The sequence below is a fragment of the Gasterosteus aculeatus genome, chromosome Y (genome assembly GCF_964276395.1).
Source record: "Gasterosteus aculeatus chromosome Y, fGasAcu3.hap1.1, whole genome shotgun sequence".
In the NCBI taxonomy this organism is placed as follows: domain Eukaryota; kingdom Metazoa; phylum Chordata; class Actinopteri; order Perciformes; family Gasterosteidae; genus Gasterosteus; species Gasterosteus aculeatus.
Window position 1 is genome coordinate 19,744,607 of NC_135709.1, and position 286,320 is coordinate 20,030,926.

General features: G+C 47.6%; 6 protein-coding genes, 2 long non-coding RNA genes and 2 pseudogenes across 14 annotated transcripts; 7 read left to right on the forward strand and 3 right to left on the reverse strand.

Annotated features, from left to right (window-relative positions):
- Positions 1–14,620: 14,620 nt before the first annotated feature.
- Positions 14,621–17,090, reverse strand: LOC120812362 (uncharacterized). Its single transcript, XM_040168288.2, has 6 exons — positions 16,582–17,090; positions 16,347–16,494; positions 15,945–16,223; positions 15,634–15,848; positions 15,097–15,277; positions 14,621–14,857 (listed from the first exon to the last, which is right to left on the reverse strand). Exons 2-6 carry the CDS (start codon positions 16,441–16,443, stop codon positions 14,802–14,804), a joined length of 828 nt encoding a protein of 275 aa, XP_040024222.2. The 5' UTR covers positions 16,444–16,494; positions 16,582–17,090; the 3' UTR covers positions 14,621–14,801.
- A 620-nt stretch (positions 17,091–17,710) lies between these two features.
- LOC144390943 (otogelin-like protein) lies at positions 17,711–41,063 on the reverse strand (annotated as a pseudogene). The gene is made up of 41 exons (XR_013454777.1): positions 40,936–41,063; positions 40,507–40,552; positions 40,183–40,261; positions 40,014–40,106; positions 39,484–39,579; positions 38,523–38,647; positions 38,205–38,311; positions 37,992–38,019; positions 37,413–37,491; positions 37,191–37,316; positions 36,997–37,105; positions 36,694–36,740; positions 36,439–36,584; positions 36,090–36,361; positions 35,613–35,861; positions 35,043–35,150; positions 34,711–34,849; positions 33,593–33,984; positions 33,257–33,373; positions 32,023–32,179; positions 31,834–31,860; positions 31,543–31,722; positions 31,189–31,464; positions 30,974–31,091; positions 30,803–30,882; positions 29,800–30,680; positions 29,103–29,263; positions 28,912–28,921; positions 28,586–28,838; positions 28,268–28,372; positions 28,053–28,159; positions 22,350–22,451; positions 21,987–22,263; positions 21,781–21,881; positions 21,457–21,635; positions 21,180–21,183; positions 20,493–20,595; positions 20,181–20,226; positions 19,297–19,368; positions 18,355–18,434; positions 17,711–18,267 (listed from the first exon to the last, which is right to left on the reverse strand). The product of XR_013454777.1 is annotated as an otogelin-like protein (transcript).
- A 3,654-nt stretch (positions 41,064–44,717) lies between these two features.
- LOC144391153 (uncharacterized) lies at positions 44,718–47,131 on the forward strand. Its single transcript, XR_013455040.1, has 3 exons — positions 44,718–46,729; positions 46,879–46,925; positions 47,020–47,131. It is a non-coding gene; the product is annotated as an uncharacterized LOC144391153 (long non-coding RNA).
- Positions 47,132–47,135: 4 nt separating this feature from the next.
- Positions 47,136–52,392, forward strand: LOC120812358 (von Willebrand factor-like). 2 transcript variants are annotated; one of them, XR_013455034.1, is made up of 16 exons: positions 47,136–47,577; positions 47,682–47,871; positions 47,997–48,338; positions 48,422–48,660; positions 49,057–49,159; positions 49,267–49,338; positions 49,711–49,815; positions 49,930–50,135; positions 50,227–50,376; positions 50,465–50,570; positions 50,755–50,935; positions 51,175–51,215; positions 51,301–51,417; positions 51,699–51,797; positions 52,129–52,257; positions 52,353–52,392. XR_013455034.1 is itself a non-coding variant. In XM_078097742.1 (11 exons), exons 1-11 carry the CDS (start codon positions 47,338–47,340, stop codon positions 50,781–50,783), a joined length of 1,782 nt encoding a protein of 593 aa, XP_077953868.1. In that variant the 5' UTR covers positions 47,136–47,337; the 3' UTR covers positions 50,784–51,155. The 2 variants fall into 2 exon arrangements, 1 of the variants encoding a protein (XP_077953868.1); XM_078097742.1 differs by lacking the exons at positions 51,175–51,215; positions 51,301–51,417; positions 51,699–51,797; positions 52,129–52,257; positions 52,353–52,392 and having other exon boundaries at positions 50,755–51,155.
- Positions 52,393–52,465: 73 nt separating this feature from the next.
- Positions 52,466–60,027, forward strand: LOC144391149 (uncharacterized). Its single transcript, XM_078097741.1, has one exon. The coding sequence runs from the start codon at positions 54,537–54,539 to the stop codon at positions 58,914–58,916; it is 4,380 nt and encodes a 1,459-aa protein (XP_077953867.1). The 5' UTR covers positions 52,466–54,536; the 3' UTR covers positions 58,917–60,027.
- A 1,000-nt stretch (positions 60,028–61,027) lies between these two features.
- LOC120812761 (anoctamin-1-like) lies at positions 61,028–76,100 on the forward strand. Of its 3 annotated transcripts, XM_040168952.2 has the most exons (28): positions 61,028–61,161; positions 64,569–64,742; positions 64,965–65,270; positions 66,153–66,248; positions 66,461–66,633; positions 66,988–67,042; positions 67,147–67,198; positions 67,327–67,382; positions 67,608–67,655; positions 68,129–68,193; positions 68,469–68,603; positions 68,702–68,862; positions 69,114–69,196; positions 69,556–69,567; positions 70,153–70,227; positions 70,329–70,385; positions 70,940–71,014; positions 71,428–71,629; positions 71,792–71,903; positions 71,987–72,044; positions 72,134–72,234; positions 72,316–72,479; positions 72,576–72,728; positions 72,888–72,940; positions 73,503–73,681; positions 73,876–73,981; positions 74,322–74,892; positions 74,995–76,100. In XM_040168952.2, exons 2-28 carry the CDS (start codon positions 64,596–64,598, stop codon positions 75,600–75,602), a joined length of 3,903 nt encoding a protein of 1,300 aa, XP_040024886.2. In that variant the 5' UTR covers positions 61,028–61,161; positions 64,569–64,595; the 3' UTR covers positions 75,603–76,100. The 3 variants fall into 3 exon arrangements, with proteins under 3 accessions (XP_040024886.2, XP_077953870.1, XP_040024891.2); XM_078097744.1 differs by lacking the exon at positions 69,556–69,567; XM_040168957.2 differs by lacking the exons at positions 61,028–61,161; positions 64,569–64,742; positions 64,965–65,270; positions 66,153–66,248 and having other exon boundaries at positions 66,546–66,742.
- Positions 76,101–77,491: 1,391 nt separating this feature from the next.
- LOC120812762 (uncharacterized) lies at positions 77,492–78,120 on the forward strand. The gene is made up of 3 exons (XR_013454784.1): positions 77,492–77,616; positions 77,698–77,755; positions 78,069–78,120. It is a non-coding gene; the product is annotated as an uncharacterized LOC120812762 (long non-coding RNA).
- A 9,766-nt stretch (positions 78,121–87,886) lies between these two features.
- On the forward strand, positions 87,887–163,398 carry LOC120812613 (insulin-like growth factor 1 receptor). 2 transcript variants are annotated; one of them, XM_040168745.2, is made up of 21 exons: positions 87,887–89,096; positions 99,958–100,521; positions 141,360–141,657; positions 142,156–142,292; positions 142,647–142,791; positions 143,394–143,602; positions 143,714–143,840; positions 144,334–144,569; positions 144,714–144,881; positions 145,211–145,418; positions 153,468–153,754; positions 153,865–154,007; positions 154,266–154,431; positions 154,559–154,661; positions 154,794–154,864; positions 154,953–155,182; positions 155,737–155,841; positions 156,084–156,243; positions 156,462–156,591; positions 157,885–158,019; positions 160,298–163,398. In XM_040168745.2, exons 1-21 carry the CDS (start codon positions 88,991–88,993, stop codon positions 160,824–160,826), a joined length of 4,257 nt encoding a protein of 1,418 aa, XP_040024679.2. In that variant the 5' UTR covers positions 87,887–88,990; the 3' UTR covers positions 160,827–163,398. The 2 variants fall into 2 exon arrangements, with proteins under 2 accessions (XP_040024679.2, XP_077953871.1); XM_078097745.1 differs by having other exon boundaries at positions 145,238–145,418.
- A 2,217-nt stretch (positions 163,399–165,615) lies between these two features.
- LOC120812399 (desmin-like) lies at positions 165,616–173,855 on the forward strand (annotated as a pseudogene). The gene is made up of 4 exons (XR_013454778.1): positions 165,616–165,651; positions 167,787–168,474; positions 170,290–170,370; positions 170,475–173,855. The product of XR_013454778.1 is annotated as a desmin-like (transcript).
- A 14,512-nt stretch (positions 173,856–188,367) lies between these two features.
- LOC144390944 (tetratricopeptide repeat protein 23-like) lies at positions 188,368–191,083 on the reverse strand. The gene is made up of 4 exons (XM_078097435.1): positions 189,760–191,083; positions 189,386–189,560; positions 188,740–188,863; positions 188,368–188,543 (listed from the first exon to the last, which is right to left on the reverse strand). The coding sequence occupies exons 1-4, from the start codon at positions 189,816–189,818 to the stop codon at positions 188,368–188,370; spliced, it is 534 nt and encodes a 177-aa protein (XP_077953561.1). The 5' UTR covers positions 189,819–191,083.
- Between the last annotated feature and the right edge of the window lie 95,237 nt (positions 191,084–286,320).

The following is a 286,320-nucleotide window of genomic DNA, read 5'->3' on the forward strand; positions in this document are numbered from 1 at the left end:
AAGTCAATTTGACAGCTTGTTGTTGCATTTTTGTCTCGGAATATATTTTTGCAACAGAAGAACAGAAGAACTGTGCTGCAGTCATTTTGCTTTTATACATTTGAACCTGTGACATTAATATGTTTGCATTGTGACACTCATACCTGATGTTATATACCAGAAATATGATAAACAGTCTCTAGGTGTGATATTTCTTAACGTCCGAGCTTATAAACATCTAAGTGCACATCTATGTCTGATATTGATGTTGAATTCTTACCTGTGAGTGTACCTGTCCGAGGCAGAGTGTGAGCAACGTGACAAGTGAGGAGAAGGCCATGCTGGTTAGCAGAGTTAGCTTTAGTTGAGGCGCAGCAGGTTAGAAGTGTCGTCAGTGGAGCTGCATCCAGTGTTAGGGCAGTAATGGTTAGCAATGGTCTGCAGGTAATCTGCAGGTAATCCACTGGGGTGAAGACAAATGCCTCCACGCTCTACGAGCTGGTTAGCGGCATGAGTAAAGGTCACAGGGTTAGTTGTCCAGGAATTGGATATTAACCGCTCTTGGTCTTGAGGTATTCCAAAATGTGTGCGGCAAACAACGCAGGTGAGTGAATCCACTCATTAGCACGGGGCTAACATTCTCCCTGTGGTATCTCTCTCTCCTCCTTAAGCAAATGAATGATTCAGGCTTCAGCTTATGAAGCCAACTTAATAAATAATAAGATTGATTACTCAACCCTGTGCGCTCAGTGTGTGTGCAAGTGTGTATGGTTACATTTTGGGGGTATCTGACACCTGGCAGCTGGGCAGAGATGACGTGGGGCGGGACGTCTCTGGTCGAGTGGGAGAAGGGACAAAGAAGCATACATGTTTGTTGCACGGTTGTGCAGATTGAACATCTAGTATTATAACTCTGCAGCACGTCGCTACAATGCCACCTCTGACCGTTTTACGGCTCTTCATAACACTGCGTGTTCTGAAGTCCACTGTGATGCAGCCGTCGTGATAACTTTATTCGGTGTGTCCGTTCAGAGATGCCATTTGTTTTCAAATCAAAGCGAAAGTGTGTGAGTTTCTCTGAGGATGCGTGTGTACCTGAATGTATCCATCACCCGCACGGTAAACTGTGACCTCTCCTTGGTTTGGTAGAAGGTTGACTTGATAATGATCCACACAACCAGTCGCCTGCTTCCAAAGTAGCGAGAAAGCGCGCGCAGACACGTTGGCGAAACGCATCCCTCGCACTCGTGCTGGCACTTATAAAAGGACAAGAGAGGCAGGAATTGAGTGAGAGAGGGGGAAAAACAACATCGAATTGGTGATGGGGTTAGTTGATGTTGATGTTGTGTTGGAGCCTTTGTAATGTCGTCTACCTACGGTCACTGGCAGAGAGGCAGCGATCCCCGCTGACACTCCCCTGACTCTCTCTGCGCTCACGTTGTAACTGCAGCCGTCCACCAGTCCCGTAATCACGGCAACCCGTTCCTCCTTGGGAACGGTGTGCGTTGTTGTGCCGGAGGTGTTGGTCACAGTGACTCTGTGAAACTCAAACTCTCCAAACGCACTGTCCCAGCTCACCGAGACAGAGGAAGAGTTCACGTGGCCTAAATGAAGAGCGCATATTCCTGCCGGGCCTGAAATATGCATCAAGTAATCACTAACAGCTTTTTATATCTTTGCAAGGCAAAACTCCCTGAAATTCTGTCCTGAATATTCACAGGTGTGTTTCTGTATGTGTGCGTGTGTGGATGAGTATCTCTTACGTGTGCTGAACTCTCGGTGGACTACCGCACTCGTGTCCGAGCCGAGCACACTCTGCAGGCTGACACAATAGTCCGACCCTGGGATCAAATCCCTGATCTCATAACGTGCGTCCAGGACAAGAACCTCGATCCACGATTTCCTGTCGACAGAGCGCAGGCCCAAAACAAGCTGAGAAAATTAAAGAAGTTTGAATTACCATCTGCATAAACCTGCCACTTTCTTCCTTTAGTGGATATTGTGTGTGCATGTAATGTGCTTGGTCATTCTCCCTGGTCCTCTACTGGGGTCATACATCTTTAAAGGGCTGGTAACCAAATCTGCGGTGTACCGACGACGGTTTCTAAGTAACCAGCTTAGTGCAAAACACACGTGGCCTTCTCTGTTCTTTGAAAAAGAACATTTTGAGGAATATGGCATTCCGATGCAGTGAAGTGCATGTCTTACCCTGTACCCCTCCACCTGTCCTGGCGGTGGCCTCCAGGTTACAAACACTGATGTCAGGATCTGCTCTGAAAGAGCCACATCCTGTGGCGCCTCTGGGACTGGAGTCAAGAACCCCGTTAGCATGGGACACCATGATAAGACTCATAATCACCCTCATCGGTCACTATAGGCAAAACACATGTGAATAGATATTGTGGCAAGCTTGGCTAGATGAACGAGACAGGAGACTGGTATTAATTTTGCTGCCCTTCCTGTGTTTCATACACCGCACGACCCCAGGAAATAGACACTTTATTAAGGCGTCGAACTAAGAACTTCACCCACAGCCATACCAAGTTGGGTCATGGTGCCCACACTCCTACACATTAAACTGTAACAAAACATCAAACATTTAATTAAAACATTAAACAGTAACATTTGAGCACAACATAACAGACCCTAGAAAACACACATAATCTTAAACACCAGAACATCAACATAACAGAAATGCATCTAAGGATTGTCCCATCATGCAATGCGCCCACCAGCGCCGCCCAACTCGATCCGCCGCTCCGATCGCTACATAGCCCCCACCTGAGGGGTCAGTTGTCCTCAACGACCCCATCACCTAGCACAAAGTCTCTCCAACGTCCCGGTAGACGCCGTTGGCGTACAGGCCGTCGTCGGCTTGCAGAAGGCACATTTGGGGAACCACTTGTACCAGCACATGGTCTGCAAACGTCACTGTCCTCTCCAACCGTGGGCGGAGCTAGGGGGCGGTACGGTGAAAGTCTGTCCCGGTGTAACACCACTGTGCGTCCCCGGCCAGGCATGCGCACCCGGTACACCACCTCCGACAGGCGTTCCAAAATCTCGCCGGGCCCTTGCCAGTGGCTGCAAAGCTTGGGGGAGACGCCCTTCTTCCGGACTGGACAATACACCCAGATCCGGTCCCCGGGTATGAGTGCTTGCCCCCGGCCCCTGGTGTCATAGGCTCGTTTCTGCCGCACTCCGGAGCTGGCCTGGGCCTGGCGAGTATAGTCATGGACCACCTGCAGGCGATCCCTCAATCGACGACAGTAGTCCATCGCTGTCCCTCCGCTGATCTCGGGCTCGGGGGGAGCCCCAAACACCAAGTCGATTGGGGTCCGTAGTTCTCGCCCAAACATGAGGGCAGCAGGTGTGCATCGGCTGGACTCCTGGACAGCTGTCCGGTAGGACCACAGGACCAATGGTAGGTGGCGGTCCCAGTCACGCTGGTGTTGGCTGGTGAGGATAGCAAGTTGGGTGGCTAGCGTGCGGTTGAACCGTTCCACCAAGCCATCACTCTGGGGGTGCAGGGGTGTCGTCCTGGTCTTGCTCACCCCGAGCCGACGACAAACCTCGCTGAAGACCTGGGACTCAAAGTTTCGCCCTTGGTCGCTGTGCAGCTCAGCGGGGGCCCCGAAGCGGGCAAACATCTCCTCCACCAGTCTCTCTGCAGTCGTGACGGCGCTCTGATCCGGCACAGCATAAGCCTCGGGCCACTTAGTGAAATAGTCCATGGCCACGAGGACATAACGGTTGCCAGAATCCGTGACCGGAAAGGGCCCAAGAATGTCCACTCCTACTCGCTCCATCGGAGCCCCCACCAGGTACTGCTGCAATGGGGCATGAGAGCGCTGGGTTGGCCCCTTCTGGGCAGTGCAAAGGTCGCAGCAATGCACATACAGCTCAACGTCCCGTCGACAGCTAGGCCAGTAGAACCGTTCTCTGAGGCGGTAGAGAGTCTTGGTATTCCCATAGTGCCCCGCCCCCACCGAGCCGTGGGCAAGCTTCAGGACTTGGGGGCGGAGTGTGCGAGGCACCAGCAATTGTACAAGGTCGCGTCCTCTTTCGGGAGCCCTCCACCTCCGGTACACCACCCCGTCATGGAACTCGAAGTTACCCCACTGCGAGTGGTAGGCCTTTACCTCGGGCCCCAGTGCTGATACCACAGCCCACTCGGGGCGCTGCCCTGCTTCCAGCCAACTTCTAACTAACGCCAGAGTCCCGTCCTCTTTCTGCTGCTGCTCCAACTGCAGGCTTGTCAGTGGGAACAGGTCTGCTTCGTTGTCAACCGCCTGCACCATCGTCACCGCTGGCATTGATTGGTCCTGTTCCTCCTGTCGCTGACAGTAACGGCACTCGACAGCCTCGCAGGGGCGTCTGGAGAGTGCATCGGCATTGCCATGATGTCGCCCTGCCCGATGCTGAATTTCAAAATCATGCTCTTGTAGGGCCTCCAGCCATCGAGCAACCTGCCCTTCCGGATTTTTGAAATTCAGGAGCCAAGTGAGCGAGGCATGATCAGTGCGGATCAGGAAGTGGCTGCCGTGCAGGTATGGCCGGAAGTGCTGTAGCGCCCGGACCACCGCTAGCAGCTCACGTCGTGTCACACAGTAGTTCCTCTCCGCCCGGCTCAAGGATCGACTGAAGTATGCCACTGCACGTTCCCCCTCGTCCCCGTGTTGGGAAAGGACAGCCCCGATCCCCACATTGCTGGCGTCAGTGTCCACAATAAAGGGCCGGCGGGCATCAGGGTAGGCAAGGATCGGGGCTTTGGTTAGCGATACCTTGAGTTGGTTGAAAGCTACGGTGCAGGTGTCATCCCAGAGGAATGGCTGGCCCAGGTTAGTCAGACGATGGAGGGGACTGGCAATCGAAGCAAAATCTCGGATGAAGCGCCGATAGTATGACCCCAGGCCCAGGAAACTTCTCAACTCACTGACGTTAGCTGGGGTTGGCCAGTCCTTTACTGCAGTCACCTTTGCTGGGTCTGTAGCTACACCACGAGCACTGACAATGTGGCCCAGGAAAGCTGTTTCCCTTGTTAGCAGTCGGCACTTCGCAGGGTTGAGTCGCAACTGGGCATGGCGGATGGCATTGAAGACTTCTTGGAGGTTGATAAGGGCTCTGTCAAAGTCATTGGCATGTACCAGCAGGTCGTCGAGGTACACAACGCAATGATTCCGGGGAATGCCCGCCAGCACCCTTTCCATCAGCCGCTCAAATGTAGCCGGCGCGTTGCAGAGTCCAAATGGCATGACGCGGAATTGCCACAGCCCTTGCCCGATGGTGAAGGCGGTCTTAGGTCTTGCGTCGGGGGACAGCTCTACCTGCCAGTAACCGCTGCGCAGGTCAAGGGAGCTGAACCAGCTGGACCCCGCGATGTAATCGAGAGCATCGTCAATACGAGGTAGGGGGTACGAGTCTTTTTTGGTGACATTGTTGAGACGTCGATAGTCCACACAGAACCGCCAGTTGTTGTCCTTCTTCCTTACCAGTACGGCCGGGGCTGCCCATGGACTGTCCGAGGGCTCAATTACTCCTGCAGCAGCCATCTCGCAAATTTTCTCCTCTGCAGCTTGCTGCTTACTGAGGGCCAGTCGATTGGGCCGCAGACGGATGGGCTGTGCAGAGCCGGTATCGATGGAATGCTGGACCAGCCCTGTCTGCGTGCAGTCTTTGTCTTTTGCCGCAAATATGTCCATATAATTTTCCAGAAGGCACTTCAACTGATGCTGCTGTTCAGGGTCCAGGCCAGCACTGCTGCGCTCCCACAAATCACGGACGGCTTCCACAGTCTCACTGGAGGAAGAGACAGCTGGTGCAATGGAGGCAGCCAAGGTGGCCTGTGGATGTGCAGGGCCACTGGCGATGGACGGCATAGGTGGTGGTGCGGCCCTACCGGACTGGAGTGCCACAACCTCTGTGCCAAGGGTGATGGTTTCTCCTAACACGTTGACACAGGCACCCCAGCGGGTCAACAGGTCCAAGCCGATGATACATGGGTCCCGAATATCAGCAAGCCAGAACTTGTGCACCAGCTCCTGGGCCCCAGCCTGGACTTTCAGTCTCTTGGTCCCTCTCATGCCAGCTCGTTCCCCCGTTACCGTGAGCATCTGAGTGGTGGTTGTTGACCAAGTCTTTGGGAGGTCTCCGCTAGTACCAGGGAGGATGCCAGGTCGTACCAAGGAGATGGTGGACCCAGTGTCGACCAGCGCCCGACACGGTTGGCCATCCAGTTTGCAGTTCAGGTACAGCCCTTCAGTGTGTCCGAGGCGGCCGACTAAAGTGCATCGGCCATGGAGGGGGGCTGGAGGCCGGAATGGTGCACCCCTCGCTACACCATTCCTCTGTCGTTTCCCGCTGGTGAAGTGACTCTGGGTTTCGGAGTTGGGGCTGGGCAATTTCTGGCTATGTGACCCGGTTCGTCACAACGATAGCAGCGGTCAGTAGGCTGGGGGGGACGCCGCCTGGGTGCTGGAGGCCAGGGCTGCATTCGTTGTGGTGGAGGCCTCACCTGACGGACCTCTTCTGCTTCTTCTTCCTCGTCATAATCGGTAAGCCTGACGCATGGCTGTTGGTGGAGAGTTCTTTTCTGGCTGGGCCATGCGGTGAGTACTCCCTCTGCTCGTTCAGCCTCGTGGAGTGCATCACCGAGGGTCTGGGGTCTGATGAGAGCGACATGCTGACGCAACTGCTCAGGTGCAAGTCCTCTCAGGAAGGCGTGGAGGGCTAGTTCTTCTTGTGCCGCTGCTTGGAAGTGCGGGTAACCCAGTCGAGCGTGTAGCTGCACATCTGCTGCGAAGGTACCCAAACTTTCTTCTCCTTGGCGGCGGCGGCTGGCTAGTTCCTCCCGGCTCTGGTCAACAAGGAGCCGCTGTCCAAATCTCCTCTTTAACGCCATTTTTAGGGCCTGTAGGTCCCCTTGTTCCGCTGGAGCTAGGTCACGAAGCACCTGCACTGCCTTGCCTTCTAATGCTAGGGCTAGATGGGTGGCAGCCTCTTCGCTGTCCCAGCCGCTGTGTTGGGCTGCTAGATGGACTTGTGACAAATATGGCTCCAGCTGTGTCGTCCCATCGTATTTGGGTAGTTTGACTGATGTCCTTGGCTTGATTGAGGAGCCTTGTAGGCCAGGGGTGAAGACCCGTGGCTGGTCGGGGGTGTTGGTAGGTAGCAGGCCCTCGCTGGTAGTAGCCGTCCTGGGCAGTCGAGGGTCTTCCGTAGCCATGGGTGGTGGGTGAGGCCTTGAGACGTTCCCCTGCTGGCGTAGCCGTCTGGTGCTGCAGCCATCAGGGAGGGCTAGGCGTTGTCCATCCTCATTAGACTCCATCTTTTGCCGCATCAGGCTTCGCAAGTGGCCCTGGGTCTGCCCTAGGGCCCTCTCCAGCTCTTCAATCTCCATCTCCATCTGCATTCTAGTAGCTATATCCCACTTCTGACACCAATGTGGCAAGCTTGGCTAGATGAACGAGACAGGAGACTGGTATTAATTTTGCTGCCCTTCCTGTGTTTCATACACCGCACGACCCCAGGAAATAGACACTTTATTAAGGCGTCGAACTAAGAACTTCACCCACAGCCATACCAAGTTGGGTCATGGTGCCCACACTCCTACACATTAAACTGTAACAAAACATCAAACATTTAATTAAAACATTAAACAGTAACATTTGAGCACAACATAACAGACCCTAGAAAACACACATAATCTTAAACACCAGAACATCAACATAACAGAAATGCATCTAAGGATTGTCCCATCATGCAATGCGCCCACCAGCGCCGCCCAACTCGATCCGCCGCTCCGATCGCTACAATATTCTTTAAACACTTTCTTTAAACCCAGGTTTCCTTTAAACAAACCATTGTATTATCATTGTAAATCCACTGAATAAATCCGGTGTCTCTGTGCCGTACATCGTTTCAAACGACCAAACTATGATTAGTGAAGAGAACTAAGGCTGAAACCAGTTAGAAGAGGAAAACAAAACAAAATCTATATTTTCTTTATACGCTTATACTATTAATCTGACATGTATGTTCAGTTGTATTGGCATATTTCAGCTCTCTTCGGACTTGGCATTTCCTGCTACAATTAATTTGTGCACCAACTAATTTCTGTCTGTCTCTCTCTCTTTCAATTACTCTCTCCACTGTGGGTACTCACAACCCATATTGGGTCCTAAACTATTAAACTTACTAGTATGGAGGCTCAGAGTTGCAGGTTGACAAATTTTTTCTCCGCTGGTGTTAATCACTTCAATTGTATATTGGCTTCCACATGCGAGGCCTTCAAAGCTATGTGATCTGTGAACGCACAGCTGCAGCAGTCATTGTTTTCGCACGCACAAACTTTGAGTAATCCACGTGGCACTGCGACTGCGCTCAGATGTTTTTATCTGGTGACACTGACCTGCCCTCCCGATGACGAATGATCAGATCTTGACTGAATGTTCTGTTTTTGATTGACAGGAGGAGTTTACTTGACACACCGCGGACCACACTCCACTGTACACGTATGGATGATGTGGTTTTATTCGCAAGCCACATCGTCACTGCGCTGGGGGCTGCCGGGTAAACAAACACCCACGTGGTTAGTAAAAAATAGAAAGACTGATCGGCGTTCTGTATGCGTGCACTTACCTGCAGTGATGTTGATGGTGAGAGGCAGGGCTGTAGAGGAGGGTAAACGCACGTAAACGCCGTTTACGCACCTCTGGAATTTTGTAAATAGCGTTTACGCACCTCTAAGTGGCGTTTACGCACCTCAAAGTTCCCTGCGCCTTGTATTCTTCCGTTGGAATAATCCGAAATAAACTTGGTGTAATTTTAAAACAGCTAAGAATACGTTTCCTATTGTTGAACATATAAACGCCGTAGTCTGAATCATGTTCATCTGCGCTGTATTACGGTCTGTGAGCATCCAATCAGTGTCTTGCGGCTGCAGCAGCGACCAATCAGGATCCAGGAGGTGTGTAAACACACACACACTGTGGATCAGTCTGCCTGCCTACCTGTTCGGAATGTGTAATGTGTAATATTCGTGTGCGTGCACTGACATTTAATTATCTAAGTACGACACGTACCAGTGAGTTTCTTTTAGTCGGCGCTGTATGCGTCCATCTTTATAGACAAGTTTCCTGAGCGAAATAAGCGGGCCGCCATTGGCCTTTCACTACTACTTCAATATATACAATATACTTCCGGTTAGCGAGTTAGCGTCTTTTACGGTCTTTGGTTAGCGTGCAGAAAAAGTAAACTATGGATGGTGTTACACGCCGACACGGCTCCGGGACATATTGTGCTGTTCACGGTTGCAACAACTTGTGGCGATTGCAGAATGTTTGGTCGGAAGAAGAATGTTTCGACCATCAACCATCTACAAATGAGTAAAATCCTATAGATTTGCACTCAAATACGGAAGGCTTATCATTCGCGGAAGTCAACACAGTCTACTAATTATTACGCAGACGAATGTCAGCTTTGTCGCGACGAGCTATAGTAGTTTGAGTGAGGAAGACAACTTCCTTAAGAGTAGGACTTACAGCTACAAGGGCGAGTCGTATTATGCCTATTTCTTAAGTCGTGCGTTTTATGTTTTCGCCAGCAGCGGAACTACTTTTTTTAGTCTCTGTTTATCTCATCGTTATTAGCGAGTGAGTTCTAATATGGATCATATTCCTTAAGGTTTTTTAGCTGACTCGTATTTGTTCGGTACACACAGTATTGCTTATCTTCCCCCCAATATCTAACGCGGATGATGGTGAAGTAGGTTGTTAAGACGATACATTCGTGATACTCATTCTAACACTTTATTGAGTTTAAGGAACCTTTTGATTAAGTTCTCACCCGGTCCCTACGTATATGTTTGACCTGTAACCCCTCCGTCGAGTGAGCTCGTCCTTACATACCGATTAGGTCCCTAATGCCCTTGAGGGATGACTGGTACCTCTATGTATCAAGATAAGGGCACTCACCGGTGTCTGCAGGTTTCGAAGCGGTGTTCTTGTCATTCAGCCCCTTGGAAGAGGCCCCTCAGTGGAAAAGAATCTCCCGAAAACAAATGGTCTTTTGTTCCCCAAAAAGGAGAATTTTTATTTATATAAAAAAGCGAAAAGCTTTACAAAAATTGAATAGAAAAACAATAAAAGCAGTTATATCGTTCAAACCCTAAAGGTTAAAAGAGCTAGACTGAGCAAGAAACAAGAAGTAGGCACGTTTTTCTCTACTACTACTTTCTGTTAAAACATCTTGGGTTATATACTTTCTTTTGCAGAAGCAATGTGCGTCACTGGGGTTTATCTTGCGTCGATCACAGTCTCGGTATGGAAACTTGATCAGAGCATTTTTGTGCGTCCTTTGCGCTACTAAGCGCTTTTCAGGAAGACATTTTCACACCAGAAATCAGAACCGTGCAATATTTGCACTATTTTGCATGTCTTCTTTTCAGGAAGACGTTTTCACACCTTAAAGCGGAACCGTGCAATATTTGCGCTATTTTGCATCTTTTAGGAAGACGTTTTCACACCTGAAAGGAGAACCGAAAAACGGCTTCACACTTCAAGGCGGGTTCATGGAACGGTCACAGCATTATTTGCGTTATCAGGTTATCTACGGTCATCTCTATACAGGGAAACAGCTTTGCATATCAAATGGAAACATCTTTATCTGGTATTCTGGTGTCACTAGTGGTAACACCACTAGTACTAGTAGTAGTACTAGTTGAGGTGCAGGACTCTTGGTGCACAAAGAAAAGCATTATGTTTTTGTAAGCATTTTTTTTGTTTTACACAGTATCCGGCTATACAACAGCTTTTTCATAGAAAAAAAAGTAAGTTAATACCTTTATCCATTCCGAAGCTATTAATAGATATGTCAGGGGTGCGCACTTTGACGCTCGTCAGTCGACTTTGAAGGGTTAAATGCTTTTAGTGCAGACAGGCTAGAGGGGATTACTTTTTCTTTTTATTACACTTCGTGTTCTGTTATATATTAACACACGGATACATACAAACATCTTAATACAAGCATAAGATGGGCTAACGTACCTTCCAAAGCGCGGCGGCTGCATGGCTACAGGTACAGCCTGCAGTCTCCACATCTCCCGTCTTGGTAACCAAAACCCAGGCGTTATGCGCGGGATAGTTAACTGACTGGCTTGGTTGAACATCGGCCTTTATATGCCCGTATCGTGTAAAAGTGCCCACTTTGTCGGAATGGAGGTACTGAAACGCCTCTGAGCTTTTCAGGTTATTAATTGCATTCCCATCCACCGCCATGGAATCAATAAACTAAGAAAAGATTGCATATTTACTTCTGCGCATAAACGCGCACCTTGATGACCTCATCACAACATCACAGACATTTGACCCGGAAGTATCCAAGATACTACAGAATGGATTACTGCCGGTAATTAGCAATGGATATCAGGCGATATTTGAAGAGACCATCGAGTGCTCCCACTCCCACAGATGCCCGCAAAAGGCCTCGAGTACAAAGTAAGACTGAAGAAGATCAATTCACGTTTTTAAACGTTGTTTTGGTTTGTACAACATCGCATTAAGACAGGGACAAACGCTATTAATAATTCACTTATTGTTGGAATGCATTTAGATGCATTCCAAGTATTGTTCTTCGAATCTTTATTTCTTGATCTTCATCTTCTTCTTCTATTTCTTCCGCGGCACCTTTCAACTCCTTCACACTTTCAGCTATTAAAACCGTTCAAATATTAAAATGTTCGGCTCCTTTCTGGCTTGAGGGCTATGACTTTTCAGCTTTCTACCTCTTATGCTTGAATTTATATAAATCAATAATCATTAATATTTTAACATGGTTTTCAAATGGAGTTTGTTTTCAAATCCTCCTTAAACTTCTTCAACTTTCAGATTTTTCAGCTTCGCAAATCTTTCAGCTACAGACACCATTTAAACTTTCAAATGTTGACACAAGTCACAAAAAAACTGCTTCTTGATATCTATTGTACTTTTTTCATAATCACTGATTATGTTTCACTAGTTCTTCGCTCCGTTTCTGACTTTTACATGAGTGTGTATTGCGTCTGCTAGAGTGGAGAGCTCGAGGGCTAGAGGGTGAAGCAGCGCAGAAATCTGGTTAAAAAAATATGGAACTTCTGTCCTTGCAGCCAAAGTATACACTCTAGAGGCTTCATTTCTTCAGATTAATGAGGGCATGGTTGTGCTGATTGGATTAATGCGTTCATGGAATCCCAGAGTTCTTTAGTTTTGTCTCAAGGAGTGTTTGAGTGACACAACCTCTGCCAAAAGCCCCATAGGCTCCAATACAAATCTGCTGACATATTTCTCACAAAAATCCACAAGGTACACGTTTTGTCAACGGCCATAGGAGCCGTATTTATTACCGGACAGACATAAAAACACATCCACGCGTTCGGTAGAGTCTTGGGTCTCATACAAACGCCGTATTTTTTAGATAGCTGTTATAGTTTTGCGCTGAATGTCATTTGTTTGAGGTGTGGATTCTGTGTAACTTGCTGCCATGTCTCTGCCTTTTGCAGCAGCTCGTTAATGATCACAGGTGCGGCGTTGTCGTGGTTACTCGCACTCACATGCTGCAGGATCTGTCTGTGGCTCACAGCTGCTCCTTGTGACCTGATTAGTGGAGTCACATGACGCAGCTATGCTTTCTGTCAACAGACCAATATGATAAAGACACTGGCCCCCCTCCCCCCTCCACCCTGACCTCTGCTCACTGTTAATCACTCTCAGTCAGTCAGTATGTCTGTCTATTTCTCCTCCTCTCTCTCTCTCTCTCTTCCTCACCACCCCTCCCTTCCTCACCCTCTCACCCTCCCTCCCTCTATCTACACCCCCCCACCCCACCCAATCCAATAATTTCAAAATAAAAGCCCCATGGAGGGAATTTTTACTGTAATGTTTGTGATGAGGCCTATTAATTAAAAACTTCTTAGTTCGAATAACAAACATTCTGTCTCCCAACCCCCCCTCACCCAATTCCATCATTACAAAATTAAAGCCTCAATCATTATCTGTACCTTAACCATGAAGCTCAGAATGAAGCGGTTTCGTTGAAATACGTATTGCTCTTTCAAATACTACTACAACCACTACGAATATTACTAGTACTTCTAGTACTACAACTGATACTTCTACTACCATACTACTAGTATTTCTACTGCTATTAATACTACAACTACTACTAATGTTATTACAAATACTACTATGGCTAATAGTGTTAGTATTGCAGCTGTTTCTACTGCTATTGATAATAAACCGACTGCTACTGCTAGTACTACTAATACCACAATTACAACTATAACTAATACTACTACTAATATTACTACAACCAATTTTAAACCTCTTTTTATTCATCTCAGCTTTTGTTATTTCTGTACTTTTTAAAATTCAATTAAGCTCCTGCAACTTCTGTATTTTTTAGAAAATCTGATGGAATTCAGCTTCCCCACTTCCTGTACTTTCAGCAATTTTTTAAAATAATTTCAGCTTTTCTTATGCCTCTATAAACAGAAATGTTTTAATATTCATTTCTGTATTTTTTTGCAATATTTCAAATTTATTTCAGCTGTTTTCATTTCTGCTTTTTCAGCAAATCTATAGAAATTCCTTTCAGCTTCTCCCATTTCTGTATTTTCAGCAATTTCAAATTCATCTCAGCTTTTCTAATATCTTTTATTTCAGCAAATGTATTCAAATTCCCTTCAACTTTCAGTAATTTCAGCTATTTTAAAAAGTTAATTTCAGCTTTCAGTTTTTTGCATTCCAACGCATTTTCGGCAGGAAATGCATTTTCTAGTTACAATCACTATACATTTCCAGTATTTATCTCTAAAGGATGCCACTTCACTTTTGTCACCTTTTGATGAGGCACAGTTGCATCTTGGATGTACCGTATGAGTAAATAAGACACTGGTGTAAATAATAAAAATGTGTCTGTTTAATTGTCAGTTTTAAGGCCCTGATGTTGTGATGTTGTTGGCTGGCTGTGGCCCGTCATAGCTTACTCCCCTGCAGTAGAACAGAGGCAGCACTGTTATCTTCTGTGGAAACATGCTGTGACTCTCTATGCCATGCTGGGTGACGGTGTGAACTTCAACCCCGTATTTCCTGTGAGACTCCAGCCGTCTGATCACAGCGGCGTATGCCTGCAGCCCACGAGTGTCGGATAACCTGGAGATATTGGTCATTCCAACTAGTCTCACTTGTCCTGAAGACATGTTCACACAGCGCACCACAAAGGTCCGTCCAACCCTCAAGTGTCCACCTGTCAGCATCCAGTGGACACTGATCTGACTGGCCGTACTGGGGCCGAAAGTGATATTTTGAGGGGGGAGAGGTCCTGTAAGAAAGCAAAAAAGACCTTTAAAGTTACATCTGTTACCATCTGTCTACTGTCGCGCACTAACCGCCAAGACAAATTCCTTGTATGTTTGACATATTTTGGCAAATAAATGTTTCCTGATTTCTGATATGACGTTGCCTGAGGACCTTGCGGCTGTCAGCAGACTCACTAGTGTACGCAGTTAGGGTTTGTCTCAAGTTACAGGTGGAACCGGATGGAAGAGAAGCTAGTAGGGTGAAGGAGTAGACGCTCCCCGGAGACACGCCTGTCACTGTGACCTCTCTGGACGAGATGAATATGGGTACCCGGACAATTTTTCTGATACCACTCAAGCTCTGTGTCTGCTTTTTGTCCTCTGACTTCCTGATTCTATGTCCTTCGTCTTGACCCGACTGTCCATCTGCCTCCTCTTGGTACTGGAGGAATATCTCAAAAGAAGAAAGATGAGAGAGTTCAAGGGTGAGAGTTCACTCCAACGAAGCAGCATGTGTTGCGAAGGAGAATGTTTCAGGCACAGGAGGAGCTGTGAAAGAGCAAGACAAACATTGGGAAACGAAGTAGGGAAGAAAATGGTCGCAATTAATATGGTATGGGCTACTTAAAAGCTCTACTCTGAGATTTAATAATAAGATGGGTAATGAGTTAGGACATGTGAAAATAAAGGTTTATTTTGGAGAGCATGCATGAATGATCTACAAATTGTGTTAAATAATGGATGCACAGTAAAGGCCGTGTGTTACAAAGGAAAATGAAGTTATTTACTCTGGAAGTGGCAGACGAAGGGCAAAGGGATACGACAGAAGAACGGAGTGAGAAAGTATCCCGGGCCTGTGGCATCCTTCTGAAGGGCAAAACAGTCCGTCTGATTGTCTGGCAGTAATGACATCACAGAGCTTGTCAAGTTATAGGCTGAGCCATCAGACCAGAGTGGGTGCCCCTCCTCCTGTGGGGTAACAAAGAAAAAAGAAATTCATTCCTCATTATTCTCCTTTGAATATGTTTTAACTAGTTGCATATGATTATTGAAAAACATGTTAATCAATAAAACAGCCATTCACAGCCCTTTAGGCTCAAAACAGTCATGCCTTCTCAATCAGTGACCTTATAAATAATTATTTCATTGGTTTTGAGGAATAATCTGTAAATTACAAAATGCTGCATTATTTATGAAGATTCACAAATGTGACCCATTGTGAGAAACATCGACAATTCTGCAATGCAAATGTAAATGGTTTGAGGAGAAAGAAAAGCATCCTATTGTATCACTCCTTAAAATTAACTGTATTTATTAAAAGGTACCTGCTGGTCATTAAGTCCGGTCCACAGCAGCAGCAGGTTCGTTTTCAGCAAATGAGAAGATATGAAATGCAGATCTTCCACGGCCTTCAGATCAACCAGGTGACTTTCAGCTGCCAAGCCTCTACAGCCGTGCCGGGCGTCAGTCCAGGTCAAACCCGTCCTCCTCACGGAGTAGCAGCTTCTCCCTCTGGCCAACCAGCCAGTGGGGCACTGAGCTGGAGACGGTGGTTATCATCAACAGTCGTTTTTTAAGGCAGATGATCAAATTGAGGCCGTATGATGAATATACTGTGGTTAAGCACATAAAATACCTGTTTCAAAAGCAACGCTGAGTCTCTGCTTCAAGGTCACATCAAGGTGTTTCAGGAATGTAGTGACCAACACTTTGGCCTTGAAGCGCGTGCCGGGCTGGAGACCTTTCACCGTGTACTGAGACTCAGATGCGTTCAGGTTGAAGATGTGGGAGACAGATTGCGTGTGAGTGTCGTATAGACTCAAGGAGGACAGGGTTTGTTCTTTGTGAAGTTTCCACACCAGGAGAGCAGTAGTAGCCGTGCTGTGTACATTAAGTGAGGACACAGAGACTGGAACTGCACACATATAAAAAAAGGGAAAGGGTAAAGATGAGATTAGAAGCCATTACATCAAACTCTAATCGAGCATCTTTTTTTTCTACATTAGGAAATTGGTATTCAGAGTTCACACACACTTACTGAAGAGAAAATACTTTCTCTCAAGTGTAGTATCATTTATGCTGGCAGTCAGTGAGATGTTATATCCCGTTGGGTTTTCAACCAATCGTAACGGCATTTTGCACTCGTGCACGGAGCATGCTGAGCGATCGATGGGCCCCACGTGCACCTGCAGAGAATGTGACCATTCATTTAGATAGAAAAACAAATAAACTCCAATGAAACTAGACCAGAGTCGGCATGCCATTGTTCTTACCAGCTGGTTAGTTGCAGACCTTCAGGTGACTGTGTAGGCATCAGAATATTTTGTTGACGGGAAGGTCTGAAATAGAACTTCAACCTCAACAGGCTTTAAATTCTGCTCACATGTCAGCGAGACAACCTGAGAATATGGAAAGTAACATGGCACGGTGGTTAACCAAGAGGGTTTAGATCCATGCTGACACCAATAACAGTGTTAATAACAGAGCCAACAATCTTACCCTTCAGTAAAGAAAACGTCGTTGGCCAACACCATACGAGCGCAGTGCAGAGCACGGACATTAAAGTGATCTAACCAGTGCCATTGGTAAGCAACTAAATTACACAAATACATTAGAGGGAGTGTTGAGAGACTCTGATTACTACACACAATTTTGCAACTTGAAAAACAGTTACAATACACCTGTGAAGTTCCATAAGCGTTACAGATATTCTCTTACCTGACACAAACTAGCAAGTAGCCACAGACGCTCTGTTCCACCCATTGCAAATGTCCCTCCAACTCACCGAGCGGTCACTGATCCACCGGGATGCCAAAGATCACTGCAGGTCCTAGCTGTGGTTTCAGCCACTGGTAGATTCGTACATACAGCACATGCGTCACAGAACATCAGCTGTGGAAAGTCCCAAACTATTTGGAGTGAAAAAATGTTAACTGTAACAGTTGAAACCTTGTGGATTGTATATTCAGAGCTATCTGAAATCTGCTCATAACGAAGCGCAGTGGTGAGAATGGCTTGGCTTGGATGTGGGGTGCGGTAGGAGCAATGGCCCATGTGGAATGGCAGGAATGTGAAAGGGAGAAATGATGGACAGACGGGACTGAGGCGTTCTGTTATGAAGCGGTGACTCCCACAAAGCAATAAACTCCGAGAGGACACACACAAACACATGTCAGCACTACAAATGCTGCATCGGCGTGAGAGCGTACCGATTATTTGAACCTCGGGACTGTGTTTGTAAAGGACACGTTGTGGGTCATGAGGTCAGCCGGTCTTCAGCAATAATTCAGACTAAGACACTGTTAAATCTTTTTATTCCCCTACTTTAAAATACAGCAACTGTAAAAGCCCCATGGTCACATTAAACCTTTCCAAGGAAAAAAGCTTCACACCGCACTTATCTGTTCAAAGGCTAAATTTGAAGCATGTACAGTATTTGAACCAAACAGCAGTCATGAATGCAACAACTTCTGTGTCATTATTATAGCAATTGTTAATACACATTAGGATAATAGGCTAAGGGCTTCGTACCGCCACCTGAAAGCCCTAGATAGAAGACTGCATTGGAACAGCAGCTATTGCAGAAATGAAAGACTAAAGTGCAGACAAAACTACTTCCTTGAAAACTATCTCAAGCTTATATTCAGAATCAAAATAAAATGAAACCGTCAGTACGGTAAAAATGGAATTCACCCCTCTATTCATGCAGTCTCTTCATGTGTTATGCGCTCATTCATTTTTCTCTCCGGACTCTATTTTGAGTTCTACTGGCAGGAACAGTCCAAAGGCTCTTGAAAGTTGTACTCCACGACTGTGGCATTGCGAGAGCAGAAGAGCGTGACAGAGCGGGTCTGCAGTTCACTCTCGCGGCAGCACTTACAGAACCGGGCGTGACTGTTGATATTAAAGTTGAATATGGTGGCAGACGGGCATTTCCCATCGCAAGAATAGACTGTCACCTGTAAGACGAGCGAGACATGGGTTAGCTTTTAAAAAAAAACTTTATTATGTAATAATGATAATTTAGTTAGCACGCCTTCCCTCACCGGTGCGTTGCTCCTGCAGTCATCTTTTCTAATGGTGGTTCGAATTGCCACACGTTTGCAAGTCTTACCGTCCTCCTTACCTACACACATGTTCACACAGATTTAAGATGCATACACAGAGAAGCATCCAGAAATAACGGTAATTGACATTAAAGACAGAAAGGAAGTTCATACACACAAAAACAACACAAACACTCTGTTTTACTGCAGAGATCTGGCACTCACACAAATCCCAGAGGCCTGTTGAGCAGGTGTTTTTGTTGCCCAGCAGTAGGAGCTTGCTTTGATTGACAGCCGGGTGACGGAAGCGACACACTTCTCACAGCCGAGATTGGTGTCTTTTAATGGCTACCGACCTAAACTTAACCTCACTTCTAAGCCAATCAAAGCTGGTCAAATGGATTATGTATACGGGTGAAATGTAGGGAAAGAGCAAAGCTTTTTCTAAATGGATGAAACACTGGAGCTTATTTTATTTCAAAACTTCAGTAGCAGTAACAGTGATTTCATTGTCAAAAAACAATATACAGTGTATTACATGTTTTACTAGTCTGTTCTCTGTTCTATTATAAAACATAGTTCAGATGGGCAAAACAAAAAACACACTGATTTTAGTGAAATATTTGCCAAAATAAAGCACAACATGGAGGTGAAAGCAGCACACTCTTTGGTCTAATGTGAAAGATACTGTTTATTATTCATTTTCATTGGTTTGCCTCTAAAACCAATGAATAATTGTGTTTTATAATCGTGATCGTGAGAGAATTGTCTTGATAATCAACATGGTGTAATCGTGCAGCATGTGTGTTTTTTGAGTTACCCAGTGAGAGTAAGAAAGTGAAAAGAGAAGACACATTCACACAAAGCTTGCAAGTGAACGAGTCACTGAGTGACAGGATGCCAAATGTTCATGGTAAGTGGGACAGTGCAAAGTGCTGGTACCTGTGTCACAGTTAGTACTTCCAGTGGTGGTTACGGGATTAACGGTAAACGGTAAAACACCCAGTCCAGAACCTGGGAGCATCGTCAGGGTCGCGGCCGCCGGGTTCAAAGAACGCCATGAGAACACACACAAGGTTACGTTGGGTTCAATAAACACAGAGCAGCGAAACACACAGACACACACAGGAGGGAGTCGTGCAGCTGGCATGCACATGGCTTTCACTTCTTTTTCGGGGCCGCTGCGGGCGGCCAGCCAAGGAACTGAAGTCATTTGATGAAATACAAAGAGAAGCTCGGCGGGACAAACTCTAAAACCTGCACCATCACGCATCCGCATCGGTAACACGCTCACCGTGGAGCACATTGATTGGCCAGACTGCAAAGTCGCTGGAAAAGGAGGCAAGCGGGCGAGGCTGCAGTGCCGAATCCACAGAGGAGAGAAAGATGTTATCACTGCACGTTTATTGAAGCTTTAATCCACACAATTTAGAAAAGTATCTTGTAAAGTAGACACATAGAACGGCTCACACAACATCATCTTAAAAACACAGAGTTCATAAAGCTGTATGTTGTCCTAGCAATCGCATTAAATGTTGTCATATTTCATCATTCTATTTAAAGCATTAATAATTTCCACTAAATGATGCTTATGTAAGCCGTGGTAGCTCTTATATGTCAACAGAAGATTTGGGGACAAATTAGGAAAAGCGAGGGATTGTGGAAAATGTAGTGAAAGGCCAAAACATGGCTTTATCTCCACCATCTACAACAGGCCACCCCCAACCACTCAGCCAACAAGCCCAACCACTGCCAGGCAACAAGGCGCTCACCACTTGGAGAGCTCAAAGCATTACCAGAAGCATTAAATGCATTTTGATACTCACATGTCCTGCAGCAACCATCCACATAGCTCTGAACCACACCGCCATTCTGCAGAGAGTCAGACATTTACCAGAGTTAATGAGGAAAAAATGAACATTTTGATATACAATACAGGTGCACTGATCAATTAGCCTCCAGTCATAATAGACAGATGTTCATTTTCAACATGGTGTTGAATTTCTATTATACATCCATTTAAAACACTATAATTGTGCCTTAGAGGGGATCGACCTGAAACTGAAAGAACAAGATTTTTACAAGAGCTTCAAGATTTTAATTTTAGATTAATTTATATTACACATAGAGGTCCTGACCTGAATACACTCGGTTTCATTGAAAGGTGGACAAATCACCCCAGAGGCCAGTATTACTGCTCCACTGCTGTTTCCATGCAGTCGTAACGTGTGCAGTTCTCCACTGTTGTGTTCAAAAATGAAGAAACGCCGGACGGACAGAGGTCATCGCTGATCAAAAGGTTAAAATCAAATGTATTTAATAAAGGAGATGGCGTTGTGGTAAAAAGAACATCTCAGCTGAGGAGCCGCTGGTCTCAGCGACCAACAGGCCCCAGGTCAGTCCTTTTGACCATCCCTAGTGCCCGTCTGTCGCCTCCACCAGTGAACTCGAGAACAATGGTTCCTACAGGTATTTATAACAATGCTTAAAGGTGTGAAAGTCAGTGTTCACACCTCTGGGAGTCTTCTGGTGAGTTCACTGTAACTCGGGATTTCGAATGACCCTCAGTCAATATCAGTTGTTGTGAAAGTATTACATGCATGCATTCCAGTTGATTACATTACATCAAATACAATCATAACTGCATCGATATTATTCTATTAATGTTGCAGATTTACAGTGGTTTTACAATATTGTCATTACTTTATGGATTACACAGTTTCAGAATCATGGCTGTATTCTGGTGTACACTATATGCATTTTTATTAATTTTATGAACCGGATCTTCAATTTGTTTCTAATATCCTACACCACCCAGGAGCTACCTGCCTGCAAACACAATCACGATCAGGAGTTCTCAAAAAGAGGAGCGTTGAGCACGTGTGGATTTCTTTGGAGTTCTTACGGCAAAAAGCTATGCTGTCCCGTTTTCATTGTTGAAAGTACAGGAGACATTTTTACAGGCGCCGCAGCAGACCTGAGGGTTCGTTGACGTTACGTACACCTGGTGCTTAAAAAGGTGAGCCACATGCGAGGGATTAGCACAGGATGCCGAGAGCAAGACAAGTAAACCAGGCATGTGCCAAATCTGTGGAAATTTACAGGCCCACATTTCTGGGAGCAGTTGACGGAGATAATTTCCATGGCGAAGAAGCCAGAATCTGGATCTTTGTGGTGCAGGCAGTGAACAGCGTAACACATATCTCCTTCAAAGTACTGAACCAGAGACTGGCCTGGGCCCAGTACTGTTACCCCTTGGAAAAGACACACCTCTGCTTTCACTATACACGCACACAAAAACAAAGCATGAATAATCATACCATACCATAATTGAGAAATAAACCTTTTTTTATCGCTAAAGATAAAGGAAGCCTGTGTGTTGAGCAACGGTACATGATGCAGCATATCAATCTTCACACTAGTATCAAGTGTGTCTTTGTGCGTGCTCTTGCGCTACACGTACGGCATGAATGCTGAAGACAGCCGCAGTTGGTGCTACTGACTGGAACCTCGACCAGCACTTCCCCCTGAAAGACAAACAGAGTGCTGACTTTGCTCTCTCTTATCTTTTCTTCCTTCAAGCAAAGACCTCATTAGACAACAACACGTTAGGCAGCTTTTTGCCGACTTACCACCTGACAGATTGGGGAAGAGCTGTCCTCGCATTGGCATTCTGGGAGCGACACGAGATAGCGAGTGAGAGGTACGGCGTGATGCTAACACGTGACAGGCATAGCGGCCGTAACACCCACCAGAAGTGAATAGGTTGTGCACGTATGTATGTGAGTGTTTTTGAGTGTGTACCGCAGTGGTGCTGCAGGCAGCAATGCCCAGGGACAGTGGTTTGGACTAAAGACAGACCAGGTGCACAGGTCACAGATGAATCAGGGCACAGGTTGACATCGCACACTGCATGGGATAAAGTAAAAGCATGACTTTGAAGACACGGCCGACACAACCCCCCCCCACGTATGCAAACACACTCACACACTTACTGCAGTAGTACTGTGGACAGCAGCTGTTGGTTGTGTTTAGATCCACAGCCAAAATTTCTCCATGTGAACAACTTGGAATGGATTCAATACAGGACTCACACACTGCTCAGACAAAAAAAAAAGAAATCAAAACAAATTTCTGTTTTGTTGCTGTAAGTGATAAGAGATGCTAAATAGTGAGACAAAACAGTTCCTACAGCAAACCTTCTGTCATACGTGTTGGTGAAGTTTGTGTCCCGTCTTATGTCTGATTTTGATACTTCCTGTTTTATTGTGGCGTCTAAACCCTTCTCGTTTCAGGTGCCTTGCGGGGACTTCTCAGCTCCCAGATGGAGCAGATTCTCACCCTGCATTCCAGGAACGCAGCTCCGGCGCCTGAGCACCTCACGGGAAGAGCGAAGGCGTGGCCCACTGCGGAGTGGGCTCGGAACTCTGCAACCTCTGCGTCATCCAGTTTTCCAACGCTTTGAAACTCGTCTTTGACCCAGGGGCGACCGACCGGGAAAGGGCTCGGGAACTCAGTGAGATTAAGCAGGGGGGCGAGTCAGTATGTGATTACCCCATTCGTTTTCGCACCATGGCGACAGAGAGTGGGTGGAACACCGCGGCTCTATATGATGTTTTTTTAAAGCGACTCTCGGACCAGATCCAGGACCTTATGGTTCCATTGGACCTCACCCTTGAACTCGACTCACTCATCGCCCTCGCCATCCGCACTGACAACCGGATGCAGGAACGGAGGCGGAAGCGTGCGAGTCGGTGGATGCCGTCGGTGCTTGGCTCCCCTACGGCATGCTGGAACGTCGAACCCCAGCGGACCCCGCCGGAGCCGCGGTTTCAACGTCCCTTGGAAGGGGACGAGGAGCCCATGCAGCATGGGCGGAACCAGGCTCTCTCGAGAGAAGCGGGAGCAGTGATATCGAGAGGGTCGGTGCTTTTATTGTGGAGAGCGTGGCCATCTCGCCAACGTCTGCTACGGGAGGGGTAACCAGCGGGTGAGTGACGTCACAGAAATCACTCGCGCCCCGCGACGGCTCACCACAGTTAAGATGAGACACCACAGCAAGGACATTGAGTTAGGAGTATTGATTGACTCTGGGGCAGATTAGTTTTATTGACTGGGGCTTAGTTAGGAGCCTGGGAATTAGAGTTATCCTATTAAAGAAACCGGTGAAGGTGAGCACGCTCAACGGGAAGTCGTTGTTTACTATAACCCACTTGACAGAACCAGTTGAACTCCGCATAGCCGGTCATTTGGAGTGCATAAGGTTACACCCAATGCGCTCGCCCCTGCACCACCTCATCCTAGGCTTCCCATGGTTAATTCGGCACAACCCACACATAGACTGGCGCACCAGGGACATTGTGGGTTGGGGGAAGAGTTGTAGGGACCAGTGTCGGGAGCCACAGCTCCAGGGGAGGAGCTCCTCAATTAATCGGGTGTGCACTGACTCTGTTACAGACTCGCAGGTCACCGATCTAACCAAGGTGCCGGGGTGTTACCACCACCTGGCGGAGGTATTTAGCAAGACCCACACAGCCCTACCACCTCACCGTCCATTCGATTGCGTCCATCGATCTCCTACCTGGATCCCCCATCCCTAAGGGTCGACTGTATTCAGTTTCGGGGCCCGAGAGGCAGGCCATAAAAGACCATATTGAATCATCCCTGGCAACAGGTTTGATTCGGCCGTCCTCATCCCCAGCAGGGGCGGTGTTCTTCTTCGTGGGGAAGAAGGATGGAACTCTTCGCCCATGCATAGACTATAGCCCGCTGAACGCAATCACGGTCAAGAATCGATACCCCCTTCCCCTAATGAACACTGTATTCGACCAGCTCCAACACGCGCAGATCTTCACAAAACTAGATTTGCGCAATGCATATCACCTGGTTCGCATTAGGGAGGGGGACGAGTGGAAGACGGGATTCAACACCCCCTCAGGACATTACGAGTACCTAGTCATGCCTTTCGGTCTTACGAACGCCCCGGCAGTTTTCCAGGCCATGATTAATGATGTGTTGAGAGACTTTCTAGATCATTTTGTATATGTATACATTGACGACATCTTGATCTACTCACCCGACCTTGACACCCATAAGAGACAGGTCGAGCTCGTCCTACAGCGCCTTTTGGACAATGGGCTATATGTCAAGGCGGAAAAGAGTGAGTTCCATGCCACTACTGTCTCCTTCCTGGGCTTTATCGTAGCTCCTGGAAAGGTTCAGATGGATCCGGCTACAGTAAGTGCGGTAGCCGATTGGCCTACACCTGATAACCGCAAGAAGTTGCAGCAATTCCTTGGTTTTGCCAACTTCTACAGGCAGTTTATCAGAGGCTTCAGCACGACAGCAGCCCCGCTCCATGCTCTCACTCCCCCACAGGTCCCGTTCCGTTGATCGGCCGACGCAGACGCAGCCTTCCGGGAGCTCAAGCAGAGATTCACCACAGCTCCCATCCTCACACTCCCCGACCCGGCTCGTCAGTTCGTGCTGGAAGTGGACGCCTCCAGCGAGGGGATCGGGGCCATCCTCTCCCAGCGAGCCGAAGGGGACCACAAGCTTCACCCCTGTGCCTTTTTGTCCCGCCGAATGACGCCAGCAGAGCGGAACTATGACGTGGGGGATCGGGAGCTACTGGCAGTGAAGGCGGCATTGGAGGAATGGCGGCACTGGCTCGAGGGGGCTCAGCACCCGCTTTTGGTTTGGACAGATCACAAAAATCTACAATATATTAGGAAAGCCAAGCGACTCAATTCGCGTCAAGCCCGATGGTCATTGTTTTTTAACCGCTTTGATTTTTCTTTATCCTACAGATCGGGGTCAAGGAACACCAAGCCTGATGCTTTGTCACGGTTGTTCAGCCCCGAGTCGGTGGCCAGGGCACCTGAGCCTATCCTCCCAGTAAACTGTGTGGTCGGAGCAGTGACCTGGCCTATAGAATCAAAGGTGAGACCCCTCCACCTCGTGGGTGTCCTGATAATCGCCTGTTTGTCCCTGTGGAATTGCGCCCTCAGGTGATTCACTGGGCTCGTCCCTGCTCACCTGCCATCCGGGCGTACGGCGGACCATATTTGCCATCGCGCAGAGGTTCTGGTGGCCCGCCATCGAGCCGGAGGTCCGGGAGTACGTGGAGGCATGCTCCGTCTGTGCCAGAAACAAGAACTCCTCCAGAACCCGGGCAGGCTTGCTCCAGCCACTGCCCATTCCGTCCCGGCCATGGGCCGAGATCTCAGTAGACTTTGTCATGGGGCTCCCGACGTCAAACGGTAACACCGCTATCCTGACTGTGGTGGACAGATTTTCCAAGATGGTGCACTACATAGCCCTACCTAAACTGCCATCAGCTAAGGAGACGGCAGTGGTAATGATGGACAGTGTTTTTAGGATTCACGGTTTCCCCCGGCCCGACAGCGAGCGTCTGGTGGCCGGGTTTACCGCGGAGCCCGGCCGGTCACAGCCCGAAGGAGTGACGCGGCAGCCCAAGGCTCTACTCCCCATGGGCTCACCACCTGTGAAGGAAACCGATGGGGTTGGTTGCGCTGCTACAAGGGTGGCAGTGACAGTGGGGGTCTAGACGGAACAGACCTGGGCGGCAGATGCTGGCTCTGGGGATGTGGAACGTAACCTCTCTGACGGGGAAGGAGCCGGAGCTTATGCAGGAGGTGGAGCGTTAGCAGTTGGATCTGGTGGGGCTTACCTCTACGCACAGCCTCGGCTCTGGAACCACACTCCTGGATAGGGGGTGGACTCTATTCTACTGGGAGACTTCAATGCGCATGTCAGAGGATGGGGGAAGACTCAGGACAGACCCAGTAAACCCAAGCGTGTAGTGAGAGTGAACTGGGAACGTCTGGAGGAGGCCCCGGTCCAAAAGATTTTCAACTCACATCTCCGGCGGAGCTTCTCTCACATTCCTGTGGAGGTAGGGGACATTGAACCAGAGTGGTGTATGTTCAAAATCTCCATTGCTGAAGCCGCGGCAGTGAGTTGTGGCCTCAAGGTCTTAGGTGCATCAAGGGGCGGTAACCCTCGAACCCCGTGGTCAGGGAAGCCGCAGCAGCCTCTGCCGTGATGGAGGCAAAGCAGCGAGTATGGGAGGAGTTCGGGGTAACTATGGAGAAGGACTTTAGGGCGGCACCAAAGTGCTCCTGGAAGACCATCCGGAAGCTCAGGAGGGGGAAATGGGGAACCATCCAAGCTGTGTACAGTAAGGATGGGACCCTGTTGACTGCGACTGAGGAGGTTATCGGGCGGTGGACAAAACACTTTGAGGAACTCCTGAACCCAACTACTACGCCCTCTTTGGTAGAGGCGGAGCTGGAGGCGGAGGAGGGATCATCGTCAATTGGCCTGGTGGAGGTCACTGAGGTAGTCAAACAACTCCGCAGTGGCAAAGCCCCGGGGATTGATGAGATCCGTCCAGAGATGCTAAAAGCAATGGGTGTTGGGGGGTTGCCTTGGATGACACACCTCTTCAATATTGCGTGGAAGTCTGGGACAGTGCCAAAAGAGTGGCAGACCGGGGTGGTGGTACCCCTCTTCAAAAAGGGGGACCAGAGAGTGTGTGCCAATTACAGGGGTATCACACTACTCAGCCTCCCGGGTAAAGTCTACTCTAAGGTGCTGGAAAGGAGGGTTCGGCCGATAGTCGAACCAAGGATTGAAGAGGAACAATGCGGTTTTCGTCCTGGTCGTGGAACAACGGACCAGCTCTTCACTCTTTCCAGGATCATAGAGGGGGCTTGGGAGTATGCTCATCCAGTCTACATGTGTTTTGTGGACTTGGAGAAGGCGTATGAACGGGTCCCCCGAGAGAAACTGTGGGAGGTGCTGCGGGAGTACGGGGTGAGAGGGTCCTTGCTTGGGGCCATCCAATCCTTGTACGCCCAAAGCGAGAGCTGTGTTCATGTGCTCGGCAGTAAGTCGAAGGCGTTTCCGGTGGGGGTCTTCCTTCGCCAGGGCTGCGCCTTGTCACCAATCTTGTTTGTGGTTTTCATGGACAGGATATTGAGGCGTAGTCGGGGGGAGTTTGGCCGGAGAATCGGAGCAGCGGGGGCAGTATTGCACTCGCTTTAACGCACCGTTGTGACGAAAAGAGAGCTGACCAAAGGCAAAGCTCTCGATCTACCGGTCAATCTTCGTTCCTACCCTCACCTATGGTCATGAAGGATGGGTCATGACCGAAAGAACTAGGTCACGGGTCCAAGCGGCCGAAATGGGTTTCCTCAGGAGAATGGCTGGCGTCTCCCTTAGGGATAGGCTGAGAAGCTCAGCCATTCGCGAGGAGCTCGGAGTAGAGCCGCTGCTCCTTTGCGTCGAAAGGAGCCAGTTGAGGTGGTTTGGGCATCTGGTGAGGATGCCCCCTGGGCTCCTCCCTAGGGAGGTGTTCCAGGCACGGCCAGCTGGGAAGAGGCCCCGGGGAAGACCCAAGACTAGGTGGAGAGATTATATCTCTGCACTGGCCTAGGAACACCTTGGGATTCCCCCAGTCAGAGCTGGTAGATGTGGCCCAGGAAAGGGACGTTTGGGGTCCCCTGCTGGAAAGGAAAGGATCTTTGTATATGGCTAGATATAGGAATTATTGGAATAAATCTCTAGCAGTCAAACCTCTCTGCGTCCCTGTCCTCCTCCCCGGCTCCGGCCTCACTGACACCTTCCTACCAAAGACCTCCAATTTCAGTAGTAGACCGATTAAAACTCACCGCACAGGTAAGAGTAGCAGCAGGATTTTGCCCCCTGACCTCCACTAGGAACTGATCTTCCCTGCAGTTAGGGACAGACACAGGAGGACATGCCATGGCGTCACACTCTGGGAAAGACCAGTCACAGCAAAAAGTTCAGGCCAAATATCCCATCAAGCCTTTATGACATGTCTAAAAACTGCAGTAAAAAGTAGAGCATCAAAAGAGTTTTTCACCACATCTGTACTTGGGGCAGCAGGACAGAGCGCTGTAACCGATCACTAATCTGTTCCCGTTATCACAAGGGGGAGCCTCGCTGTCACAGATGGTCATGTTGCACTCTGACAAGTTGTGAGGGAGCCAAGAAAAAGAAAGAAATTAATCAAAAGTCAGACTGGTTAGCTACAGAATAGGTGAACGGTGAGCCATCTTTGATACAATATTACTACAAAGGGTGAGAGTCAAGGGCAGAACCAATTAAAATAGTTAAATGACCATCTGTTAAATGCAATCAAAGGGTTTTATTTGGATCCGTTGCCTGCCAGAGAACTCACCACAGATTTTCTTTGGACAGCAGGATCCTTCTTTCAACACATCCAGCACATACTCGCCCTCCCTCTCACACAGCGGTACAAGGCTGGAGCTGAAGTCCGGCTCAACAGCCACCACAGAGCTATTCTCCATACACTTGTACAGACAACAGCCGCGAAAGGAGCCGTTCCACACCTCGCCGGGAGCCCGGGGGTTACCCTCGTTATCTGTGCACACTGGACTCATCGCGACCAAGTAAATACACACTGTGTGAGCCTAGGAGTACTTTGCAGTCCAGTCTGCCAGTGCCGTTTTCATCTCTACGGCGTGTAATTACTGTGTCACTCACCACAGCGGTCCTCAGTTACACAGAAAGGGGAGTCAGCGCGGTGCAGAATAGTTCCACCGCGGCACACACACACTCCTCTCTGATGAAGGAGCCGTTATCATACAAGGCCACATTGTTGCCATCAAATGTGATGACACGCATGTCTGACATCACGGTGCAGCGACCTGGTAAAAAGCTAAAAGAGTCAGCACAGTCGAAAAAGAAAATTGCTGATGAGGATGGGCAGGCCCAGCAGACTGCACTGGGGCTGAGTGGTGCTGTAGCGACAGTGTAGGGACGAGTTGTGAAGCAGCAGCTCCCCGTTGAAACAGATGAGCTCAGCACACTCATCGATGCGGTAGGAGTATGGAGGCTGTGGGGACAACAACACACATTTTGTGTTCCAGAGCATGTTTACATGTCTCGGCTCTCTCTTTCATAGCCATCTTCTACACAATCATATACAGTATTGTCTACCAGTAAATACAGAAAGGTTATGGTTATATTTCTAAAAGTAAGTCCTCATTAAAACTATTGATATCTGAATTTCATTAACTGCTTTATCAGTTTCAAGATCCTGATAGTTTACACGCTGGCTGACCGTCATGTTGTCATTACTTACTGGCACACTTAACATTAAACAGAACAGAGCCACTGTTAATGTTGATACTGACACCTGTGCTTTTCCCACTATGACTAGTCAAAATGCCTAGAGTGAATATGCCTATTAGATACATCTATAGATGTATACATATAGATGTATCTATATATAGATACCGAAATATTCACTTAAAAGCAGCGTAAAGCAATTCATGTAAGCCATCAATAATTGGGGCGTCCCATCAATTTCAATTCACAAATGCATCTTTGATGTGTTTGCGGGCAAGTACAAACACAGCAAACACTTACTGTGCAGGGAGTAGTGGGCAAGAGGAGCGCATGTGTGGTCGATGCTTCCACTGTTACAGAGGAGGTGTCAGCACTGGTGGTCATCTCTGTGGATATCGGCTCAGCGGTTGTAGGAAATGGCTCTGAGGTTGTCTCAACAACTGGGGCGTCTGTTGGGGTCGTGGTCTCAATCTTGACGGTTGCGTCACCAGGTGGAGGCCGAGGAGCGGCTGGCGTTCCGGTGGTGGTTTGAGGGACAGGAGTTGTGACGGCCGCGGTGGGCGGTGGCTGCGTGGAGGGGGGAGTTAGAGGAGGTGGAGCAGGAGTCTCTGGGGATGCTGGCGACGGCGTCAACAATGCGGCAACGCTGGCCGATGTAGGAGTGGAGGGAACGGTGGCGGAAGAGAGAGTGGAGGGCGATTGAGGAGAAGCAGTGATGGTGACGGTAGTAGCCTCAGGGGGAACAATGGAGGGAGCCGCTGTGGTGCTAATCGTGGTCTCCCTCGCGGTTACCCTAGTTTGAGTGGGGGTCATCTCAGTCGTCTTTGGCTTGGTTGAGGGAGTGGGAGTGGTAGAAAAAATGGTGGTGGGAGGAGCAGGGGGAGACGTCGATGGAGACAGGGTTAGCGGAGTGGTGACACGCTCACTTGCTGATGTCGTGGTGGAGGTAGCGGGCGTTGTGGTGGTTGTGGAGGGCCTGACTGTAGCAGAGGAGGTAGTTGTTGCTCGAGGAGTGTCAGCGGTGGTTGTGGTGGTGGTCATGGTGGTGGTTGTGGTTCTAGGCCTTATGGTAGTGCTAGTAGTAGTTGTCGTAGTGGCAGTCGTTGTTGATGGCGCTGCAGAGGTCCTGTTGGACCGCGTCACGTAGGCAAAGGGTGTTGGAGTTGGGGCAAGAGACACACCTGATGGAAACAATTAATATTGAAGGACACTCTTGGTATTGATTTTAAAAAAACAAATACCAAATGTGTTGCATCAGAAGCCATAAACGCTCCGTGGCAAAACATCCATCCGCTGTACTCACAGTCTTCGGCATAGACGCATCTTCTGGTGACTTCATCGAGGAACATGTTCTTGGGACAACGTGGGAAGCAGCCTTCCACACTGCAACACACACAAACAATTTTAGCACCTGAACGAAGCATAGATAACGTTGGTTATATAATGTCTTCTTTGAATACACCGAGCCTCTTACGGGGGCAGGAACTGGCAGCGGGTTGCATCTGGGTCGCCGCACGAGTGGACACAAGGGCTGGCACAGGCCTGGTAGCGCCACTCACACATCATACGGTACGGTATCACGAAATTACTCTCTGCCAAAGGAGAGGAAAAAAACCCAGCTGGTTATGTTTTGGTGCACATGTAATCACACCTGTGCATTTCTGTCGCCTGCACACTTAAGTTTCTGACCCTCCAGTGTGAAGCAGCTGCTTGCTTTGAAGCCCTCTGAGGAGTCGTAAGGCTCAGCTTGTGCAGCAGTACGTGTCAGTGTCAGAAAGACGCCAGGTTGGCCGACGAGCTCGAAGGAGGTGTGACCCGGTAGGAACAGTCCCTGGTGCTGGATGAAGGTGCCTCTGAGACTAAACTCAGGCCCTCGACTCCAGCGCTCCAACTGGAGACTGCGTCCTGACACGACGAGGAAATAGTTCGGTCTCTCTGCGGACTCCAGTGACACGACAGGAAAACCTGTGAAAATAAGTGAATGGAGGTTAATTCACCCTTAAAAGATTAGTAGTGTGCAACTGTGTGAATGTGGATGCTCACGAGATGTTCTCTCCTTCTGCAAGCCTGCTGTGATCATGAAGTTGAACAGTAAGCCCGGGGCAGGCAACTGCCCTGGTCTCTCTCTCACCAGAGGAAACACTGAACCGCTGCTACGATTCACTCCAAACACGGTGTCATCATGAGCAGCACTCACCAAGGAAAATGGGCCCTCACCTAGCTCTACGGGAAGAGAGAGAAAATTGACGTGGTGACGATCTAGCGGGGAATAAGAGTGTCTGAGGTTTAGAAATGAAAACTCTCTGAAAACAACAAACCCTCACTCATACATACCTTGATTAAAGTATTCACAATCATAGGCTAGAAGAAAGCAAGAGAGTGAAGAAGTTATAAGACATTTTAACAGCTTGGGGTTATATGCGAATTGGATGTTTGCAGGGCCTGTAAAAAGTGGGTCAAAGAGATGAGTAGGGGTCACATCTCTGACGAAATAACAATAAGTGCGTGTGTGTGTGTACTCACGATAGACAGAGGGCGATCTCCAGTGAATCGTGACCCCCTGTTGGCAGCATTTGTGTGCGTATGCAGCAATGGACGTACACAGACACTCACAGTCCCCCCCACGGTTACAATTGCAAGTGTCTGTCAGGCAGTTCCTGTAGAACCAGGCCACATCCACCTGGAGGGTTTGCACAACATATTTTCATGGTCACACACAAACACACAATCCTAAAATGCAGGCGACTGTTGCTGGGGGACTGGGGGAGATGGGAGGAGGGGCTTGCAATCTAACTCAGTCACGTTTATTAAAAAGGTCTCCCGGAGTAATTCAGACACTTTGTTATTTTCTATAGTTGTTGTGAAAAATCTCAAAGAACATTGTGTTCCAACACAGTCTGTTATCATACAATTTAAATGAAACGTATCTTACCTTCAATACAGAATGTATTTCAACAACAATAGTTACTAGTGCATCAGTTTTTACAACAAGCCACTATGTTTTTATCTTTACTTTTTCAACTACTGCATATTTATAATACTTGTTTTTGGTTGTGTTTGTACTATATCTCTTGTTTGCCCTTTAATCTTTGCTGCTGTAAATCCAGAGAATTTCCCCACTGTGGAACTAATAAAGGATTGTCTTGCCTTGTCTTCTCTAACTATAGAGCAGGGTGACTGGATTGTGTTCTCTAGTGCAGTACAATTCATTATTAGAAAAATTGGTTTTCTATCAAGAAAGCAAGCTTTACGAGCTCTTTCCAATTATGATGTGACTGAGGTCCGCCAACAAAGCCACTAAAATATGGATTTTTTGATAACTTCATTGGCATTTTAAAATATTGCTTCCCTTCCCTTTTTAAAAGAAAAGAAATCCAACCAGCCAGAGGTCCAGTGTCACTTCTCTTGTCTGAATGCAAAAGGAAAATTACAGGATTCACTTCATCACTTTTAATTTATTAACAGGCTGCAAATGTCAGAACAAAGGAATTATAAAAGCATATGCATGGTTAGTTCTTCCATGACCATTATAGTAAAGTCTGGGAGTCTCAATGTTATCGTTAGCTACATTTATCATGGGGCGGTGCCTTTACATACTGTATTTATATAGCTCCATCTGCTGGCGACATAGAGAAATAGAAAACCTTAGTATGCACATTAAGTGTGTGTGCGTATGTTTACCGTGGCATTAGAGTTATTTCCCTAACCCCCCCCACCCCACCTTACTATATTGTGTCTATGTGTGTGCATCACTCACCACGTTGTGACAGGGCGCATAGACATCGCTGTACAGGAGCGCACACTCCCTCTTTGCGTACGGCTGTCTGCCCAAATCGCCTTCACACGGCCTCTCGACTACATAGTCACTTTCGCACTGAAACACACAAAACACACACACACACGGAAGGTGATTGAGTGTCTGATTACTCTTAAATATCACAGTGGACTCGAGGGAGACACATACATTAAAGGAGCAAAGGAGAGCAGGAGAGGAGAGAATCAGTGAGTGGAGGGAGATTCCCAAAGATAGAAAGAGGAGAGCGGCTGAGGGGGGAATCAATGGAGGAGGTGGAGGAGCTTGGCTGACTCATACCTGTCCCAGGGCCCAGCTGTCTCCAAAGGTCTGTGCATTGTTGACTTCCATTTGGCTGGAGGTGGTCATATCATTCACTGTCACGCTATCAAAATTTCCACACAGTCCGCTGAGAAGGCCCGGAATGAGAAAGAAAAGACAATGAGCCGTGTGTTCAGAGCTCTTTCATAACAATGTATAATATAGATATGCATGTGTAAACATCAAAGAAGATCTGCTCCTGGTCCAGACCTTCCACTGAGGAAGTACATACGGGGATGCCAGAATTGTCGGTGAAGTAGATCTTGGTGAGTCCCGTGCACGTGAATGACCAGTATTTTCATGCACACAATGCCGCTCTCATAGCAGTCTTTGTTTTGGGCGACAATAGACACCTCGGGTTCTTCTGAACTCTGGTGAGAGGGAAAGACAAAATATTACTCTTGTGAGGGAGGGAAGTCTAGACAGGTACTCTCATATCTGTCCCGAGAACCCAACACAATGTTTTTTTTTATTTTATTTTAGCCACAGCAGCCAGAAACGATATATACGGACACCCCAAAATAGATTCAAATTTGATTCTACCTGTTCAGTGTCATTCCGGGTGGATGGAGGCTGACAAGAAGAGGAAGCATCTCTAAGCAATTAGAACACAGCTCTGACCTGCTTCCTTATCCATTACAGGTCCGCTCGGCGGTCGGCAGCCTGTTAGCTCTGAATTGGAATGCCTGTTCTGCTAATTCTAATTCTATATCCCTGGGAGCAGAGGAGTCCTGGGGTTTGAAGTGAACACTGGTCTCTTTGTGTTGCTACAGCTTTGAGCATCGTCTGCTAGCATTACCACGGTGGAAACTCCGCAACACACAAACACACACACACACACACCTTAATCTGCTCTAATTAAAAACCTCTCTCTTCCAAGGTAACAAACTTGGACCTACTTTTCCTGATCTAAACCAGTCTTGGATAGGAAACATGGAAGATACACCTCCTTTGCACTTAAACACACACTAGCTGTCTCTCACACACTTTTTGCCCAAACTGAATCTATGAATTTGTCAGGTCAATTATGCCATTTTACAGTTGTATTTGCTCAAGTAGAACCAGTAGAGATCCACACACAAAATGACTCTGCTCACCTTAAGCAGGTAGACCTGACAGTCGGAGTAGTAGTCATACTCAAGGCCATCAAAGGTGTGGTAGTGTCTGTTGCTGTACACGGTACACACTGCCGGACATGGTGAGTAGCTGCAGTTAAAATATCCGCGGTGACACACACTGTGGAGTTGGACAAGCAGATGTACATGAGAAGAGGAAAGAGAAACTCATCGTATTATAAATTATACAATTTTCTGCTCTTGTTCAAAATTACTTAATATTTGCAGAATTACATATGTAGAAAAACATTTAAAACATTTATATTCAGACTGGTGTTCCATCTATAGGAAAATATAAAGTGCGGCAAATGTACCATTTGTAACATGGAGTTTCCACAGTTTTTCCAGGCAGGTATTCAAGGCCCAGCCAGGCACAGGGGCAGTTCTCTGGATAGTAGCACTTGCTATGGTGCAGCACGAGCCTTCATAGGTAGAAAGACTACTTAAGTAGGAGTTACAGAACATGCAAACACCTGATTTAAAACGCATACTGCAGTAAGATAATTTCGCATTTATTGCAAAAGGTTACTATATTATACTACAGGTTTGGAAGTAAGAAAACCTTCCACTTTATATAATCAGTAATGAAAAGGCTATACCTGTGGTCATTGAGTACAGATGACCCCTAGCTTCCAGGCAGCCACTGCAGCCAGGGTCTTTTTTGTTTTGCCAAAGTTACATTATTCTAGCATGATGCCTTAGTTGCAACAAGGGACAACAGCAAACACATGGTGACTCTATAAAAACACACATTTTTTAAACAATCTGCTAGTAGATGTTTATTCTAAAATAAATAGAAAAAAACAATTACCTTAAAGGTAAGAAGTAAAAACGGATTTTTAATAGACAACAATATAACAAAAGGCAGCAAATGCGTATTTTACCCAGGAGGGCAGACGCAGCCAGGGACGCACGGTGTGCTGGGAGGGCAGGTGAGGTTCAACATCAGGTTACGGCAGGTTGGTGAACAGGCCACGCCTCCTCGCTGCTCGCCGCAGCTATGGTACACTTTATCCTCTGGACACTCCCCGACCTCTACGCTATCTGGCTCTACACGCACGCACACGCACACACACACGCACCCCCCCCCCCCACACACACACACGCAATTAAGAAGATCAATTCCCAAGTCACATTAAACATCAAAGACCACAGCCAGTCATGGGAAACGAGCTACAAACACAGACATAAGGCTCTTGATTTCAGCAAGAGGGACACTGGCTGCCCAGCTGCAGATAGACCCGACCCCCTCGACCATCATAGTGCAGCCTCAGACCAACCGCTGCCTTCAACTGCATGAACACAGAGGTAAGCCTCTGCACTTCCAATGCATCTACAGACCCATAAACAAACATCAAAACCCATGATCAAAGACGAAAGTGCTGTGAAAGAACGCAACTGTAATAATCTTTTTGATAAAGAAAATAGTTATTTCAGCGTAATCCGACATGCATTTGAATTGTAACATGAACGTGTGGTTTATCAAAGAGCTTTTGTGATTCCTACCATCAACATATGGCAGGACAGGCACTGGGTTAACACCAATTATCACCTCCCCCTCTCTGGTCAAAGTGATATGTCGACTCACATCTTCATCCAACACCACTGTCACTGACTGAATGCACACCTGCTGCTGTAGATACACAGACGGATGGTTATGTCTACTGCATGGTGGGTGAGTGTGTGTATGGAAGTGATCATGGACGCTACCTCTGCACAGGTGGTGTATTGGAGCGTGACGGTGAACCTGCTGCTGCTGCGGCTCTTTACCAGCACGTACTGACATGACCCCGGCTGGAGAAACATCCTGCCGTCAAATGTTGTCACGAACACGTCACCTACCACCGAACACTCCGCTGAGAAGTGTGAAGAGAAGCGGTATAGTCATTTATCCAAATCCACGGTTTACACACACACACAGTTACACTACCGTTCTGTTCTAAAAAAAAAAGCGTAAAAACTCACCTGTGCAGTTGTTCTCAGTGCAGTTCCACACTCCTCCCATGCACACACTAACACAGAACAAACAAAGCTGTACATCAGACCAGCACATATGGGTATCTTATAAACAACAAAAAACAAACAACGCTTAGTGAACTGAAAGTTGCTGTCATGCCCCTTTAGTCTTCCTTCCTCAAACTTGATCATAGACCACAAACAGTTTTTGCTTATCCAGACGTCCATACACATTTGATGTAGGGGTTTTTTGGGGTTTTTTATGAAAGTAACCAACCTGTTAATTAGTTTATAGTTAGTGACCACACTTACCATACACTACATCCTTGTTGAAGCACATGTCCTTGTACATATGAAGTCCCATGGTAAACACATGGACACTGAGAAACAGCAATACATGTTCCATTTTGTAGGATAAGACCTGGGGGATATATTTGGGGGAAAGGTTTCGAGTAAGTTTAGTGTTCAAATCAAATAACATTATTTGACAGTAGATAATTAGATACCATCAGGACAGTAGCAGCCATCCAGACAATGCAAGTTGGTTCCTAGACACTCCTTCCCAAATGTACAGGTGGGTGGACAACAACTGATACAGTCTCTATATACAAAACTCTCCTCACAGCCATCATCTACATGAAAACACAAACACAGTTTTTAGACAGGCAGATAACAGGAAAGAATGTGGACCCAATATAAATGGACATGGAGATGAAGTCAAAACTCACTACAAGAAGGGAAGCTGTCTCTCCACTCTCTTACTGGGTAACCAACATGCGAGCAGGCTCTGGTGTACTCAACTAAGGCCTGACAAAACGTACTCAACTAAGGCCTGACAAAACGTACTCAACTAAGGCCTGACAAAACGTACTCAACTAAGGCCTGACAAAACGTACTCAACTAAGGCCTGACAAAACGTACTCAACTAAGGCCTGACAAAACGTACTCAACTAAGGCCTGACAAAACGTACTCAACTAAGGCCTGACAAAACGTACTCAACTAAGGCCTGACAAAACGTACTCAACTAAGGCCTGACAAAACGTACTCAACTAAGGCCTGACAAAACGTACTCAACTAAGGCCTGACAAAACGTACTCAACTAAGGCCTGACAAAACATACTCAACTAAGGCCTGACAAAACGTACTCAACTAAGGCCTGACAAAACGTACTCAACTAAGGCCTGACAAAACGTACTCAACTAAGGCCTGACAAAACGTACTCAACTAAGGCCTGACAAAACGTACTCAACTAAGGCCTGACAAAACGTACTCAACTAAGGCCTGACAAAACGTACTCAACTAAGGCCTGACAAAACGTTTCCTCGTCGTCAGATCTGAAAAGAAAGGAGGGACAAAATCCACATGTGATTTGTTTCTTGAAAACTACATTATTTTACTTGAAAAGTATCTACAACTGAAGCCTGTACTATAGCTAATAATGGAATGTTCATTCTGTAACTCGGCACTGATAACAGCGAAAGAAAGAATAAAAAGTTGCATCGACAGTGTTTTGACTTACACACAAAGGTCGGACACGCAGCTGGCCACAAAGGGATTTGGGTCAATGTTTTCATGACAGGACAGAAATGGGAAGAAGAGAAGGGCGCTGCATTTCTCTATGGCATCCTGCACACATTCACAATAAATACAGCATGATATGAATATAACAGTATGAAGAAAACGAACCCTGCTGCAGCTATAACTCACAATGACCCACATTAGTAACTCTGTTTTCCATCAAGCAGTGGAAATATTGACAGGGTTTACTATCCCGACAGACAATGGCGTGGACGCCAACATGAATACAGAGTAGAGACAAAGTGTCTGTGGTTCTCACGTCCATGTCGGACTTAGAGTGGCAGGGCCCATTGAAGTCGAGGTCCACTGATGGACAGGCTCTCTCGTGAGGCAGGTCCACAGCCCAGCTGTTAGCAAACACCGAGGGTTCATCAGTCCGAATGCCTAAAACACACAGACAATACACATGCACGTCTAAACGTTCGGCACAGGTGGCAGATAAATCAATTGTACAGTTGTTGCAGTATTCAAGCATTAACACAAGTATTTATCTTTCTATATCGTCATCAAACACCTTTACATTACACAGAAAATTGTGTTTATCGTAATCATACACTACAATAAAAATGTAATTCTTAATATTTGAATATTTTCTGTCATATGCATTGAACGTATTGTAAATATTTTATGTTGTTAATCCTGTACACATGCCATGTATTACATGTCCTTTCCGGGAGACGGCTCCCTCCTCTCCCCAAGGTTCCTTCCTTTTTACTCCCTGTTGATGTGCCAATGTGAGGATGGGGGACGGAGGACGTCGCATGTGTACAGATCGTGACGCCCTGAGGCAAGTTTCTACATTTTGATTTGGGGCTACACCAATTAAATTTAATTGAATCGATTTAATTGACCATTAGGAGGAAATGTAATAAAATTGTGTTTGTAAATGTGCCATGTCTATTGTCATTTGATAGTCCGAGCCTTTCCCTTTCCACCTTTATTCCCTTAGTCCCTTCGCTCTACTGAACAGCTTTCAGCGCAAAACAAATATGGGTACAGCAGTTCACCTTTCTGGTCATCTGAGGAAGAATTCTTGCTCCTACCAGCCATTCAAATCCAACATATCAGTTCTCCCTTATCATTCTACTCTGTTCTCCTGCTCCCACCGCTCCTATACTGACCAGAACCAGTGTTGAGTGTATAATAATAATAATAATTGAGGTGCGTGGGTGCTGAGAGAAGGGATAAGTGGATGGGAGGGTCGGTCAGGCTGGTCTTACCACGGGCAGTGGTGAGGTCATCGCCGGCAAGATGGTTGAAGTTCCCACATAGGCCACAGGGGCCCCCCAGGTGCTCCTCGCTCATTTTCAGGTAGACTGGGGGTCATTATGGATTCAGATTTACACTTGGAGAGTCACATCAAATCAGTTTGATGTTTGATCAGTTCATATTTTTGATCTTCGGTTATTTATTCAAACTTCTCAGTGTAAAATGGATACTCAGAATGTGTGTGTGTGTGTGTGTGTGTACGTAATTAACCTTTGTTGAAGGATTGTGAGTCTGATGTGCTTACACACACGCACACACACACACACACACACACACACACACACACAAACATTCTCACACACATTCCTGTTTAATTGAGCATGTAACTGTATGCTGAAAAATATGTGAGATTCTTAACCAACGAGTCCGTTGCATACCAGAAATGGTGCTTCTCAATCAAAAACAACGTTGTCATGTGGATGACATGTCAGATCCGACAGCAAAGGAAGATATGTAGTGTGTGTGTGTGTGTCTTACTCACTGATCTGGCAGCGTTCTCCCAGTGCCTGGAACTGAACACAGTCACACACGCCGCCCTCCTGACACCAACCGCCATTGAGGCAGCCGCAATATTCTGGGAAAGACACAAACTTGTGTTTAATCACCCTGGTGGTCTTCAAGTATCTGTGAATTGGACGCTTCATATTTACCCGAAGAGGAATCTCTGGCTGTGTAGTTGTGTGAAATGCTGCGTGGCACAGCACCCTCCGACAGCAGCGGCCTATGTGTCTTGGGAAAAAGATAAACAACAAACACTAAAAGTAGTTCCTCACACAGTTTCTACGTTTTAACAGCATTGGCGACACAGCGCTGCACCGAGTTAACTCGCCGCTGTAAGTTGAAAGTTTGTGTTTGTTTGGGAGAAAGCCTATGTGTGTCTCATTCTGTACAAAGACAGCTTTGTGCCAGTTGGGGTGTTGTGCGCTTGTGGGTGTCCTGAACTCCTCTGGTTCTCTTAGGTGTAGTGTACCAACCTCCTCCCCGAGGAGATCCCGTTTCCTCCGAAGTGCATTAGCCCTTCTGCACACACACACACACACACAAACATGCACATTAGTGGGAAGAAGCGGTCAAAGCGGAGACTTAAGTGCACTTTACACCACTTGAATTCGGACTCCACACGATTCTTAACTGAACCCTCACTCGCACAAGTGCCATTGCAAAACACACTCATATGCCATCTCTGTCACACACTCAGTGACACAAACAGAAAGTGCGAATGTGTTAAAGACTGTCTATATTTACAATATAAATGATTGTGGGAATAACCTGTGAAATATCATTCAGATAAAAGATGTTTACACAAAATTACTTTTTTTTAAATGACTAATTAAATTAAATTAATTTTGTCCACTCTAGTATTGTCAGGAAATACTTTTTGTAGTTTCTTCCTTTCTTTTTACCTCTGTATTCTTTCTTCAACCACTGAAAGTCGGCTCTGAGCTCCTAAAGACAAAGTTGTACAATTAGCATCAGATTTATAAAAATGTAATAAGTTATTTATTATATATAATAGTCGTTGTAAATTTAAATGTAGTTAAATGTCAAGGAGTCAGAAACACTTTAGTAATTAAAATCTGTCATTTGTAGTATTAACTTAAAGTTAGCAGTTATGTAGATGTCATATTAGTACACAACAATAGGAAGGTTCAGTACGGGACAAAAAACAATGGTATCAAAAAAGATATGTTGTATAATAATATAGAACAGACCAGATTAATACCCCTCTATGTTTTTAAATGTAGTAACTTTGGAGCAAACGTTATTGAACGATTTAATTGACAATTAAATCAATATGTGATAATTAAAACAGTCAAACTCACCCTCCAGTAGCATCAAGTGGGAGATTGCAAACGACGCAAGAAGAAATCGTTCCAATGTCCACTTTAGGTTCATTTCAGAGTCCGAGAGGAGGTTCCGTCGAAACGTTAACGGTGCATCTCAATAGTCCCGTGAGGAAAGGGTTTAAGATGTTCGGTAGCACCGGAACGATGCTTGGTCGTACCTGTGAAACCTACCCGGTGATGGTGACCCCCCCTCCATTTCAGATCAGGTGACCAGCAGCACCTGTGTGGGCAGGAGAGCGTACGTGCACTGCTCTCTGTGACTCGCTTACTGCACCGTCAGTGCGCGAGATTCAAAGCCTCGGTTCTATCTCGCTTTCACCTCCATGTTTTACGGGTAACGTTACTAATGTAACATCTGAAACAATCGATGTGCCGCCGCTCATCAGTGAAATACAACCACGCAGCTTTAGCTAGAGAACAACAAACGTGAAGACTGAAAAATAAAAAATATAATGTAAGCTAATTTAAAGTTTGGAAGCTCAAACCAAGGTATATTAGGAGCAGGTGTAGGATATTAGAAACAAATTGAAGATCCGGTTCATAAAATTAATAAAAAAGCATATAGTGTACACCAGAATACAGCCATGATTCTGAAACTGTGTAATCAATAAAGTAATGACAATATTGTAAAACCACTGTAAATCTGCAACTGTTATAGAATAATACCAATGCAGTTATGATTGTATTTGATGTAATGTAATCAACTGGAATGCATGCATGTAATACTTGAACAACAACTGATATTGACTAAGGATCATTCAAAATCCCGAGTTACAGTGAACTCACCAGAAGACTCCCAGAGGTGTGGACACTGACTTTCACACCTTTAAGCATTGTTATAAATACCTGTAGGAACCATTGTTCTGGAGTTCACTGGTGGAGGCGACAGACGGGCACTATGGGGGTCAAAGGACTGACCTGGGGCCTGTTGGTCGCTGAGACCAGCGGCTCCTCAGCTGAGATGTTCTTTTTACCGCAACGCCATCTCCTTTATTAAATACATTTGATTTTAACCTTGTGATCAGCGATGACCTCTGTCCGTCCGGCGTTTCATCATTTTTGAACCCAACAATTTGGTGACCCCGACGTGATGGAGAGCAATGGACGGACGGAGGAACAGCTGATCTGAACAAAGCCCAGCGATCGATTTTCTTCACTCACACGGCGCCATCGAAAAGGTAACCGGCAACCAGTTGTTTTAAAACCGAAATGCTGTATGTTTATCATAGAACATTTAGGTGTGAGTGGACAAGATACGATGTTTTGAGGTAAACTACATTTTAGAGAAAAAATAATTTTTCTCTTAGCTCGAATGGCCGTTGTGATAAAAAGCACATTGTATATAGTGTTTGTTTGGACGTCTCTGTGTGTGTTACCGACAAAGCTCGGTTGTGTAGCGTTAACGTTAAGTGAATGGGCGACGTTATTTAACTGATCAGTCATAGAAGGAATGGAAACCTAGTATAGGCCTCTAACCGGTTGGGGATAGACGTATAGCAATTTATAGACTGTATACGTAATGCACTGTGTAGAACGCACCAGCAGAGTTAAGTCCGCAAGGCCTGATGGAACCAGGGTTGTGTTACCAGCAGTGATTGAGTGGAAGAGGTTCGCGTTGTAATGGCGGTTCTTCGTTGTCTCCGTAAGCTCTCTTAGACTCTGTTAGGCGGCACAATAAATTAATAATAAATTAAAATATGAACTAGACGACGCCAATGAGGCTAGATACCAAGATAAAAAAAAATTGGAACTTGTGAGGACAGAGCCACGCGCCGTAGTTGCCAAGAACTGACAAAAATTTTGCGGATAATTAAGTGCAGGGATAAATAGACCTTAAATAATAAGAGATAAGATAAGAAATAGGTAATCATATAACTCGCCTTGAAGGTGAGGACAGAGTCACGGACCAGCGCGCCAAGACCCTGAAGGCTGGAGTTACAATTAAAATTCGAAAAGGGTGAGGACAGTGCCACGGCCGTCTGCCAAGACCCGGAAATAATAAATTACTGGATACATTTTTACAATAAATATAGATCAGTTGAAAACGTTGCGAATTTGTATATAATTGTATATTATATGGTTTGGAAAAGACCACAACCGGTGAAGTTCTTGTTTTGTAGCCTAAACTCGTGAGGACAAAGGAGCACATGGTTTAAACAGGGCCTGCAAGGCTTTGTTCTTTAAAACAAAGGGCTGTGATGGGAACCACCATTGGTTGGGGTTGGGGAACGCGGAGCACATGTTTTTGGAACATTACAGGATGGCGGGCGGAGATAAATAGAGAAAACGGTTAAAAGATGGCTGAGAAAGAAATTCTCAGCACGGTCTACAGAGGAGACAACAATGACTTGTTATCCACCACTACTGGGGGTGGAGAACATGTGCTTTGGAGATTTCCAAAATGGCAGCCGGCGACAGTTAAAAGCCCACCACCACTCTGTATTCCCATTAAACAGTGTCTCCCCTGCCTCCATTTCCAAATGATTCTAACATTTTTTTCTTCCTCCATTCTTAGGACCATGTGATTCTTGTTTGCATTACAAACGGTCTATGGACTTTTTCTAGGCTCTATGTGATCTTGTTTTAACGTTTATGTAATTGTTCTCTGCTTACATTAACACAATTTTCCCATTTATTGTTTAAACATTTTTACAAATTACTGAGTTTAAGAGAGACTCTAATCAGAGTCTGCAACACATCACACACAGACACACACAGCAGCAGCACACCTGAAGATGCACATTAGCACACACACCCATGGGACTTGGGCAAGAGACAAAGGACAGGACGCTGTCTGTGGAGCCGGTCTGGTAAGACAAAAGGGAGTCGTTCCCAGAGAGGTGCGACCCATAGGGACGTAGAGACGGTCAACAGTCCAGTGGGTGAATATATGTAAATAGTTAGCACAGAGGGAGACGTTTAAATGAGTGGGAAATAATGTGATTTGAGCCAAATCTGTAGACCTTGTTGTAAATAATTTGTTATTTTCTCTTAAACTTAGTGATAGGCTGCAAGTTGTTGAGTGTGGATATGAGATGTACAGTGCACGGTACATCTCATACAGCATCTTAATGACGGAAGCAAGTTTTAGATCATAGGATAACATTAGTAATAGCAGTGCAGAATTGGAAACTTTGTTACAGACCATCATCCTGTAATGATTTTATCAACAAACCATACACACATGTAACTACACATATGATATATTGATATCATTTTCTTTAGGAATAAATGAATGTTCTAGGTCACTAACAAACCATGAGTTGAGTTTTGAGTTCACAGGTAGAGAACGCAAGTAAGCTGCCCTGACAACTGAGAATGCAAATGCAAGTCCAATTGTGATGGAAAGTCACAAAGACAATGGAAGAGCTCGCCAGCCGGCGTCGAACTTTGAGACAATGCAAAGAAGTCTGAAGCTGACCTGATGCTGATTATGATACGATGGGAAACGGGAAAACTTAACAAAAGAAGAGAACCAACACACACACACGTAGGCACCCCATTGTGCTTCTCTATTCAACAGCTGACCAGGGAATCCTGATCTTCCAACACCTCGGATCCCCCGATCAGTCTGATCACAGGACCTGCGAGATTCTCAGGATCAAGAAGAGAGTGGATCTCAATCACACGTCAATGACGACCACTACGCGCCGCCTGACCAAGCCTTTGATAACAAGAGGAAGTTTACACTCATGCATAATCCCACAAACACTTTAGTTTTTGTACAAGTTATTACCACACAACTTTCAGATTAAGAAAAGGGACAGAAACCCCTCATTTAAATCCATGCTAAAATGATTGAGATATACAAGCAAATACACACGGTTGATATTATTGTGAGAACAAGAGATCAAGGTTCTTGATTTATAATGTCCAAACATTTCCCTGATATAGAACTATACAGTAAATAGACATATTCACATTGAACATCTGGTCGGACGGTGAAAGAGATTCACATTTCCGTTGAGTTGTACTTATTAAGGTAACAGTATTGTCCCGATTAAACAAAACATAACTATAGACACAGTGAACAACAGACAGGAATGCATCACCAATAATTGATAAACTACATTAACCTAAAAGCCACATCAGTAGAATGGAAGCTATGGGAATACCTGGGGGTGTCTAATGAGTTTCAAGTCACACACAGGATCTGGAAGACGCACCTCTACCCCTGCTGGAGCAGAGAGACATGACACACAAGAGGAGAGACCACCTGTCAACAACCCGAGCGGCGCCAAAGGAACCGTGAGCAGTGACCAAACAACCGTCATCTCGCTGAGAGGAAGGACTTCCTCAGCCCAGAGTCTGCTAGACCACCGTGCAGGACCAGGAGGAAGCATCAGAACCAGCACCGCAGCAGAACCAGCACCGCAGAGCCGGACCAGAAGCAAGACAAGCATCCCTTTAGCTTAACAAAAAGGGCCGTCTTTCCCGTATCGGGTGGGCAGCACAAGTAAAACACCCGGTTATAGTTCCATGTGTGCTTCATCCAAACACTCCCGTACTTACAGAGTAGTGGAGCCGGTAGTCGTGGTTCTATCAGCCCGTTCATGTCGCTCCGCTGCCGTAACTTCGCCTCGTCCGCTCGGAGCTCTGCAGGCGTCTAAGAACTCGCGCATGCGCGTTACAGATGTGAGCGGAGTCACGTGTTTACAAGTAATGTTTGAACCTGCCCGCATTATTATGTCTTAAACGCATCTTATTAACAGCACGCAGTCCGTAGTTTCATATTTATGACGTTTTAAGTGAAATATTAAATACGTTGAAATCACGTCTTCGCGTAGACCAAATTTCGCCGACCAGTTCATTAATTATTATGAAAATCTTAACGTTAATATCGTCTATCTTTCAACCTTACGTTACAACATGACACATTTATCAACAAATTGATGTTTTCTGGCACGTTGATGTTTTATCCCATTTTTAGCCGGTTGAAAAGACGTTGAAATGAGGTCTTAGACGTTCAGACCTCATTTCAACCCGATTTCAACCATATTTCAACGTTGAAATTACGTCTTGTGCTCACTGGGATCCGCTGATGATGTAAAAGGAGCCGCAAACCAGGCACTGGCAGCAGGTGATGATAAAATGACCGTGTGATTCCTCAGATACAAATTCAGTAGTATGTTTCCATCATCACACATACTTTTTCTGGTTGCACTGATAACATGCTCTTCACTCAGGCGTATCAGTGTTCCCCATCGGGGTGGGGTCGGACTATGACAGGAGTGAAATTGCCATACTCGTCACCATGGAAACCAAGACAACACTCTGCACTTGAACAGCATGGATCAATTACTGATGTTGGAGACTCTGGACAACAGTTACACAGAGAAAATCTGCAGAGGTACTTGCACGCTTACATAAGGGTTACTTTTTTTCTGAAAATAATGATTGAATTATTTTGTATTGTTTTAATACATTACTATAATGTATATATGTATTTATACATTGAAGTATTTATTTAAAGTATTAAGTATTTACTTTTGTTCACAGCTGGTCCACCAGAACAGTGTGTTGATGATAATGGAAATGAGAGAAAGGTGAGTAACGTCTACAGAGGTTCAATACAAATTAGAGCTGTGCAGCAACCTTTTACAGCATTACTTGAAATTAATTGTCTGTTTATTGTTTCAGCCTGGTGAGTCATGGCTGCTGGAGGACGGCTGCCACACTGCCCTGTGTCACCCCAGTGCGGCAGTGACAGTACAAAGCCACAAAGTCAGCTGTGACAAACTGGAGCCGCCGGGAATGCCCTTGTATGTACATCTGAAGGATCAAATAGCTTCTGAAGTTCATAGCACCACATTTACTGTCTATATTAAGTGCAAACAATTTCCCACGTGGGCTGTTAACCCCGAGTGCTGGAGGCTTCCATACTATTTATACTGCCTATGAACAGATTGCGTGCTCCTGTACAATCACTCTCTCACTCATGCCTCGTGTGTTGCAGGCATGTGTATGGGCAGCTCCATCAATCACGTGGTGAGGTTTGATGGCTTGGCACTTAGGCTGGATGGGGAGGGTGTGTGCTCCTATACACTTCTCACTGTCAGCGGAGGCATCGGTGAAGGGTCAGAGGTGAAACTCCACAGTGGGCCATGTCAGAACTCGGCGAATTACTACCAGGTCTGCATGAAAGCCATAGAGGTGATCCATGGGCCACATAAACTGCTGCTGAAGGATGACATGACGGTAAGCTGTGTGGTCGGCTGGCCAGCGTGCCTTCGTGCTGAAATTGACGAATACACGTGAGTGTAAGAAATGTTTTTTTACTGGCCGTGTAATTGTTTGAGCAGGCAGTGATTGACAGGGAGGAACTCAGTCTGCCATGGCGGTTTGCTGGCCTCGAGCTGGTGCGATACAGAGGAGTGATGCTGCAGCTCAAGTCCGACCACGGCTACGTCCTGACTTTCACTCCCCGCAGCAACGAGTTTACCATCACACGGCATAGCTCCTCCACCGCAGAGGACACCGCTGGACTCTGCGGTAACAAAAACTAACAAATTTAAGTGTAAAAAGAGTCAGCCCTGATTTTATGCATTTATTTTCTTGCTGCCCAACTTTAAATTCTTCCTCAAACCACAGTTCTCTCTCTTTGTATCATTTTCCAGGGCCCTGTGGGGAGGAGAAGGGCAGCGTCTTGTTTTTATGTAACGGAAGCTCAACCTCTGACCAGCCGGGCTTTGTCTCAGATTGGACTGTTGCTGTAGACGATGGTGTGTGTCTCCCAAAGCGCAGGGCCGTGTGTGTGCTTGGAGCAGCGATGGGATGTAAGGCCCTACGTTCGCAGGTATTTGAGCCGTGCCATGATCACATTCCTGTGCAGGTGTTCCTCGCTAAGTGTGAGGAGCAGGCATGTGAGGAGTCAGATGTGTGCGAGCTGGTTTCTGCCTACGCACGCCTCTGCAGACAGAGAGGTGTGTGTGTGGACTGGAGGAGCACTGACCTTTGCCGTGAGTTCGTTTTTGAATTGTATTTTTCAATCCGATGAACAATGAGGGGGAAGCTGAGGTTTAGCCTGATCTCTGTGTTGCAGCGTTACGATTCCCGGGCTCCATGGTGTATGATGCATGTCGGACAGGGTGTGTGGAGGACTGTGGTAGCATACAGACGTTGCTAGGCGACTGGTTGGTTGCCAGCGGCAACGAGTCAGCCTGTATGGACACACCTACTGAGAGCTGTTTCTGTGCTAAAGGCACAGTTTTGCATCACGGACAGTGTGTATCGGCCGAAGCATGCAGCCAGTGTGTCGACCAACATGGACACGTGTATCCGGTGAGACGCGTGGAGGCTCCAATATGACTAACTTCTCATTTACAGAAACACAGTCCGACTGGATCGGGCCACCATCAAGTTGTTCACCAGTACAGTGGGTTGATGTGGTGCAGGGGTAGAGAGGGTGCGCTGGGAACTGTGAGGTTGGTGGTTCAAGCCCCAGCTGCATCATGTCCCATGCCGAAGTGTCCCTGAGCAAGACACTTAACCCCTAATTGCTTCCTTGGCAAAAATGTAATAAAAGCCATTGGTTGAAAATGAAATTTAACTTGCATTGGATAAAAGCGTCAGCTAAATGACCTGTAATGTAATGTAAAGTGGGCTGTGAGCGCCCTCTAGTGTTTCTTTTTTTTAAGCCAATAATAATTTTGAACATGGCTTGATGTTTTCGTACAGTACATGCAGAGTTGGGTACCGGATGAGAACCCATGTTTGATTTGCATGTGTTTGGACCAACAAAACATCAACTGCACTGCCCGGCCCTGCAATGATGTCAGAGGCAAGATTACTGCTACTTATGCTCACACAGTATAAAATACGTATATAAGCGTTGTCTGTTTGGATATGCCACTTTAATAATAATTAATCCGATTTATGTGTGTGCAGCTCCAGTATGTGGACCCTGTGAGATCCTGAGAGAGAAGAGGGGTTCTCAGTGCTGCCCAGAGTATGAGTGCGGTATGTAAATAATAATAAATAATAATAAACATTTGTTATTATTATTATTCAGTATTAGAGAAGACTAATCAAGTGAGAGCAGGAAGAACAGACTTGTCTGTGTTCAATAGGATATAACTGGAAACTAGGTCGCACCCAGAAGATATATTGGTGCTGAAGACCAGAATATATTGCTTACACATCAACAATGCAACAAAATATATGTCATATATTGACAGCAGAAAATAATGATAATTCCACCATCAGCTAATTCAAACTGGAAATCTTCAACTATTCATTGAAATCGTAATTGCTCTATACTGCAGGCTGCAGCTGTATGTCAAATATGTATCATGCATAAATGCAACAGACTGTCTCCCTGTGCCTTTCCAGCGTGTGATCTGGTGACTTGTGACCTGCCTGAAGTACCCCGCTGTGAAGACGGGCAAGCTGCGGTTCTGAAAAACCCTGGGGAATGTCAACCTATACACAAGTGCGGTATGCCATTAACGGATTCTCTGTGATGTTCGAGCACGCAGACCTGAAACAGAGCACGCATCTATGTGATCTTCCATGTGTTTCTCTTCATCTCCACCCCCCCCTCGCTCGTAGTCTGCAAAAAAGGAGAGTGTTCTCTTGAACCTCCCGCCGCTTGTGCCGCACATCGTCAACTGTCGGTGAAAAAAACAAAGTGCTGCAACGTGTTTGAATGTGTGTGCAACTGCCAGAACTCTACCCACACCTGCCCTGTGGGGTTCATCGCATCCTCCTCTACCAACGACTGCGGCTGCACAGACACCACCTGCCTGCCAGACAAGGTGTGTGGCGAGTTGTGTTTTTGCTCAAATGCCTGTTTTCATTTATGTGTTTTTCCTGATGTCCTGTTTCGTTGTTTGTGCGTCTGTCCAGGTGTGTGTGGTTGGTGGCGTGGCTCACCCAGTGGGGAGTGAATGGGAGGAGGTGTGTCAGAAGTGCAGATGCACCCAGTTGCAGGACAAAGATACGTCACTGCACATTGCTCAGTGCGCGCTACCCGTGTGTGATCGTAACTGCCCTCAGGTGAGACACGCGCACACCCCAAACACAGCCCATTTGCATTATGCTCCTATAACTGTTAATCCGTACATATATTTATTACATATTTCAGGGCTCGACATACACTCCATTAAAAGGAGAAGTGCATAACGGCCATCTGTGTGGAGTCAAAGGGAGAGATGCGAGGGGACACGCTGTTTGGGCAAACCCTCAGACGCGTACGTGCAGAGACATCATACATGCCTGAATAATATGGGAAATCTATACAGCTTCATGTGATGTTTAAATAACAACAACAATCCTCTCTGCGTAATACATTTTTGCGGTGTTTATTTTTTTTTAGTAGGACACTTTCTTCTCTCTCTTATTCGATTTGAATCTAATCTCTGTTTCTTTTAATAGGTGGGAGAGATGTGGCCGTCTCCTCGTGACAAATGTGTTTTACATCAGTGTATGAAAGTGAAAGACGAACTGTTCATCTCTGCAACAAAGGTCAGCTGCTCTGTTATGGAAACGCCTCTCTGCCCGTTGGGAACAGAGTTACGCTGCAACACCCAGGATTGCTGCCCCAGCTGCCACTGCGGTAAACACAGACTCTCCAGTGGCATTGCGAGTTAGAAGAGTGTTCTTCAACCGGCATGCGCTGTATCATGAACTCACTATCGACTGAGGTGCAGTCACAGCGTCCGTCCAGCAGATGACTCTCTCCCATAAATGGCACCTCAGAGCCACTTATCCTGACCTCACCTCACAATGCCTGGGGTCTAATGCTCTGTTCAACAAATAGCATTTTAATTATTGGTGCTTCTTTTCTCTCCACAGCCCCCATGGATGTCTGTGTCCTCAACCACCCTGTCATAGGAGTAAGTTGTGCAGATAAAGAAACCTTTTCTTTTGTATGAGAACATTTTGAACGGTTCCTTCTATGCTCCACGTGTGTTTGTGCAGGCAGGCGACAGGCTGATGGTGGATTTGTGCACGCACTGCGAGTGTATCATTGAAAAGGGTGCCGTGAAGAAATACACTCTGTCCTGTAGGAGAATCAAATGTCCCACTTGCACTATGGTAAACATCTTCCCATTTTTATTTATTTACCACAACCATTATCATTTATCATTGTCATGACTAACCAACAAATACAAATGTTTGTCATGTTCATCAGCCGCAGACTTTTTAAACAACTGTCCACATTGCCTCCCGACTCATCATTAAATTGTGGCCATATCTCTTTCCATGATTCACTCCACCTACAGAGGTCAACCATGATACATTTATTTGAATGAAATGCTGGGGGACATTTGTCTTTGTAACTACATAAATGTTCAGAACGTTCAATACGTTTTCAGGGATACACTCTGCAGAAGGAGGATGATGCTTGCTGCGGCCGATGTGTTCCCACGACCTGCTTCATGCAAAGGCCAGACGGGAAAATGATCACAGTGCAGGTAGGTTCTTAGACGAAAACACAAGCGCCTTTCTCATGATCCATCTGCCACATTCAGAGCGCAGACATTGATGCTTTTTGATATTTATACATTTTTCTACAGACTACAGATTTGGGGATTGCACCATATTGTACCGGGCGATAGTATTTCAAACAACTGCTACCATGTTCTGTTCCACACTGTACTATGCTTGTTCCACGGATCAATACAGTTTGTGTACATCAGCCATATATTATTTTGATTTCATTTATTTACCTCAGTACATTTCAAAAAGATGCAAGCAGCACGCACGAATGCTGATCTACGCGTGGGCCTCTCTCTCTCTCTCCAGGTGAACACCACCAGCGAAGAGGGTTGCAGCTTGTACACGTGTGGTGTAAACGGTAAAGGGGATCTTGTCCTTCAAACAAGAGTGACCTCCTGCCCTCCTTTTGACCGTCAAATTTGTCTGGATCAAGGGGTACAACTGCTTAAAAAAATCTCCATCTCCCATTATTCCCACTCCTGCCTATGTAGATGTATGTATTACATTTTGCCTCTCCTGTTGGTTTCCAGGGGAAAATTAGCCGGATCGGAACAACTTGCTGTGAGATGTGTAAGTACATCTGGTGCCTTTGCAATACGTACTGGGAAACAGCCGGATATTCAGACTTCAGTAAGTAGTGCGTGTGTGTGTGTGAGTGTGAGTGTGTGTGTGTGTGTGCGTGCGTGCGTGTGCGTGCGTGTGAGTGTGTGTAAATGACCACTAGCAGTGTTCTTTTATTTTGATGATCCTGTTTCCTACTTAGATTTTATGTGACTTTTATTTTGACATCATGCTATCTGCTCACGTGATTAATCGCTCGCGCTCGTGCTCACGCTGACATTTGTTTAATAGAAGACACAAGAAGCTAGCTAGCAACTTAATAAATTAAGCTAATGGCGGCGGACTTCCCTGAATGACCACTTTATAGCACCCTTTGATATGCGGAGCGAGGTATGTGGTTCATTGTAATTGTAATTCATGTAAATTCATTTCATATAATGACTGTTGCCTGCTATGCCGTTATCCATGTATGCTAAAGTGCATTTGTCAAGGGATTATTTTGTATCTGGCTAAATTGTTATTTGCCTTTTTAGTTTTCACGGTGTTGGTGTTGGTGTTGGTGCTATGCACACTCAACTGAAGTTGAAGGGATGCTACAGTGAAAACTCGACCATGATGTGGAGTGAAAATTCAACTCAACGTTAGAAGGATTGCCGTCCGCCATTTGTGTACAAGACTGCCACCTGCTGTTCAAACGCCCTCACTTCAACCGGCACCCAGGCAAGATCGGTCCTCTTTGTTTGCTGATTGCTGCATTCAACCACAGGGACTCTTTGATTACGAACAGTGATGTTTGTGTGGGGGACTGAAGTCACCTTTTATGAACAATGTACTGTATATTTGATGCTCTAAACTAATCGTAAAAAAAAAAAACAGGAAAAAAAAAACTATTGAACAAATTGAACCTGTTAAATGTAAATTCTTTCATGGGTAAATCTGTATGATAGCATTCCTTGCTAAGCTGTTTGTGTGTTAGCCTACATTTTTTGTTGATGATAATCGCCCCAGTGCATGTTTGATATTAAGTACTTGAGCTATTAGTCTATTTCAGTAATTGAACTGTAGTTTAGTAGTTCAAGATAACCAAACAGCAACACAACTTCAACAAAATGTCACTTAATGGAGAGGAGGTAGCTAGCACACATGATCCACCGATGAAAACGGATAACCCAAAGCCAGTCAGGTCTAGTTCACGTGAAAGAACATTTACAGAAAGGGGATTAGAGATGCACAAACAGGAAGCCATTAAACACAAGAAAGAATTCATGAAAGCTTATGGCCACTGGAAAGAAGTTGCAGGAGAGATTAGGACCGCACTAAAATCATTCTGTTCTCAAGATGAACTAAATAACATCAGAGAAGAAATCCAAAGTCGACACAGTGCAGTAAGTGAACGTTATGAGCCCATTCAACGCAACCATGATGCCACACCAGACATGTACCGAAAATGGATGCTTGTATAGCACTCACTGCAGAGATCAGCGAAATAATAGAGAAGCGGCTTGAAACTGTAGATGAGGTCTTTAATCCAGAACTTGAGAAACTACGAGTGAGGATGGCACTTAAGAAGGATGAGTATGGATCTATCTTCGGACACACAAAGACAGATACTGTACTCTCTCTGGCAGAAAATTCCATCCACTCCCAGGGCTCAAGCAAACATCTAGATGCAGGAGCAGAACTCGCAGCGCAACAAGAAAAGGCTAAAGCAGTATATCAAATACAAGCTCAAGAAGAAGTTCTTAGCAAGTTAGAAGAAGAGAAGCAGCTAGTTCTCAAAAGGTTAGAAGAAGAAAGGCAAGTAGCTCTTAAAAGGATAGAGGCAAATATGCGTCAGGAAAAGAAAAGACTACAGCAAATTTAAGCAGAGTCAGAAGTAAGAATAGCAGAGGCGAGAGTAAACGCATACGAGAGCTTTGAACATGACTTCAGAGACTGTCTAAAAGAGACTGATCTCACAGTTGAATTCAAAAGCCAGCTTAATCCAATGGCCAACGCATACCAGCCTCCACAAGCGCACGCCAAAGCGCTAGCATCTCATGAGAAAGATAGCCTTACTCAAGCTCTCATTAACTCACTCAGTATGAATCGCCTGCCTGCTCCTGAGCCACCAAAGTTCTCTGGCGAAGCCCTAAAGTATGTAGACTGGGAAGATGTCCTTCATGGCCCTCATAGACCACCAGCCTCTCCCCGCTCATGAAAAAATGTTTTACTTAAAAAACTATCTGAGTGGAGAAGCACGTAAAGCTGTAGAGGGATTCTTCTATAGAAACTCAGAAGAAGCATATCATGGGGCCTTAAAGGTCCTGGAAGAAAGGTACGGAAACCACTTCATTGTGCAAAAGGCTTTTAGAGACAAGCTCATGAAGTGGCCCAAGGTTGGTACCAGTGATCCTGCTGCACTTCGAGAGTTTGCTGACTTCCTGCAAGGATGCGTTGAAGCGATGCCTCATGTGAAGGGATTGGCCATCTTGGACGACTGTGAAGAGAACCACAAGCTGCTGAAGAAATTACCTGACTGGATCACACGAAGATGGAGCAGAGTCGTCACGGAAAGGTTGGACGAATCCGGGGATTACCCAAGCTTTTCCTGTTTCACAAGGTTCATCCAGAAGGAGGCTCGGATAGCATGTAACCCTGTCGCCTCTCCACTTCTGATCAAGGCCACAGATGACAGGCAGCCCAAGAGAGCTAGAGCACTTCACACAAACACTAAAAGGAACAATCCCACAGAAAATGTTGAGAAAGTGTTCAGCACAAAGTCGAAGCCACCTTGTCCTATCTGCAAAAATGAGATGCACGGCGTCGTAAAGTGCCCTACATTTGCAGCAAAATCTCTGGAAGATAAGAAAGCCTTCATACGGGAAAACAATTTGTGCTACGGATGTTTGAGAAAGGGACATAACAGTAAGGATTGCAAAACGCGACACACTTGTGTCATATGCAGCAGACGTCACCCCACCTGTCTACATGAAGAGAGAGAGAACCGATCTGTGGAAACAAAAGAGAAACAGTCCACTTCCACAGATAAAGACGTTAGTCAGGAAGAGATCAAAGTGACGTCCCATGCAGTGACGCAGCGCGTCTTTGCCACATCAAGCATCGTCCCTGTTTTCATGTCATCTGCAAATGAACCACAGAAAGAAGTTATAACGTATGCTCTTCTAGACACGCAGAGTGATTCGACATTCGTCTTGGAAGACCTACTCGAAGAGCTGAACGTGGAGACAAAACCAGTACAGCTTAAATTGAGCACCATGACAGCTGTTGACACACCCATAGCAAGCAAAAGTGTCTGCGGTCTACAAGTTCGAGGACTAGAGTCTGGAAAACAGATTCAGCTGCGCCAAGCCTATATTCGTGGTTTCATCCCGGTCGACAAGTCCTACATTCCGACTTCCGAAACAGCGCTGCTCTGGCCTCATCTAAAGCATCTAGCAAACAAACTTCCACTGCTGAAGGACTGTGAGGTGGGACTGTTAATTGGAAACGATTGCCCGTTGGCGCTAGCCCCCCAGGAAGTCGTCATAGGAGGCGAAAATGATCCATTCGGCCAGAGAACGGAACTCGGCTGGAGCATCGTAGGCTCATCCAATCCACATCTGAATCGCCAGGGAAGCCAGAGGTTCGTCCATCGAGTGACAGTGAAGGAAATACCAGCGCCATCAACCAATGACGTGCTGAAGGTCTTGGAATCAGACTTCAATGAAAGGAAGTATGCAGATAAAGACAAGTATGTGTCACAAGACGACGTTCGCTTCATTCAGCTCCTGAGTGACAACATAACTCAAAGGAAAGATGGACACTATGAAATGCCCCTTCCTTTCAAGAGTACAGAGCCACCTCTGCTACCAGACAACAAGAAGCTAGCAACAGTTCGACTGCAGCACCTAAAGAAAAGATTGAAAAATAACAAGCGGTATGAAGAGCAGTACAAAGCCTTCATGAAGGATATGATAAAGAAAGGTGACGCAGAGCCAGCCTCTCCTGCGACAGAACAGCAGACTACGTGGTACATACCACACCATGGGGTGTTCCACCCCAAGAAGCCAGAGAAGCTAAGGGTCGTCTTTGACTGTTCAGCGAAGTTCCGTGGTGTCTCACTAAATGATACATTGCTAACAGGTCCTGACCTGATCAACTCTCTCCTTGGAGTGCTCTGTCGTTTCAGGAAAGAGGCTGTAGCCATCATATGCGACATCGAGAAAATGTTCCATCAGTTTTACGTTTCTCCTGAATTACGGAACTACTTACGGTTTCTCTGGTGGGAGGATGGAAACCTCGAAGCAGAGCCTCAAGAGTATCAAATGGCTGTCTACCTATTTGGTGCCGCTTCGTCACCCGGATGTGCCAACTTTGGCCTGAAGTACTTGGCACGTCAACACAAGGAAGAGTATCCATCAGCATCAGCCTTTGTTGAAAAGAACTTCTACGTCGATGATGGGCTTATCAGCGTCCCCTCCGTAGAAGAAGCAAAGGAGTTAATTGCTGAAGCACAAGAGTTGTGCAAGAAAGGAGGTTTGCGTCTACACAAGTTCAACTCAAACGAAAGATCAGTTCTGGACTCTGTGGACCCAACTGAGAGAGCAGTCACATCTGAACCCCTAAATCTGGACCTAAATGCAGCTCCAGCAGAACGTGCTCTTGGTGTCCAGTGGTCCCTTGAACACGACACCTTCAGCTTTAATGTAAACCCACAACCCAGGCCATCCACACGTCGCGGAATCCTATCCGTCATTGCTTCTTTGTACGATCCAGTCGGATTCGTGGCTCTGTTTATCTTAACTGGAAAGTGCATCCTCCAGGAACTGTGTCGTCGAGGCATTGACTGGGATGACCCACTTCCCGAAGACTTAAGTCCACGGTGGGAGAGTTGGAAGAGCGACCTACAAAGGCTGAAGGAAGTCTCAATACCGAGATGCTACCAACCACAAGGCTTCTGCAAAACTGTCACAAGGGAACTGCACCACTTTTCCGATGCCAGCAATATAGGATATGGCTCGTGTTCCTATCTGAGAAGCAAAAATGAAGATGGTGAAGTTCACTGCAGCCTCGTGATGGCAAAGGCTAGAGTTGCGCCTACAAAACTCACAAGCATTCCAAGATTGGAACTTTCAGCAGCAGTGGTCGCTGCAAGATCAAGTGTCATGCTGAGAAACGAGCTTGAAATGCCGATCCATGCAGAATTCTTCTGGACTGACTCCCAAGTTGTCCTGGCTTATATCAGTAATGAAGCAAGAAGGTTCCATGTCTTCGTTGCCAATCGTGTGCAAATGATCAGAGAGCACACCAGCCCCAGCCAATGGCACTATATAGACACAACAGAAAACCCTGCTGACCATGCGTCGAGAGGTCTAAACGCAGTGGACATCTCCTCAACAAACTGGCTATCAGGACCCAAGTTCCTCTGGGAACAAGAAATACATCCAGAGTCTCGCCTCACTCCTGAGTTGCTTGTCGGTGATCCTGAGGTCAGGTCAATGCAGGCGTTCACAACTAAGGTTGAACCTTCCGAGTCAGACTTTCTTACCCGTCTAAATCGATTCTCCTCCTGGTCAAAACTCCTGAAAGTCATTGCAAGAATCAAGAGGCTGAACTCAAAGCAAAATCATCCTGGCAAACCTGTGAGTGTAGAAGAACGTGAAAGAGCTGCCAAATCGGTAGTGAAGCTTGTACAAGAAGAAGCATTCTCCCAAGAGATGGAGACACTTCAAAAGGGAAAAAGTCTTCAAAACTCCAGCCCTCTGTTTCGCTTGAATCCCATCTTAGAAGGAGGAGCACTTCGTGTTGGTGGAAGACTGGATCAGTCATCCTTAAGCCTAGAAGTCAAACACCCTTTGATTCTACCCAAAGGAGAACATATTACCAAGTTGATTTTGACCCACTGCCACGAGAGGATCTGTCACCAAGGACGTAATCAAACTCTAACAGAACTTCGAGCCAATGGGTTTTGGGTCATTGGTGGAAGTAATTCAGTTGCTAAGCTGATACACAGATGTGTGAAGTGCAGAAGACTCAGACGGCCTGTAGAAGAACAACGCATGGCAGAGCTTCCTAAGGAACGTGTGGAAGTCTCTGCTCCCTTCACATACTGTGGCATCGATTGCTTCGGCCCATTCATCACTAAGAAAGCCCGCAAAGAGCAAAAGCGCTATGGCTTAATCTTCACTTGCCTTGCCTCTCGATCTGTTCACATTGAGATGCTTGAGGACTTATCCACAGATGCATTTATCAACGCCTTAAGATGCTTCATCAGTCTCAGAGGAGCTGTTCGTCAAATCCATTGCGATCAAGGAACCAATTTTGTGGGAGCTAGAAATGAGTTCCAAGAGTCACTGAAACAATGTGACACCAAAACAATCGATAGCTTCCTCGCAGAAAAGCAGTGTGAGTTCATCTTCAATGCTCCCTCAGCAAGTCACGCTGGCGGCGTGTGGGAGCGCCAGATTCGGACTGTCCGTAATGTCTTAAATGCCACTCTGTCAATACTTAGGCAGACTCGACGACTCTTCCCTTCGAACTCTGTTCTATGAGGCGATGGCCATTGTGAACAGCCGCCCGTTAACTGTAAACGGAGTAAATGATCCTACCTCACTCGAACCATTAACTCCAAACCATCTCATACTAATGAAGTCCAAGATTGCACTTCCACCGCCTGGCAAATTTGAGAAGGAGGATGTGTATGCAACTAAAAGGTGGCGAAGAGTCCAGTACCTTGTTGAACAGTTCTGGAGCCGGTGGAAGAGAGAATATCTCATGAACATCTCCACACGCCAAAAGTGGCATACGACTCGACACAGCCTTAAGGTAGACGACTTAGTCATTATAAGGGAAGACACCCCTAGAAATCAGTGGCACCTGGGACGAGTGGTTGAAACCACAAAGGGGAGCGATGGTCTAGTGCGTCGCGTCAAGGTGTTAGTAGGGGAAAGAACATCAGCAAAACAAGATCGCCCTACCAAACCTTTGATCATAGAAAGACCCATTCAGAAACTAGTTCTCCTCCTCGAGAGTGAGTAATCAGTCTAGTTGTCTGCACCTTTTATTTCCTCATGACAGTCTATTCTCTCCTAGATATTAAGTAATACTCACCTACACACATCTAGAAACACTGATACAGACAGGACTCAAGTATGATCCGTTCAGCCAGGTTGACCCTTGTCTTCACTCTTCATAACATGAGTGGTGGGAGTGTAAATGACCACTAGCAGTGTTCTTTTATTTTGATGATCCTGTTTCCTACTTAGATTTTATGTGACTTTTATTTTGACATCATGCTATCTGCTCACGTGATTAATCGCTCGCGCTCATGCTCACGCTGACATTTGTTTGATAGAAGACACAAGAAGCTAGCTAGCAACTTAATAAATTAAGCTAATGGCGGCGGACTTCCCTGAATGACCACTTTATAGCACCCTTTGATATGCGGAGCGAGGTATGTGGTTCATTGTAATTGTAATTCATGTAAATTCATTTCATATAATGACTGTTGCCTGCTATGCCGTTATCCATGTATGCTAAAGTGCATTTGTCAAGGGATTATTTTGTATCTGGCTAAATTGTTATTTCCCTTTTTAGTTTTCACGGTGACGGTGTTGGTGTTGGTGCTATGCACACTCAACTGAATTAAAGTACACCCGTCTGGAAACACTCCCAAGCCTGTTTATTCCAAGTTGAAGGGATGCTACAGTGTGTGTGTGTGTGCGTGCGTGCGTGCGTGTGTGCGTGCGTGCGTGCGTGCGTGCGTGTGTGCGTGCGTGTGTGTGTGTGTGCAGGTGCCGAGCCAGAGTGTCGGAGCACAGTAGGAACACTTAACTACATCAAAGTGGATGATTGCCAATCAGAGCACCAGATAGAACTGCACTATTGTGAGGTAACAGACTACACACACACACACACACACACACACCAAAACCGTGGAGGATTAATCCCCCCCGCCGCCTCATCCGCAAGGATTAAGTTCAACAAAATCAAACTATAACACTGTCCCTCTCCATCCCACCCTCTGCTGTCTATCCAACCATCTGTCCACCTGTCCATCAGGGCAAGAGATTATAAATTCAGACGCTGTATGTGTATCCAAGTAAAACTTACCCATTTATGAAACAAATACATAAATAACAATAAACAGATGACTGACAGTTGTGACGACTAACTTTGTGTCTGGCTTTCCATTTAACATTATTATTGCTATTTAAATGTATGGATTTATATAGAATTATGTTGTCTTTTAGTTTGTTTGATTAGTTTAAAGGTGATAACACATTTCCTCCATCACAAAAAAGTAAAGGAAGTGCATTTCTGCTTTTCATCTAATTATTGAATGCTTTGGGAATGTGCACAAATATCTTATTAATCAATACAATAGTTCAGGATTTTACTCCACGATGAAGATTGATAATAAGCTAATTTTTTAAAATACGGGTTGTTTTGGGTGTTGCACAAGGTGAGGGAGGTTCAGTTTCAGGTCCGGTTACTAAGCTTTCTTTCCTCTTTGGCTTACGCGCACTCGCGCGCGTGCACGCAGCCACGCGCTGGCAAAGGCGCGCACAGAGACATTTGAACACCCATCACCTGCCCGTCGGTATACGGATCTGCAGCTTCCTTCCCTGCCGCGTGAAGCGGTTAGCGGAATTAGCCGTGATGTGCTCGTGCGTGGTAAGCCATGAGGGCCCGGCAGCGCGCGCGGATTGTTCCACCATTTTAGCGCCGCGCCAGGCTGCGCATTTCTGGCTATAGTAATCTCCACGGCGAAGCCCTAATCCTCCACGAGCACCGGTGAGTTGCTTTTCCCAGTTTTATCTCGTGTAAAATGGGATACTTTAAAAAGTGCGTGGTTCACGTTCATCCCTCATACAACTTTGGAGATCGTTCGTTGTTGCGGTCATTTGATCGATAGGTGGACACTTGTTGTGCTTCCATCTCCCCGTGGGGCTGAGGGTGTTCTTATTTATCTGACCACCTGCTAGCAGGCAGCTGTTAATCAAACGCATATTTGTAAAAATGAACAGCTCCTGACAGCTGCTCTAATTGATTAATTAGTCAAACAAGAAATGTTTTACTTCATGTACTACGTGTGTGATGATGAGATTCACAGACAGGTGTGCGGTGAAAGTTTACGCAAGTATATTTGATTGGGAGTTTTATTTTTCTAGTTCAGGCACTAGAAATGCAAGCAGCTATTAAAATGATAAAAGTGTCATCTTCAGTAGCGAGACCGCAGGCCAATTGGACAGCTCTCCAGGTGGCCTCTGCCCTGTTACCCGAGTTGGTAGCAGAGGATGCAGCTGACTCTCGTGCTGTTCACAGAGCTTTAAGTCCTTGAAGCCCCTCGCGGGGACACACACTTGGAAGCCTTTGCTCGATCCTCGTATGCCTTCTCTCTAACCATAACAAAATATGTTGGCTTTAAAATAAACGTGAAAAGTGGGTAAGAAATGCAAATGAAATGAAAATAAACCAATAAAATAAAACACAGTATGGTTTATGGTGTGCATAGCGTCATAGTGAACCATTTGCAAAGGAGACAATGGGGCAGAATTAAATCACAAACCATCTTAGCTGAGTCTTTCCAATGTGGCCTCAGACAAAAAAGAGAATCCTTAAAATATCCAGTTAAGATGCTTTCATGTGAGATCCAAGAACGGTCTAAAAAGACTGGAATACATTAATTTTTTTGGCCGTAGCATTTTAAGAGTGAGAGTGACATATTAGTTTATTACTATTTTTTTTGTATTGATTAGCATGAGCAATATAAAGTCTTGGAAGCTGCAAGAATATAACTACTATATTAGAATATGACTAAGAACAATATGAAGCATAGTTTTACATTTGTTTCATGAAGGTTACAAGGCAAAACATTTAGGAATGTGATCTAAATATTACGGTGTCCTGATTGGTCCAAGATTTACACAAAATCTCATTGACCGGCTGAAGAGACATGTTCTCTATTTCCTCTTCGCTCTGTGTTTACTAACACACGGTAAACTGGGATTATTTTGTGTGGATGTGTGTGCATTTGTAAGGGGATTGAAGGATAAAGCAATCCGTATGTTGTTGTGTGGTCCACTGTTCTTGTATGTGCATGATGGCTTCCCTCCGGCGACTATGACGTGTTGTTTTGAAATTGTTGTGGGACCACTGTTGCATGCGATCCCCTTTTTGTTTCACTGAAGCAACAGTAACAATGTTGATGTCGGGCGTATGTGCGCGTTGGGACAACTAAGCTGATCAAAAAAGTTGTTTCTCATTTATAAGTAAGCAAAATGTACCTGGACTTAAGAAAGAGAGACAGCCTTTTATTGATTGAAGCGTGGTCATAAAACGACAAAATCAGGAATCAGTTTCAACATTTATTGCAAAAATATGTTAGACATATAGGAATTTGACATGGTCAATGCTCTTGTATCAAATAAATGCTGAGTAAGCACCGAGAAACATGTTCACGTTTAGTTGTAACATTAAAAATGACACAGGTTGGGCTCATAGTTAGTTATAATTGGTAAAACTAACATACTGTAACAGATAGAAACACTATTCTTATCTTTTTTTTAAAAATATTTCCAAGCTTTAAGGAGAGTTGATAAACCACAGCTGATGGAACTTCATCTCCAATGGATGAGCCCAGGCAATAAATTACCCCAACCAGTGCTGTAGTGGTAAAATTAGAGGTGGGTAAACTCTGAATTTTGTGATCATACAGACCTCGACGCGATGCGAAGCAACGCGATGCGGAGCAACGCGATGCGAAGCAACGCGATGCGAAGCGTTGCTACTCTGTAAGGCTGTCCTGGCTATATTGCATTATGTTATCAGTAAAAGTCATATACAATCAATGACAATGAATACATGTGTTAGTAGTTTGTAGTTCATTCAATTTAAGAAAACAGTAAAGAAAAGTATGTCAACACAACACAACAACACAATAGCAGATTAAGAACTATCTGCATACGGAGTCTCCTTTTCACAGTAGTGCACAGAGGGCCTCCTTGTCCTCCACGTCAGGTCCTGCCTTGCACAGAGGAGCCATGAACCCCAGAACAGGCGTTCTGGGGTTCATGGCTCCTCTGTGCTTCTCTCTCTATTGGGCCTGGTGTTTCTCTCCCTGTGCTCTCTGCATCATTGCCTGTCCTCTCACTGCCTGAACAAATATGTTGAATTAAGAGTTAACCAGTTAAGCAGCCTGTCAATCACACTGACACTAACGTTAAAGGAACACTCATGTACTACCTACGTCATCATAAATAGCCTATACAGCATGTTTTGTTTCACATTGAGAACTGACTTGTTTTCTAATCTACGCGTCACCAGGCGTTTTTCTTGTCCTTTTACCACGACCAGCGAACACAGAGCGCCCGACTACTACGTTTATATGTTCAACAATAGGAAACGTACCTTAGCTGTTTTAAAATTACACCAATTTTAAATAACGGAAGAATACAAGGTGCAGGGAACTTTGAGGTGCATAAACGCCACTTAGAGGTGCGTAAACGCTATTTATAGGTGCGTAAACGCCACTTAGAGGTGCGTAAACGCTATTTATAGGTGCGTAAACGCTATTTCCAAAATTCTAGAGGTGCGTAAACGGCGTTTACGTGCGTTTACCCTCCACTACAGCCCTGACCCCAACGGATTGTAAACTATGATGCGTGGATTGAACTGTGAGCTTAATCTGAGCCTACATCTTCAATTGGGTGAAAAAGAGCTTAACTTTGGCTCACTCTGTCAAAAATAACTGTACTACTGTATGTGCTATTTCAAAGGGAAAGTAAACTCAAATCAACTTAAAGCGGTTTAGCTGGCTCTACGTATCTGGCAATAAATAACTTCATCAAGGTTTCAGCGTGAAAGAAAATGTGTTCATTCGTGACAAAATGTAATCCTATTGGCTAAAAGAGTGGTTCAGACTAATGGAATTGCTGCATCTAGAAAACATATTTCTGACAATATAAATCATAGGAAAAGCTTTGAAATTAAATTGACTAATTGAAAACCTTTTACAAAGTGGGACTTAATGGCATCCATATTGACCGCAAATTCAGGACTTTTAAACTAGTGCTCTGTACATAACAATTTTACAAATTCCCTCTATTTATAATCGGTAAATATACAAACAGTGGCGATTATCACATTAAGACAAACATTTCGCCGATTATTTATTATTTATATTTATTTTTTTCTTCTAGCGACAGTGATGAAACGGAAAAGAGCGTATGCCTGTCACCACAGATATGAGTGAGTCGTTGTCTTGTCACTCAGTGAAGCTTGTGTCATTGGCTCGGTCGCTGTCCGAGCTCGGCGTGGATGCTGCTAACGGAATCCCAGTCACCCCCCCTGAAAATGAGGAGCCTCCTCTTCCGGTACGGACTCCTCACATCCCTGGAGCTTTAACATCCTGCTGTAATATGTCGTTTTGCCTGAGCAGACACACACACACACACACACACACACACACACACACACATACACACACACACATTTGTCAAGCTCTTACATTGCATTACTCCCTAAATCTTGTAGTTGTAATCCGAATTGCTTACGTCTTTAACAACCTTTTGTGTGCTTTTGCATGTCTTGCGTAGGAGTCCGGCATCGATCTAGGCCCCGGGCTTTTTTTTGCCGATGGCAAGAGAAAAGTGGACTACGTCCTTTGTTACAAATTGAAAAAAAGGCACGCAACCAGACCCCGACTGTCCATCACATCCAACGGGAGTATACCGTTACCTGTATTGGGCCGATGGGAAACGGAGGCAGAGTCTGGTGATGCAGGTGCACCTGCTGGAGATTTGGAGGAGTCAAAGCTGTCTGAGGAGGAGAAGGCTGTGATGAGAGAGGAGTTTGAAGCGGGTTTACTGGATGCTGGAGTCCAGCTACAGCGCGACAAAGAGGTGTGTTTCTGCTTTCACCCTGATTACTTTTCCATCTGCTGTACACTATGGACCGCTATTGGCCAGATTGATAATCGATTGTAGGGCCTTATTAGAGAGTGATTCACGAGTGGGAGGTGTGTGTGCTTACACATGATTGCACATTAGGGGAGATTGGTAGGTTTCATTTGAAATTAATGGGTAGAAGGGCGGCACTCACTTGTACACTGTGTACTGTAGCAGTATGTCTGTCCTTGTGTGGTAAAATAGGACTAGGAATAGGAAAATATTTGAATATTAAGTGTTGCTGATATGCATATGCTCAGTTGTGCCGTGTATACTAAAACCTATTTTTTGTTATTATTTATATATTTTTCTCTCTAATTTTAACATTATCAGTGGTTTCATAGATTTCAATTTTCATGGCACCCCAATATTATACATTACCCTTTTACTGGGGTTTCTTTAACCTGTGAAGTTCTGTCTGCCTTGCATTAAGGTCGTTACAGCAATTTCAACGGCTTATCATTGGGTTGTCCAGAAGAAGCTGTGAACATAATAGAAATTAATAACTGGCTACATTGGGTTGTCTTTCAGGTACCTATCCTAACATTTTCTCCTCTCATCTTTTATACTCTGGAGATTTGGCAGCTGCTGGGCTTGAAATAATGGGATTCCATACTAACCAGCCTCATTAAAACACAAAGTAACAGACTTACAGGTTTAGGAAGGCTCATTGAGCTGCCTCAATGCAGCAATTACAAGCAAAGGGAGTGAAGAAGACAGATACACAGTTGGTCTGTCACATAGGTAATGTAATCTAAATCTAAATTGAGATGTACACAGTGGTTGATGTCGAAATACCATGATAATCTGTGGGTCGATGTGTGTTTTTATATGCAGAGGGCAAATGGCCTGGGGTTTATTCGGTTGCATATCCCATGGCCGATACTCAGCCGAGAAGCCGAGCTTCAGAAGATCAAAGTTCCTGTGAAAAAGGTCAGCAGCCGTTTTCACACCCTGGTCTTTAATATTCTATACGATACAATATAATACTTTAATTTGGGTGCACATCACACTCCCATGTAGATACTAATGAGTTGTGTGTCAGACAGCTGGGACATGACATGCATTGTAACTGATGGCGAGTTGTAGTAAATACAACATGGTGTGACTGGGTAATTAATCCATGTATTATATTATTTGCGCAGAAGTGTGAACTGCGAAAGCGAATGGGCGTTGCTGGACTGTGGGATTCCATAATAAGAAAAGTCAACATACTGTTTCAACCAGACGTCCCCGACTTTGACACCCACAGAGACTCGCAGACACGAGTCCACTTCAAGACCCTCAAACACCCTTTCATCAGGGACAAGCTCCACCTGTGGGTTGCCGGGCCGTGATGCTCACATGCACACGTGTAGTGTAGTGGAGTGTTGTCAAAAATCTAACCCGCTTCAGGAGTCGCGCACACGTCTTTCATTTCAGTCACGGTCAGTGGTTTAGATAATACCCTGATACCCTGATGACCTGCAGGCCCTCTACTTTAATCATGATATGTTATGACCTTTCACTTGAATTTGATTTTTACTGCAATAGTAGTAGCTCACTTAGGTTGACCACGCTATATTATTTAATAAACACTATTATTGGCAAATACAAAAGCTGCCAGTACAATCCATTGACGTGGTGAACAGGTCCTTTGATAATATTGAACAGATATTGCCATTCCTTGCAGGTACGACATCAAGTCAACAGATACGGTATTCAATAACGCAACGCGCAGTCGAATAGTGAGTCCACACATAAACATCTACTCATTTTATTTTTAAAGGTATTTATTTTGTGTTAAAATTGAGCTCATGCACCGGTTTTACTTTGCTTTGTTTATGTTTAGGTCGCTGAGATTATTTCACGTGTTACCTGCAACCAAACCTGCCAAACCACCGGTAAGGGCTAACTTGCTTTGTTGTTATTGTGTCGGTCTGATGTTAGGCTGCTTGTTTCCGTATGCTATCAGTCACTAGACTCAACCTGTCCATGAACCTGAGGAGCATTTTGTTTTTGTGTCATAAAGGAATCAACTCATTATTGGCTCGGGGTGTCTACGACTCTGCCTTCCCTGTGCATGATGTGAGTATAACAGACGTAGCACCTTCTCAGACAGTGTGAACACAGAATTGTGTGTGGGACAACTAATGTACATGGAGTACAGGACCAGTTAGTCAACATACCTGCAGTGTGGATGTTTATAAAAATGGGGGAAAAGGGGAAAAGTTTCCAATGTGTAAAACGTGGAATACTGTTTGTCAGTGCATCTCTGTGCAAAGAACTGGTGACTTTTTTTTTCCTCGTAAGGGGTCGTTCACAAGGAGAGGACGGAAGGATCAACGAAATGACAGACAGGTGAGATGAAAGGCCTCCCTCGCAAATACATCGTACATCTTCAACAATTTAGAAACAATTTAGAGAGGACAGAAAGCATTGTCTGGCAGTTAAGACTAAAGAATTGAAAATGGAGATATTTGTGGGTGGGGAGAAAAGGAGAGTTACAAAGTTACATGACTTCTTCTACCAATGACCCCCCCTGAACCGCTGAGCAAACTCTGGTTGACATTCAAGGGAAAGTTTGGAATAAAAAAAATGATGATTCTGGCTCTGTGGTATCGATGTGCTTATTGTGGTCCAACATAGGAGTCCTTTTTTAAATGTGTCTTTTGAAAGGAATGAAATCTGAGAATGCATTGTTAAATCAAATGTGGTTTGGATTTGGTGAAAATTGATATCAGTGTTGTTATTTTTGCTACACAGCACAAAATATTTGATTATTAACAGATTAACATTTTGTATATAATGTCATGTGCTTGTACGTCCTTCAGATCCTTCATGAGGAATGGGCTAACTATGGAGTCATGCATAAGTACCAGCCTGTGGACCTCATAAGGTACCAAGAAAACTAGTAATTAAAGTCGAGCTGAAGCTTCAGACTGTGATGCTCATTGAAGTCACTAAATCATTTTGCTAAACAAATGAATATTGCTCTGATTTTGGGTCAATCATCTTTTAAACGTTTGTGCAAAGGTAACACTTCAACCTCAGATACTGATCCACATATTAGCCAATACGATCAGGCCTGTAGCCGTGGGGACACTGTTTTGTGACTGGAGGGACAAAAATATTTATATGCAAACCTGCAAACTCAGGAATTTATTTTTACAGGAAGTACTTTGGAGAGCAGATTGGGTTGTATTTTGCCTGGCTGGGTGTTTACACTCAGCTCCTCATCCCTCCCTCTGTCCTGGGCATCATTGTCTTCCTGTACGGTATATTCACTGTGGATGCCAATGTGCCAAGGTAAGCAGATTTAAAAAGCTCTCCCTACTTGTGTGTATCAAAAGTGCATTCAATTCTCAATTTACATATTGTTGTATTATTGTCTTTGTGATTTTCAGCCAGGAGACATGCGATGACAACCTGAACATCACCATGTGTCCACTGTGCGACGGAGTGTGCGACTACTGGCGTCTGAGTACAGTGTGTTCACTGGCCCGAGCCTCGTATCTCTTCGACAACGGCGTCACTGTCCTCTTCGCAATTTTCATGTCTCTTTGGGGTAACTTTTCCTTTTCCTGATCACCATATGAGGAGTGCCAGTGGGAGTATGATTGAACACTGAGACGTTCACAGGTTCTAGTTACAGTAGTTTTAGGGACATAGATACAACATGCTGCTACCCTGCATGTTAATGTACTTCAGGGGGACTTTGAGGTGAATCATTAAAGCTCTGGTATACTTCTGCATTTCCCTGTGTTTGGTTTTTCTGACTTTTTTGAATGTGTTAATATTTCTTGTAATATCTTGTAGCTGCCTGTTTCCTTGAGCACTGGAAAAGGCGACAGATGTGTCTGAAACACACGTGGGACCTGACGAGTCTGGAGGATGAGGAGGTACCAAAGTAGATTCAGGAATACTGCACGGATCAATAAGCGCACACACACACACAGATTATTATAGACGAGGCGCAGTCAGAGCCTTCGCTTGCTCTGTCGCTATGATTCACTGTGTCTGCCTTTCTGAGTGCCAAGTCATTCAGAGTGAGAGGGTGAACCTGGAGGCTTGGGTCAGTCAGTCACCTTGCAGATTGTTGTGTCAGAACAGGGCCCTCACACTAACCCACACCTACACATGCACACGTGGCAACATTAACCTCTTTTACCTCTAAGGGTCTGTAATGGATTGGTTAGAACGTAAAGCAGCTCTCTCAATCTCTGTGTGCTTTATTTATTCCTGTCTCTGCTGCCTGAAGGATCGAGTCCAGGTGGGTTTCTATACCTATCAAAGTTCGCATAACCTGGTTGCAGAAGCTCCATTCCATACATATTCATTAAGAATTTCCCAAAATATAATTGTTTTAAAAATGTTTTTATTTAGAAACAGTTGAAAAGCATACAATACAAGTCAATAATCACAACAAATCCACAACTTTTTCAATCTTTCAGTCTTTATGCTACTATTTTGTAGTTTTAAAGTTTATGCATATGATTATTCTGCAAATTGATTTATTGTGGTCCAAGTTTCTCTCTTCACTTTGTAAATGAGAAGCATATTCTGAGCTGTCAATGAGTAGAGCCTGTGTACTGTTGTTCACAGTGGTGAATAGTCTAATAAGGAAATGACAATCAACAACTCAAATATAAAGCAATAGCCATAAAACATGTCAGAGAATGTAGCTGTTGACAGAGTTTGTAATTCCAGGTACATTTTGCACTTTTGGTAGTTTTATTTTGGTGACTGAAGCCATTATACTGTCGTAATACAGTTGTGGTTTTAATGATTTTTATTTTTTTACAGTGGGATCCCATGTTTTAACGTGTGTGTGTGTGTTTAAACGTGTGTGCTAAAGGAGGAGCTGAGGCCTGAATATGAAGAAGTTCTACAGGAGAAAAAAGACAAAATGAAAGCACAGTCCAAGAAGAAGGTATTTTGTCCGATTGTGTTTTTTGCGTGTTTCAGATACAATGGTAGTACTTGGTTGAAACGGTCACAGGTCGCTGACAGCTGTCTGTCACTCTTTTGCAGTTGGCTCAAGCGGAGGACGGTGTGGATCGAGAAACAGACCAGATGCTGGCCTCGCAGGTATCACGGCACTGCTGGGATAGGACACATTGTTTACGGAGTTGCTAGTTGGAGAGGGTGGGGCTGTTACTGAGTTGATTTAGACTTGCTTCATATCAAATGTTATCACGGGTCTCCTCATTATTCAGTTAAATAACACTCCATGAAGGTAAAAACTGTCCGCCCTTCATCAAATGTTAAAGCCTGTGTAAGCTGTTTAGATATAGTTGTTATTGCAGACCCCCTCTGTCGGGATGAGTTTATGTTGGTGCACAAAAAGAAACCCCTTCACGTGCAGTGGGGTGGTTGGGTCCAAAGCTGCTTACCTTCCTGAGATTAGCCCAGATTACTGATGGAAGCGAGAAGGGGGAGGAGGGAGAGGAAGAAGGGGAGGCGATTTTGGTCCTTTCAGATGGCAAACACACCTGCCAGACCGAATTTATAACATGTGTGCAGATAATGAACTCTGCATTACGCCACATCACGTACTAGACATGCATTAAGTATTATAACACTGTGTGTGTGTGTGTGTATTTTTCTGTGTGCTCGATTAATATGCATATTTTTCTTGACAGCGAGAACCAGAGTCCCTGGACATTGAGGATCACCTGTCAGGTTATCTCATCAATGTGTCCACCCTACTGCTCCTGGTATTGCATTTAAAATCTTCTAATACTTTCACATCACAGTATACTCTGTCTTGTTTCTGAATATACTAGATAGTTAATAGAAATCATCAATTGTCATGATATCTGTGATTTTGACAACATCGTGTATTTACTGTACAAGTTTCCCATATTGTGTCCATTTAATCTAATGTCAACAGTAGTGACACTACAGACATTGATAACCATTAAAACAATACAATACAAAATTGGAAAGAATAACTAAATATGAAATATTTATTACAATAATGTAGATAAGAAGAAAAAAGAATACTAAAAAGAGATATTTATATGAAACAATTACCATATAAATACACTATCATAAAGAATTGTCATTAAAGAAAGCAGATATTCTTCAACAACAGTGCCATTTTACCTTTTAATCTCTGTGTGTCCAGATCTTCGTGACCTTCTCGGCAGTGGTTGGAGTGGCGGTTTATCGCATCTGCATGTTGAGCGTTTGGTCCATGAACCCCGATCCCGAAGCCAAGGCCAGCGTGAGGATGACCGTCACCACCACCGGCATCATCCTCAACATGCTGGTGGTTCTGGTGTTGGAGGAGGTCTACGGTGCGATTGCTGTGTGGCTGACGGAACTGGGTACAGTACTTAATGCTATGGATCCGCAATATTATAAATGTTCCATTGGAGATTGTGGCGCGACGGGCCTGTTATTGACTCAGGAAGCACACTCTTGGTTGAAAGTCATGAGCAGGTCTGCTTTACATGATGTTCACATCTGCTGTGTCTCCTTCCCGACAGAACTTCCAAAGACAAAGGAAGAGTTTGAAGAGAAGCTGATCTTTAAGTCTTTCTTCCTCAAGTCCATGAATGCCTTTGCACCTATTTTCTATGTGGCCTTCTTCAAGGGCAGGTGTGTGTCCGTTTTAAAGTCTCACTGGGCTCGGTTGTCGTTCTTTGCTTTCTACCATGGAACTTGCTTCTCTCTTCATTTAGGTTTGGTGGGCGGCCTGGCGATTACGTTTATGTCTTTGGAGACTACCGCATAGAGGAGGTTTGCTCAGTTGGACACATTGGCGCTTGTTGTTGATTGCCATGCACAGAAAATGTGCACGCATGACGTGTTTTTTTTTCTCATCACAGTGCGCTCCGCCAGGCTGCCTCATCGAGTTGTGCATCCAGCTCAGCATGATCATGCTGGGAAAGCAGCTCATCCAAAACAACGTCTTCGAGGTTCTCATACCGTATGTATTATACATATATAGATGTTCTATACTTCCAGGGTCACACAACACATTTACTAATAATTATTATTTTTTTCGCAGTAAGCTCAAAAAGATGTACAGAACAATACTGGAAGAAAAGGTTAAGAAAAGAGCAGCAGAAAATGAAGAGAATGCCACAGAAGAGAAGAGACCGAAGCAACAATTTGACAAAGATTACGCTCTGGAACCCTATGAAGGCGTGACGCCAGAGTACATGGAAATGAGTCAGTCTGTTTTAGTCTCACTCTTTTCACTTACCGAGTCACCCACTGCTGCAATCCCATGATCATTGAACTATGCGTGTGCATTCGTATTTACAGTAATCCAGTATGGGTTTGTGTCTCTCTTCGTGGCCTCCTTCCCGCTGGCACCGGCGTTCGCACTGCTCAACAACGTCATTGAGATACGCCTCGATGCTGCCAAATTTGTGACCGAGATCCGACGGCCGGATGCTGTGAGGTGTAAAGACATAGGTACAATGAAACGTGAGGTTGTTCTGTCAGTCTCTGTGTGAGTGTGAATCAAGTGGAACTTTTAATCACTTTTCTTTTCCTTTACTCCACCCTGCCCCACACCCACACACACACATCCCTCTCCCTCTCTTCCTGTTTTCATACACATGCTGTCTCCAGGGATTTGGTACAACATTCTCTGTGGAATCAGCAAGTTCTCTGTAATTACCAATGTAAGTGTGCGTGGCTGATGAGTCTTTGATGTTTACTTTGCCCATGACCATTGATCTGTGGCAGAGAGAGTTTATCTCAGTTAAACAGTTATAGTTATCTCTAACTAAATAGCGTTTGCATTATTCTGTCTGTTTGTATACAGAACACATGGGGTATGTCCTTCAGGTCTAACGCGCACGTTGAAGGAGTTTCCTTCCTCGTAAAACATTTCCAATGCATTTTTTGTAATAATTGGCTTGAATTCATTTTAGTTCATGAGGGAGAGCAAATAGACCTTCATCACAGTAGAACATTTAGACTTGTCAAGGGTGGAATGGCACTTGGCAGAAGAAGTTTATTGTGACAATTACTGTCAATTAACAGTCAATTTCACCTGCACTTTTCTTCTTATTAAGATTAATCTTGGTGGTTAATGAGATGTATGTCAAATATGGACATGAAAAACGTTTTAGCGTATAAAGTAAAATATAGATGCTGACTAGTCAATGTGCAGGAAGTAAGTGGTTCGTTAACCATCATAATCCAGTGTTGTCGTTTCCCCGACTTTGTTTGTCTTCTCAGGCGTTTGTCATCTCCTTCACGTCAGAGTTTGTTCCACGCATGGTTTACCAGTACATGTACAGCGTAAACGGCACTATGAATGGCTACACAGAGCACTCACTGTCCTACTTTAATGTCAGCAACTTCCCGCCGGGCAGCGCGCCCACCACTGCCCTCGTCACCGGAGTCTCAATGTGCAGGTCAGAGTAACTCTTTTAACCCTAATCTCGAGTTCCCATTAAATCCTTGAGCCTTACTCTACTTAAACCCACACTTCTTATTTACTGTATTCTGGAACTGCAGAATATGGCATTTATGCAGGAGTTTTACTGAGGAGAATTATGCGATTTTTTTTGCCGTGTTGTGTAAACGTGTTTATTCATGTGTTTTTCAGGTATAAAGACTACAGAGACCCACCTTGGGACACGGAGGCCTACACCTTCTCTAAACAGTACTGGTCGGTACTTGCTGCAAAATTGGCCTTTGTCATATTCTTCCAGGTATGGATGTAATATTTACAATTGTATGTTAATGTATGTCTAAAAAGCCAATGTTTCCTTTTCCCAAATTGAAAATCTATACAGCTCACTGTTTGCCGCTTAATGAGATCATTATCATGTCAGCTACCATAAGGTCAGGGATCAGTCTGAAGCCTGCCATAAATTACTGTATCCTCCCAACTTAATGAGGTAAATACAAACCTGATACCAAGCCGGCTGCATGTCGATTGTCATATTGTAAAGACTGTTGACCCACTGTAGAAAATAAGTGTCCTATTATAAAATAAATATTTAACTCTACTCATGCATCGCAAAACCAAACTTCTTATTTCCCCTTTAGAACCTCGCCATGTTCCTCAGCATGTTGGTGGCCTGGATGATACCAGACGTACCGCGATCTCTAAGGGAACAGCTGATGAAAGAGAACATGATGCTGATGGAGTTTCTGCTAAATCAAGACCAAGAAGCACGTGCCAAATCTCCCTCCCCGAAACGCTCCATCCCGCCCTTCAACGCCAACATAGACATTGTGGTGGAGGCACCACCAGAAGACGTGGAGGAGCAACGAGTGGAGGAGGAAAGAGTCGAGATCAATCTGGATGAAACGAGGAGGAGCGGTGACAGTGAGCCAGAGGTCGGGAAGTCGTTGGAAGAAGTTGAAGAAAATGGACAGGAAAGGCAGAGAGGAGAGGGAGAAGATGAGGTTGGAGAGGTGGAAGTGGGAGAAATGGAAAAAGATGGCGACCAAAAGAAAGAGGATGGATACAGAGAAAATAAGCAAGCGGAGGCAGAGGGAAAAGAGAAAGTGGCTCAAAGTAAAGAAGAACAGAAGGAAGTTGACAGTGAAACAGTGGAGAAGGAGGATTTTATTGTCGATCTGGACGCCATCATGAGCGAGCTCGGGCTGTTGGGTGAGAGAGAACCTTGTGTATTTGTTGTTTATTTTTTGGGTGTTGCTTGTGTCAAGATATTGATATTTCTTTTTCCTCTTTATTTGATTCCTTCTCACATAGATGACAATCTTTCAACGAGCACGCCCAGAGATACAGAGTTCCCCCGCTCAGAGTCCGAACAGCAATACCAAAAAGACCAGCAACCTCTGCGTCACCTGTCTTCCGAAACAGGCTCCGGGTCACAAATGACATCAGATAGCAGCACGGGGCTAATTGCTGCTCCTCCCAGAGAGCAAGGCTTGAGGGGGAAGGCCCGCTGTTTCACGCTGCCTTCCCGCAGCAAAGGGGCCAAGGCCCGCTACAGCCTGCCGCGGCCGAGCCACTCTGCCAGCCTCCCGAGGCCGGACACGCTCGCCCCCGTGGTTCCCCTGGCCGCCCCGTCGTCGTCTTCGTCCAACCCGTGCCCTCCCCTACACACGTCTGTGTCGCCATCATCATCATCATCATCGCCACCTGCCACGCCGTGCCCGTCAGCACAACGGCACAGAGCCCCCGGTGAACTGTTTGCGTTGGAAGGCCCTCCTCCTCCGCAGCAGCCGCGCCCCAGGGGCAAAGTCCGGTGCTCCACCCTGCCCCCCCGGCACAGAGCCGCCGGAGCCGAGGAGCCTTCCACCAAGCCTAGCCATTCCACCAGCTTGACAAAGCTGCACCCCCCTCTGCCCCGGTGAACTGAAATGCAACGCACCAGCATGAGGATCGCTGGAAGATAAGGGAAAAGCACAAACTGCGGCAGAGGGGGTCGGGGGGTGGGGGGCGGAGGACTATCCAGATTAGCTTCTCCCATCTGTCCCTGGAGACCTCCGTCTGACCTTTTTGCATATATAACACCTGGGATCTGAAGAGAGACCATCTAGAGGAACTGAATATCCTTTTCATCCTCTTAGTCTTCATGGACCACTCGGTGGTTTAGCGCTGACCCGGGCAAGGAGACGCATTGGCAATGCAGAAAAAGACCGCTTTGAAACTCCCGATTGCATGCTCGAAAACTACACCACTTAAACTTTAACCTCTACTTGCATTTTTTTATTTTTTATCATGTCTCGTTTTCGACTGCACCGCACAGCTAGTATCAACACTAATGCTTGTAGCTACTGTTAATTCTTAGTTGTTTCGATATATAAAAATGTAAAATGATAATAAAAGGACGACATATTTTTGATACCTGCTTTTGTCTCTAAAATTTCAAAGTCATGTATTATGTTATATCATAGCCAGAAAGTCTTTGATTTTTTTTGCAGTTTATATTAAAAATACACCCATATTCAGATCAATTATTATTTTCACGGGCCGCAAGCTGAATACAGTTGATTCAAGACAGCACCTCTGGTGCGTTGTGGATCATTTGTTAGTCAGTGTGCTGCATTTGTATATAGAGTGTTGCATTACTTTTTGTATCACTCTTTTCATTATCAGTATTCTCCTGCTAAGTACTTTTATAAATATCAGATGTGATTTGTAATAAATCAGTAATGTTTCCACATGAAGCCGCTGTAGAGAAAATAGTTCAATGTAACCAAGGTTACTTGGATTTTCATTGGTTGGTTCGTCCCAGGCAGCTATTAGACAGAGTGGGTGTTAATCTCTGTGTGCAGGAAAGTTCTTTCCTCTCCAAAACCTGAGCCACCTCCTCCTCCTCCTCTACCCCTGAATGTGGCCTTTGTAGGGGGCTTCCCAGCATTCCAAGGGGAATTCTTGCAGGTGAAGGTATCTGTCCCACGTTTAAAAGACTGCTTCTACATCAAGGGAGCCCAGTGATGAACTTACTTTACTTTACTTGCTGCAACTTCAAGTGTGTGATTGCAAGAGCAGAAAGGGTGGGAGGGAAGGATCCCGTTGTTTCTATCCAGGTGAGCGACCGAGCGCATGCTCATAAGATCAACACGCTCACCTGCGCCAGTAGCCTCACACACACCGTGAGGTGCATTGTACATAACAACTCAAGCATTGGCTCATGAGTAAATATTTGACTTTTTCAAACTACCTTTTCATGCCGTCTTTGAAGAATAGCTCCATGTCGGCCGAGAGACTGAACATGTAGACTCTTTTTAGTGCTGTTATCTGATGTGGATTAGATGGAGCACGGTACATAAACTGAATAAGTGACAGACAGGCTTCTCAGGCAGGTCCCTGTACAAGGTAAGTGTATGTTTCTGTGTGTGGACATGGGCTTGTGTATACATTAATGAATGTATTCGCCAAAACCTCTCAACTCCACGCTGCTCGTCACACGAGCTGTACTCGTAATGTAATGTTGAATGCGTGCTGTTGCAGATACCTGGCCACGCCACTGGCTAATGTTTGGGGGATCAGGGACAATGTACGTCTGACAGCAGAGCCAAACCCCCTCCTAGAAAACTACTTCCGCTGTCGAGCACGCGCCCCATCGCAGGTATGTGAAAGTTTCACTGATAAAAACACGTGGTTGCTTTGTTGTTCACATGCAATGATCCTAATCAACTGTCATTTGGTGCATTACATTTTGATTGCATGATTTTGTGTAGTGTTAAAAGAGATAAACGTCCTCAGAGAGCGTATCAGCTGTGTGGTTTCCCTCGTGTCTCAGGTGGATGTGAGGTCTCTGTGTAAGAAGACCAGCTGGTCGGAAAGGAGAGTCCAAGTGTGGTTTAAGAGAAGGAGGAACCAGGAGCGCCCATGGCTTCGGAAGAGGTTCTGCGAGGCGAGGTGTGTGTTTGACTGTGCACTGACGTGAGAACAAGTGTCTCTGTGTAAATATGTAACATTGTTGTTGTTGTCTGTCAACAGCTGGAGATGTGTATTTTATACTTTTGCATTTGTCTATGGGGTCCTAGCTCTCTATGATGTAAGTAGCTTTGGCTCAATCTGAGGTTTTAGCACTATCTCTCTTGTGTCAGTAATTGCTTTTTCATTGCACAAATTGTTTGCTTTGCTACTTTGGGGAGAATCTGTCTATTTGTTTTGTCTATGTATTTGGGTGCATTACTCTGATTTCACTGTTATGTGCAGTGTGTGAACCTCACATGTCTCTTTGGGCTTCAGGGTTATCTTACACGCAGACAAACATACATGAGCTTGTTGGCTAACATTAACCCTTCTCAAGGCAAACCCCCCGCCGCCCACACACATGTATTTCCCTCTGTTTTTGTTGGCTGCAGAAACCGTGGCTTTATAACCTGAGGGAGGTTTGGGCCGGCTTTCCCTAGACAGGTAAGGGATTTTGCTCTTGCTTTCAGGCTGCTGTTCACAATATTACAGTATGCAAACATCTGAGAAAACTAAAGAACTCTGGGATTCCATGAACACATTAATCCAATCAGCACAACCATGCCCTCATTAATCTGAAGAAATGAAGCCTCTAGAGTGTATACTTTGGCTGCAAGGACAGAAGTTCCATATTTTTTTAACCAGATTTCTGCGCTGCTTCACCCTCTAGCCCGCGAGCTCTCCACTCTAGCAGACGCAATACACACTCATGTAAAAGTCAGAAACGGAGCGAAGAACTAGTGAAACATAATCAGTGATTATGAAAAAAGTACAAAAGATATCAACAAGCAGTTTTTTTCATAAAATAGTTGAGACCTGTGTCAGCATTTGGAAGTTCAAATGGTGTCTGTAGCTGAAAGATTGGCGGAGCTGAAATATCTGAAAGTTGAAGAAGTTTAAGGAGGATTTGAAAACAAACTCAAACTTAAAATTTGAACGGTTTAAATAGCTGAAAATGTGAAGGAGTTGAAAGGGGGCGCGGAAGAAATAGAAGAAGAAGCTGAAGAATACAGATTCGAAGAACAATACTTGGAATGCATAATGCATTCCAACAACTAGAAAAGGCATTTCCTGCTGAAAATGTGTTGGAATGCAAAAAACTGAAAGCTGAAATTAACTTTTTAAAATAGCTGAAAATACTGAAAGTTGAAGGGAATTTGAATATATTTGCTGAAATAAAAGATATTAGAAAAGCTGAAATGAATTTGAAATTGCTGAAAATACAGAAATGGGAGAAGCTGAAAGGAATTTCAATAGATTTGCTGAAAAAGCAGAAATGAAAACAGCTGAAATAAATGTGAAATATTGCAAAAAAGAATACAGAAATTAATATTAAAACATTGCTGTTAATAGAGGCATAAGAAAAGCAGAAATTATTTTAAAGAACTGCTGAAAATACAGGAAGTGGGGAAGCTGAATTTCTAAAAAAGATTTTCTAAAAACAGAAGTTGCAGGAGCTTAAATTTTTTTTAAATTGTTTTTAGTAATATTAGTAGGGCTTTTATTTTGAAATTATTGGATTGGGTGGGGTGGGGGGATGTAGATAGAGGGAGGGAGGGTGAGGAAGGGAGGTGTGGTAAAGAAGAGATAGAGGGAGAGAGAGAGGAGGAGAAATAGACATACTGACTGACTGAGTGATTAACAGTGAGAAGAGGTCAGGGTGGAGGGGGGAGGGGGGCGAGTGTCTTTATCATATTGGTCTGTTGACAGAAAGCATAGCTGCGTCATGTGACTCCACTAATCAGGTCATATAAGCAGCTGTGAGCCACAGACAGATCCTGCAGCATGTGAGTGCTCGTAACCACGACAACGGCGCACCTGTGCTCATTAACGAGCTGCTGCAAAGGGCAGAGACATGGCAGCAAGTTACACAGAATCCACACCTCAAACAAATGACATTCAGCGCAAAACTATAACAGCTATCTAAAAAATACGGCGTTTTTACGAGACCCAAGACTCTACCGAACGCGTGGATGTGTGTTTTATGTCTGTCTGGTAATAAATACGGCTCCTCTTGCCGTTGACAAAACGTGTACCTTCTGGATTTTTTGAGAAATATGTCAGCAGATTTGTATTGGAGCCTATGGGGCTTTTGGCAGAGGTTGTGTCACTCTAACACTCCTTAAGCAAAAACTAAAGAACTCTGGGATTCTATGAACACATTAATCCAATCAGCACAACCATTCCCTCATTAATCTGAAGAAATGAAGCCTCTAGAGCAGGGGTCTCAAACTCAAATCAGCTGCGGGCCAGATGCAGCCCACTTCAACCGAACGCGGGTCAGACTAGCGTCCGAACGGCATGGTCGACGGGGGGTGGGGTACGCCAAAGTCGGTACCCCACCCCCGCGGCGGTCTGCCACACCGGAGTTTGAGACCCCTGTAATAAAGAGTGGAAGCTTTATTAAAACACTGATGTGTTATACTATGATAATAAATGCTTGTATAAACACAACTCACCTGTATCCTCTGCTGAAGCTGCTCAGCGGAGGGGGGGGGGGGTGTCCTCCTGCCCCACGGCCCTCTCCTCCCCCTCAGGTTCCTGGTTCAGGGGTTGGTAGTAATATCCTCCATCGTTCTCCTCTTCCTCTCCATCCAGCTCCATCTCGGACCCCACCTCCCCCTCCTCCTCCTCCTCCTCCCCCCCACTCCACGCAGGCAGCATAGCTCCATCGGCTGGGCGCTCGCTCCCCCCCAGCTCATCCTCAGAGTTTGGTAAGACTCGCTCCGGTCCCATCGCTGAGCTCAACACTTCCATCCACAGACACACTGAGAGACAGACAGTTTGTCAACAACAATAACACAACTTAACACTCACTTTCAAAAGCAGTCATTGAACCCCACCCTGGGGGATCGGTCCGAATGAGACTACAACACTAGTCCTCCTTTAACTCAGCGGGGGAGACCTAAGGTCATGTGACCGTGGAATTCCTTTATAGCCAAACGTGAAGTTACGTGAATCGAAGCTGCGTAGTAATGGACGGAGACGCTCGTCGGTGACGTCAGATGCTTCATGTGTTGTTAGTGTGAGTCGTAAAGGAAAACTTTATTAAACGAGCGATGCTGACGGTTAGTCACATGATCACCTGCGCGAAAGAGGGCAGGAAACTGAATTTCACCCTCCTGCTCTCTGCACCTCGGCCGACACACACGACCTGCCCCCCATGTCAGTCACATGCATGCCACGTTCACTGGACAAGCACACAGTAGGAAACCAGAACATCATAACGTGTCCCACACAGCAGCTGACAGTGGGGTTACAGTATAAAACTTGCGGGCCGCACTAACATTACACTTTCATATTAAGGATGGGGCCACAAAATATCGTCCCGAGGGCCGCAATTGGCCCGCGGGCCGCGAGTTTGAGACCCCTGCTCTAGAGTGTATACTTTGGCTGTAAGGACAGAAGTTCCATATTTTTTTAACCAGATTCCTGCGCTGCCTCACCCTCTAGCCCTCGAGGTCCCCACTCTAGCAGACGCAATACACACTCATGTAAAAGTCAGAAACGGAGCGAAGAACTAGTGAAACATAATCAGTGATTATGAAAAAAGTACAATAGATATCAACCAGCAGTTTTTTTGTGACTTGTGTCAACATTTGAAAGTTTAAATGGTGTCTGTATCTGAAAGATTTGCGACACTGAAAAATCTGAAAGTTGAAGAAGTTCAAGAGGATTTGAAAACAAACTCCATTTGAAAACCATGTTAAAATATGAATGATTATTGATTTATATAAATTCAAGCTTAAGAGGTAGAAAGCTGAAAAGTCATAGCCCTCAAGCCAGAAAGGAGCTGAACATTTTAATATTTGAAGGATTTTAATAGCTGAAAGTGTGAAGGAGTTGAAAGGTGCCACGGAAGAAATAGAAAAATAAGTTGATTAAAGATTCGAAGAACAATACTTGGAATGCTTAATGCATTCCAACTAATAACACCACAAATACTTCCACAATGGTGATGATGGGGATGGCAATGATAATCTTGTTTGATGTTTCGTGCCCAGGTGAATCTCACTAGTTGTATTCAGGCCTGCGTGGCCACCGCATTCATCATTACCAGGTACGCGCACATACACACTTAAAACCTAACAAAGCCCAATCAACACACGTTGCAAAAAATGTATGTCATTGTGGAAGGTAGTCCACTTTGACCCCCAGGAGAGGCTTGAATATGAGAGACAACCTGTTCCAGTAAGTATACAATACATCCTCATGGTTAACTATTACACCTGTAGCAACATCAGTATTTTGTGTTCTGTAAAACTGTGGTATAAAAAACGCTCCTTAATTTCTTCCCCTTGCAATCGCCATGCAATCATGATCATTTTTCTACAGGCAAATGTGACTGTGCTGATCAAACACTACAAGACAAACCAGGCTCTCGCTGTTCTGGGAGATCATGTCCTTTGGTATTTACATTTTTCATTTTAAATGTAACCTAAATCACATGATGGAAAGGCTTTCAATTTGCTGTCCGATGTCAATTTGGAGGTCCTAGTATAAATTATATATAAATATGTGAGATGGCTGAGCAATACAACTGTATCGTTGATGTAAGTGCCTAATGAAGACACAAATATACCTTGTTATAAGTCAGCTAATTGTGGGATCAGCGGCAAACAATGAGGAGCCCCCACCTGCAAACCCTGATGTCTAAATCAGGGTAACACAGTAACACAGTTCACACTCATGCAGTAACGGGTACAAATACGGCAGATGGATACTACATCGCTGATAAAACTTTAACCATTTTAAAATAAAGCTTGATTTCGTTTTATTTGGGTCTTTTTTTCCCACCCATACACATTCTTCCAGGATGAACAAGGTTGAGGTTATAAGATACACATTAGCCGGCCAGACTGCTGGCTTTGTTGAAACAACCATTTGATATGTATCTTAAAAACAACCCTTGTACTGTTTTGGTGGCGCAGTTGCTGAATCAAATAAAAGCATTTTGTAACACACAGCAGATGAAGAGGCCTTGGCTTTGGTACTAACTTATTATACTGCTTAAAAAACATGCTCTGACCTTTTAAAAAGGTGGGTTTCTCGTTTTGTTCAAGTAGTAAAGTCACCAAGTCCTTGGGTTGTATTTTCAGCCTCACAGACAGCCTCATAATGAAATGTATCTTTTCAACTTCTTAACCTGCTTACCTTCATATTGTCTTGTTGAAGCCTTCTCACTTATCTGCAGCTGTCTCCATCATCTACACATATTTAGGGGGTCTGTACTCAGTGGCGTATAAAGACATCATCCAGCTTTCCTTCATCTTTGTCAGCCTGGTGAGAAACACCAGAAGCACTTTAGTTACGAGCTTCGGATGCCTTGCGCCATTGTGCTGCCTCGCTTTTCTCACTGTAATTCTCTCTGGATGCTCTCTGCAGCCTCCTCATCTCGGCCTCCGGTCACCTGCTGCTGGGACCGTTTTTATTATGGGAATCCCCTCAGTCCTCAATGGACTATGTGCTACTGTCCTCGGCATCCACGTTTACACAAAACATATACAAGACGACTTTGAGGAAGCAGGTAGGAGTTTGTGTGTGTTTGTGTTGAGCATAATGGGAAGTATAAGCATTTTTATTGCCCTGCTGATGAGGAAAATAACGGTTTCGTTAATATAAAACTTTAGGCTTAGCTTACGTTGGCTGAAATATACGCAAACCTCTTTTTATGCACATTCCTGCCAACCAGTCTGCACATTTGTTACATGTACTGTATATTACACATGTTTAATACTGAATCATGTGCTTTATATGCACCAAACTGGCCAGCAGTGTGTGAAGAGAGAATCAGGGAGGCATTGATGCGTGCTGGGCTTCTTTTTCCTAACCGAAGAAGATGAAGGCCGCATATGAAGACCTCAATATTCTCATGTTAATTTCAGAACTCAGTGTTTTTCACATCTTCCCAATCCTCTTTAAATTGACTTGTTTCAATTTTTCTCACTGGTTGCATGAACATTTTTGTAGTTTCTTCCGTCTTATCCACTTAAACTGTTTCAGTAAATGAAGCTCAACCTAAGAGGTGTGATTTAATTGTTGTACTTTGTAAGGAATGTTTTGTGATTGAAGTCTTCATAAAAAAAAAAATCGTACCTTTTTGTGTCTTCAATGTGTAATCGTGTGTGTGAGAGGGTAGAAAACAGGACATCAATGTACATATGATAGAGTGCCTCAACGTTTACTGCAAATGTAGGGGTTTATAGATGTTTATTATTTATAACATTGAATTACTATCCCTAAACGTATTTGTTGCCATTATGGCAGTTTTGACTTGATGTCCTGGTCTAATTTGACATTCGTTCCAAGCTTCTGTGCTGCCTTTGTAACAGCAGAGGGCAGCGCCTAAACATTTAAAGGACAAGAGATTGTTCTGACCAAAATAAATACTCACATCTTGAGTTTCAATAAAAATGTATCAATTAAAAAAGACACTTTGTTAATTTTTACTTAGATATGGTGGCACATGCGGCATGTATGTCCCTTTTTTTGTTTCTTATACTGCAACCACTCACTTTACTTGAAGGAGAAGACAGGCTTTCAGGTTTATGATTTTCTAAAAATAAATGTACTACTTAACCCTGAACTCAAGTCTGTTTTTCCACGCCATACATTCCGGATGAAGTGGAAGTATTTTCGCTTTCATCACACTTTACTTTGGTCTATGCATAAATGATTAGGCTTCAAAATTGTTCCATTTAAATAACTAGAAAATGCATTTCCTGCTGAAAATGTGTTGAATGCAAAAAGCTGAAAGCTGAAATGAACTTGAGAACTTTATATGTATATGTATTTTAATACATTTGCTGAAATTACAGATATTAGAAAAGCTGAAATATACAGAAATGGGAGAAGCTGAAAGGAATTTCAATAGATTTGCTGAAAAAGCAGAAATGAAAACAGCTGAAATGAATGTGAAATATTGCAAATAAATACAGAAATCAATATTAAAACATTGCTGTTAATACAGGCATAATAAAAGCTGAAATTATTTGAAAGAACTGCTGAAAATACAGAAATGGGAGAAGCTGAATTTCAATAGATTTTCTAAAAAATACAGAAGTTGCAGGAGCTTAAATTAATTTAAAAAAATACAGAAATGACAAAAGCTGGGATGAATAAAAAGAGGTTTAAAATTGTTGGTAGTAATATTAGTAGTAGTAGTAGTTAGTAATTGTGGTATTAGTAGTACTAGCAGTAGAAGTAGTAATAGTAGGTTAAGTATCAATAGCAGTAGAAACAGCTGGAATACTAATATTTTTAGTCATAGTATTTGTAGTAACATTAGTAGTAATTGTAGTATTAATACCAGTAGAAATACTGGATGATTATGAACCTGTATGGTGGGTGGGTGTACAATAGACCACAGTTTAACAAACAACATAAACCATATATTCATCCACTGTCTCATTCAATGTCAATGTCAATCTTTCCCAAAACACAAGCCCCCCCTCTCCAAGCTCTCACAAACAAACATTTTTAAAGGAGCAGAGCTGAGAGCTGGATTGGCTGGAGGAACAGCTGGCCACGCCTGCATCGTCAGCAGCAACTCACCACACCTGTGAAGAACAGACTGGAAACAAAGACATCAGGGAGGAGAAAACACTAATAGAGCAGCCGGACGTAACTGTAGTACTAGCAGTAGAAGTCGTTTTAGTATCAATAGCAGTAGAACCAGCTGGAATACTGATACTAGTAGCCATAGTAGTATTTGTAATAACATTAGTAGTAGTTGTAGTATTAATAGCAGTAGAAATACTAGTAGTATGGTAGTAGAAGTATCAGTTGTAGTACTAGAAGTACGAGTAATATTCGTAGTGGGAGACAGAATTTTTGTTATTCAAACTAAGACGTTTTTAATTAATAGGCCTCATCACAAACATTACAGTAAAAATTCCCTCTATGGGGCTTTTATTTTGAAATTATTGGATTGGGTGGGGTGGGGGGGTGTAGATAGATGGAGGGTGAGAGGGTGAGGAAGGGAGGGGTGGTGAGGAAGAGATAGAGGGAGAGAGAGAGAGGAAGAGAAATAGACAGACAGACTGACTGACTGAGTGATTAACAGTGAGAAGAGGTCAGGGTGGAGGGGGGAGGGGGGGCGAGTGTCTTTATCATATTGGTCTGTTGACAGAAAGCATAGCTGCGTCATGTGACTCCACTAATCAGGTCATAGGAGCAGCTGTGAGTCACAGACAGAGATACTGCAGCGTGTGTGTGAGTAACCACGGCAACGACGCACCTGTGCTCATTAACGTGCTGCTGCAAAGGGCAGAGACAGGACAGCGAGTTACACAGAATCCACACCTCAAACAAATGACATTCAGCGCAAAACTATAACAGCTATCTAAAAAATACGGCGTTTTTACGAGACCCAAGACTCTACCGAATGCATGGATGTGCTTTTTATGTCTGTCCGGTAATAAACACGGCTCCTATGGCCGTTGACAAAACGTGTACCTTCTTGATTTTTTGAGAAATATGTCGGCAGATTTGTATTGGAGCCTATGGGGCTTTTGGCAGAGGTTGTGTCACTCTAACACTCCTTAAGCCAAAACTAAAGAACTCTGGGATTCCATGAACGCATTAATCCAATCAGCACAAACATGCCCTCATTAATCTGAAGAAATGAAGCCTCTAGAGTGTATACTTTGGCTGTAAGGACAGAAGTTCCATCTTTTTTTAACCAGATTCCTGCGCTGCTTCACACTCTAGCCCTCGAGGTCCCCACTCTAGCAGACGCAATACACACTCATGTAAAAGTCAGAAACGGAGCGAAGAACTAGGGAAACATAATCAGTGATTATGAAAAAAGTACAATAGATATCAACCAGCGGTTTTTTTCATAAAATAGTTGAAACATGTGTCATCATTTGAAAGTTTAAATGGTGTCTGTAGCTGAAAGATTGGCGAAGCTGAAGAATCTGAAAGTTGAAGAAGTTGAAGAGGATTTGAAAAACGATCTCCATTTGAAAACCATGTTAAAATATGAATGATTATTGATTTATATAAATTCAAGCTTAAGAGGTAGAAAGCTGAAAAGTCATAGCCCTCAAGCCAGAAAGGAGCTGAACATTTTAATATTTGAAGGATTTTAATAGCTGAAAGTGTGAAGGAGTTGAAAGGTGCGGCGGAAGAAATAAGTTGTTGGAATAAAGATTTGAAGAACAATAGTTGGAATGCTTAATACATTCCAACAAATATATAACATGACGCAGCTAATGCCATTTTTCTGGTAATAAGGTAAACAAGAGAAATACGAGAAACAAACATATCTCAACATATATTTATTGTTTTTAAATGTATTGATATTTAAACATATAAAGAAGATCCTGATCCGGGATCTACCTATTCACCAAGTGATTTCATTTCATAGAATATTTACTCTGATTATGTCATAATCCAAATACCTCTTCAATTCCCCATTTTAAGTATTGAAAGTATTGTCGCTTAAGCGGCACGTGAATCCACATAATATATAGTCCGGTCTCCTAAAAACGAGGGATCCATGTCGGGCTTTACTGGTGACCTTGCCCGATGGTACAGCTCCAATGCGCGAAATGTATTTCATGGTACTGAAAGCTTAAAGGAAGTATGTTCACCCCCACAGTACAAAACAACCACACGATCAGCAGCAACCTAAAGGAATACTTCTTTTAAATCCGTGACTGATACTCTGGTGACTTCACAGTTGTTGGATGTCCGGAGGAAACGTATGTGGAGAGCAAATATAAGTTGAAATTAAAACTTCAATCATTTACCTCTCTCGGACTCAAAGCTATTCAGTCAACAACCCTGGAATACATTATTTTCACACCCCACGTCACCTTACAAATAGGTCTAATAAAACTGTGCATTACAGTTACCCGCTGTTTATCCTGCGTCATTCATAATATCATATCATCCTGCAATGGACTCGTCTATAAACGCGGCGGGCTACTTTAAGGATCATTTGCTGCAAACAGTGAAATGTGCACGCATGACTTGTAATGATGTCACAGAATTCATAACAAGGCGGTCGTTCTAATTGAAATAGCCGACGTACGGGCAGCCGCGGTGGCTGCCCGGGGACACCCAGCGGCATTAGGAGTATTAGTACCCGGCGTCTCCTTTAGGGGATGTAATGGGATTTCGGAGGGGGGGGTCTCAAATCCAGTCCGGGTGTTCCGACCTGCTCCCTGGTCACTTGATCCGTAGCACTGTGCGTTTCTGTGGAGAGAGAGAGAGAGAGAGAGAGAGAGAGAGAGAGAGAGAGAGAGAGAGAGAGAGAGAGAGAGAGAGAGAGAGAGAGAGAGAGAGAGAGAGAGATGGAGAGAGAGAGAGAGAGAGAGAGAGAGAGAGAGAGAGAGAGAGAGAGAGAGAGAGAGATGGAGAGAGAGAGAGAGAGAGAGAGAGAGAGAGAGAGAGAGAGAGAGAGAGAGAGAGAGAGAGAGAGAGAGAGAGAGAAGCCGACTCTTGTTTACAGCAGAGATCCCACGGAGGATCGCGGACCCGCAACGCTGCGTTAACTCAGGGCGAACCGCAGAACTCCAGCCTCTGGATCCACACGCGCAACGGGACCCTCTGTTTGCGGTCTTCTTCTTTTAAAAAAATCTTTTAACAAACCCCCCCCACGAGGATTACAGAGAAAACCCGCATAAAGGGCAACTCCTTGTGGACACGTTTCTCCCTCTCCAAACCCCAGCCGAGGTCGCGTGTGACGCCGAGGAGCCGGAGACACGTCTGGTGTTTTCCTACTCCGACCCGAGGAGAGCAAATTGGTGTTTTGGGGTTTTCATTCATTTTCCACCTCGCGGCCACCACCCTGTGGATCTGGACGTGTTTTCGGCCCCGGTCCTTCCCTCATACACAACAACCGCAGGGGGGTTGGTGTTAGAAACACTGGCGTTAATTTATTATGGTGGAAAAGGCTGCCACGGATAACATTTAGTGGGATATCTGTTGTACCGTCAGTGTCGGGCCTGATTGCATTGTAAGCGCACTGCTGTTTACAAGAGATGGAGACTGAAGATGGGGATTACCATCATTTATCCAGTAAAATCACTGGCTCGTGTGCCATACTAGCCGACGTCAAAGTATCCCGTGATTGGCAAAAATAACAAAACTGTTTTAGGCTTTTTTTATTCTTCAGAGGAATATCTTGTTCCTGCGATTTTGTAAACATTTATTCATATTTTTCAGAGTAAACCCTGGAAGCCACGCATTTGCGGGCTATCTTGGGCTACAGACATTTTTTTCCCTCCATATTCTTTGCAGGGCTGGTGTGTACAATTATTTAATTTCAATTCCATCCCTGCTTTTTATTTTCAAACGGAGAATGATGTTGAAGAACATGAGCTGTGACACACGGATGCGCAGCGCGACCTTGTTTTGGGGGCTGCTCTCCTTCTCTACTATCTGCATCTGGTCCACACATGGAGAGAGTGAGTATTTTTCACTATAATATTTTGTTAAAGTTTATTGTTACGCATGGGTTGACATGTGCTTTTTTGGAGGGGGGAAGGGGTGGTCTTGGTTCAACCTCTTATTGCAGTCGTTTGCTGACTGGTGGAATGAATAATGAGTATTTATTAAAAACAAACTAGGGGAACCGCATTTTTTTTACCACTAGGTCCTAGATACTCAATGTGACAAATCTGATGAGCATGTAGCCACCGACATGCGAATTTTATTTGAGGAGCATGTGGCACATCTGCGCGTCACGCACGCAACATCTGCTTTATTGTGCGCATATCGCCTCATTCGATGAAGCGGCTTTGATGACCGGAAGCTTACGGACGTGGTAACATTCGCGTTAGACATCCAGATAGCAAAGGGATGAAATCTAGGGACCAGAGCTGAAGGTTACTACGACCATGTGGCCATTTTGCATTTCGTGGCGTCGCTGCGCACGAGAAGGAAAAAAACAACCCTAAATCACATTTAGCTCCTTTAAAATGCCATATTAAAAAAAAAGAAACCACAAAATGCAGGCAAATAATTGAAAAGGCTTTCTTCAGCCGACTATTTTTCATAAACACCGCGGATGATTAAAGCGCCTCGGTGACGTTACTCCGTGTGAAGCTATGTGGCGTCTGGATGAACACGCACGGGCTGCTGCGCGCACGATTCTTATTCGAGTCCTCGCATCACGTTCTCACACTCATGGAAACACTGCGGAGGTAGAAGTGTCTCGAAAAACATGGAATTTTAGTATCGACACACTTTACATATACAGCCACGTGTGTTGAAATAAAACACTGAGGAAGACGTGAGTTGATACGATTTCCGTTACCAACCAATAACTTAATTGCACTGATTTTTCTCTTTGAATCCGTGTGGGAAACTTCAAAGTACTTCCTCTTTAGTCGTGCTAAAAGTTCCTGAGCTTTTAGCAAATTCAGTACCCTTGCTGTGATTTAAATGTTTTGTTTTATGGTCTTTACATTCAAAATGCACCTATCAGTGCTTCAGCCAGCATATTGTACATTACCTTTAAAATAAATCTCAAAATGACAACTTGGCTTTTCAGTTAAAACTCTCTAAATACGATGTTGTACAAAGATGATGCCATATCTGCCTTTTCAGAAAGTCTAAACTAGCTGTAGTTTCCGAAAGCCAACTCTCTCGCACAGAGATTGTGGCTCCGCTCAACTTGGGTGGCATGCTCTGTTTTTGTGTTTTAGTGTGTTGCATCACTTCCGTACTAATTTGCCTGTTTCCTAAGAGGACATGTGGGATGGTGGAGATGCCTTGACATGGGAAGGAGACATATAAACTGACCTATATTAGCATTCAAATAGAAGAAAAAACCCACTGACTATCCGGTCTGACTCCAGCCACGCAGAGGAGCTTTTCTGTGCCACCTCCCTGAGTTGATGAGACAACCACGACTGGGCCTGGGACCAAAGTGGGTGCTCTCACATCTCAATGCTTTGTGACGTATAATACATCACGCCTACCAGAACAAAGCAGGAAGAGACAAATACTGTGGTAAAGATCAAGACAGCGAGGAGTCTCGGTCTATTGCTTGGGGGGTGGGGGTGGGTTAGTTCACTGGGCTGCCGAGTCAGACTGCATCTACAATCACGTAGTGGAAAAAAAATCACAGATAGATTTTGCTGTTCATACGGAATGGTCTCCCGTACACCCCGATGCGCTTAACTCCATCACTTGGCGTCGTCACTATCAGCGTTAAAAATAGATATATCGCCAACAACGCTGGCCCCGGGGTTGTGAGTACAAGCACCGTCTGTCCCATTCCCCGAGGGCACACCAGTGTTCTTGTTTGGTTATATATGAAGGGACACGCTGCTCTTGAAAACCTGAATGGCAGCATAAATAATCAAACGCCAGCAAGCATTGTGCTTGACGTGCACTCGTCCCCATCGCTCCATTTGGGGTCGTGATCCGGCAAGTGACTCTGATAAAAGCATATCTATATGTGTGTATGTATAGATATATTTATTATGTTGTCTTTTTTAAACGGACGGGGACAGTGTGACTAACATGCCAGTGGCTCAGATAACTCTCACTGTAACGCTAACGCTCACTGTAACTCTACTCCAAGGTGTCCTACTCCATCTTGTGACCGGGGCGACATGGTTACATGCACTCGCCCCTCCAGCATGCGTTCCCTCCCCATATCCCTGGCGAGGCTTGATGCAGGAACGCCAAGTGTAGTGTGTGTGCGTTAAATAGCCCTATGTTGTGCGTATTTGTGTGTGTTTTGTGCATGCACTGCAGCAGGACAGAGTCAGTGGCGTGCACCCCCCCCCCCCTGTATAAGGACGTTAAAGTGTGTCACTGGGCTAGTTTGTGAGAGTGCAGTGAGACGCTGTCGTGCAGCTCCTCCAGGCTGCCAGCTGAGGTTTACAATGCTTAATTAAACACTCTGTTTCAAGTGGCCTGCTTCGGATTTGCGCAAACGCAGTCTCTGGCCAACCGCACATACATCATCATAACAGGCTGACGATTTAGTGGCTCATGGAGTGTTGTCCAATTTATGATTGCAAATATTAGCTTCTACATTGGATGGCACCTGGTGGGTCGATCGAAAAGCAGGTTCGTCAAGACTTGAACGTGGATCCTCCCCCGGTTGGAGATCTCTTCTGCCAAAGATTAAGCTTCAAGGTGTTTTCAGAATCGCAGCGAGAAACCACTTCCTTTTGTCGTGTTGTTGTTGTTTCAATCGTGAGACCATCAGTTGTTTATTTATATTTAATGAGGAAATGAAGAGGCCGTAAATGCTGGAGAGCAAGTTGTTTTTTATGTGCAAATGATTTTGCATCACTGCTGAATTAAAATATAGCAATTAACTGTCATGCCTGATTATTCTTCGTACTTTGTTTTCTTTTATGGATTTCACTGATATACACCAGTGAGGGCCATAGAGTTAACATGACAGACACACAAGCAATGTTAGGAAAAATTATATTTGGCTTTGACTCATATAAATGATTTAATGCTACCATGCAATTAATACATCTTATCACCGCTTATATTTAAACACTAATAAGAGTTCCTCAATTTCCATTATCTTGAAAGTTTCCTACAAGCTTCATTTGTTGTAGCCATTTGGGGTTTTAGTGAAACTTGAGCCACAGTATTTGAAGTAAGGTCCGCTGAGGGGAAGTGGCCCACCAGACTGCTGGTCAGATGACTTCCAGTGTGCTGGGGATTGGGCCACTTGATGTGGCAGGTGTGAGGTGATATTACCACACTGCGACCAGTTCCCTCGCTCCGTCAACAAGTACTGGATTTTAGTGGGACATTTGTTTTTCTGTTGTTGTTCCTATGGTTCAGTGAGTAAATCTTCACCGTGTAACGTTCTCATGCCATGTTACATATATGCATCGATACACAGCTCTCAAAGCGAGTGCTTTGGGTTCGCCCATGGACCAGAGCCAATTGTTGAAATGAAAAATCTCATCTAATGAAATAGAAAAACGATCACACATTAATTCACACATTCATTTTGATAGGTATCAATTAAATATTGACTAATACAAAACGATGATATCAAATGAGACATTTTTAACATTTTCTTTAATAGAAAATGCATATTTCATTTAGTCTATTTGGAGCCGTGCGGGGTGAAAACCATGCAGACAACGTGGTATTTTCAAAACTAATAAAGTATTTTTTTTTTTGAGTATTTCTTTTGTATTTGTTATGTTTTTTATTCTCTATATATATATATACTATAAATACTAGTGGTTTTACTTTACTATAATTCTATACAATTTATTTTTAGTACTTGTATCCTCCTTGTTTCCCATCATTCTTGTATTTTTGTATCCTCAAAAATCAATAATTTCCTTCAAAAGAGCATCGATACACTAAAAACAAATTTCTTCAGTAAAAATACAAAAGATTTGCTGCCCCAATGTTTTTTATATGAATATTTAGTTTAACATAGTAACTATTCAAAGGACCTTCCTTATAACCTTCATGGAATTTACAGCTCGATGTATGTAAAAAGGATAAAATGATCAGTATCACCAATGCTCAGTTAGTCTCTTTGATAAACATTGTTTTTCAGGTTTCAGTTTCATGATTCTGAATCATAGTTGATGTGAAGTCAAGATAAACACTGACCATTAGTTTTGGCTTTATTTAGCTGACTCAGGCTTGTGTGTGTGTGTGTGTCTGTGTGTGTGTGTGTGTGTGTGTGTGTGATGACATTTCCCTGGAGGGCCATGGCAAGGTTTATCAATCATAAACATGAGCCGTTGGATTGCATTACGCTGTGAAGGTATGTGTGTTTACTCAGCAGTGTAAAGCACGAAGACACGCACATGCGGTCATATCCCTCTTCGTGCACAACAATGCAAAAAGTTCACTACTTAATACTATATATAGTACCCGTAACAACATCAGCACAATACTTTCTCTTTCAACCACTTCTTCCTGTCGATGTAGCAATAGATAACGCATTTGTGATCTAAATTTGGTTCAGCCGTTGTGGTCTTCACAATAAATAGATTGAGTGGAAAGAATGAGAGAAGCTGTTTCTCTTAAAGACTGTTTTTTTTGTTGGTTTGAAACAACATTCTACTCAATCCCTTTCCAGGGAAATGATTGAAATTCCTGGTACTTAACATACTTAATGAGTACAACAAGGGATTCACAAAGAGGGTGGCGTTTCTTCCATTCTGCATTTATTTGCTCTATTCTTCTCTGCAGCAGTTTTTTAAGGATTCATCTAATTGGGGATGGCGATGAAAGACAGGAATATTTAACAACCAGAAATACTTTTCTATCCATATTTATCTTAGTTTCTGTTGGGTTTTTACGCCAGTAGGGAGGCCTCTCATAGCTACGCAAAGCAGAAACATCTCTCATTCTTCAGTGTCTTTTTGCCCCCCTTCACTTTCCCCGATTCTCTGCCGAGATGCCCCCTGATTTTAATAATGCCCTCGTCAGGAAGTGGAGCCTAGAGTTTCTCTTTACTAACAAACAAATTAGTCTTTGTATTGGAGTGGCTCCTCCCCTCCTCCCCTTCTCCTCTCCGGCTGCCAGAGGAGCCAGGAGAAAATTCTCAATGAAACAAAGAAGACATGCAGTTCGATGGCTCACAAGTGGAGCCCCGGGGCATTGGTGTTGATTGGAGAAAGCAAATACAATTTTCTTGTGGAGTAATGGTTTCCGCTCTAAATTTGGAGACGTGAAGGGCCCTGACAGGACCAATAATAGCCACCGCAACCACATAAACAATGCAGCTTCTATTTTTGGAAGAATAGTTTGGACGAAGAACCTAAATGAGGGCCTTTTTTGTTTCTGCTGAGGGGAAGTTAATCTACTCACACCCATCACACACATCATCTGGTTTAATATAATTATAATTATATATATATATATTATGAAAGGACGCTTTTGTCATTTAAAAAAAGTGGTTTCATCCATACAACCATATTAGAAAGGCATCTGGTGGCACAGTATTTTAGCTCTTGAAACAGTTCAGCTCTTTGCGTTATCCCTAGGGATTTAAAAAGGATCAAAGACTTTGATTAAAAACATGCCTGTTATTTCTTTTGGACAGGCGCTGTGAGTGTCTCTCACTGCATTGGCCTCCCAAGCCTCTGTAAGAACATAACAGGTTTAACCGAGGAGCTCATATTACATTACATTACATTACATGTCATTTAGCTGACGCTTTTATCCAAAGCGACGTACAATAAGTGCATTCAACCATAGGGTACAAACTCAGGAGAACAAGAAACAAGAAAGTGCAATTTCCTCAAATAAGCGAATTTACAATTTGCTATAGATGAGTGACGTCACAAGTACAATTTAAGTGCTGCAATTTGTTAGTCTTTAGTCGAGGTAGAGTCTGAAGAGGTGTGTCTTTAGTTTGCGGCGGAAGATGTGAAGGCTCTCTGCGGTCCTGATGTCTTCAGAGAGCGCGTTCCACCATTTCGGCGCAAGGACAGCGAAGAGTCGAGACCTAGTCGAGTGTTTTGCTCTCAGTGAGGGAGGGACGAGTAGTTTTGCAGATGCAGAGCGGAGAGTGCGGGGTGGGATGTAGGGTTTGACCATGTCCTGGATGTAAGCTGGACCCGATCCATTCACAGCATGGTACGTGAGCACCAGTGTTTTGAACTGGATGCGGGCGGCCACCGGTAGCCAGTGAAGAGAGCGGAGGAGTGGAGTAGTGTGGGAGAATTTCGGAAGGTTGAAGACCAGTCGAGCTGCTGCATTCTGAATGAGCTGCAGAGGTCGAATGGCGGTGGCAGGGAGACCAGCCAGGAGGGAGTTGCAGTAGTCCAGGCGGGAGATGACAAGAGCCTGAATCAGTACCTGCGCTGCCTTCTGAGTGAGAAGGGGACGTATTCTCCTGATGTTGTAGAGCGTGTATCTACAGGATCGCGTTGTCGCAGTGATGTTGGGAGTCAGGGAGAGTTGGTTGTCGAGTGTGACGCCGAGGTTCTTAGCAGTCGAAGTGGGCGTTAGCACAGAGTTTCCAAAGTTGACTGTCAGGTCCTGGGTAAGCGAATCTTTTCCGGGAAAGAGAAGTAGTTCAGTCTTGTCGGGGTTGATTTTCAGATGGTGGGCGGACATCCACTGAGAGATGTCAGTTAGACAGGCAGAGATCCGAGCCGCCACCTGGGTGTCCGAGCGAGGGAAGGAGAGAATTAGTTGGGTGTCATCGGCATAGCTGTGGTAAGAGAAGCCATGCGAGCGAATGACAGCGCCAAGAGAGTTGGTGTAAAGCGAAAACAGGAGGGGACCCAGCACGGAACCCTGAGGAACTCCAGTAGTAAGAGGACACGGTTCCGACACAGATCCTCGCCAGGTTACCCGGTAGGTGCGGCCATCGAGGTAGGACGAGAGAAGGGAGAGAGCAGAGCCTGTGACACCAAGTTCTTGAAGGGAGGAAATAAGGATCTGGTGGTTGACCGTGTCAAATGCAGCAGAGAGGTCCAGAAGGATGAGGACAGAGGAGAGAGAGGCAGCTCTAGCAGTGTGGAGTTGCTCAGAGACAGCAAGGAGAGCAGTCTCTGTAGAGTGGCCTGCCTTGAAACCTGACTGGTGGGGGTCAAGGAGGTTGTTACAGTGGAGATAAGAGGAGAGTTGATTAAAGATAGCACGTTCAAGGGTTTTGGACAAGAAGGGAAGAAGAGAGACCGGTCTGTAGTTGTTTTCTTCAGAAGGGTTGAGGGTGGGTTTCTTCAGGAGAGGGTTGACTCTTGCCTCCTTCAGAGAATTGGGAAAACAGCCAGATAACAGAGCGTTGTTGATGAGAAAGGTAAGGAACGGAAGAAGGTCAGGTGCGATAGATTGTAGAAGATGTGATGGAATGGGGTCAAGAGGGCAGGTGGTCGGACGGGCAGAGGTTACTAGGGTAAGAATTTGGTTAGGAGAGAGGGCGGTGAAAGAGGGAAGTGAGGGCGAAAGAGGTGAGGTCGGTGGGACGCGAGAAGTAGGTGGTGGGTTTGAGAAGGAGGAGCGTATGTCAGCTATTTTCTTGGTGAAGTAGTTGACAAAGTCTCCCGGAAGAAGGGTGGAGGGGGGAGGAGGGGTAGGGGGTTCGAGGAGATTGGAGAAGATCGAGAAGAGTTTTTTGGGGTTAGAGAATGAGGATTCGATTTTGGACTGGTAGAAAGAGCTTTTGGCAGCAGAGATAGAGGCAGAGAACGAGGAGAGGAGAGATTGAAATTCAAGCAGGTCGTCAGGTCGTTTATATTTACGCCATCTCCTTTCCGACGCTCGCATGGTGGCTCTCATGGCACGGACCGGTTGAGACAGCCACGGAGCCGGAGGGGATTTGCCAGTCCGTCGTGTCGTAAGAGGGCAGAGAGAGTCTAGAGAGGAGGAAAGAGATGAGAGGAGAGTCTCTGCAGCAGCGTTCGGATGCAAGAGTGAGAAGGAGTCAGTTGAAGGGAGAGCTGATAGAACAGAGGATGCCAGCGAGGAGGGAGAGAGGGAGCGAATATTGCGACGAGCCGGTATAGAGTTAGTCAATGAAGGAGGTTTGTTAGTTATAGAGAGTGGAAGGGAGTAAGAGATGAAGAAGTGATCAGACACATGAAGTGGAGTTACAGAGAGGTTAGTGGTAGAGCAGTTTCTAGTAAAGATGTAGTCAAGGTGATTGCCGGCTTTGTGAGTAGGAGGAGAGGGAGTGCGTGACAGAGCGAAGGAAGAAAGTAGGTGTACGAGGTCAGATGACTTCTCTGTCTGGATGTTGAAGTCACCCAGGAGGATGACCGGAGGACCATTTTCGGGGAAATTAGACAGGAGAATGTCCAATTCTTCCAAAAAATGACCTAAGGAGCCTGGCGGACGGTAGAGGACAATGATGGTTAATTGTACCGGGTGAGTGATTGTTACAGCATGGAATTCAAAGGACAATGGGGTGGCTGGTGGTAGAGGGTAGAGAGAAAAGCTCCATTTGGGTGAAATGAGTAGACCTGTGCCACCACCCCTACCAGTGGGCCTGGGAGTGTGGCTGAAGGAGAAGGCGGAGGAGAGAGCGGCTGGGGTGGATGTGTTCTCGGGTGTGATCCAGGTCTCGGTCAGAGCGAGGAAGTCAAGTGACTGCTGGATAGCAAAGCCGGAGATGAAGTCAGCCTTGCGAGTCGCTGACTGGCAGTTCCAGAGACCTCCTGTGACGAGGTGCTGGACGTGTGAGGAGCGGGTGGGATAGGAGAGAGAGGAGAGGTTACGATAGAGAGCAGATCTAGCCCGAGGCCTGTAGTATCTGCGGGAAGAGATTCGAACAGGCACGGGTGAAGGGGTCAAACACATTATTAAAAATAGCAGAAGAAGGCGCCGCATTCAGCCGCCCCGAAGACTGCCACGAAAGACTCCCTTGTCTTTGTTCTGCTCGTCTTCGTCCTGCGAGGATAAGATAACGCTGAAGCTAACGCTTCCTACGATTTCTAGTTAAATACTCCCTCGTTAGTGGAAGTCGGCTGCGGCTGCGCTGGCCGCTCCCCCGTCGTTTAGGAGACAAAAGGTCGATTGGCCTCGACAGAAACTCCTCAAAATGCAAAGCACCAATAGCTTGACACCCTAATCAGTGAACAAACACCATGTGGTCTTTTGACAAAATGAGAGTTTAAGGATACAAGTCTTATTTGCTTCAGAAAACAAGGCAAAACAGACTTAGATCAGGTCAAAACCTAGCAGAGTTAGGAGGGCACACTGGCAGTTAACTTAATAGTAGAATCTAGAACACAAACTGGCACTAAAAGACTGAAAGAGCTTGAGCAAACTAGCAACCAAGATAACTTCAAACAAAGAGAACTGGTCGTGAGACGACAAAAAACTAAAGCAAATCAGCAATCAAATTAACTTAAGACACTAGAATCAACAGCAAATTTAGCAGACTAGCTTGGTTTAAAGAAAGAGATACTTAGTCCGATTTCAGGTCGCCTGGATGTCTGGTGGCCTTGTAGAAGAGATGCACACATATGTCAAGGCATTTACTGTACTGACTGTTGAACCTTCTTTTAGACCGTTCCAAATATTATGCAACCTGTCAGTATGTGCCAATTCTATAAATATTCTATATTATTGTTCATAAATAGTTATTTCAACTATACTATGTGCAGTTTGCAACTAAGTTAAAATCGTTATTTAAAGAAGAAATTACTAACCTAGTTACTTCCTAGTTGAAAAAATATCTCCACGTATTCAGTCACCTGTAACACCTTTATGTATGAACTCTTACGTATCACAATTCAATTGAGAGTACAAAACTATTTAACAATTAAGCAGAGAGGTCCAACAAGTTTCCCAAAATTAAAATAAATGGTAGAAATAATTACATTTAGGAAGCTAAAATAGTGGACAGATACTTCAGAGGCCTGGCTAAAAGTAAAAACATGTTTTAATGGTTACATTTGTTTTGCTATAAATGGTAAAAAATGGTTGTATTCTTAATTTTGGTAATGCTATGTAAAGGTTGAACCAAAAATTCCGAAAGCCCCCCAAAACGTTTTCTGTTGCCGACTGCACTGTAGCTCATAAATCTGTGTAATAGACGTTAAATCAATTTGATCGTGTTGTTTCTTTGGTCCCTTCAGCCAAACCGCTGCCGCAATGCTACGCGTTAATGCAGCAGAGAGCGGCTCGTGATTAGCTCGGGCGATTGTGTGGGTGGGATTTCGCTAGAAGTGGTTTATTAGTTAAAATGGTTTGTTAGCTGAAAGTAACGACTAAAGTTGCACTTAGTGAAGAATAATTGCTAGAAGATGTTATCTAAAAATAATATTTTGCACTCGTTGGTATAAACATTTCAGCTGCATTATTTAAAATGTTTCAATATCTGATTAAACAAAGATTCAGCATGAAAGCCATTCAATAAAGGTTTTTTGCAACATGATCGTGGAGTCGGTGAAGCGGCCCTAGATCTCGCTTCAATAGACGAGGCTTTGAAGGTCTATCAGACTAGAAAGCTGCGTTAGAGCACAATAAACTGTGTGTGGTTTTTGAGAGCGCTCCAGGCGCTGGTTTTGAGTGTTATTTTCTAAAGATTGAGGAATGGCTCATTCAAATGCTGAGGTTATCTGAGGTGACAAAGTTCGGTTTGTACTTGATATGACGGATAGAGATACAGATGGTCCTTTCCACGTTTTACCCTTCTGAAACTCATTGTGAATAAATATTTATTTTTCATTTTATACAATGTAGCTTCAAATATTATTGATACCTCAAGAAGCTTATTATATTTTCCAGCAATTGCTGTATTTCCTACCAAACAACATTTGTTACATTAATTTCGGATGCAAAAGAAAATCTGTAATTCTCTCCATTGCACATAAACCTTCATGTGTCGTCCTTCTCTGTCTATTCCAGTCTGTGGTCCGAGTATCGACATCCGCAATGACATTGAGGAGTTTAAGCGGCTGCTGAACTGCACGGTGGTGGAAGGCTACCTGCAGATCCTCCTCATCAACGACAAGACCAACAACATCCAGCAGGAGGCCTTTCGCTCCCTCTCCTTCCCAAAGCTGACCGTCATCACCGACTACCTGCTGCTGTTTCGCGTCTCGGGCCTGGACAGTCTGAGCATGCTCTTCCCCAACCTGAGTGTCATAGGGGGGCGAAATCTCTTCTACAACTACGCCCTGGTGATCTATGAGATGACCAGCCTGAAAGACATAGGCCTGTACAGCCTGAGAAACATCACTCGAGGAGCGCTGCGGATCGAGAAGAACCCTGAGCTCTGCTACCTGGACTCCGTGGACTGGTCTCTTATTATGGACGCCGAGTTTAACAACGTCATCAATGGGAACAAGAAGGCAAAGGAGTGCGACAACGTCTGCCCAGGCATCATGGAGGATAACCCTTTTTGCCGCAGGACGTCGTTCAATGACAACCTCGACTACCGCTGTTGGACCTCCAGTCAGTGCCAGAAAGGTAACCTGAAATATGTTCGGCCTTTGTTTTATATTTAATCCCAGCACATAATGAACGAAGCAGCTGTAGATGATTTTAAACCACAATGGGCAACATTTTGTGGTATAATTATATTAAATGTAAATGGAGTGAAGGACGGCTGCAATATAGAGCAGTAGGTATTAAACAGGCATACTCAGCTGAGGTTAACGTTGCTCTGCCAAGAAATGAGCTTGTCTACCTGTCTGGACCCTTTCAGCTAAATATTTGCCTTGGGATTTTTTTTGCAATTTATGAAAAGGGTTATATTGAAGAATTTGGGGGGAGTGTATTCCTTGTATAACTTTGGCCCCGCGGTACGGTAATGCATTTTTTAAAAACGGTTCAGAGGAGGGTCATGTCGTCAATCTAATCACGCCGCTCTCACGGCAAGTGTGCAGCTCGTGGCAACATCTACACCGCTGTTACTCTCTCAGATTACAGAGGGCGAGACAGCTCGTGCATTTTGATTAGAAATTGGGACAAGCAGATCAGCTGTCTCCCGCCTCTTCAAATATACTGTAGCATGCAGTTGCAGCCTATTTAAATGTATTCATCTATGCTTTATTTTGTAACATTTCTTCAAGGGTGGAAGAGGGTTTTCAGAGGGTTTTTATCAGTCAAATTCCTTCACAGAATAAGACACAATTCGCAAATCTCAAGAGTTGAAATGGTGATATAAGATTACAACTAAAAAAACTGTGCTGGATACAAAATATCTAAAAGATGCCAATGCCAGTGGCATTCTAGAGGTTTTTATTAAATGATAAATTAAATGGATTTTGGAAAGCTGCTGCTTTGCTTTAAATGGTTTTTATATGAGATTTGAAACAATGTTGCGTCTTCAAGGTTGCGTACTATTTACCTTTCATTGCTCTCTTTCATAGATACATTAATACATTTTGTTACTTGATAGAGACTGGCCTCTTATATCCGCCCCCCCTCTGAATACCCATACTCTGTCATGGAGTTAATGGAAGATTTACAGATATTCTATTTTCTTTGTTAAAACAAAATATGTCAATCTAGACTGTAGTTTTTGCAAAAGAAACTGTTGTTTTCTCCGTTCTCTCATCTGTGTGAAAGAATGGTGGGAAAGTTCCTCTGGCTCTTTTATTAAAGACCTGTGTACAGCTCCCATGGTCAGTCTTAAACCCCACCCTCCTTCATCCCCGTGGACCCTCAGAACAAATAGTGGAAATCAAGCATGTGTCTTTTCCCTGGTGATATCTAACGCTATTGAAATGTTACGTTGTACATTTATTGTTACGCCTGTTATTCTCTGCATTGACATGTCCGAGTTCCCTGCATGTTGTTATCGCTCCTGTAATCTGTATACAGTTGCCGAGTGGATTCCAGAAATAGTTTTCATATGAACACCTTTGTTCATAAAAGGAAAATATGCCCTGTGTACATTGTGAATGACCTTGAAGTCACGCGTAGTGTTTTGCAGTCAGTAGTTCTCATGTCTACAACTTGAGAGACTTGTTGTTTGAACTGGTTTACTTCTCTGTGAGGCCGAGGTGAGGGTAAATGCATTAGAGGGCCCTGGGCTCTCAAGGCTGCAGATAAATGCTCTGGGGAATAACGCAGTGGGGAAAAAAGGAGGGGTTACCCATGCAATAATAGAACAGAATGAAGCTAAAGTAAGTCTGTAAGTATTTCAGGCTTCCTTCCTGCGCAGATAACATTTCTCACCCTGTCTTTTTATGGCTTGATGCGTCTACCTCTCTGCATCCTGCTTGAGATTGCCTCCCTCCAGCCCTCTGCATAATTGTCTTGTTTTTCACCAGTACAGATGTTCCTTCAAGGGCATTCAGTGGTCTTTATAGTCAACATGGCCCGCTCTGCTCTTTAATTACACCACACGAGGGGGGAGCTCTTTAGCCTCTGGGTCCTAAGTGTTTTACAGAGCAACAAAACTCCTTTTTCCACCTACTAAACACCTTTTTTTTCCCACAACAGTTTTGGGTGTATTAGATTAACGTATGATGCTGGACAGAAAAAATAACTTGAAAGTGAACTACCTACATGTGGCTGAAGGGAAGTGTGCGGGAGTGAGTACGGAGGCACGTGCAGATCGGAGCAGAGGTTCTGGGTTCTTTTCAGTGGCATGCAGCGACGGGAAGAGGAGACTGAGGGGCGATACGCGGGAGGAGGGTGAGGGGAAATGTCAGACAAATGTCAAGTGTACAGCAAGCTCTCACTAAAGCACAGTGCGAAAATGCGCCCGTCACTCCACATTGTGCTCCCCCTCCCCTCCGTCCTTCTACTCCCCCATGCTTCCTCCCAAATCCTCCATATGTTCTCTGCTGCTGCTGTCTGTCTGTTGCTGCGTCTCTTAACACTCCTCTTCGCTGAGCCTCCTTACCTGAACTCTTTTGCCGCGGGGCTCATCGGGGCCGTTAACAACTCCGCCCGTCAGATTTCTCTGCTCTGTTTACTTGTTGGGAGACACTCTCGTCCCCGCAGCGGTCACAGTCAAGTGTCTTGTTTGGCCAAGCCGTGGAGCCTTTGCCATAGCGCACTGTTTGCTTTGAGCTTCGGGGGATCCCGTGACCAAAAACTGGACTGCTTCAAATAGCCCTCTCAGGTCTCTGTGTCTGTGTTGTCTGCAGACAGGCCTCCCTTCTGCCCCCCCAAGCCGAGCCAAAACCAGGCGTTAAAACGGGGCGGACAAGCAGGGAACCGTGCTGCTGTGTCCGTTCCCAGTCTCACGGCAGGTTCACCTTCCCAACTCCTCGAGGAGGCACGCGCTTCTCACACAGTATTTCACACGCGGCCTGCATGTCTTCTTGTGAGATGGAATGCTGGGTTGTCAGATTTGAAGGAACAATGCCTGCTGAATATCGTATTTCATATGAACAGAAGATAAGTCTGACTGTGAATGTTTAGTGAATCGAATACTGGCTTTTGCTCTTGATAAAGCAAAACTGTGTTGGACTTGGTGAAGCTACAGTGAGTTAACCTGAAATTTGAGGTGACAAACCCTGGTATTGAATACAGAAGAAACATAGAATATCATTTTGAAGCCATAGCCGCAGGGAGCTCCACACTGGCCTGGTAGACTTTTGCGTTCGATAATATGTTTATTCCCTCCTTGCCAGAGATCCACTTCATGTGTTTGGTATGAGTGATTTGACCTACGGCCACTTCACCGTAGAATACATTTTTCTGCGGTGTGATCTCTTTGAATGGAGCAGATGAGGCTGTCAATATTTTCTTATCAACAATCTATTTCTTAATGCTTTCTGATTTCCCTCCACGGTCTGTGGCACTCAGCCCCAATCCCATTGGTTCTGACTAAAATTTTGGTCATAAATGCATTCATTTTGTTGTACAGCTGTAGGTCGTAGCAGATTCTAAAACAAGATTTCTAAAACAGTAAAACATTGGGAATTTGAGCACTATTTGTAGGCTCGGATTCGGTACACTAACCAGTATTTATAGCACCAGGATGGCATGTGTTAGTACAGTTCCCATCTTCATCATAATATAGGAATCTAGCTGGGTGTTGGCTACACAGACAATTCTAGAATTTGTTGTTGGTTTTAGTCTTTACTTGAGATTTAATGAAAATAAGAAAACTATACAATATCACAATGCTTTATCTTCAACTATGTTAACCGAAATGTATTTCATTTTGGCTGCACTGGTGGTGTTTTTCCTGACTCACCATGCTAATTCATTTATTCAAAATATTATTGACAAGAACATGATTTAATCAAAAACAGAATGCAAATCCTCCTTTCCCCTCAGAGGAGAATTGTGAATTGATTTTCTGGAGTTACCACATAGCTCATGCATCTCAGTGTCAAGATTAGTTGCAGAAAGATCGAACCAAGTTGAAATTATGCTCCATTTATTGATACCTCAGGAATAAGGCATGCATGTTAACTTTGGTGGAATGAGGTAGAAATTCCTGGTACCTTACTTATTGCAGTTGTGAGGGGATAGGCAACATTTGCGGGGCCATACAGAGACTGTTTGTTGGCAATGAGACGGATGATATTGATGCTGTGTTTGATTGAGGTGGCCGTGTTCTTATGATCACCTATCGTTTTAAGTTAAACCAATAGCAGACACAAGGAGGCTTTTACATTTTGAATTGTTTGTTCTGAGGCTTATAAAAGCCCCCGGGGTTACAGGGACAGGATGTAGAAGCGGACTCAAATTCCAGTTTTGATAGTACGGTGCTTTCCTCCGGGCACAGTGACTCAGTACTCATACATCTGTTAAGGTTTCAGAAGCTCTCGAGGGAGGACTCAATCCTTTGTTCTCGTCCCGGCCGGAAACGAGGACACGAATGAGTCAATTCGTTTAAATTCAAAAATCAAAAGTTATTTAATAACTGAACAACGTAATAGGGATTACAATTACAAAGTGAAATACTAAGCGAACAGTGGAATATTTTGCGAAATAGAGAATCCTCTGAGCAAGTCTAAAGTGACTTATCAACGCGGCTGCAGGAGAAGTTCTAACAGTCTTTCCCCCGCCATGGTCCTTTGAAACCTCTTGAGGTGTGTCTTCCTTGGTGCATTTGAATGTCATTGGCCTCTTCTCCAAAGGGTCACCTCCTCCATTGTCCCCTTCACGTCGAGGTGTGAAGCTGCAGCTGTAACCTGAAACCTCTCTGTCCATCTGTCCCTCACATTCCAATGCACTCAATGTAGATACATTCGGCTTTATGCCCCAATGAGTGAATTTAACAAAGCATACATCGTTTAAGTCTTCATCTTATAACTAGTACACTTTCATTACAACAACCCATCATTAATGATCACCGTTCATCACACTTCATCATAAGATCTAAGACAGTTCATGTGGTTCAATTCTCAAGACATTTGCCTCAGTCGGCTGCCTCGCATTAAGTTGTTCATTTTATTACCTGACAGGAGAAAAAACTCCCAAAAAACCCTCTTTGGGGATAAAATTGGGAGAAATCCATAAAGAACGGCAATTGGCATCCGTCCCCAGGTTTTAACATCACATTGTGACAGAATGTTAATGTGTACAGTGTTTATATGATTTAAATGACTATGAATTGTGTTTGATTGAAATTGCATTCACTTCATCTAACATGTTAATATAATAACTAATATCTAATAACACACAAACTATAATTCTAACACTAAACATCATTACACGTACTACAATTCTATGACTAGGGGTGCACTTCTGGCTTAAATCCCTAACACATCCGATGTTTCCACCCAGCATGAGCTGCTGCTCCATTTTGTACAGCGCTCAGCAGCGGGGCACCGTAGAGAGATGGCACTCATGCCGCTCAAAGCCATTCATTTCGGCCCTCCCACAAACACCAGACAAAATATGGATTAGTCAGATCCGTCATGTTCTCCACTGGCATGCTTGTGTTTTCTTTCTGTCCACCGGGTCATTGGTGTGGTTTCCAGGAGAAGCTGGACCTGTGCCTTTTTTGTAGTAGACGCAGACTTCAGGAGGTCAAATTCAACACGTGAGACCCACATATCCTGTTGAGTTTACTCTTGTTTGTTTGTTTGTGTGCACGCTCTTGTTGCTGTTGTTTACCCGGAGGACTGGGAACTATTGATTTAGTGTTACAACTCTGCGGTGTCGTTGGTACAAATGCATTAGCGAAAGCAGACAAAGCTCCCTTCACGGGAGACCTTTCTTCTCTTTGTGCTCTTAGATGGTTATGTCTTCATAAATAGTGCTTCAAGGGCAAAATAAGCAATAGGGTTCTGTGTGTTGGAGAATGAGCGTGAACCTACAGCTTCTCTTGTTATTCATTAACAGCTGCCTCTTCAGCTGCAGTATGAACTGTACTTCAATAGAGGAATCTGACCTAAAACAGAGGCCGTCTTCACTCAGTTCCTAGAACCTGAGCCCTCGTGAAGCAAAGGGAAAAGCTCAGTTTGGTTACACATACATTTGGTTTTATTGGTTGCTTTTGGACTTTTAAGAGGCCTGCAACACGAATTGTGTATGTGATTAGTCAGAATGGAATCCTTTTTGCCTCTCGCATGAATTTGTCTTGACTTCTCCCCAAATGCCAAATTGTAACATATTATATTTGGCTCACTGCCTGATTAGAATGAGGTGAAATTAATGAAGAGACACACATGTCTGCTGCTATTCCTAACTTTTAATACCAACAGCGGTGTCTTTCTCTGCATGGTTTCTATTCCATTATTACAAGTTGGCAATGCCCATTCATGAACACATGCTAATACAGTGTCTTATTGTCCATGAATGAACAGCATGGCTCATTGTCCATTGATGGCCCGTGCCTTGAGTTTATCCAACTCCTGTCCACTGTGGCCTACAAAGGACTCTTCTCAAGGCGCTGACAGATTGGCCTCTTTTCCTACGTTTCCTCTCATAGACTTGATTGACTAAATTGGAGCGTGTGTCATGCTGCCTGCCTCCAAAGACACTCTCCCACCGGCACACAGACACTCATGCATGCACATACACACAACCACACACACACACCCACACACATGGACTCCATCTCCTCACGTACCATCAACCTTCGTTTCCAAATTTTCCTAAGCCTTTGCCCTGGTTGTGACTGTGCCTGCAGTGTTTGTTTCTATGTGTGTGTGTGTGAATGTATGTGCCATCCAAGTAGGAGGAGCTCTATCTCCCGCCTGCGCCTGCCCTTGGCGCTTGATTCTTGCCTTTCCCTCAATATAGTGGAGGCACAACCAGCCACCTACTCACTGCCGGGCTGGCTTGGCATTGCTTCCTGGGGGATGATGCGCCGTGCTCGCAAGTAAGCTCTGACAGGATGGGTTGATTCCGTGGACGAGGGGATGTATGCTTGCGTACAGCTCTCTCACTCATCCTCTCCCTCTTTCCCCTCTCTCCCACTGAGGAGAGTGTCAGGCTTTGCCAGAATAGTTTGTCAGGTTCACTGAGGTCCTAGAAACACAGCTCCTCTATTTTCCATCCCTGTTGTGTGTGTGTGTGTGTGTGTGTGTGGAAAGGACGCGGGAAGGGAGGTGGGGGAGGTGATCCTTCTACTTTTCCCTCCACACATGGGTGAATGTGTTTCTTTGAAAACAGATCCACTTCCCAGGGGCATGTCGGCGTATGTTGATGTGGAATGTAGTAGTAGCTAAGGTACTAAACAAACTTTACATCTTTATCATCTATCATCTAGTTATTCATTTTATTTGATAAAAAGCTGAATCCTGCAGCTGCTAAACTCAGGATACATCATTAATCCAATGTATGTGTGTGTGTGTGTGTGTGCGTGTACCTGTAAAAGAGATATTATGCTTCTGTAGAGAAATCCAGCAGCGTGTGAAGTCCCGCAGACGAGCTGTGCGCTGCCAGAATTCAAGTGTATTTCTTCTTCCCATAGACACGGATGTAAACACAATTTTATGAATGTGGCCCCTCAAAGTGATGACATGCGTCTGGGTCATCCCTGGTTCCCTCATCTCTGGCCACGGAAGGCGTCGGGAGGGCGCGGTGTGTGCGGCTGAGGAGAAACCGTACTGCCGTACTGCGCTAGGCGGCAGTCGCACAACAGCTTGTTACTGTGTCAGATAAATATAGAGGTCTCAGGAGCTTCCCACTGCAGCTCTATCTTTGCCTGCTGCTTTGAGGGGGAAGGAAAAGGCTGCGTCACCTGGGAGCTGCCACTATCCTCATTCACCCTTGCTAAATGGGCTTCGGACTTTAAAGATTATTGTGACTCCATGTTGGCAGATAGGATAAGGTACGGTGAGAACAGTTTGTCACTGTTTTCGTGTGACCCGACAGGAGACCTACATGGCAACACAGTGATGACCCAGATACTTGTCATTTAGACTAGGGTATAGTAAGAATGAACGAACGTGGCAAAGAGCCTTTCCATTAGTCTTATATTTGCAATATAGCTAAACGTATGCAAAGTGACACATTGCACCGCCCCAAAACAAAAATTCCATTATTTGTGATACGTGAGTAACGGTTCAATGAGGAGCTCATTGACCCCCGGCCTTTGTTTGTGTCTGCGTACTATGCATCCTCCTGTGGTAGTGTGGCTCCTCAGGTCTGCTGCTTGGAGGATGTGCATTAGCACTCCTTTCATCTGTTCCGTCTCCTCGTGTCTCCGATGAGAGCGCATTTGTTGATAAGTGTCCAGCAGACCTTTTAAAAGTCCTGGTCTGGACTTGTCCCTATTTTGTCCCAACCCCTACCCCCCCTGTTGAGGACTAACCCGGAATCCGGCATCCCAGCATGATCCGCTGAAAGAATAGACTTTGGTATTTGCTGTGTTGTGGTCCGTGTCTTGGCCCTTCCCACTGTTTGGTCTCATATGTATTGTGAGACACTGTTGTCAGACCAGACATGTACTTGCTTGTAAAAAGCTTGTTATTGCATTCCACCGAGCTCCCTCCATAATGTATGGTATTATCTTCCAAACCTTTTTTCTCTTTTTCCGCCTTCTCCTCTGTATGGGGTAATGACACAGATGCTCCTATTTAGGAAAACCCCTCAAACTTCATCCTGCTCTGATTACTATGTTGTTCTCCCAGCCGGTAATGGAGGGACCACAACTTTTCTTTATTAATGTGGCGTTCAAGCTTGTAGCTAGTATGAATGTACATCAAAAATATGTTTTTATGAAACGTAGATGCAATAGTGTGGCAGGGAGGCAGAAACATTGACAAAAGAGGTGCAGGGATGAATTCATAACCAGGAGCCTATCGTTCTTTCTTTACATGGAAATAGCTTTCCGTAAAAAGGAAAGTAACATGAATTTTCATATATGTAAATGCTACATTAGGGGAAGCGCGTCTTGTTTTCTTACGGTGAACAAAACCAACAACGTTTCTATTAGCTCATTTCCACTGCATGGTTTGGCTTCACTGGACTCAAACATCTTTTGGTACCAGGCCCTTTTTCTTTTATTTTTCACTACAGATAGTTACCCTCCCAGTTGAGATCAGCTGTTTAGCTGATGGCCATTGTGAAACTACCGTGGTATCATCTTCACACAACCCTCCAAATAACAGAATGGTTCAACGTCTGCACATGGTCAATTGTATACCATGTGTGTCCTTGTCTTCCTCTCAGCCCTGTTGGACTTCTCTGTTTGTATCTACTTTGAGGAATTGGTTGCAACCTTTTGAGCATCTGGTTCCCGGCAACGTCCGCGACTGAGTCTCCCTCCAGAAGATCACAAGGAATAATTGGTGGGTTAGTGAAGGATGTCCCGGTAGCACCTCCAAGTACCGACTCAAAACCCCAACTGAGGTGGTACCAACAAGTCCCGTGTCCCATCTGCAACTATTGCTGTTGGAAAACAGGAAAGGTTCTGTTGAGTGAAAAAGTGCCGTACAATGCACTGGAAATGATATTGCCATGTGACGGCAATTCTTTTATATCTTTTTTGTGTGCCTAACAACCTCACCGGGTGTAGTGCTATTTTCTTTTCTCCTGTGCCTCCTTTCAATGCAGCAAAAAACCTAGTTGTTAAGAAATAGTGGAATAGCTGAATCCGAAGCTGAATGTTTGTTGTGAAACCTCTACATTCCAGACATGCTTTTGACATTATTTTGTTCATAAGGCTTTATCAAAATCGGATTGGACGTCATAACGTCAGGAGAACGATAAAAAGAGATAATGCTGGAAGTCGTGTGTCTATAACTACAACAGCGGCAAATTTGTTTGTCTGATATAATTTATTTCATTTTCTTTTCATTTTTTTCTCAACTTAAGTGACACACCACATTCCAGGGATCTCATGGAATTTTACCGACTAACTTTCTCATGTAAATATGCTCTGAATGGCCCAAATTAGGGTTCTGGTACTGCAGATTAATTCGGGATGTTGGCAACAAGCCACTGTGGGGCTGGTCTACAGAGTGGCATTTTTCTGGCATAGCTCAGTGGAGGAGGTCTCGTGTGTGTGTGTGTGTGTGTGTGTGTGTGTGTGTGTGTGTGTGTGTGTGTGTGTGTGTGTGTGTGGAGGTTGGAGCTAAAGAAACAACAGCGACTGCTCTTGGGACTGTCGCCTGCGTCTTGGCAGTAAACTTGATCAGCGAAGAAAAATACACACTCTGCCCTCACAATACAGGCCTTTTGTCTCTAGTCGGCATCAGGAACATCAACCATTTTAGTTTCCGGCTGATTGAAATACTTCCAGACCTGTTAAACCAGTGAGTTCTCCAGTTAATTGCTTGGCATTCACCTTCTTCTTCCCCATTTCAGTTCTGTCACTGGTAGCCTCACAGAGTAAAGGCTTTCTTCTTCTTATTTTTTCTAATTATCTGTTGTAAGAATACGTGTTCAAGATTTGGAGCCTGGTCGGGGTTATCAAAAATTCAGCCGAATAACTTCTCTCGTTCTGGAAAATGTATTTGTCAGATCACAGGTCAAGTATCAGCGCTGCGTTTGCAAAGGCAGGAGCAGTTCAGGCAGCACACAGGCCGGAAGAACAACTAACTAACATCAGCAAGGACATCATGTTTTATAACCCTTGAAAGACAGAGAAGGAAATATTTCTATTGGCCCTAAACTGGCGTAGAGGAGGACCTTCCACCTCCCGCATCTAAGATCCGGTCACATCCAATGTCCAGACTCCTGACTTAACGTAAACATCGTAAACAGAGTGTGTATGTTGAATAGTGTTGGTGTGTCTCTAACCCCCCTTTGGCTGGTAAATCTTCTAGTTGACCCGCAGACCTTGCATTCCTCAGCCAGGACATAAACTGACTCCCCATCCTGTCAGACTCGTGTCTGCCTGCTTGGCACATCCTGCTTACCCCCCTTTACCTAATTCTTAAATCAAGACAAGACAGCAAACCCCCAACTAAGCCCATGAAAAGAACTTTTGATTATCACTGTCTGATCTCAGACATCAGCAGCACGTGTGCTCAAATGGTTTCAAACCGCTTCTTTCAATTCTCCTGCTTCCACGACTCTGAAATAAAATGTAGATCATGTTGATTCCCGCCCTCATCAGGGCCCGGCGCTTTTGTTCTGTCTAACTAAGCTGCGCTACTCAGCAGAATTTAATTATCCGTTTTGTGCCAGTGGCCTCTTACAAATGGAAATGTATTGTTTATTATCGAAGTCTGTCAGCAATGCAGTGGTTCTTGAGTCAGTAATGTTGGACACTTAACATCTGACATCGTGATACTAAAGCCACTGAATCCATGTTTGCTCCTTGTTGTTCTCTAAAATGACAGTGGAATTGAGGTTAAATTGAGAAAGTAGATGATTGATTTCTGTGTTTGAATATTGGTACAGTAATGTTTTATTTAATCTGAGTATCGGTTATCATTGCTGCCATCGCTTCTGAATTGATCCCTTTGAGGTAATCGTGTATGGCCCCGGTATTATTGGATTTAGTGCCTTTCATTGCTCATCTCAGCCTTTATTTGTTCTTAACTGCGCCTCTCTTTGTCCCGTGTGCTTGTGGAGGACCATAAATCTGCTAATTGAGTTTTTCTAATGTATGCTGCTCCATAAAAGGATATTTCTGGACCAGGAATAAACCAGCACATGCGGATGTTATTGAAAAGAAATGCTTCTCTTTTGATTACATTTGCATTAATGCGTTTCAGTCCAGCTCAATATTCAGCCTGGCCTGGTCACTATAGTTGCTTCTACTGCTCAGCAATCTGGTCTGATTTCTGGACGTCATACACAAGAAAAATCTAATGTATTTTCTTTCAAAAAAAAAAAAAAAAAAAAGCTTGGCCAGGGTTACTTAAGTTCTGTCTTGTGGCCAATTTCCCTGCCGGCATTCTTGTTACATACCGAAGATTCCTCTGCCAGTGAGAGGGATTAGGACGAGAGAGAAAACGGTAACTCCGGAACGCGGGATGCGAAAGAGGACAGGCAACGTGCAGATTGCGCTAAACAAGCTTATTGTTATTAACTCAGGCTTACTGCATCTTACATATCGCCACAGCATCGGTGATGTCATGTCTGCCTCGTGGAATTGTCTGTTCTTAATGCTGCGTATGCCCTTGGTAGGAGCGGTCGGTAAAATCAACGCGCATTTGTTCGTATTGTCACTTCAATATTCTTTTATTCATTGTTCGGCAAAAACAACCTAAATCACACTCATAATAAACGGAGAATTCAATGCGTAATGGGTAATGCGGTCAAAAATAGTATCTCCTTCCGCTCTCAAAATAGAAAATACACCTGGCCTTACTCAGGTGACATTTAAATAGCCGACGCCCTCTGATGTCATCATTACATCATCACAAATAATTCAACAGAAAAGGCAGTTTCATTATGCACAATACAAATGTAGTGGAATGGCTTCTACACTCCGGCCCCTAATTGACCGGTATTGGACAATTCATACATTTAAACATATGAAGCACATTCTTTAGAGTCCTTTGTCTCGTGTCCATAGAATTAAGAAAAAAGGCCAAAAATATAATCCATTTAGTTTTGATAGTCCTTTTTGCAAAACAGGTTAAAAAAATTCCAAAAATATGAACGAAAAGTTCTTGAGAAAAGGAAAATGAGTTCTCTCAAGGGTCGAAGAAAAGGGGCAAAGTCTATTCGGGGATCTAATCAGGGCATGTTTTGTAGAAAGCACAGCTTTGTGATGGGCCTTTCCAAGGTGCCATTTTGTGTCCTGATCTTGACACGACGTACATGTCCCCTTTTGCCGGGAAAGGTTTCCGTGATTCGGCCCATAGGCCAGGAGTTGCTTGGTGAGCTTTCATCGATGATCAGCACTATGTCTCCATGCTTTAGGTTCCTTTTGATCTTATTCCATTTCTGTCTCTCCTGTAGCAATGGGAGGTACTCTCGTATCCAGCGTTTCCAGAAGAGATCCACTATATACTGAGTCAGCTTCCATCTTCGTCTGGAATAGGTATCACTTTTGTCGAAGAGTCCAGGTGGAAGAGTCGGCATTCCCTTCATTTGAAGCAGGTAGTTGGGTGTCAGAGGTTCTGGATCTTTTGCATCTTGGGATAAGACTGTGATGGGCCGGTCATTCATGATTGCCTCTACTTCACATAGAGCTGTTTGGAGACTCTCGTCATCTAGTATCTGTTCCCTTGTGATGGAGTAGAGGTTCTGAGGTCAAAGTGCTTCTCGAAGCTCTCGATCAGTTCCGACAAAATTAGTACCGTTATCAGAAACAATTTCTTTCACTTGGCCTCGTCTGCAGATTAATCTTCGCAGTGCAGAAATACATGAGTCTGTATCCATTGAGTAGGCCATCTCCAGATGTACGGCTCTGCTTGCTAGGCACCTAAACAAGGCTCCATACCGTTTTACTTGCGGCCACTGCGGCCGCGCTTGACTTCTATGGGCCAGAAGTAGTCTAGTCCTGTATGGGTGAAGGGCGGCAAATGTTATCCTGTGTAGCGGTAGGTCGGACATTATTTGTGTCATTGCTGTGCCATGCCATCTCCTGCAAAGTACACAGTCCCTCGTTATCTTTCTTGCAGCAGAATTTACTCTTAGAATCCAGCATTTTGTCCTGAGTTTTACAATAAGTTGATTTCTTCCACAATGAGCCATCGATGTGTGGGTGTGGTGTAGGAGTATCTTTGACAGGTGGTTGTCCTTGGGTAGAATAGCAGGATGTTTGGTTTCCTCTGGCATTGCCAGCTTACTACGTCTGCCTCCGACTCTCAGGATTCCATGTTGGAGGATAGGATCTAGTCTATAAATCCTACTGTTTCTCTTTGTAGAGAGGTCACCTCATCTTTGAAGGATTGTTGTTGGACATAAGACACAAGAGATTGCTCTGCCTTGGCTAAATCCTCCACGGACAGCTGCGACCCAGTTGGGTATGTGTTACTCATTTTCTTTCGTCTCAGAGTTTCTTTGAATTTTAAGATCCAGGCTGATGATCGGATCAAATTCGTCCATGGTGATAAGTGCTCAATAAAACGAGTCAGTGGCCTTTCATTCTGCAGTATACTTGCCATGGCCACCTTCTTGACCTCTGGGTCACTGTCATACAGCGTGGGTGGTACTTGAATCACTGGCCAGTCAGTTTCCGGTTGCATCAGGAAATTTGGACCACTCAGCCAATGTCCTTCTTTAATGAACTTCTCGGTTTTTATGCCTCTTGATGCCATGTCTGCGGGGTTGAGTTCTGTCTTTATGTGGCGCCATTGGAATTTATGTGTCAGATCCTGAATAGTGGACACTCTGTTGGCTACATAGGTTTGAAACCTTCTTGCGTCATTTTGGATGTATTTTAAGACAGCGGTACTGTCGGTCCAAAAGACTGAGTCCTCGAGGGTTAACTCGAGCTCTCTCCTCAACATCCTGTCTATCCTAGCAGCGAGAACTGCACTAGCAAGCTCCAGGCGTGGAGTTGTCACCACCTTTAAGGGTGCAACTCTTGATTTCCCAATCACAAACATTATGTGAGGTAGTCCAACTTTACTGCCATGTTTCAAGTAGCTGACTGTCCCGTAACCTCGCTCACTTGCGTCGCAGAAGTGGTGCATCTGTGCTCTAGCAACTTCAAAATCTTGTGGCTTAAGGCATCTCCTGATTCTTAGGCTGGAAATCAGGTTAAGATCTTTTAGCCATTCCGTCCATCTCTCTGTGTGAGCAGTTGGTAATGTTTCATCCCATCCACAATTTAGCTTGCACAGGTCTTGCAGTATTCCTTTCTATGAAGGCGCTATGAACCCTAGGGGGTCGTATACAGAGTTCAACACCGATAAAATGCTTCTGCGGGTTACTGATGGTTGTTTTGGGGTGATTGAAAAGAAGAAAGTGTCTGACTCAATGTCCCATCGCATGCCGAGGGCCCTTTCGATGGGCAGTTTGTCTTTGTCGAGGTCTAGATCTTTGACTTCCTTTGCTCTCTCTTCCACTGGAACAGAGGCAAGGAGTGCACGACTGTTACTGGTCCATTTGGTGAGTTTAAATCCACCTGTGGTGCAGACTGATCAAAGCTCTTTCACCAGACGGATAGCTTGGCTCTAGTTTGGGACAGATATCAGACAGTCGTCTACATAAAAGTTTTGACAAATGGTGTTTAGAGCATCAGTGCTACACTTTCCTTCGTTGTCATCAGCTGTCCGCTTCAGTGCAAAATTGGCACAGCTCGGTGATGAGACTGCTCCAAAGAGATGCACCGTCATCCGGTATTCTGCTAGCGGTTGGTTGGTGTCGCCATCTGGCCAGCACAGGAATCTGAGAAAGTCCACATCATGCTTTGGTATTCTTACTTGATGGAACATTCCTTCAATGTCCCCCATCACTGCCACTGGTTCCTGTCAGAATCTGAGAAGTACACCCAATAGTGTGTTCGTAAGGTCAGGACCCGGCAACAGCTCACGATTTAAGGAAGTTCCTTGGAATGAAGAGGTGCAGTTGAACACCACCCGGATAGTCTTTTTTCTTTTGTGGTAGACACCATGGTGAGGAATATACCAGTCTTCTGTCTTTCCGGGAGAGTTGTTCCTTTGGCACTCTTTCTGCATGCCCTTTCCTCAAGACGTCACACATGAAGCCATTATAGTCTTTCCGAAAGGATTCGTCTTTCTGGAATCTACGGGCAAGATTCAATACTCTTTGTTCCGCCAGCTTCCTGTTGTTTGGCATACTGATGTTATCCTGACAGAAAGGAAGTCGTATTTCGTAGTGGCCATCTTTCCTTTTGACTGAGCTGTTCATCACATGCAAGAATTTCTTGTCTTCAAATGAGTGCTCTTGTTTTTCATTGTAGGCCAACTTTGAAAAGTCCTGGTTGTATTGGTGTCTTAGAAGCTCTTCCAGCTTGGCTACTGATATTCTATTGGACGCTATCCGTGGTCGGCCGTCCTCATCTATAGGTGCAGTGCTGCAGAGAGGTCCATTTATAGTCCAACCTAGGTATGTAAGGACTGCATAGGGCCCCTTGCCTTGGCTATTGATCACTCTCAGTGGTTCCGTAGCCTGTGGGACATTTGTACCGATCAATAGGCCTACTTCTGCTTTGATGGGTTTTATGTGGTCCTCATTTAAGTAAGGAATTCCTTTTATGTCCGTTTCTGTAGGGATGTTTTCTTGATTGACAGGAATGGCATTTTGTGTGAAGACTTCAGGAAGCTCTATGAAGCTGTTGCCTTCCAGGCTGCATACTTCCAGTCCTCTTATCACGTGGGTTTTCACAGGCTTTTCATGACCAATCGTTCGGAGTAAGATTTCGGTTTTCTTTCCTCTGACAGACAGCTGTTTCATTAGTTTTTCTGTGACAAAGGTAGCAGTGCTTCCGGGATCTAGGAATGCATACGTCTCTATCAAACAGCTGCCTTTGTGTGCCTTTATTTTTACAGGTACCACTGCTAATCTATGATCTGTTGTTCTGCCCCACTTTTGTGCTGTTGATGACACCATAGCAATTTGTGCTGCAGAAGAAACCTTAGCCATACCATTGCTCCTGGTGTCTGAATCCCACTTAGCTACCGGCCTATTGTTTCCTGGAGTAAAGTTATCTATATGTAAGACAGTGGGGTGTTTTTTCTCACAGGAACGACATGTGAGACGTTTCTCGCATTCTTTACTCATATGACCTTTGACCAAGCAGGCAAAGCATAGTCCGTTTTTCTTTAGTAGCTCCACTTTCTCTTTGTGGGGAATCTTTGTTATTATTTTACATGTTTCTATCACATGATCTCCGTTACAGAAAGCACAAGGTTTGATGAAGGCGTCCATGGGTTTACGGATGCCCTCTGGCCTCTCCGGCCTCTCCTGTGCATTAGTGTTCATGTGGGTTTCGCTCTTGGGCATGACAGTTGTAGCAAAGCTTTTCTTGCTGCTAGGTCTTGTATACCGTTGGTCTCTTTTGAATGTTCTGCTGTTTGTGCTTCCGGCAGGGTCTTGGATATCCCCGAAGACGGGATCTTGGATGATTCTGACCTGCCTTTCCAGAAAGAGGACAAGGTCCTTAAATTTAGGTCTCTGGTGTGTTCTTTCCGTGATGTCACACACAGTAGACCGCCATGTCTCTCGGAGTTTAAATGGGAGTTTGAAAACAAGTCTTTTCATGTAAGATGGTGAGTCCAACTCTGACATGTATGAGAGGTCCTGAACTGCATTACCACAGCCTTTTAGATAGAGGGCGTAGCTATGAAGTGCCTCTCCATCATCTGTACGGATTTGGTTCCAGTTTAAGGCCTTTTCGATATATGCAGAAATTACTTTGAAATCATCACTAAAGTGATAGTGCAGAGCTGTCAACTGATCACCATCTGGTTGTGAGCTGGGTCAGAGGATGGGGGAAGACTCGGGACAGACCCGGTAAACCCAAGCGTGTTGTGAGGGTGAACTGGGAACGTCTGGAGGAGGCCCCGGTCCAAAAGATTTTCAACTCACACCTCCGGCGGAGCTTCTCTCACATTCCTGTGGAGGTAGGGGACATTGAACCAGAGTGGTCTATGTTCAAAACCTCCATTGCTGAAGCCGCGGCGGTGAGTTGTGGCCTCAAGGTCTTAGGTGCATCAAGGGGCGGTAACCCTCGAACCCCGTGGTGGACACTGGTGGTCAGGGAAGCCGTCCGACTGAAGAAGGAGGCCTTCCGGGTTATGATATCCGGTGGGACTCCAGAGGCAGTTGCAGTGTACCGACAGGCTCGAAGGGCAGCAGCCTCTGCCGTGATGGAGGCAAAGCAGCAAGTATGGGAGGAGTTCGGGGTAACTATGGAGAAGGACTTTCGGTCGGCACCAAAGTGTTTTTGGAAGACCATCCGGCACCTCAGGAGGGGGAAACGGGGAACCATCCAAGCTGTGTACAGTAAGGATGGGACCCTGTCGACCGCGACTGAGGAGGTTATCGGGCGGTGGAAGGAACACTTTGAGGAACTCCTGAACCCAACTACTACGCCCTCGTTGGTAGAGGCGGAGCTGGAGGCGGAGGAGGGATCATCGTCAATTGGCCTGGTGGAGGTCACTGAGGTAGTCAAACAACTCCGCAGTGGCAAAGCCCCAGGGATTGATGAGATCCGTCCAGAGATGCTAAAAGCAATGGGTGTTGGGGGGTTGTCTTGGATGACACGCCTCTTCAACATTGCGTGGAAGTCTGGGACAGTGCCAAAAGAGTGGCAGATCGGGGTGGTGGTACCCCTCTTCAAAAAGGGGGACCAGAGAGTGTGTGCCAATTACAGGGGTATCACACTACTCAGCCTCCCGGGTAAAGTCTACTCTAAGGTGCTGGAAAGGAGGGTTCGGCCGATAGTCGAACCAAGGATTGAAGAGGAACAATGCGGTTTTCGTCCTGGTCGTGGAACAACGGACCAGCTCTTCACTCTTTCCAGGATCATAGAGGGGGCTTGGGAGTATGCTCATCCAGTCTACATGTATTTTGTGGACTTGGAGAAGGCGTATGACCGGGTCCCCCGAGAGATACTGTGGGAGGTGCTGCGGGAGTACGGGGTGAGGGGGTCCTTGCTTGGGCCCATCCAATCCTTGTACGCCCAAAGCGAGAGCTGTGTTCGGGTGCTCGGCAGTAAGTCGAAGGCGTTTCCGGTGGGGGTTGGCCTTCGCCAGGGCTGCGCCTTGTCACCAATCTTGTTTGTGGTTTTCATGGACAGGATATCGAGGCGTAGTCGGGGGGAGGAGGGTCTACAGTTCGGGGGGCTGCGGATCACATCGCTGATTTTTGCAGATGATGTGATCCTGATGGCATCTTCCGTCTGTGACCTTCAACTCTCACTGGAGCGTTTCGCAGTCGAGTGTGAAGCGGTCGGGATGAGGATTAGCACCTCTAAATCTGAGGCCATGGTTCTCAGCAGGAAACCGATGGATTGCCTACTCCAGGTAGGGAATGTGTCCCTACCCCAAGTGAAGGAGTTCAAGTACCTCGGGGTCTTGTTCACGAGTGAGGGGAAGATGGAGTGTGAGTTTGGCCGGAGAATCGGAGCAGCGGGGGCGGTATTGCACTCGCTTTACCGCACCGTTGTGACGAAAAGAGAGCTGAGCCGGAAGGCAAAGCTCTCGATCTACCGGTCAATCTTCGTTCCTACCCTCACCTATGGTCATGAAAGATGGGTCATGACCGAAAGAACTAGGTCACGGGTACAAGCGTCCGAAATGGGTTTCCTCAGGAGAGTGGCTGGCGTCTCCCTTAGGGATAGGGTGAGAAGCTCAGCCATTCGCGAGGAGCTCGGAGTAGAGCCGCTGCTCCTTTGCGTCGAAAGGAGCCAGTTGAGGTGGTTTGGGCATCTGGTGAGGATGCCCCCTGGGCGCCTCCCTAGGGAGGTGTTCCAGGCACGGCCAGCTGGGAAGAGGCCCCAGGGAAGACCCAGGACTAGGTGGAGAGATTATATCTCTGCACTGGCCTGGGAACGCCTTGGATCCCCCAGTCAGAGCTGGTAGATGTGGCCCGGGAAAGGGAAGTTTGGGGTCCCCTGCTGGAGCTGCTGCCCCCGCGACCCGACCCCGGATAAGCGGTTGAAGATGGATGGATTGATGGACTAAAGTGATATTTAAGCAGGCACTTTGCTTCCTCATAGCCAGTTGTGGCGTTCATGTGAAAGCAGCTTTGAACTAGCTCCTTTGGCTGTCCAACAGTATACTGTTCCAGAAAGGATGGTCGGTCCTCATTACTGTTGGTTTTATCCTCGATGTTGTGCTTAAAAGCCTTCATAAATGATGTGAAAGTGAGAGGATTGCCGTCAAACATCGGCACCTCTCTTTGGGGGAGTTTAGACTCTTTCTGCTGTATCACTAGCAAGTCTGTCAAGTCTGTCTGTCTTTGTAGAATGTTTGTGAGATCTATGCTCTGAGGTGTTTCACTTCTTGGTGTGGCTTCGCCTCTTCTGCGTGGTCCGTCAGAAACCACAGCTCTGTGTGTGTGAGGGTTTGCTGTTGCCCTTGGTGGTTGCTCAGGTCCTTTTGAGATTCCAGTCAATGTTGGATTCAGAGTATGCATTATTCCTTGTAAGGATCTTTTCGGTATGGTTCCTATCCGTGCAGACTCCATTTGTGTTATATCTCCTCTTTTGTCAGATTCCTCTATCTGTTATTCCATTTCTTTTCCGGATTCTGATGCTTCATCACTTTCGAATTCGTCTAGAGCCTTTAACCTTGCATCAGCTGCAGCAATATCTGCTTCCAGATCCAGGGATTCCATTTTTAACCACAGCTCAAGCTTTTCCTTTTCCAGTTTGTGTTTCCTTTTCAGAGCTTTAGCTCTGGCCTGCAGAGCAGCTTTGTCTGCAGCTATCTTCATGCGTGCTGAAACCATAGATGAAGAATTGGAACCTCTGGAGCGTCGTGAGCCAGTCTGTGAGACACTGTCCCCAACATCCACCAGAGTATGTGGGTCGGGCTGAGCCCTTTTCCATTGATCAATAACAAGTCAAAAATAAGCTCATCCGAACGCGAAGAAGGAAGTTAGAGCTTGTGTAACACACAGCGTTCTGTTTTAAAGGCTTTTGTAGGGCACAGCATGGGGCGGGGGGGGGGGCGGGGGGTTTGATCCTCTCAGGGTGAACGAGAGGGATGGCTATTGTTTCCTCATTACTTGTTTTGTCTGATGAACCATCGCCAAACTAAATACATGAAAGCTGCCAACACTAAATCACCAACTCACCTACCCGGGTTCTCACCCAAATCCCGTCCCTTATACTTTCCTCTTTGATTGTCTCCGTCCTTCCTGGACTCTTTCTCCTCCTCATTTTCCTGCTGATCTTCACCCAAACACCTGCTGAGCTGGAAGACCTTGTCTCAGCCTCTGGGCACTGTATAAAAGACTATTTGCTGACAGTAGAGTTCATTTTTTTTAGAGTTACGAAAGAATAACACCGGAGCCTTTTATATAACGTTACAGAAAAAGAGGACGTAACCCGTGTCCCTCATTTCTCAATCCACCACCGCTCAGCTTGTTCAGGCCTGTGGCAGGTCAACTGCTTCGGTCCACGCAGCCACCTGTCACTGGATTAGTATGGCTAAACAATGTAAGCCAGCGTGTTTACTGGGTGACTCATTACGTCTTCCGTGGGGCATTTTTCTTTGGTATCCCATCAAGTGGAAAGGATGAATGATTCCTCAGAGGTTATCGTGTGGAGCTTTGTAACACGGGATGTCTGGAATTCACCATCATGGTACAGACAGTTGAGAGTCTAAGGTAACACAGCTCTCGTTGAGGCTCCGCTTCAAGTCGCTATTCCTCAGCATGCTCGGGTGACCTGAGGCGATCAGGAGTCACATGGCTCAAATAAAGAATGCATGACGGAAAGTGATCCGCTGAAACGTCACCAGCGATCCGCTCAGCTACTCCAGAACACGGCGTTTAGCCTTTAAGACCCGAACAAATCAGGGTATTTTTAGAAAATTCCACTCTTTGTTATTCCTCCTAAATGGTGATTTAGTCAGTGACGACACACGCATGTTTTTTCCCCTACTTAAGTAGCGGTAACGAGCTGCAGAGTCAAAGAAAGACTTTTGCTGTCACGCAAGCACAACCCAGGATTCACGGAGTCAGCGCTTGGTTGACTGCCTTTCTGCGCCCCTTTAATACGATTTAATGGATGTGCATGTCTCTATTTCTCACTTGCCTGTTTAATTGTTGCGTCTGTTTCATTGCAGGATATAATTAATGGGCTGGAAATAAAGTTCACTTGCGGGTCAGGCGCTATTAATTATTACACATAATTTTCCCCAAATGTTTTGACTGTTGAACTCTTTGAAGTCTCTGCTGAGTTCACAAGAAGCTTTTCTATTCTCCCTTTGATTGGAGGATAAGTGGGATAGATGCCTTGAAACCTTTTCCCTTGTTTAAATGTGTAACTGGATTAGAGTTACCTTTTGGAGAAAGGTGCCTTTTATTGTGCAGCACTGTTGCACCGTCGTCTGCATGTCGATGTTTTAGGACAGCAGCAAATCTCCCAGATGTGTGGGTGAGGCCGTTTGTCACAGCTGGACACCTGTGGCTGCTTTGACACAACCCGAGAGCCGGAGTTAGAGTCGTGGTCGTACACTTATTAGGGAGGTCTAACTAACTCTGTCCCACCAAGCAAGCCTGTTCTTTGCTAACCTCAGGTGGCAACCTCATGGAGGAAAAGGAAGCAGTAAGATAGAAATACACACATGCATGATGCACTCACACTCCTGTCTGTCCCTCAGTGCTGCAGTAAAGGAACACACTACATTTAAAGTTTAGCAAATGCTTTTTCTAAAATGTATTTAACACACACACACACACACACACACACATATATATATATATATATATATATATATATATATATATATATATATATATGACAAAAACACTTATCTATATTAAAATACAGCAATATCTAACAAATAATTGCACATGAATCTTTCTTCCTCAGGAAAACTTGCGGCTTAGATTTGTGTGTTTTGATCCCCAGGGGTTCTAATGGAGGAAGCCAAGCACAGGTTCTTTGCTGTTGTGATTTAGTTTTGGCGGTTGGTGGTGCAGCAGATGGGAGGGGCGACTGGAGATTGGAGTGCATTGGCTGCTCCCTCCCTCAAGATGCTCTCTAGTCTGTCTTTAGGCAGTAGGACAGCTGGTCAAACAGGCTTAGGGGAGCAGTGGACAATCTGGGCTCTGACTTAAGCACATTAGGTCCTCTTTACTCCTCATTGGTCAACAGCTCAAGTTCAAAACTATTTTGATATCATTGTGTTGGGGGAGGGAAGGGGAGGGCGTGCTTCGCGTTCGTTTGTCCAAATGGTGGAAATAAATCTTTCTGTGGTAAAATGAAGGCAGCAAATACTCCAAATATATCTGAAGGCATTCATGTTTTCATGCTCTTCAAGTGTTGTGGAGTCTGCGCGTGTGCGTTGTTGGGCTGGAGTGTAATGTTGTGTGCTTTGAGGGTGAGGGCCCCCTCGGCGTCCCACCTCTCTGTCGGGAAGCACAAGCGGTTATGGAATGCCAGACCAATCTCTTGCTTCTCTCGTGGCGGGTGGAGGCGCCAGAACGAGTACCGGGAGGCTGCAGGGGCGACACAGGAATCAATGGAATGTTTTCTGGAGTTAGTATTTGTGCGTCTGTGTTTTTGAGACCAAAACCTATGACGTTGTTCCTAGGATTTTTTTTCTTTTTTCCTAGCCTTACGGACAACTATTACTTGACGTAGAGCTGGTTCAATCCAATAATTCAGACTTGTCAAGGGAACTATGTCTTGGAACTATAACACTCTACGTGTCGCATGAGGAACTGAGGAGAATATTTAGGGCTCTGATTTTTATTCCAAGAGACCTGTTAATTCTTTCTGATGTGACACTACTGTAGCCCTGACGTATGAAATGATTTACTCTCACTGCTCTCTTCTTGCCGCCTGCATCACTTCTCAAGGCAAGCACCTATTGGTCAACAAGATAGCGCGATTTTCTTCGCCGGCCTTAAACCAACTCACTGACAACGATGTTTGCTGTGAAATACCAGCGTTTATTTTTAGCTTTCTCTAATCAAAGGGGATCTCTGTTTTTTTGGGGGGGTCAGGATTGTGGTTCCTTCTTCCCTTCTCCATTGTTTGAACTTTCCCCTGTCATGTGGGACCCCCTCTCCTATCTGCCTTTGCTTAGTCTACACTGTTACATCTGTGACCTAGGGACTGATGATGTGTCATTGAATCCGCTGGTGGATCAATGGGCTTGTAGCCCACTGGGAGCCTGCCACTGGCAATACATCATCCGGGGGTCACAACAAATTAAGCCCCGTCTCACCAGCACTCATTGGCATTCAAGTGCCATGGTCGAGCAGGGCGAAAAGGAGAGCGCGGTGTAACAAGTTACGCTGGTGGGATGGCTGAGAACTGCGGGATTTGATCTTTTGAAGTCTCTGATGGGACCGCGAGCGTGGCCTGTCAGAAGAACACTGTCGACCGTGACCGCTGCACAGTCACCCACGCAGCTTGACCAGCGTCTATGAAATATGTATGTCCAAAGATAGTCCCAGACATATTCAGCAACCACAGTTCTTTTATCTGACCTAGATTGTCTCTCCAATATGGTTGCTGTGCTTTTGTTGTTGTTGTTGTTGTTGTTCCTTTTTTACATTTAAAGGAACAAAATAATGATCACTTTTCATCCCAAATATTGACTCCCTACTATGACAGTTCATGTCAAAGGTGAATGTAAATGTTTCACTTGTCCCTGTCAAAGTGGACTACATTAGCTGTCTCCTAAAGAACCTGGCCGGGTCATGGCTGCCACCTTTCAGTCGGGCTGCTGTCTGTTCTTCCGCTCACATCTGGCTCCAATAAAAGCGGCTTCCTTCTACGAAGGAGGGGGAAACGTATAAATAGCCAGGCAGCCGTAACCACACTATGCAGCGCAGCCGGGATGTTTTTTCATTCGCCTGCCGTTAATACGATGTCGCAGCTCCCCTTCAAGTACCCCACCCACGTGTCCGTCGGCTCCACCTCTGATGCTCCGATCCCTGGGCTGTGGTGTGGCTGACGCACGTAAACCGAATGCTCTGCGCACGTCTACAGAGCTCTGTGTCCATCGGTGGAAACTTTGAGTGCACTGGGGCCAGGATTGAAACACAGGCCGGCATTGGGTGGGTAGGTGGGCGGGTGGTGGACTGCGTGGGCTGAGGAGGAGGAAATGCAATATCCTGGTTGAAGCTGAAATATGCTTTTTGTTTTGTGTTTTTTTTAAATGCACAGCAACAGTTTGTTTACTAGTGATGCTAGAAGACTAGAGATTATCAAACCAGACCATAACTTTTCTTCTACACATATATATTTAAAAGAAAAGTTCTGATATGTCTAGCTTCCTCATTTAGAGGTATGATGTAGCAACAAGAGACATGTTATTATGTCCAGACTGACCCTTTGTCACTATGACTGCCTATTTATAGATGTATATGTGTGTGTCTGTATGTTTGTGCATGCCATTTACTAAACACATGCCCTTTCTGTGTGGCACATGTGCATGTTCTACCACAGAAGCGTTAATTTGCGTGTTTACACCAGAAGACGCTGCAAAGCGGAATTGTGGGGGGAACCGAGGCATTAGCGCAGATGCACTCATTCACCTCAGACTAGATGCACACCCCCCCCCCCCCCCCCCCCAACACACACACATACATACACAGTGACACTTATTATTGTACCCCGTAGATTTTCTGAGAGGGCACGTCATAGCTGGAGTCTCATGATGCTTTGAAATCCTAGATGGTCTGCACATGTGTGTGCGTGCGTGTGTGTGTGATGTGGTAAGACTGCAGAAACACGGAGGATGTGTTCCAGGGATGGAACTTGAGAATGTCCTCGTTCCCCTCTCGCTGGCCCCTGAGGAGGAGCCACCAGCGCTCGCTCCTGCCCCCGCTCCGCTCTGCGCCTGCCTTTCCCCTGCCAGGCGCAGAGCTTCAGTTTCCCTCCCATGACATGAGGGTGTCAGGTTTGTTTTGGAGGGGTGGTGTGGGGTGGCATACGTGCAGGAGTTGAATTAGACGGACAGATCTATCTCGCCGCTGCGGGGATGGAAAGGGTTAGCCGGGCACAGAGATGGGCATAGGGAGAGGGGAAAAACAGACAAAAAGTACCCCCCGGCCCGCTGCTGCCCCTCAACCCTCATCCGTAAATTCCGTGCGAGCAGCTGGAGTTGTGAAGCAGCCATTTCATGAATGAGGGTGAGAAGTAGAGACGGGCCGAGGAGGAAGAGGAGAGAGCGGGAGGCGGGTTAGTTTGCGCGTTGTGTGGGTGGGTGAGACGCGGCTCGGAGGCGCTTGTGGTGCAGTTGGTTGTGTGTACGTGTGCGAGTGTATGTATGTGTGTGTGTGTGTGTGTGTGTGTGTGTGTGTGTGTGTGTGTGTGTGTGTGTGTGTGTGAGAGAGTGACTGTTCAGGCTGAGGAGGAGCCCGGGGAAAGGCCCACACACATACACGCCTGCCTCTTCACAGGCTTTGTGTTTTGGTGTTTTGTTCATGCATTTGCCGAGACTCAGTGTGCAGTCTGAAACAAAAGGCCCAATTTGGGCTTTGCTTCCGCCTTAGGCTGCTCGCTTAGTATCAACCGCGGATCAGTCATCGCTTCCATAACACTTAACACTTCCATAAAGCCTTCATCAGCTGCAGCGAAGGGAGACTTCCAACGTTTGAGTTTTATTTGTTTATCTGTGTGGTTTGAAGTATCTGTAATCATCGTTTTTTGATTCACACCACGTGGTGTTTTCCCCGGGTGCTCACCAGACAAGAGCTCACGAGCCCATTTGCACTATTAATTCAGGTAAATCTTCCAGTAAAATGTTTCTCTTTCTGGCTGTTTCCTTCCCCTTGGAGGGTGGTATGCACATTTATTTATCTTATTTATTTATGTTATTTTATTTAGCCCATTGTAGAGACGGTATTCACTTTTTAAAAGGTTGTTTTTGTACTATTTTTCCCAAATCCACAAACTATCCAAGCAAGCACTGTTCCCTTTATGATTTTGTCACAGAGAGTGTGGTCATAAAAGCATCTTCTTCTGAGGTAGTAAATTACACACTCATGACACTAGGCGTCTGTTGATCCCCCGTTCACGCCGTTTGTATTCCCTCCAGCACCCAAAGTGCTTTCCAAATAACTTTATGGCCATTGGTGAATACATTGACAGGACCTTTGTGAAGGCAGATACGCAGGCAATAGATGCCACTGGGAGATGGAAGCTTGGTTCAGCTTAGTTTGGTGGTTTCTCTGGTGCTGGGCAACAATTACATTTTTTTTCTTTTTTATCGCGTGATTTTGGGCAATTAATCACATTGTTATGCACAAAATTCAAAGTGGTGTATTGCACACTTTTATTTTAGAGGATCTAATATATGAACAACAAACCTCATCTAGTTTGTTATTGTAAAACAAGTTAGATTAAAACAGGCACCTTCTGAGCAAAAGCAAGTTTACTTTTATAGATCTTTTTTTCCTGTGTGACTTCGGACGCAGGGGGGATTCAGGTGATGGGGAAAGTGTTGGTGGAGAAGGGCATGGAGATTTAAAAATGAATTCATTGATTTAAAATTAAAAAAATGAAAATGATTTCCAAGTCAGGGATGGTGCAACTCCCTCCGTAGACAGAAGGCAGCAGATGGCATTAACCACCTCGTCCTAGCCGGATTGGGACAACTCCGTTAACTTGTGTTTTTGCAACGCGGAGACAGGCAATGCAGTAATAACGTGCTCCAGGTGGGCCTGGCGCTGCTTTCATGTAGCAGGAATGTGCTCCTGCGGGCACAATGTGGCGGGGAAGAAATGGTGGAATGTGCATTTCATCTGGAGGGCAGTCTGGTTTTGCAAACGACTTTCTGATGTAGTTTTGGAGCGATCAGGGAATGTGTTTATTTGGATTGGAAGAAACTCCGTCATCAACAATTCTGATAATCAGTCAATTAAGTAACTTAAAAATAATAACAAATAATATTTGGGCAAAATAATATTTTGGAGACTTTATTTCTTAATAATTTCCTTCCTTAATGAACTTTTAGGCTCGGACTAAACTGTGCTCCTGGTTATTTTAGGAACTGTTTCCTAGGAAACAGGAAGTGTGCCGTTGAAGATTGTCTCTTTCTGCTGTAATTAGTCCTTATTAGAAAACATTTCTAAAGTTGTTGTAAAATTAAAGCCTGTTAACCCCAAAGAGTTGAAAGGTTACTCTGTATTGATGATGCTCCCTGGTTGTATCTCTTCTGTGATGTATCGTATTCACACGCTTGATCTTCCCACCCGTCCTTTGGCTACCAAATAGACAACACAGGTATGGGACTACATGATCGCTTTGTCATTTGTACCACCCCTTGCTGTCTGAGGGCTCCGCACAGTCCAGCAGTGGGCGTGTTAGTATAGCAACAGACGTCACACACACACAACTCCTCTGAAAAGTGGCCAGGGGAGAGTAATAGTAGCACTAAGCCACCACAAGACATGGCTATATTACAAGATGTAGCCCTGGCAGAGGCCCTGGAGCCAAAGCCAGAGCCAGCCTTCTTTGAACTCCTTTTTTAAAGAATACGGTCCTGTTTCCTGTGTTTGCTCTGTTTCCCTGTGTGTGTGTGTGTGTGTGTGTGTGTGTGTGTGTGTGTAATTGGTGGCTCATTGATTGAGCAGCATGCACCCATTTCCTCTCTCAGCCAGCAATCCATCCCCTTTTATGTCTGAAGCCAGGCGGCCCAGCATTGGATGTTTGAAAGTGTGGGAGTGGGTGCACATTCACGTCGGCCTCTCCGGAGGAAATCACTGATCTAGCAGGTGTAGAGACGCCTCCTCTCACTCGTTGGGCACCTTTTCAAGGACACGTTGTTCAAAAGGACTTGATAATGTGTAACCCCCAGAATCAGTTAATATCTAACAGCGGCTCATGTCATGTAGTTAAGATAACAATGGGTTAAGAATTCAAATGTTACAAAGAGGTCTTTGTGTCAGTATCTTTGTGACTTTGCTTGCAGTGAAACTCTTGAATTCCCAGTGTTCTCTGTTGTTGAGACAGCTGCAGCAGGAAATATAGCCCGAGGTCTTCCATTTGTTAGAGCTTATGACGTGCAGGTTATCCTCAGTGACTCTCTTACAGGTCCTCACACGTATGTCAGGGGAACAGGGTTTTCTCTTCTGAGTGGCATCAGGTGTGAAGTCATTTGTTACACAAAATCCGTAGACGTAAAACAGAGCTACATTACATTACAGGTCATTTTAGCTGACGCTTTTATCCAAAGCGACTTACATTAGATTTTTAACCCATGGCTCTTACATTTTGCCCAGGGAGCAATTAGGGGTTGGGTGTCTTGCTCAGGGACACTTCGACATGGGACATGGGGCAGCCGGGACTCGAACCACTAACCTTGTGGTTCCCAGCACACCCTCTCTACCCCCTGCGCCACGACGACCCATGCTGCATAATTGACACATGTCTGAAATAGTTTTGTGAGCAAAAACCGAGGTTGTGAAAAAATATGTATTGCTGTACTAATCAATTGTAAACTTTGGTGTAGTACTCGAGCAAAATAAGGAGCCCAGTACTTGTGAATTTACATTGTCAGTGGTTGTTTGTAACTTGCTTTAGGCTCCCTGTTGGTGCACTTATACTTCAGCAGCCCAGTCCGTTGAGCGGTGGGAGGTCTGTAACGACAGCAAGACAAAGACATATTTTTGGGGGGGGGAAACCGAATTGGGCCGCGGTGTTGCGTGGCCCCCGTCTATGTGCCAACTGAAGGAGAAAGTTGTTCGTGGCCTTGGGAGCTGAGAAAGAGATGGAGAGGTGGGGGCGGGGAGGGGGCGGGGGGGGGGGTTCAAACTGCTCCGCTGACCGAGTGTGCCACAGCATTTCACAATGGAGGCCATTATTTGTTTCGGGGGGGTACATTGTGTTTCAATCATTTCTTCGAGTCGCATGTTTGTACACCGTGGGGGGCGTAGCCCTTCCTGTGGTTGGAAGCAGGCTTGTTTTCTGTGCCATATTCCCGGCCTTCTCCTGGCGTGCGTTCCTCTCTGCCCTCTGTGCCTTCCTTTTTCTTTATAAAAAGGGTCAAAGAGTTTTGTTTTGTTTTCTATGATGAGGCTAATACATTTTCGATCATCTTCACTGTTGGACACAAAAGGTGGAAGGGAGTTTAAAAGCTACTTAGCTCTGTCCTGCTGGCCTGTCCGCTATGTGGTTTAATGTTAAATCTCTGTAGAGTCCACGCAGAGCACAGCAGATCATTCCGCCTCAGTGCCAGAAACTCCCCCCCTGCTCCACCCACACTCCCCACTGCAGCCCCATCGATTCCTCCAGCGCTGCATGGCGCTTCACCTTTTCCCATGTGCACGGACTCCTCCTTAATCCGACTAAGAGCTAAACTCTTGGTGAAGGACGTGATCCTGGGCTGAATGCTGCGTCTGATTGTAGCAGAGCAGTGGGAGGTCAGTGGACTGCTGTCCCTCCATTCTTCACCTCCACCCCAATCAGACATCAGATACGGTATACCTGCCTGGCACAGGGATCGATCAGAGTGATTAAGGCCTCCGCAAGAAGCCACATCCCTACGACACAAGTCTGTTTCAAGTCTAGATAAAGACGTGGGATTTTCTGTTTATCTTCCAGCACAGCTTTTATATATTATGCAATTATTTCTCAATTTGCCTCCTACAAGGATCACTTTCTCTCTGTGTATCTTCGTCTCCTTCACTGTGAGCATCCTTTTGTTTCATTACCGCAGACATAGAACAGTGCAGCCCAGTGTTGTGTTCAAAAATGAAGAAACGCCGGACGGACAGAGGTCATCGCTGATCAAAAGGTTAAATCAAATGTATTTAATAAAGGAGATGGCGTTGTGGTAAAAAGAACATCTCAGCTGAGGAGCCGCTGGTCTCAGCGACCAACAGGCCCCAGGTCAGTCCTTTGACCCCCATAGTGCCCGTCTGTCGCCTCCACCAGTGAACTCCAGAACAATGGTTCCTACAGGTATTTATACCAATGCTTAAAGGTGTGAAAGTCAGTGTCCACACCTCTGGGAGTCTTCTGGTGAGTTCAATGTAACTCGGGATTTCGAATGATCCTTAGTCAATATCAGTTGTTGTTCAAGTATTTCATGCATGCATTCCAGATGTTACATTACATCAAATACAATCATAACTGCATCGATATTATTCTATTACAGTTGCAGATTTACAGTGGTTTTACAATATTGTCATTACTTTATGGATTACACAGTTTCAGAATCATGGCTGTATTCTGGTGTACACTATATGCATTTTTATTAATTTATGAACCGGATCTTCAATTTGTTTCTAGTATCCTACACCAGCTAGTAATTTAGAGCTGTCTTTTTGTGAAAACATCAAAGCAACACTTTCAAAATAATAGCATGATGTTTCGACCCAAACTCAACATTTTCATTGTCTTGGATTAAATTACACATGACAGCATGTGTGTGTGTGTGTTGCCGTCTAATTTGTTTTGCTATGTTTGTTTTCTTGCTACTTCCTTGCCCCTGTCTTACATCCTCCTTTACAAAAGTGGCCATGTGAGTTGCTGAGGTCCCCTGAAGGGGCTCATAGAGCTGTGTGTGTGTGTGTGTGTGTGTGTGTGTGTGTGTGTGTGTGTGTGTGTGTGTGTGCGTGTGTGATGGAGAAAAAGAGAGAGACGTGACCTGGTTAGGAGGAGGAGGACGAGGAGGAGGAGGAGGAGGGAAGTACTGAACTCTCCACCCACCCTTAAAAGAGGAGTTGAAACAGGGTGATAGAACCATGATGTCACTAACAGCCAATAGGAAGTGTCGGCTGGAGACTGTTTGAGGCAGTTGTCAGCTGTCCTGCTCCATCCACGTCAGCTGCCCACGTCTGCTGCTGGAACAATAAGGCCAGGCACGGCTTTATGCGTAGTCTGCCCCATATGAGGCCTTTGGCCTCTAGCCCCTGACCTTTGACCCACACCATTGTCCTTGTCCCTGGCCCATATAGCCAAACGTGCTACTTCCTGTGCCCCATGCTCTCGACTGCAGTTCATGCTGTTGCCGATTCGCCACAAACACCCTCTACCTAAAATAAACATGGTCGAGATTAGAAAGGAATCTGAAGTTGTTGACTTGGTTTCCACGGCTTCATGACTGTAATTCTTCATGTTTGAGATCACAAGTGATCTCCGTTTGACTGCCGCCATGATAGAATCTGATTACTCAGAAACTTATGTTGAAACTGAGGGCCTATATGTCTACTGAGCCTGGGAGTTAAAATCGCTGAAGGTGATTTTTCCCCCAATTTTACTTATAAACAGTGACGTTTTTTACTGCAAGGGCTTTGTGCAAATGCCAAATGAGATGCTGTTGTTACAGCAACGTTTTATTGATGTGTTTTGTGTGTAATTGGTGCGTGTTTCAATCACTTCAAATAAAGGAGATATTTAAGGAAAATAACCCATCCTGTTGTTAAACTGGCTCACTCTTTGAAGTAGAAGGATCAAGTGAAAACCAGCCCATTGTTTAATGCAGCCAAACATTTCCCATCAATGGCCCTCTTTGGTCTTATCAGTGTGCAAACATGACATTAAGTCTGCAGTAAGTGCCTTTATTTGTGTGTTGCTCTGCTGTTTATGAAGGAGCTGCAAGCTTTTAACTCCCTGTGCAGATAGGAAATTGGTAAAAACAGCAGCAGGTCTATAATGAAAAGCTAACCCCACTGAAAGGTCTTTTTTGTGTGAAATTAAGCTTTGTATATGCAAGCTACTGGATCAATACAATATTGTTTTACTGTTCCACCATCTGCGACGGCGGTATCTTATCAGACCATTACACTTGAAAGGAACGGCCTAAAATATCAGCACAGGCTACCCAGTGGCCAGAGAATAGTCTCAGTGTTGCCTTGTAACAGATGTTAACTCTGGGCACAACTGTACCCGCTGAACCCGTAACTTTTTCCTTTTTTCAAAAAGCAAGTGCAGCCTCACAAAAGGATATTGTGTGTACCCTCAAGAAATTGAGTTGAGGGAAAAAGGAAACCCTTAATCCAGATGTCATGATTAATGTGGCTAACTGGACTGCACAAAATGCCGGGCCGAGGCACATATCCCAAGGCGAAGGGGGGGAAATGTACTCAGCGACACCGTTTCACCGCGCTCTGTCTGCGCCAGCCAACAACCACCCACTGTCATCTGAAAGACAAGACTGCACTCAGACATACAGAGACTGCAATGTCAGCTATGTATACAGTTTGGTTACGTGATCCCAAATATGACCCCCCATGTACACACACACACACACACACACACACACACACACACACACACACACACACACACACACATGCAAACCAACACTAATACTTAGACACACATAAAATGTAACCAAACCGAACTGTAATTTCATGATTTACAGTTAACTGGCCACCAGCTAAACAATCAACTCTGATGATTCTGATGCTGTGATGGATGATAGGCTGAAACGAGTTTTGGTACCTAACTGTGACGCGAGGAATCCCTGGCAGCCCGTCTGTCTCTCAGCCTTCATGCAGACACATCCTTTGCATATCTCAAGAACCGTTCATCCGATCCACTTTGATACTTGGCGGCTGTATCGTTCACGGGCCGCATATAGTGTCCCATTTGGTCCAACATGGACATGCAAAGGTATTATTAAACAGCCATGTGTATTCGTCATTGTATGGCGAAGCAGACTCGTCCTACTATGCCTCTGATTGGCTTACCCAAACTCTCCTCATGCCTAAACCTACCCACGCCAAAGCCGCCATAGTAGGGCTTATAAATTGACATGACCGGCAACTGCGCTATTTAAGTAAATGTGTTTAACTGGGGTTGCTAGCAACATTCATGGATATATAGAAAAGGCATTTTTGTAAGTGTTTTATTGGGGAGTCTCACTGTCTGGGGACAGGCGCGTACAAAGCCTGGTGATCCAGCCGAATTAATCAGCAACTGGTTCATTTTATGTATACATATGTGATGTAAAAAATAAAATGTAATTCTGGATCCCTTAGAGGTATACATTTTGATGTGTTGTCATAATACAACCTTATATTAACCTTAATCTTCACTAAAGGAGGACATTTAAAAATGGTAAAAACGTTTCAGCTTTAGTCTCCTGTAATTGTCTCCTTACATCCACTAGAGGGATTAGAGAGGGACGTGTCCAGGGCTGCAAGCATGTGACACGCTCCCACTAACCCTGGCTAGCAAAACAACACGTCTCGCCAGCCAGGTAGCATCGCACTGCCAGGAAACACACAGTTTTTAAGGAAGCAGATCTGTGATGTCAGGTGTTTTTAGAAGCGACTATTAGTGAGAGGAAACAATCCGGGAAAAAAAGAGAAGAGTTCTTTCCGAAGTTCTTCCCATACTGATACCTGCATCTATGCATCTCCTATTTGCTGCGTTTCATCTTCAGGTCCTGCAACTGACTGCCACAGAGTTCTGTTTAGGTCATTATTGTGCTCAAACAGCAAAAACCTTAAACTGGCACAAATGCAGCTGGTGATACATCTGCGTACATTTATTATTTGCATCTCTATAATTATATTTGATTTAGACTTGTAGCTCAAAGTGGAGCTGAAATGATTCTCTGCTGTAAATTAGTTTGACAGCTTACTGGGAAAACTCTCTCTCTAGTAATGGCAGAATGAGTTGGGGAGTCTCCTGTTTTGATGAGCAAGATTGCTGCAGAGACTATTCTTTATGCTACAGATATGAGTCTGATGTATATTCAGAATATCAGCTTGGGCTTGGGCTTACTTATTGTGTTTGATCCCATTGAACAGCTCGACATTTGGATTCCATGTGTGTGCTCGTTTGCACTCTGTCATGAATCTCCATAACACATTTCTTCTTATGTGTTTCTTTACATTCATTTTGATTTTTTTGTCATTATTAATGAATTACTGACCGTTAAATGACTAAAACTACATGACTTGAAGTCATTAAGGCCAGATAATAAAAGAATATCCATATACATCGTATTTCTTATTGTTTTGTTGTTGTTTTGGTTTTGCGGTGCCTTTAATAGCTTTTAGACCATACTTCAACTCTTATGTGACAACAAAGTGTTCCCACATGTGACGTTGCTGCATACCTGGGGCAATTACCAACAAAGTAACAACAACAACAGCAGCTGCAGTGTTGGCCGAGGCCTGAGGCTGGAAGGTGTGTGTGTGTTTTTGTGTGCATGTTGTGACTGGATGCAATTGAGGGGGGAAATGCCACGCATGCCTGAACACACAGACCAGCACATAGTTGTGTGAAAAACACATTGGTGGCGTTTAGTGAGCACGGGAGGGGAAGAGACCCAGAAACACTGGGACTGGGAGAGGAACGGGGCTCACGCACACCTTTTGTGCACGGGACTGAGCAGAGATTCACCCGAGCTTTCCTCCGCATTAGAAAAGTCCTCAGGATGCTGTACAGTGTTCCCTCTGTGGCCCAACATGCACGGCCAGACACGCTGTGCTTTAGGAAAGGGAAAAACACCACTTTACATTAGACCAATCCATCCTCGCACTTGAGACTCTATACTGTAATTGAGTTAAGACGGCGCTGGAGTCTCTGGTGCGATTTGCCATTAGCGGGCAGTGGAGTAAGCATCCTCTCTCTCTGGCCAGCTCTGCTGATGTATGGTTTGAACAAGTGTCTGTAGTGATCCACTTCGGGAGTATTGGGTTGCCGGATGAGGATGTGGCCTGATGGAGCTCAGTGAGCTTTGGGGGGGAGGGGGGTGTCGGCCTCCAATCTGGGCTGCACAACCCTGTCGGGCCTTCCGCATGCTACTGTGTGCCTGTTACCTTGCTGTCTGCTGCAGCCTGCTCACCTCCCCTGCTAACCTTCCACTCTGTGCACTGTGCAGTACGGCGAATGCTTTGGTAAATGAAGAGATAAATTCAATCATGTCCTAATGGGGCATTGGCTCCATTTACATTATGGAGCAAGAGCAGGAGGTGGGACTGACTACTACTACAGTTACCTCCATCAAATTCTTTCCTCCATCAATGTTTCTGTGTAATAAAACAAAACAACACCATTTTATCATAACCAGATACTCTTGCATTTAATGGTCTTTAAAATCCCTCTCTGAAAAAAGCCTCCATTAATATATTAGTTTAGCATAAATTCCAGTAACAGGAATAATTGTACTATGGCTCGTTGGTGGGTAATATATGTCTGTTCAGGTTCTCCCTTAACTTATGGTTTGTCCAAAACTGTGTAAAAAGCCATGCATAATCACTATAGTAACGACTCCCCCTCAAACTGGCTGCTCAAGGGAGGACTTGTTTACCATCTCTGCTCCAGACTCAATAACATGTCAGTCATCAGGATTGGAACTTCCCCTGCCCACTTGCTATTGGTCTGGAGTTTAACCCCCAGCTTCCTCTTCCCAGACACCCTCCTCGCTGTCGTCCCTCCCCTCGAGCCCCACTGTGAATAATGAATGATTTCCCAACTGTCTGCCACGCTTCCTACTCCTCTTAACTGACGCAGGTGAAACACTTTGATATGTTAGGAACAATGAACTCTTTCATCTTTCATTGGATCTGTCTTAGGTTTCACTGGCTGACACCCGCGATTGGTTTGGGGAAATTATACCAGTTTACAGAACTGCTTGTGTTTTTTACACAATAGTTCAACTTTAGAGTGGACCGTCTCGCTCCCAGTGAAAATGTCCCCGGCCTCCCGATGTAAACAAAGTAGTAGTCACTGAGAACGCGTGCTCTGTAGCAAACAGGACATGACTGGCATTCACAAGAGGAGAATCGCTGCGCTGCAGTCGTCTCCCCTTCAAGCACCAACGTCATTCTTGAAGTTTTTCTGCTTTGTTTAGATCCCAACTTTGAACCCTCACACACAGACGCAGACACAAACATCAACCCTTCTCCAGACACACACAGAGTTTCGATATCTAGCTGTCTTGTTATAAGCTTTTTTTCTTTGTTGATGCAGACTGTGGGGGGAGAGGAGGAGTAAGGCATGGGTGATGCGTTTTGGTTTCCTAAAGCTCTCTTGCATGCCGGGCTCTAAGAAGGCAAGGCCGGGCTGACGGAGAAAGTAATTTGATGCTTGACGCCTTTTGCTCTAATGCATCTTTTTTTAGAGGGCAAAGTACCAACACCTTTTTGTATCCTTTTGTTTTCTCCTTGGCTTCATTTCCTCACCTACTTTAAACCTCCATAATCGTTTGCTGCCAAAGTAACCTTCCCATCTCAGGTTTCCGTAGAAATTCACAGTTTTTATTGTGTCGTTGCAGCACAACGGCAATAACCTGCCTTAAATCTCTTGCAGCCTGAAACATTTTGCAGATTCTTCGCATAGTTTCGCGACTGGGTGAAAACCCCCCCGGAAAAATACTGTATTTGTCTGTCTCTCAGCGTTGATGACTTCCTCACACTGCTCGTGAGTTGCTCAAAAGGAGTCTCTTCATTGCGGGCTCTGGTGGCCTCCTTTGATGAAACGGCCGTGGCCGCTCTGCGCGTCGTAGCGCTCTGGCCAGCAGCAGGGGTGGGCTGGTGTTTTGGATTTGGCGTGACCTGTCTGCTCAGGGAATGAGCACGACGGTGTGGTGTGGTGGTGCGGTGTAACTACTGAATGAGTAGAACAACATCATGAACCTCCCTACCCCATCTACCGACCAGTGGGACTTGTTGGACTCCGGGGCTGCGGATAATTTTTTATGTTTTTGTATCTACGGTTTGATCCCTGCAACAGTTGCCTCATGTGATACAGTGTGTTCATAAGGTCAAATCCCAACCTGCCGATGCCTCTAATTTATTCTTGTTCATATTGAGCATCCAGTCAGGGGAGTACAAGAATGATACGAGGAGCCCCTTGCTAGGAAGTCCTGTTGCTTTTGAAGTAGTGGAAACCCCACAATGGCCTGCATAGCTATGTGTTGAAAGCTACAGTGTTGAAATAGCGACGCTATTAGGAGCATCTATAAATGGAGGCGGTATCCTTGATACCACGGGTTGTTTGGTATATGGATGGTATATGGATTTAAAGGAGCAGCTCTCTCTCTCTCTCTGCTTTCTTGTAACGGAAGTTATGCATGTTTGGAACTTGTCTTCATTGAGGAATCGGTTAAAATGATGCGGAACCGAAGGGGACCTCATCAAATCAGATCGCATCGGATCTCATCGGAGTTTGCCTTGGCTGCTCGCTTTTGGCGGATTCCAACAGAATAAACCCTCCTCGAGGTTTCTCCAATGTGCAAAAGTGCAACACTGATGTCAGCATCATATCTCCAGTGAATTACTGCTGTTATAGAAAATATTGTGTTTATTGGCCTTCAATGCAGTAGTTTGAAAGAATCTTCTTCTTTAATCTTCTTTTTTTGTTATGGACCACAGCCAGAATAGTTTTGTATCCATGAAGTATCCAAGAGTGCACACACACACATTGTGCGTGGGTACATTAGTGGAGAGGCCATGTAGGTAAATATTCTTCTTGCTCATTTCATCATGACAATGTTTACCGCAGTGTATTTTTTTTTTACGGTCTTATCAGGAGAAGAGTGTGTTGTGCTGCTGTGTATTGAACAATAAAGGTGTTCTACCAGGTCAATCACAATGACATTTAACAGAACATATATTTTGTTATAGAATTTTCAGTAACCGTCCATTTCTCCTTTGAACTTGTGGCACTTGGCTGGATGTGATAGCAAGTATTTTAGTAAAAGGAGTTGGAATAATCCTTCCCATGCCCTTGTGAAGCCAAACTGGAGTTGGCACTTTGGGAGCATCACTGTGTGCACCATCACGGTCTTATATACAGATGTTTTTTAAAGCAACATAAAATATTCATCAAGAGAGGATTAGCTCAGCGTCCAGCTTCATTTTCACTCACTCACTCACACTCACTCCCTCACACTCACTCACACTCACTCACACTCACTCACTCACTCACTCACTCACTCACTCACACTCACTCACTCACACTCACTCACTCACTCCCTCACACTCACACACTCACTCACTCACTCACACTCACTCACTCACACTCACTCACTCACTCACTCACACTCACTCACACTCATTCACACTCACTCACACTCACTCACTCACGCTCACTCTCACTCACTCACACTCACTCACTCACACTCACTCACACTCACTCACTCACACTCACTCACGCTCACTCACTCACACTCACTCACACTCACTCACTCACTCACTCACTCACACTCACTCACTCACTCACTCACTCAAACTCACTCACTCACACTCACACTCACACTCACTCACTCACACTCACTCTCACTCACTCACACTCACTCACTCACACTCACTCACACTCACTCACACTCACTCTCACTCACTCACACTCACTCACTCACACTCACTCACACTCACTCACTCACACTCACTCACTCACTCACTCAAACTCACTCACTCACACTCACACTCACTCACTCACACTCACTCTCACTCACTCACACTCACTCACTCACACTCACTCACTCACTCACTCACACTCACTCACGCTCACTCACTCACTCACTCACTCACTCACACTCACTCACGCTCACTCACTCACTCACACTCACTCACTCACACTCACTCACACTCACTCACTCACACTCACTCACTCACACTCACTCACTCAAACTCACTTACTCACTCACTCACACTCACTCACACTCACTCACTCACTCACACTCACTCACTCACTCACACTCACTCACTCACACTCACTCACACTCACTCACTCACTCACACTCACACTCACTCACACTCACTTACTCACTCACACTCACTCACTCACACTCACACTCACACTCACTCACACCCACTCACACTCACTCACACTCACTCACACTCACTCACTCACTCACACTCACTCACACTCACTCACTCACTCACTCACTCACTCCCTCACACTCACACACTCACACTCACTCCCTCACACTCACTCACTCACACTCACTCCCTCACACTCACTCACACTCACTCACTCACTCACTCACACTCACTCACTCACTCACTCACTCACTCACACTCACTCACTCACTCACACTCACTCACTCACTCACTCACTCACACTCACTCACTCACACTCACTCACACTCACTCACTCACTCACTCACTCACACTCACTCACGCTCACTCACTCACTCACTCACTCACTCACTCACACTCACTCACGCTCACTCACTCACTCACACTCACTCACACTCACTCACACTCACTCACTCACACTCACTCACTCACACTCACTCACTCAAACTCACTTACTCACTCACTCACACTCACTCACACTCACTCACTCACACTCACTCACTCACTCACTCACACTCACTCACTCACACTCACTCACACTCACTCACTCACTCACACTCACACTCACTCACACTCACTTACTCACTCACACTCACTCACTCACACTCACACTCACACTCACTCACACCCACTCACACTCACACTCACTCACACTCACTCACACTCACTCACTCACTCACTCACACTCACTCACACTCACTCACTCACTCACTCACTCCCTCACACTCACACACTCACACTCACTCCCTCACACTCACTCACTCACACTCACTCCCTCACACTCACTCACACTCACTCACTCACTCACTCACACTCACTCACTCACTCACACTCACTCACTCACTCACTCACTCACACTCACTCACTCACACTCACTCACTCACTCACTCACACTCACTCACTCACACACACACACACACACACAAACACACACACACACACACACACACACACACACACACACAAACACACACACAGGTGCTCAGGAGTGGAATCATCAACTAGGAGACCTCTGCCTGCAGTGCCTCAAGAGCTATTGGGAACCATAAGCTTTGCATCCTTACATCTGCTTTTACTGACATGCTACTTCATGAATAAGTTTCAGCAGTAAAACAAACCTTCCATTTGTCCTTTTCACATTTTTTATTTAAGCGAACAGCTGATCAGATTAACATGAGTGGGTACCAACAAGCATTGGCCTCATTTTTGGCCTTATTACCTTTAATGAGTAACTTTAATCCTTTCTGTGTCAAAGTTTTGTTCTCTAAATCTGTCAAACTTTCAAAACTCTTTCAATTGTCTGTTTCAATCAATGTGGAAAACCTGTGTGTTATTGATAACATATTATGGGGTTTGGGTTCTGCTTTCTCAGGGATGCTCAGTAAACAGTGAGGAAACTGTCATTTGTTTTGCTCTAGCTTAATTTGAAACAATCCACACAATAATTATCCTGTTGATTTGACTTTTTCTTTTCTTTCCTCTCACAACCTGAAAGTATGTGCGGTATTGCTCAGAGGCTGTTAGTGGGACTTGTGCAGCGTGTATAGGAGCATGTGTTGTGAACGCACACACGTGATCCTTATTAACCTATTATAGGCATTATTCACAGACTGTGGTTTATCATCCTCGACTTTGTTGTAGTAGCGCTCGGTCGCGCAAACTGTTCACGACCAATCAAAACTGACCTCCTCCCCGTCTCTCTATCTTTCCCCCAGTATGCCCCGAACACTGCAAGCTGGCCTGTACAGACCAGGGGGAGTGTTGCCACAGCCAGTGCCTGGGCAGCTGCACCGAACCCAACAACGACATGGCGTGCTCCGGCTGCCTCCACTACTACCACGAGGATCGCTGCGTGCCGTACTGTCCCCCAGACACCTACAAGTTTGAGGGCTGGCGCTGCATCACCATGGACCTGTGCTCCCAAGTGCACCTGCCCGGCGATACTCCCTTTGTCATCCATGGGGGAGAGTGCATGCTCGACTGCCCCTCTGGCTTCACGCGAGAGGCAAACCGGTAAAGGCTTTTAAAAGAGTGAATGGCCTTTTCAACGCTTTCAACATCACTAGTAGATTTTTATAGATTAATACTTAAAAGGTTTTAAGACGAGTCCACTTCAAATATTCACTTGATGTTTCCTTTGTTTAACATTCTGCCTCAAAAAGAGAAAAATTCTTTACATGCGACTTCCCTCCCCATCTCGTTGATTCCCAAATTTCTATCCGACTCTGTGCTGTGCTCTTGGCCATACTTTTTTTTATCTATGAGGTCAATACAGTGAGTCACACTCTCAAGACGTTTAGACCAGGGCCCATAAAAGATTAAACTCTCTGTGTGTGAGGTGACCTTGTGTTATGGAGGGAATTTATTTGCCTTTGGAATGCTTGGGAAACAGAGAGTGGACAAACGATTTCAGGGTGAGGTAGAAACGTTTATTTTATTTTTTTTCATTCTCTGACATTACGTATTACTAATTTACTTTCTTCTTATCCTCTCTGCTTTTGCTGTAAACAGTATGTTTTGCACTCCCTGCAATGGCCTGTGTGATAAGGTCTGCACGTCGCCCATCATCGACTCGGTGAACGCTGCTCAGTCCCTGAAGGACTGCACCATCATCGAAGGCAATCTGGACATCAATATCCGCCGTGGAAGTGGGTGAAGCCACACAGACGCACAGTGCTTATAACACAACATATTATGTGATGTCTCAGTGTAGCTGAGCTTAGTAGAATATGCTACACTACATTAAGCAACATCACATTCAATCCCTTATTTGTTGCCAATCCGTCGTCCAATGCGCTCTCAAATTTTTCATTATACTGATTTTACTACACAATGTTGGGCTTTACAGCCCATAAATAGTATGATGCTATAATGTATTTGCTCAATTGGCCGCGCAGCTCACAATCCAATCTTGACATATTATAACACGTTGAAGCGTGTTTCAACGTCGCTTTCACCTGCTGTTTAATATCTCCGTCTGTGTATGTTCATCCCGTCCCCAGATAACATAGCGTCTGAGCTGGAGAGCTTCATGGGGTTGATCCAGACAGTGACGGGCTACGTGAAGATTCGGCACTCCCACGCCCTCGGCTCGTTGTCCTTCCTCAAGAGCCTGCGTTACATCAGTGGCCAGGAACTCATCGACAAGTACGTCCGCGATGTTTGTCTGCATTGTTTTCGTCGCTGAATTTGTGCGCGCTTATTGGCAAGGCAATAAGAGGTCACGAGCAGCCAGTGTCCAGTGTATTGTAGACATTTTAAAAACATAGTGATTCAGACAGGCCAGAATTATGAGCGTGACTACAAAGCTAAAAGGGTTTTCTGTCAAAGTGTGACATCAGCAGCAGTTTAGATTTGAGAAAAAAAGCCCTTTTGGTTATGGCCAGAGGGGTCATGGGAAATCCCGTCGTCCTTCTTGTTGTTTCTCCCGGGGCAGTTTCTCTCTGAGGAACGCCGTTGACGATGGCAGACATTACTTTCACTTTGGAGGTGTTCAGCTGCGTAACCGACCGACTCAAGCTCAGAGTATTAGCATGATCTGTGTCTGTCCTCTGTATGAACCCGGGCTGTCAAACAGACACACAAACCTCATGCAACGTTTATCTATTCGTGGGCCGCCCGAAAGCTCCTGTTTAACCGCATTTCTGACAACTTCAGCTTCCACGAAACAAGTTCATATATATACATTCAGCTGCTGTTAATCAGTGAGGGCTGTCTGTGTCCTCTCATTCATCTCCTTCCATTTTCAGCATGTATTCGTTTTCGGCCATAGACAACCAGCACCTGCAGTACTTGTGGGACTGGAATCAACACAACCTGACTATTGAGAATGGACGTCTCTTCTTTCGTCTGAACCCCAAACTCTGCATGATTGAGATCCACAATATGTGGGAGAATACGGGCATTGCCGTGAAGCCAGAGAAGGGAGATTTCCGTAACAACGGTGAACGAGCCAGCTGTGAGTGTATTCGGATGGACTTCGATGCATTGAAAGACAATGGACGGATTTGTTTGTTGTGAATTGTCTTAACGCCGCACTCGTCTCTTGCGCGTCCTGCTCTGTCGACAGGTGAAAGTCATGTCTTGAAGTTCAAGTCTAACATCACTACGAGCCACAGCATGAGGCTGACATGGGAGCGCTACGCGCCGCAGGGCTACAGTGACCTGATCAGCTTCGTAGTCTACTACAAGGAGTCGTGAGTACTTAGAAACAAAACTCCCAATAAGGCAGGATGGGTATAGATGAGGTGTTTTTTGCAACAACATATTCTGTTTTGGCCACTCGGGTTGGAACAGGATTCTCCTTAATGTATTAGTCTTTATGTAATATGAATCTTAATTATCTTAATCACGATTAACTTCACATTACTGAGAAACCCTTATTACAAATGACTAGCAGAAGAACTGCAATACAACCAACCAAATTAACATCATCATATCTGGTCTGGGTTTAATCTGGGTTGGATTTTCTCATACAAATTTAACTTATACAAGCAAAAAGTTGCTGTCTTTTAGGTATGTAATATTGTTTTTGAGATTAATCATATCCTTGACTTAGAATATGATTAATTTTCACACCATCAATGCATTTTTATGTACATAGATGTCTTCCTTATTTAAATGGTGAACATATCATTTTAAGCGAATTCTTTTTAATCAATGTATAATTATGTTTTGTGTCTTTGCCAGCCCGTTTCAGAACATCACGGAGTTTGACGGACAGGATGGCTGTGGCTCAAACAGCTGGCACATGGTGGATGTGGATTTGCCTCAGGATAAAATCAATGACCCTAAAGTCAGTCTTCAACAACTGAAGCCCTGGACCCAGTACGCAATTTTTGTGAAGGCCATCACCCTCCAGGTGGAGAACAAACACATTACTGGAGCAAAGAGTGATATCATCTACATCCGCACACGCCCATCACGTAAGTCTGTCAGCCATCAGCCTGTTCGCACCAATACTGTATTCGCCAGTTATAAATAATGCTGTGAATAGTATTATCATCAACCCTTTTAGTAATTACTGTAAAAATAAATGATGTAGCGAACTGTCTTTGGCCCATTTGCAGCGCCGTCTATGCCCAAAGATGCCCGGGCGTATGCCAACTCCTCAACCACGTTAATGGTAAAGTGGTCGCCCCCAGCCTTCCCCAACGGCAACCTCACGTACTACCTGGTCCGATGGCAGCAGCAGCCCGAGGACAGGGAGCTCTACCAACATAACTACTGCTCCAAAGGTACCCCACTCTGTGTGTATATAGCCAGCAGCTAGTTAGCTTAGCTTAGCATAAAGATTGTAAAGGAATTGAAATGTTCCTTTTCTACACTTTTGATTTTTGTATACATGAAAAGAACAAAAAGGAATTGTAATTACTGAGCTAAGTTAACAATCTGCTGGCTGTAAGCTTCCTATTTTCATTCAGAGTTGTATCAATCTTCTCATCTTAAACGCAGCAAAAAACTGAAAAATGTTCTTTAATATTGACGTATAAATCTGGGCAGAAAATATATCAAAACATCTTATCTATCGTTCCCGTTGCTTAATACTTGTTTTCTACTAAAACAGAACTGAAGGTCCCGATCCGTCTCCCAGGCACAGGGTTCACGGACATGGAGGACAACACCAAGCCCACCAAGTCAGACCTAGCAGGCGGAGACAAGGGCCCATGCTGTAAATGCCAGAAGACGCCTGAGGAGAAGGACAGGGAGAAGGATGACCGCGTCTTTTTGAAAATCTTTGAGAACTTCCTTCACAACGCCATCTTTCTGCCGAGGTGAACTAAGCTACTGATATTACGCTTCTAATACCTGGCTCCCAGTCATCTGTTACATTACATTACATTACATGTCATTTAGCGGACGCTTTTATCCAAAGCGACGTACAGTAAGTGCATTCAACCATAGGGTACAAACTCAGGAGAACAAGAAACAAGAAAATGCAATTTCCTCAAAAAAGCCAATTTACAATTTGCTATAGATGAGTGACGTTACAAGTACAATTTAAGTGCTACAATTTGTTAGTCTTTAGTCGAGGTAGAGTCTGAAGAGGTGTGTCTTTAGTTTGCGGCGGAAGATGTGAAGGCTCTCTGCGGTCCTGGTGTCTTCAGAGAGCTCGTTCCACCATTTCGGCGCAAGGACAGCAAAGAGTCGAGATCTAGTCGAGTGTTTTGCTCTCAGTGAGGGAGGGACGAGTAGTTTTGCAGATGCAGAGCGGAGAGTGCGGGTTGGGATGTCGGGTTTGACCATGTCCTGGATGTAAGCTGGACCCGATCCATTCACAGCATGGTACGTGAGCACCAATGTTTTGAACTGGATGCGGGCGGCCACCGGTAGCCAGTGAAGAGAGCGGAGGAGTGGAGTAGTGTGGGAGAATTTCGGAAGGTTGAAGACCAGTCGAGCTGCTGCATTCTGGATGAGCTGCAGAGGTGGGATGGCGGTGGCAGGGAGACCAGCCAGGAGGGAGTTGCAGTAGTCCAGGCGGGAGATGACAAGAGCCTGAATCAGTACCTGCGCTGCCTTCTGAGTGAGAAGGGGACGTATTCTCCTGATGTTGTAGAGCGTGTATCTACAGGATCGCATTGTCGCGGTGATGTTGGGAGTCAGGGAGAGTTGGCTGTCGAGTGTGACGCCGAGGTTCTCAGCGGTCAAAGTGGGCGTTAGTACAGAGTTTCCAAAGTTGACTGTCAGGTCCTGGGTAAGCAAATCTTTTCCGGGAAAGAGAAGTAGTTCAGTCTTGTCGGGGTTGATTTTCAGATGGTGGGCGGATCCACTGAGAGATGTCAGTTAGACAGGCAGAGATCCGAGCCGCCACCTGGGTGTCCGAGTGAGGGAAGGAGAGAATTAGTTGGGTGTCATCGGCATAGCTGTGGTAAGAGAAGCCATGCGAGCGAATGACAGCGCCAGGAGAGTTGGTGTAAAGGTAGAACAGGAGGGGACCCAGCACGGAACCCTGAGGAACTCCAGTAGTAAGAGGACAAGGTTCCGACACAGATCCTCGCCAGGTTACCCGTTAGGTGCGGCCGTCGAGGTAGGACGAGAGAAGGAAGAGAGCAGAGCCTGTGACACCAAGTTCCTGAAGGGAGGAAATAAGGATCTGGTGGTTGACCGTGTCAAATGCAGCAGAGAGGTCCAGAAGGATGAGGACAGAGGAGAGAGAGGAGCTCTAGCAGTGTGGAGTTGCTCAGAGACAGCAAGGAGAGCAGTCTCTGTGGAATGGCCTGCCTTGAAACCTGACTGGTGGGGGTCAAGGAGGTTGTTACAGTGGAGATAAGAGGAGAGTTGATTAAAGATAGCACGTTCAAGGGTTTTGGACAAAAAGGGAAGAAGAGAGACCGGTCTGTAGTTGTTTTCTTCAGAAGGGTTGAGGGTGGGTTTCTTCAGGGGAGGGTTCACTCTTGCCTCCTTCAGAGAATTGGGAAAACAGCCAGATAACAGAGCGTTGTTGATGAGACAGGTGAGGAACGGAAGAAGGTCAGGTGCGATAGATTGTAGAAGATGTGATGGAATGGGGTCAAGAGGGCAGGTGGTCGGACGGGAAGAGGTTACTAGGGTAAGAATTTGGTTAGGAGAGAGGGCGGTGAAAGAGGAAAGTGAGGGCGAAAGAGGTGAGGTCGGTGGGACGCGAGAAGTAGGAGGTGGGTTCGAGAAGGAGGAGCGTATGTCAGCTATTTTCTTGGTGAAGTACAGTGATCCCTCGCCACTTCGCGGTTCACTTATCGCGGATTCGCTATTTCGCGGATTTTCATATTGCATTTGTTTGTTTTTTTGGTGCATTGTGCTCTGCATTCTGATTCGCTAAAAACTCACTCCCGAGCCGTTCATTACAGTTCTCCAACGTAATCGATGGTGGCATGTCGGTGTACAAGGATCTTTCTGCAAAGAAGAAAAAAGAGCGACAACAGCTGCCTATCACTATGTTCTTCTCCCGAACAAACACACCTGCACCGCGGGCTTCAGAAGAAGAGAACACTGCAGAGCGCAGTCAGGATGCAGCGGCCCAGTCTGAAGAGCAGTGAAACGGCCTACACGCGAGTCACTGTATTTGTATACATGTAATAGTTGCTAATTGTAAAAAAAAAAAAAGTTTTCTATTTCGCGGATTTCACTTATCGCGGGTCATTTTCGGAACGTAACCCCCGCGATAAACGAGGGATTACTGTAGTTGACAAAGTCTCCCGGAAGAAGGGTGGAGGGGGGAGGAGGGGTAGGGGGTTCGAGGAGGTTGGAGTAGATCGAGAAGAGTTTTTTGGGGTTAGAGAATGAGGATTCGATTCTGGATTGGTAGAAGGAGCTTTTGGCAGCAGAGGTAGAAGCAGAAAACGAGGAGAGGAGAGATTGAAATTCAAGCAGGTCGTCAGGTCGTTTATATTTACGCCATCTCCTTTCCGACGCTCGCATGGTGGCTCTCATGGCACGGACCGGTTGAGACAGCCACAGAGCCGGAGGGGATTTGCCAGTCCGTCGTGTCGTAAGAGGGCAGAGAGAGTCTAGAGAGGAGGAAAGAGTTGAGAGGAGAGTCTCAGCAGCAGCGTTCGGATGCACGAGTGAGAAGGAATCAGTTGAAGGGAGAGCTGATAGAACAGAGGATGCCAGCGAGGAGGGAGAGAGGGAGCGAATATTGCGACGAGCCGGTACAGAGTTAGTCAATGAGGGAGGTTTGTTAGTTATAGAGAGTGGAAGGGAGTAAGAGAAGAAGAAGTGATCAGACACATGAAGTGGAGTTACAGAGAGGTTAGTGGTAGAGCAGTTCCTATTAAAGATGTAGTCAAGGTGGTTGCCGGCTTTGTGAGTAGGAGGAGAGGGACTGAGTGACAGAGCGAAGGAAGAAAGTAGGTGTAAGAGGTCAGATGACTTCTCTGTCTGGATGTTGAAGTCACCCAGGAGGATGAGCGGAGGTCCATTTTCGGGGAAATTAGACAGGAGAATGTCCAGTTCTTCCAAGAAATGACCTAAGGAGCCTGGCGGACGGTAGAGGACAATGATGGTTAATTGTACCGGGTGAGTGATTGTTACAGCATGGAATTCAAAGGACAATGGGGTGGATGGTGGTAGAGGGTAGAGAGAAAAGCTCCATTTGGGTGAAATGAGTAGACCTGTGCCACCACCCCTACCAGTGGGCCTGGGAGTGTGGCTGAAGGAGAAGGCGGAGGAGAGAGCGGCTGGGGTGGATGTGTTCTCAGGTGTGATCCAGGTCTCGGTGAGAGCGAGGAAGTCGAGTGACTGCTCGATAGCGAAGCCGGAGATGAAGTCAGCCTTGCGAGTCGCTGACTGGCAGTTCCAGAGACCTCCTGTGACGAGGTGCTGGACATGTGTGGAGCGGGTGGGATCGGTGAGAGAGGAGAGGTTACGATAGAGAGCAGATCGAGCCCGAGGCCTGTAGTATCTGCGGGAAGAGATTCGAACAGGTACGGGTAAAGGGGTCAAACACATTATTAGAAATAGCAGAAGGCGCCGCATTCAGCCGCCCCGAAGACTGCCACGAAAACTCCTTTGTCTTTGTTCTGCTCGTCTTCGTGCTGCGAGGACACGTAAACGCTGAAGCTAACGCTTCCCACGATTTCTAGTTAAATACTCCCTCGTTAGTGGAAGTCGGCTGCGGCTGCGCTGGCCGCTCCCCCGTCGGTTAGGAGACAAAAGGTTGATTGGCCTCGACAGAAACTCCTCAAAATGCAAAACACCAATAGCTTGACACCCTAATCAGTGAACAATCACCATGTGGCATTTTGACAAAATGAGAGTTTAAGGATTCAAGTCTTATTTGCTTCAGAAGACAAGGCAAAACAGACTTAGATCAGGTCAAAAGCTAGCAGAGTTAGGAGGGCACACTGGCAGTTAACTTAATAGTAGAATCTAGAACACAAACTGGCACTAAAAGACTGAAAGAGCTTGAGCAAACTAGCAACCAAGATAACTTCAAACAAAAAACTCGCAGTGAAACGACAAGAACTAAAGCAAATCAGCAATCAAATTAACTTAAGACACTAGAATCAACAACAAATTTAGTAGACTAGCTTGGTTTAAAGAAAGAGATACTTAGTCCGATTTCAGGTCGCCTGGATGTCTGGTGGCCTTGTAGAAGAGATGCACACTTGAACTGTTTACAACTCCTCTGGGCTTCCTTCGATTCTGTAAAGATGGCAATCAAAAGAGCTGGAGTGGTTCGCCTTTAAGGGTCAGAATGAGGAAAGCGGTGGTGGGCCGGGTTTGTTGTGGCTGACAGAATCCGAGCAAAGGGGGGATGGGCGGGGGGGGGCGACGATGTACCTGACGGGCGCTGAGCCGCCCTGCTGGGCTTGGCCATTTAGTCATGTGTTGCAGATGAGGAGGCATGCTGAGTAGGATCCAATGCCTTTTAGTGCTCTTGTGGCTTTGTGTTGCCATGGCAGCGGGGGCACGAGGGATGTTAGAACCAAAGCAGGCAGCAATTTAGGCAACACAAACAAACCCAGGAGAGAGATGTGATTAAGGAGTCTGAAGAGCCTTGTTTGGCTGCACACCTGTGGCTGCTTATGCTTTTATTCTCCACAATAAGGAGTGACATCTGTGTTGTGTTATCATTTAACTTAGCTCGTGGCTAAGGATGTTTCGCTCTGTGAAAGACTCCCGCTTGGTTCTCCTCCTTTCTCATTCTCATATAGACAGTCACAAACAATCTGTGCCTTTTGAATCGGTACTTTGAATCTCCAACGTCCATGACAATAAATTATGGAGACCTTTGATTAACCATGAAACTGAGCAGGTATCTTATTAATCTATACTGCAAAGTGTCCAAAGTTAATTTATTCAAGCAGCGCTACAGTGTCTTTCTTCTCTTCCTTCGCAATGTAGGGGAAAAAAATAAATAAAAAATGTCTTGTTGAACTCGTATCCTCCCTCCTCCCCTCCCTTCTTTCTCCGACTGTGTTGATTTGTTATGGTATAGCTGTCTAGGAAACAAGCGGATGGCAGGTCCCGGGCCTGCAGCGAAGGGTTCAAGCTGTGTATGCACAGACTCTCCACTGTAACAGAGCCAGCATTATGCCAAACCACTCCAGGGAAAGGGATCGAAAATCTGGGAGCTTTGTTCCAACGGTTCAGGGTTTAGACCCAGGCCGAGGGAAAAGAGGGTGTGTGAAAACAGAAACAGAAAGAAGAGGAAATGTTTTCCATTCTGTCCCCCCTCCCCACCACCAACCCCCCTCCGCCCGGCACTTCGCTCTCCTCCTCCCCTTACAAACTCTCTTTGTCTTGGACCTTTTTTATCTTTTTTTTCTTTCTGGAGTGAGACAGCTCCCAGGAAATGTACAGTGAATCCATCTGGAATTTAAATGAATTAAGGAAGCACCCCATCGGCCCTGCAGAAGGAGGATGGCTGCCATTGTCTGGTTTCGGAGAGACCTTGTGGTGCGATCTAAAACCTGGAGATTGACTGGAGCGTTTATTTACTGCAATCGCTCCCTGTTGGAACTATTGATGTCTACATACGAGACAAATAGAAGAGTACCTCTTCCTTTGTCAGATCCAGAGATTGAGCCCGCAGTATTAATCTTACTCGCCACGAGCCTGATGTGTGATCCAGGCTTTACTTGACTGGATTTCACTACTTGTGTAAAAGTAAGCTGTTGAGGTCGGGACACTGACTTTAGTAACTCACAAGTTATAAGGCAAGGCAAGGCAAGGCAATTTTATTTGTATAGCACTTTTCATACACAAGGCAGACTCAAAGTGCTTCACATTATAACATTTCATACAATAAAGTGAAATAAAATGCAGGAATTAAAAGACAATTAAAAACAGCAAATAAAATTATAAATTAAAATCTTATTTAAATTGTTTAATAAAAGGCAGAGGTTAAAGTGCAATGTAGGTAAAGTTTAGCAGAAGGCGAAGCTGAACATAAAAGTTTTCAGTCTTGTTTTAAACGTGGTCAGAGTTGGGGCAAGTCTTAAATCTTCAGGAAGTTTTATTCCAGCTGTTTGTTGCGTAGTAACTAAATGATGCTTTCCCATGATTTGTATTTACTCTGGGAATCACTAACAGATTGGTGTCAGAAGATCTTAGTGATGTTGAAGGCTTATGTAGTGGAAGCATATCAGTGATATACTTTGGCCCTAAACCATGTAGTGATTTATATGTGAGCAGTAGGATTTTGAAATCTCTGACATACTGGGAGCCAATGTAAGGATTTAAGAATTGGTGTAATGTGCTCACATTTTTTGGTCTTTGTTAGAACTCTAGCAGCAGCGTTCTGAACAAGCTGGAGCTGCCTGACAGTTTTTTTTGGAAGACCTGCAAGGAGACCATTACAATAGTCTAGCCTACTAGTTATAAAGGCATGTACAAGTGTTTCTAAGTCTTGAGCTGACATGAGCCCTCTAAGTCGTGCTACATTTTTGAGGTGGTAGTAGGCCGATTTTGTTACTGATTTGATGTGACTCTCCAAGTGTAAATCTGAATCCATAACAACCCCCAGATTTCTGGCTTTATTTGATGTTTTCAGGGACAGAGAGTGAAGGTGTTGGGTTACTTTAAACCTTTCTTTTTTAGCACCAAATACAACGATCTCAGTTTTTGTCTTCATTTAGTTGTAGGAACATCCAGTCTTTGATTTGCTCAATGCACTGGCACAGAAGATCTATGGGGCGATAGTCGTTTGGTGATAGCGCTACATAGATTTGGGTGTCATCAGCGTAGCAATGGTGGTCAATTTTTTTTCTTTGCATGATTTGTCCTAGTGGGAGCATGTAGATGTTGAATAAAGTCGGCCCTAAGATCGAACCTTGGGTGACTCCACACGTTACGTCGGTTGTTTCTGATACAAAGTCACCAATGGAAACAAAATAGTTCCTGTCTTGTGGATATGACCTGAACCAGCTTAAGACTGTGCCTGAGAGCCCCACCCAGTTTTCCAACCTGTCCAAAAGTATTGAGTGGTCGACAGTATCAAATAAATAAGGTCATCCTTCGGTCACCTGAGGAATCTTCTCACAGCTGTAAGACTGACCTGCTCAACCTAACGCTCTCATTGCATTTCCTTCATCTGGCCTCTCAGTGTGGTCCACGCGTCTCTCTCTGCCTCTCCAAACAGTTTAAGACGTACGTGGCGGTTTTCATGTATTTTGTGAGAGTTTTTCAATAGTAGCATTTTTTCAGTGGTTTTACTGACTCAGTTATAACTGTCAGAGAGGAATGTTGACGTGTCAGTGCGACTGTTCTTGCCCTGGGATCCGTCTGTTTCTGTACACTCCTCGTGTGGGTGTACGTCTACTCACATTCAAACGATGCTTGACTGTAAGCTTTGCTCAGTTCAGTCTCTTTATTGTCTGTGGTGGTGATAGGCATCATTTACATTTTATGGACTAAGTGAACTAATTAGGGACAAATCGTCAGATTAACAAATACTTAAAATAGTTGTTGGTTGCAATCCTAATTGCCCATATATATAAGTTCTTTAATCTGCTGCAATATAAAACTTCCACGTGTTCATGCTGTCCTCATTACATTTACAAACATCCCCCAAAACATTAATCCCCTTGCTAGAGCGCCGCAAAGGCTCCTTAACCCAATAATAATGCCGATGTTGATCTCCAGGCGTCTCCGCTGCACTATGAGACCACCACCAGGTGCACTCACTGCAATGGCCCCTGGTTTGGGTGTCCTCATCTGTCATTATGAGAGAATGTCACATATATTCAAGTATACATTATTATTCTCCTGTCATGTCTGCTTTCTTTTGGGACACTTTTATACTTTTTTTCCCGCGATGACTAGGATTAGTGCAAAAGTTGTTTTTCTTACAGTGGGACCTTCTCCATGCGTTTTACAGCTGTACTTTTGTATTTCAGGCCGCCAGATCGTCGACGTAGAGATGTGTTTGGCTCGGCTAACGACACGCTGCTCCATCACGGTGTCGGCAGGGGAAACTCCACCATTGGTCCAGAGGATAACAGTACCGATGGTATTCCTCCAATCAGGGAGTTCCCCTTCTCAGAGGACAAGAGCACAGCCGAATATTTAGAGATCCTCAACTTGCGACCCTTCACTGTCTATCGCATCGATATCCATGCATGTAACGAAGAGGTCGGGCGCTGCAGCGCTGGAGCCTTTGTCTTCTCCCGGACCAAACCGGCAGGTAAATAAGGGTCCTGGATAGAATCTACAATTGATGAAATATGGCACAGTCTGCGTTAACATCTTCTCCTACAACGCGTTGTAAACAAGTGCTCGTTGTGTGTTTCCCAGGCAAAGCAGACGACATCCCTGGAAAAGTGACCAATGGGAGAAGTGACAAGGTTGAAGGTTGTGTGGTTCTGCACTGGCCGGATCCCTTCATGCCCAACGGTCTCATCCTGATGTATGAGATCAAGTTTCGTCTGGGGACAGAGGTAAGACAGTCTGGGTATAACCAAAGACCCCCTCGTGTTTAACGCTATATCAAAATGCAACAATGCCCAGCGCACACACTTAAAGGTACTTTCCACCTCCAGCAGCTCTGCACATACATCATTCGGCACCAGTGGCGCTGAAGTTTAACAAGACTTTTAAGATTACGGATGTCCAAGTTCCCATTGGGGTTTAAAATCCTTTATTCAAAACGAATGCACAACACTTGACCTCACCTCACATTTCTTTTTCCCTTTCAGCCTGAGAAACACGAGTGTGTGTCACGGCAGCAGTACCGCCTGTACCAAGGAGCCCGGCTGACCAACCTGGGCTCGGGGAATTACTCTGCTCGCGTGCGTGCCACTTCACTTGCAGGGAACGGCTCCTGGACAGACAGAGTGTTCTTCTACGTGCCTCCACCCAAACGTAAAAAAAAAACCCAACAACATTTCTTGCACATTAAGTACTCTTAATTGGAAAAATGATGTTTTACATGAGAAATGACATCTTTAGTTAGTGCTGATTGTTTTTATTTTTCTGTTCTGTCTGGCAGGAGATGATGGTGTGGCGTTCTATTTGGTCATCATAATTCCCATCATAGTGACACTTTTCATCGCCACCCTCACCACGGTTGTCTTCTTTGTGAACAAAAAGAGGCAAGTATGAATCCACTTTGCTGTGCACAGGTGCTGTCTTCATTAACATTTCCTTGTGGTTAAGAGAATTACCTATCACATCTGCGAATTGGTGCGTCCAGCTGCCTAACTCTGCTGTCTTTGTGTTGGTAGGAATAGCGACAGACTGGGGAAGGGAGTCCTTTATGCGTCTGTCAACCCTGAGTACTTCAGTGCTGCTGAAAGTAAGGAAGTGCAATATCTTGTCAAAGTTTCCTCTGGTTTTCCGCGTGTGCGTGCGTGTTGTTGACGCTGTCCGCTATGTTGTTCCAGTGTACGTCCCAGATGAGTGGGAGGTGGCCAGAGAGAAGATCACGATGCACAAGGAGCTGGGCCAGGGCTCCTTTGGCATGGTGTACGAAGGACTCGCCAAGGGAGTGGTCAAGGACGAACAGGAGACGCGAGTGGCCATCAAGACGGTCAACGAGTCGGCCAGCATGAGGGAGCGTATCGAGTTTTTGAACGAAGCCTCTGTGATGAAGGAGTTCAACTGTCACCATGTGGTAAGAGAGCGTCTACAGCCTGAACTGAGTGAGAAAAGCGTCAAATGAACACAGATAGATTGTTTGCAATATGGCTCGAAATAAAGCAACACGCTGATTTGCTGAACCTAATCGCAACAAAATGCAATTTAATATCATTTCATAGTTAATTTACATAGCTGCAGGGAAAAAGGTGTCGCGAGGTCTCAAGCACTGAGTTCGCTGTGCTTTACTTTACTCATGCAACTACAACATGATGCACAGTTTAGCCTCTGGGGGAATGGGTACATTCTCTGATGAGCACTATGCCTGCTGCAATAGGAGTGTTTATTGAGTTTCTGAGGTAATCCGAGGTAGCTCTATAATCATCTTTTACGGTTGCATTGTGGTAGAATTCAGTCCATCAACAACACATCAATTTTTTTTGATGTGTTGTTGACAAGGTTTCTTTTTTGTGATTGCTGACTGTTTTGCACACTCGTACTCTATATATTCAGAACTTAGATTTAATGTAGAATGGATTTAGCACTTTTGACGTCTCACGCCTAACCTGGGACTTCCTTTGATTGGCGAAGGTGCGGCTGCTGGGCGTGGTCTCTCAGGGACAGCCGACCCTGGTGATTATGGAGCTGATGACGCGAGGAGATCTCAAGAGCCACCTGCGCTCTCTGCGCAAAGAAGTAAGCAGCATTTTCTCACACACCCGCATGAACACACACATTTCACCTCTATGCTAGAGCTCTTACATAAATAGGTTGACGGTGTGTGAATTGTCACACGGAGCCAACACACACATTCTGCCCACATTTATTTTCACGGGCCTCGCTCTTCACATAGCATCCATACCTCACTTTATAATGCCCGGCTGTAGCCACTGTCCACCGGTGAGGCTGACTGTACCGTGTTTTTTCATTATCCCCAGAACGCCACCAGCCAGGTCCTACCCCCGCTCAAAAAGATGATCCAGATGGCAGGGGAAATTGCCGACGGCATGTCGTACCTAAATGCCAACAAATTTGTCCACAGAGATCTGGCTGCCAGAAACTGCATGGTAGCTGAGGACTTCACTGTGAAGATCGGAGGTAAGTCAAGTTAATGGTATGCCTACAGCTTCCCCGGGTTGCTCAACGCTGAACTGGACTGCTTGGGTTTCAGTGAGCGCCTGAGGCAGAGTAATGTAGATGGACAGAGGGAGGGAGAAAGTGAGGGAATGGATGAACTCTCGGGAGCTGCCTCTCTCACACTGAATAAGTGATACTTAAAGGCTTTCCCAACCTCTGTTTTTTCTCTCTTCTTTCAGATTTTGGCATGACCAGAGATATTTATGAGACGGATTACTACAGAAAAGGAGGAAAGGGCCTGCTGCCAGTCCGCTGGATGTCTCCAGAGTCGCTGAAAGATGGCGTGTTCACTACAATGTCTGACGTTTGGTATGTGGACACATCACTCTCTCACACCCACTCAGAAACCTGGGTTATGCATGTACAAACCTGTCCTAATTTGTCATGCTACGGTGTCAAAACTGTAAAAACATGTGTACACACACACACACACACACACACACACACACACACACACACACACATTACTTGCGTTTGAACATGCATTTCTGATTTAGCAAACATTTTTGGTTTTCCGCCGTCTCCTGGGTAGCGTAGAACAAGAATCATTTGTATTCTTTTAAGTGACACCTTTTTTTTATGCCAGCTTGCACTAAAATCTCAGTTTACAGTCCTGCCACATTTTCTATGAGGAACAATATTGTTGTACAAAAATACGAGCTCCCTTTTTTTGTTTCCCAACTCGAATTGTCCCACGGGTCAGTCCTTAAGAGTGGGCTTAAACTGCTCCAGATGTTCTGAAATGATAGGCTGCAGTGCCAGCACAAACCCACCTCCACATTTGCGTTCTCTATCTTCTTTTTTGATGTTGTGCAGTGAAAGTTTAGTGTAACACACCAACCCATTATGGGCTCCTTAGGAATCCACGAGTAGGGGACTTTTATTTTGTTGATTGAGAAAAACTCTCCAAATGTGGCTTTGTCTGTAAGCAGCAAGACGCTTCTCGTATGCAGCGTTGTAATGACAGACTGTTGAACGTAAACTGAATTTAATGCAAGTTGTGAAACTATGAAAAGCAGGAGTGGAAAAAAAGTATTGTTCCATTTTCTCAATTAAGCAAAGAACTTCTGAAATTCTTTGCACTGAGTCCAGCAATAATAGCACAAGAGGGATTGCCCCGCCGATGCACAGCTTATATTACCCTCAATGCTGAAGGTCTGTCAGGTTTTAGGTTTAACATGACGGTGACAGCATAAGAAGATGTCTGCTGTGTGCTGCTTTCTCAAATTGTTCTCCAAAATCCTCCGCTCAGTAAATGTTTTCACATTGCTCTGGCCACTTATGGAGTCTTGATAATGTTTTGGTCCTCAGACTTTTATTGGGTAAAATTGAATGAATAATCTGATGAAAGTCTGATTGGCCGAAAAAACATGGTGCAGGATCTCTCTCTTTATTGCAAGGAGTCACTCTGACTTATTTCTCTGTAAAAAAGAATTCCTTCTAATAGAAACCGAAGCAAAGAAAGGGGAACAAACTGTTTGTAACACAACAGCCTCTAACGTTTTGAGCTGTTGCACTCAAGGCAAGCGGCTCCTCGTTGACGTCAGAGAAGAGGCAGAATCATGAATTGATTTTAGATAATTCTTTTATTTCCTGCCGCAGGTCGTTTGGTGTCGTGCTGTGGGAGATCGCCACCTTGTCAGAACAGCCTTACCAGGGCATGTCCAATGAACAAGTTCTGCGCTTCGTCATGGAGGGGGGCCTCTTGGACAAACCTGACAACTGCCCTGACATGCTGTAAGTCTCCTTGTTTCTGTGATCAGCAGCGGTGTGTGGTTTACATTCCATCGCCTCCGAAGGGCTTCGCACGGCCTCCTGTCACATTCATATTTTGTCCAGTATTTATTTTGAGTCGCGGTTCAAAGCGTGTAAGATATAATGTGCTGCGCATGCTTTGTCAGAGCCAAGATGAGGCCTGACATTAACGTCACAGGTTAAATGCGGTCTGTCAGTGACGTGGAACCTGGTGGTGGGCTGGCAGCGAGAAGCCTCCGTCAGCCCCGTCAACCCCGGGCCCCTAGAAGGGGACGACGAGCGGCGCGATTAGCGAGATGACGTCCGTCCGTCAGTAAAATGTGGTGGGAAAGATGGGGAAAGAATCCCTCGTGAATCGTCTTGGCTTGTAAGAGGAGAGAGAGAGAGACATCAACGGCACAAGCTTCTTGTCTGCTGGCAGCGTTTCTCTCCTCTTCCACTCTGACCTCAATGAGAAGGCATTCTGCCACCTCCCCTCCCGCCATCCACGGCTGACCTCACCTTAGGAAGAGGGCCGAATGTTGCGCCATTCCTATGGCAGCCTGACTATTTTGACCCGATTACAGGAGTGTGTGGATTGTGTTACAAAGGTGGTGGTGGTAACGTGGGCTAACCTCCCCCGGTCTGTAGGTTTTCAGGCCTTTTTTGCTGCTGGTTGCCTTCAATGCTGCGTCTTAATTGAGAGCTCCGCAAGAGTGTAGTGCAGTGAAGCCCAAAGTCTTTACAAAGTGAATATAAAGACGAAAGAGAAACATGCGAGCACGATGAGTCTTTCTTGGAGTGCCCTGAATGTCGCCTCCTTGTACAATCTCTCCTGTGCTCAGGTAGCTGTGGGCCACCGACTGTGTTCTGTTACTTGTTTGGTTTGCTGTGGACAAAAGGCCGTTCTCTCTTGCAGGGTTGGGTCCAAAGGAAATTTAGACTCCGTGGTTATATTAAACAACAGATTTCTTTTGAAAGGTTATTATTACTGTTATTTACCATTATTAAATGATTAAACATTTACCATAGATGTTATGAAAGTGTTCTGTACTCCACTTGGCCTGGACGTGTGTCTGTTCTATGTGAGTGTGTCCAGATTTCTTTTTGTCCATTTTTCTTTTTGTTAGGCTGGTGAAATTTCTTCTGTGTCTAGACTGTGCACAGACTGTGTTCTTTTGTAAAAGCCAGACTGTGGCCAAATTTAATTTTGAAAGCACATTTTTGTCACTATCTCGCCTGTTTATAACAGGCAGTTATTGGTAAAGTTCAGACACACATACGTAAGCTGTATTACTCCAGAGTGGCCGAGCGTTACGTGTCTTTTCGTGGGAGGTCTTTGCCGCCTGTGTTTGGACATCCTAACGTCGGCATTGGGACACTTTTTTGCATTTCTGAAGAAAAACGAAACAAAAAACAAGCCACCCCCTGCTGCCTGAGTAGGAGGCGAGGCAGGGCGGGTGCTTAGTTCTACCCATAATTCCCCTGTGCAGAGACTGTTGTAGACTGCAAAGAGACTACAGCGAGAGAAAGAAAACAAGAGAGAGGGAACAGAAAGAGCGCAGCTGAGATGTCTGAGGTGTTTGTCAGCCGGCCTCGGCGAGTATTCTTAGCTTGTTTGTGTATAATTGAAGTTGTGGCGTGTGGTGCAGCACCGCACATGACTGTAATAATTCTCTCTTTTTATGATGTTGTTTTTACATTCCCAAAGCTCGGCTGCTGGCCTGGCAGAGGAACCTGCCAGCCGTTACTGATGCCACTATGCATGTTGTAGACATAAAACACACCCACATTTTTAATACCTCATTTGAAATGGTGTGTTCACTAAAACCACATCTCAGCAACAAACCTGTATGAAATTGAGTAGTACAGTGTATTTGTCCAGTTTACAGTACAATGCCTTGTAATGTCAACAAAGCTCAACATAGTGAACTGAGCTTTAACTTCAGTGTCTCCTGCCACCTGCTGGTGAGAAATAAAACGTTTCATAGGGTAGTTCCATGTTTATTCCAAGTCTGTGTTAATGCAACGCTGGCCATTTGCAAGAGTTGCTGTAAACTTCCCTCTAATCCTTCTGGCTGTGAAGTTTAGGCTAAAATGACAAAGCAGTCAAAGTGAGTTAAACGTTGGTGTCTTTCAAAATGTTGGTCTTTTTAGAAGGAAGTCATCTTGACGTTCATAGTTCAAATGTATTATATCAGATTTTTAAAAAGTGAACCATTTCTTTGAATGATAAAAAGCTCTACTGTGCATGTATTTGTCTTCTGTGCATCCCCTGCAGGTTTGAGCTGATGAGGATGTGCTGGCAGTACAATCCCAAGATGCGGCCGTCCTTCCTGGAGATCATCAGCAGCATCAAAGAGGATCTGGACCCTCCCTTCAGGGAAATGAGTTTCTTCTTCAGCGAGGAGAACAAGCCTCCCAACACCGAGGAGCTGGACATGGAGGTAGAAAACATGGAGAACATTCCACTGGACCCCGCGCCCACCAGGCAGCCCCCCACTACTGCTGCCACCGCACCTTCGTCGGGATGCGTGGTCGGAGGCACGCCGCCCCCCGCCGCCCAGCAGTTATCCCCCATGCAAGGCCCGGGCACTCCCTTATTGGGACCCATGTCCCCCACCTCCCCTGGCCAGGTGGCCTCGACGTCTCTGGGCCAAGCCTCGGACAAGCCCTCGGGACACGTTTCGGCCAACGGGCCGGCGGTGGTGCTACGGCCCAACTTTGATGAGTTGCAGCCGTACGCGCACATGAACGGGGGCAGAAAGAACGAGCGCGCGTTGCCGCTGCCCCAGTCGTCGGCCTGGTGATGTCAGACCAGCCCCTCGTCCTCCTTTTCTCCTCTCTCACAGGGTTACTCAAACCCCTCCTCCGTCTCTTAAGGAGGTCGGTGTGAAAGGTGAGAAACGACTCTCTTCTGCTGGCTTCCAGTAGATGGTCTCTCCAGTCCTTGAAGCTCTAGAGTCTGAGGAAAAGTAGAGAGACCTGCTAAAGCATTTAGGATTTTGGTGGCTGGGACTCGACACGGAGGAGCTCCTTCCTGTGCCGCCTGTGTCGTTGTTATATAAGTCCGTTGAGAAGAAAAACATTACAGGCATGTTCCCTGACATACACATTTAGACAGGAAATTATTGTAATTTTTTCAGCTTATCTGCCAGCAAATCCAACAGAAGAGCACTTTTTTCTGGGTGTGTCTTTGTACAGAACACGTGATTCTAATAAGGCTCCATTACTAAAAGACATTCATTCAAAATTACTTTTTAATTGCATGAGCGGGCCGGCTCGTGTCTTGCGAGAAGGCCTCCATCAGAAAGTTTGGACTAAAAGGGGGGCCTCTTGTGTATCTGCCAAACTATTGCCAAATTAAGGTTCTTCTTCAGTTTCAAACAGGTCTCCCTCCTTTTCGGCTGTGGCTCAGAGTTGAGACGGCTGGTAGACTGCAGGATTCATGCTGGTGAGGGTCGTGGGGTGGGACGGTGTCACTGTTAGGGAAGCCTGCATTCATTCACGCAGTTCAAAAGTTTTTACAGCATCTGCTTCTGGGGTTGGAAGAAATCTAGCAAGACATGAGAGACTTGGAGGAGAAACAGGACACTCGAGTGATTTGTGTGAAAAGGGGCCAACGCAAAAGCACGGCTGTTTGATTTAGAATTTTGAAATGTAACCAGTGGCCTTTTTTAATCAAATTTAAAGTTTATGTTTTTTTTTAATCTATTGAAGCAATATTGGTTAACAGGAAATTCATTAAAAATAACGGCAATGTCTATTTTATTTCAAACCATTAGTAAATTTACAAGTAATCTGCAATTCATTTGGTAATCAATTAAAGGCCTTCTTCTTCTTTTTTTAGCAAAAACATGGCCAGACTGTCTGTCCTTATTTTGGTGAAGAAAATCTAGACAAAGTACCACACGTTTCACAAAGTCACTGGACTTCCTAATCAAGGAATATGAATGTGCCTCCACATAGAGACAAAGCTTTTTGACCTCTTTAAAACAGTGCATTTATTTTGGGAGGTGGAACATTTTACTCTCTGACACTGCTGTTCCAATGAAATGGCACCAAATATTCCGTGACGAACAGAAACATGAGAAATTGATTTTAGTAGCCGAGAGACGACTTTTCAACAGGTCTCCTTTAGAACAGTCATTAGTTTCTCTATATTTCAAACACATATAAAGGTCTCACAGTTGTATTTTAGACTGCAGGATAATTTGTATACACATTATTGGTTTTGTCACTTTTTTAAACCTTTTTACAGTTCAAAATGTTTGCCTCTATGTCTGTAGAGAACAAAGCTGCTATTTCATTCTTTTTCTCTTGTGCATATATGCATATATATATATATATATATATATATATATATATATATATATATATATATATATGTATATATATATGCATATATATACACACACATACATAAATCCTTCAGGTTTGGTATTTCATGGTCTCCACTATAGTCCATTTCTTATATCTTCAATCTGTTTAAAAAAACAAAAAGCAACAAAAAACATAATTTTCTGTTAGCCCAAATGTTTTTCTGTAACACTATTTTGTTCATTGCCTTTTATTTTTATGAAATATTTTCTCCTGCATTTGTTTGTTGTCTATATTATTATTATTATTATTTGGAATAGAGACCTTAGCTCGATGTGTGAGTGTGTACTTTCTGCACCCCTTGTGTACTAGCACTGCGCCTAGCGTTGCCCTACGTGCGACTCAATCTCAGGTTAAAGTAAAGGCTTTGCTTTTTCCACACATTCTCATGATCGTCCTCTACTTGGCTCAACGTAACCCCCCCAACCCCTTCATGTTGTGTTGAGTCCAGTAGTGTCCCCCTCTCTCTCTCTTTTCCCTCTATGCCTCCTTTTTGAGTCAATGCGAGATGAATTTACACCTGATCTGGTATTTTAACCCATCCATTTCTTCAATCAATAATTGGGTTGTCTTTTAAGCGTTAATTATGCCAACCATCCCTCAAAATATATATTTTTTCTCCCTATTTTGTATTACTTCAGGCTCAATATAAGACTACTTCTGCTAATGTTACTTCATCGCAACGGATCTTATTGTTTGTCTTTGTGATCTCTGCTTCTGAAAACCAAATAACGGATGGGTTAAAGGCAGATGAAGTTCAGGAAAGGGAAGACATTTCACTTTCGTGAATAGAAAAGCGTCTTAAATGGAGGCTGAATGAAGGATTTCTCCTTCTCTATTTGGAAATGTTGCCTTGTTATTTCCTCCCCTCTGTTTGAAGTTTTTATTTTCTCTGTAGGAGTGTTATTTATTGATTTTTTTCTATTTTATTTTACCTCTTGTGATATCAGTTTAAATCACTGTATAAATGCCCCATGATTCAGTATAAAGTTTTTTTTTGTATTTTTGTATGTATTTTCTTTGGTGTCATGACTGGGGGACTTACAGTTTTATTTTCTTATTTTCCTTGAAGTACATATCTACCTCACTCTTTTTAAATCAACGTATTTGTAACACAAGTGAATCTCACTTCCATTGGTATGTATAGAAACCTCATCTGGATGAATCCCACGGGGATCTAGATAAACCTCACAAAGTCAACCTGGAAAAGAGATGGAATATCTTTTGTTGCGATTTCAGTCCACCGACTTCATGCCCAGTTTACAAAATGTAAGTTTCTGTCTCTGACAAGACATAAGAGAGGACTTCAGTGCGCTTTAGTTCTCTGCAGAATAAATTGGTGTTGGGTATTTTACGTGACTATGTCAACATAACCTTTCATTTGACCGGATACATTTTTAAAAAACGGCACAGGTGCAGTTTAAGAGACCAGGGCTCAACATCAACAACAAATATTCCGTCTCCACTGATTACCAACATAATTCCACAACCTTAAAATCATCAAAAGACAGAAACCTAGTGTTACGGCATTTAAAACAAATCAAAAATGTATTTATATAGAAGCCCCAACAGTTATAATGGGGAATATTTAAAAAGGGAATGTTTTATTGACCTCCAGGAAAAACAATATATTGGCTAAAAAAAAACCTCACATCCAGATGCCATTCACACAAATATGATATTCTGTTACAGTACGTATATGGATGAGTTATGTGATGTAACAAGCAGCAGACAGGTAGCAGCATTTCCACCTGCATGTTACTATTGTAGAAATACACCATTTCAATAATTATTTAGTCATCGTTGGATTACATCCTTTTTAACATGTAAACAGCATCACATCCCCTGTGTAATTATTTTCTGAATACCATAAGATGAGAACTGTAGACATCCTTCCCTGGCATTTCCATCATTACGATGCCTATTTCTACTCCTACCTACACTAATGCTACTGGTTGAAATGATCACATCAGTGGAGCTTATATTGTTGTCAAAACTGTTGAGTGGGAAAATGGCTAAAGAAGTGTTTATATATTTAACTTCCATTAAAAACGTAACTTTTACTCACAGCGGCTACTTGGAGAGGACTGTCTCAGTGCGAGGCTTCTGGGCTGGAGGCGAAGGATCTTGAAATGATTACCCACAAGCAAAAGACAAAAAAAGAATGGATTATTGATAACATAATGTCAAATCTATGTCCTGAATTAAGGTTGTTCTCAAACCTTCTATCCGTGTAAGATTTTAAGCGAATCAAAGAGTAAAGTATTTTTGGTTGGGGAGACCGCCTGATTACTGCTAAAATCGCCACTGAGCAGCCAACAGCTCGTGTGGTCCCTTTACATATCTGTGCATATATGTATTTCCATTTGGATGTAAGCAATGATGAAATACAAAACTTTCAGTTCGTATGAGTAGACATCACATCGACCTTTTGTGAGGTGAATTACTGGTTACAATTGAATCAGAAACCTGTCACTTAAATAACGGGTGTTCTGCGTAGATTATGGGTAGTCATGGTTAACAGTACAACAACATGATTAGAGAAAGATGATAGGTCTAGGTTTACAGCATCACATAGTTGCTTTGTGCATTGCCAGATTTCAGTGTAAAGACACAATAACTAACTTAAAACACATTCAACTTTAGTCATCTTTATCATTTTTATTCTTCTGAATGCAGAGCTTAGGTTTATGCATTCACACTGCAATAATAAGTTTGAGGTTTATCATTATCATGCCTCTGTTTTTAGGAGTTGCATTCCTATACCTTTTGAGGGGGCCTTGATTTACTGCTAGTATTTTATTACAACTTCACAAAATCTGTGTTCATTACCTGATTGGGTAAAAAAAAAGCTTCACTAGACTGTCTTTTTTCAAGCTCTCTAAGGCCTCAAAGGTTCTTTCGCACCTATAACTGAGATGGCGTATTTTGACCCGCCATCTCCAAATGTGTATCTGAGATTTTCTTGTATTTTCTTTTTTTCTGAGATTTTGAATAAATAAATGAATAAAAAATGTTTTACTGTTCGCTCAATTTAATCCCTCCAGAACATTCGGTGATCATGTACCTCCAGCATGGGGCGAATGAGCAGAGGTGCCAGTCAAGACGAGTGTTATCTCATATTGCTGAGTGTCAATCATCACTGGAGCAGATGCCTACCTGCTCATCTTTTCACGTGTTTGTTTCAAAAAGACCACTGGAACCTCTAGCTGCGCCCAGATGTACAACAAACTGGGACCGCATAAAACACAGAGGGTAATGTAAGACTATCCCGCTTATTACATAATCCGTGTGTAATTATACGTTTCGACAGGTAGTGTCTTCAACGCAACGCAGCCTTGGCTACGGTTCATGACGCTGAGGTCATGACGTCTGTGTTTCTTCCTGCGAATTTGGGGATTTTACTAACTGTTTAAAATTATTATAATAATATTGTGTATGGTTTGGTATGATTTGAGTTCATTATTTTTTTCCTCCCCAAGGAGGATCTGTAATTTGTTATGTTTTTGTGTGTGCACCCCCCTCCCCGTGTCTGTCCAAAACAAATCATGCGTTCTGCATATTACTTCATATCCCATGTGGCCTGTTAGCGCTGCACGCTCAAAGACCTTGTGGTTACGGTGACTCACACTTTCTCAAAACACATTTTATCGACTGTCGTATAACGCCCCCGCCCACGGGCTGCAGAGGCCGCCAACCGCCAATACACTCAAATCAAAAGAAGAGAAAGGAGAAGAAGAAGAGGACACAACATGATAACAGAGCTGAGCCCCACAGTCCCAATAATAATCTCCACCCTTGTGGGTCTGGTGCCCCCGCTGACCCTGTGCAGGTTTAAGGGTATCCCACTGGGAAATCGTTGAGGGCTCTCTGGTAGACATTTTGAGCCATTTATGAACTCTCTCCGTCAGTCAGCTGTAGATGCCCTTGGCCATTTCAATTAGTGATGTGTCGTTCGTGAACGATTCAATCCTTACAAGGACTTGAGAGTAACGAGTCCGCTCAAAAAAAAGATTTGTTCATTTTACTGAACCGAGTCGGTAAAAAGATCTGAACGTCCCATAACTAATTTCAATGTGACGTTAAAAACGGGACAGCCAGCAAAAGCATGGAGAAAAAAATGTTAGAAGAATTGCACAGGTTTCAGCCTGTCATGTTGAATTTGCAAGTATACACTATACCGATTAAGGATAGAACAAAAAGCCCCTCGTGAAATCAGATGATATTTGCACATTTGTTTATTAAATATTGCATTTTTTCATTAAGCGGTTTTCATGAAAAACTGTAAAAACATTATATACAATGACCTCTCATCTTATGAGGAAAGATCCCGGAAGGTGTTCAGATCAGAGAGTGAAAGGTATGGAATAAATACCCTCAATCGTACATCATATTTGTTTACGTTGGCGTGGTGACGTGCGTTTTTGCGCCATTTTCAAGCCCAATTTTTGTATTCTTTTTAGCCAAATAAATTATTTAGCTAGAAAGAATGCTACATAAACAAAATGCAGAGACAAAACATGAATAAAGTAAACTCAAATACATAAAAAAAAACATTAAATTAGTAAACATCAACTATTGCCTACAAGAAGATCGTTTGCAACAATGTTCTTTTTCCATTTTGTAAGAATACGTGTTCAAGAATTGGAGCCTGGTCGGGGTTATCAAAAATTCAGCCGAATGACTTCTCTCGTTCTGGGAAATGTATTTGTCAGATCACAGGTCAAATATCAGCGCTGCGTTTGCAAAGGCAGGAGCAGTTCAGGCAGCACACAGGCCGGAAGAACAACTAACTAACATCAGCAAGAACATCATGTTTTATAACCCTTGAAAGACAGAGAAGGAAATATTTCTATTGGCCCTAAACTGGAGTAGAGGAGGACCTTCCACCTCCCGCATCTAAGATCCGGTCACATCCAATGTCCAGACTCCTGACTTAACGGAAACATCGTAAACAGAGTGTGTATGTTGAATAGTGTTGGTGTGTCCCTAACCCCCCTTGGCTGGTAAATCTTCTAGTTGACCCGCAGACCTTACATTCCTCAGCCAGGACATAAACTGACTCCCCATCCTGTCAGACTCGTGTCTGCCTGCTCCTTACCTAACTCTTAAATCAAGACAAGACAGCGAACCCCCAACTAAACCCATGAAAATAACTTTTGATTATCAATTTCCTCGTCTCTTCTTTTCAGTTTACTACTTAACATTTCTTTAGCATCTACTTAACAGTTGTTTCCACCAAATCCTTAATTAGGCTGTTGCGTTGAGATCAGAGGAATCATATTTCAGACAGCCCCTAAATACGCATACGGCGTTGTCGAGCCCACGGACGCGCACGCGCCAATGACACGGGGACATCCCGTCTGCTCTCAGTATTTCACTTCAGATAGGAACAGGAAAATGCGTTTCTCATTACTGAAATGAATCGACTCAGACGGAGGAAGACGGCGGAATGGGAGCCGAAGCAAAAGAGCGAGACCAGGGAGCTGAGGAGAATGGTGGAGCTGCTGTCGTTTGAGAAGTCCCAGGCCGAGATGGAGAGGGAGAAGCTATGGCGCGAGTTGTCTCTGTGCAGCGAGCAGACCGGGGTGTGCAGAGACATCGGCGGCGAGGTGAAGGCCTATGAGAAAGAGCTCCAGCACGCGCACAAACCAACGGGGAACTGCAGCAGCGTTTGTTTCAACTGGAGAACGAGTACAAGCGCCTGGAGGATGTGCACAGGCAAGAAAAGGATCATCTGCGGCGGCAGGTGGATTCCCGGGTGGTGCCCATCATTACGCAAACTTATCGCGGGACTCCGGCGGCGTCCGTGGAGGAGGTGCAAGAGTACGCGCGCACTCTCTCCGACGGATGGATCGAGACCTTTGACATGTACCAGCTGAAGGTGGAAGAAATGGAGCAGTCGATAAAAGCGCACCAGGCGAGGCTGGGTGACCTGCAGAGGGAGAAGATGCAGTATGCAGCGGAGGTGGCGAATTGCGCACAGAGGCGGAAAAGCGATGTCAGATTCAATTCCACCTCGAAGAACAACTGATGCACATGCAGGAGAAATTCCGCATGGACTTCAGTGAATATCAGGTGAGGAAAAGTAAATTACTGGCTGAGATTAAAATAGCTGGGATTTGTCTTTGGAGAAGGAACTGAGGAACTGACGGCGATTGGTTTAAGTGGCTGCTGTAATCTAACTGCTAGAGTTCCGGGGAGGTAGAACGTAGTTTAGCTGATCAAGCTAGTCAATCCTTTTATGCGGAGGTCAAATGTCAAACGCAAAACTTCGTCGAGCACCTCGTGTCGGTCATGTCCTCATGTATTGAGGTGGGGTTGTTTGCCTTAATTTCGGAGCCAACATCTACTGCCTTTGCATAATTACAATTTAGAGTTATAATTTTTCTTGATTGTGAATGACTATTATTACTACTACTACTATTGCAGCTGCAACTGCATTACTGCCTTTGAGAGAAGCGGGCGTGGCTGGGACAAGGGGGCGTGTCCTCCCCTTCTTCATGGCTCAGTGTAAAGAGGGAAGATTCTGCATGTGTATTTTGAAAAATGGTATCATATTTATTATGTGTATGTTGGGCTGCCTTTAAATACACATACATATTACAATAGCTGGCTTCACGTCAGTTCCTCTGACGTGAAGAACTTGTGAAAGAACTTTCACAGTGGACGGTCTGACTTGTCATAGTACAAAAAGAACCAGTGTTACTAATAATATCAACAATTGCTGCATCCATTCAAGTGTCCGAGTAAGTACGTTGCGTAAGTATAATGTAGCAAACATAAGTCACACAGGGTGGATAGCAGTGGGAGTGGGTCGATCAAACCAAAACCAAGTCTTTTTCCATACTTATGTTACCTTGTTTAGACATTTACCTTTTACCTTCCAAGCCTATTATAAGCCCAGGGTATTTTTTTAATGTTTTTTATTACCAACATTGAGAATGTGCTCCAAAGTATGACAAGGCATTAGTATGTTAGAAATTGTAATGAAAACAAAGTACAGCAAGTACATTGTTGAATGTGGGGCTTTAAGTTAACAGTTTTTTTTGTGAATGAAGAAAGTTGGCTAAAATAGGTACATTCTCTTATTTCAGTGATATTTTAATGCTGATGAGATGAGATTACTGGAAAAAACGCCCCCCTCTTCCGCACAGCATGAAGCTACTCTTAGCTCAATTAGTTATTTCATTAAACACAGAATAAATCTCGTGAAAAATACCTGTACCACACAAAGTTTAAAAATTTGCTCTGATTTATTTTAAGTATTGTCGTAATTTTATCTGCCATATCATATCCTTTAAAATCCCTGAATGTCTAGTCTTATAGCCGGATCATTAAGGGCCACATACTAACACACTATTTTTACTGTAAGCTAAACCAAAAAATAAACATAATATATTTCCATGTCTAAAAATAACATTTCTTTTAAGCTATCTTTGAAACATCATAACTTCTTATCTCACACCGCATAATTTTGTTCTTGTATCCCTATTAATCCGAACAAATATTTTGGCATTTCCGACGGGGCAGCGGCGGCATGTGTCTTTGCTTATTGTGACTTATTTTTAGGTCAGTCTTTGGGAAGGCGGTCTCCGGGGAGGTTGTTCCGTTCTGAGGCATGCTTGTTAGCCTTTGTATGTTTGTTGAAGTATGTCCAAGGAAAGGTGAGCCGCTGAAGCTAATTCTTTAACAGCCTACACGACAGAGGCTTGTTATGTTATGTTGTCGATGATTAGCACCTTACATGACTAGCTGCTAGCTGCATACCGTCTCGTAAGAAGCCTTTCTCGCTCAGTTTGAAGGGGTTGAGATGGCAAAGCCAAAATGACCTACTCAGCTATTTGTCTGTGTTCTTGAAATAGGAAAAAATAACGTGTCTTGTTTGTTCAGGGCTCTCCTGGAAGGTGAGAGATTGGATCTGCAAAATGCTCATGGGAGGGGGGACTCAACACCAAAGAGAAGGAATAATAGGTACTGTATTTACAATCATTTCATCTCCTGCCAAGAAAGCAAATTTCCCAAAACGTCAAACTGTCCATTTAAATATCTACCTAATCATTCATTATCTGTCCCAGATATAAGGATGCCTGTTAGGCCCTACGCGCCAAGAGCGTCCACCTTAACCACCAGACAACATACGGAAATCAGGTGCACGCCGCTGACTTCGCACCTGAGAAGATCACCTTTGCCTCCCTCTGGGTCCATAAGTCCCTCGAGGATCATTCCTATTTCAGTTGCAGCCAGAGCTCATGAGAGTCCTGCATCCAGAAGGGACATGATCTCATTCACCAAAGCTCGGGCTGCTGCTGCCCCTTCCACCGCCAAAGATAAACAAACAGGCCAGAGTGAAGACCAAAGCAGAAAACATGTACAGAAAACCGCAGCAGAGGAGAAAACTGTGGAAATTTAAACAGGTCCCTCCGGTAGAGAACAAAGTTGGTCCCATCAAGTCACCCACTCCTGAGATCAGATCATTGGAAGTGGTGTCACCACAAATGATGAGCCTGAGCGTGAAAACTGAGACAGGAAGCCAAAGGCGAGTGACAGATGATCAGGAGAAAGATAGTGTTTGTGTTGGGTTCAAAAACGAAGGAAACGCGGAGCCTATGATGTACGCGATTGAGAAAAAGACATTTTATTCTGTGTATGTAGAGGAGATTATCGAAAAGGCATTGAAACCAGCAGGTTTGGAGCTTTGCTCCCCAGGGCAATCACAGCTAAGTTATTACGTGGAGAAGACTGACCAAGAGGATGGAATTACTAAAATGCAGATTGTGTTGGAATCCAAAGTGGAGGAAGAGCTGGATTTTTCTGAGAACTCAGCACTGGAAGAGCTACTGAGCCATGGGGTTAAAAATGTGTCACTGGAAGACCTCAAGTACACAGCAACAGGAAGCATGATCAAGAACCTGCTAAGTGGCCTGCAGGGAAGCGAGAACTTGGAGAATAAGTCTATCATGTGGAGATCATTGAGGAACCGGTGGAGTCCTACATGGATGCGGAGTTTCAGCTTGAGCAGAAATCCAGATCATATTTTTACGAGCCCTCCTCAACATATTTCCAAATCGAGGAGCTAGAAAACATCCCTCATGGTTCTCAAGTTCATGGAAGCCTCCGTGACAGAAGCATACAATCGCAAGGGGGGATCTGTACAAGTCCAAGAGGTCACCAGAGAGAGTGAATCTTTATCTTTGTCCTATGACCAGGAGCCTAACAAGTATTTTGTCTCCACACCAGACGATAATCGCTCTGAAACCGAAGAGGGGTGAAGAAGAGGTCTGCGTCTCCCCCGTAGTGCAGGAGTCGATGCTTGAGTTCCTGAGAGAGGGCACTTTGGAGCCCAAAGAGCAGCTGAAGGGAGCTCTGCAGAAGCTGCAAAGCTCCGTGTCTGGTCCGCCGAGGGAGGAGTTGGCCTTCCTCGCGAATATGAGTAGTGACGGACTGTGGATGTCAAAAAAGTGCAAGAATCGAGTAACAATGGCACCATGACCATAGTCGCCGAGCTGAATGTCTCTCAAAGTCTGGAAGAAGGCTGCTGAAGGCAGGAGATGATTTCTCTGAAGACCAGATTATGGTGGCGCTTAGATCTTCTAACCAAGGGCTTGAGAAAGCCTTCCAGGGTGGGGCAAGAGGAGGAGGGTACAGCTTCATAATCTCCACAAAGGAGGACGTTGTGCCAGGTGAAGAGTTTGAAGGGTCAGCGTCTGAAATCACTGAGAGGTACAAAGAACTGGGGCCATCGGAGAAGTCCTTCACCTTTCAGATGGACGTGCACGGCAGCCACGCTGAGCCCTCAGAGGAGGAGCTGCGATCCCACACATTTGAAACCCCAATTAAGATCTCTCAAGAGAAAAGGGTTGCAACAGTTTACCTTGATCGCCCAACAGATGATTAAGAAAAATGTGGTCAGAAATATTTCCAAGGCCGGGTGCTTGCCAATGTTGCTCGCTGCTGCGCACATTACAGAAGTTATTCGGACTCAGCAGCCCACACACACACACGCACACACACACACACACAAGCGCACACACACACGGCTATAATACTGTTTGCCGACACTAATAATGCTGTAAGCGGTACAACTTTATGCAGTGTGTATCTAATTAATTCTGGTGAACCTTTTAGCTGAATTTACTTGCAGTGCGTCACCTAGAACGTGGTAAACGATGCAAAGTGAATTCAGTTAAAACGTCCAGATTACCATTTTGTAGTATTAATTGTGGCAATACACATAAGGTTAGCTAGCTCAATTTAGGATTGCGTTGGAATGTGTCTAACCTTTTTACAGCTTGATGTTGATTTTACAAGATTACAAGATTTCTCTATTTTTGTACTAACCTGTGCAGCTTCAGTGGCCCATTTTACAGTTTACGACACCATGTCACGCACATCATCACATCACGTGAAGTTTGTAGCATAGGACTGAATAGTGGGGGTGGGAGGGAAAAGAAGGTAATTTTGTCTTAAGAAAGTTTGGTTTTAGTCTAGTGCAGTGGCACTTAAAAGTACAATGTATTCAGAGTCAGACATGTTTGAATAAATATCTTTAAAGCAACGTGATCTCCAAAACCTGTTGGTAAAAATGTATACAAAATATTTGACATAGAAATTCGTAACAATACATACTAACTGCCGGTGGTTAACCACGCCCCTTGAGTGCGTTTATTTTACATCTTTAGACTTCACAAAGGGTAGATGTCAATACCATCAGACAGCTAAATGGCTTATTTTAAACCTGTGAGTGGCGAACTGGGGATTGAAAATAAGGAATTATACCATTAAGCCAATAAAGGGTTTTCAATTTAAAAATACAGTAGATGAAAGAGTGAACAGCAGTAGTATAATCTAAATGAATTTAAAGTATTCAGTGTTGTTTAACTGTTAAAAAATCTAAATCGCACCTGGTTTGGATGTACAGCATGTTTCGTCTGGAGGCCCCTCTGCTTGTTGAAATTTGCTGGATTCTATATTGTTGAGTGGAAATATTCACCTTTGCTGGAGCAAACTAGTGACCGTGACCGTGACCGTATTTCTGGATCATCAGTTTAGTGACATTGACTGTTCATTAGGGTTTGTTGTTTTGTGCACTAGCTGCAGGGGAAGAAAAGGTCGACTATCATCACAGTGGTTACATCTGTTGAGCCTTTAGCGCTTCAATTGTGGCAATAACAAATCTTACTTTATACGTTACGTTATATGTATGTACACAGAGTAATCTAGATCTAAATCTAGAGCTAAATCTAGATTACAAGATACTCCACAGCATAAACACATGCAGCATCCACAATATATGTATAAAGAATGTTTAATGACTCAAAGGTTCAATAAATATCGGTCACCATGGATGGAGAACACCATTTATTGTATTAACACAATGGTTTCTATTGAACACGTGGCTTTAATGCGTTTGTGAAAATAAATGCAGCTTTCCTTGTGGAATTATCTTAAAACAACAATCAAAACACAGTGTTGGTGTCTTTTCTGAGTATGATTATTTCTTTAAAGCTGACTTTTTTTTAACCCAAATTACAAAATGACACAAAGATCAGGTAAACGTACTAGTGCACATAACGGGTGGAAATAAAGATGATTTTCAACTGTGCATTATCTGACAAAAAGACAAACTATTAAAAAATTGAATGATTTAAGGAAGGAAGGAATTACTGGTCAAAACGCGCATGATTATTGTACTGGCAAAATAAAAAAAGAACATTTCAAGAGTCAGACATTGAGTTGTCATCATTGCAGGATTGAACTGTAAGTGTGCGACGCTTTGTTTCCCTTCTACTTTGCCTTCGTTGTCTCTCAACCACCTCTGGGATCCTACAAGACATACATGACATGGTTACAATACTGAAACATGCATGTGTGTCTGTCTGTTCAGATCATTACTGTAAATACATTCAGTCGAGTACAGTTTAAATAGTTCAGCAGATTTACCAAGCCAAAATGTCCACTGCTTTTTGTGTGGCTTTTGTCTTCTTGTGCTGAGGACCATAGAAACAAACTCTGGATCTCCAGGCACTAAAATAGAAAATATGATTAAAATAGAAATAGAAAGAATCATGAGAGCAGAGTGAGTGGGCAGTGCAAGAGAGGTGCAACTCATACTTAAAGGGCATGAACACTTCTTGGCAACCTGTAAAGGCACTAAACATCCCAAAATCCCTCCATCCCTCCATTGCAGTCCAAAGTTTTAGAGAACACCTGTGCTGACCACTTGGGAGTGTCAGGTCAACAGGGGAGATCTGCTAGATTTATCATGACTTCAACTCCAACAACCCAGAGATCTAAGGCAGTGTAACAAATTCAAGATGCAATCTGAGTCACTTTCTACCGTAAATGTGGTTTGGTTCTGTCAAATAGCAATATGCTTATTACTTTTCTCTATGACATCAGAACATCAAGACCATTTTTAACCACAAACACAACGTGTGCACACATAGTTGCGTGTGTGCATGTGTGCGCGCCATTGTTCTCTATGTTTGTTCTAGAAATTCTGAAGTTGTGAATCATCTGTATAAACCAGGTTTCCTTTGGAAAAACAAGTTATTCAGTGCAGATGGTACCAGAATGACAGGAAAAGTGTCCCGACGTGCTTTCTGTCAGAGTACAGAAAGGTTACAAGTTGGACGTGGTGCAGAGAGATCGAGTGCTGGTGCACCCTGTCAGTAGCACTCTCTCTGCCCGCAACTGTCACAACAAAACATCATAGCAACCGTAGGCCATAGGCATGACGTCACGTGTATGAAGAAAGACCCATTTACTGGCTTATTCCAGTATGTGTGATGGGCCGCAGAACTGAGCTGTTACTACAAACATGTGCTGTGTGTGTTACATAAGACAGTGTTTTTCAACCAGTGTGCCGCGAGAGGCTGTCAGGTGTGCCGTGAAAAAAAATAATTTACATACTGTCACTTCATTGGTGAAAAAAAAAGAGCCAACTTGTGTGTGTGTGTGTGTGTGTGTGTGTGTGTGCGTGTGTGTCGTCGCGCTGTTGGTGGTGTGAAGGCTCAATACTCCCCTCTGCCTGTGGGTGGCGCTACGCAGCGTAATTAATAGGCAGATTTGCTGAGGCGACAATTTAAAAAAGTGAGATTTAAGGCTGGCGCGTGCTTCTGCGTCTGCGTCGCTGCGTCGACGCACTCGTTTCAATTCATGGTTCTGCGTGTGTTGCAGAGCGATTCACCTCCAGAACAACAGGCGGAGTGACGTGTTTTGTTGAAGACGACCTAGAGAGTCACGTCTATTTATTTATTTATTTGTTTATTTATCATAGACTTTATTGCCCCGTGCATCCACACTGCTGCTTTTCATCGCGGACACATTTGTCCCGTATTTTCCTCCACTCGACCGGCAAACCGGCGTTTGCGGCGATCTCCCTCCGCGAATCCAACCCGCTTCTACAACCCGCCAATGACCGCTTGTATAAGGGCTCATATTTACGCATTTCTTCCGACAGAAGTTCTTAAATCTGATCCGTTCTCTCGTAAAGATTCTTCAGTTTAATAATGGTGGTATCGGGCTATGAAAGCGGAAATGCGAGACTCCGTAAAGGACGTAGTTAGCGGACCAATCGCAGCCTGGTGCGCTGCGGGATGCTCGCGTTGCAGAAAAATGTCTCGACACACGCAAGGACGCAAGGAGGTGTGAAAAGCGACGCAAGGGACACGCAAGGGACACGCAAGGGACACGCAAGGGACACGCAAGGGACACGCAAGGGGGTCTTGCGTCTGCGTCGCTCTGAAAACGCAGAAGCATAAACTAGGCTTAAGAGGTACCTGGGCATAAAGCCTGTGCCATCTTGGCATTAGGATGATGTTACGTTTAATAAAACACAACAAAGAGAACACGCGTTTCCCTGATTTCTTAGAGTATATTATGCTCATGCTGAAACTATGTTTGGGATCGATTTTCATATCATTTCCAATTGTTGGTGTGCCGGGAGATTTTTTCTGTGTCTTAAGTGTGCCTTGACGCAAAGAAGGTTGAAAAACACTGATCTAGTGGAATAAAGAAAGAAAGTAGCAGAAAGAGGAACCTGGTCGAATAAACTAAAAAGCTACTTTTCAACCTAAAAAACAGGAATGTCACTTTCAAAAGATATAATGTCATTACGGTCAGTGCCCCTTTTAATCAAGTTCGTTAGCAAACTGCAAATCTGCTTCCATCCCGACTGAGAAAACACAGTGATATTTTAGACAGGGAAAGGCGGCTTTGCACACTTCACCCCTTCCAGGATTAGCAGGCGACTCTGATACCACTGAGCTTTAGTGAGGCTGGTGGAAATAGCTCACCTCATTCTGACAGGGACTCTACTCATGGTCCTGTGGGCCGGCTTCAGTCTGCCCTCACTCATCTCCACACTTCCTATAAGCAGAAGGGTGTCTGCTACCTCGGCACTCAAGTCCCCAAAAGTGGTTCTCTTTTTGGCGAGGGAAGCTTTCTGGATCTCCACACATCTCTGAAATGGTACATTGAAAATCGATTAATCACCTCTCTCCCTCCGTGGTGGAGAGCTACAGTACATCCCGATATTCAGGTGAAATAAATCCCCAGTGACAGTCACAAACTCTGAGGGTGTTTCCACGGAGCAGCACGGAATGAAAAGTGTGAAAAGATTAGCCAAAATATGATCTATATATCTTTGCTTGGAGGAAATAACTGAAGTGGCATTCTCTGTAAGTGTCTGTTTGTGTGTGTGTGTGTGTGTGTGTGTGTGTGTGTGTGTGTGTGTGTGTGTGTAACCTCTTGCTGGCCACTGCGGAGGAGGAAACAGAAATCGTCCTGGGCCGCGAGAAAGGCCAGATCTTATGGACCTGCAGAGTTTGCATACGCACTTAGACTCTCTTCCAAGTAGCAACCTGCAGAGTCTTCACCAACATGGGGAAAAACAAACAAGATATCCAGGTGAACGTGGAATCCGGTAACAATTATAATATTTAGTATGATATGAATGCAAATATGATTTTGAGATTTAGTTCATTTTCAGATGTGATTTTGTACACAGCTACCATGAAGCACGCATTTGCCTTGAGACAGTTGAGAAGGGTGAATCATACTGACAATACTGAACCTCAAAATGTCCCCAATGAGACTATTATAAGTCTGGTTTCCATAACTCCATCCTATAAAACGTCACTTATAGGAAGACCAATCCTAATGAACCACTTGATATAGCCTTTCGCCCAGGCGCAGTCCGGGTCCGAGAATAACCTCACCATTGTGATGGGGCTCTGCAGCAGAAGAAAGGATGTGGGCCAGGCTGTGGGAGATCTGAGCCCCCTCCAGCTCCTCTGGGCAGTGACTCATAGCAATGGCATGGGCCTAGCAGAAACACCCACGTGAAATAAGGCAGATCACATATCACCAAACTTTACCCAACAACAAAACCTGGCACCATCTCAAAAAAACTCCACGTGTGTACCAAAGGGTGTGTGTGTGTGTGTGTGTGTCCTCGCCTTGGTGAGATGCTCTATGGCCTGGTCCAAATGGCCTTCGTCCTGTTCAATGGCAGCCATGTCCCTATAGACACAACACGTCTTCTCTGGCTTACCGCAGTCCTTCAGCCATTGCAGAGACTTTTCACACCTGCTTAAGGCCTCCTCTGGTCTGCTCAGTCTCCTGTAGACCCTGTTGAGAAGAAAGGACAAACAGAGGTAGAGTCTATCAAGAGACAGACAGACGAGAACAACGACCGTGTCCAGGCCAGCACACTGTAAGAGGCAGTAACCGTAATGATTACAAAGTGTACCCTTCAAGTGGATTGTCTGCATCACTCTGTAGTAGTTGAACAATTCTCTATAACCATTTTTAGAGTTTATCATTAAAACAAATGATACCTAATAACACTCGTTATTTATAATATCACTTGAATACAGTATATACCCATAATAAGCCTTTTACTTCAATACTACGAGCATTTTTTACATTACAGAAGTAACCGCTTGGTCTCAAGCCAAAGCCAGAGCCTCTTGGACACACACATCAGGTTTACCTTAAAATGAACCGTGTTACTAGATGGTGGGTCAGTACATTTGGTCAACACACTCCCTCATATGTTTCCCCTCAGTTTGGTTGTTGTCTGTTCTCCCACTTCTTGCTCTGCCGGAGGTACCATGCCTTTAAATGTCCTCCTCCCACTTTTGTGTTACTTTTTGTTTCAATAAGTCCCTGTTTCCAGCGGTCCACAGCACAGTAACACAGCGTGGGTATTGTTGTTTTTAAACGCTTCCATTTTTGGGCTTGTAAAACTAGATTTATCCGCCACCTTTACACTCGTTGTTGGTACAAAGTACACGTCATCTTTTGCAGATGCACAATAGTGTCATTGTTATTTTAAAAATACACTTTGCTTGAGCCTCTACAGAGCAACAGGGTGGGTGGATCCCATAAGGCTTCTCTGCAACTACAAACCATCTAATGGACTTTAAATTTAATTTAGGGGGGGAGGAGGGGGCTTTCTGAGAGGACACAACACTAACGACTATACAATCTCCAGCTACATTGTCGTCTCAGGAAACCCATTATCACAGACTCCCACATCCACACCGAGCCGAGTGTGTGTTGTGTGAACAAAGGTTGATGTATGAACGGAACCCACGCTGACGTCGACCCTTAACAGCATGTATTTGTCAGCCCTGTGAGGCGGGGGACTTAAAATCTAATAAAAAATAAGATACATTTATAAAAAGGTACCAGCAACGCCACCTAGTTGCGGAGTCTAGGTCTCCATAAAACAGGTTCTTGTTCACCAGAGGAAGAACAGCATGGATCACAAGACTTAAAAGCGTGACTTAAAAGGAGGATTTTATTATTGACTAAAAACCCATAAATAACTACAATATTAAAAGTCCAGCGGGAACAAGGTACTAAAAGGATTTAAGAATTCGACCAGCCACTGCTGCTGGTCGGTCTTGCCCTTTCTTCTTGTTTCCGGTTCCGTTCCTTTCCTGGGTGAGGTGTCCAGTCCGTTTCGTTCCTCTCCTCGTTGCACCCTGCCTGCTCGTCCGTTGTCTGCCGCCCTCTCGCTCGATTTCCCGTGGCTTCTCCGGCCCGTGGCTTCACCTTTCTGTGGCCTTCCTTCCTGTGGCTCCCCTGCCCCGTGGCTTCACCTTTCTGTGGCCTTCCTTCCTGTGGCTCCCCTGCCCCGTGGCTTCACCTTTCTGGGGCCTTTATAGCAGCTGTGTTAATTGGAGAGGGGAGGTCCTTTCATTGTGTAATGTGGTTGGCCAGGGCTCTCTGTAATTGATTAGTCCCTCCAGGTGCATGTAATTTACTGAAAGGTGGGTTAATATGTAAAAAATGTAATAAAACAAACCACGCAAAAATGTAATAAAACAAACCACGCTAAAATGTAATAAAACAAACCACGCTAAAATGTAAAAACAAACCACGCTAAAATGTAAAAAACAAGCCATGCTAAAATGTAAAAACAAGCCATGCTAAAATGTAAAAACAAGCCATGCTAAAATGCAAAACCAATAATTTACAGAAACCACAATGTCCCCCTGGTGACATCCCTCCACTCTTTAATGTTGGCAGTCCCTGCAACATGAATACCTAAATTTCCCTATAACGAGCAGGTGGCTGGCCGAGGTTAGTCCTGTTTGAGCGTCGTGGCGCTACTTCTGGTCCTTGCTCCTGCGCTGGGACCACCACTGGGGCTGGAGCAAACCCATAGAACGCTGTACCTTGGAGCCAGTGTGTCTCTGCTGCGGGCCCATTGGTCCGTGGGTTGGGGTCTATTGGAGGAGCTAAGCAGACTTTTAAAGCATTTCTATGTACAGTTCTTTCACGGCCCCCCTTCTCAGGTTTTATCCTATACACCAACCCTGTATTGCCCACTAGTTCAACAATAACAAATTGTTCAGGGTCCCACCAAGTACACAATTTTCCTTGACCTTGTCGATTTCTGTTGCGTACCCATACTCTCTCTCCTGGTAAGAGTGGCGTAGCTTTAGCCCTTTTGTCATAGTGTTGTTTGCTTTGGGAGGCTGCATTATCCATTTTCTGTCTAGCTATACAATACGCTAGTGAAAGTCTCTGTTGGTGGTCTAGTATCCAACCACCAATGTCATGGCGTAGTTGCTGGGGACCGACACCAAGTCCCACATGCACAGGAAGCCTCAGATGCCTCCCAAACATAAGAAAGGAGGGAGTGTAGCTGGTTGCACTGTGTATTGTATTATTGTAAGCATGTACCAACTCAAGCAAGTATTCTGGCCAACGGTTTTGCTTCTGTTTCTAGAGAGCGGAGCATGTTTAACAAGGTCTGGTTGAAGCGTTCTGCCCCACCGTTTCCTGCAGGATGGTACGGCGTTGTGCGGCTTTTAGTTATACCATAAGTATCACAGAGCTGTTTCATCAATGCAGACTCAAAATTTGGTCCCCGGTCAGAATGGAACCGAGCTGGACAGCCAAAAGGCTGTATTACATGAGTCCACAGAGCTTTTACTGTTGTCTGAGCCGTTTGGTCATGTGTGGGGATGGCCCAAGAGTAGCGTGTAAATAAATCCGTGGCCACAAGGAGGTTTTGAATACGGTCTGTTGGCCGACCTAAGGACAAGAAGTCTAGCCCCACAACCTCAAGAGGGTATGACACAGCTATCGGATTAAGAGGGGCCCTAGGCTCTACTCTTTTCCTCTGGAGGCTGCAGGTAACACAACCCAAATGGAAATGGCGTACCTCTTGCTCCATGTCATGGTCCCGTCGGTAGAGTCTGGTTTTCTACATACCTCTTAGCCACTTGTATGTCAGGATCACTGGCTTGTGCATCTTCCCATTCACTGCTAGCCCACTCACTGTCCTCACTTCTAGGGTTTAGCTCGATGGCTGCCGTGGTCACGCCTGTTCCTGTCTCACACTCCTGGTCTGCAACCCTGGCAGGGATGGGATCAACTGGAAACCTGGACAGAGCATCTGCATTAGCATTGCTTTTACCTGGGCGGTACTTGACGTCGTAGTTGAAAGAAGCCAGCTGAGCAACCCAGCGTTGTTCCACAGCACCCAGGCGAGCCGTCTGCAGGTGAGCAACAGGGTTATTGTCGGTATATACTGTGAACTGCGTTCCAGTCAGGTAGTCTCTGAATTTCTCAGTCACCGCCCACTTTAGAGCCAGAAGCTCTAGTTTAAACGAACTGTAGTTAGCATCATTCTTCTCGGTTGGATGTAGACTTCGGCTGGCGTACGCTATTACACGTTCCCTTCCCTCCTGGGCTTGGGCTAACACTGCTCCCAACCCCTGGTTGCTTGCGTCGGTGTAGACAATGAAAGGAAGTGTGTAGTCAGCATATGCCAGAACAGGGGTTTGTGTCAAAGCCCTCTTTAGGGCATCGAAGGCTGCTTGACACTCAGAGGACCATTGCACTCTTCGAGTCTCAGACTTTTTATTTGCTGGAATGCCTGTCAACAAGTTGTTCAGCGGACGTGCAATTTTGGCAAATCCAGATACAAAGCGTCTGTAGTATCCAGCTAACCCTAGGAAGGCCCTCACTTGCCTTATCGTGGACGGGACAGGCCAGTTTGATACAGACGAGATTTTATCGGGGTCAGGTCTTACCCCAGAATGATCCACCACATGGCCCAAAAACTTTACTTCTTGTTGGAGAAGTTTACACTTGTCCAATCGCAGTTTCAGGCCATGCCGCAACAATTTTTGGATCACCTCATCCAAATGCTGTAGGTGAGAGGAAAAATCAGGTGAGTATATTATGATGTCGTCCAAATACACCAATAGGGACTCCGCCATTTGGCCACTTAAACACTGTTGCATTAGGCGCTGAAATGTTGCTGGTGCATTACAGAGGCCAAAAGGCATGCGCTCAAACTCAAATAGTCCAAGTGGGGTTGTAAAGGCAGTTTTCTCTCGGTCTTGGGGGTCCATCTCAACCTGCCAATAGCCACTAGCCAGGTCAAGGGTAGAAAACCACTCAGCTCGGGTCAGGTTTGTTAGAGTCTCTTCGATTCTTGGAAGGGGAAAGGCATCTTTATGGGTTACGGCATTGAGTTTCCTATAGTCGACACAGAACCTCCAGTTACCGTCCTTCTTCTTCACCTGAACTATGGGCGCAGCCCATGGGCTACAACTTTCTCTGATTACCCCCTTCTCAAGCATTTCTACAAGTAGGCTCTTCATTTCCTTATACATCAGAGGCGGAAGAGGTCGGTACCTTTCTCTGATGGGCGCTGCATCACCCGTATGGATACGGTGTTGTACCAGGTCTGTCCGACCAAAGTCTTCATCATGGTTAGCAAACGCGTCCTTCCACTTGAGCAGCAGGGTGCATAGCTCCTCCTGTTGCTGTTGGACAGGGATCAGGTCGGTTAGTCAGGTTCTTTACCTCTTCAGGCAGCTCCTGTCCCTTGTGGTTGCCTGTTGCATCTACCAAAGCCACTTCAACAACGCAATTGTCTTTCAGAGATAGGGTAAGGTCACAAGATCCACGCACATCAGCTTCATCAACGTGGTACAGCTTACCCAATTTCTGGTTCCGCCCTATTGACAAGGTGTAGGGATATGGGTTACAGACACGAACAGGGATTCTCCCATTTCTTACCACTGCTAGTGTCCTAGCTACGCCAACATTGTTGGTTTCAGGTAGTGCTTCCATCAGGGCACAGTAGTCTGTTCCTCCCGGGCCCATCCGAGCACGGCCCCACACCAGCAGCTCACTCTTTGGTGGGACTCGGATATTTTGGCGAGTAGCTGGCCGCACGTTTCCCAAGAATCCGTCTTCTGTCATGGTGGCCTCGATACGTCGACAGGTAGCAAAAGCATCCCGCCAAACTCTCTGGTTCTTCAGCTGCTGTGGAGTGGAAACTGGCCTTCCAGGTCGTTGAAAGAGTGTTTCCCAGCAGGCGGTCACAACATTCATACCTATGAGGAGCGGGTGGGTGCAGTGTTTATCTTTAATAATCACGACTCCTCGTCCAGGTATTTTGATGCCTTCCACTTCCAGATCAAACACTGCGTAGCTAGTGTATGGGATCTCCAGGCCGTTGGCTGCCCTTAACTGGAAAACTACAGGGGTCTTCCCAAGCTTAGCTTTGGAAAAATGCTGCTCAAATAAACTCTGCTGCATTAATGTAACCTGAGACCCCGTATCCAACAGTCCTTGCAACTCAACCCCTTCAATCGTTACTCCTATAGTTGGGCATTGCCCAATAAAGGCTTCCGTGGCCCTTGAGTCGTGTAGTGCATCAGCAACCCCTGCCCCTTGGACCTCAGCAGCAGGGACAGCTAGTTTAAAGCCGCCTGGGAAGCAGGCCTCCTACAATACCTGGCTATATGTCCCGCTTGTCTACATTGGCGACAGATTGGCCTACCTTGTTCATCCCAGTCGTTAACACCGGACGCCGGTCGCGACCGCTCCCTATGTTGTGTCAGGGGCTGTGGGGGAGCATTGACTGGTTGAAGTAGTGGTTCAATTTCCTTTATTAATTCTTGGGTGAGTCCTTGCATCTGGGATTTCACATCTTCCATGATCTCTCGCTTCAGCGTGTCTCTCCAACTTTCCTTCTGTAACAAAGCAGGGGAGGCATGAGAGTTGTTCACAGAAAAGCATGTTACCTCCGGCTGTGTGTATCCGTGTTCTGAGTCCAGCAGTAGTGCTTCTTGCCGAAGTGCAGCAAAGTCTTCGTCTGGGTTACGGCGCGCATACACCTTCAGCGCCTGAGCCATTGGGCCTTCGTTTAGCCCAAGCAACAACTGGTCTCGTAGCACCGTGTCAGAGGGGGCGTTGCTTGGATCATGCCGCCGCAACATGCAAAACAGCTCTCTCAACCATAATATGAACGAGGGTACGGTCTCTCCAGGTTTCTGTTTACAACCGAAGAACTGTGATCTTAATACCGGGGTTGGGGTTCTATCGCCATAGAGAGAGTCTAGATAGAGAAAAATCTTCCTACCCTGGTCTCGCTCACTGTCTTCAAGGACGCTGACCTGGCGTTTAGCCTCACCGGCTAAGGCTCCCAACACAATAGCTGCCTTCCCAGCCTCTGTTAATTCTTGGGAACTTAACAGTCCTTGAATCTGTTCCTTCCAATCACTGTATTTTACATCTTCACCGGGCCCTTTAAATTTAGGCAGCCACGGGGCACCAGGAAACACAGGCATCATCATCTTCAAAGCCTTTTCTGTCTTAGATCACCGCAGCTGTTCTCCAATCCGGTCCTGCCAGCAACGCTAGAAAAGTTCCCTTGTCAGCCCTGTGAGGCGGGGGACTTAAAATCTAATAAAAAATAAGATACATTTATAAAAAGGTACCAGCAACGCCACCTAGTTGCGGAGTCTAGGTCTCCATAAAACAGGTTCTTGTTCACCAGAGGAAGAACAGCATGGATCACAAGACTTAAAAGCGTGACTTAAAAGGAGGATTTTATTATTGACTAAAAACCCATAAATAACTACAATATTAAAAGTCCAGCGGGAACAAGGTACTAAAAGGATTTAAGAATTCGACCAGCCACTGCTGCTGGTCGGTCTTGCCCTTTCTTCTTGTTTCCGGTTCCGTTCCTTTCCTGGGTGAGGTGTCCAGTCCGTTTCGTTCCTCTCCCCGTTGCACCCTGCCTGCTCGTCCGTTGTCTGCCGCCCTCTCGCTCGATTTCCCGTGGCTTCTCCGGCCCGTGGCTTCACCTTTCTGTGGCCTTCCTTCCTGTGGCTCCCCTGCCCCGTGGCTTCACCTTTCTGTGGCCTTCCTTCCTGTGGCTCCCCTGCCCCGTGGCTTCACCTTTCTGGGGCCTTTATAGCAGCTGTGTTAATTGGAGAGGGGAGGTCCTTTCATTGTGTAATGTGGTTGGCCAGGGCTCTCTGTAATTGATTAGTCCCTCCAGGTGCATGTAATTTACTGAAAGGTGGGTTAATATGTAAAAAATGTAATAAAACAAACCACGCAAAAATGTAATAAAACAAACCACGCTAAAATGTAATAAAACAAACCACGCTAAAATGTAAAAACAAACCACGCTAAAATGTAAAAAACAAGCCATGCTAAAATGTAAAAACAAGCCATGCTAAAATGTAAAAACAAGCCATGCTAAAATGCAAAACCAATAATTTACAGAAACCACAATGTCCCCCTGGTGACATATTTGGTTTACGGTTTTACCCAATGTGCCTTCCAGTATCATTAGTACAGCACGCGTTGCCACGGACAGCCTGTGTGGGAGCCTAAAGCCTGAGTTAAACAGAATGATGTCATGCCTATATAGCAGGAGAACATGCATGTGAATGGCTCCGCGGTTGCACGCCAGCAGCACAGGTTCCCAAAACACCATTAGTTAGAATTTTCCCCATGAATCCAAGATTGCCCCGACATAAGTGTTCAGTTCCTTTCAGGGCAGCAGAGCTACATTCCAGCATGGCTTGAGTCCGGCCATTCTGCCCACATGGAAAACACAGAGACAATACCCCTCTATCCTCCCATACACCCTTCATCCTTACACAGTTATATGCCACATCCCTCTGGACTACGTCCACAGGGAAGGGAATTAGCAGAATTAAGGATTTGTAGATGTTTTGCCAGGCAAGCCGCACAGCCCTCTTTTGTGAACGCTTCCAGCACATAGTTGACGTAGGTTTGCTCCGGGCCCTCGCTCGGAAAATGATACGCTAGGCCAAGCCAAAGTGAAAACAGAGGAAGAGAAACGCTGCAGCCTTCTCCGGCAAATCTGTGTGGTGCTTTAAAGTGACTGTGATTGTGATTAATGGGTCTATTTGCTGAGTGCCTGAGGGACATGTCGGAGAGCAACTGTGGACGAAAACTACTGAACTAGCTGTGTTGGGTGGTGCTTCTCTACAACTGAATCCATACTGGTTAAATCTAACCAAACTAATAGAACACATTTACATCTACACTATTAACTACCTTGCTGAAACAAAGACAGGCAGATGCTGGGTCCTAACCACAAGAACACTTGTGGAACAGTCACTACGCTGTTTATACCGTGACAGTAGATTTTAGCATACACACTCTATATACTGTACACACACAGAGGGGAACATCTAATTAAAACCACAGCACAAAACATATGACACTATTTGCACAAAGTCAGTGAACAACGTACAATTTAATCAATATTAACACGATAATTAAGGCGGGGGAAGATATGGAAGTCTTTTCTGTTATTTCTATTTATCAACCTAAAAATGTTTAGTTCAAAAAATTATGTTGAAGATATTCATGACAGCTGCTATGAAGATTTGAATGAAATAAATGATTTTTGCAGCCAAGGGTCAAGCGAGAATATGAGAACGTAATAACGAAAATGCCATCCGGCTGATTATCAGTGCCCACCTTGAACGCTAACAGAGAGCTGAGCACTGATGCAGGCTTTGGGTGGGAACGCAACGCTCCATCACAATAGTATTGACTGACGGAGCTTTAGAAGCACGCCAAATTCAGTCATCACATAACAAAAGAGATTTAGCCAGCTTACACACCAGCCACAGTCTGCTCTTTTTTCCCCATCACAAACATCACGTCAACAGACTGACTCTGGAACAGACCAAGGTTGCATCACTTACACATTCCTTTCAGTGTAGCTAACCTCAGCCACTGACGAGGACTGTTCACTGTATATGCTGCAGGATTTTCGCTTAGGTTTACATGGCAACAGGACTTTCAAAACATTGGCTCAGACATAAACTCGCCTGTTTGATGGGATGATGTGCACTGGTGTTACATTACCTTTTACAGAGTATACTTCATATACCGGTTATGCTGCTCGTATCACCCACAGTTATCTAAACTATGACAAGCAGTTGCTATTTTTAACAGTTCCGGTATCGGTGAGATGTCTGTGCGGAGCGTCTCCACCACGATCCACGTAGTCTTTAATCTTTTCCTGAGCATGTAATACTGCAATTGGGGCCTCTGTTGTCAATACCGCCAGGTTACAAATGCATATCGTAAAATGGACACAAATCAATAATGAAAGGAAAACCTTCCGTCTCTCTCCATCTGTGGGTCTGCTTGAGAGCACATGCAGAAATAAATCAAACCCAGCAGGGCTGTAAGCATCATTACAACATACCCGACAACAGGGGAAATTCTGATTTGTTATTGCGTTGTTGTTTTTTTGTTGAGAAAATTAAATAATAGTATTTTTATGACATGGCTAATGACAGTGTAGGAGCCATATACATTTGGTATTATTTCATTTAATTTTGCTCTGTGCCACTAGGGGGCTGTATGTGCTTTGTGGCTCAGCTGACCTCGGATCAGCCCAGGTAGGCCATTTAACCTGCAGGAATCTAAGACACAGGTGTTGGTAATTTCGGAAGCAAACAGTTTTCGACTGTGCCAGTGTGCGTGTGTGCCTTTGTGGTGAGCAATGCGGTTTGTTATTTTGGGTACATGTATTATCAGTTAAAGTTTTGCCGTTTTATAATATTTGGATGTAAAATAAACATGCAAGGTAATTGTAACATCAGAGAACTCTCCGTTTTGCTGTGTTCGAGCGCACCGGGCGCACGTCTAAACTAATCCACCATATTAGCAACCAGTACTAGACTTCGTTTAGGACTTCGTCAGTACAGACAGCATGACTAATTTAGATGAAAACACATGAAAGGTGCTGTTCATGCAATTTACATGAATATATCACCACCTTGTGGCCAAACCAATATCAGGCACTACATTTGAAATGGGACAGGTTTTAGTCCGGCTCAGGTATAATCCTGCAAATGCTGCATTAAATCGTCGCTGTGCTGCTACTGGGAAATTTCTAGAAAGTATTGGTTTTCCCCAACTGAACCTGGATAGACAAGTAGAGATTTCTAGCTCAGTCTTCGTCTTCCCTTCCTGGTTGATGCCACCGAGTTGATGAAGCTCCCCAAGAACTCGTTCTGCCTCCAGAAAAGAGCATTCCGCCTCTTCAAGAGTAGAAAAAGAGTCAAGGATTTTTTTTAAAACTTGGATTTGAATTAGTCATTCTATTCGCAGACATTATTGTAAAAAAATGTATCACGGCGAAGGATATTTGTCTGTATGCAGTGAAGCGCCACCATGTGTGAGGTGCACGCTCAGGAGACACACAGGAACCTTGAGCTTGTCGTCCCTGCAGGACGAGGTGGGGGAGCAGAGAGGCAGCAGCAGCTCCCTGGCCAGAGCCGAGTGCTCCTTGGCCTGCAGGCCCCAACCTCAGGGAACATGGAACCGTCGTTGAGTGTAAATCAAACAGCATCCCCAAAAACAATATTTTCATATGGATGGTAACGTTTTTGACATTTTTGGAAAAATTGTTGTCACACATCTATCGTAAGAAGAAGAACAGGTTCCTGATTTTCATAATGTTTAAGATTTAATGCACTGACAGGATTACCTCTTTGAAATTACCTTTCAACTGGAAATATGCTGTAGCCAGTCTGGCGTGGGCCTGTGCCAGTTTTAGACGGTCATCGGCAGAGAGCAGCCGACACAGAGCCACACAACGCACCAGGTCCTGAATGCAGGCGTCCCACTGAGCAGAGACAGCAGATAAAGCACAATGCATCCAAACACAAATCAATAGTACTTCTGTTTTTCAGTTTAGAGGTCAGGTTAGCATTCAGAAACTAGTGTAACACATTCACCTGCCTGGCTGTTTATATCAGCAAAAACAGGTGAAATTGAGGAGGAGAAACAAGGAGTACATTTATTGATTACGACCAACAGAAAATTTATTAGCTATAGATTTGATTATCGAGTGAATGTTTATGATGTAGAAATAGTGGACAATGATTTATAGCTTTTCTATGTATTATATCATTATAAAAGCAATATATTTGTGTTTGGTCAAACAAAAACAAGCTACTGTTTTCTACTATTCACTGATATTTATAAGAAAAATCAATAGCGAGTGCTCTTAAATTGATAGCGTTTCTTGTGTTCCACGTACATTCAATACCTCGAATATGACTAAATCTAAGATGCTAATGTACATCAACCCTTTTCTTCAGCTCCAGCAACAGTTACAAGAATATAAATGTGTCCCTGCGCCGACCTCTTGGTTGTCCTCGCGGGCCTGAGCGTGGCTGTCTAAGTATTTGAGCTTTTCTTCAGGTGCCATCATGATGAATTCCTCCTGAGCATCTCGTGTCTGAGGGGGCCTCAGTGGACCCGGGGAACACGGAGACGCGGTGGCGCCCCTGCTGAGGCTCTCCACGCTTTCACCAGATCTACAGGTTGGTAAGTGAGCGCAGTTATCAACGCAGACGTATTTGAGGAAAGCATCTCGTTATTCATCTCTAAACTTCCCGAGAAACATTTTAACAGATGATTACAGATCGGGAAAGTCACGTCAGTTGTGATGCTCTTTTTCTTTTTAATTTTCTTTTAGCCTTCACTGTCTAACGCGTAGAACAAAACGTCACTCACTGCGCAGCGCGCTTGGAGGAGCCGGCTCGTGTTCTGGTGTTGGCATGAACATCAGACATCCTCACCTGCAGACACTCGATGCGATTTGTGTTCTCTACGTGTGTGTGTGTGTGTGTGTGTGTGTGTGTGTGTGTGTGTGTTTCCGTGGTTACGCGGCAATACGTAAATTACGCACAGTCGTACGCGCTGCGTAATTTACGTGTCGCCGCACCTAAAAATGCAACTTTACCGTGAGTTACGGTGACAATAATGTGACTCGACGTATGTTTTACGCACAGGCGCTGGACTCCTCGACGCTGTTGTGGACCGTGTTGTCGAGGCGCGCTGCATTCAAGAGCCGCATTGTTCTCAGAAAATACAAATGGCATCGCGATGGGATTAATAATGACCGTTTCTAATCGAATTGAGACAAACACATATGTATTTACTTCTTGCGCGAACCCGTTTGATTGGCAGCTGTTTATCTCCTGTTAACATTGTACCAGCTGATAGTTTGACAACACCTGACAATGGTTCTGACCTGTAATTCAACTTTGACTCTATCTAAAAAAAAACCTGCAGGCGGGTCCTTCAGTTGACTACGGATCAGTAAAGCACCACAGATGGCATGATAAGGGCCCCATGGCACGGCATTGGTATTTAAGGCCCTGTCTTAAAAGGGCCCCTGTGCCAAAATCTAGCTTCAAGAGCATCATTTTTTTGTCATCTATGGCAACAAGAAGATAATCCTTTGTTAATGTGAGTTAATTGAGTTGCCACACAGTAAGCCTACACCTGGGGCCGAAGAGTACTCTGTAATACACAGAGATGGTTAATGATGGGTCACAATGGCTTACCATCCTAATACTGCCCCAGGGGTCCCACCCCGCTAGACGTTCAGCCTCACTGAAACGCTGTGCCATCTAAAGTTATTAAAACAAGGAGGAAATCACAATAGCGCAGCCTTTTTCCTTGGATTGCGCCAATTCACGTGAGAACTCTGCGTGTTCTGGATATTAGAGTTGTAGTATTTTGAGATGTCCACAAGGTGTCAGTAGAGTAACACAAGAGTCTCAGTAGAGTAGTACCGGATACACTGTAGTTTTTAATGTTGTGCTCAAAGGAGTTTATCACTTGGAGGGATTATAATATTGTTTTGCTCTTTTTAAGAAGTGGTGGCAGGGAGGGCGGCCTCTCCGTAGGGCATGCACGCTGCAAAGTGTTTTAACTGTGTGTTTCAATGTGAAAACCACCATCAGTTTGTTTTCTCAGACCTTCCTTTTGTCACCTGCTCACCCCAGGAGTCTAAAAAATAATACATTGTAATTTTTCTAGTGGCATTGTTTATATATATATATATATATATATATAAAACATATATATATAACACATATATGTTTATAGTTCCTTTCACTTTATAATGGGAATTTAGTTTAGTTTAGAGTGTAAATCTAAAATATAGCAGGAGAATACTTGTTTCACATCATTCTGTACTTTGTAGACCTAAATGTACATTTCCCTGTGAAAATATCCTTTCTTGCATCGGCTGATAGACGTACCAGGAGTTTAAGGGAGAGGTGCCACGGCTGTTAATAGACGTACCGGGAGTTTAAGGGAGAGGTGCAACGGCTGTTAAAAGACGCAACGGGGGTTTAAGGGAGAGGTGCATCGGCTGATAGACGTACCGGGAGTTTAAGGGAGAGGTGCCAGGGCAGTTAATAGACGTACCGGGAGTTTAAGGGAGAGGTGCCACGGCTGTTAATAGACGTACCGGGAGTTTAAGGGAGAGGTGCATCGGCTGATAGACGTACCGGGAGTTTAAGGGAGAGGTACATCGGCTGATAGACGTACCGGGAGTTTAAGGGAGAGGTGCAACGACTGTTAATAGACGCACCGGGAGTTTAAGGGAGAGGTGCATCGGCTGATAGACGTACCTGGAGTTTAAGGGAGAGGTGCCACGGCTGTTAATAGACGTACCGGGAGTTTAAGGGAGAGGTGCAACGGCTGTTAAAAGACGCAACAGGGGTTTAAGGGAGAGGTGCATCGGCTGATAGACGTACCTGGAGTTTAAGGGAGAGGTGCCAGGGCAGTTAATAGACGTACCGGGAGTTTAAGGGAGAGGTGCAACGGCTGTTAATAGACGTACCGGGAGTTTAAGGGAGCGGTGCATCGGCTGATAGACGTACCGGGAGTTTAAGGGAGAGGTGCAACGGCTGTTAATAGACGCACCGGGAGTTTAAGGGAGAGGTGCATCAGTTGATAGACGTACCGGGAGTTTAAGGGAGAGGTGCCACGGCTGTTAATAGACGTACCGGGAGTTTAAGGGAGAGGTGCCAGGGCAGTTAATAGACGTACCGGGAGTTTAAGGGAGAGGTGCATCGGCTGATAGACGTACCGGGAGTTTAAGGGAGAGGTGCATCGTCTGATAGACGCACCGGGAGTTTAGGGGAGAGGTGCCACGGCTGTTAATAGACGCACCGGGAGTTTAAGGGAGAGGTGCATCGGCTGATAGACGTACCGGGAGTTTAAGGGAGAGTTGCCACTGCTGTTAATAGACGTACCGGGAGTTTAAGGGAGAGGTGCAACGGCTGTTAATAGACGCACCGGGAGTTTAAGGGAGAGGTTCTACGGCTGGTAATAGAGGTCCGGGAGTTTAAGGGAGAGGTGCCACGGCTGTTAATAGACGCACCGGGAGTTTAAGGGAGAGGTGCATAAGTTGATAGACGTACCGGGAGTTTAAGGGAGAGGTGCTACGGCTGTTAATAGACGTACCGGGAGTTTAAGGGAGAGGTGCCAGGGCAGTTAATAGACGTACCGGGAGTTTAAGGGAGAGGTGCATCGTCTGATAGACGCACCGGGAGTTTAGGGGAGAGGTGCCACGGCTGTTAATAGACGCACCGGGAGTTTAAGGGAGAGGTGCATCGGCTGATAGACGTACCGGGAGTTTAAGGGAGAGTTGCCACTGCTGTTAATAGACGTACCGGGAGTTTAAGGGAGAGGTGCAACGGCTGTTAATAGACGCACCGGGAGTTTAAGGGAGAGGTTCTACGGCTGGTAATAGAGGTCCGGGAGTTTAAGGGAGAGGTGCCACGGTTGTTATAGACGTACCGGGAGTTTAAGGGAGAGGTGCCACGGCTGTTAACGTACCGGGAGTTAAAGGGAGAGGTGCCACGGCTGTTAATAGACGTACCGGGAGTTTAAGGGAGAGGTACACGGCTGTTAATAGACGTACCGGGAGTTTAAGGGAGAGTTGCCATGGCTGTTAATAGACGTAACGGGAGTTTAAGGGAGAGGTGCCACGGCTGTTAATAGACATACCGGAAGTTTAAGGGAGCGGTGCATCGCCTGATAGACGTACCGGGAGTTTAAGGGAGAGGTGCAACGACTGTTAATAGACGCACCGGGAGTTTAAGGGAGAGGTGCTTTGGCTGATAGACGTACCGGGAGTTTAAGGGAGAGGTGCCACGGCTGTTAATAGACGTACCGGGAGTTTAAGGGAGAGGTGCAACGGCTGTTAAAAGACGCAACGGGGGTTTAAGGGAGAGGTGCATCGGCTGATAGACGTACCGGGAGTTTAAGGGAGAGGTGCGAGGGCAGTTAATAGACGTACCGGGAGTTTAAGGGAGAGGTGCCACGGCTGTTAATAGACGTACCGGGAGTTTAAGGGAGAGGTGCCACGGCTGTTAATAGACGTACCGGGAGTTTAAGGGAGAGGTGCAACGGCTGTTAATAGACGCACCGGGAGTTTAAGGGAGAGGTGCAACGACTGTTAATAGACGCACCGGGAGTTTAAGGGAGAGGTGCCAGGGCAGTTAATAGACGTACCGGGAGTTTAAGGGAGAGGTACCACGGCTGTTAATAGACGTACCGGGAGTTTAAGGGAGAGGTGCCACGGCTGTTAATAGACGTACCGGGAGTTTAAGGGAGAGGTGCAACGACTGTTAATAGACGCACCGGGAGTTTAAGGGAGAGGTGCCAGGGCAGTTAATAGACGTACCGGGAGTTTAAGGGAGAGGTGCATCGGCTGATAGACGTACCGGGAGTTTAAGGGAGAGGTGCATCGTCTGATAGACGCACCGGGAGTTTAGGGGAGAGGTGCCACGGCTGTTAATAGACGCACCGGGAGTTTAAGGGAGAGGTGCATCGGCTGATAGACGTACTGGGAGTTTAAGGGAGAGTTGCCACTGCTGTTAATAGACGTACCGGGAGTTTAAGGGAGAGGTGCAACGGCTGTTAATAGACGCACCGGGAGTTTAAGGGAGAGGTTCTACGGCTGGTAATAGAGGTCCGGGAGTTTAAGGGAGAGGTGCCACGGCTGTTAATAGACGCACCGGGAGTTTAAGGGAGAGGTGCATCAGTTGATAGACGTACCGGGAGTTTATGGGAGAGGTGCTACGGCTGTTAATAGACGTACCGGGAGTTTAAGGGAGAGGTGCCAGGGCAGTTAATAGACGTACCGGGAGTTTAAGGGAGAGGTGCATCGTCTGATAGACGCACCGGGAGTTTAGGGGAGAGGTGCCACGGCTGTTAATAGACGCACCGGGAGTTTAAGGGAGAGGTGCATCGGCTGATAGACGTACCGGGAGTTTAAGGGAGAGTTGCCACTGCTGTTAATAGACGTACCTGGAGTTTAAGGGAGAGGTGCAACGGCTGTTAATAGACGCACCGGGAGTTTAAGGGAGAGGTTCTACGGCTGGTAATAGAGGTCCGGGAGTTTAAGGGAGAGGTGCCACGGTTGTTATAGACGTACCGGGAGTTTAAGGGAGAGGTGCCACGGCTGTTAACGTACCGGGAGTTAAAGGGAGAGGTGCCACGGCTGTTAATAGACGTACCGGGAGTTTAAGGGAGAGGTACACGGCTGTTAATAGACGTACCGGGAGTTTAAGGGAGAGTTGCCACGGCTGTTAATAGACGTAACGGGAGTTTAAGGGAGAGGTGCCACGGCTGTTAATAGACATACCGGAAGTTTAAGGGAGCGGTGCATCGCCTGATAGACGTACCGGGAGTTTAAGGGAGAGGTGCAACGACTGTTAATAGACGCACCGGGAGTTTAAGGGAGAGGTGCTTTGGCTGATAGACGTACCGGGAGTTTAAGGGAGAGGTGCCACGGCTGTTAATAGACGTACCGGGAGTTTAAGGGAGAGGTGCAACGGCTGTTAAAAGACGCAACGGGGGTTTAAGGGAGAGGTGCATCGGCTGATAGACGTACCGGGAGTTTAAGGGAGAGGTGCGAGGGCAGTTAATAGACGTACCGGGAGTTTAAGGGAGAGGTGGCACGGCTGTTAATAGACGTACCGGGAGTTTAAGGGAGAGGTGCCACGGCTGTTAATAGACGTACCGGGAGTTTAAGGGAGAGGTGCAACGACTGTTAATAGACGCACCGGGAGTTTAAGGGAGAGGTGCCAGGGCAGTTAATAGACGTACCGGGAGTTTAAGGGAGAGGTACCACGGCTGTTAATAGACGTACCGGGAGTTTAAGGGAGAGGTGCCACGGCTGTTAATAGACGTACCGGGAGTTTAAGGGAGAGGTGCAACGGCTGTTAATAGACGCACCGGGAGTTTAAGGGAGAGGTGCCAGGGCAGTTAATAGACGTACCTGGAGTTTAAGGGAGAGGTACCACGGCTGTTAATAGACGTACCGGGAGTTTAAGGGAGAGGTGCCACGGCTGTTAATAGATGTACCGGGAGTTTAAGGGAGAGGTGCAACGGCTGTTAATAGACGCACCGGGAGTTTAAGGGAGAGGTGCCAAGGCTGTTAATAGTCGTACCGGGAGTTTAAGGGACAGATGCCACGGCTGTTAACGTACCGGGAGTTTAAGGGAGAGGTGCCAAGGCTGTTAATAGACGTACCGGGAGTTTAAGGGAGAGGTGCATCGGCTGATAGACGTACCGGGAGTTTAAGATAGAGGTGCAACGGCTGATAGACGTACCGGGAGTTTAAGGGAGAGGTGCAACGACTGTTAATAGACGCACCGGGAGTTTAAGGGAGAGGTGCATCGGCTGATAGACGTACCGGGAGTTTAAGGGAGAGGTGCCACGGCTGTTAATAGACGAACCGGGAGTTTAAGGGAGAGGTGCAACGGCTGTTAAAAGACGCAACGGGGGTTTAAGGGAGAGGTGCATCGGCTGATAGACGTACCGGGAGTTTAAGGGAGAGGTGCCAGGGCAGTTAATAGACGTACCGGGAGTTTAAGGGAGAGGTGCCACGGCTGTTATTAGACGTACCGGGAGTTTAAGGGAGAGGTGCATCGGCTGATAGACGTACCGGGAGTTTAAGGGAGCGGTGCATCGGCTGATAGACGTACCGGGAGTTTAAGGGAGAGGTGCCACGGCTGTTAATAGACGCACCGGGAGTTTAAGGGAGAGGTGCATCGGCTGATAGACGTACCGGGAGTTTAAGGGAGAGGTGCATCGTCTGATAGACGCACCGGGAGTTTAGGGGAGAGGTGCCACGGCTGTTAATAGACGCACCGGGAGTTTAAGGGAGAGGTGCATCGGCTGATAGACGTACCGGGAGTTTAAGGGAGAGTTGCCACTGCTGTTAATAGACGTACCGGGAGTTTAAGGGAGAGGTGCATCGTCTGATAGACGCACCGGGAGTTTAGGGGAGAGGTGCCACGGCTGTTAATAGACGCACCGGGAGTTTAAGGGAGAGGTGCATCGGCTGATAGACGTACCGGGAGTTTAAGGGAGAGTTGCCACTGCTGTTAATAGACGTACCTGGAGTTTAAGGGAGAGGTGCAACGGCTGTTAATAGACGCACCGGGAGTTTAAGGGAGAGGTTCTACGGCTGGTAATAGAGGTCCGGGAGTTTAAGGGAGAGGTGCCACGGTTGTTATAGACGTACCGGGAGTTTAAGGGAGAGGTGCCACGGCTGTTAACGTACCGGGAGTTAAAGGGAGAGGTGCCACGGCTGTTAATAGACGTACCGGGAGTTTAAGGGAGAGGTACACGGCTGTTAATAGACGTACCGGGAGTTTAAGGGAGAGTTGCCACGGCTGTTAATAGACGTAACGGGAGTTTAAGGGAGAGGTGCCACGGCTGTTAATAGACATACCGGAAGTTTAAGGGAGCGGTGCATCGCCTGATAGACGTACCGGGAGTTTAAGGGAGAGGTGCAACGACTGTTAATAGACGCACCGGGAGTTTAAGGGAGAGGTGCTTTGGCTGATAGACGTACCGGGAGTTTAAGGGAGAGGTGCCACGGCTGTTAATAGACGTACCGGGAGTTTAAGGGAGAGGTGCAACGGCTGTTAAAAGACGCAACGGGGGTTTAAGGGAGAGGTGCATCGGCTGATAGACGTACCGGGAGTTTAAGGGAGAGGTGCGAGGGCAGTTAATAGACGTACCGGGAGTTTAAGGGAGAGGTGGCACGGCTGTTAATAGACGTACCGGGAGTTTAAGGGAGAGGTGCCACGGCTGTTAATAGACGTACCGGGAGTTTAAGGGAGAGGTGCAACGACTGTTAATAGACGCACCGGGAGTTTAAGGGAGAGGTGCCAGGGCAGTTAATAGACGTACCGGGAGTTTAAGGGAGAGGTACCACGGCTGTTAATAGACGTACCGGGAGTTTAAGGGAGAGGTGCCACGGCTGTTAATAGACGTACCGGGAGTTTAAGGGAGAGGTGCAACGGCTGTTAATAGACGCACCGGGAGTTTAAGGGAGAGGTGCCAGGGCAGTTAATAGACGTACCTGGAGTTTAAGGGAGAGGTACCACGGCTGTTAATAGACGTACCGGGAGTTTAAGGGAGAGGTGCCACGGCTGTTAATAGATGTACCGGGAGTTTAAGGGAGAGGTGCAACGGCTGTTAATAGACGCACCGGGAGTTTAAGGGAGAGGTGCTACGGCTGTTAATAGACGTACCGGGAGTTTAAGGGAGAGGTGCCAGGGCAGTTAATAGACGTACCGGGAGTTTAAGGGAGAGGTGCATCGTCTGATAGACGCACCGGGAGTTTAGGGGAGAGGTGCCACGGCTGTTAATAGACGCACCGGGAGTTTAAGGGAGAGGTGCATCGGCTGATAGACGTACCGGGAGTTTAAGGGAGAGTTGCCACTGCTGTTAATAGACGTACCTGGAGTTTAAGGGAGAGGTGCAACGGCTGTTAATAGACGCACCGGGAGTTTAAGGGAGAGGTTCTACGGCTGGTAATAGAGGTCCGGGAGTTTAAGGGAGAGGTGCCACGGTTGTTATAGACGTACCGGGAGTTTAAGGGAGAGGTGCCACGGCTGTTAACGTACCGGGAGTTAAAGGGAGAGGTGCCACGGCTGTTAATAGACGTACCGGGAGTTTAAGGGAGAGGTACACGGCTGTTAATAGACGTACCGGGAGTTTAAGGGAGAGTTGCCACGGCTGTTAATAGACGTAACGGGAGTTTAAGGGAGAGGTGCCACGGCTGTTAATAGACATACCGGAAGTTTAAGGGAGCGGTGCATCGCCTGATAGACGTACCGGGAGTTTAAGGGAGAGGTGCAACGACTGTTAATAGACGCACCGGGAGTTTAAGGGAGAGGTGCTTTGGCTGATAGACGTACCGGGAGTTTAAGGGAGAGGTGCCACGGCTGTTAATAGACGTACCGGGAGTTTAAGGGAGAGGTGCAACGGCTGTTAAAAGACGCAACGGGGGTTTAAGGGAGAGGTGCATCGGCTGATAGACGTACCGGGAGTTTAAGGGAGAGGTGCGAGGGCAGTTAATAGACGTACCGGGAGTTTAAGGGAGAGGTGGCACGGCTGTTAATAGACGTACCGGGAGTTTAAGGGAGAGGTGCCACGGCTGTTAATAGACGTACCGGGAGTTTAAGGGAGAGGTGCAACGACTGTTAATAGACGCACCGGGAGTTTAAGGGAGAGGTGCCAGGGCAGTTAATAGACGTACCGGGAGTTTAAGGGAGAGGTACCACGGCTGTTAATAGACGTACCGGGAGTTTAAGGGAGAGGTGCCACGGCTGTTAATAGACGTACCGGGAGTTTAAGGGAGAGGTGCAACGGCTGTTAATAGACGCACCGGGAGTTTAAGGGAGAGGTGCCAGGGCAGTTAATAGACGTACCTGGAGTTTAAGGGAGAGGTACCACGGCTGTTAATAGACGTACCGGGAGTTTAAGGGAGAGGTGCCACGGCTGTTAATAGATGTACCGGGAGTTTAAGGGAGAGGTGCAACGGCTGTTAATAGACGCACCGGGAGTTTAAGGGAGAGGTGCCAAGGCTGTTAATAGACGTACCGGGAGTTTAAGGGACAGATGCCACGGCTGTTAACGTACCGGGAGTTTAAGGGAGAGGTGCCAAGGCTGTTAATAGACGTACCGGGAGTTTAAGGGAGAGGTGCATCGGCTGATAGACGTACCGGGAGTTTAAGATAGAGGTGCAACGGCTGATAGACGTACCGGGAGTTTAAGGGAGAGGTGCAACGACTGTTAATAGACGCACCGGGAGTTTAAGGGAGAGGTGCATCGGCTGATAGACGTACCGGGAGTTTAAGGGAGAGGTGCCACGGCTGTTAATAGACGAACCGGGAGTTTAAGGGAGAGGTGCAACGGCTGTTAAAAGACGCAACGGGGGTTTAAGGGAGAGGTGCATCGGCTGATAGACGTACCGGGAGTTTAAGGGAGAGGTGCCAGGGCAGTTAATAGACGTACCGGGAGTTTAAGGGAGAGGTGCCACGGCTGTTATTAGACGTACCGGGAGTTTAAGGGAGAGGTGCATCGGCTGATAGACGTACCGGGAGTTTAAGGGAGCGGTGCATCGGCTGATAGACGTACCGGGAGTTTAAGGGAGAGGTGCCACGGCTGTTAATAGACGCACCGGGAGTTTAAGGGAGAGGTGCATCGGCTGATAGACGTACCGGGAGTTTAAGGTAGAGGTGCATCGGCTGTTAAAAGACGCAACGGGGGCTTAAGGGAGAGGTGCATCGGCTGATAGACGTACCGGGAGTTTAAGGGAGAGGTGCAACGACTGTTAATAGACGCACCGGAAGTTTAAGGGAGAGGTGCATCGGCTGATAGACGTACCAGGAGTTTAAGGGAGAGGTGCAACGGCTGATAGACGTACCGGGAGTTTAAGGGAGAGGTGCAACGACTGTTAATAGACGCACCGGGAGTTTAAGGGAGAGGTGCATCGGCTGATAGACGTACCGGGAGTTTAAGGGAGAGGTGCCACGGCTGTTAATAGACGTACCGGGAGTTTAAGGGAGAGGTGCAACGGCTGTTAAAAGACGCAACGGGGGTTTAAGGGAGAGGTGCATTGGCTGATAGACGTACCGGGAGTTTAAGGGAGAGGTGCCAGGGCAGTTAATAGACGTACCGGGAGTTTAAGGGAGAGGTGCCACGGCTGTTAATAGACGTACCGGGAGTTTAAGGGAGAGGTGCATCGGCTGTTAATAGACGTACCGGGAGTTTAAGGGAGAGGTGCCACGGCTGTTAAAAGACGCAACGGGGGTTTAAGGGAGAGGTGCATCGGCTGATAGACGTACCGGGAGTTTAAGGGAGAGGTGCCAGGGCAGTTAATAGACGTACCGGGAGTTTAAGGGAGAGGTGCAACGACTGTTAATAGACGCACCGGGAGTTTAAGGGAGAGGTGCATCGGCTGTTAATAGACGTACCGGGAGTTTAAGGGAGAGGTGCCACGGCTGTTAATAGACGCAACGGGGGTTTAAGGGAGAGGTGCATCGGCTGATAGACGTACCGGGAGTTTAAGGGAGAGGTGCCACGGCTGTTAATAGACGTACCGGGAGTTTAAGGGAGAGGTGCAACGGCTGTTAAAAGACGCAACGGGGGTTTAAGGGAGAGGTGCATTGGCTGATAGACGTACCGGGAGTTTAAGGGAAAGGTGCCAGGGCAGTTAATAGACGTACCGGGAGTTTAAGGGAGAGGTGCCACGGCTGTTAATAGACGTACCGGGAGTTTAAGGGAGAGATGCCACGGCTGTTAACGTACCGGGAGTTTAAGGGAGAGGTGCCAAGGCTGTTAATAGACGTACCGGGAGTTTAAGGGAGAGGTGCATCGGCTGATAGACGTACCGGGAGTTTAAGATAGAGGTGCAACGGCTGATAGACGTACCGGGAGTTTAAGGGAGAGGTGCAACGGCTGTTAATAGACGCACCGGGAGTTTAAGGGAGAGGTTCTACGGCTGGTAATAGAGGTCCGGGAGTTTAAGGGAGAGGTGCCACGGTTGTTATAGACGTACCGGGAGTTTAAGGGAGAGGTGCCACGGCTGTTAACGTACCGGGAGTTAAAGGGAGAGGTGCCACGGCTGTTAATAGACGTACCGGGAGTTTAAGGGAGAGGTACACGGCTGTTAATAGACGTACCGGGAGTTTAAGGGAGAGTTGCCACGGCTGTTAATAGACGTAACGGGAGTTTAAGGGAGAGGTGCCACGGCTGTTAATAGACATACCGGAAGTTTAAGGGAGCGGTGCATCGCCTGATAGACGTACCGGGAGTTTAAGGGAGAGGTGCAACGACTGTTAATAGACGCACCGGGAGTTTAAGGGAGAGGTGCTTTGGCTGATAGACGTACCGGGAGTTTAAGGGAGAGGTGCCACGGCTGTTAATAGACGTACCGGGAGTTTAAGGGAGAGGTGCAACGGCTGTTAAAAGACGCAACGGGGGTTTAAGGGAGAGGTGCATCGGCTGATAGACGTACCGGGAGTTTAAGTGAGAGGTGCGAGGGCAGTTAATAGACGTACCGGGAGTTTAAGGGAGAGGTGCCACGGCTGTTAATAGACGTACCAGGAGTTTAAGGGAGAGGTGCCACGGCTGTTAATAGACGTACCGGGAGTTTAAGGGAGAGGTGCAACGACTGTTAATAGACGCACCGGGAGTTTAAGGGAGAGGTGCCAGGGCAGTTAATAGACGTACCGGGAGTTTAAGGGAGAGGTACCACGGCTGTTAATAGACGTATCGGGAGTTTAAGGGAGAGGTGCCACGGCTGTTAATAGACGTACCGGGAGTTTAAGGGAGAGGTGCAACGGCTGTTAATAGACGCACCGGGAGTTTAAGGGAGAGGTGCCAGGGCAGTTAATAGACGTACCGGGAGTTTAAGGGAGAGGTACCACGGCTGTTAATAGACGTACCGGGAGTTTAAGGGAGAGGTGCCACGGCTGTTAATAGACGTACCGGGAGTTTAAGGGAGAGGTGCAACGGCTGTTAATAGACGCACCGGGAGTTTAAGGGAGAGGTGCCACGGCTGTTAATAGACGTACCGGGAGTTTAAGGGAGAGATGCCACGGCTGTTAACGTACCGGGAGTTTAAGGGAGAGGTGCCAAGGCTGTTAATAGACGTACCGGGAGTTTAAGGGAGAGGTGCAACGGCTGATAGACGTACCGGGAGTTTAAGATAGAGGTGCAACGGCTGATAGACGTACCGGGAGTTTAAGGGAGAGGTGCAACGACTGTTAATAGACGCACCGAGAGTTTAAGGGAGAGGTGCATCGGCTGATAGACGTACCGGGAGTTTAAGGGGGAGGTGCCACCGCTGTTAATAGACGAACCGGGAGTTTAAGGGAGAGGTGCAACGGCTGTTAAAAGACGCAACGGGGGTTTAAGGGAGAGGTGCATCGGCTGATAGACGTACCGGGAGTTTAAGGGAGAGGTGCCAGGGCAGTTAATAGACGTACCGGGAGTTTAAGGGAGAGGTGCCACGGCTGTTAATAGACGTACCGGGAGTTTAAGGGAGAGGTGCATCGGCTGATAGACGTACCGGGAGTTTAAGGGAGCGGTGCATCGGCTGATAGACCTACCGGGAGTTTAAGGGAGAGGTGCCACGGCTGTTAATAGACGCACCGGGAGTTTAAGGGAGAGGTGCATCGGCTGATAGACGTACCGGGAGTTTAAGGGAGAGGTGCAACGGCTGTTAAAAGACGCAACGGGGGCTTAAGGGAGAGGTGCATCGGCTGATAGACGTACCGGGAGTTTAAGGGAGCGGTGCATCGGCTGATAGACGTACCGGGAGTTTAAGGGAGAGGTGCAACGACTGTTAATAGACGCACCGGAAGTTTAAGGGAGAGGTGCATCGGCTGATAGACGTACCAGGAGTTTAAGGGAGAGGTGCAACGGCTGATAGACGTACCGGGAGTTTAAGGGAGAGGTGCAACGACTGTTAATAGACGCACCGGGAGTTTAAGGGAGAGGAGCATCGGCTGATAGACGTACCGGGAGTTTAAGGGAGAGGTGCCACGGCTGTTAATAGACGTACCGGGAGTTTAAGGGAGAGGTGCAACGGCTGTTAAAAGACGCAACGGGGGTTTAAGGGAGAGGTGCATTGGCTGATAGACGTACCGGGAGTTTAAGGGAGAGGTGCCAGGGCAGTTAATAGACGTACCGGGAGTTTAAGGGAGAGGTGCCACGGCTGTTAATAGACGTACCGGGAGTTTAAGGGAGAGGTGCATCGGCTGTTAATAGACGTACCGGGAGTTTAAGGGAGAGGTGCCACGGCTGTTAAAAGACGCAACGGGGGTTTAAGGGAGAGGTGCATCGGCTGATAGACGTACCGGGAGTTTAAGGGAGAGGTGCCAGGGCAGTTAATAGACGTACCGGGAGTTTAAGGGAGAGGTGCAACGACTGTTAATAGACGCACCGGGAGTTTAAGGGAGAGGTGCATCGGCTGTTAATAGACGTACCGGGAGTTTAAGGGAGAGGTGCCACGGCTGTTAATAGACGCAACGGGGGTTTAAGGGAGAGGTGCATCGGCTGATAGACGTACCGGGAGTTTAAGGGAGAGGTGCCACGGCTGTTAATAGACGTACCGGGAGTTTAAGGGAGAGGTGCAACGGCTGTTAAAAGACGTACCGGGAGTTTAAGGGAGAGTTGCCACGGCTGTTAATAGACGTAACGGGAGTTTAAGGGAGAGGTGCCACGGCTGTTAATAGACATACCGGAAGTTTAAGGGAGCGGTGCATCGCCTGATAGACGTACCGGGAGTTTAAGGGAGAGGTGCAACGACTGTTAATAGACGCACCGGGAGTTTAAGGGAGAGGTGCTTTGGCTGATAGACGTACCGGGAGTTTAAGGGAGAGGTGCCACGGCTGTTAATAGACGTACCGGGAGTTTAAGGGAGAGGTGCAACGGCTGTTAAAAGACGCAACGGGGGTTTAAGGGAGAGGTGCATCGGCTGATAGACGTACCGGGAGTTTAAGGGAGAGGTGCGAGGGCAGTTAATAGACGTACCGGGAGTTTAAGGGAGAGGTGGCACGGCTGTTAATAGACGTACCGGGAGTTTAAGGGAGAGGTGCCACGGCTGTTAATAGACGTACCGGGAGTTTAAGGGAGAGGTGCAACGACTGTTAATAGACGCACCGGGAGTTTAAGGGAGAGGTGCCAGGGCAGTTAATAGACGTACCGGGAGTTTAAGGGAGAGGTACCACGGCTGTTAATAGACGTACCGGGAGTTTAAGGGAGAGGTGCCACGGCTGTTAATAGACGTACCGGGAGTTTAAGGGAGAGGTGCAACGGCTGTTAATAGACGCACCGGGAGTTTAAGGGAGAGGTGCCAGGGCAGTTAATAGACGTACCTGGAGTTTAAGGGAGAGGTACCACGGCTGTTAATAGACGTACCGGGAGTTTAAGGGAGAGGTGCCACGGCTGTTAATAGATGTACCGGGAGTTTAAGGGAGAGGTGCAACGGCTGTTAATAGACGCACCGGGAGTTTAAGGGAGAGGTGCCAAGGCTGTTAATAGACGTACCGGGAGTTTAAGGGACAGATGCCACGGCTGTTAACGTACCGGGAGTTTAAGGGAGAGGTGCCAAGGCTGTTAATAGACGTACCGGGAGTTTAAGGGAGAGGTGCATCGGCTGATAGACGTACCGGGAGTTTAAGATAGAGGTGCAACGGCTGATAGACGTACCGGGAGTTTAAGGGAGAGGTGCAACGACTGTTAATAGACGCACCGGGAGTTTAAGGGAGAGGTGCATCGGCTGATAGACGTACCGGGAGTTTAAGGGAGAGGTGCCACGGCTGTTAATAGACGAACCGGGAGTTTAAGGGAGAGGTGCAACGGCTGTTAAACGACGCAACGGGGGTTTAAGGGAGAGGTGCATCGGCTGATAGACGCACCGGGAGTTTAAGGGAGAGGTGCCAGGGCAGTTAATAGACGTACCGGGAGTTTAAGGGAGAGGTGCCACGGCTGTTAATAGACGTACCGGGAGTTTAAGGGAGAGGTGCATCGGCTGATAGACGTACCGGGAGTTTAAGGGAGCGGTGCATCGGCTGATAGACGTACCGGGAGTTTAAGGGAGAGGTGCCACGGCTGTTAATAGACGCACCGGGAGTTTAAGGGAGAGGTGCATCGGCTGATAGACGTACCGGGAGTTTAAGGTAGAGGTGCAACGGCTGTTAAAAGACGCAACGGGGGCTTAAGGGAGAGGTGCATCGGCTGATAGACGTACCGGGAGTTTAAGGGAGAGGTGCAACGACTGTTAATAGACGCACCGGAAGTTTAAGGGAGAGGTGCATCGGCTGATAGACGTACCAGGAGTTTAAGGGAGAGGTGCAACGGCTGATAGACGTACCGGGAGTTTAAGGGAGAGGTGCAACGACTGTTAATAGACGCACCGGGAGTTTAAGGGAGAGGTGCATCGGCTGATAGACGTACCGGGAGTTTAAGGGAGAGGTGCCACGGCTGTTAATAGACGTACCGGGAGTTTAAGGGAGAGGTGCAACGGCTGTTAAAAGACGCAACGGGGGTTTAAGGGAGAGGTGCATTGGCTGATAGACGTACCGGGAGTTTAAGGGAGAGGTGCCAGGGCAGTTAATAGACGTACCGGGAGTTTAAGGGAGAGGTGCCACGGCTGTTAATAGACGTACCGGGAGTTTAAGGGAGAGGTGCATCGGCTGTTAATAGACGTACCGGGAGTTTAAGGGAGAGGTGCCACGGCTGTTAAAAGACGCAACGGGGGTTTAAGGGAGAGGTGCATCGGCTGATAGACGTACCGGGAGTTTAAGGGAGAGGTGCCAGGGCAGTTAATAGACGTACCGGGAGTTTAAGGGAGAGGTGCAACGACTGTTAATAGACGCACCGGGAGTTTAAGGGAGAGGTGCATCGGCTGTTAATAGACGTACCGGGAGTTTAAGGGAGAGGTGCCACGGCTGTTAATAGACGCAACGGGGGTTTAAGGGAGAGGTGCATCGGCTGATAGACGTACCGGGAGTTTAAGGGAGAGGTGCCACGGCTGTTAATAGACGTACCGGGAGTTTAAGGGAGAGGTGCAACGGCTGTTAAAAGACGCAACGGGGGTTTAAGGGAGAGGTGCATTGGCTGATAGACGTACCGGGAGTTTAAGGGAAAGGTGCCAGGGCAGTTAATAGACGTACCGGGAGTTTAAGGGAGAGGTGCCACGGCTGTTAATAGACGTACCGGGAGTTTAAGGGAGAGATGCCACGGCTGTTAACGTACCGGGAGTTTAAGGGAGAGGTGCCAAGGCTGTTAATAGACGTACCGGGAGTTTAAGGGACAGATGCCACGGCTGTTAACGTACCGGGAGTTTAAGGGAGAGGTGCCAAGGCTGTTAATAGACGTACCGGGAGTTTAAGGGAGAGGTGCATCGGCTGATAGACGTACCGGGAGTTTAAGATAGAGGTGCAACGGCTGATAGACGTACCGGGAGTTTAAGGGAGAGGTGCAACGACTGTTAATAGACGCACCGGGAGTTTAAGGGAGAGGTGCATCGGCTGATAGACGTACCGGGAGTTTAAGGGAGAGGTGCCACGGCTGTTAATAGACGAACCGGGAGTTTAAGGGAGAGGTGCAACGGCTGTTAAAAGACGCAACGGGGGTTTAAGGGAGAGGTGCATCGGCTGATAGACGTACCGGGAGTTTAAGGGAGAGGTGCCAGGGCAGTTAATAGACGTACCGGGAGTTTAAGGGAGAGGTGCCACGGCTGTTAATAGACGTACCGGGAGTTTAAGGGAGAGGTGCATCGGCTGATAGACGTACCGGGAGTTTAAGGGAGAGGTGCATCGGCTGATAGACGTACCGGGAGTTTAAGGGAGCGGTGCATCGGCTGATAGACGTACCGGGAGTTTAAGGGAGAGGTGCCACGGCTGTTAATAGACGCACCGGGAGTTTAAGGGAGAGGTGCATCGGCTGATAGACGTACCGGGAGTTTAAGGTAGAGGTGCAACGGCTGTTAAAAGACGCAACGGGGGCTTAAGGGAGAGGTGCATCGGCTGATAGACGTACCGGGAGTTTAAGGGAGAGGTGCAACGACTGTTAATAGACGCACCGGAAGTTTAAGGGAGAGGTGCATCGGCTGATAGACGTACCAGGAGTTTAAGGGAGAGGTGCAACGGCTGATAGACGTACCGGGAGTTTAAGGGAGAGGTGCAACGACTGTTAATAGACGCACCGGGAGTTTAAGGGAGAGGTGCATCGGCTGATAGACGTACCGGGAGTTTAAGGGAGAGGTGCCACGGCTGTTAATAGACGTACCGGGAGTTTAAGGGAGAGGTGCAACGGCTGTTAAAAGACGCAACGGGGGTTTAAGGGAGAGGTGCATTGGCTGATAGACGTACCGGGAGTTTAAGGGAGAGGTGCCAGGGCAGTTAATAGACGTACCGGGAGTTTAAGGGAGAGGTGCCACGGCTGTTAATAGACGTACCGGGAGTTTAAGGGAGAGGTGCATCGGCTGTTAATAGACGTACCGGGAGTTTAAGGGAGAGGTGCCACGGCTGTTAAAAGACGCAACGGGGGTTTAAGGGAGAGGTGCATCGGCTGATAGACGTACCGGGAGTTTAAGGGAGAGGTGCCAGGGCAGTTAATAGACGTACCGGGAGTTTAAGGGAGAGGTGCAACGACTGTTAATAGACGCACCGGGAGTTTAAGGGAGAGGTGCATCGGCTGTTAATAGACGTACCGGGAGTTTAAGGGAGAGGTGCCACGGCTGTTAATAGACGCAACGGGGGTTTAAGGGAGAGGTGCATCGGCTGATAGACGTACCGGGAGTTTAAGGGAGAGGTGCCACGGCTGTTAATAGACGTACCGGGAGTTTAAGGGAGAGGTGCAACGGCTGTTAAAAGACGCAACGGGGGTTTAAGGGAGAGGTGCATTGGCTGATAGACGTACCGGGAGTTTAAGGGAAAGGTGCCAGGGCAGTTAATAGACGTACCGGGAGTTTAAGGGAGAGGTGCCACGGCTGTTAATAGACGTACCGGGAGTTTAAGGGAGAGATGCCACGGCTGTTAACGTACCGGGAGTTTAAGGGAGAGGTGCCAAGGCTGTTAATAGACGTACCGGGAGTTTAAGGGAGAGGTGCATCGGCTGATAGACGTACCGGGAGTTTAAGATAGAGGTGCAACGGCTGATAGACGTACCGGGAGTTTAAGGGAGAGGTGCAACGGCTGTTAATAGACGCACCGGGAGTTTAAGGGAGAGGTTCTACGGCTGGTAATAGAGGTCCGGGAGTTTAAGGGAGAGGTGCCACGGTTGTTATAGACGTACCGGGAGTTTAAGGGAGAGGTGCCACGGCCGTTAACGTACCGGGAGTTAAAGGGAGAGGTGCCACGGCTGTTAATAGACGTACCGGGAGTTTAAGGGAGAGGTACACGGCTGTTAATAGACGTACCGGGAGTTTAAGGGAGAGTTGCCACGGCTGTTAATAGACGTAACGGGAGTTTAAGGGAGCGGTGCATCGCCTGATAGACGTACCGGGAGTTTAAGGGAGAGGTGCAACGACTGTTAATAGACGCACCGGGAGTTTAAGGGAGAGGTGCTTTGGCTGATAGACGTACCGGGAGTTTAAGGGAGAGGTGCCACGGCTGTTAATAGACGTACCGGGAGTTTAAGGGAGAGGTGCAACGGCTGTTAAAAGACGCAACGGGGGTTTAAGGGAGAGGTGCATCGGCTGATAGACGTACCGGGAGTTTAAGTGAGAGGTGCGAGGGCAGTTAATAGACGTACCGGGAGTTTAAGGGAGAGGTGCCACGGCTGTTAATAGACGTACCAGGAGTTTAAGGGAGAGGTGCCACGGCTGTTAATAGACGTACCGGGAGTTTAAGGGAGAGGTGCAACGACTGTTAATAGACGCACCGGGAGTTTAAGGGAGAGGTGCATCGGCTGATAGACGTACCGGGAGTTTAAGGGGGAGGTGCCACGGCTGTTAATAGACGAACCGGGAGTTTAAGGGAGAGGTGCAACGGCTGTTAAAAGACGCAACGGGGGTTTAAGGGGGAGGTGCATCGGCTGATAGACGTACCGGGAGTTTAAGGGAGAGGTGCCAGGGCAGTTAATAGACGTACCGGGAGTTTAAGGGAGAGGTGCCACGGCTGTTAATAGACGTACCGGGAGTTTAAGGGAGAGGTGCATCGGCTGATAGACGTACCGGGAGTTTAAGGGAGCGGTGCATCGGCTGATAGACCTACCGGGAGTTTAAGGGAGAGGTGCCACGGCTGTTAATAGACGCACCGGGAGTTTAAGGGAGAGGTGCATCGGCTGATAGACGTACCGGGAGTTTAAGGGAGAGGTGCAACTGCTGTTAAAAGACGCAACGGGGGCTTAAGGGAGAGGTGCATCGGCTGATAGACGTACCGGGAGTTTAAGGGAGCGGTGCATCGGCTGATAGACGTACCGGGAGTTTAAGGGAGAGGTGCAACGACTGTTAATAGACGCACCGGAAGTTTAAGGGAGAGGTGCATCGGCTGATAGACGTACCAGGAGTTTAAGGGAGAGGTGCAACGGCTGATAGACGTACCGGGAGTTTAAGGGAGAGGTGCAACGACTGTTAATAGACGCACCGGGAGTTTAAGGGAGAGGTGCATCGGCTGATAGACGTACCGGGAGTTTAAGGGAGAGGTGCCACGGCTGTTAATAGACGTACCGGGAGTTTAAGGGAGAGGTGCAACGGCTGTTAAAAGACGCAACGGGGGTTTAAGGGAGAGGTGCATTGGCTGATAGACGTACCGGGAGTTTAAGGGAGAGGTGCCAGGGCAGTTAATAGACGTACCGGGAGTTTAAGGGAGAGGTGCCACGGCTGTTAATAGACGTACCGGGAGTTTAAGGGAGAGGTGCATCGGCTGTTAATAGACGTACCGGGAGTTTAAGGGAGAGGTGCCACGGCTGTTAAAAGACGCAACGGGGGTTTAAGGGAGAGGTGCATCGGCTGATAGACGTACCGGGAGTTTAAGGGAGAGGTGCCAGGGCAGTTAATAGACGTACCGGGAGTTTAAGGGAGAGGTGCAACGACTGTTAATAGACGCACCGGGAGTTTAAGGGAGAGGTGCATCGGCTGTTAATAGACGTACCGGGAGTTTAAGGGAGAGGTGCCACGGCTGTTAATAGACGCAACGGGGGTTTAAGGGAGAGGTGCATCGGCTGATAGACGTACCGGGAGTTTAAGGGAGAGGTGCCACGGCTGTTAATAGACGTACCGGGAGTTTAAGGGAGAGGTGCAACGGCTGTTAAAAGACGCAACGGGGGTTTAAGGGAGAGGTGCATTGGCTGATAGACGTACCGGGAGTTTAAGGGAAAGGTGCCAGGGCAGTTAATAGACGTACCGGGAGTTTAAGGGAGAGGTGCCACGGCTGTTAATAGACGTACCGGGAGTTTAAGGGAGAGATGCCACGGCTGTTAACGTACCGGGAGTTTAAGGGAGAGGTGCCAAGGCTGTTAATAGACGTACCGGGAGTTTAAGGGAGAGGTGCATCGGCTGATAGACGTACCGGGAGTTTAAGATAGAGGTGCAACGGCTGGTAGACGTACCGGGAGTTTAAGGGAGAGGTGCAACGACTGTTAATAGACGCACCGGGAGTTTAAGGGAGAGGTGCATCGGCTGATAGACGTACCGGGAGTTTAAGGGAGAGGTGCCACGGCTGTTAATAGACGCACCGGGAGTTTAAGGGAGAGGTTCTACGGCTGGTAATAGAGGTCCGGGAGTTTAAGGGAGAGGTGCCACGGTTGTTATAGACGTACCGGGAGTTTAAGGGAGAGGTGCCACGGCTGTTAACGTACCGGGAGTTAAAGGGAGAGGTGCCACGGCTGTTAATAGACGTACCGGGAGTTTAAGGGAGAGGTACACGGCTGTTAATAGACGTACCGGGAGTTTAAGGGAGAGTTGCCACGGCTGTTAATAGACGTAACGGGAGTTTAAGGGAGAGGTGCCACGGCTGTTAATAGACATACCGGAAGTTTAAGGGAGCGGTGCATCGCCTGATAGACGTACCGGGAGTTTAAGGGAGAGGTGCAACGACTGTTAATAGACGCACCGGGAGTTTAAGGGAGAGGTGCTTTGGCTGATAGACGTACCGGGAGTTTAAGGGAGAGGTGCCACGGCTGTTAATAGACGTAGCGGGAGTTTAAGGGAGAGGTGCAACGGCTGTTAAAAGACGCAACGGGGGTTTAAGGGAGAGGTGCATCGGCTGATAGACGTACCGGGAGTTTAAGGGAGAGGTGCGAGGGCAGTTAATAGACGTACCGGGAGTTTAAGGGAGAGGTGCAACGGCTGTTAATAGACGTACCGGGAGTTTAAGGGAGAGGTGCCACGGCTGTTAATAGACGTACCGGGAGTTTAAGGGAGAGGTGCAACGGCTGTTAATAGACGCACCGGGAGTTTAAGGGAGAGGTGCAACGACTGTTAATAGACGCACCGGGAGTTTAAGGGAGAGGTGCCAGGGCAGTTAATAGACGTACCGGGAGTTTAAGGGAGAGATACCACGGCTGTTAATAGACGTACCGGGAGTTTAAGGGAGAGGTGCATCGGCTGTTAATAGACGTACCGGGAGTTTAAGGGAGAGGTGCCACGGCTGTTAAAAGACGCAACGGGGGTTTAAGGGAGAGGTGCATCGGCTGATAGACGTACCGGGAGTTTAAGGGAGAGGTGCCAGGGCAGTTAATAGACGTACCGGGAGTTTAAGGGAGAGGTGCAACGACTGTTAATAGACGCACCGGGAGTTTAAGGGAGAGGTGCATCGGCTGTTAATAGACGTACCGGGAGTTTAAGGGAGAGGTGCCACGGCTGTTAATAGACGCAACGGGGGTTTAAGGGAGAGGTGCATCGGCTGATAGACGTACCGGGAGTTTAAGGGAGAGGTGCCACGGCTGTTAATAGACGTACCGGGAGTTTAAGGGAGAGGTGCAACGGCTGTTAAAAGACGCAACGGGGGTTTAAGGGAGAGGTGCATTGGCTGATAGACGTACCGGGAGTTTAAGGGAAAGGTGCCAGGGCAGTTAATAGACGTACCGGGAGTTTAAGGGAGAGGTGCCACGGCTGTTAATAGACGTACCGGGAGTTTAAGGGAGAGATGCCACGGCTGTTAACGTACCGGGAGTTTAAGGGAGAGGTGCCAAGGCTGTTAATAGACGTACCGGGAGTTTAAGGGAGAGGTGCATCGGCTGATAGACGTACCGGGAGTTTAAGATAGAGGTGCAACGGCTGATAGACGTACCGGGAGTTTAAGGGAGAGGTGCAACGACTGTTAATAGACGCACCGGGAGTTTAAGGGAGAGGTGCATCGGCTGATAGACGTACCGGGAGTTTAAGGGAGAGGTGCCACGGCTGTTAATAGACGCACCGGGAGTTTAAGGGAGAGGTTCTACGGCTGGTAATAGAGGTCCGGGAGTTTAAGGGAGAGGTGCCACGGCTGTTAACGTACCGGGAGTTAAAGGGAGAGGTGCCACGGCTGTTAATAGACGTACCGGGAGTTTAAGGGAGAGGTACACGGCTGTTAATAGACGTACCGGGAGTTTAAGGGAGAGTTGCCACGGCTGTTAATAGACGTAACGGGAGTTTAAGGGAGAGGTGCCACGGCTGTTAATAGACATACCGGAAGTTTAAGGGAGCGGTGCATCGCCTGATAGACGTACCGGGAGTTTAAGGGAGAGGTGCAACGACTGTTAATAGACGCACCGGGAGTTTAAGGGAGAGGTGCTTTGGCTGATAGACGTACCGGGAGTTTAAGGGAGAGGTGCCACGGCTGTTAATAGACGTACCGGGAGTTTAAGGGAGAGGTGCAACGGCTGTTAAAAGACGCAACGGGGGTTTAAGGGAGAGGTGCATCGGCTGATAGACGTACCGGGAGTTTAAGGGAGAGGTGCGAGGGCAGTTAATAGACGTACCGGGAGTTTAAGGGAGAGGTGCCACGGCTGTTAATAGACGTACCGGGAGTTTAAGGGAGAGGTGCCACGGCTGTTAATAGACGTACCGGGAGTTTAAGGGAGAGGTGCAACGGCTGTTAATAGACGCACCGGGAGTTTAAGGGAGAGGTGCAACGACTGTTAATAGACGCACCGGGAGTTTAAGGGAGAGGTGCCAGGGCAGTTAATAGACGTACCGGGAGTTTAAGGGAGAGATACCACGGCTGTTAATAGACGTACCGGGAGTTTAAGGGAGAGGTGCCACGGCTGTTAATAGACGTACCGGGAGTTTAAGGGAGAGGTGCAACGGCTGTTAATAGACGCACCGGGAGTTTAAGGGAGAGGTGCAACGGCTGTTAAAAGACGCAACGGGGGTTTAAGGGAGAGGTGCATCGGCTGATAGACGTACCGGGAGTTTAAGGGAGAGGTGCCAGGGCAGTTAATAGACGTACCGGGTGTTTAAGGGAGAGGTGCCACGGCTGTTAATAGACGTACCGGGAGTTTAAGGGAGAGGTGCATCGGCTGATAGACGTACCGGGAGTTTAAGATAGAGGTGCAACGGCTGATAGACGTACCGGGAGTTTAAGGGAGAGGTGCAACGGCTGTTAACGTACCGGGAGTTTAAGGGAGAGGTGCCAAGGCTGTTAATAGACGTACCGGGAGTTTAAGGGAGAGGTGCATCGGCTGATAGACGTACCGGGAGTTTAAGATAGAGGTGCAACGGCTGATAGACGTACCGGGAGTTTAAGGGAGAGGTGCAACGACTGTTAATAGACGCACCGGGAGTTTAAGGGAGAGGTGCATCGGCTGATAGACGTACCGGGAGTTTAAGGGAGAGGTGCCACGGCTGTTAATAGACGCACCGGGAGTTTAAGGGAGAGGTTCTACGGCTGGTAATAGAGGTCCGGGAGTTTAAGGGAGAGGTGTCACGGTTGTTATAGACGTACCGGGAGTTTAAGGGAGAGGTGCCACGGCTGTTAACGTACCGGGAGTTAAAGGGAGAGGTGCCACGGCTGTTAATAGACGTACCGGGAGTTTAAGGGAGAGGTACACGGCTGTTAATAGACGTACCGGGAGTTTAAGGGAGAGTTGCCACGGCTGTTAATAGACGTAACGGGAGTTTAAGGGAGAGGTGCCACGGCTGTTAATAGACATACCGGAAGTTTAAGGGAGCGGTGCATCGCCTGATAGACGTACCGGGAGTTTAAGGGAGAGGTGCAACGACTGTTAATAGACGCACCGGGAGTTTAAGGGAGAGGTGCTTTGGCTGATAGACGTACCGGGAGTTTAAGGGAGAGGTGCCACGGCTGTTAATAGACGTACCGGGAGTTTAAGGGAGAGGTGCAACGGCTGTTAAAAGACGCAACGGGGGTTTAAGGGAGAGGTGCATCGGCTGATAGACGTACCGGGAGTTTAAGGGAGAGGTGCGAGGGCAGTTAATAGACGTACCGGGAGTTTAAGGGAGAGGTGCCACGGCTGTTAATAGACGTACCGGGAGTTTAAGGGAGAGGTGCCACGGCTGTTAATAGACGTACCGGGAGTTTAAGGGAGAGGTGCCATGGCTGTTAATAGACGTAACGGGAGTTTAAGGGAGAGGTGCCACGGCTGTTAATAGACATACCGGAAGTTTAAGGGAGCGGTGCATCGCCTGATAGACGTACCGGGAGTTTAAGGGAGAGGTGCAACGACTGTTAATAGACGCACCGGGAGTTTAAGGGAGAGGTGCTTTGGCTGATAGACGTACCGGGAGTTTAAGGGAGAGGTGCCACGGCTGTTAATAGACGTACCGGGAGTTTAAGGGAGAGGTGCAACGGCTGTTAAAAGACGCAACGGGGGTTTAAGGGAGAGGTGCATCGGCTGATAGACGTACCGGGAGTTTAAGGGAGAGGTGCGAGGGCAGTTAATAGACGTACCGGGAGTTTAAGGGAGAGGTGCCACGGCTGTTAATAGACGTACCGGGAGTTTAAGGGAGAGGTGCCACGGCTGTTAATAGACGTACCGGGAGTTTAAGGGAGAGGTGCAACGGCTGTTAATAGACGCACCGGGAGTTTAAGGGAGAGGTGCAACGACTGTTAATAGACGCACCGGGAGTTTAAGGGAGAGGTGCCAGGGCAGTTAATAGACGTACCGGGAGTTTAAGGGAGAGATACCACGGCTGTTAATAGACGTACCGGGAGTTTAAGGGAGAGGTGCCACGGCTGTTAATAGACGTACCGGGAGTTTAAGGGAGAGGTGCAACGGCTGTTAATAGACGCACCGGGAGTTTAAGGGAGAGGTGCAACGGCTGTTAAAAGACGCAACGGGGGTTTAAGGGAGAGGTGCATCGGCTGATAGACGTACCGGGAGTTTAAGGGAGAGGTGCCAGGGCAGTTAATAGACGTACCGGGTGTTTAAGGGAGAGGTGCCACGGCTGTTAATAGACGTACCGGGAGTTTAAGGGAGAGGTGCATCGGCTGATAGACGTACCGGGAGTTTAAGGGAGCGGTGCATCGGCTGATAGACGTACCGGGAGTTTAAGGGAGAGGTGCCACGGCTGTTGATAGACGCACCGGGAGTTTAAGGGAGAGGTGCATCGGCTGATAGACGTACCGGGAGTTTAAGGGAGAGGTGCAACGGCTGTTAAAAGACGCAACGGGGGTTTAAGGGAGAGGTGCATCGGCTGATAGACGTACCGGGAGTTTAAGGGAGCGGTGCATCGGCTGATAGACGTACCGGGAGTTTAAGGGAGAAGTGCAACGACTGTTAATAGACGCACCGGAAGTTTAAGGGAGAGGTGCATCGGCTGATAGACGTACCAGGAGTCTAAGGGAGAGGTGCAACGGCTGATAGACGTACCGGGAGTTTAAGGGAGAGGTGCAACGACTGTTAATAGACGCACCGGGAGTTTAAGGGAGAGGTGAATCGGCTGATAGACGTACCGGGAGTTTAAGGGAGAGGTGCCACGGCTGTTAATAGACGTACCGGGAGTTTAAGGGAGAGGTGCAACGGCTGTTAAAAGACGCAACGGGGGTTTAAGGGAGAGGTGCATTGGCTGATAGACGTACCGGGAGTTTAAGGGAGAGGTGCCAGGGCAGTTAATAGACGTACCGGGAGTTTAAGGGAGAGGTGCCACGGCTGTTAATAGACGTACCGGGAGTTTAAGGGAGAGGTGCATCGGCTGTTAATAGACGTACCGGGAGTTTAAGGGAGATGTGCCACGGCTGTTAAAAGACGCAACGGGGGTTTAAGGGAGAGGTGCATCGGCTGATAGACGTACCGGGAGTTTAAGGGAGAGGTGCCAGGGCAGTTAATAGACGTACCGGGAGTTTAAGGGAGAGGTGCAACGACTGTTAATAGACGCACCGGGAGTTTAAGGAAGAGGTGCATCGGCTGTTAATAGACGTACCGGGAGTTTAAGGGAGAGGTGCCACGGCTGTTAATAGACGCAACGGGGGTTTAAGGGAGAGGTGCATCGGCTGATAGACGTACCGGGAGTTTAAGGGAGAGGTGCCACGGCTGTTAATAGACGTACCGGGAGTTTAAGGGAGAGGTGCAACGGCTGTTAAAAGACGCAACGGGGGTTTAAGGGAGAGGTGCATTGGCTGATAGACGTACCGGGAGTTTAAGGGAAAGGTGCCAGGGCAGTTAATAGACGTACCGGGAGTTTAAGGGAGAGGTGCCACGGCTGTTAATAGACGTACCGGGAGTTTAAGGGAGAGATGCCACGGCTGTTAACGTACCGGGAGTTTAAGAGAGAGGTGCCAAGGCTGTTAATAGACGTACCGGGAGTTTAAGGGAGAGGTGCATCGGCTGATAGACGTACCGGGAGTTTAAGATAGAGGTGCAACGGCTGATAGACGTACCGGGAGTTTAAGGGAGAGGTGCAACGACTGTTAATAGACGCACCGGGAGTTTAAGGGAGAGGTGCATCGGCTGATAGACGTACCGGGAGTTTAAGGGAGAGGTGCCACGGCTGTTAATAGACGCACCGGGAGTTTAAGGGAGAGGTTCTACGGCTGGTAATAGAGGTCCGGGAGTTTAAGGGAGAGGTGCCACGGTTGTTATAGACGTACCGGGAGTTTAAGGGAGAGGTGCCACGGCTGTTAACGTACCGGGAGTTAAAGGGAGAGGTGCCACGGCTGTTAATAGACGTACCGGGAGTTTAAGGGAGAGGTACACGGCTGTTAATAGACGTACCGGGAGTTTAAGGGAGAGTTGCCACGGCTGTTAATAGACGTAACGGGAGTTTAAGGGAGAGGTGCCACGGCTGTTAATAGACATACCGGAAGTTTAAGGGAGCGGTGCATCGCCTGATAGACGTACCGGGAGTTTAAGGGAGAGGTGCAACGACTGTTAATAGACGCACCGGGAGTTTAAGGGAGAGGTGCTTTGGCTGATAGACGTACCGGGAGTTTAAGGGAGAGGTGCCACGGCTGTTAATAGACGTACCGGGAGTTTAAGGGAGAGGTGCAACGGCTGTTAAAAGACGCAACGGGGGTTTAAGGGAGAGGTGCATCGGCTGATAGACGTACCGGAAGTTTAAGGGAGAGGTGCGAGGGCAGTTAATAGACGTACCGGGAGTTTAAGGGAGAGGTGCCACGGCTGTTAATAGACGTACCGGGAGTTTAAGGGAGAGGTGCCACGGCTGTTAATAGACGTACCGGGAGTTCAAGGGAGAGGTGCATCGGCTGATAGACGTACCGGGAGTTTAAGGGAGAGGTGCCAGGGCAGTTAATAGACGTACCGGGTGTTTAAGGGAGAGGTGCCACGGCTGTTAATAGACGTACCGGGAGTTTAAGGGAGAGGTGCATCGGCTGATAGACGTACCGGGAGTTTAAGGGAGAGGTGCAACGGCTGTTAAAAGACGCAACGGGGGTTTAAGGGAGAGGTGCATCGGCTGATAGACGTACCGGGAGTTTAAGGGAGAGGTGCCAGGGCAGTTAATAGACGTACCGGGTGTTTAAGGGAGAGGTGCCACGGCTGTTAATAGACGTACCGGGAGTTTAAGGGAGAGGTGCATCGGCTGATAGACGTACCGGGAGTTTAAGGGAGAGGTGCATCGGCTGATAGACGTACCGGGAGTTTAAGATAGAGGTGCAACGGCTGATAGACGTACCGGGAGTTTAAGGGAGAGGTGCAACGACTGTTAATAGACGCACCGGGAGTTTAAGGGAGAGGTGCATCGGCTGATAGACGTACCGGGAGTTTAAGGGAGAGGTGCCACGGCTGTTAATAGACGCACCGGGAGTTTAAGGGAGAGGTTCTACGGCTGGTAATAGAGGTCCGGGAGTTTAAGGGAGAGGTGTCACGGTTGTTATAGACGTACCGGGAGTTTAAGGGAGAGGTGCCACGGCTGTTAACGTACCGGGAGTTAAAGGGAGAGGTGCCACGGCTGTTAATAGACGTACCGGGAGTTTAAGGGAGAGGTACACGGCTGTTAATAGACGTACCGGGAGTTTAAGGGAGAGTTGCCACGGCTGTTAATAGACGTAACGGGAGTTTAAGGGAGAGGTGCCACGGCTGTTAATAGACATACCGGAAGTTTAAGGGAGCGGTGCATCGCCTGATAGACGTACCGGGAGTTTAAGGGAGAGGTGCAACGACTGTTAATAGACGCACCGGGAGTTTAAGGGAGAGGTGCTTTGGCTGATAGACGTACCGGGAGTTTAAGGGAGAGGTGCCACGGCTGTTAATAGACGTACCGGGAGTTTAAGGGAGAGGTGCAACGGCTGTTAAAAGACGCAACGGGGGTTTAAGGGAGAGGTGCATCGGCTGATAGACGTACCGGGAGTTTAAGGGAGAGGTGCGAGGGCAGTTAATAGACGTACCGGGAGTTTAAGGGAGAGGTGCCACGGCTGTTAATAGACGTACCGGGAGTTTAAGGGAGAGGTGCCACGGCTGTTAATAGACGTACCGGGAGTTTAAGGGAGAGGTGCAACGGCTGTTAATAGACGCACCGGGAGTTTAAGGGAGAGGTGCAACGACTGTTAATAGACGCACCGGGAGTTTAAGGGAGAGGTGCCAGGGCAGTTAATAGACGTACCGGGAGTTTAAGGGAGAGATACCACGGCTGTTAATAGACGTACCGGGAGTTTAAGGGAGAGGTGCCACGGCTGTTAATAGACGTACCGGGAGTTTAAGGGAGAGGTGCAACGGCTGTTAATAGACGCACCGGGAGTTTAAGGGAGAGGTGCAACGGCTGTTAAAAGACGCAACGGGGGTTTAAGGGAGAGGTGCATCGGCTGATAGACGTACCGGGAGTTTAAGGGAGAGGTGCCAGGGCAGTTAATAGACGTACCGGGTGTTTAAGGGAGAGGTGCCACGGCTGTTAATAGACGTACCGGGAGTTTAAGGGAGAGGTGCATCGGCTGATAGACGTACCGGGAGTTTAAGGGAGCGGTGCATCGGCTGATAGACGTACCGGGAGTTTAAGGGAGAGGTGCCACGGCTGTTGATAGACGCACCGGGAGTTTAAGGGAGAGGTGCATCGGCTGATAGACGTACCGGGAGTTTAAGGGAGAGGTGCAACGGCTGTTAAAAGACGCAACGGGGGTTTAAGGGAGAGGTGCATCGGCTGATAGACGTACCGGGAGTTTAAGGGAGCGGTGCATCGGCTGATAGACGTACCGGGAGTTTAAGGGAGAAGTGCAACGACTGTTAATAGACGCACCGGAAGTTTAAGGGAGAGGTGCATCGGCTGATAGACGTACCAGGAGTCTAAGGGAGAGGTGCAACGGCTGATAGACGTACCGGGAGTTTAAGGGAGAGGTGCAACGACTGTTAATAGACGCACCGGGAGTTTAAGGGAGAGGTGAATCGGCTGATAGACGTACCGGGAGTTTAAGGGAGAGGTGCCACGGCTGTTAATAGACGTACCGGGAGTTTAAGGGAGAGGTGCAACGGCTGTTAAAAGACGCAACGGGGGTTTAAGGGAGAGGTGCATTGGCTGATAGACGTACCGGGAGTTTAAGGGAGAGGTGCCAGGGCAGTTAATAGACGTACCGGGAGTTTAAGGGAGAGGTGCCACGGCTGTTAATAGACGTACCGGGAGTTTAAGGGAGAGGTGCATCGGCTGTTAATAGACGTACCGGGAGTTTAAGGGAGATGTGCCACGGCTGTTAAAAGACGCAACGGGGGTTTAAGGGAGAGGTGCATCGGCTGATAGACGTACCGGGAGTTTAAGGGAGAGGTGCCAGGGCAGTTAATAGACGTACCGGGAGTTTAAGGGAGAGGTGCAACGACTGTTAATAGACGCACCGGGAGTTTAAGGAAGAGGTGCATCGGCTGTTAATAGACGTACCGGGAGTTTAAGGGAGAGGTGCCACGGCTGTTAATAGACGCAACGGGGGTTTAAGGGAGAGGTGCATCGGCTGATAGACGTACCGGGAGTTTAAGGGAGAGGTGCCACGGCTGTTAATAGACGTACCGGGAGTTTAAGGGAGAGGTGCAACGGCTGTTAAAAGACGCAACGGGGGTTTAAGGGAGAGGTGCATTGGCTGATAGACGTACCGGGAGTTTAAGGGAAAGGTGCCAGGGCAGTTAATAGACGTACCGGGAGTTTAAGGGAGAGGTGCCACGGCTGTTAATAGACGTACCGGGAGTTTAAGGGAGAGATGCCACGGCTGTTAACGTACCGGGAGTTTAAGAGAGAGGTGCCAAGGCTGTTAATAGACGTACCGGGAGTTTAAGGGAGAGGTGCATCGGCTGATAGACGTACCGGGAGTTTAAGATAGAGGTGCAACGGCTGATAGACGTACCGGGAGTTTAAGGGAGAGGTGCAACGACTGTTAATAGACGCACCGGGAGTTTAAGGGAGAGGTGCATCGGCTGATAGACGTACCGGGAGTTTAAGGGAGAGGTGCCACGGCTGTTAATAGACGCACCGGGAGTTTAAGGGAGAGGTTCTACGGCTGGTAATAGAGGTCCGGGAGTTTAAGGGAGAGGTGCCACGGTTGTTATAGACGTACCGGGAGTTTAAGGGAGAGGTGCCACGGCTGTTAACGTACCGGGAGTTAAAGGGAGAGGTGCCACGGCTGTTAATAGACGTACCGGGAGTTTAAGGGAGAGGTACACGGCTGTTAATAGACGTACCGGGAGTTTAAGGGAGAGTTGCCACGGCTGTTAATAGACGTAACGGGAGTTTAAGGGAGAGGTGCCACGGCTGTTAATAGACATACCGGAAGTTTAAGGGAGCGGTGCATCGCCTGATAGACGTACCGGGAGTTTAAGGGAGAGGTGCAACGACTGTTAATAGACGCACCGGGAGTTTAAGGGAGAGGTGCTTTGGCTGATAGACGTACCGGGAGTTTAAGGGAGAGGTGCCACGGCTGTTAATAGACGTACCGGGAGTTTAAGGGAGAGGTGCAACGGCTGTTAAAAGACGCAACGGGGGTTTAAGGGAGAGGTGCATCGGCTGATAGACGTACCGGGAGTTTAAGGGAGAGGTGCGAGGGCAGTTAATAGACGTACCGGGAGTTTAAGGGAGAGGTGCCACGGCTGTTAATAGACGTACCGGGAGTTTAAGGGAGAGGTGCCACGGCTGTTAATAGACGTACCGGGAGTTCAAGGGAGAGGTGCATCGGCTGATAGACGTACCGGGAGTTTAAGGGAGAGGTGCCAGGGCAGTTAATAGACGTACCGGGTGTTTAAGGGAGAGGTGCCACGGCTGATAGACGTACCGGGAGTTTAAGGGAGAGGTGCAACGGCTGTTAAAAGACGCAACGGGGGTTTAAGGGAGAGGTGCATCGGCTGATAGACGTACCGGGAGTTTAAGGGAGAGGTGCCAGGGCAGTTAATAGACGTACCGGGTGTTTAAGGGAGAGGTGCCACGGCTGTTAATAGACGTACCGGGAGTTTAAGGGAGAGGTGCATCGGCTGATAGACGTACCGGGAGTTTAAGGGAGCGGTGCATCGGCTGATAGACGTACCGGGAGTTCAAGGGAGAGGTGCCACGGCTGTTGATAGACGCACCGGGAGTTTAAGGGAGAGGTGCATCGGCTGATAGACGTACCGGGAGTTTAAGGGAGAGGTGCAACGGCTGTTAAAAGACGCAACGGGGGTTTAAGGGAGAGGTGCATCGGCTGATAGACGTACCGGGAGTTTAAGGGAGCGGTGCATCGGCTGATAGACGTACCGGGAGTTTAAGGGAGAGGTGCAACGACTGTTAATAGACGCACCGGAAGTTTAAGGGAGAGGTGCATCGGCTGATAGACGTACCAGGAGTTTAAGGGAGAGGTGCAACGGCTGATAGACGTACCGGGAGTTTAAGGGAGAGGTGCAACGACTGTTAATAGACGCACCGGGAGTTTAAGGGAGAGGTGAATCGGCTGATAGACGTACCGGGAGTTTAAGGGAGAGGTGCCACGGCTGTTAATAGACGTACCGGGAGTTTAAGGGAGAGGTGCAACGGCTGTTAAAAGACGCAACGGGGGTTTAAGGGAGAGGTGCATTGGCTGATAGACGTACCGGGAGTTTAAGGGAGAGGTGCCAGGGCAGTTAATAGACGTACCGGGAGTTTAAGGGAGAGGTGCCACGGCTGTTAATAGACGAACCGGGAGTTTAAGGGAGAGCTGCATCGGCTGTTAATAGACGTACCGGGAGTTTAAGGGAGAGGTGCCACGGCTGTTAAAAGACGCAACGGGGGTTTAAGGGAGAGGTGCATCGGCTGATAGACGTACCGGGAGTTTAAGGGAGAGGTGCCAGGGCAGTTAATAGACGTACCGGGAGTTTAAGGGAGAGGTGCAACGACTGTTAATAGACGCACCGGGAGTTTAAGGGAGAGGTGCATCGGCTGTTAATAGACGTACCGGGAGTTTAAGGGAGAGGTGCCACGGCTGTTAATAGACGCAACGGGGGTTTAAGGGAGAGGTGCATTGGCTGATAGACGTACCGGGAGTTTAAGGGAGAGGTGCCACGGCTGTTAATAGACGTACCGGGAGTTTAAGGTAGAGGTGCAACGGCTGTTAAAAGACGCAACGGGGGTTTGAGGGAGAGGTGCATTGGCTGATAGACGTACCGGGAGTTTAAGGGAAAGGTGCCAGGGCAGTTAATAGACGTACCGGGAGTTTAAGGGAGAGGTGCCACGGCTGTTAATAGACGTACCGGGAGTTTAAGGGAGAGATGCCACGGCTGTTAACGTACCGGGAGTTTAAGAGAGAGGTGCCAAGGCTGTTAATAGACGTACCGGGAGTTTAAGGGAGAGGTGCATCGGCTGATAGACGTACCGGGAGTTTAAGATAGAGGTGCAACGGCTGATAGACGTACCGGGAGTTTAAGGGAGAGGTGCAACGACTGTTAATAGACGCACCGGGAGTTTAAGGGAGAGGTGCATCGGCTGATAGACGTACCGGGAGTTTAAGGGAGAGGTGCCACGGCTGTTAATAGACGCACCGGGAGTTTAAGGGAGAGGTTCTACGGCTGGTAATAGAGGTCCGGGAGTTTAAGGGAGAGGTGCCACGGTTGTTATAGATGTACCGGGAGTTTAAGGGAGAGGTGCCACGGCTGTTAACGTACCGGGAGTTAAAGGGAGAGGTGCCACGGCTGTTAATAGACGTACCGGGAGTTTAAGGGAGAGGTACACGGCTGTTAATAGACGTACCGGGAGTTTAAGGGAGAGTTGCCACGGCTGTTAATAGACGTAACGGGAGTTTAAGGGAGAGGTGCCACGGCTGTTAATAGACATACCGGAAGTTTAAGGGAGCGGTGCATCGCCTGATAGACGTACCGGGAGTTTAAGGGAGAGGTGCAACGACTGTTAATAGACGTACCGGGAGTTTAAGGGAGAGGTGCCACGGCTGTTAACGTACCGGGAGTTAAAGGGAGAGGTGCCACGGCTGTTAATAGACGTACCGGGAGTTTAAGGGAGAGGTACACGGCTGTTAATAGACGTACCGGGAGTTTAAGGGAGAGTTGCCACGGCTGTTAATAGACGTAACGGGAGTTTAAGGGAGAGGTGCCACGGCTGTTAATAGACATACCGGAAGTTTAAGGGAGCGGTGCATCGCCTGATAGACGTACCGGGAGTTTAAGGGAGAGGTGCAACGACTGTTAATAGACGCACCGGGAGTTTAAGGGAGAGGTGCTTTGGCTGATAGACGTACCGGGAGTTTAAGGGAGAGGTGCCACGGCTGTTAATAGACGTACCGGGAGTTTAAGGGAGAGGTGCAACGGCTGTTAAAAGACGCAACGGGGGTTTAAGGGAGAGGTGCATCGGCTGATAGACGTACCGGGAGTTTAAGGGAGAGGTGCGAGGGCAGTTAATAGACGTACCGGGAGTTTAAGGGAGAGGTGCCACGGCTGTTAATAGACGTACCGGGAGTTTAAGGGAGAGGTGCCACGGCTGTTAATAGACGTACCGGGAGTTTAAGGGAGAGGTGCAACGGCTGTTAATAGACGCACCAGGAGTTTAAGGGAGAGGTGCCAGGGCAGTTAATAGACGTACCGGGAGTTTAAGGGAGAGATACCACGGCTGTTAATAGACGTACCGGGAGTTTAAGGGAGAGGTGCCACGGCTGTTAATAGACGTACCGGGAGTTTAAGGGAGAGGTGCATCGGCTGATAGACGTACCGGGAGTTTAAGGGAGCGGTGCATCGGCTGATAGACGTACCGGGAGTTTAAGGGAGAGGTGCCACGGCTGTTGATAGACGCACCGGGAGTTTAAGGGAGAGATGCATCGGCTGATAGACGTACCGGGAGTTTAAGGGAGAGGTGCAACGGCTGTTAAAAGACGCAACGGGGGTTTAAGGGAGAGGTGCATCGGCTGATAGACGTACCGGGAGTTTAAGGGAGCGGTGCATCGGCTGATAGACGTACCGGGAGTTTAAGGGAGAGGTGCAACGACTGTTAATAGACGCACCGGAAGTTTAAGGGAGAGGTGCATCGGCTGATAGACGTACCAGGAGTTTAAGGGAGAGGTGCAACGGCTGATAGACGTACCGGGAGTTTAAGGGAGAGGTGCAACGACTGTTAATAGACGCACCGGGAGTTTAAGGGAGAGGTGAATCGGCTGATAGACGTACCGGGAGTTTAAGGGAGAGGTGCCACGGCTGTTAATAGACGTACCGGGAGTTTAAGGGAGAGGTGCAACGGCTGTTAAAAGACGCAACGGGGGTTTAAGGGAGAGGTGCATTGGCTGATAGACGTACCGGGAGTTTAAGGGAGAGGTGCCAGGGCAGTTAATAGACGTACCGGGAGTTTAAGGGAGAGGTGCCACGGCTGTTAATAGACGTACCGGGAGTTTAAGGGAGAGCTGCATCGGCTGTTAATAGACGTACCGGGAGTTTAAGGGAGAGGTGCCACGGCTGTTAAAAGACGCAACGGGGGTTTAAGGGAGAGGTGCATCGGCTGATAGACGTACCGGGAGTTTAAGGGAGAGGTGCCAGGGCAGTTAATAGACGTACCGGGAGTTTAAGGGAGAGGTGCAACGACTGTTAATAGACGCACCGGGAGTTTAAGGGAGAGGTGCATCGGCTGTTAATAGACGTACCGGGAGTTTAAGGGAGAGGTGCCACGGCTGTTAATAGACGTACCGGGAGTTTAAGGGAGAGGTGCCACGGCTGTTAAAAGACGCAACGGGGGTTTAAGGGAGAGGTGCATCGGCTGATAGACGTACCGGGAGTTTAAGGGAGAGGTGCCAGGGCAGTTAATAGACGTACCGGGAGTTTAAGGGAGAGGTGCAACGACTGTTAATAGACGCACCGGGAGTTTAAGGGAGAGGTGCATTGGCTGTTAATAGACGTACCGGGAGTTTAAGGGAGAGGTGCCACGGCTGTTAATAGACGCAACGGGGGTTTAAGGGAGAGGTGCATTGGCTGATAGACGTACCGGGAGTTTAAGGGAGAGGTGCCACGGCTGTTAATAGACGTACCGGGAGTTTAAGGGAGAGGTGCAACGGCTGTTAAAAGACGCAACGGGGGTTTAAGGGAGAGGTGCATTGGCTGATAGACGTACCGGGAGTTTAAGGGAAAGGTGCCAGGGCAGTTAATAGACGTACCGGGAGTTTAAGGGAGAGGTGCCACGGCTGTTAATAGACGTACCGGGAGTTTAAGGGAGAGATGCCACGGCTGTTAACGTACCGGGAGTTTAAGAGAGAGGTGCCAAGGCTGTTAATAGACGTACCGGGAGTTTAAGGGAGAGGTGCATCGGCTGATAGACGTACCGGGAGTTTAAGATAGAGGTGCAACGGCTGATAGACGTACCGGGAGTTTAAGGGAGAGGTGCAACGACTGTTAATAGACGCACCGGGAGTTTAAGGGAGAGGTGCATCGGCTGATAGACGTACCGGGATTTTAAGGGAGAGGTGCCACGGCTGTTAATAGACGCACCGGGAGTTTAAGGGAGAGGTTCTACGGCTGGTAATAGAGGTCCGGGAGTTTAAGGGAGAGGTGCCACGGTTGTTAAAGACGTACCGGGAGTTTAAGGGAGAGGTGCCAAGGCTGTTAACGTACCGGGAGTTAAAGGGAGAGGTGCCACGGCTGTTAATAGACGTACCGGGAGTTTAAGGGAGAGGTACACGGCTGTTAATAGACGTACCGGGAGTTTAAGGGAGAGTTGCCACGGCTGTTAATAGACGTAACGGGAGTTTAAGGGAGAGGTGCCACGGCTGTTAATAGACATACCGGAAGTTTAAGGGAGCGGTGCATCGCCTGATAGACGTACCGGGAGTTTAAGGGAGAGGTGCAACGACTGTTAATAGACGCACCGGGAGTTTAAGGGAGAGGTGCATCGGCTGTTAATAGACGTACCGGGAGTTTAAGGGAGAGGTGCCACGGCTGTTAATAGACGTACCGGGAGTTTAAGGGAGAGGTGCCACGGCTGTTAAAAGACGCAACGGGGGTTTAAGGGAGAGGTGCATCGGCTGATAGACGTACCGGGAGTTTAAGGGAGAGGTGCCAGGGCAGTTAATAGACGTACCGGGAGTTTAAGGGAGAGGTGCAACGACTGTTAATAGACGCACCGGGAGTTTAAGGGAGAGGTGCATTGGCTGTTAATAGACGTACCGGGAGTTTAAGGGAGAGGTGCCACGGCTGTTAATAGACGCAACGGGGGTTTAAGGGAGAGGTGCATTGGCTGATAGACGTACCGGGAGTTTAAGGGAGAGGTGCCACGGCTGTTAATAGACGTACCGGGAGTTTAAGGGAGAGGTGCAACGGCTGTTAAAAGACGCAACGGGGGTTTAAGGGAGAGGTGCATTGGCTGATAGACGTACCGGGAGTTTAAGGGAAAGGTGCCAGGGCAGTTAATAGACGTACCGGGAGTTTAAGGGAGAGGTGCCACGGCTGTTAATAGACGTACCGGGAGTTTAAGGGAGAGATGCCACGGCTGTTAACGTACCGGGAGTTTAAGAGAGAGGTGCCAAGGCTGTTAATAGACGTACCGGGAGTTTAAGGGAGAGGTGCATCGGCTGATAGACGTACCGGGAGTTTAAGATAGAGGTGCAACGGCTGATAGACGTACCGGGAGTTTAAGGGAGAGGTGCAACGACTGTTAATAGACGCACCGGGAGTTTAAGGGAGAGGTGCATCGGCTGATAGACGTACCGGGATTTTAAGGGAGAGGTGCCACGGCTGTTAATAGACGCACCGGGAGTTTAAGGGAGAGGTTCTACGGCTGGTAATAGAGGTCCGGGAGTTTAAGGGAGAGGTGCCACGGTTGTTAAAGACGTACCGGGAGTTTAAGGGAGAGGTGCCAAGGCTGTTAACGTACCGGGAGTTAAAGGGAGAGGTGCCACGGCTGTTAATAGACGTACCGGGAGTTTAAGGGAGAGGTACACGGCTGTTAATAGACGTACCGGGAGTTTAAGGGAGAGTTGCCACGGCTGTTAATAGACGTAACGGGAGTTTAAGGGAGAGGTGCCACGGCTGTTAATAGACATACCGGAAGTTTAAGGGAGCGGTGCATCGCCTGATAGACGTACCGGGAGTTTAAGGGAGAGGTGCAACGACTGTTAATAGACGCACCGGGAGTTTAAGGGAGAGGTGCTTTGGCTGATAGACGTACCGGGAGTTTAAGGGAGAGGTGCCACGGCTGTTAATAGACGTACCGGGAGTTTAAGGGAGAGGTGCAACGGCTGTTAAAAGACGCAACGGGGGTTTAAGGGAGAGGTGCATCGGCTGATAGACGTACCGGGAGTTTAAGGGAGAGGTGCGAGGGCAGTTAATAGACGTACCGGGAGTTTAAGGGAGAGCTGCCACGGCTGTTAATAGACGTACCGGGAGTTTAAGGGAGAGGTGCCACGGCTGTTAATAGACGTACCGGAAGTTTAAGGGAGCGGTGCATCGCCTGATAGACGTACCGGGAGTTTAAGGGAGAGGTGCCACGGCTGTTAATAGACGTACCGGGAGTTTAAGGGAGAGGTGCCACGGCTGTTAAAAGACGCAACGGGGGTTTAAGGGAGAGGTGCATCGGCTGATAGACGTACCGGGAGTTTAAGGGAGAGGTGCCAGGGCAGTTAATAGACGTACCGGGAGTTTAAGGGAGAGGTGCAACGACTGTTAATAGACGCACCGGGAGTTTAAGGGAGAGGTGCATTGGCTGTTAATAGACGTACCGGGAGTTTAAGGGAGAGGTGCCACGGCTGTTAATAGACGCAACGGGGGTTTAAGGGAGAGGTGCATTGGCTGATAGACGTACCGGGAGTTTAAGGGAGAGGTGCCACAGCTGTTAATAGACGTACCGGGAGTTTAAGGGAGAGGTGCAACGGCTGTTAAAAGACGCAACGGGGGTTTAAGGGAGAGGTGCATTGGCTGATAGACGTACCGGGAGTTTAAGGGAAAGGTGCCAGGGCAGTTAATAGACGTACCGGGAGTTTAAGGGAGAGGTGCCACGGCTGTTAATAGACGTACCGGGAGTTTAAGGGAGAGATGCCACGGCTGTTAACGTACCGGGAGTTTAAGAGAGAGGTGCCAAGGCTGTTAATAGACGTACCGGGAGTTTAAGGGAGAGGTGCATCGGCTGATAGACGTACCGGGAGTTTAAGATAGAGGTGCAACGGCTGATAGACGTACCGGGAGTTTAAGGGAGAGGTGCAACGACTGTTAATAGACGCACCGGGAGTTTAAGGGAGAGGTGCATCGGCTGATAGACGTACCGGGATTTTAAGGGAGAGGTGCCACGGCTGTTAATAGACGCACCGGGAGTTTAAGGGAGAGGTTCTACGGCTGGTAATAGAGGTCCGGGAGTTTAAGGGAGAGGTGCCACGGTTGTTAAAGACGTACCGGGAGTTTAAGGGAGAGGTGCCAAGGCTGTTAACGTACCGGGAGTTAAAGGGAGAGGTGCCACGGCTGTTAATAGACGTACCGGGAGTTTAAGGGAGAGGTACACGGCTGTTAATAGACGTACCGGGAGTTTAAGGGAGAGTTGCCACGGCTGTTAATAGACGTAACGGGAGTTTAAGGGAGAGGTGCCACGGCTGTTAATAGACATACCGGAAGTTTAAGGGAGCGGTGCATCGCCTGATAGACGTACCGGGAGTTTAAGGGAGAGGTGCAACGACTGTTAATAGACGCACCGGGAGTTTAAGGGAGAGGTGCTTTGGCTGATAGACGTACCGGGAGTTTAAGGGAGAGGTGCCACGGCTGTTAATAGACGTACCGGGAGTTTAAGGGAGAGGTGCAACGGCTGTTAAAAGACGCAACGGGGGTTTAAGGGAGAGGTGCATCGGCTGATAGACGTACCGGGAGTTTAAGGGAGAGGTGCGAGGGCAGTTAATAGACGTACCGGGAGTTTAAGGGAGAGCTGCCACGGCTGTTAATAGACGTACCGGGAGTTTAAGGGAGAGGTGCCACGGCTGTTAATAGACGTACCGGAAGTTTAAGGGAGCGGTGCATCGCCTGATAGACGTACCGGGAGTTTAAGGGAGAGGTGCAACGACTGTTAATAGACGCACCGGGAGTTTAAGGGAGAGGTGCTTTGGCTGATAGACGTACCGGGAGTTTAAGGGAGAGGGGCCACGGCTGTTAATAGACGTACCGGGAGTTTAAGGGAGAGGTGCAACGGCTGTTAAAAGACGCAACGGGGGTTTAAGGGAGAGGTGCATTGGCTGATAGACGTACCGGGAGTTTAAGGGAGAGGTGCCAGGGCAGTTAATAGACGTACCGGGAGTTTAAGGGAGAGGTGCCACGGCTGTTAATAGACGTACCGGGAGTTTAAGGGAGAGCTGCATCGGCTGTTAATAGACGTACCGGGAGTTTAAGGGAGAGGTGCCACGGCTGTTAAAAGACGCAACGGGGGTTTAAGGGAGAGGTGCATCGGCTGATAGACGTACCGGGAGTTTAAGGGAGAGGTGCCAGGGCAGTTAATAGACGTACCGGGAGTTTAAGGGAGAGGTGCAACGACTGTTAATAGACGTACCGGGAGTTTAAGGGAGAGGTGCCACGGCTGTTAATAGACGCAACGGGGGTTTAAGGGAGAGGTGCATTGGCTGATAGACGTACCGGGAGTTTAAGGGAGAGGTGCCACGGCTGTTAATAGACGTACCGGGAGTTTAAGGGAGAGGTGCAACGGCTGTTAAAAGACGCAACGGGGGTTTAAGGGAGAGGTGCATTGGCTGATAGACGTACCGGGAGTTTAAGGGAAAGGTGCCAGGGCAGTTAATAGACGTACCGGGAGTTTAAGGGAGAGGTGCCACGGCTGTTAATAGACGTACCGGGAGTTTAAGGGAGAGATGCCACGGCTGTTAACGTACCGGGAGTTTAAGAGAGAGGTGCCAAGGCTGTTAATAGACGTACCGGGAGTTTAAGGGAGAGGTGCATCGGCTGATAGACGTACCGGGAGTTTAAGATAGAGGTGCAACGGCTGATAGACGTACCGGGAGTTTAAGGGAGAGGTGCAACGACTGTTAATAGACGCACCGGGAGTTTAAGGGAGAGGTGCATCGGCTGATAGACGTACCGGGATTTTAAGGGAGAGGTGCCACGGCTGTTAATAGACGCACCGGGAGTTTAAGGGAGAGGTTCTACGGCTGGTAATAGAGGTCCGGGAGTTTAAGGGAGAGGTGCCACGGTTGTTAAAGACGTACCGGGAGTTTAAGGGAGAGGTGCCACGGCTGTTAACGTACCGGGAGTTAAAGGGAGAGGTGCCACGGCTGTTAATAGACGTACCGGGAGTTTAAGGGAGAGGTACACGGCTGTTAATAGACGTACCGGGAGTTTAAGGGAGAGTTGCCACGGCTGTTAATAGACGTAACGGGAGTTTAAGGGAGAGGTGCCACGGCTGTTAATAGACATACCGGAAGTTTAAGGGAGCGGTGCATCGCCTGATAGACGTACCGGGAGTTTAAGGGAGAGGTGCAACGACTGTTAATAGACGCACCGGGAGTTTAAGGGAGAGGTGCTTTGGCTGATAGACGTACCGGGAGTTTAAGGGAGAGGTGCCACGGCTGTTAATAGACGTACCGGGAGTTTAAGGGAGAGGTGCAACGGCTGTTAAAAGACGCAACGGGGGTTTAAGGGAGAGGTGCATCGGCTGATAGACGTACCGGGAGTTTAAGGGAGAGGTGCGAGGGCAGTTAATAGACGTACCGGGAGTTTAAGGGAGAGCTGCCACGGCTGTTAATAGACGTACCGGGAGTTTAAGGGAGAGGTGCCACGGCTGTTAATAGACGTACCGGGAGTTTAAGGGAGAGGTGCAACGGCTGTTAATAGACGCACCGGGAGTTTAAGGGAGAGGTGCCAGGGCAGTTAATAGACGTACCGGGAGTTTAAGGGAGAGGTACCACGGCTGTTAATAGACGTACCGGGAATTTAAGGGAGAGGTGCCACGGCTGTTAATAGACGTACCGGGAGTTTAAGGGAGAGGTGCAACGGCTGTTAATAGACGCACCGGGAGTTTAAGGGAGAGGTGCCAGGGCAGTTAATAGACGTACCGGGAGTTTAAGGGAGAGGTACCACGGCTGTTAATAGACGTACCGGGAGTTTAAGGGAGAGGTGCCACGGCTGTTAATAGACGTACCGGGAGTTTAAGGGGGAGGTGCAACGGCTGTTAATAGACGTACCGGGAGTTTAAGGGAGAGGTGCATCGGCTGATAGACGTACCGGGAGTTTAAGATAGAGGTGCAACGGCTGATAGACGTACCGGGAGTTTAAGGGAGAGGTGCAAAGACTGTTAATAGACGCACCGGGAGTTTAAGGGAGAGGTGCATCGGCTGATAGACGTACCGGGAGTTTAAGATAGAGGTGCAACGGCTGATAGACGTACCGGGAGTTTAAGGGAGAGGTGCCAGGGCAGTTAATAGACGTACCGGGAGTTTAAGGGAGAGGTGCCACGGCTGTTAATAGACGTACCGGGAGTTTAAGGGAGAGCTGCATCGGCTGTTAATAGACGTACCGGGAGTTTAAGGGAGAGGTGCCACGGCTGTTAAAAGACGCAACGGGGGTTTAAGGGAGAGGTGCATCGGCTGATAGACGTACCGGGAGTTTAAGGGAGAGGTGCCAGGGCAGTTAATAGACGTACCGGGAGTTTAAGGGAGAGGTGCAACGACTGTTAATAGACGTACCGGGAGTTTAAGGGAGAGGTGCCACGGCTGTTAATAGACGCAACGGGGGTTTAAGGGAGAGGTGCATTGGCTGATAGACGTACCGGGAGTTTAAGGGAGAGGTGCCACGGCTGTTAATAGACGTACCGGGAGTTTAAGGGAGAGGTGCAACGGCTGTTAAAAGACGCAACGGGGGTTTAAGGGAGAGGTGCATTGGCTGATAGACGTACCGGGAGTTTAAGGGAAAGGTGCCAGGGCAGTTAATAGACGTACCGGGAGTTTAAGGGAGAGGTGCCACGGCTGTTAATAGACGTACCGGGAGTTTAAGGGAGAGATGCCACGGCTGTTAACGTACCGGGAGTTTAAGAGAGAGGTGCCAAGGCTGTTAATAGACGTACCGGGAGTTTAAGGGAGAGGTGCAACGGCTGTTAAAAGACGCAACGGGGGTTTAAGGGAGAGGTGCATTGGCTGATAGACGTACCGGGAGTTTAAGGGAAAGGTGCCAGGGCAGTTAATAGACGTACCGGGAGTTTAAGGGAGAGGTGCCACGGCTGTTAATAGACGTACCGGGAGTTTAAGGGAGAGATGCCACGGCTGTTAACGTACCGGGAGTTTAAGGGAGAGGTTCTACGGCTGGTAATAGAGGTCCGGGAGTTTAAGGGAGAGGTGCCACGGTTGTTAAAGACGTACCGGGAGTTTAAGGGAGAGGTGCCACGGCTGTTAACGTACCGGGAGTTAAAGGGAGAGGTGCCACGGCTGTTAATAGACGTACCGGGAGTTTAAGGGAGAGGTACACGGCTGTTAATAGACGTACCGGGAGTTTAAGGGAGAGTTGCCACGGCTGTTAATAGACGTAACGGGAGTTTAAGGGAGAGGTGCCACGGCTGTAAATAGACATACCGGAAGTTTAAGGGAGCGGTGCATCGCCTGATAGACGTACCGGGAGTTTAAGGGAGAGGTGCAACGACTGTTAATAGACGCACCGGGAGTTTAAGGGAGAGGTGCTTTGGCTGATAGACGTACCGGGAGTTTAAGGGAGAGGTGCCACGGCTGTTAATAGACGTACCGGGAGTTTAAGGGAGAGGTGCAACGGCTGTTAAAAGACGCAACGGGGGTTTAAGGGAGAGGTGCATCGGCTGATAGACGTACCGGGAGTTTAAGGGAGAGGTGCGAGGGCAGTTAATAGACGTACCGGGAGTTTAAGGGAGAGCTGCCACGGCTGTTAATAGACGTACCGGGAGTTTAAGGGAGAGGTGCCACGGCTGTTAATAGACGTACCGGGAGTTTAAGGGAGAGGTGCAACGGCTGTTAATAGACGCACCGGGAGTTTAAGGGAGAGGTGCCAGGGCAGTTAATAGACGTACCGGGAGTTTAAGGGAGAGGTACCACGGCTGTTAATAGACGTACCGGGAATTTAAGGGAGAGGTGCCACGGCTGTTAATAGACGTACCGGGAGTTTAAGGGAGAGGTGCAACGGCTGTTAATAGACGCACCGGGAGTTTAAGGGAGAGGTGCCAGGGCAGTTAATAGACGTACCGGGAGTTTAAGGGAGAGGTACCACGGCTGTTAATAGACGTACCGGGAGTTTAAGGGAGAGGTGCCACGGCTGTTAATAGACGTACCGGGAGTTTAAGGGAGAGGTGCAACGGCTGTTAATAGACGTACCGGGAGTTTAAGGGAGAGGTGCATCGGCTGATAGACGTACCGGGAGTTTAAGATAGAGGTGCAACGGCTGATAGACGTACCGGGAGTTTAAGGGAGAGGTGCAAAGACTGTTAATAGACGCACCGGGAGTTTAAGGGAGAGGTGCATCGGCTGATAGACGTACCGGGAGTTTAAGGGAGAGGTGCAACGGCTGTTAAAAGACGCAACGGGGGTTTAAGGGAGAGGTGCATCGGCTGATAGACGTACCGGGAGTTTAAGGGAGAGGTGCCAGGGCAGTTAATAGATGTACCGGGAGTTTAAGGGAGAGGTGCCACGGCTGTTAATAGACGTACCGGGAGTTTAAGGGAGAGGTGCATCGGCTGATAGACGTACCGGGAGTTTAAGGGAGCGGTGCATCGGCTGATAGACGTACCGGGAGTTTAAGGGAGAGGTGCCACGGCTGTTAATAGACGCACCGGGAGTTTAAGGGAGAGGTGCATCGGCTGATAGACGTACCGGGAGTTTAAGGGAGAGGTGCAACGGCTGTTAAAAGACGCAACGGGGGCTTAAGGGAGAGGTGCATCGGCTGATAGACGTACCGGGAGTTTAAGGGAGCGGTGCATCGGCTGATAGACGTACCGGGAGTTTAAGGGAGAGGTGCAACGACTGTTAATAGACGCACCGGAAGTTTAAGGGAGAGATGCATCGGCTGATAGACGTACCAGGAGTTTAAGGGAGAGGTGCAACGGCTGATAGACGTACCGGGAGTTTAATTGAGAGGTGCAACGACTGTTAATAGACGCACCGGGAGTTTAAGGGAGAGGTGCATCGGCTGTTAATAGACGTACCGGGAGTTTAAGGGAGAGGTGCAACGGCTGTTAAAAGACGCAACGGGGGTTTAAGGGAGAGGTGCATCGGCTGATAGACGTACCGGGAGTTTAAGGGAGCGGTGCATCGGCTGATAGACGTACCGGGAGTTTAAGGGAGAGGTGCAACGACTGTTAATAGACGCACCGGAAGTTTAAGGGAGAGGTGCATCGGCTGATAGACGTACCAGGAGTTTAAGGGAGAGGTGCAACGGCTGATAGACGTACCGGGAGTTTAAGGGAGAGGTGCAACGACTGTTAATAGACGCACCGGGAGTTTAAGGGAGAGGTGAATCGGCTGATAGACGTACCGGGAGTTTAAGGGAGAGGTGCCACGGCTGTTAATAGACGTACCGGGAGTTTAAGGGAGAGGTGCAACGGCTGTTAAAAGACGCAACGGGGGTTTAAGGGAGAGGTGCATTGGCTGATAGACGTACCGGGAGTTTAAGGGAGAGGTGCCAGGGCAGTTAATAGACGTACCGGGAGTTTAAGGGAGAGGTGCCACGGCTGTTAATAGACGTACCGGGAGTTTAAGGGAGAGCTGCATCGGCTGTTAATAGACGTACCGGGAGTTTAAGGGAGAGGTGCCACGGCTGTTAAAAGACGCAACGGGGGTTTAAGGGAGAGGTGCATCGGCTGATAGACGTACCGGGAGTTTAAGGGAGAGGTGCCAGGGCAGTTAATAGACGTACCGGGAGTTTAAGGGAGAGGTGCAACGACTGTTAATAGACGCACCGGGAGTTTAAGGGAGAGGTGCATCGGCTGTTAATAGACGTACCGGGAGTTTAAGGGAGAGGTGCCACGGCTGTTAATAGACGCAACGGGGGTTTAAGGGAGAGGTGCATTGGCTGATAGACGTACCGGGAGTTTAAGGGAAAGGTGCCAGGGCAGTTAATAGACGTACCGGGAGTTTAAGGGAGAGGTGCCACGGCTGTTAATAGACGTACCGGGAGTTTAAGGGAGAGATGCCACGGCTGTTAACGTACCGGGAGTTTAAGAGAGAGGTGCCAAGGCTGTTAATAGACGTACCGGGAGTTTAAGGGAGAGGTGCATCGGCTAATAGACGTACCGGGAGTTTAAGATAGAGGTGCAACGGCTGATAGACGTACCGGGAGTTTAAGGGAGAGGTGCAACGACTGTTAATAGACGCACCGGGAGTTTAAGGGAGAGGTGCATCGGCTGATAGACGTACCGGGAGTTTAAGGGAGAGGTGCCACGGCTGTTAATAGACGCACCGGGAGTTTAAGGGAGAGGTTCTACGGCTGGTAATAGAGGTCCGGGAGTTTAAGGGAGAGGTGCCACGGTTGTTATAGACGTACCGGGAGTTTAAGGGAGAGGTGCCACGGCTGTTAACGTACCGGGAGTTAAAGGGAGAGGTGCCACGGCTGTTAATAGACGTACCGGGAGTTTAAGGGAGAGGTACACGGCTGTTAATAGACGTACCGGGAGTTTAAGGGAGAGTTGCCACGGCTGTTAATAGACGTAACGGGAGTTTAAGGGAGAGGTGCCACGGCTGTTAATAGACATACCGGAAGTTTAAGGGAGCGGTGCATCGCCTGATAGACGTACCGGGAGTTTAAGGGAGAGGTGCAACGACTGTTAATGGACGCACCGGGAGTTTAAGGGAGAGGTGCTTTGGCTGATAGACGTACCGGGAGTTTAAGGGAGAGGTGCCACGGCTGTTAATAGACGTACCGGGAGTTTAAGGGAGAGGTGCAACGGCTGTTAAAAGACGCAACGGGGGTTTAAGGGAGAGGTGCATCGGCTGATAGACGTACCGGGAGTTTAAGGGAGAGGTGCGAGGGCAGTTAATAGACGTACCGGGAGTTTAAGGGAGAGCTGCCACGGCTGTTAATAGACGTACCGGGAGTTTAAGGGAGAGGTGCCACGGCTGTTAATAGACGTACCGGGAGTTTAAGGGAGAGGTGCAACGGCTGTTAATAGACGCACCGGGAGTTTAAGGGAGAGGTGCCAGGGCAGTTAATAGACGTACCGGGAGTTTAAGGGAGAGGTACCACGGCTGTTAATAGACGTACCGGGAATTTAAGGGAGAGGTGCCACGGCTGTTAATAGACGTACCGGGAGTTTAAGGGAGAGGTGCAACGGCTGTTAATAGACGCACTGGGAGTTTAAGGGAGAGGTGCCAGGGCAGTTAATAGACGTACCGGGAGTTTAAGGGAGAGGTACCACGGCTGTTAATAGACGTACCGGGAGTTTAAGGGAGAGGTGCCACGGCTGTTAATAGACGTACCGGGAGTTTAAGGGAGAGGTGCAACGGCTGTTAATAGACGTACCGGGAGTTTAAGGGAGAGGTGCATCGGCTGATAGACGTACCGGGAGTTTAAGATAGAGGTGCAACGGCTGATAGACGTACCGGGAGTTTAAGGGAGAGGTGCAAAGACTGTTAATAGACGCACCGGGAGTTTAAGGGAGAGGTGCATCGGCTGATAGACGTACCGGGAGTTTAAGGGAGAGGTGCAACGGCTGTTAAAAGACGCAACGGGGGTTTAAGGGAGAGGTGCATCGGCTGATAGACGTACCGGGAGTTTAAGGGAGAGGTGCCAGGGCAGTTAATAGATGTACCGGGAGTTTAAGGGAGAGGTGCCACGGCTGTTAATAGACGTACCGGGAGTTTAAGGGAGAGGTGCATCGGCTGATAGACGTACCGGGAGTTTAAGGGAGCGGTGCATCGGCTGATAGACGTACCGGGAGTTTAAGGGAGAGGTGCCACGGCTGTTAATAGACGCACCGGGAGTTTAAGGGAGAGGTGCATCGGCTGATAGACGTACCGGGAGTTTAAGGGAGAGGTGCAACGGCTGTTAAAAGACGCAACGGGGGCTTAAGGGAGAGGTGCATCGGCTGATAGACGTACCGGGAGTTTAAGGGAGCGGTGCATCGGCTGATAGACGTACCGGGAGTTTAAGGGAGAGGTGCAACGACTGTTAATAGACGCACCGGAAGTTTAAGGGAGAGATGCATCGGCTGATAGACGTACCAGGAGTTTAAGGGAGAGGTGCAACGGCTGATAGACGTACCGGGAGTTTAATTGAGAGGTGCAACGACTGTTAATAGACGCACCGGGAGTTTAAGGGAGAGGTGCATCGGCTGATAGACGTACCGGGAGTTTAAGGGAGAGGTGCCACGGCTGTTAATAGACGTACCGGGAGTTTAAGGGAGAGGTGCAACGGCTGTTAAAAGACGCAACGGGGGTTTAAGGGAGAGGTGCATTGGCTGATAGACGTACCGGGAGTTTAAGGGAGAGGTGCCAGGGCAGTTAATAGACGTACCGGGAGTTTAAGGGAGAGGTGCCACGGCTGTTAATAGACGTACCGGGAGTTTAAGGGAGAGCTGCATCGGCTGTTAATAGACGTACCGGGAGTTTAAGGGAGAGGTGCCACGGCTGTTAAAAGACGCAACGGGGGTTTAAGGGAGAGGTGCATCGGCTGATAGACGTACCGGGAGTTTAAGGGAGAGGTGCCAGGGCAGTTAATAGACGTACCGGGAGTTTAAGGGAGAGGTGCAACGACTGTTAATAGACGCACCGGGAGTTTAAGGGAGAGGTGCATCGGCTGATAGACGTACCAGGAGTTTAAGGGAGAGGTGCAACGGCTGATAGACGTACCGGGAGTTTAAGGGAGAGGTGCAACGACTGTTAATAGACGCACCGGGAGTTTAAGGGAGAGGTGAATCGGCTGATAGACGTACCGGGAGTTTAAGGGAGAGGGGCCACGGCTGTTAATAGACGTACCGGGAGTTTAAGGGAGAGGTGCAACGGCTGTTAAAAGACGCAACGGGGGTTTAAGGGAGAGGTGCATTGGCTGATAGACGTACCGGGAGTTTAAGGGAGAGGTGCCAGGGCAGTTAATAGACGTACCGGGAGTTTAAGGGAGAGGTGCCACGGCTGTTAATAGACGTACCGGGAGTTTAAGGGAGAGCTGCATCGGCTGTTAATAGACGTACCGGGAGTTTAAGGGAGAGGTGCCACGGCTGTTAAAAGACGCAACGGGGGTTTAAGGGAGAGGTGCATCGGCTGATAGACGTACCGGGAGTTTAAGGGAGAGGTGCCAGGGCAGTTAATAGACGTACCGGGAGTTTAAGGGAGAGGTGCAACGACTGTTAATAGACGCACCGGGAGTTTAAGGGAGAGGTGCATCGGCTGTTAATAGACGTACCGGGAGTTTAAGGGAGAGGTGCCACGGCTGTTAATAGACGCAACGGGGGTTTAAGGGAGAGGTGCATTGGCTGATAGACGTACCGGGAGTTTAAGGGAGAGGTGCCACGGCTGTTAATAGACGTACCGGGAGTTTAAGGGAGAGGTGCAACGGCTGTTAAAAGACGCAACGGGGGTTTAAGGGAGAGGTGCATTGGCTGATAGACGTACCGGGAGTTTAAGGGAAAGGTGCCAGGGCAGTTAATAGACGTACCGGGAGTTTAAGGGAGAGGTGCCACGGCTGTTAATAGACGTACCGGGAGTTTAAGGGAGAGATGCCACGGCTGTTAACGTACCGGGAGTTTAAGAGAGAGGTGCCAAGGCTGTTAATAGACGTACCGGGAGTTTAAGGGAGAGGTGCATCGGCTGATAGACGTACCGGGAGTTTAAGATAGAGGTGCAACGGCTGATAGACGTACCGGGAGTTTAAGGGAGAGGTGCAACGACTGTTAATAGACGCACCGGGAGTTTAAGGGAGAGGTGCATCGGCTGATAGACGTACCGGGATTTTAAGGGAGAGGTGCCACGGCTGTTAATAGACGCACCGGGAGTTTAAGGGAGAGGTTCTACGGCTGGTAATAGAGGTCCGGGAGTTTAAGGGAGAGGTGCCACGGTTGTTAAAGACGTACCGGGAGTTTAAGGGAGAGGTGCCACGGCTGTTAACGTACCGGGAGTTAAAGGGAGAGGTGCCACGGCTGTTAATAGACGTACCGGGAGTTTAAGGGAGAGGTACACGGCTGTTAATAGACGTACCGGGAGTTTAAGGGAGAGTTGCCACGGCTGTTAATAGACGTAACGGGAGTTTAAGGGAGAGGTGCCACGGCTGTTAATAGACATACCGGAAGTTTAAGGGAGCGGTGCATCGCCTGATAGACGTACCGGGAGTTTAAGGGAGAGGTGCAACGACTGTTAATAGACGCACCGGGAGTTTAAGGGAGAGGTGCTTTGGCTGATAGACGTACCGGGAGTTTAAGGGAGAGGTGCCACGGCTGTTAATAGACGTACCGGGAGTTTAAGGGAGAGGTGCAACGGCTGTTAAAAGACGCAACGGGGGTTTAAGGGAGAGGTGCATCGGCTGATAGACGTACCGGGAGTTTAAGGGAGAGGTGCGAGGGCAGTTAATAGACGTACCGGGAGTTTAAGGGAGAGCTGCCACGGCTGTTAATAGACGTACCGGGAGTTTAAGGGAGAGGTGCCACGGCTGTTAATAGACGTACCGGGAGTTTAAGGGAGAGGTGCAACGGCTGTTAATAGACGCACCGGGAGTTTAAGGGAGAGGTGCCAGGGCAGTTAATAGACGTACCGGGAGTTTAAGGGAGAGGTACCACGGCTGTTAATAGACGTACCGGGAATTTAAGGGAGAGGTGCCACGGCTGTTAATAGACGTACCGGGAGTTTAAGGGAGAGGTGCAACGGCTGTTAATAGACGCACCGGGAGTTTAAGGGAGAGGTGCCAGGGCAGTTAATAGACGTACCGGGAGTTTAAGGGAGAGGTACCACGGCTGTTAATAGACGTACCGGGAGTTTAAGGGAGAGGTGCCACGGCTGTTAATAGACGTACCGGGAGTTTAAGGGAGAGGTGCAACGGCTGTTAATAGACGTACCGGGAGTTTAAGGGAGAGGTGCATCGGCTGATAGACGTACCGGGAGTTTAAGATAGAGGTGCAACGGCTGATAGACGTACCGGGAGTTTAAGGGAGAGGTGCAAAGACTGTTAATAGACGCACCGGGAGTTTAAGGGAGAGGTGCATCGGCTGATAGACGTACCGGGAGTTTAAGGGAGAGGTGCAACGGCTGTTAAAAGACGCAACGGGGGTTTAAGGGAGAGGTGCATCGGCTGATAGACGTACCGGGAGTTTAAGGGAGAGGTGCCAGGGCAGTTAATAGATGTACCGGGAGTTTAAGGGAGAGGTGCCACGGCTGTTAATAGACGTCCCGGGAGTTTAAGGGAGAGGTGCATCGGCTGATAGACGTACCGGGAGTTTAAGGGAGCGGTGCATCGGCTGATAGACGTACCGGGAGTTTAAGGGAGAGGTGCCACGGCTGTTAATAGACGCACCGGGAGTTTAAGGGAGAGGTGCATCGGCTGATAGACGTACCGGGAGTTTAAGGGAGAGGTGCAACGGCTGTTAAAAGACGCAACGGGGGCTTAAGGGAGAGGTGCATCGGCTGATAGACGTACCGGGAGTTTAAGGGAGCGGTGCATCGGCTGATAGACGTACCGGGAGTTTAAGGGAGAGGTGCAACGACTGTTAATAGACGCACCGGAAGTTTAAGGGAGAGATGCATCGGCTGATAGACGTACCAGGAGTTTAAGGGAGAGGTGCAACGGCTGATAGACGTACCGGGAGTTTAATTGAGAGGTGCAACGACTGTTAATAGACGCACCGGGAGTTTAAGGGAGAGGTGCATCGGCTGATAGACGTACCGGGAGTTTAAGGGAGAGGTGCCACGGCTGTTAATAGACGTACCGGGAGTTTAAGGGAGAGGTGCAACGGCTGTTAAAAGACGCAACGGGGGTTTAAGGGAGAGGTGCATTGGCTGATAGACGTACCGGGAGTTTAAGGGAGAGGTGCCAGGGCAGTTAATAGACGTACCGGGAGTTTAAGGGAGAGGTGCCACGGCTGTTAATAGACGTACCGGGAGTTTAAGGGAGAGCTGCATCGGCTGTTAATAGACGTACCGGGAGTTTAAGGGAGAGGTGCCACGGCTGTTAAAAGACGCAACGGGGGTTTAAGGGAGAGGTGCTTCGGCTGATAGACGTACCGGGAGTTTAAGGGAGAGGTGCCAGGGCAGTTAATAGACGTACCGGGAGTTTAAGGGAGAGGTGCAACGACTGTTAATAGACGCACCGGGAGTTTAAGGGAGAGGTGCATCGGCTGTTAATAGACGTACCGGGAGTTTAAGGGAGAGGTGCAACGGCTGTTAAAAGACGCAACGGGGGTTTAAGGGAGAGGTGCATCGGCTGATAGACGTACCGGGAGTTTAAGGGAGCGGTGCATCGGCTGATAGACGTACCGGGAGTTTAAGGGAGAGGTGCAACGACTGTTAATAGACGCACCGGAAGTTTAAGGGAGAGGTGCATCGGCTGATAGACGTACCAGGAGTTTCAGGGAGAGGTGAATCGGCTGATAGACGTACCGGGAGTTTAAGGGAGAGGTGCCACGGCTGTTAATAGACGTACCGGGAGTTTAAGGGAGAGGTGCAACGGCTGTTAAAAGACGCAACGGGGGTTTAAGGGAGAGGTGCATTGGCTGATAGACGTACCGGGAGTTTAAGGGAGAGGTGCCAGGGCAGTTAATAGACGTACCGGGAGTTTAAGGGAGAGGTGCCACGGCTGTTAATAGACGTACCGGGAGTTTAAGGGAGAGCTGCATCGGCTGTTAATAGACGTACCGGGAGTTTAAGGGAGAGGTGCCACGGCTGTTAAAAGACGCAACGGGGGTTTAAGGGAGAGGTGCATCGGCTGATAGACGTACCGGGAGTTTAAGGGAGAGGTGCCAGGGCAGTTAATAGACGTACCGGGAGTTTAAGGGAGAGGTGCAACGACTGTTAATAGACGCACCGGGAGTTTAAGGGAGAGGTGCATCGGCTGTTAATAGACGTACCGGGAGTTTAAGGGAGAGGTGCCACGGCTGTTAAGAGACGCAACGGGGGTTTAAGGGAGAGGTGCATTGGCTGATAGACGTACCGGGAGTTTAAGGGAAAGGTGCCAGGGCAGTTAATAGACGTACCGGGAGTTTAAGGGAGAGGTGCCACGGCTGTTAATAGACGTACCGGGAGTTTAAGGGAGAGATGCCACGGCTGTTAACGTACCGGGAGTTTAAGAGAGAGGTGCCAAGGCTGTTAATAGACGTACCGGGAGTTTAAGGGAGAGGTGCATCGGCTAATAGACGTACCGGGAGTTTAAGATAGAGGTGCAACGGCTGATAGACGTACCGGGAGTTTAAGGGAGAGGTGCAACGACTGTTAATAGACGCACCGGGAGTTTAAGGGAGAGGTGCATCGGCTGATAGACGTACCGGGAGTTTAAGGGAGAGGTGCCACGGCTGTTAATAGACGCACCGGCAGTTTAAGGGAGAGGTTCTACGGCTGGTAATAGAGGTCCGGGAGTTTAAGGGAGAGGTGCCACGGTTGTTATAGACGTACCGGGAGTTTAAGGGAGAGGTGCCACGGCTGTTAACGTACCGGGAGTTAAAGGGAGAGGTGCCACGGCTGTTAATAGACGTACCGGGAGTTTAAGGGAGAGGTACACGGCTGTTAATAGACGTACCGGGAGTTTAAGGGAGAGTTGCCACGGCTGTTAATAGACGTAACGGGAGTTTAAGGGAGAGGTGCCACGGCTGTTAATAGACATACCGGAAGTTTAAGGGAGCGGTGCATCGCCTGATAGACGTACCGGGAGTTTAAGGGAGAGGTGCAACGACTGTTAATAGACGCACCGGGAGTTTAAGGGAGAGGTGCTTTGGCTGATAGACGTACCGGGAGTTTAAGGGAGAGGTGCAACGACTGTTAATAGACGCACCGGGAGTTTAAGGGAGAGGTGCATCGGCTGTTAATAGACGTACCGGGAGTTTAAGGGAGAGGTGCCACGGCTGTTAATAGACGCAACGGGGGTTTAAGGGAGAGGTGCATTGGCTGATAGACGTACCGGGAGTTTAAGGGAAAGGTGCCAGGGCAGTTAATAGACGTACCGGGAGTTTAAGGGAGAGGTGCCACGGCTGTTAATAGACGTACCGGGAGTTTAAGGGAGAGATGCCACGGCTGTTAACGTACCGGGAGTTTAAGAGAGAGGTGCCAAGGCTGTTAATAGACGTACCGGGAGTTTAAGGGAGAGGTGCATCGGCTAATAGACGTACCGGGAGTTTAAGATAGAGGTGCAACGACTGTTAATAGACGCACCGGGAGTTTAAGGGAGAGGTGCATCGGCTGTTAATAGACGTACCGGGAGTTTAAGGGAGAGGTGCCACGGCTGTTAATAGACGCAACGGGGGTTTAAGGGAGAGGTGCATTGGCTGATAGACGTACCGGGAGTTTAAGGGAAAGGTGCCAGGGCAGTTAATAGACGTACCGGGAGTTTAAGGGAGAGGTGCCACGGCTGTTAATAGACGTACCGGGAGTTTAAGGGAGAGATGCCACGGCTGTTAACGTACCGGGAGTTTAAGAGAGAGGTGCCAAGGCTGTTAATAGACGTACCGGGAGTTTAAGGGAGAGGTGCATCGGCTAATAGACGTACCGGGAGTTTAAGATAGAGGTGCAACGGCTGATAGACGTACCGGGAGTTTAAGGGAGAGGTGCAACGACTGTTAATAGACGCACCGGGAGTTTAAGGGAGAGGTGCATCGGCTGATAGACGTACCGGGAGTTTAAGGGAGAGGTGCCACGGCTGTTAATAGACGCACCGGGAGTTTAAGGGAGAGGTTCTACGGCTGGTAATAGAGGTCCGGGAGTTTAAGGGAGAGGTGCCACGGTTGTTATAGACGTACCGGGAGTTTAAGGGAGAGGTGCCACGGCTGTTAACGTACCGGGAGTTAAAGGGAGAGGTGCCACGGCTGTTAATAGACGTACCGGGAGTTTAAGGGAGAGGTACACGGCTGTTAATAGACGTACCGGGAGTTTAAGGGAGAGTTGCCACGGCTGTTAATAGACGTAACGGGAGTTTAAGGGAGAGGTGCCACGGCTGTTAATAGACATACCGGAAGTTTAAGGGAGCGGTGCATCGCCTGATAGACGTACCGGGAGTTTAAGGGAGAGGTGCAACGACTGTTAATAGACGCACCGGGAGTTTAAGGGAGAGGTGCTTTGGCTGATAGACGTACCGGGAGTTTAAGGGAGAGGTGCCACGGCTGTTAATAGACGTACCGGGAGTTTAAGGGAGAGGTGCAACGGCTGTTAAAAGACGCAACGGGGGTTTAAGGGAGAGGTGCATCGGCTGATAGACGTACCGGGAGTTTAAGGGAGAGGTGCGAGGGCAGTTAATAGAGGTACCGGGAGTTTAAGGGAGAGCTGCCACGGCTGTTAATAGACGTACCGGGAGTTTAAGGGAGAGGTGCCACGGCTGTTAATAGACGTACCGGGAGTTTAAGGGAGAGGTGCAACGGCTGTTAATAGACGCACCGGGAGTTTAAGGGAGAGGTGCCAGGGCAGTTAATAGACGTACCGGGAGTTTAAGGGAGAGGTACCACGGCTGTTAATAGACGTACCGGGAATTTAAGGGAGAGGTGCCACGGCTGTTAATAGACGTACCGGGAGTTTAAGGGAGAGGTGCAACGGCTGTTAATAGACGCACCGGGAGTTTAAGGGAGAGGTGCCAGGGCAGTTAATAGACGTACCGGGAGTTTAAGGGAGAGGTACCACGGCTGTTAATAGACGTACCGGGAGTTTAAGGGAGAGGTGCCACGGCTGTTAATAGACGTACCGGGAGTTTAAGGGAGAGGTGCAACGGCTGTTAATAGACGTACCGGGAGTTTAAGGGAGAGGTGCATCGGCTGATAGACGTACCGGGAGTTTAAGATAGAGGTGCAACGGCTGATAGACGTACCGGGAGTTTAAGGGAGAGGTGCAACGACTGTTAATAGACGCACCGGGAGTTTAAGGGAGAGGTGCATCGGCTGATAGACGTACCGGGAGTTTAAGGGAGAGGTGCAACGGCTGTTAAAAGACGCAACGGGGGTTTAAGGGAGAGGTGCATCGGCTGATAGACGTACCGGGAGTTTAAGGGAGAGGTGCCAGGGCAGTTAATAGACGTACCGGGAGTTTAAGGGAGAGGTGCCACGGCTGTTAATAGACGTACCGGGAGTTTAAGGGAGAGGTGCATCGGCTGATAGACGTACCGGGAGTTTAAGGGAGCGGTGCATCGGCTGATAGACGTACCGGGAGTTTAAGGGAGAGGTGCCACGGCTGTTAATAGACGCACCGGGAGTTTAAGGGAGAGGTGCATCGGCTGATAGACGTACCGGGAGTTTAAGGGAGAGGTGCAACGGCTGTTAAAAGACGCAACGGGGGCTTAAGAAAGAGGTGCATCGGCTGATAGACGTACCGGGAGTTTAATGGAGAGGTGCCACGGCTGTTAATAGACGTACCGGGAGTTTAAGGGAGAGGTGCAACGGCTGTTAATAGACGTACCGGGAGTTTAAGGGAGAGGTGCATCGGCTGATAGACGTACCGGGAGTTTAAGATAGAGGTGCAACGGCTGATAGACGTACCGGGAGTTTAAGGGAGAGGTGCAACGACTGTTAATAGACGCACCGGGAGTTTAAGGGAGAGGTGCATCGGCTGATAGACGTACCGGGAGTTTAAGGGAGAGGTGCAACGGCTGTTAAAAGACGCAACGGGGGTTTAAGGGAGAGGTGCATCGGCTGATAGACGTACCGGGAGTTTAAGGGAGAGGTGCCAGGGCAGTTAATAGACGTACCGGGAGTTTAAGGGAGAGGTGCCACGGCTGTTAATAGACGTACCGGGAGTTTAAGGGAGAGGTGCATCGGCTGATAGACGTACCGGGAGTTTAAGGGAGCGGTGCATCGGCTGATAGACGTTACGGGAGTTTAAGGGAGAGGTGCCACGGCTGTTAATAGACGCACCGGGAGTTTAAGGGAGAGGTGCATCGGCTGATAGACGTACCGGGAGTTTAAGGGAGAGGTGCAACGGCTGTTAAAAGACGCAACGGGGGCTTAAGGGAGAGGTGCATCGGCTGATAGACGTACCGGGAGTTTAAGGGAGCGGTGCATCGGCTGATAGACGTACCGGGAGTTTAAGGGAGAGGTGCAACGACTGTTAATAGACGCACCGGAAGTTTAAGGGAGAGATGCATCGGCTGATAGACGTACCAGGAGTTTAAGGGAGAGGTGCAACGGCTGATAGACGTACCGGGAGTTTAATTGAGAGGTGCAACGACTGTTAATAGACGCACCGGGAGTTTAAGGGAGAGGTGCATCGGCTGATAGACGTACCGGGAGTTTAAGGGAGAGGTGCCACGGCTGTTAATAGACGTACCGGGAGTTTAAGGGAGAGGTGCAACGGCTGTTAAAAGACGCAACGGGGGTTTAAGGGAGAGGTGCATTGGCTGATAGACGTACCGGGAGTTTAAGGGAGAGGTGCCAGGGCAGTTAATAGACGTACCGGGAGTTTAAGGGAGAGGTGCATCGGCTGTTAATAGACGTACCGGGAGTTTAAGGGAGAGGTGCCACGGCTGTTAAAAGACGCAACGGGGTTTAAGGGAGAGGTGCATCGGCTGATAGACGTACCGGGAGTTTAAGGGAGAGGTGCCAGGGCAGTTAATAGACGTACCGGGAGTTTAAGGGAGAGGTGCAACGACTGTTAATAGACGCACCGGGAGTTTAAGGGAGAGGTGCATCGGCTGTTAATAGACGTACCGGGAGTTTAAGTGAGAGGTGCCACGGCTGTTAATAGACGCAACGGGGGTTTAAGGGAGAGGTGCATCGGCTGATAGACGTACCGGGAGTTTAAGGGAAAGGTGCCACCGCTGTTAATAGACGTACCGGGAGTTTAAGGGAGAGGTGCAACGGCTGTTAAAAGACGCAACGGGGGTTTAAGGGAGAGGTGCATTGGCTGATAGACGTACCGGGAGTTTAAGGGAAAGGTGCCAGGGCAGTTAATAGACGTACCGGGAGTTTAAGGGAGAGGTGCCACGGCTGTTAATAGACGTACCGGGAGTTTAAGGGAGAGATGCCACGGCTGTTAACGTACCGGGAGTTTAAGGGAGAGGTGCCAAGGCTGTTAATAGACGTACCGGGAGTTTAAGGGAGAGGTGCATCGGCTGATAGACGTACCGGGAGTTTAAGATAGAGGTGCAACGGCTGATAGACGTACCGGGAGTTTAAGGGAGAGGTGCAACGGCTGTTAATAGACGCACCGGGAGTTTAAGGGAGAGGTTCTACGGCTGGTAATAGAGGTCCGGGAGTTTAAGGGAGAGGTGCCACGGTTGTTATAGACGTACCGGGAGTTTAAGGGAGAGGTGCCACGGCTGTTAACGTACCGGGAGTTAAAGGGAGAGGTGCCACGGCTGTTAATAGACGTACCGGGAGTTTAAGGGAGAGGTACACGGCTGTTAATAGACGTACCGGGAGTTTAAGGGAGAGTTGCCACGGCTGTTAATAGACGTAACGGGAGTTTAAGGGAGAGGTGCCACGGCTGTTAATAGACATACCGGAAGTTTAAGGGAGCGGTGCATCGCCTGATAGACGTACCGGGAGTTTAAGGGAGAGGTGCAACGACTGTTAATAGACGCACCGGGAGTTTAAGGGAGAGGTGCTTTGGCTGATAGACGTACCGGGAGTTTAAGGGAGAGGTGCCACGGCTGTTAATAGACGTACCGGGAGTTTAAGGGAGAGGTGCAACGGCTGTTAAAAGACGCAACGGGGGTTTAAGGGAGAGGTGCATCGGCTGATAGACGTACCGGGAGTTTAAGTGAGAGGTGCGAGGGCAGTTAATAGACGTACCGGGAGTTTAAGGGAGAGGTGCCACGGCTGTTAATAGACGTACCAGGAGTTTAAGGGAGAGGTGCCACGGCTGTTAATAGACGTACCGGGAGTTTAAGGGAGAGGTGCAACGACTGTTAATAGACGCACCGGGAGTTTAAGGGAGAGGTGCCAGGGCAGTTAATAGACGTACCGGGAGTTTAAGGGAGAGGTACCACGGCTGTTAATAGACGTACCGGGAGTTTAAGGGAGAGGTGCCACGGCTGTTAATAGACGTACCGGGAGTTTAAGGGAGAGGTGCAACGGCTGTTAATAGACGCACCGGGAGTTTAAGGGAGAGGTGCCAGGGCAGTTAATAGACGTACCGGGAGTTTAAGGGAGAGGTACCACGGCTGTTAATAGACGTACCGGGAGTTTAAGGGAGAGGTGCCACGGCTGTTAATAGACGTACCGGGAGTTTAAGGGAGAGGTGCAACGGCTGTTAATAGACGCACCGGGAGTTTAAGGGAGAGGTGCCACGGCTGTTAATAGACGTACCGGGAGTTTAAGGGAGAGATGCCACGGCTGTTAACGTACCGGGAGTTTAAGGGAGAGGTGCCAAGGCTGTTAATAGACGTACCGGGAGTTTAAGGGAGAGGTGCATCGGCTGATAGACGTACCGGGAGTTTAAGATAGAGGTGCAACGGCTGATAGACGTACCGGGAGTTTAAGGGAGAGGTGCAACGACTGTTAATAGACGCACCGGGAGTTTAAGGGAGAGGTGCATCGGCTGATAGACGTACCGGGAGTTTAAGGGGGAGGTGCCACCGCTGTTAATAGACGAACCGGGAGTTTAAGGGAGAGGTGCAACGGCTGTTAAAAGACGCAACGGGGGTTTAAGGGAGAGGTGCATCGGCTGATAGACGTACCGGGAGTTTAAGGGAGAGGTGCCAGGGCAGTTAATAGACGTACCGGGAGTTTAAGGGAGAGGTGCTACGGCTGTTAATAGACGTACCGGGAGTTTAAGGGAGAGGTGCATCGGCTGATAGACGTACCGGGAGTTTAAGGGAGCGGTGCATCGGCTGATAGACCTACCGGGAGTTTAAGGGTGAGGTGCCACGGCTGTTAATAGACGCACCGGGAGTTTAAGGGAGAGGTACACGGCTGTTAATAGACGTACCGGGAGTTTAAGGGAGAGTTGCCACGGCTGTTAATAGACGTAACGGGAGTTTAAGGGAGAGGTGCCACGGCTGTTAATAGACATACCGGAAGTTTAAGGGAGCGGTGCATCGCCTGATAGACGTACCGGGAGTTTAAGGAGAGGTGCAACGACTGTTAATAGACGCACCGGGAGTTTAAGGGAGAGGTGCTTTGGCTGATAGACGTACCGGGAGTTTAAGGGAGAGGTGCCACGGCTGTTAATAGACGTACCGGGAGTTTAAGGGAGAGGTGCAACGGCTGTTAAAAGACGCAACGGGGGTTTAAGGGAGAGGTGCATCGGCTGATAGACGTACCGGGAGTTTAAGTGAGAGGTGCGAGGGCAGTTAATAGACGTACCGGGAGTTTAAGGGAGAGGTGCCACGGCTGTTAATAGACGTACCAGGAGTTTAAGGGAGAGGTGCCACGGCTGTTAATAGACGTACCGGGAGTTTAAGGGAGAGGTGCAACGACTGTTAATAGACGCACCGGGAGTTTAAGGGAGAGGTGCCAGGGCAGTTAATAGACGTACCGGGAGTTTAAGGGAGAGGTACCACGGCTGTTAATAGACGTATCGGGAGTTTAAGGGAGAGGTGCCACGGCTGTTAATAGACGTACCGGGAGTTTAAGGGAGAGGTGCAACGGCTGTTAATAGACGCACCGGGAGTTTAAGGGAGAGGTGCCAGGGCAGTTAATAGACGTACCGGGAGTTTAAGGGAGAGGTACCACGGCTGTTAATAGACGTACCGGGAGTTTAAGGGAGAGGTGCCACGGCTGTTAATAGACGTACCGGGAGTTTAAGGGAGAGGTGCAACGGCTGTTAATAGACGCACCGGGAGTTTAAGGGAGAGGTGCCACGGCTGTTAATAGACGTACCGGGAGTTTAAGGGAGAGGTGCCAGGGCAGTTAATAGACGTACCGGGAGTTTAAGGGAGAGGTGCAACGACTGTTAATAGACGCACCGGGAGTTTAAGGGAGAGGTGCATCGGCTGTTAATAGACGTACCGGGAGTTTAAGTGAGAGGTGCCACGGCTGTTAATAGACGCAACGGGGGTTTAAGGGAGAGGTGCATCGGCTGATAGACGTACCGGGAGTTTAAGGGAAAGGTGCCACCGCTGTTAATAGACGTACCGGGAGTTTAAGGGAGAGGTGCAACGGCTGTTAAAAGACGCAACGGGGGTTTAAGGGAGAGGTGCATTGGCTGATAGACGTACCGGGAGTTTAAGGGAAAGGTGCCAGGGCAGTTAATAGACGTACCGGGAGTTTAAGGGAGAGGTGCCACGGCTGTTAATAGACGTACCGGGAGTTTAAGGGAGAGATGCCACGGCTGTTAACGTACCGGGAGTTTAAGGGAGAGGTGCCAAGGCTGTTAATAGACGTACCGGGAGTTTAAGGGAGAGGTGCATCGGCTGATAGACGTACCGGGAGTTTAAGATAGAGGTGCAACGGCTGATAGACGTACCGGGAGTTTAAGGGAGAGGTGCAACGGCTGTTAATAGACGCACCGGGAGTTTAAGGGAGAGGTTCTACGGCTGGTAATAGAGGTCCGGGAGTTTAAGGGAGAGGTGCCACGGTTGTTATAGACGTACCGGGAGTTTAAGGGAGAGGTGCCACGGCTGTTAACGTACCGGGAGTTAAAGGGAGAGGTGCCACGGCTGTTAATAGACGTACCGGGAGTTTAAGGGAGAGGTACACGGCTGTTAATAGACGTACCGGGAGTTTAAGGGAGAGTTGCCACGGCTGTTAATAGACGTAACGGGAGTTTAAGGGAGAGGTGCCACGGCTGTTAATAGACATACCGGAAGTTTAAGGGAGCGGTGCATCGCCTGATAGACGTACCGGGAGTTTAAGGGAGAGGTGCAACGACTGTTAATAGACGCACCGGGAGTTTAAGGGAGAGGTGCTTTGGCTGATAGACGTACCGGGAGTTTAAGGGAGAGGTGCCACGGCTGTTAATAGACGTACCGGGAGTTTAAGGGAGAGGTGCAACGGCTGTTAAAAGACGCAACGGGGGTTTAAGGGAGAGGTGCATCGGCTGATAGACGTACCGGGAGTTTAAGTGAGAGGTGCGAGGGCAGTTAATAGACGTACCGGGAGTTTAAGGGAGAGGTGCCACGGCTGTTAATAGACGTACCAGGAGTTTAAGGGAGAGGTGCCACGGCTGTTAATAGACGTACCGGGAGTTTAAGGGAGAGGTGCAACGACTGTTAATAGACGCACCGGGAGTTTAAGGGAGAGGTGCCAGGGCAGTTAATAGACGTACCGGGAGTTTAAGGGAGAGGTACCACGGCTGTTAATAGACGTACCGGGAGTTTAAGGGAGAGGTGCCACGGCTGTTAATAGACGTACCGGGAGTTTAAGGGAGAGGTGCAACGGCTGTTAATAGACGCACCGGGAGTTTAAGGGAGAGGTGCCAGGGCAGTTAATAGACGTACCGGGAGTTTAAGGGAGAGGTACCACGGCTGTTAATAGACGTACCGGGAGTTTAAGGGAGAGGTGCCACGGCTGTTAATAGACGTACCGGGAGTTTAAGGGAGAGGTGCAACGGCTGTTAATAGACGCACCGGGAGTTTAAGGGAGAGGTGCCACGGCTGTTAATAGACGTACCGGGAGTTTAAGGGAGAGATGCCACGGCTGTTAACGTACCGGGAGTTTAAGGGAGAGGTGCCAAGGCTGTTAATAGACGTACCGGGAGTTTAAGGGAGAGGTGCATCGGCTGATAGACGTACCGGGAGTTTAAGATAGAGGTGCAACGGCTGATAGACGTACCGGGAGTTTAAGGGAGAGGTGCAACGACTGTTAATAGACGCACCGGGAGTTTAAGGGAGAGGTGCATCGGCTGATAGACGTACCGGGAGTTTAAGGGGGAGGTGCCACCGCTGTTAATAGACGAACCGGGAGTTTAAGGGAGAGGTGCAACGGCTGTTAAAAGACGCAACGGGGGTTTAAGGGAGAGGTGCATCGGCTGATAGACGTACCGGGAGTTTAAGGGAGAGGTGCCAGGGCAGTTAATAGACGTACCGGGAGTTTAAGGGAGAGGTGCCACGGCTGTTAATAGACGTACCGGGAGTTTAAGGGAGAGGTGCATCGGCTGATAGACGTACCGGGAGTTTAAGGGAGCGGTGCATCGGCTGATAGACCTACCGGGAGTTTAAGGGTGAGGTGCCACGGCTGTTAATAGACGCACCGGGAGTTTAAGGGAGAGGTACACGGCTGTTAATAGACGTACCGGGAGTTTAAGGGAGAGTTGCCACGGCTGTTAATAGACGTAACGGGAGTTTAAGGGAGAGGTGCCACGGCTGTTAATAGACATACCGGAAGTTTAAGGGAGCGGTGCATCGCCTGATAGACGTACCGGGAGTTTAAGGAGAGGTGCAACGACTGTTAATAGACGCACCGGGAGTTTAAGGGAGAGGTGCTTTGGCTGATAGACGTACCGGGAGTTTAAGGGAGAGGTGCCACGGCTGTTAATAGACGTACCGGGAGTTTAAGGGAGAGGTGCAACGGCTGTTAAAAGACGCAACGGGGGTTTAAGGGAGAGGTGCATCGGCTGATAGACGTACCGGGAGTTTAAGTGAGAGGTGCGAGGGCAGTTAATAGACGTACCGGGAGTTTAAGGGAGAGGTGCCACGGCTGTTAATAGACGTACCAGGAGTTTAAGGGAGAGGTGCCACGGCTGTTAATAGACGTACCGGGAGTTTAAGGGAGAGGTGCAACGACTGTTAATAGACGCACCGGGAGTTTAAGGGAGAGGTGCCAGGGCAGTTAATAGACGTACCGGGAGTTTAAGGGAGAGGTACCACGGCTGTTAATAGACGTATCGGGAGTTTAAGGGAGAGGTGCCACGGCTGTTAATAGACGTACCGGGAGTTTAAGGGAGAGGTGCAACGGCTGTTAATAGACGCACCGGGAGTTTAAGGGAGAGGTGCCAGGGCAGTTAATAGACGTACCGGGAGTTTAAGGGAGAGGTACCACGGCTGTTAATAGACGTACCGGGAGTTTAAGGGAGAGGTGCCACGGCTGTTAATAGACGTACCGGGAGTTTAAGGGAGAGGTGCAACGGCTGTTAATAGACGCACCGGGAGTTTAAGGGAGAGGTGCCACGGCTGTTAATAGACGTACCGGGAGTTTAAGGGAGAGATGCCACGGCTGTTAACGTACCGGGAGTTTAAGGGAGAGGTGCCAAGGCTGTTAATAGACGTACCGGGAGTTTAAGGGAGAGGTGCATCGGCTGATAGACGTACCGGGAGTTTAAGATAGAGGTGCAACGGCTGATAGACGTACCGGGAGTTTAAGGGAGAGGTGCAACGACTGTTAATAGACGCACCGGGAGTTTAAGGGAGAGGTGCATCGGCTGATAGACGTACCGGGAGTTTAAGGGGAAGGTGCCACCGCTGTTAATAGACGAACCGGGAGTTTAAGGGAGAGGTGCAACGGCTGTTAAAAGACGCAACGGGGGTTTAAGGGAGAGGTGCATCGGCTGATAGACGTACCGGGAGTTTAAGGGAGAGGTGCCAGGGCAGTTAATAGACGTACCGGGAGTTTAAGGGAGAGGTGCCACGGCTGTTAATAGACGTACCGGGAGTTTAAGGGAGAGGTGCATCGGCTGATAGACGTACCGGGAGTTTAAGGGAGCGGTGCATCGGCTGATAGACCTACCGGGAGTTTAAGGGAGAGGTGCCACGGCTGTTAATAGACGCACCGGGAGTTTAAGGGAGAGGTGCATCGGCTGATAGACGTACCGGGAGTTTAAGGGAGAGGTGCAACGGCTGTTAAAAGACGCAACGGGGGCTTAAGGGAGAGGTGCATCGGCTGATAGACGTACCGGGAGTTTAAGGGAGCGGTGCATCGGCTGATAGACGTACCGGGAGTTTAAGGGAGAGGTGCAACGACTGTTAATAGACGCACCGGAAGTTTAAGGGAGAGGTGCATCGGCTGATAGACGTACCAGGAGTTTAAGGGAGAGGTGCAACGGCTGATAGACGTACCGGGAGTTTAAGGGAGAGGTGCAACGACTGTTAATAGACGCACCGGGAGTTTAAGGGAGAGGTGCATCGGCTGATAGACGTACCGGGAGTTTAAGGGAGAGGTGCCACGGCTGTTAATAGACGTACCGGGAGTTTAAGGGAGAGGTGCAACGGCTGTTAAAAGACGCAACGGGGGTTTAAGGGAGAGGTGCATTGGCTGATAGACGTACCGGGAGTTTAAGGGAGAGGTGCCAGGGCAGTTAATAGACGTACCGGGAGTTTAAGGGAGAGGTGCCACGGCTGTTAATAGACGTACCGGGAGTTTAAGGGAGAGGTGCATCGGCTGTTAATAGACGTACCGGGAGTTTAAGGGAGAGGTGCCACGGCTGTTAAAAGACGCAACGGGGGTTTAAGGGAGAGGTGCATCGGCTGATAGACGTACCGGGAGTTTAAGGGAGAGGTGCCAGGGCAGTTAATAGACGTACCGGGAGTTTAAGGGAGAGGTGCAACGACTGTTAATAGACGCACCGGGAGTTTAAGGGAGAGGTGCATCGGCTGTTAATAGACGTACCGGGAGTTTAAGGGAGAGGTGCCACGGCTGTTAATAGACGCAACGGGGGTTTAAGGGAGAGGTGCATCGGCTGATAGACGTACCGGGAGTTTAAGGGAGAGGTGCATCGCCTGATAGACGTACCGGGAGTTTAAGGGAGAGGTGCAACGACTGTTAATAGACGCACCGGGAGTTTAAGGGAGAGGTGCTTTGGCTGATAGACGTACCGGGAGTTTAAGGGAGAGGTGCCACGGCTGTTAATAGACGTACCGGGAGTTTAAGGGAGAGGTGCAACGGCTGTTAAAAGACGCAACGGGGGTTTAAGGGAGAGGTGCATCGGCTGATAGACGTACCGGGAGTTTAAGGGAGAGGTGCGAGGGCAGTTAATAGACGTACCGGGAGTTTAAGGGAGAGGTGGCACGGCTGTTAATAGACGTACCGGGAGTTTAAGGTAGAGGTGCAACGGCTGTTAAAAGACGCAACGGGGGTTTGAGGGAGAGGTGCATTGGCTGATAGACGTACCGGGAGTTTAAGGGAAAGGTGCCAGGGCAGTTAATAGACGTACCGGGAGTTTAAGGGAGAGGTGCCACGGCTGTTAATAGACGTACCGGGAGTTTAAGGGAGAGATGCCACGGCTGTTAACGTACCGGGAGTTTAAGAGAGAGGTGCCAAGGCTGTTAATAGACGTACCGGGAGTTTAAGGGAGAGGTGCATCGGCTGATAGACGTACCGGGAGTTTAAGATAGAGGTGCAACGGCTGATAGACGTACCGGGAGTTTAAGGGAGAGGTGCAACGACTGTTAATAGACGCACCGGGAGTTTAAGGGAGAGGTGCATCGGCTGATAGACGTACCGGGAGTTTAAGGGAGAGGTGCCACGGCTGTTAATAGACGCACCGGGAGTTTAAGGGAGAGGTTCTACGGCTGGTAATAGAGGTCCGGGAGTTTAAGGGAGAGGTGCCACGGTTGTTATAGATGTACCGGGAGTTTAAGGGAGAGGTGCCACGGCTGTTAACGTACCGGGAGTTAAAGGGAGAGGTGCCACGGCTGTTAATAGACGTACCGGGAGTTTAAGGGAGAGGTACACGGCTGTTAATAGACGTACCGGGAGTTTAAGGGAGAGTTGCCACGGCTGTTAATAGACGTAACGGGAGTTTAAGGGAGAGGTGCCACGGCTGTTAATAGACATACCGGAAGTTTAAGGGAGCGGTGCATCGCCTGATAGACGTACCGGGAGTTTAAGGGAGAGGTGCAACGACTGTTAATAGACGTACCGGGAGTTTAAGGGAGAGGTGCCACGGCTGTTAACGTACCGGGAGTTAAAGGGAGAGGTGCCACGGCTGTTAATAGACGTACCGGGAGTTTAAGGGAGAGGTACACGGCTGTTAATAGACGTACCGGGAGTTTAAGGGAGAGTTGCCACGGCTGTTAATAGACGTAACGGGAGTTTAAGGGAGAGGTGCCACGGCTGTTAATAGACATACCGGAAGTTTAAGGGAGCGGTGCATCGCCTGATAGACGTACCGGGAGTTTAAGGGAGAGGTGCAACGACTGTTAATAGACGCACCGGGAGTTTAAGGGAGAGGTGCTTTGGCTGATAGACGTACCGGGAGTTTAAGGGAGAGGTGCCACGGCTGTTAATAGACGTACCGGGAGTTTAAGGGAGAGGTGCAACGGCTGTTAAAAGACGCAACGGGGGTTTAAGGGAGAGGTGCATCGGCTGATAGACGTACCGGGAGTTTAAGGGAGAGGTGCGAGGGCAGTTAATAGACGTACCGGGAGTTTAAGGGAGAGGTGCCACGGCTGTTAATAGACGTACCGGGAGTTTAAGGGAGAGGTGCCACGGCTGTTAATAGACGTACCGGGAGTTTAAGGGAGAGGTGCAACGGCTGTTAATAGACGCACCAGGAGTTTAAGGGAGAGGTGCCAGGGCAGTTAATAGACGTACCGGGAGTTTAAGGGAGAGATACCACGGCTGTTAATAGACGTACCGGGAGTTTAAGGGAGAGGTGCCACGGCTGTTAATAGACGTACCGGGAGTTTAAGGGAGAGGTGCATCGGCTGATAGACGTACCGGGAGTTTAAGGGAGCGGTGCATCGGCTGATAGACGTACCGGGAGTTTAAGGGAGAGGTGCCACGGCTGTTGATAGACGCACCGGGAGTTTAAGGGAGAGATGCATCGGCTGATAGACGTACCGGGAGTTTAAGGGAGAGGTGCAACGGCTGTTAAAAGACGCAACGGGGGTTTAAGGGAGAGGTGCATCGGCTGATAGACGTACCGGGAGTTTAAGGGAGCGGTGCATCGGCTAATAGACGTACCGGGAGTTTAAGGGAGAGGTGCAACGACTGTTAATAGACGCACCGGAAGTTTAAGGGAGAGGTGCATCGGCTGATAGACGTACCAGGAGTTTAAGGGAGAGGTGCAACGGCTGATAGACGTACCGGGAGTTTAAGGGAGAGGTGCAACGACTGTTAATAGACGCACCGGGAGTTTAAGGGAGAGGTGAATCGGCTGATAGACGTACCGGGAGTTTAAGGGAGAGGTGCCACGGCTGTTAATAGACGTACCGGGAGTTTAAGGGAGAGGTGCAACGGCTGTTAAAAGACGCAACGGGGGTTTAAGGGAGAGGTGCATTGGCTGATAGACGTACCGGGAGTTTAAGGGAGAGGTGCCAGGGCAGTTAATAGACGTACCGGGAGTTTAAGGGAGAGGTGCCACGGCTGTTAATAGACGTACCGGGAGTTTAAGGGAGAGCTGCATCGGCTGTTAATAGACGTACCGGGAGTTTAAGGGAGAGGTGCCACGGCTGTTAAAAGACGCAACGGGGGTTTAAGGGAGAGGTGCATCGGCTGATAGACGTACCGGGAGTTTAAGGGAGAGGTGCCAGGGCAGTTAATAGACGTACCGGGAGTTTAAGGGAGAGGTGCAACGACTGTTAATAGACGCACCGGGAGTTTAAGGGAGAGGTGCATCGGCTGTTAATAGACGTACCGGGAGTTTAAGGGAGAGGTGCCACGGCTGTTAATAGACGTACCGGGAGTTTAAGGGAGAGGTGCCACGGCTGTTAAAAGACGCAACGGGGGTTTAAGGGAGAGGTGCATCGGCTGATAGACGTACCGGGAGTTTAAGGGAGAGGTGCCAGGGCAGTTAATAGACGTACCGGGAGTTTAAGGGAGAGGTGCAACGACTGTTAATAGACGCACCGGGAGTTTAAGGGAGAGGTGCATTGGCTGTTAATAGACGTACCGGGAGTTTAAGGGAGAGGTGCCACGGCTGTTAATAGACGCAACGGGTGTTTAAGGGAGAGGTGCATTGGCTGATAGACGTACCGGGAGTTTAAGGGAGAGGTGCCACGGCTGTTAATAGACGTACCGGGAGTTTAAGGGAGAGGTGCAACGGCTGTTAAAAGACGCAACGGGGGTTTAAGGGAGAGGTGCATTGGCTGATAGACGTACCGGGAGTTTAAGGGAAAGGTGCCAGGGCAGTTAATAGACGTACCGGGAGTTTAAGGGAGAGGTGCCACGGCTGTTAATAGACGTACCGGGAGTTTAAGGGAGAGATGCCACGGCTGTTAACGTACCGGGAGTTTAAGAGAGAGGTGCCAAGGCTGTTAATAGACGTACCGGGAGTTTAAGGGAGAGGTGCATCGGCTGATAGACGTACCGGGAGTTTAAGATAGAGGTGCAACGGCTGATAGACGTACCGGGAGTTTAAGGGAGAGGTGCAACGACTGTTAATAGACGCACCGGGAGTTTAAGGGAGAGGTGCATCGGCTGATAGACGTACCGGGATTTTAAGGGAGAGGTGCCACGGCTGTTAATAGACGCACCGGGAGTTTAAGGGAGAGGTTCTACGGCTGGTAATAGAGGTCCGGGAGTTTAAGGGAGAGGTGCCACGGTTGTTAAAGACGTACCGGGAGTTTAAGGGAGAGGTGCCAAGGCTGTTAACGTACCGGGAGTTAAAGGGAGAGGTGCCACGGCTGTTAATAGACGTACCGGGAGTTTAAGGGAGAGGTACACGGCTGTTAATAGACGTACCGGGAGTTTAAGGGAGAGTTGCCACGGCTGTTAATAGACGTAACGGGAGTTTAAGGGAGAGGTGCCACGGCTGTTAATAGACATACCGGAAGTTTAAGGGAGCGGTGCATCGCCTGATAGACGTACCGGGAGTTTAAGGGAGAGGTGCAACGACTGTTAATAGACGCACCGGGAGTTTAAGGGAGAGGTGCTTTGGCTGATAGACGTACCGGGAGTTTAAGGGAGAGGTGCCACGGCTGTTAATAGACGTACCGGGAGTTTAAGGGAGAGGTGCAACGGCTGTTAAAAGACGCAACGGGGGTTTAAGGGAGAGGTGCATCGGCTGATAGACGTACCGGGAGTTTAAGGGAGAGGTGCGAGGGCAGTTAATAGACGTACCGGGAGTTTAAGGGAGAGCTGCCACGGCTGTTAATAGACGTACCGGGAGTTTAAGGGAGAGGTGCCACGGCTGTTAATAGACGTACCGGAAGTTTAAGGGAGCGGTGCATCGCCTGATAGACGTACCGGGAGTTTAAGGGAGAGGGGCCACGGCTGTTAATAGACGTACCGGGAGTTTAAGGGAGAGGTGCAACGGCTGTTAAAAGACGCAACGGGGGTTTAAGGGAGAGGTGCATTGGCTGATAGACGTACCGGGAGTTTAAGGGAGAGGTGCCAGGGCAGTTAATAGACGTACCGGGAGTTTAAGGGAGAGGTGCCACGGCTGTTAATAGACGTACCAGGAGTTTAAGGGAGAGCTGCATCGGCTGTTAATAGACGTACCGGGAGTTTAAGGGAGAGGTGCCACGGCTGTTAAAAGACGCAACGGGGGTTTAAGGGAGAGGTGCATCGGCTGATAGACGTACCGGGAGTTTAAGGGAGAGGTGCCAGGGCAGTTAATAGACGTACCGGGAGTTTAAGGGAGAGGTGCAACGACTGTTAATAGACGTACCGGGAGTTTAAGGGAGAGGTGCCACGGCTGTTAATAGACGCAACGGGGGTTTAAGGGAGAGGTGCATTGGCTGATAGACGTACCGGGAGTTTAAGGGAGAGGTGCCACGGCTGTTAATAGACGTACCGGGAGTTTAAGGGAGAGGTGCAACGGCTGTTAAAAGACGCAACGGGGGTTTAAGGGAGAGGTGCATTGGCTGATAGACGTACCGGGAGTTTAAGGGAAAGGTGCCAGGGCAGTTAATAGACGTACCGGGAGTTTAAGGGAGAGGTGCCACGGCTGTTAATAGACGTACCGGGAGTTTAAGGGAGAGATGCCACGGCTGTTAACGTACCGGGAGTTTAAGAGAGAGGTGCCAAGGCTGTTAATAGACGTACCGGGAGTTTAAGGGAGAGGTGCATCGGCTGATAGACGTACCGGGAGTTTAAGATAGAGGTGCAACGGCTGATAGACGTACCGGGAGTTTAAGGGAGAGGTGCAACGACTGTTAATAGACGCACCGGGAGTTTAAGGGAGAGGTGCATCGGCTGATAGACGTACCGGGATTTTAAGGGAGAGGTGCCACGGCTGTTAATAGACGCACCGGGAGTTTAAGGGAGAGGTTCTACGGCTGGTAATAGAGGTCCGGGAGTTTAAGGGAGAGGTGCCACGGTTGTTAAAGACGTACCGGGAGTTTAAGGGAGAGGTGCCACGGCTGTTAACGTACCGGGAGTTAAAGGGAGAGGTGCCACGGCTGTTAATAGACGTACCGGGAGTTTAAGGGAGAGGTACACGGCTGTTAATAGACGTACCGGGAGTTTAAGGGAGAGTTGCCACGGCTGTTAATAGACGTAACGGGAGTTTAAGGGAGAGGTGCCACGGCTGTTAATAGACATACCGGAAGTTTAAGGGAGCGGTGCATCGCCTGATAGACGTACCGGGAGTTTAAGGGAGAGGTGCAACGACTGTTAATAGACGCACCGGGAGTTTAAGGGAGAGGTGCTTTGGCTGATAGACGTACCGGGAGTTTAAGGGAGAGGTGCCACGGCTGTTAATAGACGTACCGGGAGTTTAAGGGAGATGTGCAACGGCTGTTAAAAGACGCAACGGGGGTTTAAGGGAGAGGTGCATCGGCTGATAGACGTACCGGGAGTTTAAGGGAGAGGTGCGAGGGCAGTTAATAGACGTACCGGGAGTTTAAGGGAGAGCTGCCACGGCTGTTAATAGACGTACCGGGAGTTTAAGGGAGAGGTGCCACGGCTGTTAATAGACGTACCGGGAGTTTAAGGGAGAGGTGCAACGGCTGTTAATAGACGCACCGGGAGTTTAAGGGAGAGGTGCCAGGGCAGTTAATAGACGTACCGGGAGTTTAAGGGAGAGGTACCACGGCTGTTAATAGACGTACCGGGAATTTAAGGGAGAGGTGCCACGGCTGTTAATAGACGTACCGGGAGTTTAAGGGAGAGGTGCAACGGCTGTTAATAGACGCACCGGGAGTTTAAGGGAGAGGTGCCAGGGCAGTTAATAGACGTACCGGGAGTTTAAGGGAGAGGTGCCACGGCTGTTAATAGACGTACCGGGAGTTTAAGGGAGAGGTGCAACGGCTGTTAATAGACGTACCGGGAGTTTAAGGGAGAGGTACACGGCTGTTAATAGACGTACCGGGAGTTTAAGGGAGAGTTGCCACGGCTGTTAATAGACGTAACGGGAGTTTAAGGGAGAGGTGCCACGGCTGTTAATAGACATACCGGAAGTTTAAGGGAGCGGTGCATCGCCTGATAGACGTACCGGGAGTTTAAGGGAGAGGTGCAACGACTGTTAATAGACGCACCGGGAGTTTAAGGGAGAGGTGCTTTGGCTGATAGACGTACCGGGAGTTTAAGGGAGAGGTGCCACGGCTGTTAATAGACGTACCGGGAGTTTAAGGGAGAGGTGCAACGGCTGTTAAAAGACGCAACGGGGGTTTAAGGGAGAGGTGCATCGGCTGATAGACGTACCGGGAGTTTAAGGGAGAGGTGCGAGGGCAGTTAATAGACGTACCGGGAGTTTAAGGGAGAGCTGCCACGGCTGTTAATAGACGTACCGGGAGTTTAAGGGAGAGGTGCCACGGCTGTTAATAGACGTACCGGAAGTTTAAGGGAGCGGTGCATCGCCTGATAGACGTACCGGGAGTTTAGGGAGAGGGGCCACGGCTGTTAATAGACGTACCGGGAGTTTAAGGGAGAGGTGCAACGGCTGTTAAAAGACGCAACGGGGGTTTAAGGGAGAGGTGCATTGGCTGATAGACGTACCGGGAGTTTAAGGGAGAGGTGCCAGGGCAGTTAATAGACGTACCGGGAGTTTAAGGGAGAGGTGCCACGGCTGTTAATAGACGTACCGGGAGTTTAAGGGAGAGCTGCATCGGCTGTTAATAGACGTACCGGGAGTTTAAGGGAGAGGTGCCACGGCTGTTAAAAGACGCAACGGGGGTTTAAGGGAGAGGTGCATCGGCTGATAGACGTACCGGGAGTTTAAGGGAGAGGTGCCAGGGCAGTTAATAGACGTACCGGGAGTTTAAGGGAGAGGTGCAACGACTGTTAATAGACGTACCGGGAGTTTAAGGGAGAGGTGCCACGGCTGTTAATAGACGCAACGGGGGTTTAAGGGAGAGGTGCATTGGCTGATAGACGTACCGGGAGTTTAAGGGAGAGGTGCCACGGCTGTTAATAGACGTACCGGGAGTTTAAGGGAGAGGTGCAACGGCTGTTAAAAGACGCAACGGGGGTTTAAGGGAGAGGTGCATTGGCTGATAGACGTACCGGGAGTTTAAGGGAAAGGTGCCAGGGCAGTTAATAGACGTACCAGGAGTTTAAGGGAGAGGTGCCACGGCTGTTAATAGACGTACCGGGAGTTTAAGGGAGAGATGCCACGGCTGTTAACGTACCGGGAGTTTAAGAGAGAGGTGCCAAGGCTGTTAATAGACGTACCGGGAGTTTAAGGGAGAGGTGCATCGGCTGATAGACGTACCGGGAGTTTAAGATAGAGGTGCAACGGCTGATAGACGTACCGGGAGTTTAAGGGAGAGGTGCAACGACTGTTAATAGACGCACCGGGAGTTTAAGGGAGAGGTGCATCGGCTGATAGACGTACCGGGATTTTAAGGGAGAGGTGCCACGGCTGTTAATAGACGCACCGGGAGTTTAAGGGAGAGGTTCTACGGCTGGTAATAGAGGTCCGGGAGTTTAAGGGAGAGGTGCCACGGTTGTTAAAGACGTACCGGGAGTTTAAGGGAGAGGTGCCACGGCTGTTAACGTACCGGGAGTTAAAGGGAGAGGTGCCACGGCTGTTAATAGACGTACCGGGAGTTTAAGGGAGAGGTACACGGCTGTTAATAGACGTACCGGGAGTTTAAGGGAGAGTTGCCACGGCTGTTAATAGACGTAACGGGAGTTTAAGGGAGAGGTGCCACGGCTGTTAATAGACATACCGGAAGTTTAAGGGAGCGGTGCATCGCCTGATAGACGTACCGGGAGTTTAAGGGAGAGGTGCAACGACTGTTAATAGACGCACCGGGAGTTTAAGGGAGAGGTGCTTTGGCTGATAGACGTACCGGGAGTTTAAGGGAGAGGTGCCACGGCTGTTAATAGACGTACCGGGAGTTTAAGGGAGAGGTGCAACGGCTGTTAAAAGACGCAACGGGGGTTTAAGGGAGAGGTGCATCGGCTGATAGACGTACCGGGAGTTTAAGGGAGAGGTGCGAGGGCAGTTAATAGACGTACCGGGAGTTTAAGGGAGAGCTGCCACGGCTGTTAATAGACGTACCGGGAGTTTAAGGGAGAGGTGCCACGGCTGTTAATAGACGTACCGGGAGTTTAAGGGAGAGGTGCAACGGCTGTTAATAGACGCACCGGGAGTTTAAGGGAGAGGTGCCAGGGCAGTTAATAGACGTACCGGGAGTTTAAGGGAGAGGTACCACGGCTGTTAATAGACGTACCGGGAATTTAAGGGAGAGGTGCCACGGCTGTTAATAGACGTACCGGGAGTTTAAGGGAGAGGTGCAACGGCTGTTAATAGACGCACCGGGAGTTTAAGGGAGAGGTGCCAGGGCAGTTAATAGACGTACCGGGAGTTTAAGGGAGAGGTACCACGGCTGTTAATAGACGTACCGGGAGTTTAAGGGAGAGGTGCCACGGCTGTTAATAGACGTACCGGGAGTTTAAGGGAGAGGTGCAACGGCTGTTAATAGACGTACCGGGAGTTTAAGGGAGAGGTGCATCGGCTGATAGACGTACCGGGAGTTTAAGATAGAGGTGCAACGGCTGATAGACGTACCGGGAGTTTAAGGGAGAGGTGCAAAGACTGTTAATAGACGCACCGGGAGTTTAAGGGAGAGGTGCATCGGCTGATAGACGTACCGGGAGTTTAAGATAGAGGTGCAACGGCTGATAGACGTACCGGGAGTTTAAGGGAGAGGTGCCAGGGCAGTTAATAGACGTACCGGGAGTTTAAGGGAGAGGTGCCACGGCTGTTAATAGACGTACCGGGAGTTTAAGGGAGAGCTGCATCGGCTGTTAATAGACGTACCGGGAGTTTAAGGGAGAGGTGCCACGGCTGTTAAAAGACGCAACGGGGGTTTAAGGGAGAGGTGCATCGGCTGATAGACGTACCGGGAGTTTAAGGGAGAGGTGCCAGGGCAGTTAATAGACGTACCGGGAGTTTAAGGGAGAGGTGCAACGACTGTTAATAGACGTACCGGGAGTTTAAGGGAGAGGTGCCACGGCTGTTAATAGACGCAACGGGGGTTTAAGGGAGAGGTGCATTGGCTGATAGACGTACCGGGAGTTTAAGGGAGAGGTGCCACGGCTGTTAATAGACGTACCGGGAGTTTAAGGGAGAGGTGCAACGGCTGTTAAAAGACGCAACGGGGGTTTAAGGGAGAGGTGCATTGGCTGATAGACGTACCGGGAGTTTAAGGGAAAGGTGCCAGGGCAGTTAATAGACGTACCGGGAGTTTAAGGGAGAGGTGCCACGGCTGTTAATAGACGTACCGGGAGTTTAAGGGAGAGATGCCACGGCTGTTAACGTACCGGGAGTTTAAGAGAGAGGTGCCAAGGCTGTTAATAGACGTACCGGGAGTTTAAGGGAGAGGTGCATCGGCTGATAGACGTACCGGGAGTTTAAGATAGAGGTGCAACGGCTGATAGACGTACCGGGAGTTTAAGGGAGAGGTGCAACGACTGTTAATAGACGCACCGGGAGTTTAAGGGAGAGGTGCATCGGCTGATAGACGTACCGGGATTTTAAGGGAGAGGTGCCACGGCTGTTAATAGACGCACCGGGAGTTTAAGGGAGAGGTTCTACGGCTGGTAATAGAGGTCCGGGAGTTTAAGGGAGAGGTGCCACGGTTGTTAAAGACGTACCGGGAGTTTAAGGGAGAGGTGCCACGGCTGTTAACGTACCGGGAGTTAAAGGGAGAGGTGCCACGGCTGTTAATAGACGTACCGGGAGTTTAAGGGAGAGGTACACGGCTGTTAATAGACGTACCGGGAGTTTAAGGGAGAGTTGCCACGGCTGTTAATAGACGTAACGGGAGTTTAAGGGAGAGGTGCCACGGCTGTTAATAGACATACCGGAAGTTTAAGGGAGCGGTGCATCGCCTGATAGACGTACCGGGAGTTTAAGGGAGAGGTGCAACGACTGTTAATAGACGCACCGGGAGTTTAAGGGAGAGGTGCTTTGGCTGATAGACGTACCGGGAGTTTAAGGGAGAGGTGCCACGGCTGTTAATAGACGTACCGGGAGTTTAAGGGAGAGGTGCAACGGCTGTTAAAAGACGCAACGGGGGTTTAAGGGAGAGGTGCATCGGCTGATAGACGTACCGGGAGTTTAAGGGAGAGGTGCGAGGGCAGTTAATAGACGTACCGGGAGTTTAAGGGAGAGCTGCCACGGCTGTTAATAGACGTACCGGGAGTTTAAGGGAGAGGTGCCACGGCTGTTAATAGACGTACCGGGAGTTTAAGGGAGAGGTGCAACGGCTGTTAATAGACGCACCGGGAGTTTAAGGGAGAGGTGCCAGGGCAGTTAATAGACGTACCGGGAGTTTAAGGGAGAGGTACCACGGCTGTTAATAGACGTACCGGGAATTTAAGGGAGAGGTGCCACGGCTGTTAATAGACGTACCGGGAGTTTAAGGGAGAGGTGCAACGGCTGTTAATAGACGCACCGGGAGTTTAAGGGAGAGGTGCCAGGGCAGTTAATAGACGTACCGGGAGTTTAAGGGAGAGGTACCACGGCTGTTAATAGACGTACCGGGAGTTTAAGGGAGAGGTGCCACGGCTGTTAATAGACGTACCGGGAGTTTAAGGGAGAGGTGCAACGGCTGTTAATAGACGTACCGGGAGTTTAAGGGAGAGGTGCATCGGCTGATAGACGTACCGGGAGTTTAATATAGAGGTGCAACGGCTGATAGACGTACCGGGAGTTTAAGGGAGAGGTGCAAAGACTGTTAATAGACGCACCGGGAGTTTAAGGGAGAGGTGCATCGGCTGATAGACGTACCGGGAGTTTAAGGGAGCGGTGCATCGGCTGATAGACGTACCGGGAGTTTAAGGGAGAGGTGCCACGGCTGTTAATAGACGCACCGGGAGTTTAAGGGAGAGGTGCATCGGCTGATAGACGTACCGGGAGTTTAATATAGAGGTGCAACGGCTGATAGACGTACCGGGAGTTTAAGGGAGAGGTGCAAAGACTGTTAATAGACGCACCGGGAGTTTAAGGGAGAGGTGCATCGGCTGATAGACGTACCGGGAGTTTAAGGGAGCGGTGCATCGGCTGATAGACGTACCGGGAGTTTAAGGGAGAGGTGCCACGGCTGTTAATAGACGCACCGGGAGTTTAAGGGAGAGGTGCATCGGCTGATAGACGTACCGGGAGTTTAAGGGAGAGGTGCAACGGCTGTTAAAAGACGCAACGGGGGCTTAAGGGAGAGGTGCATCGGCTGATAGACGTACCGGGAGTTTAAGGGAGCGGTGCATCGGCTGATAGACGTACCGGGAGTTTAAGGGAGAGGTGCAACGACTGTTAATAGACGCACCGGAAGTTTAAGGGAGAGATGCATCGGCTGATAGACGTACCAGGAGTTTAAGGGAGAGGTGCAACGGCTGATAGACGTACCGGGAGTTTAATTGAGAGGTGCAACGACTGTTAATAGACGCACCGGGAGTTTAAGGGAGAGGTGCATCGGCTGTTAATAGACGTACCGGGAGTTTAAGGGAGAGGTGCAACGGCTGTTAAAAGACGCAACGGGGGTTTAAGGGAGAGGTGCATCGGCTGATAGACGTACCGGGAGTTTAAGGGAGCGGTGCATCGGCTGATAGACGTACCGGGAGTTTAAGGGAGAGGTGCAACGACTGTTAATAGACGCACCGGAAGTTTAAGGGAGAGGTGCATCGGCTGATAGACGTACCAGGAGTTTAAGGGAGAGGTGCAACGGCTGATAGACGTACCGGGAGTTTAAGGGAGAGGTGCAACGACTGTTAATAGACGCACCGGGAGTTTAAGGGAGAGGTGAATCGGCTGATAGACGTACCGGGAGTTTAAGGGAGAGGTGCCACGGCTGTTAATAGACGTACCGGGAGTTTAAGGGAGAGGTGCAACGGCTGTTAAAAGACGCAACGGGGGTTTAAGGGAGAGGTGCATTGGCTGATAGACGTACCGGGAGTTTAAGGGAGAGGTGCCAGGGCAGTTAATAGACGTACCGGGAGTTTAAGGGAGAGGTGCCACGGCTGTTAATAGACGTACCGGGAGTTTAAGGGAGAGCTGCATCGGCTGTTAATAGACGTACCGGGAGTTTAAGGGAGAGGTGCCACGGCTGTTAAAAGACGCAACGGGGGTTTAAGGGAGAGGTGCATCGGCTGATAGACGTACCGGGAGTTTAAGGGAGAGGTGCCAGGGCAGTTAATAGACGTACCGGGAGTTTAAGGGAGAGGTGCAACGACTGTTAATAGACGCACCGGGAGTTTAAGGGAGAGGTGCATCGGCTGTTAATAGACGTACCGGGAGTTTAAGGGAGAGGTGCCACGGCTGTTAATAGACGCAACGGGGGTTTAAGGGAGAGGTGCATTGGCTGATAGACGTACCGGGAGTTTAAGGGAAAGGTGCCAGGGCAGTTAATAGACGTACCGGGAGTTTAAGGGAGAGGTGCCACGGCTGTTAATAGACGTACCGGGAGTTTAAGGGAGAGATGCCACGGCTGTTAACGTACCGGGAGTTTAAGAGAGAGGTGCCAAGGCTGTTAATAGACGTACCGGGAGTTTAAGGGAGAGGTGCATCGGCTAATAGACGTACCGGGAGTTTAAGATAGAGGTGCAACGGCTGATAGACGTACCGGGAGTTTAAGGGAGAGGTGCAACGACTGTTAATAGACGCACCGGGAGTTTAAGGGAGAGGTGCATCGGCTGATAGACGTACCGGGAGTTTAAGGGAGAGGTGCCACGGCTGTTAATAGACGCACCGGGAGTTTAAGGGAGAGGTTCTACGGCTGGTAATAGAGGTCCGGGAGTTTAAGGGAGAGGTGCCACGGTTGTTATAGACGTACCGGGAGTTTAAGGGAGAGGTGCCACGGCTGTTAACGTACCGGGAGTTAAAGGGAGAGGTGCCACGGCTGTTAATAGACGTACCGGGAGTTTAAGGGAGAGGTGCAACGACTGTTAATAGACGCACCGGAAGTTTAAGGGAGAGGTGCTTTGGCTGATAGACGTACCGGGAGTTAAAGGGAGAGGTGCCACGGCTGTTAATAGACGTACCGGGAGTTTAAGGGAGAGGTGCAACGACTGTTAATAGACATACCGGAAGTTTAAGGGAGCGGTGCATCGCCTGATAGACGTACCGGGAGTTTAAGGGAGAGGTGCAACGACTGTTAATAGACGCACCGGGAGTTTAAGGGAGAGGTGCTTTGGCTGATAGACGTACCGGGAGTTTAAGGGAGAGGTGCCACGGCTGTTAATAGACGTACCGGGAGTTTAAGGGAGAGGTGCAACGGCTGTTAAAAGACGCAACGGGGGTTTAAGGGAGAGGTGCATCGGCTGATAGACGTACCGGGAGTTTAAGGGAGAGGTGCGAGGGCAGTTAATAGACGTACCGGGAGTTTAAGGGAGAGCTGCCACGGCTGTTAATAGACGTACCGGGAGTTTAAGGGAGAGGTGCCACGGCTGTTAATAGACGTACCGGGAGTTTAAGGGAGAGGTGCAACGGCTGTTAATAGACGCACCGGGAGTTTAAGGGAGAGGTGCCAGGGCAGTTAATAGACGTACCGGGAGTTTAAGGGAGAGGTACCACGGCTGTTAATAGACGTACCGGGAATTTAAGGGAGAGGTGCCACGGCTGTTAATAGACGTACCGGGAGTTTAAGGGAGAGGTGCAACGGCTGTTAATAGACGCACCGGGAGTTTAAGGGAGAGGTGCCAGGGCAGTTAATAGACGTACCGGGAGTTTAAGGGAGAGGTACCACGGCTGTTAATAGACGTACCGGGAGTTTAAGGGAGAGGTGCCACGGCTGTTAATAGACGTACCGGGAGTTTAAGGGAGAGGTGCAACGGCTGTTAATAGACGTACCGGGAGTTTAAGGGAGAGGTGCATCGGCTGATAGACGTACCGGGAGTTTAATATAGAGGTGCAACGGCTGATAGACGTACCGGGAGTTTAAGGGAGAGGTGCAAAGACTGTTAATAGACGCACCGGGAGTTTAAGGGAGAGGTGCATCGGCTGATAGACGTACCGGGAGTTTAAGGGAGCGGTGCATCGGCTGATAGACGTACCGGGAGTTTAAGGGAGAGGTGCCACGGCTGTTAATAGACGCACCGGGAGTTTAAGGGAGAGGTGCATCGGCTGATAGACGTACCGGGAGTTTAATATAGAGGTGCAACGGCTGATAGACGTACCGGGAGTTTAAGGGAGAGGTGCAAAGACTGTTAATAGACGCACCGGGAGTTTAAGGGAGAGGTGCATCGGCTGATAGACGTACCGGGAGTTTAAGGGAGCGGTGCATCGGCTGATAGACGTACCGGGAGTTTAAGGGAGAGGTGCCACGGCTGTTAATAGACGCACCGGGAGTTTAAGGGAGAGGTGCATCGGCTGATAGACGTACCGGGAGTTTAAGGGAGAGGTGCAACGGCTGTTAAAAGACGCAACGGGGGCTTAAGGGAGAGGTGCATCGGCTGATAGACGTACCGGGAGTTTAAGGGAGCGGTGCATCGGCTGATAGACGTACCGGGAGTTTAAGGGAGAGGTGCAACGACTGTTAATAGACGCACCGGAAGTTTAAGGGAGAGATGCATCGGCTGATAGACGTACCAGGAGTTTAAGGGAGAGGTGCAACGGCTGATAGACGTACCGGGAGTTTAATTGAGAGGTGCAACGACTGTTAATAGACGCACCGGGAGTTTAAGGGAGAGGTGCATCGGCTGTTAATAGACGTACCGGGAGTTTAAGGGAGAGGTGCAACGGCTGTTAAAAGACGCAACGGGGGTTTAAGGGAGAGGTGCATCGGCTGATAGACGTACCGGGAGTTTAAGGGAGCGGTGCATCGGCTGATAGACGTACCGGGAGTTTAAGGGAGAGGTGCAACGACTGTTAATAGACGCACCGGAAGTTTAAGGGAGAGGTGCATCGGCTGATAGACGTACCAGGAGTTTAAGGGAGAGGTGCAACGGCTGATAGACGTACCGGGAGTTTAAGGGAGAGGTGCAACGACTGTTAATAGACGCACCGGGAGTTTAAGGGAGAGGTGAATCGGCTGATAGACGTACCGGGAGTTTAAGGGAGAGGTGCCACGGCTGTTAATAGACGTACCGGGAGTTTAAGGGAGAGGTGCAACGGCTGTTAAAAGACGCAACGGGGGTTTAAGGGAGAGGTGCATTGGCTGATAGACGTACCGGGAGTTTAAGGGAGAGGTGCCAGGGCAGTTAATAGACGTACCGGGAGTTTAAGGGAGAGGTGCCACGGCTGTTAATAGACGTACCGGGAGTTTAAGGGAGAGCTGCATCGGCTGTTAATAGACGTACCGGGAGTTTAAGGGAGAGGTGCCACGGCTGTTAAAAGACGCAACGGGGGTTTAAGGGAGAGGTGCATCGGCTGATAGACGTACCGGGAGTTTAAGGGAGAGGTGCCAGGGCAGTTAATAGACGTACCGGGAGTTTAAGGGAGAGGTGCAACGACTGTTAATAGACGCACCGGGAGTTTAAGGGAGAGGTGCATCGGCTGTTAATAGACGTACCGGGAGTTTAAGGGAGAGGTGCCACGGCTGTTAATAGACGCAACGGGGGTTTAAGGGAGAGGTGCATTGGCTGATAGACGTACCGGGAGTTTAAGGGAAAGGTGCCAGGGCAGTTAATAGACGTACCGGGAGTTTAAGGGAGAGGTGCCACGGCTGTTAATAGACGTACCGGGAGTTTAAGGGAGAGATGCCACGGCTGTTAACGTACCGGGAGTTTAAGAGAGAGGTGCCAAGGCTGTTAATAGACGTACCGGGAGTTTAAGGGAGAGGTGCATCGGCTAATAGACGTACCGGGAGTTTAAGATAGAGGTGCAACGGCTGATAGACGTACCGGGAGTTTAAGGGAGAGGTGCAACGACTGTTAATAGACGCACCGGGAGTTTAAGGGAGAGGTGCATCGGCTGATAGACGTACCGGGAGTTTAAGGGAGAGGTGCCACGGCTGTTAATAGACGCACCGGGAGTTTAAGGGAGAGGTTCTACGGCTGGTAATAGAGGTCCGGGAGTTTAAGGGAGAGGTGCCACGGTTGTTATAGACGTACCGGGAGTTTAAGGGAGAGGTGCCACGGCTGTTAACGTACCGGGAGTTAAAGGGAGAGGTGCCACGGCTGTTAATAGACGTACCGGGAGTTTAAGGGAGAGGTGCAACGACTGTTAATAGACGCACCGGAAGTTTAAGGGAGAGGTGCATCGGCTGATAGACGTACCAGGAGTTTAAGGGAGAGGTGCAACGGCTGATAGACGTACCGGGAGTTTAAGGGAGAGGTGCAACGACTGTTAATAGACGCACCGGAAGTTTAAGGGAGAGGTGCATCGGCTGATAGACGTACCAGGAGTTTAAGGGAGCGGTGCATCGGCTGATAGACGTACCGGGAGTTTAAGGGAGAGGTGCAACGACTGTTAATAGACGCACCGGAAGTTTAAGGGAGAGGTGCATCGGCTGATAGACGTACCAGGAGTTTAAGGGAGAGGTGCAACGGCTGATAGACGTACCGGGAGTTTAAGGGAGAGGTGCAACGACTGTTAATAGACGCACCGGGAGTTTAAGGGAGAGGTGAATCGGCTGATAGACGTACCGGGAGTTTAAGGGAGAGGTGCCACGGCTGTTAATAGACGTACCGGGAGTTTAAGGGAGAGGTGCAACGGCTGTTAAAAGACGCAACGGGGGTTTAAGGGAGAGGTGCATTGGCTGATAGACGTACCGGGAGTTTAAGGGAGAGGTGCCAGGGCAGTTAATAGACGTACCGGGAGTTTAAGGGAGAGGTGCCACGGCTGTTAATAGACGTACCGGGAGTTTAAGGGAGAGCTGCATCGGCTGTTAATAGACGTACCGGGAGTTTAAGGGAGAGGTGCCACGGCTGTTAAAAGACGCAACGGGGGTTTAAGGGAGAGGTGCATCGGCTGATAGACGTACCGGGAGTTTAAGGGAGAGGTGCCAGGGCAGTTAATAGACGTACCGGGAGTTTAAGGGAGAGGTGCAACGACTGTTAATAGACGCACCGGGAGTTTAAGGGAGAGGTGCATCGGCTGTTAATAGACGTACCGGGAGTTTAAGGGAGAGGTGCCACGGCTGTTAATAGACGCAACGGGGGTTTAAGGGAGAGGTGCATTGGCTGATAGACGTACCGGGAGTTTAAGGGAAAGGTGCCAGGGCAGTTAATAGACGTACCGGGAGTTTAAGGGAGAGGTGCCACGGCTGTTAATAGACGTACCGGGAGTTTAAGGGAGAGATGCCACGGCTGTTAACGTACCGGGAGTTTAAGAGAGAGGTGCCAAGGCTGTTAATAGACGTACCGGGAGTTTAAGGGAGAGGTGCATCGGCTAATAGACGTACCGGGAGTTTAAGATAGAGGTGCAACGGCTGATAGACGTACCGGGAGTTTAAGGGAGAGGTGCAACGACTGTTAATAGACGCACCGGGAGTTTAAGGGAGAGGTGCATCGGCTGATAGACGTACCGGGAGTTTAAGGGAGAGGTGCCACGGCTGTTAATAGACGCACCGGGAGTTTAAGGGAGAGGTTCTACGGCTGGTAATAGAGGTCCGGGAGTTTAAGGGAGAGGTGCCACGGTTGTTATAGACGTACCGGGAGTTTAAGGGAGAGGTGCCACGGCTGTTAACGTACCGGGAGTTAAAGGGAGAGGTGCCACGGCTGTTAATAGACGTACCGGGAGTTTAAGGGAGAGGTACACGGCTGTTAATAGACGTACCGGGAGTTTAAGGGAGAGTTGCCACGGCTGTTAATAGACGTAACGTGAGTTTAAGGGAGAGGTGCCACGGCTGTTAATAGACATACCGGAAGTTTAAGGGAGCGGTGCATCGCCTGATAGACGTACCGGGAGTTTAAGGGAGAGGTGCAACGACTGTTAATGGACGCACCGGGAGTTTAAGGGAGAGGTGCTTTGGCTGATAGACGTACCGGGAGTTTAAGGGAGAGGTGCCACGGCTGTTAATAGACGTACCGGGAGTTTAAGGGAGAGGTGCAACGGCTGTTAAAAGACGCAACGGGGGTTTAAGGGAGAGGTGCATCGGCTGATAGACGTACCGGGAGTTTAAGGGAGAGGTGCGAGGGCAGTTAATAGACGTACCGGGAGTTTAAGGGAGAGCTGCCACGGCTGTTAATAGACGTACCGGGAGTTTAAGGGAGAGGTGCCACGGCTGTTAATAGACGTACCGGGAGTTTAAGGGAGAGGTGCAACGGCTGTTAATAGACGCACCGGGAGTTTAAGGGAGAGGTGCCAGGGCAGTTAATAGACGTACCGGGAGTTTAAGGGAGAGGTACCACGGCTGTTAATAGACGTACCGGGAATTTAAGGGAGAGGTGCCACGGCTGTTAATAGACGTACCGGGAGTTTAAGGGAGAGGTGCAACGGCTGTTAATAGACGCACCGGGAGTTTAAGGGAGAGGTGCCAGGGCAGTTAATAGACGTACCGGGAGTTTAAGGGAGAGGTACCACGGCTGTTAATAGACGTACCGGGAGTTTAAGGGAGAGGTGCCACGGCTGTTAATAGACGTACCGGGAGTTTAAGGGAGAGGTGCAACGGCTGTTAATAGACGTACCGGGAGTTTAAGGGAGAGGTGCATCGGCTGATAGACGTACCGGGAGTTTAAGATAGAGGTGCAACGGCTGATAGACGTACCGGGAGTTTAAGGGAGAGGTGCAAAGACTGTTAATAGACGCACCGGGAGTTTAAGGGAGAGGTGCATCGGCTGATAGACGTACCGGGAGTTTAAGGGAGAGGTGCAACGGCTGTTAAAAGACGCAACGGGGGTTTAAGGGAGAGGTGCATCGGCTGATAGACGTACCGGGAGTTTAAGGGAGAGGTGCCAGGGCAGTTAATAGATGTACCGGGAGTTTAAGGGAGAGGTGCCACGGCTGTTAATAGACGTACCGGGAGTTTAAGGGAGAGGTGCATCGGCTGATAGACGTACCGGGAGTTTAAGGGAGCGGTGCATCGGCTGATAGACGTACCGGGAGTTTAAGGGAGAGGTGCCACGGCTGTTAATAGACGCACCGGGAGTTTAAGGGAGAGGTGCATCGGCTGATAGACGTACCGGGAGTTTAAGGGAGAGGTGCAACGGCTGTTAAAAGACGCAACGGGGGCTTAAGGGAGAGGTGCATCGGCTGATAGACGTACCGGGAGTTTAAGGGAGCGGTGCATCGGCTGATAGACGTACCGGGAGTTTAAGGGAGAGGTGCAACGACTGTTAATAGACGCACCGGAAGTTTAAGGGAGAGATGCATCGGCTGATAGACGTACCAGGAGTTTAAGGGAGAGGTGCAACGGCTGATAGACGTACCGGGAGTTTAATTGAGAGGTGCAACGACTGTTAATAGACGCACCGGGAGTTTAAGGGAGAGGTGCATCGGCTGATAGACGTACCGGGAGTTTAAGGGAGAGGTGCCACGGCTGTTAATAGACGTACCGGGAGTTTAAGGGAGAGGTGCAACGGCTGTTAAAAGACGCAACGGGGGTTTAAGGGAGAGGTGCATTGGCTGATAGACGTACCGGGAGTTTAAGGGAGAGGTGCCAGGGCAGTTAATAGACGTACCGGGAGTTTAAGGGAGAGGTGCCACGGCTGTTAATAGACGTACCGGGAGTTTAAGGGAGAGCTGCATCGGCTGTTAATAGACGTACCGGGAGTTTAAGGGAGAGGTGCCACGGCTGTTAAAAGACGCAACGGGGGTTTAAGGGAGAGGTGCATCGGCTGATAGACGTACCGGGAGTTTAAGGGAGAGGTGCCAGGGCAGTTAATAGACGTACCGGGAGTTTAAGGGAGAGGTGCAACGACTGTTAATAGACGCACCGGGAGTTTAAGGGAGAGGTGCATCGGCTGTTAATAGACGTACCGGGAGTTTAAGGGAGAGGTGCAACGGCTGTTAAAAGACGCAACGGGGGTTTAAGGGAGAGGTGCATCGGCTGATAGACGTACCGGGAGTTTAAGGGAGCGGTGCATCGGCTGATAGACGTACCGGGAGTTTAAGGGAGAGGTGCAACGACTGTTAATAGACGCACCGGAAGTTTAAGGGAGAGGTGCATCGGCTGATAGACGTACCAGGAGTTTAAGGGAGAGGTGCAACGGCTGATAGACGTACCGGGAGTTTAAGGGAGAGGTGCAACGACTGTTAATAGACGCACCGGGAGTTTAAGGGAGAGGTGAATCGGCTGATAGACGTACCGGGAGTTTAAGGGAGAGGGGCCACGGCTGTTAATAGACGTACCGGGAGTTTAAGGGAGAGGTGCAACGGCTGTTAAAAGACGCAACGGGGGTTTAAGGGAGAGGTGCATTGGCTGATAGACGTACCGGGAGTTTAAGGGAGAGGTGCCAGGGCAGTTAATAGACGTACCGGGAGTTTAAGGGAGAGGTGCCACGGCTGTTAATAGACGTACCGGGAGTTTAAGGGAGAGCTGCATCGGCTGTTAATAGACGTACCGGGAGTTTAAGGGAGAGGTGCCACGGCTGTTAAAAGACGCAACGGGGGTTTAAGGGAGAGGTGCATCGGCTGATAGACGTACCGGGAGTTTAAGGGAGAGGTGCCAGGGCAGTTAATAGACGTACCGGGAGTTTAAGGGAGAGGTGCAACGACTGTTAATAGACGCACCGGGAGTTTAAGGGAGAGGTGCATCGGCTGTTAATAGACGTACCGGGAGTTTAAGGGAGAGGTGCCACGGCTGTTAATAGACGCAACGGGGGTTTAAGGGAGAGGTGCATTGGCTGATAGACGTACCGGGAGTTTAAGGGAGAGGTGCCACGGCTGTTAATAGACGTACCGGGAGTTTAAGGGAGAGGTGCAACGGCTGTTAAAAGACGCAACGGGGGTTTAAGGGAGAGGTGCATTGGCTGATAGACGTACCGGGAGTTTAAGGGAAAGGTGCCAGGGCAGTTAATAGACGTACCGGGAGTTTAAGGGAGAGGTGCCACGGCTGTTAATAGACGTACCGGGAGTTTAAGGGAGAGATGCCACGGCTGTTAACGTACCGGGAGTTTAAGAGAGAGGTGCCAAGGCTGTTAATAGACGTACCGGGAGTTTAAGGGAGAGGTGCATCGGCTGATAGACGTACCGGGAGTTTAAGATAGAGGTGCAACGGCTGATAGACGTACCGGGATTTTAAGGGAGAGGTGCCACGGCTGTTAATAGACGCACCGGGAGTTTAAGGGAGAGGTTCTACGGCTGGTAATAGAGGTCCGGGAGTTTAAGGGAGAGGTGCCACGGTTGTTAAAGACGTACCGGGAGTTTAAGGGAGAGGTGCCACGGCTGTTAACGTACCGGGAGTTAAAGGGAGAGGTGCCACGGCTGTTAATAGACGTACCGGGAGTTTAAGGGAGAGGTACACGGCTGTTAATAGACGTACCGGGAGTTTAAGGGAGAGTTGCCACGGCTGTTAATAGACGTAACGGGAGTTTAAGGGAGAGGTGCCACGGCTGTTAATAGACATACCGGAAGTTTAAGGGAGCGGTGCATCGCCTGATAGACGTACCGGGAGTTTAAGGGAGAGGTGCAACGACTGTTAATAGACGCACCGGGAGTTTAAGGGAGAGGTGCTTTGGCTGATAGACGTACCGGGAGTTTAAGGGAGAGGTGCCACGGCTGTTAATAGACGTACCGGGAGTTTAAGGGAGAGGTGCAACGGCTGTTAAAAGACGCAACGGGGGTTTAAGGGAGAGGTGCATCGGCTGATAGACGTACCGGGAGTTTAAGGGAGAGGTGCGAGGGCAGTTAATAGACGTACCGGGAGTTTAAGGGAGAGCTGCCACGGCTGTTAATAGACGTACCGGGAGTTTAAGGGAGAGGTGCCACGGCTGTTAATAGACGTACCGGGAGTTTAAGGGAGAGGTGCAACGGCTGTTAATAGACGCACCGGGAGTTTAAGGGAGAGGTGCCAGGGCAGTTAATAGACGTACCGGGAGTTTAAGGGAGAGGTACCACGGCTGTTAATAGACGTACCGGGAATTTAAGGGAGAGGTGCCACGGCTGTTAATAGACGTACCGGGAGTTTAAGGGAGAGGTGCAACGGCTGTTAATAGACGCACCGGGAGTTTAAGGGAGAGGTGCCAGGGCAGTTAATAGACGTACCGGGAGTTTAAGGGAGAGGTACCACGGCTGTTAATAGACGTACCGGGAGTTTAAGGGAGAGGTGCCACGGCTGTTAATAGACGTACCGGGAGTTTAAGGGAGAGGTGCAACGGCTGTTAATAGACGTACCGGGAGTTTAAGGGAGAGGTGCATCGGCTGATAGACGTACCGGGAGTTTAAGATAGAGGTGCAACGGCTGATAGACGTACCGGGAGTTTAAGGGTGAGGTGCAAAGACTGTTAATAGACGCACCGGGAGTTTTTGGGAGAGGTGCATCGGCTGATAGACGTACCGGGAGTTTAAGGGAGAGGTGCAACGGCTGTTAAAAGACGCAACGGGGGTTTAAGGGAGAGGTGCATCGGCTGATAGACGTACCGGGAGTTTAAGGGAGAGGTGCCAGGGCAGTTAATAGATGTACCGGGAGTTTAAGGGAGAGGTGCCACGGCTGTTAATAGACGTCCCGGGAGTTTAAGGGAGAGGTGCATCGGCTGATAGACGTACCGGGAGTTTAAGGGAGCGGTGCATCGGCTGATAGACGTACCGGGAGTTTAAGGGAGAGGTGCCACGGCTGTTAATAGACGCACCGGGAGTTTAAGGGAGAGGTGCATCGGCTGATAGACGTACCGGGAGTTTAAGGGAGAGGTGCAACGGCTGTTAAAAGACGCAACGGGGGCTTAAGGGAGAGGTGCATCGGCTGATAGACGTACCGGGAGTTTAAGGGAGAGATGCATCGGCTGATAGACGTACCAGGAGTTTAAGGGAGAGGTGCAACGGCTGATAGACGTACCGGGAGTTTAATTGAGAGGTGCAACGACTGTTAATAGACGCACCGGGAGTTTAAGGGAGAGGTGCATCGGCTGATAGACGTACCGGGAGTTTAAGGGAGAGGTGCCACGGCTGTTAATAGACGTACCGGGAGTTTAAGGGAGAGGTGCAACGGCTGTTAAAAGACGCAACGGGGGTTTAAGGGAGAGGTGCATTGGCTGATAGACGTACCGGGAGTTTAAGGGAGAGGTGCCAGGGCAGTTAATAGACGTACCGGGAGTTTAAGGGAGAGGTGCCACGGCTGTTAATAGACGTACCGGGAGTTTAAGGGAGAGCTGCATCGGCTGTTAATAGACGTACCGGGAGTTTAAGGGAGAGGTGCCACGGCTGTTAAAAGACGCAACGGGGGTTTAAGGGAGAGGTGCTTCGGCTGATAGACGTACCGGGAGTTTAAGGGAGAGGTGCCAGGGCAGTTAATAGACGTACCGGGAGTTTAAGGGAGAGGTGCAACGACTGTTAATAGACGCACCGGGAGTTTAAGGGAGAGGTGCATCGGCTGTTAATAGACGTACCGGGAGTTTAATGGAGAGGTGCAACGGCTGTTAAAAGACGCAACGGGGGTTTAAGGGAGAGGTGCATCGGCTGATAGACGTACCGGGAGTTTAAGGGAGCGGTGCATCGGCTGATAGACGTACCGGGAGTTTAAGGGAGAGGTGCAACGACTGTTAATAGACGCACCGGAAGTTTAAGGGAGAGGTGCATCGGCTGATAGACGTACCAGGAGTTTAAGGGAGAGGTGCAACGGCTGATAGACGTACCGGGAGTTTAAGGGAGAGGTGCAACGACTGTTAATAGACGCACCGGGAGTTTCAGGGAGAGGTGAATCGGCTGATAGACGTACCGGGAGTTTAAGGGAGAGGTGCCACGGCTGTTAATAGACGTACCGGGAGTTTAAGGGAGAGGTGCAACGGCTGTTTAAAGACGCAACGGGGGTTTAAGGGAGAGGTGCATTGGCTGATAGACGTACCGGGAGTTTAAGGGAGAGGTGCCAGGGCAGTTAATAGACGTACCGGGAGTTTAAGGGAGAGGTGCCACGGCTGTTAATAGACGTACCGGGAGTTTAAGGGAGAGCTGCATCGGCTGTTAATAGACGTACCGGGAGTTTAAGGGAGAGGTGCCACGGCTGTTAAAAGACGCAACGGGGGTTTAAGGGAGAGGTGCATCGGCTGATAGACGTACCGGGAGTTTAAGGGAGAGGTGCCAGGGCAGTTAATAGACGTACCGGGAGTTTAAGGGAGAGGTGCAACGACTGTTAATAGACGCACCGGGAGTTTAAGGGAGAGGTGCATCGGCTGTTAATAGACGTACCGGGAGTTTAAGGGAGAGGTGCCACGGCTGTTAATAGACGCAACGGGGGTTTAAGGGAGAGGTGCATTGGCTGATAGACGTACCGGGAGTTTAAGGGAAAGGTGCCAGGGCAGTTAATAGACGTACCGGGAGTTTAAGGGAGAGGTGCCACGGCTGTTAATAGACGTACCGGGAGTTTAAGGGAGAGATGCCACGGCTGTTAACGTACCGGGAGTTTAAGAGAGAGGTGCCAAGGCTGTTAATAGACGTACCGGGAGTTTAAGGGAGAGGTGCATCGGCTAATAGACGTACCGGGAGTTTAAGATAGAGGTGCAACGGCTGATAGACGTACCGGGAGTTTAAGGGAGAGGTGCAACGACTGTTAATAGACGCACCGGGAGTTTAAGGGAGAGGTGCATCGGCTGATAGACGTACCGGGAGTTTAAGGGAGAGGTGCCACGGCTGTTAATAGACGCACCGGGAGTTTAAGGGAGAGGTTCTACGGCTGGTAATAGAGGTCCGGGAGTTTAAGGGAGAGGTGCCACGGTTGTTATAGACGTACCGGGAGTTTAAGGGAGAGGTGCCACGGCTGTTAACGTACCGGGAGTTAAAGGGAGAGGTGCCACGGCTGTTAATAGACGTACCGGGAGTTTAAGGGAGAGGTACACGGCTGTTAATAGACGTACCGGGAGTTTAAGGGAGAGTTGCCACGGCTGTTAATAGACGTAACGGGAGTTTAAGGGAGAGGTGCCACGGCTGTTAATAGACATACCGGAAGTTTAAGGGAGCGGTGCATCGCCTGATAGACGTACCGGGAGTTTAAGGGAGAGGTGCAACGACTGTTAATAGACGCACCGGGAGTTTAAGGGAGAGGTGCTTTGGCTGATAGACGTACCGGGAGTTTAAGGGAGAGGTGCAACGACTGTTAATAGACGCACCGGGAGTTTAAGGGAGAGGTGCATCGGCTGTTAATAGACGTACCGGGAGTTTAAGGGAGAGGTGCCACGGCTGTTAATAGACGCAACGGGGGTTTAAGGGAGAGGTGCATTGGCTGATAGACGTACCGGGAGTTTAAGGGAAAGGTGCCAGGGCAGTTAATAGACGTACCGGGAGTTTAAGGGAGAGGTGCCACGGCTGTTAATAGACGTACCGGGAGTTTAAGGGAGAGATGCCACGGCTGTTAACGTACCGGGAGTTTAAGAGAGAGGTGCCAAGGCTGTTAATAGACGTACCGGGAGTTTAAGGGAGAGGTGCATCGGCTAATAGACGTACCGGGAGTTTAAGATAGAGGTGCAACGACTGTTAATAGACGCACCGGGAGTTTAAGGGAGAGGTGCATCGGCTGTTAATAGACGTACCGGGAGTTTAAGGGAGAGGTGCCACGGCTGTTAATAGACGCAACGGGGGTTTAAGGGAGAGGTGCATTGGCTGATAGACGTACCGGGAGTTTAAGGGAAAGGTGCCAGGGCAGTTAATAGACGTACCGGGAGTTTAAGGGAGAGGTGCCACGGCTGTTAATAGACGTACCGGGAGTTTAAGGGAGAGATGCCACGGCTGTTAACGTACCGGGAGTTTAAGAGAGAGGTGCCAAGGCTGTTAATAGACGTACCGGGAGTTTAAGGGAGAGGTGCATCGGCTAATAGACGTACCGGGAGTTTAAGATAGAGGTGCAACGGCTGATAGACGTACCGGGAGTTTAAGGGAGAGGTGCAACGACTGTTAATAGACGCACCGGGAGTTTAAGGGAGAGGTGCATCGGCTGATAGACGTACCGGGAGTTTAAGGGAGAGGTGCCACGGCTGTTAATAGACGCACCGGGAGTTTAAGGGAGAGGTTCTACGGCTGGTAATAGAGGTCCGGGAGTTTAAGGGAGAGGTGCCACGGTTGTTATAGACGTACCGGGAGTTTAAGGGAGAGGTGCCACGGCTGTTAACGTACCGGGAGTTAAAGGGAGAGGTGCCACGGCTGTTAATAGACGTACCGGGAGTTTAAGGGAGAGGTACACGGCTGTTAATAGACGTACCGGGAGTTTAAGGGAGAGTTGCCACGGCTGTTAATAGACGTAACGGGAGTTTAAGGGAGAGGTGCCACGGCTGTTAATAGACATACCGGAAGTTTAAGGGAGCGGTGCATCGCCTGATAGACGTACCGGGAGTTTAAGGGAGAGGTGCAACGACTGTTAATAGACGCACCGGGAGTTTAAGGGAGAGGTGCTTTGGCTGATAGACGTACCGGGAGTTTAAGGGAGAGGTGCCACGGCTGTTAATAGACGTACCGGGAGTTTAAGGGAGAGGTGCAACGGCTGTTAAAAGACGCAACGGGGGTTTAAGGGAGAGGTGCATCGGCTGATAGACGTACCGGGAGTTTAAGGGAGAGGTGCGAGGGCAGTTAATAGACGTACCGGGAGTTTAAGGGAGAGCTGCCACGGCTGTTAATAGACGTACCGGGAGTTTAAGGGAGAGGTGCCACGGCTGTTAATAGACGTACCGGGAGTTTAAGGGAGAGGTGCAACGGCTGTTAATAGACGCACCGGGAGTTTAAGGGAGAGGTGCCAGGGCAGTTAATAGACGTACCGGGAGTTTAAGGGAGAGGTACCACGGCTGTTAATAGACGTACCGGGAATTTAAGGGAGAGGTGCCACGGCTGTTAATAGACGTACCGGGAGTTTAAGGGAGAGGTGCAACGGCTGTTAATAGACGCACCGGGAGTTTAAGGGAGAGGTGCCAGGGCAGTTAATAGACGTACCGGGAGTTTAAGGGAGAGGTACCACGGCTGTTAATAGACGTACCGGGAGTTTAAGGGAGAGGTGCCACGGCTGTTAATAGACGTACCGGGAGTTTAAGGGAGAGGTGCAACGGCTGTTAATAGACGTACCGGGAGTTTAAGGGAGAGGTGCATCGGCTGATAGACGTACCGGGAGTTTAAGATAGAGGTGCAACGGCTGATAGACGTACCGGGAGTTTAAGGGAGAGGTGCAACGACTGTTAATAGACGCACCGGGAGTTTAAGGGAGAGGTGCATCGGCTGATAGACGTACCGGGAGTTTAAGGGAGAGGTGCAACGGCTGTTAAAAGACGCAACGGGGGTTTAAGGGAGAGGTGCATCGGCTGATAGACGTACCGGGAGTTTAAGGGAGAGGTGCCAGGGCAGTTAATAGACGTACCGGGAGTTTAAGGGAGAGGTGCCACGGCTGTTAATAGACGTACCGGGAGTTTAAGGGAGAGGTGCATCGGCTGATAGACGTACCGGGAGTTTAAGGGAGCGGTGCATCGGCTGATAGACGTACCGGGAGTTTAAGGGAGAGGTGCCACGGCTGTTAATAGACGCACCGGGAGTTTAAGGGAGAGGTGCATCGGCTGATAGACGTACCGGGAGTTTAAGGGAGAGGTGCAACGGCTGTTAAAAGACGCAACGGGGGCTTAAGGGAGAGGTGCATCGGCTGATAGACGTACCGGGAGTTTAATGGAGAGGTGCCACGGCTGTTAATAGACGTACCGGGAGTTTAAGGGAGAGGTGCAACGGCTGTTAATAGACGTACCGGGAGTTTAAGGGAGAGGTGCATCGGCTGATAGACGTACCGGGAGTTTAAGATAGAGGTGCAACGGCTGATAGACGTACCGGGAGTTTAAGGGAGAGGTGCAACGACTGTTAATAGACGCACCGGGAGTTTAAGGGAGAGGTGCATCGGCTGATAGACGTACCGGGAGTTTAAGGGAGAGGTGCAACGGCTGTTAAAAGACGCAACGGGGGTTTAAGGGAGAGGTGCATCGGCTGATAGACGTACCGGGAGTTTAAGGGAGAGGTGCCAGGGCAGTTAATAGACGTACCGGGAGTTTAAGGGAGAGGTGCCACGGCTGTTAATAGACGTACCGGGAGTTTAAGGGAGAGGTGCATCGGCTGATAGACGTACCGGGAGTTTAAGGGAGCGGTGCATCGGCTGATAGACGTTACGGGAGTTTAAGGGAGAGGTGCCACGGCTGTTAATAGACGCACCGGGAGTTTAAGGGAGAGGTGCATCGGCTGATAGACGTACCGGGAGTTTAAGGGAGAGGTGCAACGGCTGTTAAAAGACGCAACGGGGGCTTAAGGGAGAGGTGCATCGGCTGATAGACGTACCGGGAGTTTAAGGGAGCGGTGCATCGGCTGATAGACGTACCGGGAGTTTAAGGGAGAGGTGCAACGACTGTTAATAGACGCACCGGAAGTTTAAGGGAGAGATGCATCGGCTGATAGACGTACCAGGAGTTTAAGGGAGAGGTGCAACGGCTGATAGACGTACCGGGAGTTTAATTGAGAGGTGCAACGACTGTTAATAGACGCACCGGGAGTTTAAGGGAGAGGTGCATCGGCTGATAGACGTACCGGGAGTTTAAGGGAGAGGTGCCACGGCTGTTAATAGACGTACCGGGAGTTTAAGGGAGAGGTGCAACGGCTGTTAAAAGACGCAACGGGGGTTTAAGGGAGAGGTGCATTGGCTGATAGACGTACCGGGAGTTTAAGGGAGAGGTGCCAGGGCAGTTAATAGACGTACCGGGAGTTTAAGGGAGAGGTGCATCGGCTGTTAATAGACGTACCGGGAGTTTAAGGGAGAGGTGCCACGGCTGTTAAAAGACGCAACGGGGTTTAAGGGAGAGGTGCATCGGCTGATAGACGTACCGGGAGTTTAAGGGAGAGGTGCCAGGGCAGTTAATAGACGTACCGGGAGTTTAAGGGAGAGGTGCAACGACTGTTAATAGACGCACCGGGAGTTTAAGGGAGAGGTGCATCGGCTGTTAATAGACGTACCGGGAGTTTAAGTGAGAGGTGCCACGGCTGTTAATAGACGCAACGGGGGTTTAAGGGAGAGGTGCATCGGCTGATAGACGTACCGGGAGTTTAAGGGAAAGGTGCCACCGCTGTTAATAGACGTACCGGGAGTTTAAGGGAGAGGTGCAACGGCTGTTAAAAGACGCAACGGGGGTTTAAGGGAGAGGTGCATTGGCTGATAGACGTACCGGGAGTTTAAGGGAAAGGTGCCAGGGCAGTTAATAGACGTACCGGGAGTTTAAGGGAGAGGTGCCACGGCTGTTAATAGACGTACCGGGAGTTTAAGGGAGAGATGCCACGGCTGTTAACGTACCGGGAGTTTAAGGGAGAGGTGCCAAGGCTGTTAATAGACGTACCGGGAGTTTAAGGGAGAGGTGCATCGGCTGATAGACGTACCGGGAGTTTAAGATAGAGGTGCAACGGCTGATAGACGTACCGGGAGTTTAAGGGAGAGGTGCAACGGCTGTTAATAGACGCACCGGGAGTTTAAGGGGGAGGTTCTACGGCTGGTAATAGAGGTCCGGGAGTTTAAGGGAGAGGTGCCACGGTTGTTATAGACGTACCGGGAGTTTAAGGGAGAGGTGCCACGGCTGTTAACGTACCGGGAGTTAAAGGGAGAGGTGCCACGGCTGTTAATAGACGTACCGGGAGTTTAAGGGAGAGGTACACGGCTGTTAATAGACGTACCGGGAGTTTAAGGGAGAGTTGCCACGGCTGTTAATAGACGTAACGGGAGTTTAAGGGAGAGGTGCCACGGCTGTTAATAGACATACCGGAAGTTTAAGGGAGCGGTGCATCGCCTGATAGACGTACCGGGAGTTTAAGGGAGAGGTGCAACGACTGTTAATAGACGCACCGGGAGTTTAAGGGAGAGGTGCTTTGGCTGATAGACGTACCGGGAGTTTAAGGGAGAGGTGCCACGGCTGTTAATAGACGTACCGGGAGTTTAAGGGAGAGGTGCAACGGCTGTTAAAAGACGCAACGGGGGTTTAAGGGAGAGGTGCATCGGCTGATAGACGTACCGGGAGTTTAAGTGAGAGGTGCGAGGGCAGTTAATAGACGTACCGGGAGTTTAAGGGAGAGGTGCCACGGCTGTTAATAGACGTACCAGGAGTTTAAGGGAGAGGTGCCACGGCTGTTAATAGACGTACCGGGAGTTTAAGGGAGAGGTGCAACGACTGTTAATAGACGCACCGGGAGTTTAAGGGAGAGGTGCCAGGGCAGTTAATAGACGTACCGGGAGTTTAAGGGAGAGGTACCACGGCTGTTAATAGACGTACCGGGAGTTTAAGGGAGAGGTGCCACGGCTGTTAATAGACGTACCGGGAGTTTAAGGGAGAGGTGCAACGGCTGTTAATAGACGCACCGGGAGTTTAAGGGAGAGGTGCCAGGGCAGTTAATAGACGTACCGGGAGTTTAAGGGAGAGGTACCACGGCTGTTAATAGACGTACCGGGAGTTTAAGGGAGAGGTGCCACGGCTGTTAATAGACGTACCGGGAGTTTAAGGGAGAGGTGCAACGGCTGTTAATAGACGCA

Bases quoted from the DNA above. Each gene is read 5' to 3' on its own strand.
- LOC144390944 (XM_078097435.1), bottom strand. From the start codon at position 189,818: ATGTCTGATGTTCATGCCAACACCAGAACACGAGCCGGCTCCTCCAAG. The intron at 189,561-189,759 runs GTGAGTGACGTT...ACCAACCTGTAG, and splicing joins TCCTCCAAGCGCGCTGCGCA to ATCTGGTGAAAGCGTGGAGA. The intron at 188,864-189,385 runs GTCGGCGCAGGG...GTCTCTGCTCAG, and splicing joins CCCGCGAGGACAACCAAGAG to TGGGACGCCTGCATTCAGGA.
- LOC120812613 (XM_040168745.2), top strand. From the start codon at position 88,991: ATGATGTTGAAGAACATGAGCTGTGACACACGGATGCGCAGCGCGACC. The intron at 142,293-142,646 runs GTGGGTGAAGCC...TCCCGTCCCCAG, and splicing joins CATCAATATCCGCCGTGGAA to ATAACATAGCGTCTGAGCTG. The intron at 142,792-143,393 runs GTACGTCCGCGA...TTCCATTTTCAG, and splicing joins GGCCAGGAACTCATCGACAA to CATGTATTCGTTTTCGGCCA.
- LOC144391149 (XM_078097741.1), top strand. From the start codon at position 54,537: ATGTCCTTCATGGCCCTCATAGACCACCAGCCTCTCCCCGCTCATGAA.
- LOC120812761 (XM_040168952.2), top strand. From the start codon at position 64,596: ATGCCTGTCACCACAGATATGAGTGAGTCGTTGTCTTGTCACTCAGTG. The intron at 64,743-64,964 runs GTACGGACTCCT...TGTCTTGCGTAG, and splicing joins ATGAGGAGCCTCCTCTTCCG to GAGTCCGGCATCGATCTAGG. The intron at 68,604-68,701 runs GTAAGCAGATTT...TGTGATTTTCAG, and splicing joins GTGGATGCCAATGTGCCAAG to CCAGGAGACATGCGATGACA.
- LOC120812358 (XM_078097742.1), top strand. From the start codon at position 47,338: ATGTGTATGGGCAGCTCCATCAATCACGTGGTGAGGTTTGATGGCTTG. The intron at 49,160-49,266 runs GCAAGATTACTG...ATGTGTGTGCAG, and splicing joins GCCCTGCAATGATGTCAGAG to CTCCAGTATGTGGACCCTGT. The intron at 50,136-50,226 runs GTGTGTGGCGAG...GCGTCTGTCCAG, and splicing joins CCACCTGCCTGCCAGACAAG to GTGTGTGTGGTTGGTGGCGT.
- LOC120812362 (XM_040168288.2), bottom strand. From the start codon at position 16,443: ATGCCGTTACGATTGGTTGAAAACCCAACGGGATATAACATCTCACTG. The intron at 15,849-15,944 runs GTATTTTATGTG...CACCGTCTCCAG, and splicing joins CAGCGTTGCTTTTGAAACAG to CTCAGTGCCCCACTGGCTGG. The intron at 14,858-15,096 runs GTAAATAACTTC...GCTCTTTCACAG, and splicing joins CTTCGTCTGCCACTTCCAGA to CTCCTCCTGTGCCTGAAACA.